Raw genomic sequence first — 288,358 nt, 5'->3', positions numbered from 1 at the left:
GATTAAAAATAATATGTGAAGTCAGGTTTCCATTGCTAGGTTTGCTAATGCAAACTTGAAAGGGGGTGAAAATGATGGCATGCTACCATCTTGGCTTGAGATGTTCCCATTCACTTTGTCCATTTAAATTCACTTTTTATAGTAATTTATTATAGATTACTTTTACTTCAAAAATCTGGAATGTTGCTTTTTGCAAATCATGAGGAACTGGTAACAAAACAAGTAATCATGAGTGTCATTGCTCTTTGGATTTGAGGGTTTTCTTTCAAGACATAACTGTAGTAAAATCTTTGGTTTGAACTTTACTTCATTCAATTTAGTCATTATTTGCCACTATTCATTGTGGATACTCAAAATAATGAGCAAGCAGTACAGTCTAAGCAGCAACTAATTGAAGCAGATACTATAAACAATCTGTGCTGGTATCAGGGTGTTCTAACAGAATATTATACCTGCCACTTTTACTAAATTGTATTGTAGTGACAACTCAATAGCAACACACTAAACCTTCCACATTCTACTCTCTACCCTTGACACACTCTCTGTTTGCTCCCATTCTTAACTGTTTACAGATTTTTTTCCTACAACATTTGAGTCCTCTTCTAACTTTTATCACAAATGTTTTGCCTCATTTCAACTATCGTAGAGCCATATTTGGGTATTTTTTGTCTCCTTATCTTGGTAACATTAAATACCATATATATAATATTATATATGTGTGTGTGCATGTGTGTGTGTATATATGTTTATATGTATGTTTATATGTGTATATACACATATATATTTGTATATATATGTTTATATGTGTATATGCACATATATGTGTATATATATGTTTATATGTGTATATACACATATATATTTGTATATATATGTTTATATGTATATATATATACACATACACACACATACTATAGTTTAGATATTTGTCATCCACCAAATTTCATGTTGAAATTTGATACCCAGAGTTGGAGGTGGGGCCTAATGGGAGGCGTTCAGGTCATGAAGACAGATCCCTCATGAATGTCTTGGTTCTGTCCTCATGGTAATGAGTGAGTTCTAGCTCTTAATTCCAGCAAGAGCTGGTTGTAAAAAAAAAAAGCCTGGCATCTCCCTGCCACCCCTTTGCTACTTCTGCACATGCTGCCTCCCCTTCACCTTCCACTATGTATTGATGCAGCTTGAGGCCCCCATCAGAAGCAGATGTTGTCTTGCTTCTTTGCAAGCCTGCAGAATAATGAGCCAAATAAACCTCTTTTTTTATAAATTGCCCGGCCTTATGTATTTCTTCCTAGTAATACTTAAGTTTTTTTTTTCCAAAAGAAAAACCTAAGAAAAAAGATTTACACAGAGTAAAAAATAAGATGAAAGTTTAAAAAAGATGTAATTTAAAAATGTGTTGGCTATAAGAAGCATAATGTGCACTTACTGAGGCTTAAATAAGAGGGTTTTTTTTCCCCCCAAATAACTAGTTTTCAGAGAGTAAGATGCAGGCACTGGTTTAGTATCTTAACAAGGTCAGGGCTTTGAATAGTTGTCTCTGCAATTTTCCTGACTTTTTCTCATAACCATAATATAGTTTCAATGGCCATATCAACTACATTTCATAAAAATGCACCCAAAGGCACAAAAGAGGCAGTGTCATGGAGTAGAATTTTTCTCCCATGCCCATCTTGTATCTGAAAGGGAAGCACTCCACTCCAGAAAAATTATCCTTATTTTTTATAGGACAGAACTGGATCACATGTCTGTCTGTAAGCATGTGCCCATTTTCCTAGAGATCAAGGAATTTTTATCTGATACTTAGCCAGGTGAGAAGGGGAGGGGGGTTCCCTGGAAAATCCCCAGAGAAACTTCATCCAGCCTGCACAATGGGAATGTGCACTGGGGTGGAGCCACACAGCTTCATGCCATTTGCAGCAGGGAGGAGCCTGGCCCTTCCTCTTCCTGTGTGGAAACTGGAATTCAATTTGCTTGGTGGGAAGCCCTCTAACAGGGGCTCTGGCCTTTCAAGAGTCTCTGTTTCCCCCTTTTGTTCCTTTTCACCCAATAAAACCCTGTCTTACTCATCATTCAAATTGTCTGCGAGCCTGAATTTCAGTGGCCGTGGGAAAAAGAACCCCATCTTTAGCCGAAATAAGGAAAAGTCCTGCAACATTTTTAGTGCCCAACGTGGAGGTTGAGAAATGGTTAATGAAATGGGGACTCAAAACCTCTCGGTGTCACTTTTAAGCCTTTTCATCCTTGACTTCTGAGCTTATGGGAAACTGCACCCCCACGCTCTGTTGCTCCTGGGGATCTGGAACCAACCCATCCTTTCCATGACGTTTTCTGTCCTTCTTCGGGAGGGACAGGCAAGCAGTGGTTCCCCTCCACCCTCCCCTCCTTGCCAGAGCTCGGACACATGGCCCAAGGTGCCATGGGCAGCTGGCTGGCGTTTTCTGCCACACACCAATGGAGTCTCCTCCTCCCAGCATCAGGAAAGTCAGCTCCAACCCACATCAAATAAACTTGTCTCCCCAGTGGAGGAACCACTTGCATAAGAATAAGAGATTCTTCCCCAGACATTTTTAAGCTGTTTCTTTTTCTTTCCTCCTTTCCACCCTGTCAGCAGTTAGTCTTTAAAGGTTTTTTTTTTTCTTTCTAGAAAATGTTTTACTAGGGGCCAGGTCCCCCAGCTATCACTGTGTATATTCTCTGTAAAACTTTAATTGTGAAAAAGTATTTGTGGGGCTAGTCTTGGGCTGCGGCCAATCTGGTGTGCTTTGCATGTCTGTATGGTTTGTGCTGCAAGCCTCCATCTTGTTTTACATCCTGGAGGCATGGCCAATAACCACTTGGCAAGGCTTTGTTTAGCAATCCTACCTTAGGGGATGAGTCCTCTCTGGTTCAATATCCGCATGTTTTCCTAGCCCTGTCTCTTAAAGGGCCCCACCCAGTGACTGGGTATTCTGTCTCTCAGTGTGTATATTGTCTGTAAAAAAGAGCTCTAATTAATTTGGCCTAAAGAAAGACAAGAACTTGGATATAATATTTTGTAAATGGAATATAAAATCGGTGTTACATTTTAGTTCACGTGACTTTATTCTCTAAGAAATGAAACCAGCTCTTAATACTATTGGTAAAATGCAGGTCGGATGCAAGATTTGCCAAGTGTTTTGAGGTTACAAACTGCTTTTTGAGTTTTGAGAACTATTTGACTTGCACGCTTCACAATTGGTAAAGCCTGGGGACATATGGAACTAACCAAACCCTTAAGAAGGCAAACTTTGGCTGCAGTTAGCACACAATTAAAGCAACTTACCAAGTTTTACCTTAAAGTTAAAAATTGCTAGGAGTTAATTGAAACAACTAGAAATAGATTTACATGCAAGGTGTATAAGAACATTTGTTTTCTAGTAAAAGGTTATAAGAAGGCATGGAAATATAAACTTTCGCCTATGGTTAAAGGACTGTTTTGAGTTAAATTAGGAAAAAGCTGAAGTTTCAAAGAAGTGGTGGAAGAATTGTGGAAATTAATCTTGCAGAAGAGGTTCTCTGTGTGAACATATTGACTAAATTCAAATATGGGTATTATATGTTTTTTCTGTAAATTGAGCATTGAAATAAAAGCATAGCAAGGTTTTCCTAAGATGCGAATCTGCTCTTTGGCAAAATTTGTAAAGGGTTATAAAAGCTTTTTTCTTTTTTAAAACTTCTGGGTCATCATTTTGGCAAAATAAATAAGTTATTGTAATCTGGATTCCATTTCATAATATTAAGTGTTTTAAACCTTGAACATTTAACAGCCTTCCCCAAATCAAACTTCAGTTTCAAAATTATCTTCCCTGACACTTGGCTTTTTGAATACTGCAGAGGGCCCCTGAAGTGTACAGAAAAAAGAGGTAAACAGGATTATTTGACGTGTCTAGGTACATGGGATTGCCAAAATGATACTCAATCTTAATCTTTAGGTTGTATCTTGGTGAATAATGCTAATATATGTTCCAAAATTATATGGGATTTGTCAAATTCCAGTGTCTGAGTACATGTTAACAATCATAATTAAGGTTGTTATGTTAAGTTTTTGTGAACCGTGGAGATAACCAAACTTCTTTGAATCATGTTTCTAACTGGAACTACTCTGGACATTTTCATACTCATAGAGAATTGTTGTCTTGTTTAAACGCTTTTCAAAGATGGCTTATAATTAGCTGTAGAACTTTAACAAGTGCTCTCAAATGCAGGCTTCTGATAACTTTAGAGATTGTAACATTGGAATAAAGAAAATGTACAAGATTCTAAAAGAACTAAAATATTCATGAATATCAAGCAAAACAAGAGTTAACTAAATGGACTGAACTCAAGAAGCTGAAGCAAATATTTTTGACTTTTGCTTGCAATATAGCTGATCCTTGCATTTTTTTCAGATTCAAGTAAACTTATTTTGAAATATTAAAGCCTTTAATAATTATGAAAAGTATTCACTATTGTGAGTTTGTTTCTCTCTGCCTGGTTCCTCTAGAATTTGGAAACTATCTGTGAGTATTTTTATGGCAATATAGTTGTTTGCATCAGTGCTATAAGGATCCGTTTTTCTTCTGAAATGGAACTCAATTGGAGAGAGTGGTTATTTTACCAATGCTTTGATGGGAAGGCTATGCTTCCCTTTAAGGAGTCAGTCTCAACTTGCAGAGCCAATAAAAGCCCAGTGGGGAAACTGGCCTGATACCCTTGTCTACACAGTCCCTGTACAGTGTTCCTGACCTATTGTCAGTAAAGAATGTCAATTTCTAACGGGTCCAGGAGCTCCAAGTTTATTATGGGACCTTAAGAGGAAAGGATAACCAACTCACAGGTATTTGAGGATACAAACCCATAGTTGGCCTCGGCTTTAAAAGGTCTTATCTGAGATTCCTTGTGGAAGAAACTTCCATCAAAGCCAATCCAAAAGGCTTATGTGGAAATAATTATTCTTGCTGCCCTTAATGCAAATAATCAGGCCAAGTATAAAACTAAAGTCTATTTTGCAAATCATTCAGTCCTATGTTTTTTTTTTTAGCAAAAATGAGGACTGGAAAGAGAGAAAATATGTTCCAAGACTAATCATACATTTGCCATTAAATTCTAAATTCATTAGCTGTTTTAAAGTTTTTGCCTATATTTTTAGACTAACCCTGCTTCTTCCTGTGAATCAACAAACAATTTCCAGCTGCAGCTCAGAAAGAACAAAACGGATAGGTAATGTAGAAATCTGTATCAATATTCTAGTTCTGAGCAATTATCCTGCAAATCCTGCCAGGTGATGGTAACAAATAGGATCCCCATCACTTGGAGGTTTCCTTTTTGGGAAAGTAAGACCAAGGGAGCTAACCAAAGTCAAGCACCATGCACCCAAATCCTAGCAAGCATAACTATAGCCACCAGCTATCTGAGTGTGTCACAAGACATCCTTTTCTCTCCCTTGTTGGAAGAGGACTCAATTCCACACTTTCACCTTAGCATTCAGCCCATGCAACCCCCTAGACACATTTTTGTCCCAAGCTTAATCCCAAACTTCAGGTCAAAGCCCTAGGAAGGAAAACTGGATTTGAGTGATCTAGAGGCAAATGATAACAGAAGTTAAAAGGCAGAGCACGGGTGAGTGTGGCTGATTCCTGCCGATTATGCCAAGCCCAGGCTTCTCGTTTCATGGATAATGGCCACGTTAGTATCCATGGCATAAATGAGGTCTAGGGAACTGCAAGGCTACTGACATCAGGGGAGATAGGGTGTACATGGGTAAGAGTGGATGATTTCCACCCCTAAGCCCCCCCTGCTTCATGGGTGCAAGTTGCTTTGACATCCATGGTGGCACCTGCCAAGGTCACTGGAACTTGGGGGTGCAAGGATGGAAAAGAGAGAGAGGACACTTTTCCCTGTCTCCCTCACTTACCCCCAGGTATCTACTAGGAAGAGAAGGGAACCAGGGATGCCTGCTCACCTCTTCTAGATGGGTAACTATTCATCTTCAGTCTGTACCCCTTTCCAATGCATCCTGAACCCCTGGGACTCCTTTAAAAGGCACCTTCTTTTTTTCTTTCTCTTCCTTGGTTCTCTCTTCACAGATAGGTAATTGTGTCTTCATGCTATGGGACACTCCCTTCAGATGCATCCTCAGAACTGGAAAGAGTTCATTTTTTAAACCTGAAACTGATTGGCTTAGGATTGGACTCAGGGGAAGGGAACCTAGAAGCCCAACATGCCGGCAGTAGGGTAAAGTGTTTTTAATACCGGTCAGGCTTTTGGCCTCCCTCTCCCTGTGCAAACTGGTAAAAGGCCTTGGAACTTTTAAGCTGTCCTTACCCCTCCCCTTGTTAAATTTTGATACATGTTTTCCTAGTAACTCGATTTGTCTGTTCTTGCCTTCAGGCCATCAAACTCCAAATGGTCATGCAACTGGAGCCTCTGATGATGGCCCCTTCTGCCGGGAACCCTTAAATAGGCCTCTGATGGAGCCCTGACTGCTGTTTCCCCAAAACGGCACCACCTATCAGCAGGAATCAGTTAAGATCAGTCCTCATCCTTATCCTTTATCTAATGGCAGTTAGATGTACCTCTTTAGAGGTGGGAATGAACTCTGGCCTTGTAAGAGTCCCTGTTTCCCCCTTTTCTTCCTTTTCACACAATAAAACCCTGTCTTACTCACCATTCAAAATGTCTGCAAGCCTGAATTTTTGTGGCCCTGGGTCAGAGAACCCCATTTTTAGCTGAACTACAAAAAGTCCTGCAGCAATACCTTTGAGGAAGAAAAATGAGGGAGTGGTTTTTGAGCAGACAACCGTTTCTGCCATAGATAATACAGGGAGAATGCATATATACATACAGACACACACGCACACTTTTATACACTTTCTTTAATATCTCCTTTTTCTTCTTAGAAAATTATCAAAGCCTCTGAGTCAGTATGTATAGTCAAAAATAGGTTATTTAGATAATATTTATTAAATGAAAAGAAAGTTCATGAATTTTTTAATCCACTTCAGGTTTTTTTCCAGAGGCTGCCTTCCACGTTCTTAGCCTTCTTTCACAATTTGGTTTGTCAGTCATCAAAATTTACATGTACATGTTTATTATTTATTTTATATTGTCTGCACGAGTGAAGTACTTTTTAAATTAATGCAAATGTAAATATGGAAACTTTCTTCCAAGATAATGAGTTTCCCTTTGGTTAGGAAATGCTAACATTAAAATGGGGTTTGGCCTTTGTCTCCCTGTGCTGCAAAAGGAGCTTTGCTCCCATCTTTACTGTTACATCTCCTACTCTTCAGAAGGCCCTAGGTTACTCTACCACAGTCTCTGTGGCCCTGTGACCTGCAAGTACTGGGAGAGCTGTAGGAAAAATGCAGGGACATTCCAGAAGCTGGGAAATAAGACTGTCATCATTCAGGGATGTGGTCATAAAATTCTCTCTGGAGGAATAGAAATTTCTGGACCCTGTTTAGTGAAATTTATATAAGGATGTGATGTTACAAAACTACAGAAATCTGGTCTCAAGAACAGCCAAGATGGCTGACTGGATGTAGCCAAGAATAGCCTCTTTCCACTCAGGGACCAAGCCTCCAAGAAGACCAGCACACTAGAGCAAATCTTTGGAAGAAAGGCATTGAGAGTGGACAGAGGGAAGACACAATTGCTGGGATGAAGTGGGAGGAAGCCAGAAACCTTGGGTGGGATTTCCAGGCACCAGGACTAGTTCCTGCCCCCAGGCTGTTCTGCGGGAAGGAGTGAGATGAATAGGCATGAAGTGACCAATTCTCACCAAGGACCACCAGAGTCCTAGCTACAGAAGACCCCATGACCCCCACAGACAATTGAGCTGGCAGAGAGCTGCTTGGAGAGTTGGCAGGGATGAGACTTCAGCCTGTGCAGAGCCCAGACCATTTGGCGTGGAAACAGCTGTAGTGGAGCATAGCTGTTGTTGCCCATGCCCCCAAATTTACCACACTCTTGGCCTTTGTTGACTGGTGGACCTGGACAAAACAGGGTTATCTTGCTGTGGGAGGGGACCAGTCTGAATGCACCACTGTATGCTGTTCTCTCCCAGAGTCCTTGCCTAGCCATGCTGCTTGCAACACAATCTCTGCTGCCCAACTGAGGTGCTTTCCAAGGGTCACTGCCATAGTTCCTTTGCAGGCAGACCCCACATTACCACTGGAGAGCTTCTGCCCCACCAGTGCACACCTGTCCACAGTGTCCCTCCACTGCTTTGCTGGCACACATTCACACAAAACTTCACCTCACTGCATCTGAAAATTGTTTTTGAAATTTTATTTTTTGAGACACATATTCTGTCTTTCATGGTATAACTTTCTTTTTGGACCTGTCTCAGATTTTCTGGTTTCACATACTAAAACATATAAAATTAAAAACACCAACAAGTACCAAATATTTATGAAAATGTTAATAAATGAAACTACCATGCCTTGCTGGTGGACATGAAAAATTTTGGAGTCACTTCTGAAAAGGTTTCACAGGTCCTTATAGAGTTAAACATATACCTACCCTATGACCCAACAATTTACTCATAGTTATTTACTTAGAACAATAAATCATACAAAGGATTACTACTATGCAAAAAATAAATTATTAATATTTACTTTAAAAATTGATGAATGTAAAAAAATGCTAAGTGAAAGAAGTCAGATCAAAATTGTATACACTGTATAAATACACTTTTATCAAGTTTAGGAGTAGACAAAATCTATTCTTGTTATTAGAAATAAGAATAATGTTTGCCTATGGGTACTATACTTGACTAGAATTGGGCTTGGGGAAGCTTCCTGGAGTTATGGAAATGTTCTATATCTTGATTAGGATTATGTCTACATGGGTATATAAATTTTTTTTAATTTAACTTATGCACTTAAACATATGCATTTCACTTTGTTTAAATTTTAACTAAGATAAAAAATATAAAACAGTTATCATGGATTAGAAACATATTCAGTCCCCATCTTGATAAGACTTCTTTCTTGTTGTCTTAAATTTGTATCCCTTATTTTGTAAATTTTTTCTATAATTCTATAAGAAAGGCATTGGACTAGTGTCAGATCATATGTATTTTCATCCTATCATACTAGTTTAATGATCTTCAGATAATTTCAAAGTTTTCAACATCCATGGGATTATCAAAACTGAAGAACATTGTAAGGTACATAAAAAAGGTTAAACAATTAGAATATTCCCATAGAATGCCTGCAGGCCTTATGTATAAAGGGTTCTCTTTGATGAACAATTAAAATTTTTGATCCCTTAATAATGCAAATTAAAGCTTTCAACTTATTTTGCCCTTCATCCAGACTTAGAACATTTGTCCAGAGCATTATGGAAGTTTATCTTTCTCTTGGTTCACACCCAAAGGTAATTGACTAGGACATTTCGACTGAAGCATCCTTTCGACATCCAAACTATCTTAATAATCCATATAACTCTATGTGTACACCATTTCCTCTTGATAAAATCACTCGATTTATAAGAAAAGATTGGGTGATGATATTAGAGTAAGAAAAATATCATTGACATTTTGAGATTTTATTTTTTCCTGAGGTAAAATGATATTGCTCTTTAGAAACTGTGCCTTCTTTAAAGTAGTATAGTTAGCAATAGTCCTGAATAGGTATCAAAAGTAGATAAAATCCTCTTTGGAAATTGCAGCCAGGTAACAAACAAGTTCATTGTGGCTATAGTCACCCAGTTTTGAAGAAGTAGGAAACTTTTTCTACTTCATTGTTCCTTTCACATATTCTTAGGAAAATCTATTTTATTCAATCACAGTAAAGAACACCTCCGGCTGGTGATAAATTTTTTGAGCACCTTCTTAGTATAAGAAGCCCCATGTGACCTGATGCAGTGTATTATTCAGGCAGACTAGAATTTTTCCATATGGAAAATGTCTTTATTATCAGTTGTCTTGTTAAATCAAATACAAAAGCTGTTTTGGAGCCATTCCATTCTGTTGTAACTAGGTCTACCTGTACAGCAATTACATAATCTATAGAAATCTTAAAACTTTGTATATATATTGTTATGATTTTCCATCCCGTTTTTGTTGGATTTATGAAGTTATAAAGAACTTAAAGATTCTTATGCTAGAAAACACCATATGATGTGAAATTTGCAAAAATACTTTATACATCAAAATACTCAGGTGAAAAGTTCCAAGTAGAATGACAAACACAATTTAAGTCACTCTCAAGTTTAGATCATTTGCTGTGTGAGACAATGCAAATATTTACAAATTACTTTCCTTAGGATATTTTGCTATTTTTCACATTTTTTCGTTCCAGAAGTTTAAAAAATTGTAAGATCACCATTTTTTAATTTATATCACATTTCTCTTAATCTCATCTCTAGATTCCTTTTACTGCCATTTAAACTGTCACCTACATCTCAAACGAAGTTTTGTTAGCTCATAAGCTCTTTTATTTTCAAGTCTAATAGTCTCAAGAGTACTCCCAAAGCCATTACCAAAAATATACATATTTAGAAGGGCTGGCTATTAAAGGAGCACTGAAACCTCAATTTTACTTTGATATAAATGGAAGGACATGGTTGCTTTTAAAATATTTTTCTAAGAACATGCTTTATAATAATTTTGCTTTCATCAACTTTCAGTTTTGTCACTTTTTTTTCCTGAAAATCCTTTTCAGTTAAAATACAACCTAGAAGTGAGAAATAGACTCACTTCCAGCTCAAATAGCTTTTTCCTAACCTGTTCCTTAATGCTAAGTTGCATAACTAATTTTCACATATTTACTTAGTACACTTAACACATATTTAGACGCTCAAAGATACACAGTGCAAAAAAAAACTACTACTACTATGTATTATTATGATAGTATCTAACATAGAGAGCTCACCTGTGTCTGAAAACTCAGGTTTTTTAAAAAATTATGAGGTAGATGTCATTATTACCCCCATAACATCACACAGATAGTAGGAAATAGATTCAATCCCAGGCTTATGTGACTCCAGCACATGTGTTCTTAGGCAGACATGAGAAAAATGGCTGTTTTATTCACTATTGTATCTCCCAGTGTCTATGATGAATAGTAGGTTTTCAATAAATACTTGATGAATGAGTGACTGATAACTGCCCTGAAACAATTTACAGCTTATTTGGAAAGAGGTGTCATATATAGTATATATCATACAAAAAGTTATATAAGGAATCACAAGTTAAGTATCACAATTTGTTTGAAAACCATATTTAAAAATATTCCTAAAATTTGAGATTTTGTGAAGAGTTGTTCTGGTATGTTTTGGTAGGGAGGAAGAATAGTTGGGAAAGGAGATTTTCCTTGTGTCTCTAAATGGATGGAAGTCTTCATTAGAAGTTGATTAGCCAAGTTAGGGAGGAAAGCAATGTAAGAATAAAACAGGTCCATATATGTGGTCCATGAGGATGAGTAAACAAAATAAGAAATCAGTATAAATAGTTGTGAATGTGATATCCTTCTATAAAATGAGATAATCAGTCTCCATTTAAAAACTTTCAAAATATCTTGTCTAATTCAATAAGTACAACTATATATTTTTGTTGTACAGAATATTTTTAAATTTTCTTTTACTACACTTATATACTCTTCTCAAATTCATAGAAGTCTTTCTAAAGCTATGCTTTTCTGGATTACATACCAAGCATTGAAAAGTAATGTTTCTAAAATATACTTTCCCTGTCTATATAATGCCTTCCAGACAATTTATATTCAATTTTCACCTAAGATTTGATCCAAGTTATTTGCAGTTACGTTAAATGTGTCATGTTGAAACAAGAAATTTCTCTGAAGAAAGCTTAATTTGACTCAATCTTTGGTGCAGAAGGATTATTTATAGTAATGTTTTGACTTAAATTTGTATGTGAAAAATAAGCTGTAAAGACAGAGGGAAAGCGTAAACAAAAACCTATAGGAACATTTTATAATTTTTTTCTAAAGTCAGGTCAATATCATTATTTTTTAACAGCTTTTTGCATTATGATCAGATTTTAATAATTAAAATTAAAGAAATGAAAAATGCAAAAATCAAATAAAGACCTAGATAACGATGAAGGAACATCAACATAAAATAAATTAACAACACAACATTGTGTTAAAATGGAAAAAAGAACCGATATATCCTTAACAGAACCCCAGAAATGTTAGGACCTGGAGGAAGCATTTATAGTAAAAGTGAAGAGTGGAAAATAGAAAGATTCTTAGAAACTCTATTATGAGAGCACATTTTCCAGCAATACAATGGAGTAGTATAGTAAAAAAGAACAAGACATTGGATTCATTAAGATAGGATGTTCAAAGTATTTATCAACAAGGATTGCAAGGCTAATGAGAATGGATTCGCAACCAATGAAGGGGGAAGCTGGCTACTCTGTTGTAAAGGTTTGTACCAGCTAAATATCAGTTCTAGGTTTAGGAAATATTAAGTCTCACTCAAGGAGCATCAAGAATAGTCCCATGGTAGCAGACCTATGGCCAGCTTAGAAAAAATCTGTCCGTATAAAAGAAGACTGGTGGAAGCCTCTGGAAAAAGATGTTCAGGAAAATTAAACTCAATAGAGAAGATGCTGTGGTAAATAATATGATGGAACATCTGGAATAAAATAAGGATATCTGGAAAATTATGAAATGCAAGAAACAGCCAAAAATAACCTAAAGAAATAAAAAATGTGAATAAATATATCTGATAATAATCTATATCCAGCAAGTAATGCTGGCATAATAATTATATGCATGCTGTTTAATAATTTAAGTAATATTCTGCTATATACATATGCTATATAGATATACACATATGTGTGTACAAACGTATATACAAACAAGGAGATGAGGGACAGTAAGAAAGAGAGAGGAGGTACAAGACAGCTAAATCTTAATTTATTATAATAGAAAGTCAATAATGCTACCTGGAAATAAGTAAAAGAGCATAATCGAATTGTTTGTGACACAGAGAAACAATGCTTTAGGGAATGAATACACTATTTTGCATGATGTGATTGTTAATCATTGCATGCCTTTATCAAAACATTTCATGTACTCCATAAATATATACACCTATTATGTACCCACAAAAATTAAAATAAAAAATTTTAAGAGGACTATCTGAAAATGTTTAAAATTAATGAACCCAAGAAAAGGCTTTTTTATATGCATATTGCTTAGAAATATGGACATCATTATTCGATAAAATAACTACAAAAATTAAAAGTATTTGCCTTTGGAGATCAGGGCTAGGATGGATGGGAGCAAGAAACTACTATATTTCATTAAAAATTATGTTTATAATTTATCTAGACACAGTCAACCTCACATAAAAAAAAAGAAAGAAAACCAAAATGAACCAAACAAAACAAAAAATTAGAAAAAGAATAAAACAGAAACTTTTACAGAAGTGAAAAGCAAGAACTCATTGAAAAGCATTACTCTGTGGAAACTGAAATGGACAGGGCAATTCTCTTTCATTTTACCCTAATCTCACTAACCATATATAGAGAGAGAGAGAAAAAAAGAGAGAGAGAGAGAGGTATTCATAAATCTGAGTGCCTCTTAAAAGAAGAGATTCAGGTGGTAGAAGTGACTGTGCTCTCTGGGCATTAGGTAGGTGCCAAGGAAAACATCCTCAGTATACAAACTGACAGTATTAAAATTAATTTGAGCACTGTGTCCCTGAAAAACAATGACAGTTTAAAAACCTTTCCCCATTTTGTGTTTCCAGAAATGGCTTACTGCAAAGAATCATACTTACTCCTGTAACTTAGATAAGACTCTATATACCCCACTTATTTATTTATGACAAGGATAGACAATGACCTTTCAAATTTTCATTATTTGCCTAATAGTACCTACCATGCACCCCCAAAAATTAAAATTCTAAATAAATAAACAAAAAGAAAATAATAAGTCTCCTAATAGAGATATATAGAAGTTAATCTTCAAAGAAAATTGGATCTTGTTCCTCACTGAGCTAAGCTATATGATATTTATGAAACCACAGGACTCAAAATAATAATAACTAACATTTACTGAGTTCTGAAAATTGGTGAGATGATATTTACTTATTAGTTAATGCTTGCAACAACAATATGAGATAGGTACTATTATTAACGTCTTCTCACAGATAAGCAAACTGAGATACAATGGGTTAAGTAACTTTCTAAGGTCACAAAACAAAGAAGTAATAGAGCTAGAATTTGAATTCATGCAGTTTTAACTCTGTAAGTCTAGTTCTTAACCATTGTAATATACAACCAACATAATAGCCCTCATACTTCATGCAACACTTTTTTCTTTGTATAGATCTACTGTACTTGTACTCAAAAGAAAAAAAGAAAACACGATCTTTGAAATTCGAATTCAATATGTGATGTAATTTAACAGCATTCTCAAAGTAAAAGGCTTGAACATAAAATCAATCCAGGTTTCAACAATAGTTTTATTCATATGAACCCTGTATGGGTTTTTATTGTCTTCTTGCTTTTTTGTATTTTCTAATTTTTCTATAGTGAAAATGAATTGCTTTTATAAGAAGGAAAAATGTTGAAGCTATTGCTTAATTTAAAATAATCTGCCTATGCTGCAATGAGTAAGATTGCTTTCTTTTATATGCCAGTTTTTAAACGGCTATGCCATTTCCTTGTTGCTATGCCCACAGGGCTTCTGTTTCTGGTTTATGGGTTCTTTGATTATAGCAGTTAAATCTCATTTCCAATGCACTTTTCAAAATTTATTATGTTTAGTAATCACAAGGGCTGTTAAAAATTCAGATTCCTGGCTACCCCAGAAAAGTCTCATTCTGTTTTCAAAATCTGCATTTTTTAAACCGGCACTTCCAGTGTTTCTGATGCCCTTGGTCAAGGGATAGAGTGCCCATCAGATTTGCAATATGTAATCCCAACTAAAGTACTTTGGAGAGTGAAAAAAAGTCTGAAAATATTAAAATTATATAATTAAAAAATGTGTATGCATTAACTGACAAATTAGCTTCACTATAGTGGTGTGTCTATAAACTAGTTTTATTTAAAAACTATTTTTTTAAAGAAAAAATATTCAGACACAAACCTGGGGGGAGGAGCCAAGATGGCCGAATAGGAACAGCTCCGGTCTACAGCTCCCAGCGCAAGCGACGCAGAAGACGGGTGATTTCTGCATTTCCATCTGAGGTACCGTGTTCATCTCACTAGGGAGTGCCAGACAGTGGGCGCAGGTCAGTGGGTGAGTGCACCGTGTGCCAGCTGCAGCAGGAGCGAGGCATTGCCTCACTCGGGAAGCACAAGGGGTCAGGGAGTTCCCTTTCCAGGGGTGACAGACGGCACCTGGAAAATCGGGCCACTCCCACCCAAATACTGTGCTTTTCCGACGGGCTTAGGAAACGGTGCCCCAGGAGAGTATAGCCCGCACCTGGCTCAGAGGGTCCTACGCCCACGGAGTCTCGCTGATTGCTAGCACAGCAGTCTGAGATCAAACAGCAAGTCGGCAGCGAGGCTGGGGGAGGGGCGCCCGCCATTGCCCAGGCTCGCTTAGGTAAACAAAGCAGCCTGGAAGCTTGAACTGGGTGGAGCCCACCACAGCTCAAGGAGGCCTGCCTGCCTCTGTAGGTTCCACCTCTGGGGGCAGGGCACAGACAAACAAAAAGACAGCAGTAACCTCTGCAGACTTAAATGTCCCTGTCTGACAGCTTTGAGGAGAGCAGTGGTTCTCCCAGCATGCAGCTGGAGATCTGAGAATGGGCTGACTGCCTCCTCAAGTGGGTCCCTGACCCCTGACCCCCGAGCAGCCTAACTGGGAGGCACCCCCCAGCAGGGGCAGACTGACACCTCACACGGCCGGCCAGGTACTCCAACAGACCTGCAGCTGAGGGTTCTGTCTGTTAGAAGGAAAACTAACAGAAAGGACATACACACCAAAAACCCATCTGTAAATCACCATCATCAAAGACCAAAAGTAGATAAAACCACAAAGATGGGGAAAAAACAGAGCAGAAAAACTGGAAACTCTAAAAAGCAGAGTACCTCTCCTCCTCCAAAGGAACGCAGTTCCTCACCAGCAACGGAACAAAGCTGGACGGAGAATGACTTTGACGAGCTGAGAGAAGAAGGCTTCAGACGATCAAATTACTCCGAGCTACGGGAGGATATTCAAACCAAAGGCAAAGAAGTTGAAAACTTTGAAAAAAATTTAGAAGAATGTATAACTAGAATAACCAATACAGAGAAGTGCTTAAAGGAGCAGATGGAGCTGAAAACCAAGGCTCAAGAACTACGTGAAGAATGCAGAAGCCTCAGGAGCCGATGCAATCAAATGGAAGAAAGGGTATCAGCCCTGGAAGATGAAATGAATGAAATGAAGCGAGAGGGGAAGTTTAGAGAAAAAAGAATACAAAGAAATGAGCAAAGCCTCCAAGAAATGTGGGACTATGTGAAAAGACCAAATCTACATCTGATTGGTGTACCTGAAAGTGACGGGGAGAATGGAAACAAGTTGGAAAACACTCTGCAGGATATTATCTAGGAGAACTTCCCCAATCTAGCAAGGCAGGCCAACATTCAGATTCAGGAAATACAGAGAACGCCACAAAGATTCTCCTCGAGAAGAGCAACTCCAAGACACATAATTGTCAGATTCACCAAAGTTGAAATGAAGGAAAAAATGTTAAGGGCAGCCAGAGAGAAAGGTCAGGTTACCATCAAAGGGAAGCCCATCAGACTAACAGTGGATCTCTCGGCAGAAACCCTACAAGCCAGAAGAGAGTGGGGGCCAATATTCAACATTCTTAAAGAAAAGAATTTTCAACCCAGAATTTCATATCCTGCCAAACTAAGCTTCATAAGTGAAGGAGAAATAAAATACTTTACAGACAAGCAAATTCTGAGAGATTTTGTCACCACCAGGCCTGCCCTAAAAGAGCTCCTGAAGGAAGCGCTAAACATGGAAAGGCACAACCAGTACCAGCCGCTGCAAAATCATACCGAAATGTAAAGACCATCGAGACTAGGAAGAGACTGCATCAACTAATGAGCAAAATAACCAGCTAACATCATAATGACAGGATCAGATTCACACATAACAATATTAACTTTAAATGTAAATGGACTAAATGCTCTAATTAAAAGACACAGACTGGCAAATTGGATAAAGACTCAAGACCCATCAGTGTGCTGTATTCAGGAAACCCATCTCACGTGCAGAGACACACATAGGCTCAGAATAAAAGGATGGAGGAAGATCTACCGAGCAAATGGAAAACAAAAAAAGGCAGGAGTTGCAATCCTAGTCTCTGATAAAACAGACTTTAAACCAACAAAGATCAAAAGAGACAAAGAAGGCCATTACATAATGGTAAAGGGATTAATTCAACAAGAAGAGCTAACTATCCTAAATATATATGCACCCAATACAGGAGCACCCAGATTCATAAAGCAAGTCCTGAGTGACCTACAAAGAGACTTAGACTCCCACACATTAATAATGGGAGACTTTAACACCCCACTGTCAACATTAGACAGATCAATGAGACAGAAAGTCAACAAGGATACCCAGGAATTGAACTCAGCTCTGCACCAAGCGGACCTAATAGACATCTACAGAACTCTCCACCCCAAATCAACAGAATATACATTTTTTTCAGCACCACACCACACCTATTCCAAAATTGACCATATACTTGGAAGTAAAGCTCTCCTCAATAAATTTAAAAGAACAGAAATTATAACAAACTATCTCTCAGATCACAGTGCAATCAAGCTAGAACTCAGGATTAAGAATCTCACTCAAAACCGCTCAACTACGTGGAAACTGAACAACCTGCTCCTGAATGACTACTGGGTACATAACGAAATGAAGGCAGAAATCAAGATGTTCTTTGAAACCAACGAGAACCAAGACACAACATACCAGAATCTCTGGGATGCATTCAAAGCAGTGTGTAGAGGGAAATTTATAGCACTAAATGCCCACAAGAGAAAGCAGGAAAGATCCAAAATTGACACCCTGACATCACAATTAAAAGAACTAGAAAAGCAAGAGCAAACACATTCAAAAGCTAGCAGAAGGCAAGAAATAACTAAAATCAGAGCAGAACTGAAGGAAATAGAGACACAAAAAACCCTTCAAAAAATCAATGAATCCAGGAGCTGGTTTTTTGAAAGGATCAACAAAATTGATAGACCGCTAGCAAGATTAATAAAGAAAAAAAGAGAGAAGAATCAAATAGTTGCAATAAAAAATGATAAAGGGGATATCACCACCGATCCCACAGAAATACAAACTACCATCAGAGAATATTACAAACACCTCTACGCAAATAAACTAGAAAATCTAGAAGAAATGGATAAATTCCTCAACACATACACCCTCCCAAGACTAAACCAGGAAGAAGTTGAATCTCTGAATAGACCAATAACAGGAGCTGAAATTGTGGCAATAATCAATAGCTTACCAACCAAAAAAAGTCCAGGACCAGATGGGTTCACAGCCGAATTCTACCAGAGGTACAAGGAGGAGCTGGTACCATTCCTTCTGAAACTATTCCAATCAATCGAAAAAGAGGGAATCCTCCCTAACTCATTTTATGAGGCCAGCATCATCCTGATACCAAAGCCTGGCAGAGACACAACAAAAAAAGAGAATTTTAGACCAATATCCTTGATGAACATTGATGCAAAAATCCTCAATAAAATACTGGCAAACAGAATCCAGCAGCATATCAAAAAGCTTATCCACCATGATCAAGTGGGCTTCATCCCTGGGATGCAAGGCTGGTTCAGTATATGCAAATCAATAAATGTAATCCAGCATATAAACAGAACTAAAGACAAAAACCACATGATTATCTCAATAGATGCAGAAAAGGCCTTTGACAAAATTCAACAACCCTTCATGCTAAAATCTCTCAATAAATTAGGTATTGATGGGACGTATATCAAAATAATAAGAGCTATTTATGACAAACCCAAAGCCAATATCATACTGAATGGGCAAAAACTGCAAGCATTCCCTTTGAAAACTGGCACAAGACAGGGATGCCCTCTCTCACCACTTCTATTCAACATAGTGTTGGAAGTTCTGGCCAGGGCAATTAGGCAAGAGAAGGAAATCAAGGGTATTCAATTAGGAAAAGAGGAAGTCCAATTGTCCCTGTTTGCAGATGACATGATAGTATATCTAGAAAACCCCATTGTCTCAGCCCAAAATCTCCTTAAGCTGATAAGCAACTTCAGCAAAGTCTGAGGATACAAAATCAATGTACAAAAATCACAAGCATTCTTATACATCAATAACAGACAAACAGAGAGCCAAATCATGAGTGAACTCCCATTCACGATTGCTTCAAAGAGAATAAAATACCTAGGAATCCAACTTATAAGGGATGTGAAGGACCTATTCAAGGAGAACTACAAATCGCTGCTCAAGGAAATAAAAGAGGATACAAACAAATGGAAGAACATTCCATGCTCATGGGTAGGAAGAATCAATATCATGAAAATGGCCATCCTTCCCAAGGTAATTTACATATTCAATGCCATCCCCATCAAGTTACCAATGACTTTCTTCACAGAATTGGAAAAAACTACTTTAAAGTTCATATGGAACCAAAAAAGAGCCCGCATCGCCAAGTCAATCCTAAGCCAAAAGAACAAAGCTGGAGGCATCACACTACCTGACTTCAAACTATACTACAAGGCTACAGTAACCAAAACAGCATGGTACTGGTACCAAAACAGAGATATAGATCAATGGAACAGAACAGAGCCCGCAGAAATAATGCCACATATCTACAACTATCTGATCTTTGACAAACCTGAGAAAAACAAGAAATGGGGAAAGGATTCCCTATTTAATAAATGGTGCTGGGAAAACTGGCTAGCCATATGTAGAAAGCTGAAACTGGATCCCTTCCTTACACCTTATACAAAAATCAATTCAAGATGGATTAAAGACTTAAATGTTAGAGCTAAAACCATAAAAACCCTAGAAGAAAACCTAGGCATTACCATTCAGGACATAGGCATGGGCAAGGACTTCATGTCTAAAACACCAAAAGCAATGGCAACAAAAGCCAAAATTGACAAATGGGATCTAATTAAACTAAAGAGCTTCTGCACAGCAAAGGAAACTACCATCAGAGTGAACAGGCAACCTACAAAATGGGAGAAAATTTTCACAACCTACTCATCTGACAAAGGGCTAATATCCAGAATCTACAATGAACTCCAACAAATTTACAAGAAAAAAACAAACAACCCCATCAAAAAGTGGGCAAAGGACATGAACAGACACTTCTCAAAAGAAGACATTTATGCAGCCAAAAAACACATGAAAAAATGCTCACCATCACTGGCCATCAGAGAAATGCAAATCAAAACCACAATGAGATACCATCTCACACCAGTTAGAATGGCAATCATTAAAAAGTCAGGAAACAACAGGTGCTGGAGAGGATGTGGAGAAATAGGAACACTTTTACACCGTTGGTGGGACTGTAAACTAGTTCAACCCTTGTGGAAGTTCGTGTGGCGATTCCTCAGAGATCTAGAACTAGAAATTCCATTTGACCCAGCCATCCCATTACTGGGTATATACCCAAAGGACTATAAATCGTGCTGCTATAAAGACACATGCACACGTATGTTTATTGTGGCATTATTCACCATAGCAAAGACTTGGAACCAAGCCAAATGTCCAACAATGATAGACTGGATTAAGAAAATGTGGCACATATACACCATGGAATACTATGCAGCCATAAAAAATGATGAGTTCATGTCCTTTGTAGGGACATGGATGAAATTGGAAATCATCATTCTCAGTAAACTATCGCAAGAACAAAAAACCAAACACCGCATATTCTCACTCATAGGTGGGAATTGAACAATGAGAACACATGGACACAGGAAGGGGAACATCACACTTCAGGGACTGTTGTGGGGTGGGGGGAGGGGTGAGGGATAGCATTGGGAGATATACCTAATGCTAGATGACGAGTTGGTGGGTGCAGCGCACCAGCATGGCACATGTATACATATGTAACTTACCTGCACGTTGCGCACATGTACCATAGAGCCTAAAGTATAATAATAATAATAAAAATAATAATAATAAAAAGAAAAAAACAAACAAAAAAACCTAAAGTATAATATTAATAAAATTAAAAATAAATAAAAAATAAAAATAAATAAATAAATAAATAAAATAAAATTCAAAAAAAGAAAAGAAAAAATATTCAGTATTTGTCCTGTGCCTGGTTTATTTCACTTAACATAACGTCCTCTGGGCTTAGCCATAATCTCACTAAAATGTGGAATCTAAAAAAGTTGATTTCATAGAAGTACAGAGTCAAATATTGGTTACCAGAGGCTGGAGAGGGTAGGAAAAAAGAGAAAAATGGAGAGAGTTAGAGTTAGCCATGAAGGATAAGTTTTGGTGTTCTGTTGCACAGTGAAGTGACTATAGTTAATGATAATATATTGTATATTTCAAAATAGCTGGAAAAGATGATTTTAAACATTCTCATCATAAAGAAATGATAAATGTTTGAGGTGACAGACATACTATTTACCCAGATTTGACTATTACACAATGTATGAACACATCCAGACACCAAATTTTACCCTATAAATATGTACAGTTATAATGTTTCAATTAAAAAATACAAGCTAAAATAACATTAAAGACATGTTTTGCTGTGAAATGTTTCATTTAGAACTTAGAAAGGCATAAATGTTTTGATTATAAAGCAAATGATAAGTTACTCCTATTTCTACCATGAAAATAATCACTGTGAAAGGCAGAAAAGGAATAAATCATGCAATTGGAATTAAGAATAAATTATATGCACACCACAAAATAGTAAAATTATTTCAAAAGTAAGACAACATATTTGTATATTAAACTAATGCTAAAATTAAACTATATAATGTCTATAAATATTAAAAATAAGTTGAAACACTTATTCTTGGTACATTTTCATGTACTTTAATCAGTTTCTTAGCTATATCTGTCTGTAATATCATGCAATTGTGTTTTTCAAAATGAAATACATTTTAAATGTGGTCTCATTCTTTTCATTTTTTTCCCAAAACTTTCTTGAAAGTTGCATTTCATGGTTAATAAATTGGAAATGTTTTATATCATCAATTGATTCTTCTCTTCACTCTATAATAGTTATATTGAGACAACACTGTCAGTAACTCCTGAGTACTTGAGAAACCCAGAGAAAATTCTACTAGATGTAATATATTACTAATTATATTGTTTGAATTAAAATGTGCATTTGCTTTAGTTTAAATATACTATTTTGCCTCTATTCAGAGTATTATTTTTGACAAATGTTTTACAAGACAAAATACATGGAAAACTTATTTTCTTTATTAAACTTTTTAATGTTTTACCAAATTTTGATGTTGTAAAACTCTAGACTTCTCTATTTTACTCTATTCTGGTAAAGAATATAAATTTAACCAATTAAAATAGTTGCTCCTTTAAAAAATTACAAATTAATATATTACAAAGTGCCATTATAGAATTACAGAACTTCAAAATTAATTTTTTAACAACATTTAAGCTCAATTGAGCTAATTCAGGCCCATTTCTGTAATAATAAATTTCAACATTTCTGTTTACAAGTGTGTTAGTATATTTTGTATTGCCATGAAAGAATACCTGAGGCTGGGTAATCTGTAAACAAAAGAGGTTTATTTGGCTCAAAGTTCTGCAGAATGTACAAGCATGGCCCAACATCTGCTTGACTTCTCCTAAGGACTCAGGAAGATTTCACTCATGGCAGAAGGCAAAGGGGGAGCAGGCATGTCACATGAAAGAGAGGGAGCGAGAGAGAGAAGGAGGCCCCAGGCTCTTTTAAGCAGCCAACTCTCACGTGAGCTAATAGAGTTAAAACTCACTCATTACCTTGAGGACAGCACCAAGCCATTCATGAGGGATCCACCTGCATGACACAAACACCTCCCATTAGGCCTCACCTCAACATTGGAGGTCACATCTCAACATGAAATTTGGAAGAGGCAAGCATCCAAACTATGTCATAAATTTGCTTTTAATCATTGTGATTCATTAAGTTTGAAAAGACACATTTTTTGATGTTTTGTTTGTTGTGTATTAAATATTTCCAACTAATATCAATAAAAATTTAAGCAAAATTTAAATAACTCATTTACAAAAACTAACTCATTACAATTGTAAGATAGGTGATCTTACAAAATAGTTATTCAAAACAATCATTCTTTGAAAGTAGTTCTTCAAACATTTCTAAACTCTGATGATGTACAGCAAAAAGAGAAAGCAGGTACATGCAGATGTAATTTTGGGTGTCCATCACCTAAAGTATTTATCATTTCTATGTTCTGTGCCTGGACACAGCATCATTTATTGAATTGTGTGTCCTTTTCCTAATGAATATTCTTGATGCTTTTTTCAAAAAAGAGTTGGCTGTAAGTACATGGACTTATTTGATCTCTCTATTCCATACCCTTTGTCTATGTGTGTTTTTATATGTATGTCATACTGTTTTGGTTACTATAGCCGTGTAACATATTTTGAAGTTAAGTAACGTGATGCCTCTAATTTTATTCTTTTTGTGCAGGATTGCTTTGGCTATTTGGACTCTTTTAGTTTCATATAAATTTGAGAATTTTTTTCTATTTCTGTGAAAACTATCATTAGTGTTTTGATAGAGATTGCATTGAATCTTTAAATTGCTTTGGGTGTATGGTCATTCCAACAATATTAACTCCTCTGTTCCATGTATATGAGATGTCTTTCCATTTGTTTGTGTCCTCTTCAGTTTCTTTCATCAGTGTTTTGTAGTTTTCTTTCCAGATGTCTTTTACTTCCTTAGTTTACTTTATTTCTAGGTATTAAGTTTTTTAGCTATTTTAAATGGTTTTGCCTTCTTGATTTCTTTTTTCAGCTACTTTGTTATTTTGAATAGAAAAACTATTGATTTTTATATTTCGATTTTGTATCTTGAAGTTTTCCTGAATTTGTTTATCAGATCTAAAAGTATTTTGTTGATTTTTTAAGTTTTTTTCTGAATATAAATTCATGTCACTTACAAGGAGGAATTGATATAACTTTGTTGTTTTCAATTTGGATGCCTTCTATTTTTTCTCTGGACTGATCACTCTGGTTTCCAGTACAATGTTGAATATGTGTGGTGAAAGTGGGCAGTATTCTCTTTTTCTAGTTCTTAGAGAAAAGAGCTAGAAATTTCTTTTTTTTTTTTCAATTCAGTGTGATGTTAACTGTGGGTTTGTCATGTCTGGCCATTATTATGTTGAGGTATGTTCCTTCAATACCTAGTTTGTTGAGAATTTTTATCATGAGGAGTGTTGAATTTACTCATGCTTTTTCTGCACCTATTGGGATGATCAAATAGTGTTTGTTCTTCATTTGGCTGACATGATGTATTACATTTATTGATTTGTATATGGTGAACCATCCTTGCATCCCTGGGATAAATCCCACTTGATAATGGTTTATTGGCTTATTGATGTGCTATTGGACTCAGTTTGCTGGTATTTTTTGAGAACTTTTGGATCTAAGTTCATCAGGGATATTGCACTTTAATTTTCTTTGTTGTTGTTGTTGTGTCCTTGTGTGTTTTGGGTATCAGAGTAATACTGGCCTCATAGAATGAGTTAGGGAGAACTTCCTCCTCTTGAATTTTTTGGAGTAGTTTGAGGAGAATTAGTGTTCTTATTTGAAAGTTAGGTAAAATTTAGCTGTAAAACTGCAGTCCTGGCCTTTACTTTACTGGGAGGTGTCTTATTACTGTTCAATCTCATATAATTGGTCTTTCCAGATATTTATTTCTTCCTGATTCAATCTCAGTGGGTTGTATGTGTTCAGGAATTTATCTATTTCATCTAGATTTTCCCATTTTTTAGTATATAGTTGTTCATAATAGTCTCTGATGATATTTTTTAAAATGTTTGTACTATCAACTGTAATGTTTTATTTTTCATTTCTGGTTTTATTGGGCCATCTGTCTTACCAGTGATTAATGAATTTTGTTTATTTTTTCAGAAAACCAACTTTCATTTTGTTGATTTTTTTGTTTTCATTTTTTTTTTTTTTGGTCTTTATAGTGTTTAGTTATCCTCTTGTCTTCATTATTCCTTTTCTTTTACTAATTTGGGGCTTTAAATGTTCTTGCTTTTCTCATTCCTTGAGGTGCATTATTAAATTCTTTATTTGGAATTTTTCTACTTTCTTGATGCAGGTGTCTGTTGCTATAAAATTCTCTCTTAGCACTGCTTTTGCTGTATCCCATAGGTTTTGGTATGTTATATTTCTACTTTCATTTGTTTCAAAGATTTATAAACTATTATCTTAATTTTTTTGTACCATTGTCATTTTTGTTATAGATTTCTAATTTTATTTCATTGTGGTCTGAGAACATACTTGGTATGATTTTATTTCTAAAAATAAATTTAGGCTTGTTTTTTATCTTCATAAATGATCTACGCTGGAGAATATTACTTGTGCTGATGCAAAGAATGTGTATTCTATAACTGTCAGATAAAATTTAAAAAAAAATTCCAGCATTTTGGGAGGCCAAGGTGGGTGGATCAACTGAGGTCCAGGGTTGGAGACCAGCCTTGCCAAAATGATGAAACTCTGTCTCTATTAAAAATATTAAAAAATCAACCAGGCATAGTGGTGCACACCTGTAATCCCAGCTACTAGGGAGGCTGAGGCAGGACAATTGCTTGAACCAGGGAAGCAGAGGTTGCAGTGAGCTGACATTGTGCCACTGCACTCCAGTGGGCAACAGACTTTGCCTCCAAATAAATAAATAAATAAATAAATAAAATATACATTTAGTCAATTAATTTGGTCTAAAGTGCAGTTTAAATCCAATATTTCTCATTAGTTTTCTCTCTAGATGATCTGCCTTATGCTGATCATGGGTGTTAATGTCCAAAACTATTATTGTATTAGAGTCTATCTCACTCTTTTGATGTAATAATATTGGCTTTATATATCTGGGTTTCTTGATGCTGGGTGCATATATAATTAGAATTGTTACATCTTCTTGCTGAATTAATCCCTTTATCATTATATAATGACCTTCTTTGCCTTTCTTCTACTATTTGACGTAGAGCTTGTGTTATCTGATATAAGTATAGCTATTCTTCCTCATCTTTGACTTCTGTATACAAGTAATATCTTTTCCCATCCCTTTACCATCAGACTATATTTGTTTTTACAGGTGACAACAGTTTCTGGTAGGCATCATATAGTTGAGTCAATATTTTCTCCACTCAGGCAGTCCATATCTTTTAAGTGAAATATTTAATTGTTTTATATTCAATGTTATTATTGATGTTTGAAGGCTTGATATGGTTTGGCTGTGTCCCCACCCAAATCTCATCTTGAATTGTAGTTCCCATTATCTCCATGTGTTGTGGGAGGGACCAGGTGGGAGGTAATTGAATCACAGCAGTGGTGGGGGTGTTTACCTTCATGCTGTTCTTGTGATAGTGAGTGAATTCTCAGGAGATCTGATGCTTTTATAAGGGGCTTTTTCCCCTTTTCCTTGGCATTTCTCCTTGCTGCCACCATGTGAAGAAGGACGTGTTTGCTTTCCCTTCTGCCATAATTGTAAGTTTCCTCAGGACTCCCCAGCCATTCAAAACTGTGAGTAAATTAAACCTCTTTTCTTTATAAACTACCCAATCTCAGGCAGTTCTTTATAGCATGTGAGAATGAAGTAATACAGTAAATTGGTACCTAGGGACCAATTGGTAGTGAGGGAGTGGATGTGGCTATAAAGATACATGAAAATCTGGGAGCAACTTTGGAACAGGGTAACAGGCAGAGGTTGGAACAGTTTGGAGGGCTCAGAAGAAGACAGGAAAATGTGAGAAAGTTTGGAACCTCCTAGAGAGTTGGAGGGCTCAGAAGAAGACAGGGAGGTGTGGGAAAGTTTGAACATTCATAGAGACTTGTTGAATGGCTTTGGCAAAAATGCTGATAGTAATATGCACAATGAATTCCAGGCTCAGGTGGTTTCGGGTAGAGATGAAAAAGTTGTTGGAAGCTGGAATAAAGTTGCCCCTGCCCTACAGATCTGTGGCAATTTGAACTTAAGAGAGATGATTTAGGGTGTCTGGTGGAATAAATTTCCAATTAATAAAGCATTCAAGATGTTACTTGGGTGCTGGTAAATGCATTCAGTTTTATGTATTCACAAAGATATAGTTTGGGATTGGAACTTATGTTTAAAAGGGAAGCAGAGCATAAAAGTTTGAAAAATTTGCATCCTGATGATGCAATAGAAAAGAAAAACCTATTTTCTGAGGAGAAATTCAGGCTGGCTGCAGAAATTTACATAAGTAAAAGGAGCCAAATGTTAATCACCAAGACAATGGGGAAAACATTTCTAGGACATGTCATAGGTCTTCATAGCATCCCCTTCTATCACAGGCTTGGAGGCCTAGGAAAAAAAAATAATTTTGTGGGCTGGACCCAGGGCCTTACTGCTTTGTGCAGTCTTGGGACTTGGTGCCCTGCATCCCAGCTGTGGCTAAAAGGGGCCAATGTACAGCTCAGACCATTGCTTCAGAGGGTGCAAGTCCCAAGCCTTGGAAGCTTACATGTGGTATTGGGCCTATGGGGGCACAGAAGTCAAGAATTGAGGTTTGGGAACCTCCGTCAAACTTTCAAAACATGTATGGAAACGCCTGAATGTCCAGGCAGAAGTTTGCTGCAGGGTTGGAGCCCTCAGGAAGAATCTCCACTAGGGTGGTGCAGAAGGGAAATGTGGGATCGAAGCCCCCACACAAAGTCTCCACTGGGGCACATCCTGGTAAAGCTGTCAGAAGAGGGCCAATGTCCTCCAGACTCCAGAATGGCAGATCCACCAACAGTTTGCACTGTGTGCCTGGAAAAGCCACAGACACTCAACACAAGCCCATGAAAGCAGCCAGGGTGGGGGCTGTACCCTGCAAAGCCAGAGGGGTGGAGCTGCCCAAGGCTGTGGGAGCTCATGTCTTGCATCAGTGTGACCTCAATGTGAGACATGAAGTCAATGGAGATCATGCTAGAGTTTAAGATTTGACTGTGCTGCTGGAGTTTGGAATTGCCTGGGGCCTGTACCCCCTTCACTTTGGCCAATTCCTCCCATTTGGAATGAGTGTATTTACCCAATGTCTGTAACCCCATTATATCTAGAAAGTAACTAACTTGCTTTCCATTTTACAAGCTCATAGGCAGAAGGAACTTGCCTTGTCTTAGATAAGACTTTGGACTTGAACTTTTGGGTTAATGCTGGAATAAGCTAAGAACTTGGGGGACTGTTGGAAAGGTATGATTGTGTTTTGAAATGTGAGGACATGGGATTTGGGAAAGTCCATGGGCAGAATCATATGCTTTGGCTGTGTCCTTACCCAAATCTCTTCTTGAATTGTAGCTTCCATTATCCCCATGTGTTATGGGAGCAACACAGTGGGAGGTAATTGAATCTTGGGAGCAGTTACCTCCATGCTGTTCTCGTGAAAGTGAGTGAGTTTTCATGACATCTGATGGTTTTATAGGGGGCTTTTCCCCTTTTGCTTGGCAATTCTCTTTCCTGCGACCATGTGAACAAGGATGTGTTTGCTTTCCCTTCCACCATGATTGTAAGTTTCCTGAGGCCTCTCCAGGCCTGTGGAACTGTAAATCAATTACACCTCTTTCCTTTATAAACTACCCAGTCTCAGGCATTTCTTTATAGCAGCAAGAGAACAGACTAATATAAGACTGATTCCTGTCATTTTCTTAACTGATTTCTGTTTGTCTTGTAAATCCTGTATCCCAAGGACAGACTTTCCTACCTACAAATGCTGCCACTGCTGGATGCTGTCACCAGGACTAAATCATGAGCCACTGGCAGTAATTCTGCAACCCCCAACACTGGGGAAGCCACACATTTACAAATACCCCAAGGACCAAGGACAGATGAACTTACCCACAAATACCACCTGCAGCCAAAGCATGCACTCCCCAGCTGCCTGCCTACAGTTGCTCCAACAAAAAGCAAGCCCACGATCCCCAACATCAGGATCACAGATCAGTGACTTCCACTTCTACCTAAGCTTTCCACCAAAGGCCTAGGAATTAGCCTCCCTCTGCCTACAACTTCAGCACCTGTATGCACCACCAAAGAGAAAAGGATAAGACTGCATGGCACAACTCCACTTCACCCAGTAACTTAGCATGCTCTCTGGGGGCCTGAATATTGCCCTTCCCCATCTACTACCACTGGCATCTAGACAATCCTCTTGTAGGCCTGAGGATGGACCCACCCAACCTGCTGTTACCACCACAGCTGGCACTCACTCTAACATATAACCTGAGGGCCTGGGGACTGGCCCAACCAGCTCATTGCATCCACTGCCAACACCAGTGCATACTGCTTGATTAAATACATTAAAGTAAACTGGGATGTTTGATTAACCTCCACATTGTACTTCTGGCTTCCCCCATTATTTTGTCTAGTAGTGTTCACACATGTAGTGAACAGAGTCTCATTTTACTATTTGGGTAAATCTGAAAAACCCTGTCCAAACAGTGTTAATAACATCTCCTTTTAAGGACAGCATGAAGGATTCTTACTGTTAAAACAAAGTGAGTTGAAGCATGAGCATCTGGAGATTGCTCACTACTTCTGTCCTCAAGTGGTATTACTCAGAGTAGGCCTGCCAAATGTAGAAATCAACCAGACTGGCAGTTGTTGGGGTCAGTGAGAAATAAAGGCTAGGTTGTTATGAAAGATGTGCTGGACAACGCTGAGCAGTCATGCCATAGAGCTGTCCTTTGTATTTGGTTGTAGCATGGCACTCTTGTTACAGAAGTTTTATCATTTATTATGCAGTCTGCAACTATTTATTAATTTTATCCTTTGGCAGCTCTTTTTACATTTTGTAATGAAATGAGCACTTTTGTGAACCAATAAACTAAAAAGTATGTGTTTATTGAAAAGTGATGTCAATTTTTCAAGAAGTAGATGATACATGACTCATTCTAAATTAATTTCACTTATATGATTCTAGCTTTTTAAATGCATAAACAAAAAATAAGTAGCATTGGCTGTAAGATGGGGATGTCAGTGGGGCTCTAGGAATGTAAAGATGCAGGGACTATTGGGCCCCAGGGCAGGATGCAGTGTAGTGGGGACTGAGATCTCAAAGTAATACCAAATTGCAGTTGCTTAGGACTAAGATGGTTTGTGGGACCGAACATGAACTTTCTCTCTAGGGCAATGTTATTGCATAATCTCCAGGTAGCTCCCTATATTACCCTAAAGGCCCATTAGCATCAAGGCATTCTCTCATGGCTAGGATTGCAAGAGTTTCAGGGGGAATGTGGACCACTGGGGATCTCTCACTAACCCTTTACTTGCATTATGGGGGCTCACCAGTCCCCTAGCCAATCCCTGCCTAGCGGGCTGCCTTACTTCCCTCTTCTTCCTTGCTTCAGGTGTTTTCTGTCACTTTGCTGTTGAATTCCAATATGCTTTCTTCGATAATCTATTAGAAGTATGATTATCTGTTCATTATTTTGAGGAGATAAGTAACAGATGCTTTTGGTCAACCATCTTGAAGCCACTCTGCAGAAGATTACAAAATATTATTCGACACCATCTTTATCACATGACAGATTATAGTTCAATCAATTACATTTTTTCATGTAAATATTTGTAAATGTTGACAGCTATGTTCTCTACATTGATAGAATATCACAGCATTTTATGAGGCAATTATAATTTATGTGTGTGAAAGGTAGAAGGTTGTACCACCACTGCTAACATCATCTCTCATCCGATGCCCTCTGCCCGGGAGCTCAAGGACCTGCCCATTCACACACCCACAGCCACCACTACCAGAACCAAGGCAAGATGCCTGTAGGCCCAAGAATTGGCCCACATGGATTCAATAGCACTGGTGACAATGTATCTCAGCCTGGGGCTCAGGAACAGATCATGATAAAATATATTCTTACTAAATTATAGATCCTGTAGAATAATTTATTTGGTATTAATGTGTTAAAATGAAATGTCTGAGCAATAACTTAAAACAGACTGAATCTATCAGTGAACGATTTTTTTGGGAAACACTCTTCTAGAGCTCTCCATGTTGCCTCATCCTCAATTAGTGTTAAATATTTCGTTAGGTGAAGTATCAATTCCTGTTACTGCTTCTCCCACTGTAACCCTTTGAAAAGTTCCAGTTTCTGGGAGCCAATTGAGGGTCTCATAAATTATTTCAACTGCAATGGCAAACATAAAAGCAAACACAGTATAGCTATCCGCCCCAAGATATTTTCTGAAATAAGGGACTGCTCACTAAGGGGTGAGTAAGGGACTTATTGTAGCCCCTTAGTCACCCATTAGTGAGCAATCCCTAGCTGCTCAAAAACAGTAGATTTTATTATTAGTCATCAAATTGTTGTTTAGGGTCTTAATTGGACATTTTCTGAGACTGAACTGTAAAATATGGAACCTGATATCCTATATATACAAAATTATATTTTTAATATTTCAATTTGGTCTTCCAGAAAGAGCTTTTAAAATCCCAATGCATATGTTGTTATGATAATCTATTTTTCTTGCCTTCACAGTACTGGTAGAAAATGTTTTACATCCATATGATGAATCTCAATTTATTTTTTAATTTTTGCAAAATCATAAAACTCCATTTATAGATTCCAGAACATAATGCTTTATCTACTTTGACTTTAATCTGTACTTGAGAGCATTCAAAATTTGGTTATTTATAGGAGTACTGCTTAAGTGTATTTTTGACAAGGGATCATTTAGGTTTCCAAACTTCTTTCTAACTTCTCTCAGAATTTGAGAATTATCTAATAGGTCAATATTTATCTTATTTCATAATCAAATATTAGCAATAAGAGTTTATTGGTGGTGGTGATGATTACATGCACTTTGCTCATTTGAAAACATCAATACCAACATCAAAATTAAACAAAACATTAAAATTAAAACAAAGTTAAACTTTGACATTAAACATTTAGAGAAGGAAGTATTTAAAAGACTATCATAACCATCAATTTTTAAGAAGACCACTCTGGCACTGTACCGAGCCAGGGATTATCTATCTCTTGATTTCTTCTTACCCAATACATTTTAAATTCTGGCTTAAGCCACTCAGTCAATTGTTCCGTTACCTGCAGCTGACATTTTACCGATATATACACACATTAATGTTGTAAAATTACTTCTTGGTCTTTCCCCACTACCTACAGAGGGGTCCATACGGCATTGTTCTGGGTTCCCGTCGTAACTTAAAGGGAAACTTTCACAATGTCCGGAGCCCTTGATGTCCTGTAAATGAAGGAGGAGGATGTCCTTAAGTTCCTTGCAGCAGGAACCCACTTAGGTGGCACCAATCTTGACTTCCAGATGGAGCAGTACATCTATAAAAGGAAAAGTGATGGCATCTATATCATAAATCTGAAGAGGACCTGGGAGAAGCTTCTGCTGGCAGCTTGTGCCATTGAAAACCCTGTTGATGTCAGTGTTATATCCTCCAGGAATACTGGCCAGAGGGCCGTGCTGAAGTTTGCTGCTGCCATTGGAGCCACTCCAATTGCTGGCCACTTCACTCCTGGAACCTTCACTAACCAGATCCAGGCAGCCTTCCGGGAGCCACGGCTTCTTGTAGTTACTGACCCCAGGGCTGACCACCAGCCTCTCACGGAGGCATCTTATGTTAACCTACCTACCATTGCGCTGTGTAACACAGATTCTCCTCTGCGCTATGCGGACACTGCCATCCCATGCAACAACAAGGGAGCTCACTCAGTGGGTTTGATGTGGTGGATGCTGGCTTGGGAAGTTCTGCACATGAGTGGCACCATTTCCCGTGAACACCCATGGGAGGTCATGCCTGATCTCTACTTCTACAGAGATCCTGAAGAGATTGAAGAAGAAGAGCAGGCTGCTGCTGAAAAGGCAGTGATCAAGGAGGAATTTCAGGGTGAATGGACTGCTCCAGCTCCTGAGTTCACTGCTACTCAGCCTGAGGTTGCAGACTGGTCTGAAGGTGTACAGGTGCCCTCTGTGCCTATTCAGCAGTTCCCTACTGAAGACTGGAGCACTCAGCCTGCCATGGAAGACTGGTCTGCAGCTCCCACTGCTCAGGCCACTGAATGGGTAGAAGCAACCACTGACTGGTCTTAAGCTATTCTTGCATAGGCTCTTAAGCAGCATGGAAAAATGGTTGATGGAAAATAAACATCAGTTTCTAAAATAAAATAAAATAACTTCTTGGTTTATACATATGAATTGCCATCATTTAGCATTGTTTTCCTTTTCTGTTTACTTCATGAAAAACGTTTCCAGAACTCCAAGTTGCTAGAATAGTCTGACTGGTCAAAATTTTTATGAGGCCAGTATAATAGATCCTAATAGAGTTATGTTGCCTTGACATTTACTTTGAATATAGGGTTGGCTTTTTCATACCACAAGCAAGGCTTAGTCATCCTTGACATAGTTCCCAGTTCTCTGCCTCCCCCAGTTCCTCAAGCAGATCTATCCATATATCTTTCTTATACAATCACCTCCTACTGACCACATCTTTATGGGACAGCTAGATACTACCTGACTGACCCCCACATCCTACATAGGCTTTGCAGATAAGCCATAGCGGTCACTTTTCAGTCACAGTGGGAATCCATGGAACTCATGCCTGCTTATTCATAACCCACCAATTAGAACTCCACATGGAAAACTTGCTTGGGTAACACCTTGGTTCTCAATGAAGTCTTTGGCCCACAGGCTCCTTTTTCTCTCTCTCTTCCTCCCCACCTGTTGGTTGAACCAATGTGTCCCAGACAGCTTCCCTACTTCCTGTTTTCCCTGTGAGGCATGCTGCCTTCTTCTCTCTGGGATTTGTAAGTAATACACTGCTTCTCTTATCTTGTGTGTTTTGTTGAGTTGCCTTCTCTGTGTCACACCTGATTCTCCTCCTGGTCAGGACTCTGCTGTGGAGTGGCTATCTTAGTAGGAATAAACTGGACATAGGTCAGACAAGAATCAAAAAGGCTTCTGACAGCTTAAAAATGTTCTTTCTGTGAGGAAGATACCTGGTTACGATCAGGCACAGGCATTTGGCCATCCACCAGGATAAAGAATTATCATGAAAAACACATAAATATTTACCACCAAATTTATGGGAGCCCTATCTGAGCAAAGCTAGAGTTCAAAGCCACTCTCCAGGGAGAGATTTCAAAAAATATATATTTGAGGAAAAATACAATGGTCAGACTCTTGAGAAAATTTTCTAGATGCTGATGACACAGTGCCTTTCCCAAAATGACTATTTACCTACTTCCCCTGGAAGACAGCAGCAGTACATTGCTGCTCAGCTTACATTGGTCCCACCTCACCAGATCTAAGTGTATCCTTCTTTTCTATGTCATGCTGTGACAGCAGCACAGAAAGAGAAATCAATGACCACCAGAAAGCTGGAGTGAGGCCTTTAAGGTTTAATGATTGTATTGTTAATCAAAGTGTACTTTTACTCTTAAACTACTTGTTTCTTCTTAATCTAAACTTCTTATTTTGTACATCCAAGTGAAAAGAGAAAAATAACTTTAGTTCATTAAAAGGACATCTGTTTCTTGCCTCACTACTTGTTAAAAAGTGGAAAAAGTTAACTTATTTTGTCTATAATTCCAATCTTTCTTTCATTCTATCTTACTAACTACTTATCCTATGCATCTCAGCTCATCATCATTGTCTGGGGAAACTTCTCTTTAATCAAATCAGGTTTCACACTTTATTTATATACTCTCATAACATTAGGTAATCTCCTTAATAGCACTTAGCATAAAGTACTTTGCAATTATATACTTAGTTCTGTGAATTTTGATTAGCATATCTTTTTAACTATGCTTTGAGCGAGGTCCATAATATAATTGGCTTACAAAGATATCCTAGCACAGAGCACCATGTTTAGAACTTAGTAGAAACTACACGATCTGGAGACTGCCAGACTGACCTCACGTTGTACCACACACTCCCTTGCTTGCTATGTTCCAGTCACACTGACTGTTTTTCTGTCTCTTGATTCCACTTATTCACCCTGCTTCAAATTTGTTTTCTCTAGATACTTCACATCATTCAGATATCTGGTTAAATACTAACACCCAGAGAAGTCTTCCCTGACTGCACCCATTACAAAGAATCATCTCTCTATATTGCAAGTCACATTATACTGTTTTAGTTTATTTCAGATGAATACTCTTATTTGCTTATTTTTTTCCCTCTCTTTTCCAGCTAAAATGTGAGCTCTATTGGGGAAAAGGTCTTGTCTTACCTTGCCACTGCTATATCTTCATTTCTCAAACAACTGCCTAGCTAACTATTCAATAAAATTTTTGAATGATGAGTTGTGCTCAATAAATATGTGTATAGCAGTTGAATGAAGCAATCAATTGTTTATATAACAGAAAATCTTTATCTGAGGAAAAGTGGTCCACAGAAAGGTTTGGGTGTAGCTTATCATATTTATAGAGTTGATAATATGTGTGCATTATAGATTAAAACTAGGGACTTAAAGTACTCTTGGGAGATAATTCATTCTAAGGAAAAAGTAGTTGAGGAACCTAAGCTGTTTGTAGAAAAATAGACCGGTTCAAAGTAAAGAGTAACTTTGAGTACAACATGGTATATATCAACTAAATTGTTTCCTGCATCTCAGGAAGAGAACGCTGTGAAAAAACAGCAGGTAACAGGGACTACAGTCAACAATAATTTGTTGTACATTTTAAAATAACTAAAAGAGTATAACTGGATTGTTCATAAGACAAAGGATAAATGCTTGAAGGGATGGGCATCCAATTTTCCTTGAAGTGGTTATTACGCATTTGCATACCTGTTCCAAAATATCTCATGTACTCCACAAATATATACACCTACTATATACCAAAAAAAATTTAAAATAAAAAAAAATTTACAAAAAGAATAAAAAACCTTGAGCAGAGTAGGAATGATGAGAGGTCAGAAGACTCTGGTACTGGAAACAATAGTTTCAGCAGTTACAGCAATGATGATAGGTGATATCTTCAACACAGACACTGGAATTCTAGATATTAGGCATCTGTAGCCTCATCTCAGGTAACAACAATGTGTATTAGAAATAGCATCTCTACATACAGCAAGCTCCAACACCAGTGTTGAGCACTTCTTAGACAATGATTCTATAGTTACTACTATTAGCACTGGCAGCAAAAAAGGAGTCAAAGTGAAATGGAGCATTTAGGATAAAAAACAGCTGGTTTCTGTTCCTACCTGGCAACTACAATAAAAATTTGAGAAGATTTTGAAGAGACTGTTTCCTATAGATAAGCTTTCCTCAATTTTGGAAGTGTGACATTTTAGGATGAATAGTGCTTTTTCGTGGGGGGTTAACCTTTGCAATGAAAATATTTAGCAGCATCTCTGATATCTGCCTACTAGATTCTAGTTGTACTCATCAGCTGTGTCAACCAAAAATGTCTCCACGTATTGCCAAACGTCCGCTGAGTAGGCAAAATTGTCCCCAGTTGAGAAATGCTACTATAGAGTAAGAGAGAAGAGCCAGAGAAATCCTGCTTTGCAATTGTTGCTATCATCTAAATTTTCCCCTAAGATAGAGAAGCTAGAGAAAGCCTGGTTATATGTACAAATGAAAACAAACCTAGTTTTTTTTAACGTGTTAAAACTTTACATCTTTATCCAAACATCTTATGTACCCCATAGATATAGACACCTAGTGTGTACTCACAAAAATTAAAAATTAAAGAAAAGACATTGGCTTATATGCCTTTGGGAGCTTCTAATTCTGAAATTTGTAGGGCAGGCTGACAGACTAGAAACTAATGGTGCAGTTTTGAGGCTGCTTTTTTTTTTTCTCAGGAAAATCTTATTTTCTTTTAAGGCCTTTCAGCTGACTGAATAATGTTCACCCATATAATCAAAGTAATCTCCTTTACTCAACTGATTGTACATGTTAACACATCTACAAAATACCTTCACAGCAGCACCTATATCAGTGTTTAAACAACTGGGTACCATAGCCTAGCCAAGTTGACACACAAAACTATCATAACAACTATATTTTTTGAGTTTCACAAGCTATTTTGTATAAAATACAAATTAGTATGTTGATTGTGAATCTCAGAAACTCCTAAGAATATAAATTTTGTCTGGGTATAGTGGCTCATGCCTGTAATACTAGCACTTTGAGAGGCCAAGGCAGGAGGACCACTTGAGGTCAGGAGTTTGAGACCAGCCTGGGCAATATAGTGAGACCTCATTTATACAAAAATATAAAAAATAGCCAGGCATGGCTGCACACACCTGTAGTATTGGCTACTTGGGAGGCTGAGGCAGGAGGATCGCCAGAGCCCAAGAGTTGAAGGTTGCAGTGAGCTATGATCACACCATTGCACTCTAGCCTGGGTATAAGGGTGAGAATCTGTCCCAAAAAGAAACAAAAATTATGACTAGCACTATTTAACAAAGAGTTTCAGATTTTATCCAGAGCATTACACAAATGAGCTCAAGGAAAAGGTAAGCAGAGTGGCAAAGCATGAGCGTGGGGTAAAACCTGAGTGTGACTTCAAATTCAGGCCTACTGCCTACTGGCTATGTAACCTAGAGCAAATCACTTACCTCTTTGAGTTTTGGTTTCCTTGTCTCTTAAGGAGACATAATAATACCTACAAAGCTAACAAAGCATTATTATGAAATTGAAGTGAGGTGATGTGTTGAAAATGTCTAGAAAATGATTTAGCCTATAACAATAGTTATAATTTACTGGCAGCTTTCCATACGTTCAATGCTATTCTGAGCTCTTTTCACAAATCAACTCATAATTATTTCAATAACCCTAAAAGCCCTTTACTATTATTACTCCCATTATAGAGATAAAGAAAATAAAGCTTGAAACAGTTAGAGAACTAACATTCCCAAGCCAACACTTGTTCCCAGACTGCCAGACATCAGAGTCTAAGCTCTTAACTACAGTAACTTTGGTTTCAACAAATATAAATATATAGACCAAGGGTCATCAAATTACAGCCCACAGACAGCAGGCCAAATGTAGGTCACTCTCTGTTTTTATATAGCCTGTGAGCTATGAATGGTTTTTACATTTTTAAGCGGTTAAAAGACAATCAAAAGAAGAAAACTATTTTGTGATATCTAAGAATTAATTGAAATTGGGCCAGGCACTGTGGCTTATGCCTGTAATCCCAGCACTTCGGGAGGCCAAGGCAGGCAGATCACTTGAGGCCAGGAGTTTCATACCAGCCTGGCCAACATGGCAAAACTCTGTCTCTACTAAAAATACAAAAGTTAGTTGGATATGGTGGCATCGCCAGTAATCCCAGCTACTCGGGAGGCTGAGACATAAGAATTGCTTGAACCTGGGATGTGGAGTTTGCGGTGAGCTGAGATAGCACCACTGTACTCCAGCCTGAGCAACAGAGCGAGACTCTGTGTCAAAAAAAAAAAATTACTTGAAATTTAAATTTTAGTGCCCATAACTAAAATTTTTTGAAACAGCTCTACACGTTTTTTTTTTTTTTACATATTCTGTAGGGTTGTTTGCATGCTATTTGGCTGAGTTACGTAGTTGCAATAGAGATTATGTTTGGTAAAATGCAACATATTTCCTATCTTGCCCTTTATAGGAAATGGTAGCCAATTCTGGTCTAGTAACTTATTCTCTTAATTTTGGACTACTCCATTGTATACTTTGTGTGTGTGTGTGTGTGTGTGTGTGTGTGTGTGTGTGTGTGTCTTGAGAAAATAGAACACATGAAGCTAAGAAAATGCAAACTTACCAAACAGTGAGAAGAGTATGGAGAGAAAAAATTTGCTACTTTGTTTGATGCTGATGAAAAACTACTAATATGATGACAGAAATGGAGAAAAATTGTTTGACAACACCATCTACTGAGAAAATCTGATATTACAGAGAATGTGACAAAACCAGTTTCTCTCAACTTTTTGTATGCATCAGCATCACCTGGATTCTTGGTATGAAATAAATATTTCTGAATTAACATTCCTCACAGAACTTAATAGAAAACAATGCTCATACCCGAGGGAAACATGGCAGGCACATGGCCATTTGTATTTCTTCCTATTTTATGTATTTCCTTCATTCAGGTTAGTATTGTTGTATCTTCAGCAGTGGACTTGGTGGGTAAATATTCCAATGATGTTCTGGTTGGAATCAGGGAGGCCTCAGGCCTTTATCCAAACCTTATTGAGTCCCATTGACAGAGGTCATTATACAGTGGTTGTCCGCAGGGAAAGGGATGTTTACTGCAGCTGTGCTAAGCCAGGAATCAGAGGGCAGGGTCAGGTAATTTAGGTGAGAACAGCAGTATTGGCGATGTGAATGGGAGAATGAAGTCTAATGAATTCCACTAATAGGGTGTCTACTGATGATTTTCCCCGATGTTCTCAGCTCAGGAGTATAGGCTTGTGGTCTGAAGGCATCATAAACGCACCACGAAGTTTCTGATAAGAATTATAAGCTGAAAGAGCTTGCTCTCTAACTTCCGCTGTGCCTTAAGGTGCTATAAGGATCAGTGTGTGTGTGTGTGTGTGTGTGTGTGTGTGTGTGTTCATCTGTGTTCCTTCCATGGCAATCCTGAGAAAAGATCAAGATTGCCAAGTTGTGGAGAGTAGATGCTAGTTAAGGTGAGGAAAGGTAGTATCAGTGAAATTATTTGGCAATAGTAGTTGTGGCACTGCCAACTTTTCTTTCTAATTTAGTAGATGTTAGGGCATATGACCCTTTGAGGTAGATATTATTATTAAAGTCAAACATTACTGATGAAAAAATTGAAGCTTTGAGAAGATAAAAAACTGTTAAGATCACTCAGCTAATAAATGATGATTCCAGCCAAGACACAAATCCAGTTTTTATTTGATTTTATTTTTTTACTTTAACGCCCATGTTTCTTTCATGTTAAGCTATTAGGCTGGAATATATATATATATATATATATATATATGTACATAAAACTATCATAAAAATAATTACCATTTATTGAGCACTTTGTAGGGCTAGGTTATATATGATATATATATCGTATGTATATATCATATGTATATTATATATGTATATATGATATATATATATTTTGTGTGTGTGTGTATTCTTTGCTTAATATGATTACCACCATAGATCTGAAACTGAACTAACTACCATTATTTCCTCCATTCTGTTGATGAAGAAATAAGTTCTAAAAGGTTAAAGTGACTTTCTCAATATCACTCAGCTAGTATGTGCAGAGTCTGGATTTAAACTCAGGTCTCTTTGACTCTATATCTTTCCATTATATTAAGATATATTCAGGAGTTGGTATAGTATCCCAATACCACAATTCCCTTTCTCAAGACTTATATAAAGTATGGAGCTGATTCTCTTATGCAGTCAAATCAGGAACTATAATTAGCAAAAAATGCCAGGAATAATATATGCCTAACATAACCCATAAGGACTACAAATGAACACAGATGATTTCTAGGAAATTTCAATATTCGGAAGCCTATTTACTTCACAGCAAATAAATCATTGACAATCATTGACACATTGCCTGGGTATTCTGTGAAACATCAGGATGGGTTTGCACTTCAAACCTTAAGATGATTTAATCCACAGCCTACAGCTTGATCGTAACCTTATGAGAGACCATGAACTAGAACCACCCAAGGAAGCAACTCTTGTATTTCCTGACCCTCCAAAACTGTTTGTTGTAATAAGCATTAATTTTTAAGTTGCCAAATTTGGGATAATTTCTTACACAGAGAAAGTAACACAAAGGTGTTAATTTTTAAGATGCTAAATTTGGAATAATTTCTTACACAGAAAAATTAACACATAGGAACATTATTTTAATGCAGCTACATCATTTTGTTTCTAAACGTAATATTAAAATGTTGCTGGTTTTCGGTATGATCTAAAGCCAAAAGATTAGGTGATATATTCTGTCTCAACTTTCTGCAGGAGTATTTTTGCAATGTTGCTGTTAATTACCATCCTTCTCCCTACATCCTCCCTGTGGTCTTCTAGCTTCCTTGGAGTGCCAATGCAGGCCACATCTTAAGTAAAAACCTGTTACTCCTCCATCCCCAATACTCACATCCTGAGCATGCAATGAGTTTTATAGACACACAGAATAACCACTTACTTACCCAAGATAACAAAGCTTTTATCTCTGCTGGCCAGGATCTACTCTTACAGGTGTTTTAGTTCATCTTCTCACCTGTCTGGATCCACAGGTAAACCAGTCTCTCTCTAGCCTCCTTTCAACCTGCATCTCACTTGTAGTCTCATCTCTTGTTGGGGATATTGGAAACATTCATTTTAATTGGCAGTCCTCATCTTTCCTCTCTAGAGTCTCTTAGATATCCTCAATCACTTTCCTTTAGTGTCAGGTCAAAGCATCTCTCATTCTCCACTGTAGACATTTTTTTTTCCTGCCATTCTGATTAATAGCTGCATGGGTTTTCATCTTTAATAGTTGTTTGCTAGGGCTTGGATAAACTCATATTGAAATTTGATCACACACTTGGCAGTGTTGGGAGGTGGAGTATAGTGGGAGGTGTTTTTGTCATGGGGGCACATTCTTCACAAATAGGTTATTGCCCTCTTTTGGCGATGAATCAGTTTTTTCTCTCCCTGGAATGGATTAAATACCAAGAAAGTGGGTTTTTAAAAATAATCTGACTTCCATGATTTCTTCTCTTGCTTCCTCTTTCACCATGTGATCTCTTTACACATGCTGGCTACCCTTCCATTTTCTGCTATGAGTGGAAGCAGCCTGAGGCCCTTGCCAGATGCATCTGTGCAATCCTGGATTTTCCATCCACCACAGTCATGAACCAAAAAAAACCTCTTGATTTTTGTAAATTACCCAGTCTCAGATATTCTGTCATAACAACACAAAATGGAAGAAGAAATTATCATAATTCAAATGTATTGCTAAGAAAGTTGGAATGGTATAAAATTTAATCAAAATGATAAGAAAGTATGTTCAAGTCCTTAATATAACTAAATAATGAAATATATATAAACTAAATAATACATTTCTACATACAAAATTGTATATATATAACTATACATGTTTTATATAATCAATAAAATATAATTAAATTATTTTATCTTCTGCTGACAGAATGCATAGCAAAAGCTCAATAACTTATATGAAACCTAGAAAAACGAGAGCTAAATAATAAGAATTAGTGATTGTATAACAGTAGGGTCCATTGAAGAGACATTGTGGCTGGTAGGCAAAAGTAGTTCAGTTATTAAAAGATGAACTACAGCTAGAGTAACATATCCCTCACAAGCAATAGCTGCTTTTTTTTCTTGAGACAGAGTCTTGCTGTCTTGCCCAGGCTGGAGTGCAATGGCACAATCTCAGCTCACTGCAATCTCCACCTCCCGGGTTCAAGCGATTCTCCTGCCTAAGCCTCCCGAGTAGCTGGGATTATAGCAATAACTACTTTTGCTCTGATTACTAACTTAGTTTCCCAAGAACATTGGTATAAAAAGTGATATCTTGGGTAATTTTGGCTACTGCAAATGTGTATTTATTATTTTATTATAATGATATACAGATGCTCCTTGATTTCTGATGGTTCTATCCAGAAGTAACCCATCAAAAATTAAGGAGAGTACTGAATGCGTATCACTTTCCAAAGTTGAAAAATCATAAGTCAAGCCATCACACATCAGGGATTTCCCTGAAAAGCCAGAAGACTTCTTATTTAAGTTTTTTTTTTTTTCAAAATTTGATAGTGAACAACAAAGGAAAGTCAAATCTGGCTGGCAACTTGTTTTGTTCAGCTTAGAAAACATTTTAAATTGAATTTGAAAGCCTTCAAAGAAGCTTGTAATCTCAATCCCAAAGCGCTATAATTCAATTTTGTTTATATACGGTGCCATTCACATATTTATGTTACCTATATGGGCTATGAAAGCATTTGAATTTGCAGGTCCTTAACCTAAATAATACTTTGATTTTAATTGTTTAAAGTTAATTAGTTTGGGCTCTCAAACAAATCATCTCGATCATAGGTCCTCTACATCTCAAGCCTGGTTTGTTGTCCCTCTGCTACTACTGAAAAACCAAAGATGAAACCATAGGTTACAGGTAGTAAATGCAACCCCTTACAGACACTTAACTTGCTCAAGTTCTTTATTTATTTAACAACTGTGAAAAATAACAGAAATCACAAGCCTATGACTGTGGGTCAAGGATGCCTCCTGTGTCATCAAGAAATATCGATTCCAAAATGTAAACCAATTTGATTTTTCTTCTCAGTCTATTCTTTTCACAACTTAAAAAATAACTTCAAGTTCTGTGTATTCATTATTTAAATAAATTACTTTCCACCTGCTCCCCTTAGACTTTAGTTCTGTAAAAGTATGTTTCACAAATAGCAACAAAGAATGTTTACAGCTTAACTTCTCAGAAAGGTAACAATATACTGTCTGTTCTCTCTAAACTCCCACTCCTGTTTCACAGAGAAAAAATGAAGACCCACGCTCTCATGCTTTTACTGACTTTGTTTTTATAGCAGTATTCCTGGTGACTAAAAGAAGGATGGAATATTTTTTCTTATTTTCTCTAAGTCATGTCCATCTTCTACCATTGAATAGTAAGCCATAAAATCACACCATCCTAGAAAAAAATGACTTCCTTTTTAAATTTCAACTTTTATTTTGGATACAGAAGTACATATGTTGGTTTGTTACACGGGAAAACTGTGTGATGCTGAGTTGGGACTCTGTCACCCAGGTAGTAAGCACAGTACCCAATAGGTATCTTTTCAACCTATGCTCCTTCCTTTTTCCTCTAGTAGTCTGCAGTATCTATTGTTCCCATGTTTATGTCCATGTGTGCTCAATGTTTAGCTCCCACTTATAAGTGAGAACGTGTGGCATTTAGTTTTCTGTTTCTGCAGTGATTAGCTTAGGATTATGGCCTCCAACTGCATCCATGTTGCTGCAAAGGACATGAATCTATTCTTTTTTACATCTGCATAGTATTCCATGGTATATATATGCAACATTTTCTTCATCCAATCTTCTATTGCTGGGCGCCTGGATTGATTTCAGGTCTTTGCTATTGTGAATACCATAGTGATGAACAAAACGAGTGTGTATGTCTTTTTGGTAGAATGATTTGTTTTTCTTTAGGCATATGCCCAGTAATGGGGTTGCTAGGTCAAATGGTAGCTCTGTTTTAAGTTCTTTGAGAAATTTTCAGACTGCTTTCCACAGTGGCTGAACTAATTTATATTCCCACCAGCAGTGCATAAGTGTTCCCTTTCCTCTGCAGCCTCACCAGCATCTGTTGTTTTTTTGACTTTTTAGTAATAGCCATTCTGACTGGTGTGACATGGTATCTCATGGTGGTTTTGATTTGCATATGTATGGTGGCCACTTATACGTCTTCTTTTGAGAAGTGTCTGTTCATGGATATGTCCTTTGCTCATTTTTTAAAGGGGTTATTTGTTTTTTGCATGTTGATTTGTTTAAGCTCCCCATAGTTTCTGGATATTAGGCCTTAGTCAGGTGCATAGTTTGTGAATATTTTCTCCCATTCGGTAAGTTGTCTGTTTACTATGTTGATAGTTTATTTTCCTGTGCAGAAGCTTTTTAGTTTATTTAGTTCACACTTGTCTAAGTTGGTTTGTGCTGCAATATTTTTTGGAGATTTTGCCAACAATTATTTGCCAAGGCCGATGTTGAGAAGAGTAATTTCCATGTTGTGTCTTCTAGATTTTTTATAGTTTGAGGTCTCACTTTTAAATGTTTGATCCATTGTGAGTTAATTTTTGTATATGATGAAAGGTAGGTGTCACGTGTGTCCATGTGAAGAGACTACCGGCAGGCTTTGTGTGAGCAACAAGGCTGTTTATTTCACTTGGGTACAAGTGGGCTGAGTCTGAAAAGAGAGTCAGCAAAGGGAGATAGGAGTGGGGCAGTTTTATAGGATTTGGGTAGGTAGTGGAAAATTACAGTTAACGGGGGTTGTTCTCTTGCAGGCAGGGGCGGGAGTCACAAGGCTCAGGGTGGGGAGATCATGAGACTCATTGTCCAGGGGAGGAACGTCACAAGATCGATTGATTAGTTGGGGTGGGGCAGGAACAAATCACAATGGTGGAATGTCATCTTTTGTGGTTCTTCAGTCACTCCAGGCCATCTGGATGTATACATGCAGGTCACAGGGGTTATGATGGCTTAGCTTGGTCTCAGAGGCCTGACAGTAGGGGTCCAGCTTCAGTCTTCTACATATGGCTAGCCAGTTATTCCAGCACCATCACTATAAAAATCCTCAACAGACTAGGCATAGAAGGAACATACCTCAAAATAATAATAGCCATCTGTGACAAAGCCACAGCCAACATCATAATGAATGGGCAAAAGCTGGAACTATTCCCTTTGAGAACTTGAACAAGACAAGGATGCCCACTTTCACCACTCCTATTCAACATAATACTGAAAGTCCTAGCCAGAGCATTTGGGCAAGAGAAAGAAATAAAATCCAGGCAAATAGAAAAAGAAGAAGCCAAACTATCTTTCTTCACTGATAATATGATTTTATACCTAGAAAATCAGAAAGACTCTGCTAAAAGCCTCCTAGAACTGATAAACTACTTTCATAAAATTTTTGGATACAAAATCAATGTACAAAAATCAGTAGCATTTCTATATATGAACAATGTCCAGGCTGACAGAGAAATTAAAAACACAATCCCACTTACAATAGCCACGAAGAATATGAAATACCTAGTAATACAGCTAACCAAGGAGATGAAAGATCTCTACAAAAAGAACTACAAAACACTGCTGAAAGAAATCAGACAATGGCTGGGCGCGGTGTCTCATGACTGTAATCCCAGCACTTTGGGAGGCCGAGGCGGGCGGATCACGAGGTCAGGAGACTGAGACCATCCTGGCTAACACGGTGAAACCTCGTCTCTACTAATAATACAAAAAAATTAGCCAGGCGTGGTGGCGGGCACCTGTAGTCCCAGCTACTCGGGAGGCTGAGGCAGGAGAATGGCGTGAACCTGGGAGGTGGAGCTTGCAGTGAGCTGAGATCGCACCACTGCACTCCAGCCTGGGCGACAGAGCAAGACTCCATCTCAAAAAAAAAAAAAAAAGAAATCAAACATAAAACATATATATGGAAAAACGTTACATGCTCATGGATTGGAAGAATCAATATCTTAAATATGGCCATACTGCCCAAAGCAATGTACAAATTCAATGTTATTCCTTTCCAACTAGCAACATTATTTTTCACAGAGTTAGAAAAAAAACTGTTCTAAAATTCATTTGAGACCAAAAACAGCCTGAATAGCTAAAGCAATCCTAAGCAAAAAGAATAAGGCAGGAGACATCACACTACCTAACTTCAAACTGTAAGACTACAGTAACCAAAACAGCATTGCACTTGTGCAAAACAAACACACAGAATAATGAAACAGAGTAGAAAATCTAGAAATAATGCTGCCATACCTACCACCATCTGATCTTCGACAAGGCTGGCAAAAATAAGCAGTGGGAAAATGACTCCATGTTCAAAAAAAATGGCTTTTTTTTTTTTTTTAACTGTACAGGAGAACCATAACAGTGGATTCTTCTGGGATCATCTTATGATGCAGTAAAGAAGGGGTAAAGGGTAATTTTTTAAAATTACTTCTAAAACCTACCACAGATATCGGCAAACTGTTTTTTCTGTAAGAAACCAAACAGTAAATATTTTATGCTTTATGGACCACAATCTCTGTTGCAACTACTCAATTCTGCCATTGTAATACACAAATAAATGAGCATGACTGTTTCCATGAAACACAATACAAAAAGCAAGTGATGAGAAGCTGATATGACCAAAAGAGTGCTGCTTTTTTTTCTTTTTATTTTTTTCTTTTTTTGGAGATGCAGTCTTGGTCTGTCGCCCAAGTTGAACTGCAGTGGCATAATCTTGGCTCACTGCAACCTTCACCTCCCAGGTTCAAGTGATTCTCCTGCCTCAGCCTCCAAAGTAGCTGGGATTACAGGCGCCTGCCACCATGCCCAGCTAATTATTGTACTTTTTGGCCAGGCTGGTCTCGAACTCCTGACCTCAAGTGACCCAACCCCCTTGGCTTCCCAAAGTGCTGGGATTACAGGCATGAGCCACCATGCCCAGCCACATGAGTGTTGCTTTTTTGTTTTCTTTTTTTTTTTTAGCAATTTTTTTTTAATTATTATACTTTAAGTTCTAGGATACGTGTGCACCACATGCAGGTTTGTTACATATGTATGCATGTGCCATGTTGGTGTGCTGCACCCGTTAACTCGTCATTTACATTAGGTATATCTCCTAATGCTATCCCTCCCCACTCCCCCCACCCCATGACAGGCCCCAGTGTGTGGTGTTCCCCACCCTGTGTCCAAGTGTTCTCATTGTTCAATTCCCACCTATGAGTGAGAACATGCGGTGTTTGGTTTTCTGTCCTTGCGATAGTTTGCTCAGAACGATGGTTTCCAGCTTCATCCATGAGGGCTGCTTTTTTAACACTGAATATCCTTACATTGTCTCATTTAATACATGTGACTTTGAAAGGGGCTCATTTTAGTGAACATTTTTTTACCCAACATTCCAGAGATTCAAACATGCCTAGATAATAAACTTACAGTATTTTTCACACGCTTCCGTGTGAAAAGACCACCAAACAGGCTTTGTGTGAGCAATAAAGCTTTTTAATCACCTGGGTGCAGGCAGGCTGAGTCCGAAAAGAGAGTCAGCGAAGGGAGATAGGGGTGGGGCCGTTTTATAGGATTTGGGTGGGTAGTGCAAAATTACAGTCAAAGGGGGTTGTTGTCTTTCGGGCAGGGGTGGGGGTTACAAGGCGCTCAGTGGCGGAGCGTCTGAGCCAGGAGAAGGAATTTCACAAGGTAATGTCATCAGTTAAGGCAGGAACTGGCCATTTTCACTTCTTTTGTGATTCTTCACTTGCTTCGGGCCATCTGGATGTATACGTGCAGGCTTGGGCTCAGAGGCCTGACAGTATTAAATCTGATATTTAGATTTCTGACTTCTAATTATATACCAAAGTTGTTCTCTTTTTAAATTTGTTTCATTTCATCACTGAAGCATCTCTCAAAATCTCTTGATTAAACAGAAAATCTTTTTGTCCTGCCAGTACTTTTTGACCTCTATTATTACGCAACTGTGTGATATGAAATGTTATGTTTCATTCATCATTAGGGATGATATCCAATAAAATTTAAATTGGCTCACATAGGCCTTCTGTTTCTATTTCATTTAGTTTTTTTAATCATATAAAACTATGCTGAATTCTGTCAAATTCTTTCTCTGAATCTACTGAAATGATTATGTGTTTTATCTGTTTATGTATTAATGTAGTGTATTACATTGATTTATTTTTGTATGTGGGCTTCAATGTTGACCCATAATAATAATTTAAGATATGTTGACTTACAGACCACTGGACAACTGTAGAAAGCCCTAGTGCTTACTCATACCTAGTTCTCATTTGTTTCCCAAACTAATAAGAAGACCATTCATTCTATCTTGCTTCTTACCAGTTATTGATGGTTGTCATGTGACTGGTTCTGCTATATTGTGAATATGTTCCCTAGAATGTTGGAATGTTCCCTAGAGTGTTAGAAGCTGAATTGCTATTGTAACAATATTAAGAAGTGATGCTTTTAAGGGACAATTAGGCCATGAGGGGAATGGATAAATGTCTTTATCTTGGGAGTGAGTTAATTACTGTGGGAGTGAGTTCCTAATAAAAAAAATGAGTTCAGCCAGATTTTTCTCTCTTGTCTCATGAGCTCACATCCACTTTCCACCTTTCCCCTATGTGGTGACCCTTGCCAGATGTTGGTGCCATGGTTTTGAACTTCTCTACCTCCTGTACTGTGATCCAAATAAACTTCTGTTCTTTATAAATTATCTAGTCTCTGGTATTCTATTCTGGCAGCAGAAAATGGACTAAGACAGAAAACTGGTACTCAAAAGTGGGGCTGTTGCTATAACAAATACCTGAAAACGTGGAAGTGACTTTCAAATTGGATAATGGGTAGATTTTGAAAGAATTTGGAGAAGTAGTCAAGAAAAATCTGTATTACTCTAACTCCAAAGGTTCTTGCCTTAGCCGTGCCAAAGATATGTGGTGGCAGCCCGCGGTGACAGACAGACACGGATTGGACTGAGAGAAAAAAGCTGTAGTTTTATTGAGCAGAGTGACAGTACAAAGCTTCCACAGCATGGAAGGAGTCCTGAGCGGGTAGCCAGTGTTAGATTTTTTGATCACCTTTTAAGCTCTTTAAGGCGGGAAATAACGTGCAGTGGGAAGATGTTACCAGAGCGAGAAACAAAGACAATTAACATGTCTCAGATCTTAAGGAAAACCGGAATTGCAACTTAAGTTTTATCTACTTTATTTATTTATTTTTTTAAATTTTATTTTATTTTATTTTATTTATTATTATTATTATTATTATTATTATTATTATTATTATACTTTAGGCTCTATGGTACATGTGCACAACGTGCAGGTAAGTTACATATGTATACATGTGCCATGCTGGTGCGCTGCACCCACCAACTCGTCATCTAGCATTAGGTATATCTCCCAATGCTATCCCTCCCCCCTCCCCCCACCCCACAACAGTCCCCAAAGTATGATGTTCCCCTTCCTGTGTCCATGTGTTCTCATTGTTCAATTCCCACCTATGAGTGAGAATATGCGGTGTTTGGTTTTTGTTCTTGCGATAGTTTACTGAGAATGAATCTTGCAGCGGCAAGGCGAAGGAGACAGGATCTCACAGGATTTTACAAATTGTGTTTACAAGGAATTGGAATTGGGAGCATAGATAAGGTCTGCTGGTCACAGAAAAATGGGCTTTTAACATTTCTTTTAGTTTCAGGGGTTGGGAAAGGGAGAGAGGGAGAGAGGACACAGGGAAGCTTACAGCCGAAGTTTCGCTGTTTATAGCTTTCTTGGGGAAGAAAACACATGCACAAATTCTGATGTTAGGAATATTTTAAGCACATATCTTCAGTATTATTCATGCAGGACCAAAGGAAGTCCTGATGCAGGAAATGAGTGAGTTTCACAGCTTTCTGAGCCCCTACTCAACCCAGGGAGCCCAGCTGGCACCTCCTCTCATTACCATGAATGAAGCATTAAAGGCAATTTTAGTTAGGGTTCAGAAGAAGAGAGGAGGTGTAGGAAAAGTCTGGAACTTCTTAGAGATTACTTACGTGATTTTGACCAGAAATCTGGTAGAAATATAGCCAATGAAGGCCATTCTAAAGAGGTCTCATATGAAAATGAGGAACAAAGTATTGGAAACTAAAGTAAAGGCCATCCTTGTTATACAGTAGCAAAGACTTTGGTTGAATTGTGTTCGTGTCCTTTGTGGAATACAGAATGTAACCGTGATGAACTAGAATATCTGCCAGAAGAAATATATAAGCAGTGAAGCATTAAGGCAGCTATGTGACTACCTTTAACCACATACAGTGAGATGTGAGGCAAAAGGAATAACTTAAAGATGTCATTTATAATTAAGTAGGAAGCAGAACAGAAAGATTTGGAAAATTCACAGTCTGGTCGTGTAAAAAGTGAAAAAGTATATTTGAAAGAGAATATTCAGGGTGTGGACAAGGAACCAAACCCTTTGCTAAAGAGATTAACATGAATAGAAAGAAGCCAGGTGTTATTTAGCAAAACAATGGGAGAAAGATCCTGAAGGCATTTCAAAGATCTTTGATGCTTCTCCTCCCATCACAGGCCCAAAGTTCTAGAAGAAAAGAATGGTTTGGGAGGATGGGCCTGGAGCATCCTCCACAGGTTCACTGCCCAGAGCCACCTTGGGACTCTGCTCCTTACATTCCAGTACAGTGTCCCTTGGCTACCTAAGCTGTGTCTTAAATGGGCTCAGGTGTGGCTAAACCACTTCTCTGGAAGACAAAAGCAGTAATCCTTAGCAGCCTCTCAGTTATTCGACTTACATGAGTGAGAAGTAAATATTTAATATTCTAAGCCAGCTAGGTTTTAACTTATTTATTTTTTCTTTTTTTTATTAACATAGCCTTGGGCCAGGCGCGGTGGCCCACACCTGTAGTCCCAACACTTTGGGAGGCCAAGGCAGGCAGATCTCCTGAGGTCAGGAGTTCAAGAGCAGCCTGGCCAACATGGCAAACTCCCATCTCTACTAAACATACAAAAATTAGCCGGGCGTGGTGGCATGCACTTGTAATCCCAGCTACTCAGGAGGCTGAGGCAGGAGAATGATTTGAACCCCAGAGATGGAGGTTACAGACAGCTGAGATTGCGCCACTGCACTCCAGCCTGGGTGACAGAGCGAGACTCCATCTCAAAACAAAAAACCAGAAAACATAGCCTTGTTTGGCCTATCCTAATGACTGTAAATATTGTTACAATATCATCTTCTAGTGGCTAACAGACCAGATTCTTTGAATTACTTGCACATACTATACTATACTGTTTTCTCCCCCAGAGCATCTCTACAATTTTGGATAGTAATTCTACAGTCTTGCAAAATGCAAGAGCTTTTAGGGCATGGCTATCTCCACCAAGATTTCAAAGGTTGTTGCAGATAGCCTGGGGGGTCAGGGGGCCCAGGCAAAGACTTGCCGTAGGGGTGTAGTTGCTGCAAAGATCCCTTACTCTCTGCAGCATACATGTTACAGTGGCAAAGACCACTGCAGAGAGCCCCTACTATCATGGACCAGGGAAGTCATGGGAATGGGCCATCCCAAAGACCCAGAATTGTAGCGCCACCAGTGTGCAACTCCAGCCCTCCAGCCTGGGAAAGCTGCAGGCATGAGACTCCAAGTTTTGAAAGTTTATGGGTGGACCGAGCTCAGAAAAACAATAGGGGCAGGGCTGCCCAAGGCTTCAAGTGCCCAGCACTCCCAGTGTGACCAGGGTGCTTGGCATGAATTCAAATGGGATTATTCTGAAACTTTAGACTTTTGAGTTGGTGCTTTCAAAAAGTATTTTGGACTTGTTGGGATGGAATGAGTATACTTTTTGTATATGAGAAGGACATGTATTTTGGGAGCCAGGGGTGGAATGCTATAGTTTGAATGTATCCCACAAAGTTCATGTGTTAGAAACTTGATTGCAATTTTTAAAAATTTAACTTTTGTTTTAAGTTTGGGGTACATGTGCAGGTTTGTTATATGGATAAACTTTGTGTCATGGAGATTTGTTGTACAGATTATTTTGTCACCCAGCTACTAAGCCTAGTACCCAATAGTTATTTTTTTCTGCTCCTCTCCTTACTCCCACACTCCACCCTCAAATAGATCCCAATGTCTGTTGTTCCTTTCTTTGTGTTCATGAGTTCTCATAATTTACCTCCTACTTATAAGTGAGAACATGTAGTATTTGGTGTTCTGTTCCTGAATTAGTTTGCTAAGGATAATAGCCTCCAGCTCCATTAATGTCCCTGAAAAGGACATGGTCTTGTTCATTTCATGGCTGCATCGGTATATGTACCACATTTTTTTTATCCAGTTTATCACTGATGGGCACTTAGGTTGATTCCATGTCTTCGCTATTGTGAATAGTTCTGCAATGAACATATGTGTGTATGTGTCTTTACAATAGAACGATTTTTATTCTTTAGAGTATATACCCAGTAATGGGATTGCTGTGTCAAATGGTAGTTCTTAGCCCTTTGAGGAATTGTCACACTGCTTTCCACAATGGCTGAACTAATTTACACTGCCAACAAAAGTTTATATGCATTTCTTTTTGTTTGCAACCTTGCCAGCATCTGTTATTTTTTGACTTTTTAATAATAGCCATTCTGAATGATGTGAGATGGCATCGCATTGTGGTTTTGATTTGCATTTCTCTAATGATCAGTGATGTTGAGCTTTTTTCATATGATTGTTGGCTACATGTATATTTTCTTTTGAAAAATGTATGTTTATGTCCTTTGACCACTTTTTAATGGGGTTGTTCGTTTCTTTCTTGTAAATTTATTTAAGTTCCTGATAGATGCTGGATATGAGACCTCTGTTGTATGAGTAGTTAGTGAATACTTACTCCCATTCTGTAGCTTGTCTTTTTACTCTGTTGATGGTTTCTTTTACTGTGCATAAGCTCTTTAGCTTAATTAGGTCCCATTTGTCATGTTTTGTTGTTGTCGTAACTGCTTTTGGAGTCTTTGTCATAAAATATTTGCCCATTCCTATGTCCAGAATGGTATTGCCTAGTTTATCTTCCAGGGTTTTTATAGTTTTGGATTTTATATTTGTGATGGTTAATATTGAGTGTCAACTTGATTGCAAAGTATTGTTCCTGGGTGTGTCTGTGATAGTGTTGCCAAAGGAGATTAACATTTAAATCAGTGGACTGGGAGAGGCAGACCCACCCTCAATCTGGGTGGGCACCATCTAATCGACTGCCAGAGTGGCTAGAATAAAGTGGGCAGAAGAAAGTGGAATGAAGAGACTTGCTGATTCTTCCAGTCTTCATCTTTCTCCCATGCCAGATACTTCCTGCTCTCAAACAACAGACTCCGAGTACTTCAGCCTTTGGACTCTTGGACTTAACACCAGCAGTTTGCCAGGGGCTCTTGGGCCTTTGGCCACAGACTGAAGGCTACACTGTTGGCTTCCTTACTTTTAAGGTTTTGGGACTTGGACTGGTTTCCTTGCTCCTCAGCTTGCAGGTGACCTGTTGTGGGACTTCACCTTATGATCGTTGTGAGTCAATTCTCCTAATAAACTCCCCTTCATACACACACATCATATTTGTTCTGTCCCTTTAGAGAACCCTGACTAATAAAACATGTAAGTCTTTAAACCATCTTGAGTTAATTTTTGTTTATGGTATAAGAAAGGGGTCTAGTTTCAATCTTCTGCATATGACTAGCCAGTTATCCAAGCACTGTTTATTGAAAAGGCAATTTTTTCCCCATTGCTTGTGTTTGTCAGGTTTGTTGAAGATCAGATAGTTGTAGGTGTGCAGCCTTATTTCTGGGTTCTCTATTCTGTTCCATTGGTCTATGTGTCTGTTTTGTATCACTACCATACTATTTTGGTTACTGTAGCCCAGTAGTATAGTTTGAAGTCTGGTAATGTGATGCCTCCAGCTTTGTTCTTTTTGCTTAGAATTACCTTGGATTTTGTGGGATATGATGAGGTTTCTCTTCAAATAGCCTGATCAATCTTTTAATTCATAGTACCCCACCTATTTTTCCCCCCCTTTTTCTCCTTTTTCCTTTCTGCCTTTATTAGATGCCCAGGCATGCCACAGTACCAGGCGTTATCAGTACCAGCTCACATTCCTTTCCTTATTTGGAAAGAAGACTAACTTTCTAGCTCGCTACAGATACCCCTTCCCCTTTCTCTCTCTTTCTTTTATGTGCCCACCTTATCTAAAAAAATTCAAATGTTTAGCCAACCGGGATTAGTTTAGATTGTAGGACCCGATCCCGGCCAATGAGGAAAGGGTACTGGGACAGGACTTGAGCCAGAATTAAAGGCTCTCGTGCCCCTTGTTCAGGTGTGCTCTCATGGCGACTGGCCAAGGAGGCACCCCTTTGTGCAGAAGTAAAATTTCTTTGCTAAGAATCCTTTGTTTGAGTGTTCAATTTCCTTAGGATTTTGAGCGTTATTCCTAACAATATTTAGGCTCTTATTTTGTTCCATATGAATTTTAAAATAGTTGTTTCTATGATACTGATTTTTCATGTCTATGAGCATAGAATGTTTTTCCATTTGTTTGTTTCACCTTTGATTTCTTTGAGCTGTGTTTTGTAATTCTCCTTATAGAGATCTTTCACCTTCCTAGTTAGCTGTATTCCTACATATTTTATTCTTTTTTTGGCAATTGTGAATGGAAGTTCATTCCTGATTTGGCTCTTGGCTTAGTGTTGTTGGTGTATAGGAATGCTAGCGATTTTTGCACATTGATTTTGTATACTGAGACTTGCTGAAGTTGTTTATCAGCTTAAGAAGCTTTTGAGCTGAGACTATGGGGTTTTCTAGATACAGGATCATGTCATCTGCAAACAGGGATAGTTTGACTTCCTCTCATTCTGTTTGCATGCCCTTTATTTCTTTCTCTTGTCTGATTGCCCTTGACAGGACTTCCAATATACTATGTTGAATAGAAGTGGTGAGAGAGGGCATCCTTACCTTGTGCTGGTTTTCAAGGGGAATGTTTCCAGCTTTTGCCTATTCAGTATGATGTTGGCTGTGGGTTTTTCATAGATGGCTCTTGTTATTTTGAGGTATGTTTTTTAAATACCTAGTTTATTGACAGTTTTTAACATGAAGGGGTGTTGATTTTTATCAAAAGCCTTTTCTGCATCTATTAAGATAATTAAGTGGTTTTTGTCTTTAGTTCTGTTTATGTGATAAATCACATTTATTGATTTGTGTATGTTGAACCAACCTTGCATCCCAAACTAGAAGAGGTACAGAGGTACTGCCACCTGAAGTTGCTCCATCAGAGAGGAATGACAGAGGTGGTTAAACCTCAGAGGGGATGGTTAAGGGTTGTATATAGGGAAACTAGAAACTTGAGAGTGTAATTTTATTTACTCAGAGTAGAAATTTATCTACCTTTTAGAAAATTAAGAAACATAATGTGACATTATGGAATAAGTCTACTACTACTATACACATGCAATTACTTATTTGTGATTTTTCAATTCATGATAAAAAATTTAGTTATTTTTTTCTGTTAAGATTTATAGGTTTTGTCCAACTTATTCTCCAAAAAATAGACTACTAGATATTAAGAACTTACACCAGTATGTATGTGTTAACATTTTACCATACTTTTTTAAGTCTTTCTGTTGTAAAAGAGTCAACCACTACCATGAGGGTAATGTGCATCCTTCAAGTCAACTGTTTTCTACTTTTACATACACATATGGTAAGTTTTAAAAGTTCACAAAAGCTGAATCATGTTGTCTTATCTGTTTTAACAAACAAACAACCTATTCTATCTGGTTATTCAGTGTGCTCTGTTTCTGACATGACATCTACAGAAATGTAAAGGCCTCCTCATCTGCTTGCCAACTTTATGTTTCCTTCCATATCCTCTGTATTAGTCACATAATTTTTACCTCCACAAGACCATCCTGCAGGTCCATTGGTAGTTTCCATGCCTCTCTTAGTAATCCATGAACTCATGAACACTTATGTACCCGATTTATGGTCATGGGAGACACAGGTTACCTTCAGCCCTTTTGCACCTAGAAGTACTACATAGTTATTTCTGATTTACAACTACTTCATGGTATTGAAGCTTGCTATCTTTGCAGGTATCATCTTTGAAAAGAAGGTGGTGTACATATTCCATGTTCTGGGATCCTTAACCCTATCTGGGGCTTCTATTTTCTCCTAGGAGTGAGTTGAAGAAAGTGGGTACATGGCAAACATCTCCACACACCCAACATTCACTCATGTCTTTCTTATCAACTTTCTCCCCAAGACTCTTTCCCTCCAAGCATGGTATCTTTATCCGGTCTTATTGGGGAACCAGGAAAAATCTTCTAACTTAACACACCCTCCTGTTAAATATTTTTTTCTTATACCATAATTAATTATCTTTGAGTTTATGATGTAAGATTTTAGTCTTACAACTCCAGAGTAGGGCTATAATGGGCCAGATTAGAGATGGTTACAGGATGAGAATAAATTCAGAGAAATAAAGAACACCCCAGATAATATGTCAATTCATTACACTATTAAACAAGCAAAAGCAAAAAAGCGTATCTTCCTTCTAACAAAATTGGAGCATGTTTGGCACAGATGTCTGAGTTAACAAGTCAGGCTAATGAGAAAAAAAAATAGTTAGCATTTAAGGATTTGGCCTAAGCCTCCCCAAAAAATTAGAAAAAGAACATCTGGGCCAGACGCAGTGGCTCATGCCTGTAATCCCAGCACTTTGGGAGGCTAAGGTGGGTGGATTACCAGAGCCCAAGAGTTCTAGACCAGCCTGGGACTGGTCTAGATGTGGGACCCCATCTCCACAAAAGATAAAAATAAAACAATTACCTGGGCATGGTGGTGCCACACCTATAGTTCCAGCTGCTTGGGAGGCAGAGGCAGAAGGATTTCTTGAGCCTGGGAGGTCGAGCCTGCAGTGAGCTATGATGCCATGATTGCACCACTGCACTCCAGCCTGGGTGACAGAGTGAGATCCTGTTTCAAAACAAAACAACAACAACAAAAATAAATAAAGAAAGAAAGAAAAGAAAAAATATCCTTGGGGTTGCAGTGTGCGACATGGTACAATTTTTACTTTTTCGTATTTTTATTTAAATATAAATTGATACAGCATAATATTCATCCACTGAAATTTTAGAATCCGTGTTTTGAAAATTATATTCATAGAGTTGTGTAACCATAACCACAATCTTAGTTTAGAACATTTTCATTACCATGAAAAGAAACCCCATAAACCTAAATAGTCACTCATTTCCTATTTCCTGCCAGCCCTCATCTCCAGCCCTAGCAAACCATTAATGTACTTTAAGTCTCTATAGATTTTCCTATTCTGAACATTAATATAAATAGTATCATAAAATATTGGGCCTTAGAAACCAAACCCTTGCCAAGCAAAACTGTGAGGACAGCACCATCACTCGAGAGGATCTAAAAGGTGGGAACCCTTGCTCCAGTGGATCCAGAAGGTTAGACCTCTGCCGCAGTGTGTATTGATGTTGGTACCTCCAACCCTGTTGGGCCTGGAGGGCAGAGCATCTAGCCAAAGAGGTTTATTCCTGAGCCTTAAAATCTTATGGAGTTTCCCTTATAGTTTGAACTTATGACCTGTCACTCCTGTTTTTCTTTCCTACTTCTCCATAGCAGAATGGGACTCTCTCCTATGCCTGTCCCATTGTTATATTTTTATAAGCAAATTAACATGTTTGGTTTCATAGGTTCACAGCTGAAGGCAAATTTGCTGTAGAATAAGTCATACCTTACCGGGCACAGTGGCTCATGCCTGCAATCCTGGCACTTTGAGAGGCCGAGGTGGGTGGATCACGAGGTCAGGAGCTCAAGACCAGCCTGGCCAACATGGTTGGAACCCCATCACTACTAAAAGTACAAAAGTTAGCCTGGCATGGTGGCAGTGAGCTGAGATCATGCCACTGCACTCCAGCCTGGGTGAAAGATTGAGACTCTCTCAAAAACAAAAAAAGAATAAGTCTCACCCATATCTGATTTAGATATTTAGACAAAACATGGGAATTTAGGCTTTTGAGTTGATTCTGGAAAGAGTTAAGAGTTTTGGGACTGTTGGAATGGATTAATGTATTTTGCATATGAGAAGGACATGATTTGAGGGGATTAAGGAGCTGAACGTTATGGACCGAATGTTTGTGTCCCCGCAAATTCCTATGTTGAAACTGTTCCCACCCCCAACATGATGATATTTGAAGGTGAGGCCTTTGGAGGGTAATTAGGATTAAATGAGAGCAGAACCCTCATGAATGAGATTAATAAATTTCTAAGAATCTTGAAAGAATGTCCTTTCTGCTCTTCACTTTGTGAAGATACAAAGAGAAATTGGCAGTCTAAAACACAAAATACATTTCTGTTGCTTATAAACTAACCTATCTATGGTATTTTTGGTATGGAAGCCCAAGCTAAGACAGTGTCTATTCAGGTTGTTTGTTTTATTATTGTTGATTTCTATGTATATTTTGGATAACTGTCCTTTATCAGACACGCCTTTTGCAAATATTTGTTCCCAGTCTGCGGCTTCTCCTTTCATTCTCTTGACAGTGTATTTTACACAGCAAAGTTTTTGAGTTTAATGAAGTTCAGCTTATCAAGTCTTTCTTTCATAGACTATGTCTTTAATGTTGTATCTAAAAAGTTATTACCAAACCCAAGGTGATCTAAAGTTTCTCCTATGTTATCTTTTAGGAGATTTTAGGTTTACACTTTACATTTAGATCTGTGATCAAATTTAAGTTAATTTTTATGAAGAGTGTAATGTCTGTCTAGATTCATTTTTTAAATATGGATGTCTCGTTTTCCAGCACCATTTGTTGAAAAGCCCATCTTTTTTCCATTGTGTTGCCTTTGTTCCTTGGTCAAAGATCAGTTGACTATACTTATGTGAGTCTATTTATAAGATGTCCATTCTGTCCCATTGATCTATTTGTCTGTTATTTTGCCAATTTCACACTCTCTTGATTACTGTAGCTTTATAGTAAGTTGTAGTTGGGTTGTGCCAGTCCTCCAATTTTGTTCTTTAATTTCATGTTGACTATTTTGGGTATTTTGCTTCTCCATATAAACTTTAGTCAGTTTCGCAAGATCAATGTACTTTTAAATGTGAAAAATCTCAAATGTAACCATCTCATTCTATCTTCTACTCCTCTTTTTTTATATATTTCCCATTATTAAACATTTTGTGCTGTACTCTGTGTAGTGTACTCAGGCTTTCCCTCCAGTTTATTATCTTCTTATTTGTGCGTCATCTTCTACTTTACCTCCCCAGTGAATTTTTAAGTATTTAAAGTGTCCATTTCTGGATGTTCCTGGCTTTCTTTCCCTAGGAGAAGTCTCAAGACCCTGTCTTAATGATTCTTGTCTACACATTGGTGTTAAAATCTTTGCCCTCAGTGGTTATAACTAAGTTCATTAACTCCAAGATGATCTCTAGTACCATCTGAGTTTATTATTGTTTTCTAAGTTCCCTCTGATTTCTAGCATCTAAAGATTTGCCTTTATTTCTATGGAGTGTAGCTATGTACCTAAATTTTGTGTTATCTCATCTCTCTGTGTTTTTAATGTGTGTATATATTTGTGGATAGAATCAGAGAGACAGACCTCTGCCTTTACTTATTTGGCCATGTTTCCAGTGCTGTTATTTGAATCCCATTCTCATAAAATACCCAGTCTTTGATGCCATCAAAAATCTATTCATTCATTTTTTCCACAATTATTTACTGAATACCAATTTTGTATTAGAATCTAGACAGACACTGGGGATACTATAATGAATAAAACTAAAATTCATGTGAGAGATTATAGTTTAGAGGAGGAGAATTGTCTGTGTCTACTGGCTCAGACGTTCTCCCAATTGGGCAACTCACTATGCATTGGATTAGCCAGGATGGTTCTATGAATTCATATGAACTTGCTCAGCCTGACTGGCTTTTCAGCCTCATCTCATTATGCAGACTTGACAAAATTGAAACAAGTCTAAGTGGATTTGTGAAGATATGGCTTTCAAAGATCTCCATGTGATATTATCTTTCAGCTTTATTTTAAAATAAGACTAATTGTGATTTGATGGCCAGAATTCATGTGTTCCCATTCTGGTAAGATATAATTAGCTCTGGTCAAGTTAGTCTTTTTTAACCACCCAGCTATAAACTGAATTTAACATATGAAACAGGGCTATTTAAATGAAGGTCTCCATGGCCTTAGATGAAATGTAAATTTGGCAAACTCAGGTGGCTTTTGTATAGGTGAAGCCATTTAATTCTGATTCTCCATCACTTAAAATATAATCCAAATTTTATAGGCTTGGATTTGGTACAAATTTCATAAACTTAGTTTTAATTAGTTTATATCACTAGGGTCCTAAACACAGCAGATCTTTAATAGATGTTTATGTCAAGGGGCTAATATCTGAAAAATACTAATGTGCTTTTATTTTTTAATTTTTACCCATTTATAACCTTCTCCATATTCAGCTGTATGTACCCATTTCAGTCATTGTTTACATGTGCTGTGTGTGTATGTGTGTGTGTTTCTGTGTGTGTGTGTTAAGGGAGGGGATTAGGATTATGACAGAAAAAAATAGAGAGTGTCAATATTAAACATTTAGCACCATGAGCAGGACTTTTTCCTAGTCTGTAGCAGGCCATAATCTTAAAAAGCAAGCATTGTTAAGAGAGAAAAAGCTTTAACACTTTTATTAATATTACTATAATTCATAAATCATAATTATATATATTTATGGTGTACAAAATGATATTTTGGTATATGCATACAGTATGGGATGATTAAATCAAGCTAATTAAACATATTGTCACCTTACCCATAATTCACTGCAGTGAGATATTTGAAATTTTAAAAACGTTTTAAAAACTTTCCTTTGAAATATGGAGATCCATGCTTGCAAATTAGGTAGTGCCTGTGATATCTTCCACAAACAAGAGCGGAGATGCTCCTTCCATCTTTTAAGTTGGGACTTAGTGTCTCCAGCAGTGTGGACAGGATGTAAAGAAAATTCACTACGAAGAGAAATAGCAACTGAAAAATCTCTTCTACCACAGGTAATGTGATTGGGAGAAAGTAAACATAGAATGATGACAGTTAAGGACATATGTGTTTCATGGTCTTTTTTTTTTTTTCTTTACCTAGACTAAGATCTCAAGGTAGGAGTCTTGTTAGAGAACTTAAAATAAAATCCAGAGTCACAGAGGTTTTTTTCTATATTGTATTTGGAACTCCAGAAGGAAACTGTCTTTCAGTGTTCCCTCCATACCAAAAAGGGGCAACAGCCACACCTGAGTCAGATTGATAAATGGCATTGTTGTGTGGAGAAAGGATCTGAATTTAGTGCTCCAGAGTCTCCTTCAGCTTCTGTGTGGTATAGAAGTTTTGTAGAAGTTCTTGCATGCCCTGTGGAAATACAGGAAGGTGACAGTGTTAGAGAATCATCATGATGCATGCTGAGAGTTGCAGAGTAGGGAATCCTGAACATGGTCATAGTGATTACAGAAAAAAATCAAAAAGCAACATTGTCTCAGATCTGAGTATAGTAAATGTGTGAGCCCTTACACTCTTGAAAGAATATATAAATAACATCCTTTCCTATACATATTTGTTTAAACTAGCCCTGATAGGTTATCTCTGCTAAAGCATGTCAGAAAGGGCCCGCTCTTACTCCTCCTTTTGCCAATTAAGTTTGACTGAGACAAGCACAGTTATGTTTGAGTGCCCTGGGCCTCTGCAGGTCTCTATTCTGATGGCTCACATCTGCTCAGATTTTGGCAGCTCATCTAGGGCATTGTCTTAGTTCATTTTCTGAGGCTTAAAACAGAACCTGGGTAATTTATAAAGAAAAAGAATTAATTTCTTACAGTTAGGCAGGCTGAGAAGTCTGAGGTTGAGAGGCCATATCTGGGATGGCCTTCTTGTTGGTAAGAACTGTCAGGTAAGTCCCAAGGTAACACATAGCATCACATGACCAGGGGACATACGGTGCACCCTGAGCATGCTAGCTTAGGTCACTCTTCCTTCCTTTTCATATAAAGTCACCAGCCCTCCACTCTTATAATAATCCATTAATCCATGAATGGATTAATCCATTCAGAAGGGCACAGGCCTCATGGCCCAATCACCTCGTAAGGGCCCTGCCTCTCAATACTGCTACATTAGGAGTTAAGTTTCAACATGAGTTTTCGAGGGAAAAAAATATTCAAACCACAGCAGCCATAGTGGCCTGAACACCATTTTTAAATGCAGCTATGAAGGGTTAGCTCTGGGAAACATACATGTCTCTTCTACGGGTCAATACTTGATCAAGTCCAGCTATGCCATTGAGACGAGAGTATTCAACTTTCTCTTTCCTCTTGTCCATGCATGACTCTAGACACAGTCTGCCATTTGGTAGCACCTCGTTGTTACTAGAGGATTGGCAAGCTAGGCTGCAAAAGGTCCTTTGATCTTTTCCATTGGTTGACACCCACATTTAACTTAACAGGCCAAGCTGTGCATTGGCGATAAAGGTTTAGGTAACTCTACTTCTACACTGATTTTAATAAGGTGTGAATTCAAAAGACCTAACAGGGCTGTATATGTGTTTCACAGCCTCTCTATGTCTCTATCTTCACCTCTAGAACTGCAGAAATCTATAGCTCTCTCTTTAGAATTAGAGAAAATGGCAGGTGTAAGAAGAAATAAAGGAGTGGAATTCTATTTTTGTGTTTAAGTATTTTAGTGATATAGGAAATGTAAAATCAAAAGTCCATTCAGGTTGTACTTGATATATTCTAAAGCCACACTATAGCGAGAGGAAATACAGTTTATTTAAATTCAATTTGTCAAAGTACAAATATCTTTGTACAACTTACGTTGTTCTTTCTTAAAACTTAAAAGCTAGTAGTATATTTTACAAGCATTTCTCCAGATTTTGATTTCACAATCCACAATAAAGAGACTGTTTAAAAGAACTTATTTGTAGAAATTCTAAAATTGTGCATTTACTTGGAAAGTTACTTCCACAAAGGGTTTTTCTATATTTCATCTTAGTTGTATAATTAAATGGAATAAATGCAAGAATTACACATAAAATACTATTCAACTAGCCATTTTTGCTTTTTAAAACTTAAAAAGTCTTTTTTTTTTTTTTTGTACAGCACACATATCCTAACATTTTCTACTGGATAATATAACAGTAACAGAAAAGCATGTGTTGGTACAAAAAAGATAACTATAGAATTGACCAGGCTTATTGAATATTTTCGTGTTCCCATGTGTTAACACTGAGTAACATCCTCAATTTTAATGTACTTTAACAATTGTTTTGTTTTTGAAAACTTGTTTAACTTAACGATATTTGTTTATAGAGTTAACATAAATGTTTGAGGAGAACATTACATTCTATACAAGTGAGGCCCTGACACTCTGAAGCTGAGGTCACAGTTTGTATCAATATGATAAATATTCATTATTTCATTGTATAGGCTGTGTATATGAAATTACAATAATACTTTGCTGGTAACAAATCTAACAAGACAATATGTTAAGAAATATCAAATTTATATGTGTGCTCTGGCAGATGAGCAAACCTGTAAAAATTTTGACATACCGTGATCAACATAACAAGTTTTGTCAAAGAGCCATTATTTTTTTTAGCTTCAACACAGTAAAAGCTTTCCTCTTGGTAAATGTAAGGAATTGTTTAGCTCTTTGGGATATTATTTGAATAGGAGAATAATGGCTTACTAAAAATCAGACTATTTTAAGCTTCAGATGTTACCTTTTATATTTCTATGTTCTAGATAATAAGAGTATTTAAAAAAAAAAACTGAAAATGTTTTTAACTTCTAAGGCTCTTACCTTGAAATGTATTAATGCTTTTATAACCCGCACACTGTTGCCATCATCAATTTTCATTAAATATTTTAGCATTTTGTAGTAATGGGGCTATATCTAGACTATGGGATTTCCTTTTATATTATCAGCTGCAAAAGCACATATACTTAATAATTCATATGTAATTCATGTTTTAAAACGTTTTGGCTTCACAAATGAAAGCAATTGTAACTACAAATTAAAATGATACAACAATTTTCCAGTCTGATTATTAATTGCAGGAAAAAGAACATGTATTTCTTTCTCCCTGTGTCCTACTCAGTTTCTTGAAATTATCCAGTTTCATTCCATTTGATAAAGATAGATAGCTTTAGGGTAGCTTCACCACTACAACACATGCACCAGCTCTTCCAATGTTAACAGGAACTTCCTAAAACACAAAACAAGAAACAAAACACTGTTGGAACTCCGATTTCAGCATAATATAAAATATTATATTCAATATAGTTGAAGAAGTCCTTACTTATTTTGGTCTAACATCAGCTTGTCTAAAGATGAGATAAACTGCAGCCTAGATAACAGTGTAGTGTGTTGGAAAAAACACAGCCTTTAGAATGGTAAAAACCTGAGTTTGAGGATCAAGTGATCTTAAGTAAATTTCATCTCTCTGATAATATTCTCACTTGAAAAATTACACCTAATTATACTAACACGTCAAGGTTTTTGTGATGAGTGAGTGAAATAATGAATGACAATTTGCACTTAGTAGTTATAATCCCACCATCTGTTAGTTCTCTTTCACTCTTTTCAAGATCACACGATGAAACAGTGACACAGCCAAAAATATAATCTAGGACTCTTAGCTACTTGTCTACAATCTTCAGAAAAATAAATCCCATAAGCTGGTCAAACATCTTGATTATTGTATTTGTCCTAACACCTTGCATGATATTTTTTTTCCTTCGATTTCTGGTTGGTCCTAAGCATTGATAAAACAGCAGCTACCTACATTGTAGCATTTGAGGGTTTCTGAGTCTTAATGAATCAGATTATTGGAGAAGAGAGATTAAAATCTCATTATCAGCTGTCATTATATTAACACCAATTTATTTAGAGCAACAGACAGCTGTACCCTGTAGAATACAGAGTAGCATGAAGTCAGTAGAAGGGAAGATGAAGTTAGGTACCAAATACAAGGTTTGCCTGTTTATGGAGATGGTAAAGAGTTAATCATACTTTATGTTTTTTGTTAACTCATCATTTAATTGACAAAGCATTATTAAATATTTTAGACTAAATCTAGGGCTATCACTGGCAAAGCAGTCAAAAGGGTCAAATTTGCCTTTAACATCTCAAAGATGCCATTTCAATGCTATTTTTTGTATTCTCCTTGAAATTAGCTCTAATAGATGTGCAGCACTTTTGAGAGGTTTTAATTCTGGTCTCTTATTGTTTACTAAATTATTGACTGATTGAAGAATTTAGGAGTATTGCAGTCTGCACAGTCTCTATATGGTAAAGATTGAAGGCTTGCCTCCTGGGTGCCAGCCAATAAAAAGGGCAGATATTTGTGGAAGAGGATGTTGCCCTTTGGTTCTCAGGTCACAACATATACATAAAAAGTTGGCCATGGTAAAATGCTTTATTTTATTTATTTATTACTGAAGTATTTTATTGGATTCACTTATTTTCTTTAAAGGGAATGCTCTCATGAAGTCAAGAGAATGGTCTGTCCTCTTTTATATAAGTACTGATGGGTCCTGCTATCGACTATCCTGTCATATTGTATCAACTAGATCAACTTGTAATTCTCTAAGGCATAGATAGAGCACATACTATAAATTTCACTAAAAGATCTTGTTAGGGCCTAGAGAAGAGAATACAATTAATTTCAAAAATATATTTTAATATCTTCTTTTTAAAATGTGAAATATAGTAATTTGAATATTTTAATTTGAATACCTCTTTCCATTCATTTCTCTGTGCATCATATGACTCAACTGTGTTCAAATAAGTATGTCCATCATATCCTCCAACCACATAGAGTTTGTCTCCAAGGGTGCACACAGCAACAGCATCTCGAGGAACACTCAGAGGTGCCACAGTTGACCATGAATCACTTTTTGGATCATACCTTAAGGGATTTAGAAAGATAATTGGGAGGAAAAGTCCAATAGAGTTACAGTTGAAAATAACAGACATTCTCAAAATGTATACCTATCTGAAACACAGGATTAAAAACACTTTATACAAATATCAAATGTAGATTGGATAATATTAAGGATATGTGCATGACAAAATTACCTTCAGCCACTAGGTGTCTCTCAAAGCTTATTGAAAAAGTTTCCCTATCCAAGATACCACGCACTTCATTAATCAGTGCTTAGATAAACTTTGAGGAAATTTCACATATTGTGATCCTGGCATTATATAAAAAAGTCTCCTCTCATTTAGTAGTCTGATTGAAGAGCTTTTTTTTTATTATTTATTTGCCGAAGTTATACATAAGATGTCTGATCCATTTTATATGAGAACTCATATTTTAAAGTAAACCTGAATATAATTGCCTTTCTATTTTTGCTGTATGAAATGTAGTACTTTGGTTTTAATACTATTTGCAGATAGAATGGTCATAGACTTATCCTGTGTTTTTGCCTGCTGAGAGTTCTTATTTATCTTCAGTGGAGTCAAGGTTAATTGTTTTCTATTTTAATCTGAAGTTAACTCCTTATCCCCAAACCTCTTTAGTAAGCAAAATGAAAAATAATTCAGTAAGTAATATTAATTAACATATTTTCTAGAAATTCTTTCCTAATCTTTGAAGCTTATTTTTAAAAATATATAACACTAAAATCTAAGAGGTGAACAATGAAGAAAACTCATAAAATTATACACAAAAATGCTCCCTGACTTTATATTGGCCTATTTGTAAAAGCCTAATGAAATATATTGATTTTACAAAGGAGATTTTCATTTATCACTTTCCACTGATATATTTGTATTACCCCCTCTAACCACTGTTTGTATCTCTTTAATGATATTCTAAATCATCTGATTTCAGCTTCCATCTGAAATCGGTCTCACGTCTACAATTTTAAAAATATTATCTGAAATCAGCAATAACTCAGACAACTTAAATTCTATATCATTGAGTGTCATGTAGCATATCACTTTAAATTCAGATGTTATGGTAAAAGTCAGAGCTAGAAAATCCATAGCTGCATGCTCTGGCTAAGCCAAATCTTCAAAACAATTGCTATTGTTAATTGATGCTTCACTCAGCTGACAGTCAGGGTACACACACAGATGAATCATGAACCAAAACTCATGGAAGGATTTCCTCATAAATTTGCATCCAAAGACCCAAGACTTTTCTGCATGGGCATGGTAACTAATGCTCAAAATCTGGCTAACATTATTATTATCTGGATGCTGCTTGATTAAGAAGAGGAGTTTGGGGAATGTTGAATCTTTTGAAGAAAAACTAATTGGTAATGTGGTTATCATCTGTAAAGATACACAGGAGCAGTTATTAAAGACAAAAGTAGTCACCACATATTCAACTTAAAATAGCATTACTTCTCTTCCTTGTTTCTCTTTTGCTTTTCTGTCTCCCTTACTTTGAATGTAAGTATATATATTCTAGAGGAAATGAAATTGATCCTGAAGTCAAGAGAATGAGTCATGGTCTTATTTTCCCACTTAGAGTAACTAGGAATCATTTGCTTGATTTATTTGCCTCAATTTTCTCATTAACATTATAGTAATAGTGATCCCTGACCCAACCAATGTGATGGTTTTAGAAAACTTTAATTTAAATTATTATCATAAGAAATTGGGTATGCCAAAAGTGTTTTAGCAAAAAAAAAAAAAAGCATTAGAAAAATTGTTCAAGACGTGGAAATGAAGATTATCTGATTCCATAGAGGCTGGATGGACCTTTAAGTGGCTTTTTTTTTTTTTTTTTGAGACGGAGTCTCGCTCTGTCGCCCAGGCTGGAGTGCAGTGGCGCAATCTCGGCTCACTGCAAGCTCTGCCTCCCGGGTTTACGCCATTCTCCTGCCTCAGCCTCCCAAGTAGCTGGGACTACAGGCGCCTACCACCATGCCCAGCTAATTTTTTTTTGTATTTTTAGTAGAGACAGGGTTTTACCGTGTTAGCCAGGATGGTCTCGATCTCCTGACCTCGTGATCCGCCTGCCTCCGCCTCCCAAAGTGCTGGGATTACAGGTGTGAGCCACTGCGCCCAGCCCCTTTAAGTGACTTTCTACTGACAAGCCTATTTTACAACTTTGCGTGTGTGGAAGTTAAGTTGTAAAAAGCTGAGTTTCCTTGTGATTTTTTTCTATAACAATACAAATTCATTTTGCCTGATAGAAATAGAATTGATTTCCACAATGTAGAAACAATGACTCCCAAAGATTATCTTTTATTGTTCTATATGATTTCAACTAGTTTTGCATCTATTGAGAAATTATTTCAGCATTCAAAGTTGTCTAAGTACCTTTTATTCAAATACCCTTTTGAACTTGTTTTAACATCTTATAATTGTTTTCTTCATCTATGAATCATATAAAATGTTTAACACGTTCATTTTATATTTTTTAATTTTTATATTGATATATATTTGTACACATTTATGGGGTACATGTGATATTTTGTTACATACATAAAACGTGTCATTTTATATTTGTATGAAAGCCATGATTTTAACTTTTTGAAAATTATATTTTAGCACTAGTCATTTTCTCAATGCCTTTTCAAGGAAAATGACAATAATAGCATAATAAAAGGTGATAATGTTGGTAATAAAAATAATACTGAATTAAAGCAATAATACTAAAATGAAACAACTATACTCACTTAGTCACTCCTATTGAGTAATTAACATATGACAAGCAATGTGGTAAGTGCATTACCACATTTTATTTTGTACCCTATGCGGTTGATACTATTATTATTCCCACTTTACACATGACGAAACTGACATTTAGAGATGTAAAGTAACTGGGTCAAGGTCACATAATTAATAAACAGTAGATTTAAAGCTTGAACTCAGATCTATCTGACATCTAATCTGATGTGTTTAACTACTATACTATGCATTTGTTTAGTATGTGTAAAGTTCTTGTTTTTCTCTTTTTAAAAAAATTTTAAGAGTACGAGAATTTTAAAAATCAGTAAATTTGGGAGTGTAATTATGTCAGAAAATGAGGTTAAACATCTACTTATAGGATATGCATGTAAATATTTAATTTTGTAGTCTGTGCCACAGATTATGTCAGAAAATATGAATTAAGTTTATATTTTTAGTGGTTTGTGTAAATACATATTTAAATTGATGTAGACATTTTAAACCATAATAAGGCTCGTTCTACTGTGAACACTCTATGGTGCTAAAATATGCAGCCCAATTTATTTTTTTCAAGTTTTAGCACAGAATTCCACAATGTCAAGGGTTCACAGAGTAAAGCTAAGAAAATGCCGGCATTATAATAATGGGAATAAAAATGATTATTTAATTAAAATAGTTGTATATTCCACATTTTTTTGTTATGAGATGTATACTTTTTTGTGATAAAATTAACTTATATAGTTTCATACATTTAGATACAGGAAGCCAAGCTAATACAACACAAATTTTACCACAAAGCCCCAACAAAAAGCTTCCAGACTGCAATAGAAACAAGAAAGCACAGACTATAATAAATGAAAACTATCTTGCTAGGACTTATTACAAGAAAATTGCCATTATAAGACAGAATTATTTGTATCTCTGATTATATATTTACATGATTTACTTCTTGACGGTACAATTTTTGTGAAGTCAGATGTGATTTTCATAGCAGAAAACCTTCACAGCTTCTTATTCACTATGTATCTTTGAACAGTTCTGTGTTATTTTGGATAAAATCCTTTAGGCAACTTTTAATATTTCTGTAAAAAACAACGTGGGTTTTCCATATCAGTCTTTCTCCTTGACCTCTCCCTCCCATGAGTCTCACACTCCAATGCAGTTTTTTGTTTGTTTTTTAAAGACAGAGTCTCATTCTGTTGCCCAGGCTGGAGTGCAGTTGCACGATCTCAGCTCACCATAATCTCCGCCTCCCAGGCTCAAATGATTCTCATGCCTCAGCCTCCCCAGTATCTGGGATTACAGGCATGCACGACAATGCCCAACTAATTTTTGTATTTTTTTAGAGATGGGGTTTTGTCATGTTGGTCAGGCTGGTCTCGATCTCCTGGCCTCAAGTGATCCACCCACCTCGGCCTCCCAGAGTGTTGGCGTTACAGGTGTGAGGCACCGCGCCTGGCTCCAATGTAGTTTGAAGTGTCAGTGAAATCTTAAGATACCATAATTATTTTTATACAAATTCATTAGCACTTTTGATCAAGACATTTTTTCCCAAATATAATAATTCCAGATATTATATGTTTATGTTATATATGATTTAGTTTTGCCAACTATCAAGAGTTTTATAAAGAAGTTATAGGTATATATGGCTTTTAGGTGTAGAACCATAAATACTTCCACAGGCATAAGAATAGAATTCAATGCCTAGGTACCATTACTTAAACTAAAAACTGCACTTACCTTTGTTGAATACAACTATGGATTTTTCAAATATCTGTGTACATTCTCTGGTAGTCAGGCTTGTACCCTAACTTTTATGAGTTATGTGCTGTCTATGACTTTTTGTAGTCTACAGAAGGCATCAATAAATTATCTAGGCAATTTAAAATTTTTGTAGAATCTGTCCTTTTTAAAAAAATGTCTTGCAATGTTGTTTAAACACAGTTTAAGTCTACTGTATTCTTTGGGTTTTTCTAAAAGGAAACATGATTTGGGCCATGAATTTGGGCCATGTATTTGGGGAATCAAATACACACACGTGCGCACACACACACACACACTCACACACACACACACATCCAGAAAGCACACATCCCTAGAAATGCCCAAGAATACATCAAGCCTTTATGCTGAGCTGACCCCAGGCACAGAACATGACCTGCTAATGTGTGATGGTCTAATGCATGAAGCCAGTCCTCAAAGACTGGGAAGGTGTATGTTTTTTCAAAAACCCAGTTTTCAGCAAAAGATCAAAAGGCATACAAAGAAACAGAAAAAAATAAAAACAAAGTCAATTTTAAAATAACAAATTAAGTCTCCAGATAATCTTCCTGTAGAAATATAAAGATCTTACTTACAAGACAATAACATAGCTGTCTTATGCTAAAGCCAAGAGAAAAACAGAAATAATGGAAATAAGTTAAAAAAATTATAATAAAGAAACGTAAAAATTTTTGAGCTGAAAAATAAAATGACAATTTAAAAATTCAGTAGAGAGATTCAATGAGAGACTCAAGAAACAGAAGTAAGAATAAGTGAACTTAAAGATAGGTCATTTAAAATTATTGTGTTTGAAAAGCAAAAAGAATAAAAAAAATGAGGCCGGGCACGGTGGCTTACGCCTGTAATCCCAGCACTTTGGGAGGCCGAGGTGGGTGGATCACAAGATCAGGAGTTCAAGACCAGCCTAGCCAATATGGTGAAACCCCATCTCTACTGAAAATACAAAAATTAGCCTGGTGTGGTGATGCACACCTGTAGTCCCAGCTACTCAGGAGGCTGAGGCAGGAGAATTGCTTGAACCTGGGAGGTGGAGGTTGCAGTAAGCTGAGATTGCGCCACTGCACTCCAGCCTGGGCAACAGAGCAAGACTCCATCTCAAAAAAAAAAAAAAGAAAAGAAAAGAATAAAGAAATATGAATAGAGCCTAAGGGACTTATGGGCTAACATCCAGTGGACAAATATATGCATTTCAAAAATCTCAGAAGAAAAAGAGAGAAAAGAACAGAAAGAATATTTGAAAAAATAATAGCTGAAAAACCATATCAAGACACATTATAAACTGTCAAAAGTCAGAGATAAAGAGACAATATTGTAAGCAAGAAGAGTAAAGCAACTTGTCATGTAAAAGGAATTCTCAATGAGATGACTAATAAATTTCTCAGAAAAACCTTAGAAGACAGTGGCATTTTTTTTTAAGAGGGCAAATTAGGGGCTTTGCTGGCATGCCTCACTGACGAGGAAGTAGCAAAATAGTGCGTAGAGATTCACACTGTAAACTTTTACCCAAGAAGGAACACAGGTGATTAACATAAAAGCAAAAGAGACTCTAGATACTTTGATGAATTTGGTGGCAGCAGCCTGTGCCGTGGGTTCAGTGGAAAATTGAGAGTGAGTCCCCAGTGCATGAGACGGGGAGAAAGTGTCTCCACAATACACATTCCCATTGGGGAGCTAGGCAATCTAGGCCAAGGGGGAGCTCCTTGACCCTACCAATCGCTGCATCTGATGTTGGGAGCGGTGGGGAGACCTTGAGAAGGGGTAGCAGCGGAAGTGTGTTGCACGCATTCCAGACCCTGGCTCCAATAGTAGGTGGCCAATAAATATCCTAACTATAGGAGTCTCTACTGAAATCTGTAAGCCACACGGGCAGCAGTCACTAGCTGGGCAACTCTCCAGACTGAGATTTGTGATCCTAGTCTCAAACAGGAGAGGAGTCCCCATGGCCAGAACTGAGAAGAGAGAGTGGTATGGGATTGAAGTGTGCATGCAGGAGGTGGGTGACCTCCCATTTGCAAGACCAGGCTAGGAAGGGTATCATCTGGGAGCCCCAGTTTTTGTCCCAGCCAGGAAAGTCTTCAGCCTGGGACAGTTTTGCAATCTGAGATGTTCTGCTTGTAACTTAGCTATTTGTTTCAGCTTGCTGCCAGTAGTAGGCTTCAGGAGGGAGCTCTGCAGGGTGGTGACCCAGGAAGCAAGGCAGGTCTCACTGCCACCTGCTAAATTTTGGAGCCCAAGCCACTCCTCGTTTCCTATGCTGGCTCTTTGGAATGACAGAGGTTTCTCCACTCCTTCTAGTATTGCCCTAGTGGCCTGAGAACTACTTTTTTTCACCCATCAGGGCTAGCACTTGCACCTGCTATTGGGGAGTCTGATTATGGGCATGCCTGATGCAGCCCCATCAGAATTTTACCCCATTACACACCTCATAGGCAAAGCATGGGATCAGAACCCCTGGGAGTTCCACAACCCAGCACATTCCCTGGGACATTAGAGTACTTCTCCTTGTTAGTAAAGATCAAGCATAGACCTTACTACCACCACCCCAGCTGCCTGTCACCTGCAAGTGCCTTCAACTGGCCAGGAGGTCAACCTGCACAGCCCATTACAACTGCTGACATAAGTGCACAGTGCTCGGGAAGGAAATGTGCTTTGTGCAACCTCTGCTACCATCACCACCCACACCACCCCAGCTGTTTAGGAGGCCCTGAGCCTCCTCACCTGCCTTGTACATTAATACTACAACTGGCATTTGAGCAAGTCACTACACTAAGGCTATTTATAACCAAGGAAATTATACAGCGCCTACATCATTCCTCCACCATCTCTGTCAGGGTTAGTGCTTGTGTCCACCACTGGGATACCTGAGGGTGGCCCCAGCTGGTCCAGCTCTGCCCAACTTCACCCTCCTCATGGTGCTGAGGATAAAGCCCAGGCCACTGGGCGTTCCACAGGCCAGCCCACTGCCTGAAGCACCAGAGGCCTTCTCCTGATAAGCAAATATAAAGCATAAACCTGTCTGCTACCACCACCACCACCACTGACTCTTACCTCCTTCAAGTGCCACGTACTGGCCTGTAGGTTAAAATGCACAACTCAATACAAAATCCATTGACACCAATGCAGATAAGCTTATGGAGACCTCTGCCACCCCAGCTCCAATGGAGGCAGTGAGCCTGCTCACACACCTAGAACATTGCTATGACAACTGGCACTTGAGAAAATCACCACACTAAGGCTACCTATAATGAAGAAAATTCATACAGAGTCTTTGCCACTGAAAACACTCAGACTCAAAGCCTGATCTTGAATATCTTATTCAAAATAGGTTATATTCACATCCTTAAGGGAAAAAAATGTCCCATCCAAATAAAAGTAAATTTACAAATAAGAAGATGTGATATTTTTCTTTTCAAATGAGAAGGAACCAATGGAAAAATTCTGGAAGTATAAAAGAACAGGGCGTTATAATAACCCTAAAGCATTGCACTAACTCTTTAGCAATAGTTCCTAACCAAAATGAAATACATGAAATTTCAGATAAATAATTCAAAATATTGATTTTAAAGAATCTCAACAGGATTCAAGAGAAAGCTGAAAACCAATACAAAGAAGTCAGAAAACCAATCCAGGATATGAATGATAAATTTGCCAAAGAGATATAGATTTTTTAAGAAAAGAAAAAAACAACTTCTGAAAAGGATAATTCATTGAAGGAATTACAAAATACAGATGAAATCTTCAACGACAGACTAGACCAAGCAGAAGAAAGAATCTCAGAGCTTGAAGACAGTACTTTTTAATTTATCCAGTCAGACAAAAACAAGAAAAAAAGTAGAATTAAAAACTGAGCTAAGCTTTTGATAAGTATGGAACTATGTAAAATGTCCCAACTTACAAATTATAGGTATTCCTGTGGGAGAAGAAAAAACCCCAAAGTCTGGGAAACTATTTGAGAAAATAATTAAGGAAAACTTCCCTAGTCCAGGAAGAGATTTAGGTATCTCGATAAAAGAAACTCAAAAAACTCCAGAGAAACATTGTAAAAAGAATCTCACCAAGACATACAGTCATCAGACTAAGTTCAATATGAAGGAAAAAAATCCTAAAATCAGCAAAAGAAAAGCATATAGTAACCTATAAAGGAAACCCCATCAGACTAACAGTGGACTTCTCAGCAGAAGCCTTACAAGCCAGCAGAGACTGGGATTTTATTTTCAAGGCGCTTAAGGAAAAAAGCTGTAAACCCTGACTTGTGTATACTGCCAGAATAAGCTTCATAAATGAAGAAGAAATGAAGTCTTTTGCAGACAAGCAAACACTGAGAAAATCTGTCACCACTAGACCAAACTTAAAAGAAATGCTCAAGGAAGTTATAAACATGAATACAAAATATGTTCAATACTTGCCATAATAAAAACATCTTAAAGTATAAAACTCAAAAGTCTTATAAGACAATTACACAAATAAGGTTACAAAGTAGCTATATAACAATATTATGACAGGAATAAGACCTCATGTGTCAATATTAACCATGACTGTATATGGATTAAATATGCCAATTAAAATAAATAGGTTGACAAAATGGATTAAAAAAAGGATCCAACCATACACTTCTTACAAGAAACTCACTTTATTGATAAAGACACTTGGAGACTTAAGTTAATGGGGTGGAAAAAATATTCAATTTAAATGGAAAACAAAAGCAAGCCAGAGTAGTTATATTTACATCTGATCAAGCAAACTTTAAATAAACAACAGTTTAAAAAGACAAGTAACGACATAATATAATCATGAAGAAATCAATTCAACGAAAAGATGTAACAATCCTAAATATATATGCACCAAACACTGGGGCACCCAGAGTTTTCTTTTCTTTTTTTTTATTTTATTATTACTATACTTTAAGTTTTAGGGTACATGTGCACAATGTGCAGGTTAGTTACATATGCATACATGTGCCATGCTGGTGTGCTGCACCCATTAACCCGTCATTTAGCATTAGGTATACCTCCTAAAGCTATCCCTCCCCTCTCTCCCCACCCCACAACAGTCCCCAGAGTGTGATGTTCCCCTTCCTGTGTCCGTGTGTTCTCATTGTTCAATTCCCACCTATGAGTGAGAACATGCGGTGTTTGGTTTTTTGTTCTTGTGAGAGTTTACTGAGAATGATGATTTCCAATTGCATCCATGTCCCTACAAAGGACATGAACTCATCATTTTTTATTGCTGCATAGTATTCCATGGTGTATATGTGCCACATTCTCTTAATCCAGTCTATCATTGTTGGACATTTGGGTTGGTTCCAAGTCTTTGCTATTGTGAATAGTGCTGCAATAAACATACGTGTGCATGTGTTTTTATAGCAGCATGATTTATAGTCTTTTGGGTATATACCCAGTAATGGGATGGCTGGGTCAAATGGTATTTCTAGTTCTAGATCCCTGAGGAATCACCACACTGACTTCCACAATGATTGAACTAGTTTACAGTCCCACCAACAGTGTAAAAGTGTTCCTATTTCTCCACATCCTCTCCAGCACCTGCTGTTTCCTGACTTTTTAATGATTGCCATTCTAACTGGTGTGAGATGGTATCTCATTGCGGTTTTGATTTGCATTTCTCTGATGGCCAGTGATGGTGAGCATTTTTTCATGTGTTTTTTGGCTGCATGAATGTCTTCTTTTGAGAAGTGTCTGTTCATGTCCTTCACCCACTTTTTGATGGGGTTGTTTGTTTTTTTCTTGTAAATTTGTTGGAGTTCATTGTAGTTTCTGGATATTAGCCCTTTGTGAGATGAGTAGGTTGCGAAAATTTTCTCCCATTTTGTAGGTTGCCTGTTCACTCTGATGGTAGTTTCTTTTGCTGTGCAGAAGTTCTTGAGTTTCATTAGATCCCATTTGTCAATTTTGGCTTTTGTTGCCATTGCTTTTGTTGTTTTAGATATGAAGTCCTTGCCCATGCCTATGTCCTGAATGGTAATGCCTAGGTTTTCTTCTAGGGTTTTTATGGTTTTAGGTCTAACACTTAAGTCTTTAATCCATCTTGAATTGATTTTTGTGTAAGGTGTAAGTAAGGGATCCAGTTTCAGCTTTCTACATATGGCTAGCCAGTTTTCCCAGCACCATTTATTAAATAGGGAATCCTTTCCCCATTGCTTGTTTTTCTCAGGTTTGTCAAAGATCAGATAGTTGTAGATATGCGGCGTTATTTCTGAGGGCTCTGTTCTGTTCCATTGATCTATATCTCTGTTTTGGTACCAGTACCATGCTGTTTTGGTTACTGTAGCCTTGTAGTGTAGTTTGAAGTCAGGTAGTGTGATGCCTCCAGCTTTGTTCTTTTGGCTTAGGATTGACTTGGCGATGCGGGCTCTTTTTTGGTTCCATATGAACTTTAAAGTAGGTTTTTCCAATTCTGTGAAGAAAGTCATTGGTAGCTTGATGGGGATGGCATTGAATCTGTAAATTACCTTGGGCAATATGGCCATTTTCATGATATTGATTCTTCCTACCCATGAGCATGGAATGTTCTTCCATTTAAAATGAATATTACTTGACTTAAGAAAAGAGCTAGGCAGCAATGCAATAATAGTGGGGGACTTCAACATCCCACTGACAGCACTAGGCAAATTATTGAGGCAGAAAATCAACAAAGAAACACAGGAAAATGGCCTTGGGAAAAAATTCCTGACTAAGACCTCAAAAGCACAGGCAACAAAGGCAAAATTATACAAATGGACTTAAGTAAAAAACTTCTGCATGGCCATGGAAAGAATCAATAGCGTGAACAGAGAATGTTCAGAATGGGACAAAATATTTGCAAAGTATGTATGTGGCAAAGGGCTAATATCTGGTATTTACAAGGAACTCAAACATCTCAGTCATAAACAGAAAAACTCAAATAACCCCATTGAAAGTGGTCAAGTAATACGAAGAGATAATTTTTAAAAACGACATATAAATGGCCAAAAAGCATATGCAAAAATGCTCAACATTACTAATCATGAGAAAAATGTGAATTAAAACCACAATGAGATACCATTTTATACCAGTAAAAATGGCTATTAATAAAAAGTCAAATAATAACAGATGTTGGCAAAGATGCAGAGAAAAGGGAACACTTACACACTGTTGGTGGGAATGCAAATAAGTAGTACAATCTTTATGGCAATCAGTATGCAGCTTTCTCAAAGAGCTAAAAACATAACTACCATTTGGTGCAGCAATCCCACTATTACGTATCTACCTGAAGGAAAATACATCATTATTATTATCATTTTGGTATTATTATCATTATACCAAAAGATACCTGCACTCATAGGTTTAGTGCAGCACTGTTCACAATAGCAAATATATGAAATCAACCTAAATGTCCATCAATGGATGATTGGATTAAAATTATTATACAATCATAAACACACACACACACACACACACACACATATACATATACCATGGAATACTACTCAGCCATAAAAAAGTATCATGTTTTAAACAATCATGTCTTAAACAAAATAACTCAGAAACAGGAAGTCAAATATCACACGTTCTCAGTTATAAGTGGGAGATAAATAATGCATACACATGGATATAGGAAGTGGAGTAGTAGACATTGGAGACAGAATAGTGAGGCAGGTGGAGGGTGGTGAGAAATGAAAATTTACTTAATTGGTTCAATATATACTCTTCAGATGATGGCTACACTAAAAGCCCAGACTTCTCCACTTTGCAACAGGTCCATGTAGCAAATCTGTACTTATACTGCCTAATTTTTTTAATTTAATTTTGTTTTATTTTGTTAATTTCCAGGGCACATGTGCAGGATGTGCAAGTTTGTTACATAGGTAAAGGTGTGCCACGGTGGTTTGCTGTACCTATCAATCCATCACCTAGGTATTACACCCAGCATGCATTAGCTATTCTTCCTTATGATCTCCCTGACCCCCACACTCCCCTGACAAGCCTCAGTGTTTGTTGTTCCCCACCCTGTGTCCATGTGTTCTCATTGTTCAGCTCTCACTTATAAGTGAGAACATGAGGTGTTTAATTTTCTGTTCCTGCATTAGTTTGCTGAAGATAATGGCTTCCAACTTCATACATGACCATGCGAAGGATATGACTTCATTCCTTTTTATGGCTGCATAGTATCCCATGGTGTATACGTACCACATTTTCTTTATCCAGTCTATAATTGAAGGGCATTTGGGTTAATTATATGTCTTTGCTATTATGAATAGTGTTGTAATGAACATATGCATGTAAGTATCTTTATAATAAAATGACTTATATGTCTTTGGGTATATACCCAGTAATGAGATTGCCGAGTCAAATGGTATTTCTGGTTCTAAATGTTTGAGGAATTGCCACACTGTCTTCCACAATGGCTGAACTAATTTACATTCCCACCAATGGTGTAAAAGCATTCCTATTTCTTCAGAACCTCACCAGCATCTATTGTTTCTTGACTTTCTAATAATTGCCATTATGATGGGCATGAGATGGTATCTCATTGTGGTTTTGATTTGCATTTATCTAATGATAAGTGATGTTGAGCTTTTTTTCATGTTTGTTGGTCTCATGTATGTATTATTTTGAGAAGTGTTGACAAAGCTGACAAAAACAAGCAATGGATAAAAGATTCCCTATTAAATAAATGGTGCTGGAAGAACTGGCTACCCATATGCAGAAAATTGAAAATGGACCCTTCCTTATACCTTATACAAAAATTAACTGAAAATGGATGACATGGTTTGGCTATACACCCAAATCTCATCTTGAATTGTAGCTGCCATGATTCCCACGTGTTGTGGGAAAGACCCAGTAGGAGATAACTGAATATGGTGGCAGTTTTTCCCATACTGTTCTCATGGTAGTGAATAAGTCTCACAAGTTCTGATGGTTTTATAAGGGGAAACTCATTTTGCTTGGCTCTCTCATTCTCTCTTGCCACCACCATGTAAGAAGTGCCTTTCAGCTTCTGCCATGGCCTCCCCAGCCATGTAGAACTGTGAGTCCATTAAACCTCTTTTTCTTCACAGTCTTGGGTATGTCTTTATCAGCAGCAGGAAAATGGTCTAATACAGTACATTGGTACCAGTAGAGTGGGGCACTGCTGAAAAGATATCTGAAAATGTGGAAGTGACTTTGGAACTGGGTAACAGGCAGAGGTTGGAACAGTTTGGAAGACTCAGAAGAAGATAGGAAAAAGCGGGAAAGTTTGGAACATCCTAGAGTCTTGAGACTTGCTGAATGGCTTTGCCCAAAATGCTGATAGCAATGTGGACAATAAAGTCCAGGCTGAGGTGGTCTCAGGTGGAAATGAGGAACTTGTTGGGAATTGGAGCAAAGGTGACTCTTGTTATGTTTTAGCAAAGAGACTGGCAGCATTTTGTCCCTGCCCTAGAAATTTGTGGAACTTTAAACCTGAGAGAGATTATTTAGGGTATCTGGTAGAAGAAATTTCTAAGCAACAAAGCATTCAAGAGGTGCTGTTAAAGGCATTCAGTTTTATAAGGGAAGCAGAGCATAAAAGTTCAGAAAATTTTCAGCCTGACAATACGATAGAAAAGAAAATTCCTTTTTCTGAGGAGAAATTCAAGCCTGCTGTAGAAATTTCCTTAAATAATGAGGAGCTGAATGTTAACTGCCAAGACAATAGGGAAAATGTCTCTAGGGCATGTCAGAGATCTTCATGGCAGCCCCTCCCATCATAGGCCTGGAGGCCTAGGGGGAAACATGTTTTCCCCATGCTGTGTGCAGCCTAGGGACTTGGTGCCCTGCATTTATAGCTGCTCCAGCTGTGGCTAAAAGGAGCAAATGTAGAACTCAGGCTGTGGCTTTGGAGGGTGCAAGCCCCAAGCCTTGGCAGCTTCCATGTGGTGTTGAGCCTGCAAATGCACATAAGTCAATAATTGGGGTTTAGGAACCTCTGCCTAGATTTCAGAGAATGTATGGAAATGACTGGATGCCCAGGCAGAAGTTTATTGCAGGCATAGGGCCCTCAAAGAGAACCTCTGCTAGGGCAGTGCAGAAGGGAAATGTGGGGTCAGAGCCCCCACACAGATTCCCTACTGGGGCATCACCTAGTGGAGCTGTGAGAAGAGGGCCACTGTCCTTCAGGTCCTAGAATGGTAAATCCACTGACAGCTTGCACTGTGCACCTGGAAAAGCCTCAGACACTCAATGCCAGTCTGTGAAAGCACCTGGGAGGGAGGCTGTACCCTGCAAAGCCACAGGGCCAGAGCTGCCCAAGACCATGGGAACCCACCTCTTGCATCAGTGTGACATGGATGAGGGACATGGAGTCAAAGGTGATCATTATGGAGCTTTAAGATTTGACTGCCCTGCTGGATTTTGGACTTGCATGGGGCCTGTAGCCCCTTTGCTTTGGTCATTTTTTCCCATTTGTAATGGATGTATTTACTCAATGCCTGTACCACCATTGTATCTAGGAAGTAACTAACTTGCTTTTGATTTTACAGGCTCGCAGGCAGAAGGGACTTGCCTTGTCTTGGATGAGACTTTGAACTGTGGACTTTTGAGTTAATGCTGAAATGAGTTAAGAATTTGGAGGACTGTTGGGAAGGCATGATTAGTTTTGAAATGTGAGGACATGAGATTTGGGAGTGGTCAGGGGTAGAGTGATATGGTTTGGCTGTGTCCCTACTCAAATCTCATCTTGAATTGTAGCTTCCATGATTCCTACATGTTGTGGGAGGAAGCCAGTGGGAGATAATTGAATCATAGGGGCCTTCCCTACCTGCCTCACCTAAGATATTGTTTGCAAAAGCCATTTTGTTAATTTCCAATGCACTGTAATTCATATGAAAAGTGACAGTCTGTAGTTATAACAGGTGAATGTGCAATAATCTGTCTTGGAAAATTACAGACAGCAAGATAAATAGTCTAAGTAACTGAAGACCCAGCTTAGAGTTAACACATCTGTGAACAAATGTGCAGTGCAGTTTCCCTCATACTGTTCTCTTGCTAGTGAATACGTCTCATGAGATCTGATGGTTTTATAAGAGTAAACCTATTTTGCTTGGCTCTCTGTTTCTCTCTTGCTGCTACCGTGTAAGAAGTGCCTTTTGGCTTCCACGATGATTGTGAAGCCTCCCCAGCTACGTGGAACTGTGAGTCTATTAAACATCTTTTTCTTCCCAGTCTCAGGTATGTCTTTATCAGCAGCATGAATATAGACTAATACAATGGATTGGAGACTTAAATGTTTAACCCAAAACTATACAAAACCCTCACCAGACTAAGAATAAAAGAAAACTACCTCACCCTGATGAAGTTAGTATATGGAAAACCAAGAGCTACTATCATACTTAATGTAAAGTATTTCCTGTAAGAACAAGAACAACTTTTACCACTTTATTTGACAATTAGAAATTTTAAACCAGAGCAATTAGGCTAAAAAGAGAAATAAAAGTCATGCAAATTGGAAAGGAAGAAATAGAAAGATATCAATAAAGGGAAAGATAGCTTTTGCTTATGGAGCGGAAGCCTTAATATTGTTAAGATATCAACACACTCAGTTGGGTGTGGTGGCTCACGCCTGTAATCCTAGCACTTTGGGAGGCTGAGGCAGTCAGATTGCTTGAGTCCAGGCATTTGAGATCAGCCGGGCAACATGGCAAAACCGTGTAACTACAAAAATTACAAAAAAATTTGCCGAGTGTGGTGGCACATGCCTGTAGCCTCAGCTACTAAGGAGGCTGAGGTAGGAGGATTACATGAACTTCGGGAGTATGCAGTGAACCATGATGGCACCACTGCATTCCAGCCTTGGTGACAGATGGAGATCATGTCATTAAAAAAAAAAATCAATACACAATGTGATCTACAGATTCAATGCAATTTCTATCAAAACTCCTATGGTATTTTTGGCAGAAATAGGAAAATTCATCCTAACTCTATATAGAAACTCAAGAGACCCAAAGTAGCAAAAACAATCTAGAAAATGAACAAAGTTGGAGGTTTACTGCTTCCCTGATTAAGAAGCTTAGTATACTAGCTACACTAATCAACACAGTGAGGTACTGGCATAAAGATGGACATAAAGACCAATGGAACACAGTACAGAGCCCAGAAATAAACCCTTACATACATGGTCAAAAAAATTTTGACAGTGGTGCTGAGGCCATTGAATGGGGAAAGGAGAGTCTTTTCAACACATGCTAATGGGAAAGCTGGATATCCACATGCAAAAGAATAAAGTTGAATCTTTACTCAATAAAGAACAAATAAACTAATGGGTCAAAGGCCTGAAGGTAAGAGGTACAGTTATAAAATTCTAGGTATAAAATATAAATAAAAAGCTTGATGAACTTGTAATTTGACAATCATTTCTTGGATAAAACACCAAAAGAACAGTCAACAAGAAAAAAATATATAAATTGAACTTCATCAAAATTAAAAGTATTTGTGCATCAGAAGACATTATCAACACCGTGACCAGGAAATCCATGAAACAGGAGAGACTATTTGCAAATCATACATATGATAAGGAACTAATTTCCAGAATATGTAAGGAACTACTGTAATAATAATATTCAGCCTTAAAAAGGAAATGAAATTCTGACACATATTATTACATAAACGTTGAAGAATCACGCTAATTGAGATATGACAATCATAAAATAATAACTATTTATGATTCCACTTTTATGAAGTAACTAGAATAGTCAAATTCATAGAAACAAAAAGTAGAATAGTGGTTACCAGTGGCTGCGGAGAGTTAAAAATGTACAGTTATTGTTTAATAAATACAGTTTCAATCTGAGCGGATGAAAAATGTAGAGATGGTTGGTAGTGATATTTGCAAAACAGTGTGTATATGTCACTAAACTGTGCACTTAAAATAGTTAAAATAAAAAAATCCTTATTATGTATAATTTGCCGCAAAAATTAGCACTATTAAGAGGTGATTGGTTATTGCTTATGCTAACTGTAGAGAGAACTAATGTGGTTTTCTTCAGTGTCACAAATATTTGACTATAGTACATTATAGTATTATAGTGTATTACAATCAAATATGTATTATCTGAGGCAGTGATTGACCATATTTATGGTTTGTATAATCTTAAAAAAATAAGTTGCATCTCTTAATAACTGATTTTAGAAGAGGCATTCCAGTTATACACTGAGTGCTAGAGAGCCAGTCATTGAGAATAAAGTTTTTAAAGTGCTACAGATCAGAATTCCCTATAAGAAACTATTAGCTTTAATTATCAATTATGTGTAAGTGGTACATTTATCAGAAAAAAAAAAATATTCATCCTTTTTCTTTAGACTCTTCTGCCTAAATTCTATCCTTTACGTCATTGTTTGACCAATTTCTTCCAAGTTTCTTTTTTCATGATATTCCAGCTGTCCTCAGTTTAATTTTTCCTTTGCCTAAAAGATAAAATCTCAAAACTTCTACCTTGGCATTAAGGGACATCAGACAATGTGGTCCTTAATTCTGTTCTGAGTTGCACTTCCAAATTATATTTCCGTCCAAAGTGTCTGCTCTAACTGAAAAAGCTGTCTCCTTCTTTACTTCAATGGTTTTGATTGTGATTTTTTTCTCCTAAATTTGTATGCCTGCAAAATACAAATTCTACCCATTCTATAAATTTTCCTTGAGGATGCCATTCCACAATTATGTCTGTTTCCAAAATTTTGCTCACCTTACTGTAAATTTGTCATTTGGTCTTAGGTTAATATTATTTAACTATTTTGTGTATGTATACAGTTTTTCTGTCTTGAAAGGGAATGTAAATGGTATAACTACACAGTCATAACATTTATTTTAACCAAGATACACACCATTCATACGAGTGGATGTCTCCCATTCAATGAAATTACCTCTGGGAAACAAAATACTTATTGCAATAGAGTCACTGCAATAAGTATTTCTGTATATTAATAAAATACAGAATTATATTATTAATTTCTGTATAATAATTCTGTATATTTTGTGATGGTAAGTCATCATCTCTTTACAGATTAATTTCATTTGATTTTTAAAAACAATAAATTTATTTTTATGTTGTTAATGCTATTTTTGAAATTTCTATTGGTGTTTAATGAACAGGTGGTATTTAGTTGCATGAATAATTTCTTTAGTGGTTATTTCTGAGATTTTGGTGCACCCATCACCAAATGTGTAGACTTTATCCCTCACCCTACTCCCACCCTTTCCTCTGAGTCCCCAAAGTTCATTGTATCATTCTTATGCCTTTGCATCCTCATAGTTTAGCTCCCATTTATGAGAGCATATAATGTTTGGTTTTCCATTTCTGAGTTAACTTCACTTAGAATAATGGTCTCCAATTCCATCCATGTTGCTGTGAATGCCATTATTTCATTCCTTTTTATGGCTGAGTAGTATTCCATATATCCCATTTTCTTTATCCACTCATTGATTGATAATTGACAGGCATTTGGCTGGTTCCATATTTTTGCAATTGCAAATTGTTCTACTATAAACATGTGTGTGCAGGTATCTTTTTTGTATAATTACTTCTTTTCCTCCTGATATATACCCAGGAGTAGGATTGCTGTTTCAAATTGTATATCTACTTTTAGTTCTTTAAGGAATCTCCACACTGTTTTCCATAGTGGTTGTACTAGTTTACATTCCCAACAATAGTGTAAAGTGTTCCCATTTTACCACATCCATGCCAACATTTATTATGTTTTGATTTTTTGATTATGGCCATTCTTGCAGGAGTGAGGTAGTATTGCATTGTGGTTTTGATTTGCATTTCCCTGACCATTAGTGATGTTGAACATTTTTAAAATATGTTTGTTGGCCATATGTATATCTTCTTTTGAGAGTTGTCTATTCATGTCCTTAGCCCACTTCTTAATGGAATTGTTCGTTTTGTTCTTGCTAATTTGCTTGAGTTCCTTGTGGATTCTGTCCTTTGTTAGATGTAGATTGTAAAGATTTTCTCCCCCTCTGTAGGATATCTTTTTACTCTGCTGATTATTTCTTCTGCTGTGCAGAAGCTTTTTAGTTAAGTCCCATCTATTTATCTCTGTTTTTGTTGCATTTGCTTTTGGGTTCTTGGTCATGAATTCTTTGCCTAAGCTAAGGTCTAGAAGGGTTTTTGCAATGTACCATCTAGAAATTTTATGGTTTCAGGCTTTAGATTTAAGTATTTGATTTGATCCATCTTGACTTGATTTTTATATAGGGTTAGAGATGAGGGTCCAGTTTCATTCTTCTATATGTGGCTTGCCAATTATCTCAGCACCATTTGTTGAATACAGTGTCCTTTCCCCACTTTATGTTTTTCTTTGCTTTGTCAAAGATCAGTTGACTGTAAGTATTTGCCTTTATTTCTGGGTTCTCTATTCTGTTCCATTCATCTATATGCCTAGTTTTATACCAGTACCATTTTGTTTTGGAGAGTATGGCCTTATAGTATAGTTTGAAGTTGTGTAATGTCATGCCTCTAGATTCGTTCATTTTGCTTAGACTTGCTTTGGCTAGGCAGGCTCTTTTTTGGTTTCATATGAATTTTAGAATTGTTTTTTCTAATTCCGTGAAGAATGGTGGTGGTATTATAAAGGCAAATACATTGAATTTGTAGACTGCTTTTGGCAGTATGGTCATTATCACAATGTTGATTCTACCCATCATGAGCACGGGATGTATTTCCATTTGTTTGTGTCATCTATGTTTTCTTTCAGTAGTGTTTTGTAGTTTTCATTGTAGAGGTCTTTCACCTCCTTGGTTAAGTGTATTCCTAAGTTTTTGTTGTTGTTGCAGCTATTGTAAAAGGGGTTGAGTTCTTGATTTGATTCTCAGCTTGGTCACTGTTTTTGTATAGCAGAGCTACAGATTTGTGTACATTAATTTTTTTCCATAAATTATTGGAGCACAAGTGGTATTTGGTTACATGAGTAAGTTCTTTAGTGGTGATTTGTGAGATTCTGTTGCACCCATCACCCAAGTAGTACACACTGCACCATATTTCTAGTCTTTTATCCCTGGCTACCTCCCACTCTTCCCTTGCCCAGTCCCCAAAGTCCATTGTATCATTCTTATGCCTTTGTGTCCTCACAGTTTAGCTCCCACATATCAGCGATAACATACAATGTTTGGTTTTCCATTCCTGAGTTACTTTACTTAGAATAATAGTCTCCAATCTCATCCAGGTTGCTGCAAATGCTGTTAATTGATTCCTTTTTATGGCTGCATAGTATTCCATCGTGTATATATACCATAGTTTCTTTATCCACTTGTTGATTGATGGGCATCTGGGTTGGTTCCACGGTTTTGCAAGTGTGAATTGTGCTGCTATAAACATACATGTGCAAGTATCTTTTATGAATAATAACTTCATTTCCTCTGGGTAGAAACCCAGTGGTGGGATTGCTGGGTCAAATGGTAGTTCTACTTTTAGTTCTTTAAGGAATCTTCACACTCTTTTTCATAGTGGCTATATTAGTTTACATTCCCACCAGCAGTGTAGAAGTGTTCCCTGTTCACCGCATTCACACTAGCATCTACTGTTTTTTGATTTTTTGATTAGGACCATTCTTGCAGGACTAAGGTGGTATAGCATTGTGGTTTTGATTTGCATTTCCCTGATCATTAGTAATGTTGAGCATTTTCTCACGTTTGTTGGCCATTTGTGTATCTTCTTTTGAGAATTGTTTATTCATTTCCTTAGCCCACTTTTTTATGGGATTGTTTGTTTATTTCTTACTGATTTGTTTGAGTTCATTGTAAATTCTGGATATTAGCCCTTTGTCAGATGTACAGATTGTGAAGATTTTCTCCCACACTGTGGGTTGTCTGTTTACTCTGCTGACTGTTCCTTTTGTCGTGAAGAAGCTCTTTCGTTTAATTAGGTCCCACCTATTTAGCTTTGTTTTTATTGCATGTGCTTTTGGGCTCTTGGTCATGACATCCTTGCCTAAACCAATGTCTAGAAGGGTTTTTCCAATGTTATCTTTTAGAATTTTTATAGTTTCAGATCTTAGGTTTAAGACCTTAATCCATCTCAAGTTGATTTTGTATAAGTTGGGAGATGAGAATCCAGTTTCATTCTCCTATATGTGGCTAGCCTATAATCCCAGCATGATTTGCTGAAAACAGTGTTCTTTTCCCACTTTATGTTTTTGTTTGCTTTGTCAAAGATCAGTTGGCTGTATTTGGGTTTATTTCTGGGTTCTCTATTCTGTTCCACTGGTCTATGTGCCTATTTTTACACCAGTACCATGATGTTTTGGTGACTATGGCTTTATAGACTGGTTTGAAATCAGGCTGTGAGATGCCTCCATATTTGTTCTTGTGCTTAGTCTTGCTTTGGCTATGAGGGCTCTTTTTTGGTTCCATATGAATTTTAGAATTGTTTTTTCTAATTTTGTGAAGAATAATGGTGCTATTTTGATGGGGACTGTGTGGAATTTGTAGACTGCTTTTGGCAGTGTGGACATTTTCACAATATTGATTCTACCCATCCATGAGCATGGGATGTGTTTCCATTTCTTGGTGTCATCTATGGTTTCTTTCAGCAGTGTTTTGTAGTTTTCCTTGTAGAGGTCTTTTGACCCCTTGATTATGTATATTCCTAAGTATTTTATTTTATTTTTTTGCAGCTATTGTAATAGGGGTTGAGTTCTAGATTTGATTCTCTGCTTAGTTGCTGTTGGTGTATAGAAGAACTACTTGTTTGTGTACATTAATCTTATATCCAGAAACTTTGCTGAATTCTTTTATCAGTTCTAGGAACTTTCTTGAGGAGTCTTTAGGGTTTTCAATGTGAACGATCATATCATCAGCAAACAGTGAGAGTTTGACTTCCTTTTTACTGAGTTGGATGCCCTTTATTCCTTTCTCTTGTCTGATTGCTCTGGCTATGACTTCCAGTACCATATTGAAGAGGAGTGGTGAGAGTGGGCATCCTTGTCTTGTTCCAGTTCTCAGAGGGAATGTTTTCAACTTTTCCACATTCAGTATTGTGTTGGCTGTGGGTTTGTCATAGATGGTTTTTATCACATTAAGGTATGTCCCTTGTATGCGGATTCTGCTGAGAATTTTAATCATAAAGGTTGCTGGATTTTGTCAAATGCTTTTTCTGCATCTTTTGATGTGATTATGTGATTTTTTTAAAATTATTTTTATGAGGTGTATCACATTTATTGATTTGTGGATGTTAAACAATCCCTGCATCCCTGGTATAAAACTAACTTGATCATGGTGTATTATGTTTTTGATATGCTGTTGGATTCTGTTAACTAGTATTGTGTTGAGAATTTTTGCATCTATGTTCATCATGGATATTGGGCTTTAGTTTTCTTTTTTGGTTATGTCTTTTCCTGGTTTTGGTATTAATGCTGGCTTCATAGAATGAATTAGGGAGGGTTCCTTCTTTTTCTATCTTGTGGAATAATGTCAAAATAATTGGTATCAATTTTCCTTTGAATGTCTAGTAGAATTCCACTGTGAAACTGTCTGGTCCTGGACTTTTTTTTGTTGGTAATTTTTCTAGTTACCATTTCAATCTCGCTGCTTGTTATTGGTTTGTTCAAAGTATCTAATTCTTTCTGATTTAAGCTAGGGGAGTTGTATTTTTCCAGATATTTAGCCATCTCTTCTAGGCTTTTTAGTTTATGTGAGGGAAGGTGTTCATAGTACCCTTGGAGGATCTTTGGTATGTCAGTTGTAATACCTCTTGCAATTCTTAGTGAGGTTATTTGGATTTTCTCTCTTCTTTTCTTGGTTAATCTTGCTAATGGTCTATCAGTTTTATTTATCTTAGAACCAGCTTTTTGTTTCATTTATCTTTTGTATTTTTTTTGTTTCAATTTCATTTCATTCTGTTCTGATCTTTTTATGATAAAATTTCCAGGTGTTTTTGTGCTTCTTGTATTTGAATGTCTAGGTCTCTAGCAAGGCCAGGGAGGCTTTCCTCAATTATTCACCCAAATATGTTTTCTAAGCTTTTAGAATTCTCTTCCTCAGGAACACCTATTATTGTTAGGTTTGGTCGTTTAACATAACGCCAGACTTCTTGGAGGCTTTGTTCATATTTTCTTATTCTTTTTTCTTTGTCTTTGTAAGATTGGATTAATTAAAAAACCTTGTCTTTGAGCTCTGAATTTCTTTCTTTTACTTGCTCAATTACATTCTGAGACTTTCCAGGGCATTTCACATTTCTAAAAGTGTGTCCAAAGTTTCCTGTATTTTTGATTGTTTTTTTATTTAAGCTGTCTATTTCCTTGAACATTTCTCCCTTCACTTCTTGAATCATTTTTTGGATTTCCTTGCATTGGGCTTCGCCTTTTTCTGGTCCCTCCCTGATTAGCTTAATAACTAACCTCCTGACTTCTTTTTCAGAAAAATCAGGAATTTCCTTGGTTTGGATCCACTGCTGGTGAACTACTGTGATTCTTTTGGGGGGTGTTGAAGAGCCTTGTTTTGTCATATTACTAGGCAGGGTTGGTTTTCTGGTTCCTTCTCATTTGGGTAGGCTCTATCAGAGGGAAGTCTAGGGCTGAAGACTGTTTTTTCAGATTTCTTTTGTCCCACAGGATGTTCCCTTGCTGTAGTACTATCTCCCTTTTCCTATGGATGTGGCTTCCTGTGAGCTTAATTGCAGTGATTGTTGTCTCTATTCTAGGTCTAGCCACCCAGCAAGTCTATCTGAATCCAGGCTGGTACTGGGGGGTGTCTGCACAGAGTCCTGGGATGTGAACCATCTATGGGTCTCTGAACATGGATCCCAGTGCCTGTTCCAGTGGAGGTGGCAGGGGGTGCAATGGAGTCTGTGAGGATTCTTAGCTTTGGTGGTTTAATGCTTCATTTTTGTGCTGGGTGGCCTCCTGCCAGGAGGTGGTACTTTCCAGAAAGCATCAGCTATGGTAGTATGGAGAGGGACTGGCCATGGGTGGGGCCCTAAAACTCCCAAGACTCTATGCTCTTTGTCTTCTGCTACCAGGGTAAATAGGAAAGGGCCATCAGGTGGGGGTGGGGCTAGACATGTCTGAGCTCAGACATTCCTTAGGTGGGTCTTGCTGCAGCTGCTGTGGGGGATTGGGGTGAGATTCCCAGGTCACCAGAGCTGTGTACCTAGGAGGATTATGGCTGCCTCTGCTGAGTCATGCAGGTTGTCAGGGAAGTGGGGAAAAGCCAGCAGTCACAGGTCTCACCCAGCTCCCATGCAAACCAAAGAGCTGGTCTCACTCCCACTATGCTTCTCCCCAACAGCCCCGAGTCTGTTTCCAGGTGGAGGACGAGAAGGGCTTGAAAACTTGCCCCAGGCTACCTGCTTCCATGCTGCAAAAGAAAAGGGCTTGGTTCTTCCCCCACCTGTGGAGTCTGCACAACAGATTTGTGCCCTCCCCCCAGTTCTGGCCAGGAGGCTTCTCACAATGTTCAAATTGTTAAAAAGTGCAGCTAAAGATGTCCTCCTCCCTGTGGAGTTTTACGCCCTGCTCCTCTGGCCAGCCTCCAAATGTATCCCTGTGGTACCAGGCAGGAATGGCCTGCTAGGGGACCCAGCAAGCTCACAGGGACTTTCTGCTGCTTCCTCTACCCCTGTATTTCACTCGGCCCTCTAAATTGCCTCAGCTCCAGGTAAAGTTGGAAACTTCTCCTGCAAACAGACCTTCAGCTTCTCCAGTGGGTATGTTTGGGACAGGAGGGTCTCCCTTTCACACTTCTGCAGTTGAGCCACTCACAGAACTTGGGGTGTCTCCTGGGTCCTGCAGGAGTAGTTAGTTTTGTTCAGATGGTCTGTGGGTCCTCTCAGGATTGCTGGTTTGTTCTTGCAGTCCATCTGGAGCTAAAATTCACAATGCGAGCCTCTGCACGCTGCTTTATCTGGAGCTGCAATCTTCTGCCTCGTCCACCATGATGATTCCAATTCTGATTTGTGTACATTAATTTTGTAACCTGAAACTTTGCTGAATTCATTTACCAGTTCTAGGAGCTTTCTGGATGAGTCTTTAGTGTTTTCTAGGTATACAATCATGTCATCAGCAAACAGTGACAGTTTGACTTCCTTATTACCAATTTGGATGCCCTTTATTTCTTTATCTTGTCTGATTGCTCTGGCTAGGACTTCCAATACTATGTTGAATAGAAGTTGTGAAAGTGGGCATCATTGTCTTCTTCCAGTTCTCAGGGAGAATGCTTTCAACTTTTCCCTGTTCAGTATTATGTTGGCTGTGGGTTTGTCATAGATGGGTTTCATTACCTTAAGGTATGCCCTTTCTATGCTGATTTTGCTGAGGGTTTTAATCATAAAGGGATGCTGGACTTTGGCAAAGGGTTTTACTGCATTTATTGAGATGATTATGTGATTTTTTTAAAAAATATTTTTATGAGGTGTATCACATTTATTGACTTGTGGATGTTAAACAATCCCTGCGTCCCTGGTATAAAACCAACTTGATCATAGTGTATTATCTTTTTGACATGTTGTTGGATTCTGTTAACTAGTATTGTGTTGAGAATTTTTGCATCTATGTTCATCATGGATATTGGGCTGTAGTTTTCTTTTTTGTTATGTCCTTTCCTGGTTTTGGTATTAGGATGATACTGGCTTCACAGAATGATTTACGGAGGATTCCCTTTTTCTCTATCTTTTGGAATAGTTTTAGTAGCATTGGTACCAATTCTTCTTTGAATGTCACATAAAATTCCGCTGTGATTTCATCTGGACCTAGACTTTTTTTGTCTAACTTTTTAGTGACTGTTTCAATCTTGCTTCTTATTATTGGTCTGTTCAGAGTTTCTATTTCTTCCTGGTTTAATCTAGGATGTTGTATATTTCTAGGAATTTATCCATCACCTCTAGGTTTTCTAGTTTGTGTGTGTAAAGGTGTTCCTAGTAGCCTTGAATGATCTTTTGTATTTCTGAGATATTGGTTGTAATATCTCCCATTTCATTTCTAATTGGGCTTATTTGAATCTTCTCCTTTTTTTCTTGGTTAATTTTGCTAATGGTCTATCCATTTGGTTTATTTTTTTCAAAGAACCAGCTGTGTGTTTTCTCTTTTGTATTTCTTTGTTGTTGTTTCGATTTCATTTAGTTCTGGTCTTTCTTTTCTTCTGCTGGGTTTGTTTGTTGTTTTTTCTCTAGTTCCTTGATGTGTAACCTTAGATTGTCTATTTGTGCTCTTTCAAACTTTTTGATGTAGGCATTCAATGCTATGAACTTTCCTCTTAGAACCACTTTTCTGTTTCCTAGAGGTTTGGAGAGGTTATATTATTATTATTGTTCAGTTCAAATAATTTTTTATTTCAATCTTGATTTCATTGTGACCCAATGATCATTCAGAAGCATGTTATTTAATTTCCACGTATTTGCATGGTTTCGAGGGTTTCTTCTAGAGTTGATTTCCAATTTTATTGGACTGTGGTCTGACAGAGTACTTGATAAATTTCAATTTTCTTAAATTTGCTGAGACTTGTTTTGTGGCTTTTACTGAGACTTGTTTTGTCATATGGTCTATCTTGGAGAATGTTCCATGTGCTGATGAATACAGTGCATATTCTGCAGTTGTTGGGTAGAATGTTCTGTAAATATCTAAGTCCATTAGTTCTGGGGTATAGTTTAAGTTCATTGGTTCGTGTTGACTTTCTATCTTGATTACCTGTCTAGTGCTATGAGTGGAGTACTGAAGTCCCCCACTATTATTGTGTTGCTGTCTATTTTATGTCTTAGGTCTAGTAGTAATTGTTTCATGAATTTGGGAGCTCCAGTGCTAGGTGCATATATATTTAGGATTGTGATATTTTCCTGTTGGACTAGTTCTTTTCTCATTACATAAGGTCCCTCTTTGTCTTTTTTAACTGCTGTTGCTTTAAAGTTTGTTTTGTCTGATATAAGAATAGCTACTCCTGCTCATTTTTTTGTGTCCATTTGCATGGACTATCTTTTTTCCACTCCTTTACCTTAAGTTTATTTGAGTCCTTATTTGTCAGGTGAGTCTCTTGAAGACAGCAGATATTAATTAGTGAGTTCTTATCAGTTTTGCCATTCTACATCTTTTAAGTGGAGCATTTAGGCCATTTTACATTCACCATTACTATTGAGATGTGAGGTACTATTCTATACATTGTGCTATTAATTGCCTGAATACCTTGGTATTTTTTCACCGCTATTGTTTTATATGTCCTCTGAGATGTATACTTTAAGGAGACTCTATTTTTCTGTATTGTGAGGATTTGTTTCATGACTTAGAGCTCCTTTTAGCAGTTCTTGTAGTGCTGGCTTCATAGTGGCAAATTCTCTCAGCATTTGTTTGTCTAAAAAAGACTGTATCTTTCCTTCATTTATGAAGCTTAGTTTCACTGGATACAAAATTCTTGACTAATTGTTTTGTTTAAGGAGGCTAAAGATAAGGCCTCAATACCCTCTAGCTTGTAGAGTTTCTACTAAGAAATCTGCTCTTACTCTCACAGGGTTTCCTTTTTAGGTTACCTGGTGCTTTTCCATCACAGTTCTTAAGATTATTTCCTTTGTTTTGACTTTAGATAACCTAATGAATATGTGCCTAGGCGATGATTTTTTTGTGATAAATTTCCCAGATATTCTTTGAGCTTCTTGTATATGGCTGCCTAGATCTCTAGCAAGGCCAGGGAAGTTTTCCTTGATTATCCCCTCAAATATGTTTTCCAAACTTTTAGATTTCTCTTCCTTGGGAACACAAATTATTCTTCTGTTTTGTCATTTAACATAATCCCAACCTTCTTGGAGGCTTTGTTCATTTTTTTCAAATAATTTTTTTCTTTGTCTTTGTCAGATTGGGTTAATTTGATACACTTGTCTTCAAGCTCTGACATTCTTTCTTCTACTTGTTTGATTCTATTGCTGAGACTTTCCAGTGCATTTTGCTATTCTCTAAATGTGTCCTTCATTTCCAGAAGTTGTAATTGCTTTTTATGTTTTCTATTTTATGTATGTGTGTATTTATTTATTTATTTTTTCGATGGAGTCTCGCTCTGTTGCCCAGGCTGGAGTGCAGTGGCATGATCTCAGCTCACTGCAACCTCTGCCTCCCAGGTTCAAGTGATTCTCCTGCCTCAGACTCCTGAGTGGCTGACACTGAAGGCACCTGCCACTGTGCCAGGTTGATTTTTATATTTTTAGTACAGAAAGGGTTTTGCCATGTTGGCCAGGCTGGTCTCAAACTCCTGATCTCAGATGATCCTCCCACTTTGGCCTTCCAAAGTGCTGGGATTATAGGCATGAGCCACCACGTCTAGCCTGTGACTGCTTTTTATTTATGCTATCTATTTCACTGGAGAATTTTCCATTCATATTCTACATGATTTTATTTATTTATTTATTTATTTGATGTGTTTAAGTTGGACTTCACCTTTCTCCCATATCTCCTGGATTGGCTTAATAGTTGACCTTCTGAATTCTTTTTCTGGCAATTCAGATACATCATCTTGGTTTGGATCCATTGCTGGTGAGCTAGTGTGATCTTTTGGGGGTGTTAAAAAACCTCATTTTGTCATACTACCAGAATTGTTTTTCTGGTTCCTTCTCATTTGGGTAGACTATGTCAGAGGGAAGATCTGGAACTCAAGGGCTGCTGTTCAGATTCTTTTGTCCTATGGGGGTGATCCCTTGATGTGGTGCTCTCCCCTTTCCCCTAGGGATGGGGCTTCTTGAGCACCAAACTGCAGTGATTGCTATTTCTGTTCTGGATCTAGCCATCCAGCAGAGCTACTGGGGTGGGGAGTGTCTGCCATGAGTCCTGTGATGTGATCCATCTTCAGGTCTCTCAGCCATGGATACTAGCACCTACTCTCGTGGAGGTGGCAGGGGAGTGAAGTATGCTCTGAGGGTCCTTGGTTGTATTTTTGTTTAGTATGTTGGTTTTGTGTTGGTTGGCCTCCAGCTAGGAGGTGGCATATTCAAGAGCCCATCAGTTCCGTTTGTATAGGAAGGATACAACTTTGCCTTAGGCTTAGGCAGTGGGCAGGGCCATAGAGCTACCAAGAAATTATGACCTTTGTGTTTGGTTACCAGAGAATAAAGAGAAAGACCATCAGGTGGGGGCAGGGTTAGGCATGTCTGAGCTCAGACTCTCCTTGGGTGGGGCTTGCTGCAGCTGCTGTGGGGGATGGGGTGTGGTTTTCAGGCCAATGGAGTTATGTTCCCAGGGGGATTATGGCTATCTCTGCTTTGTCACATAGGCCACCAGGAAAGTGGGGGAAAGCTGGCAGCCACAGGCCTCACCCAGCTCCCATGCAGCCTGCAGCCAGAAAGGCTGGTCTCACTCCCACTGCACCCTCACTCAACAGAATCTAGTTTATTTCAAGGCAGCCAGCCAGTGAGCAGGGCTGAGAACCTACCCCAGGCCATAAGACTCCCAGCTGAGAAAGCAAGCAGGCTCACATTGCTGCGGCTATCCCTGCACAGCAATCCACCTCCCTCAGAGGGTCTGTGGATTCTCTTGGCTTTCCTGTTATGTTCCTGCGGTAGTTCTTAGAGCAAAAGTTCACGATATGGTTCTCCACACACTGCTCTGTCTATACGAGTGGGAGCTGCAAGTTAGTCCTGGCTCCTATCTGCCATTTTTTCCCCAATCTCAGTAAACTTATTTTGATTTGAGTCTCCTGAATTGGTTGAGTGATGTAGCTTGGCATAAAATTTATTTGTTTATCACTTTGTCTTATTATTTTGTAGTGCGACTATTTAACAATAAGATGGCATATTCTTTTTACGTATTTCATGCTGAATCTGAAATGTATACGGAATATTTAAAAAATATATTTTTAGCCTAAGAGAAAGTGTACAATTGTACAGAAGATAAATCCACTAAAAGGATTAGCATTTATTGGAAGACTACTTTCTGGTTGTTTAAAAAATGTAATTAAATACAGTCCATTAAAAATAAAAATAAAAAATTAAAATTAAAATTAGCTAAGATCCCATATTTGAAAGAGCCTGGAACAGGAGGGGACTGGAGTCTTAGAGGATCTCAGCTGGGAAAGGACTTGTTCTCCCTAGACTCCCTTTGTACTATTTAATTTTCTTACAGTGGGCATACAAATAAATTGATTTCCATTTAAAAGAGAAAAAATCTTTCTATTTCTAAAAAATTAAATAACCAAATAATTACATACAGAAAGAAATAGAAAAAACTTACCGTTCCACACAGTCAGAAAGCCTGGAGCAATGGTTGGAAGCAGGGGCATCATGCCCCCCTACAACATATAAGAATCCATTGTATGTGGCAACTCCCACACCTCCACGTCTTTTGGACATTGGCGCACACAAACTCCACTTGTTAGTGTGTGGGTCAAAGTATTCCATTGATTTGAGGCAGGAACTTCCATCACGTCCACCAATAGCATATAATCTAGATAAAAAGACAGAACTGTGTGTATGTATATGTGTGTGTATACATAGACACACAAAATGCATGCATAGAATGAGAGCGAGAGAACTTTGTACAAAGCTTTTCAAGTTTCTGAAGGGTCTGACTATATATTCTACTCCTACACTATTTTGCAGTGAATAGCAGAAGTTTGTGAATAGATCATTACCTGAGGGCACCTGTTAAAATCTATCCCAACCCAAACCTCCCTTTTTCACTATCTTTATCACAGTCATTTTAACATAATTGAATAAAAGATTCCATGGGATATGAGGCACAGAAAAAAAGAGGGAAAGATCAAAGGGATTGGCAGGATAGTTCCAAAGACCAACTCCAACAACTTTACAATTTTAGCAGGGTTCAACTACCTAGGAGCAGAATCCGTTGTTTTTATGTATGACTTTATATTTGCATTAAAAAATTATCACTTAGAAGACATTAGCTTAATAAACAACTAAGGAAAGAGGATAGAACCTAGAAACTAGATTTTTTTCCCTAGGAAGTGATATTGGCTATGGCTATGACATTTCTCCCATACACTTTAAAATGCCATTCTTTTGATAAGTAGTATTTTTAATATAATTTTAAAATTATCATGCATTAATAAAGACAGACATTTATTAATCCATATTCCTATAACTTCCCTTCATGCTGAGTTGTAAACAATAGCAACTCAGCAAAGCACAATTAAATAGGTCAAATTTCATGTTTTCATCCTGTTCTGTATTACGTAGGAGATTACATAACTGAATCACTTGACATTATTCAGGTGAGGCCACAGATAGATTTAGGAGTAGCTTAAGCTCTAAGACACTTTAAAACTGGATGTCCTCTTAACTATGGACATTTCCTATTTATTTCTGTGCAAGGTTCTAAAAACAATGCGTTGACATTTTGACTGAGACCATATCTATGATAATGTATTGGCTTCATGCATAGTCAATATAAACACACAAGGCTCTCTGGCAACTGACCCAACCTATTGTCTGAAACTCGCATGATTCATGACCCTCTTATATGCTGGTCATTGTCTCCAAAGTTCCCTTGTCAGAAAGCACATAATACCTGGTAACAATTCAAGCTCTTAGAAACTTCTAACATCATCATGTTTTAGTATAATATCTCAGAAGTGACAGGCAAGTGACAGGAAGAGGTAAATATTCAGGAAGGGTGAGACAAGGTAGGATTCTATATTTAGGAACCCTGAACACTCAGGAGAGGGATTGTTGAAAGAATAAAAGAATCATCTTGTTATATCCATAGACAGACTAAAGTTTTGATAAAAATAAATCATAATGTAAAAAAGTAGTAACTTCTTGAGGTTAAAATTAGAACTGGCTTGCCTATAAAAGCGTTTCTCAAATTTAGTGTGCACAGAAGTCACCTGAAGATCCTGTTAAAATTAAGATTCTGATTCAGGACATCTGGGTCGGGGCTAGGATTCAGCATTTCTAAATATGAAAGGTGGATGCTGCTGGTCCCAGGACCACACCTTGATTAGCAAGGGCATACAGAATATTTAACCAAGTATTTATTTTAGAAAAGTATTTTCAGTCCTAATAGAGAGTTCCAATGAAGATCTTTTATTATTGATAACAAGTACATCCAGGTTATTTGGAATGCTAATTGATTGATGGATCACATCACTGAAGTTCTGTACTATATGACCTGGAAGCAATGAGCATGTGTGTTTCTACTTACTCACTTGTTGTTTAATGCAACAACACCAACTGTGCTTCTAGGAGTTGACATACTGGCTACGTAATTCCACTGTCGTCCCTCAGGGTCCCATCTTTCTACAGTATTTAGATAGCTCCATCCATCATGACCACCTACAGCATACATTGGTCCTTCAAGAGTGGCTACACCTAAAAAAATTAAAATAATATGTGGGTTCACCTAGGTATGCCACACACTGAATATTGCTTCATTTTGCAAGCAATTAACTGCTTAAATTTTTTTTGTTTTGCTTATTAAACGATTTTGCATACATATGTATAGTTTACTGACTCTGTTGTAAAGCTAAGCATGGTTTTCTAACCCTATGAAACTTTCAGTTTTAGTTACTATATCATAGAAGGGTATTATTGTTGTAACACTGAAGTCAAAAGAGGCAATAGAATGCACCATTTCTAGATATGTAATTTAAAAAGCTGGCTTTTTCTGGCAAAATTTCAATATTGTTTGTTGATGTAACATGTAGATACAATATGATGTTGATTCTTAGATAAACCTTAGAATTACAGGCTGACTGTAGTAGGTCTTTATAACCTCTGGTGTTTAATATAGGGATAAAAAGATTCCTGTGAGCTAACTTACTAGACAGAGCTTTTTAATGTTTAGTTAGAAGTTTGTTCTTTCAAATATTATGAATAGCCCATTTCTGCTTCGCATCTGCTTTGATAATTTACATAATTGTTTTTTTCCCCACATTCACTATCCCAATCAACCTCTCAGTGGTATATCATCATCACCTCTCCTACCTATTTGCTAATATCAATTATATTGAAAAATAAGCTTGCTCTGATTTCTCTGCAGGACGTTTCTAAGCTATGTCTAGGAATAACACTGACATAACTGAACTGAATAATTATATAGTGTATTATTTGGCAGAGTCAATTTATCAGGATAATTGGGGCAAGCAATACCATTCCTGGATCTGCCATTTTTTAGCTCTATAAAAATCAGATAAAAAAAAAAAGGAAATTTTTCTGTTGTTCAGCCAACTCTTATGATATTGCAAAAATATGGAGCCTAGTATAAAGAACGAGGTATCTTGACAAATATTCAGGAGAATCAAAGTTCTCCACTATGGGCACATGATTCATCTAACTAGAAACACAATCCCTCCCAATAGTCAAGTACTTTCCTCTCTAAATTGAGCTTAGAAGAAAACTCCTTGCTGTAGTTGTATATTATTTTATAATAAATCCCTTTGAAATGTTGTTATCCTTTTTAGAATGAAACCCCTTTAAAATACTGGTGGAAGGGAATCAGGAGCAACCTGCAACAATAACAAATGTCTCACAGGCTTTTATCATTTCCTTAAGTTTTTCATCATTTTGGAGACATTTTCACTAAGGATTTGGCTAAATCCCAATAATGTGCTGCTAGATTTAATTTTTAAAAACTCTACTTACTATACATTCTTGAAAAATACATTACGTTAAGCTCTTACCTAAGCCGTGCCGATGTGTTGACATGGGAGGCATCACAGACCAGATTTTGCCAACTGGATTAAAACATTCCACTGTATTCAAAGTTTTTAAACCGTCTCTTCCTCCCACGACATAGAGCTTATTATCAATAACTGCAACTCCAAATTGAAGCCTACGGCCATTCATGGTGCCAATATGTAGCCAACTGTTGGTCCTGAGGTCATATTTTTCAATAGTAGTAGTACCTGACAAAGGGATATTGAACAATGGTAAAATCTACTTTTATTGAAATTTTGAATTGGTATTATTCACATTATAATTATGTACCCATAACTTACAGCACAGTATCAGTGATTACAATTCAAATTAAGTAAGTAGCTCAGGTAATTCTACAACCTGGGAGATAAAGCAAAGGATAATCTTTTACCACTTCTGGACCCAAATAGAAGAGTCGAAATAAAATGTTTTATGTAATATGTTTGGTTTATACCCTTATAACACTGGCTTTGGCTATACTATTCTATTGGTAGTATCAACACAAGTGTCAAATGACATAATTTACAACAAAATACCTTGGATTCTATTATTGAATGTTTGCACATCTGTTACAGATTTAATTACTTATGACCATTCAATATATTAATTTATGCTTTTTAAATTTGTTTTGGGTGTATGTGTTTATTTGTGTGTGTGTGTTTGTGTGTATATGTGTGTATGTTTATTTAAAAGACACGTAACTAAAGGACCAGGAATGAAAATTATTTTAAAACGGGCCTTTAGCTGTGTGTCATGGCAAGCACCTGTAGTCCCAGCTACTTGGGAGGCTGAGGTCGGAAGACCACTTCAGCCCAGGAGGCGGAGGCTGCAGTGGGCCAAGATCACACCAGCCTGGGTGACAGAGTGAGACTCTGTCTATATAAATAAATAAATAAATAAATAAATAAAATTCAAACAATGTTAAATGAGCCTTTGGTGTTGATTCACATAATGTTCCATGATGGTAATGATACAAAAGGTAGAGAGAAATTATTTATGCAGATAGTGAGGTCAAAAGAGTCCTTGGTGGAATTATCTTTCTAATCAAAAGCAGCCCCCCAAATCATTTATTTTTTAACAAAGAGCAGCCTGAAAAATCAAGCTGCAGACATAGATAAGCAAGCTGGAAGCTTGCACAGGGGAATGATGGCAGCTGCACCAATAGGAAAGGGCTACCTTGGGGGCAGGCATTTCCAACATGGAGGCTTCACCTTCCCTTTTTTTGTTACCACGTGTACAGTAAGAAAGAAACGGGTAACATGGCCAGTTTAGGCAGAAAACCCACCTGCATAATAAAAGATTGGTGTGGGCGCTGCCAGAGATTTGTGCCCTATGCAAATGGCACACCTGGTCCTAAACAGTCTTTTGCGCCCTATGTAGAACAGGCACCACCTCCTCACCAACTCATCTATAAACCCCCCTGCATTTCAGCACAGATCTGGAAACCCATTTTTCCAGGACCCTTCTCTGTAGCGGAGAGCTATTCTCTTTCTTTTGCCTGTTAAATTTCTGCTCTTAATCTCACTCTTTGTGTGTCCGTGTCTTTGATTTCTGTGGCCATGAGACAACGAACCTCAGGCGTTACCCCAGACAATGAACCTGCTTCAGTAGCACAAAATATTACAGTTGGGAACATAGAATTACAAGGTATTACTTTCTTTAAGTGTTAATATAATTGTATTTTCTATTCAATTACTAATGTACAAAGTTTACTGCCATAGTATACTGTCACTATTGACAAAGTAAACTATCACTACTGTCATAATGAATTGTCACTTCAGTAGGCAATGCTTCTTACCATTCATTCATAATAGTTGTTGCTATTTTTTAGTAAAAGCTGATTTTGCACAACAGGGAAACTTCTGAATGATAACCAGGGTGGAAAATAATAGAATTATTTTTTACATCTATAGTATATCTAATAGAGTTTGTGGCAGGTTTAAAAAGTTTCATAGTTAATGGGTGCAGCACACCAACATGGCACAGGTATACATATGTAACAAACCTGCACATTGTGTACATGTACCCTAAAACTTAAAATATAATAATAATTAAAAAAAAACCTCATTTGCTAGAAAAGAAAAAAAATTTTCATCCCAATTACACAAAGTCAACCACAGTAATAAGCAAAAATACTTTCCAGTTGCTCCTTTATTGGGAGATTTGTGAAGAAAATGCAGTCCATTAGTTATAATGAAGATGTAGTTAACATTTGAAGCATAATCATTGGCAGTGTCAAAATTTAAGCAGAGTGTATATTAAATATATAACTGCTGCTTGATTAGATTGAATTAGTGGAAACAGTGTTTCCTTCCTCTAAGTTTAAATATTTTCTGGTGAATAGTGCACTGCAAGTATTTGTGTTCCAAGATTTTGGATTTTCTAACACAAACTTGTAAATACACAGGGACACATTTACTCTTTCTCTTTCATTATTGCCTCCTTCACTGATAACATGGATTTGACTGAATACTGATTTATACATTAGCAATTGCTCTACTGACTATATTTCCTGCTAAGAGGTCAAATTATAACGCTTATCAAAATATCTTTTCTACACTAAATATCTTTTGATGGTAATGTTAAAACTGAAACAACTAGAAACACCTACTTTTATTCTATGTTTAACCAGTCAGTTTTCTCTGAATGTTTTCCACTTGTTTCCATTTCCTCATCCCAATCTTCCTATGTCTGTAGTCTTATCTGCTTGTTCTAATTTTAACTTTTAGTTCTCTTTGTGTTAGTGGAATTTACCGATGACCTAATTTAGATTAGGAAATAAAAGCTAGTCTGCACTCATTGTTATGATTATGAAGATATGAATGGTGGGGTAATTAGAAAATTGTACAAATCTACATTAGTCAGCTGTATGTAGAAGATTTGCACTGAGAGATGTAGATGTGTGATTCATGCCAGGTTAAACTTTTCAAGGCATTTGATTCAATATACAAGATAAAATGATCCCATAACTTTTGACTGCAACTTGAGCATTTATGACTAGTAGTTCTACATATTGAATTCTGAAGACTTCTCCAGCCCTTTTGTCCACCCCCACCAATCCTTCAACTAATCAAAATGTATATTCTCTAGCTGCTTTACTAGGGCAGCCCTATATTAGATGGAAAAACAAATTCAATTTTTTTACTATCTTTTCCTTTAAAGTTTTTCCGTATAAATGTCTGCCCCGGAATGTTTGATCTATTGTTTCTCAATTCATTTCTAAGCTCTTACCCAATCTTCATTCATAATCTATTCAAGAGTGAACAAAACCTGTCAAACTTATCAGTGTTGCTGAGAACACTGCAGTTCCTGCAGTAGTGAATATATCCGATGTAATGATTTCCTCCATTTACTTTACAAATGTTCCAAAAGCGACAGTATTAGCCTTTACCTTGTCTCCTGCCATATGCTTTATTCAGAATTTATTTTTTAAACAAATAAAAATTTACAAAATATTATGTATGTACAAGACATCCAAAGTTTGCTAATTGACAATTTAACAATTTTGACTCTATGATTATACTTAGCACTTTCTAATGATTCTTTCAAATACATCTTAGGAGTTATAGTTAGCCCCAGCCATTTGTGTGATATCTATATTTAACAGCAATTCTGAGCTTGTTATATGAGTCAGAGAGGAAATTAGAGACTGAGGAAGCACTGCATTTCCTAAACATCAAAACATAAAAGTTAAATTTTTAAAATTTCTAAAATTTCAATAGTGTTGGGGGTACGGGTGGTTTTAGGTTACATGGATAAGTTCTTTAGTGGTGATTTCTGAGAATTTAGTGCATCCATCACCCAAGCAGTGTACACTGTACTGAATATATAGTCAAAAACATCTTTTAAAAATAACTGAAACAACACCCTGTAAGAAAAGGCATATGTATAGAAATTAATGTTTATGCTTTTGTGAAAATATGTAAAGTAGTACATTTTTCAATGTCAAACTGCTTTATACAGGTAAATGCTGCTCACTTAATGTTTTTGTTATACTTCTTGGGTTTTTTTCTTTCTTTTTCTTTTTTCTTTTTTTTGTTACTACGTGTTTACCCTGGTTTTCCAATAGATTCTAAAACCCCCAAAGAGTTTTGTTGTTGTTCTTTTGTCTGTAGTAGTGGCAGTGTAGAAAAAGGAACATCGTATTTGAATAAGAATTTCATCTCCAGCCTTTCTTAATGTTTGTCCTTTGGTTGGCTATCTAAACTTAAGATGTGCAAAGTAGCGGTAACATTATTGTAACATTATTGTGAGGATTAGAAACGATGTTTGCAAAATGCCAAAGATTAAGTAATCAAAAATGTAAGGTTTTACTATTCTTTTAATGGTCTGCAACGTCCCGTGAGCCTTTTATAGTGTCTCCGTATACCAGGAATTCAAAGTGTCTCATGCCTTTATTTACTTCCATCACAAACTTTGATAATAGAGTCCTGAGATTATAGGCTCATATTTCACTCATTTTTAGAGACTGATAAGGAGTTATAGATACTTATAAACATTTGTTGTAATACATTCCTTTATGGTAACAATAATTTAACCAAGATTAGCCCGAAAAAAATGCCAAAAATAAAAAATAAAAAAACAAACACAAAAACCAAACAAACACAAAGTTTTCCATTTCTCACAATGCAAATTAGGCTTTTTTCAGAGTCAGAAATGAAAGATAACTGTACTTGCATTTTTTATTTAGTACTCTTGTAATTTAAATACCAAACAAGAAACCTTCTAATATGTTATTAATATTCAATTTAGTCAACAAAATTCAATAAAACCTCAAGTTGCCAGACTGGAAATTAATTATAGGATCTCATTGTCCTATAAAACCTAGCTTGTAACATTATTGTTACAAAATACAAAAACGTTGTTATTTGTTATTTCCTGAAGAACATCAGTTCTTGAAGTAACCCTACAAATCTGCAAATAATTGCATTTGCAATCTCTTGTTTTATGGGCTTATGATTAATAAGCATAGTTACTATATAGTCTTCCAATTTTCAATTACGTATATCAAAGAAAATAATGTGATTCCAGTAGGACTTCAAAACAAGTTTTTAAACTTTTTTTCTATCCCCTTTCTTTTGCTCATTTTCCATCACCCCCCCCAGTTTCAAGATGTAGCTCTGAGATAAACTTTACATGAATGAATGAAAGAATTCTTTCATGAATGAATTCTTTACATGAAAGAATGTTTTCTTTCCTCCACTCCCTTTCTTATCCCATTCTATGCTTCCATGCCTTATGCACATTGGTTACCTAGATGCTTGATAAACATACACCATACTCACTCATCTGGTCAAATATTTCCTTAGAAGCTTCAGGGACCGGATGCTGATACAGACCAGACACCTCTGGCCATGATGGCACCAGCCCCTTTACCAGATGGAACGATAAATAATTCAACACAAGTCACTGAAGTTGGTCACAACACCTGACACTTCCTAGCCACCCTGCCTATTCTGCATTCCAAACTCTCTCTTTAAAACCCCCACATTCCCTCTACAAATGGAAGAGTAGACATTTTTGGAAAGAATTCCACCCACTCCTCTCCTTACTAGCATGGAAAAGAAAATCTTGCTCTCTTTTTATCACACCTCACTCTTGTTATTATGGCTTCTTTCTACAAGCGGCCAGCAGCCAGACCTTTTGCCAGTTACAGTCTCTTCCTTTCTGATTAACATGTGAAAGGAAAATAAGTCTTGGGACCCCCAAATCACTAAGCCAAAAGGAAAAGTCAAGCTGGGAACTGTGTCAGGCAAACCTTTCCTCCCTTTTTATTCCTAAATAAGATAAATACTGAGATTCTTTTTTTTAAAAAAAGCTACATACATCCCTCACAATTTGCCCACAAGGAAATTCCTTGTGGGCCTCCAGATGCTTACCCTTAAAAAGTTACGCTGAATTTCACAATGGCAGTGTAAATTGACAGCTTATTTTCATAGGTGCAGGACAAAGGAGTGACAGAACTCAATGTCATCCCTCTGTTCACCTGAGACAAATATGTATCTGATTGCTTCCTCTGCTTTATTGTTTATGAAAAAAATGCATATTCTCTAAGCTAGACTAAGGCATAAGTGACTATTCTTGTACCTCCCTCACATGTAAATTGTGTATTCAGTGAAAAGCTAATCATATGCTCAAAAGAATGCAACCATCTGTCTCTTACCTACTTATGACCTAGAAGGCCCCCACTTTGAGCTGTCTCGCGTTTCCGGACAGAACCAATGTATACCATACACGTTGATGTCTGATACCTCCCTAAAATGTATAAAACCAAGATGTACACTGACCCCCGGGGTTACGAATGGGAGCATTCTTAACCTTGGCAAAATAAACTTTGTAAATTAATTGAGACCTGTCTCACATACTTTTGGGTTCACAAACATTAAATAAGTTTTCCTTGAAAAGATAAAATATGGCAAAGTAAATATTCAAATCTTAAAACAGCTTCTGTAAAGTAAAAGTGCCTATTAAGAGTTCAACACTAATTGAAAGGTTATGTCTCATAAGGTAAGTAGAAAAATGAGGTCACAAAAATCATATAATGCACCCTATTTATGAAAATTCACTTTAGGTGCACTCATTTAACATGGCTTTAATATCACCCTTATAATTTGGAGGCTGTTAAGAATGTATCTTTTTTGAATGAAGACACTCTAAGTTATTTTTACCTTTCATAGCATCCATGCCTCCTACAGCATAAAGTGCCCCCACAGTTGATTTTCTAGGCTTAGTCCGAGGGCTTTGCATCATGGATCTTCTCTCAGGCAAAAGATGATACTTCATAGCTTCCATCAGGAGCTTCTGACACTCAAGATCACCAGTAAACATGGAACTGGTTTCAAGATCTGCCAGTAACTGAAAAGTAGAGATGCATGGCATATGAATGGAGAGTTCACCATTAGAAAGAACATATTTGTATTTATATAGCTTTGGAGGCTGGGCGCAGTGGCGTACACCTGCAATTCCAGCACTTTGGGAGGCCAAGGTGTGTAGAACGCTGGAGCTCAGGAGTTTGAGACCAGCATGGGAAACATGGCGAAACCTTGTCTCTACAAAAAAATACAAAAATTAGCCAGGTGTGGTTGCAAGTGCCCGTAATCCCAGCTACTTGTAGGCTAAGGTGGGTTGATCGTTTGAGCCCAGGAGGTAGAGGCAGAGAAAACTTGAGCAAACCGAAATGTAGAAGTTTGATTATTTAATGATTTTTGTTATTTAGTACGATTTTTATTTTCACTTATCAGGGAAAATAACTACAAATCTGCTGGTAGTAGCTAATGACCTCTGCAGATTTATTTAATTGACGCATTATTCATCTTTTGAATATGTACACATATAAAGGAGCAAACATCAAAAAGCACTCATAGAAAGTATTGCTGAAAGCAGTCGAAGAGAATGGCTCTGTGTGCACAAGTAAGAATCTCCTAGTCTACTGCATGCGGCTAATACAAGTAGCAATATTTTTGGTGGATTTGGGGTAGTCGTGTTGGTAGTGGTGGCCATGCAAACACGCTCAGTTAAAATAATAACAGACATGGTGGACGGTATCTGTATCATCTGATCACTTCTGCAGAGTATTCTGAAAGTAGGTGCTTTTTAACTGAGTTGAGATACATGCCTTAGTAACTAGCCAGCATATTAACAAAAATAGATGATCAATTCTTTTTAACTATCATTACCTGGCACACAGTGACCTTATTTAACACTGATAAAAGTGAGGTAAAGTATTTTTCATGAGATGAGTTGGAGAGAATTCAAGAGTATATTTCAGAATGTTGTCAAGAGTCATCTTAGATTGGTTCCCTTGGAGTTTTGGGTCCACAGTATCATGGGACATTGAGAGGAAGAGTGAGCAGGTTGCTGGAATAGAAGAGGTAATCTTATTACGTTAAACTTATCCGAATTTTCCTGCTCTTCATGTGTTAATTTCAGTTCTGTTCTCACTCCACCTGTGATATCTGATGGATCTTTATTTTGACTTGCCTCATGAGAGCCCAGGCATTTGCTTAATGCATATGCTTTCAGAAATAGGTTTAAAAACTAGGCTATGTATTTTTTCCTAAAAATACTCTTCAGAGATTCATCACCATCCTTTTTATATATTTCATTTCTAAGAAATTTGTAAGGTCACCTTTTAAATTCTTTTGGAAAGCCTATATTTGCATGACATTGCCTATCACTACCAGGATCAGGAAAAGTTGACACAGTCCATATTCTAGGTCTAAGGCATACTCAGAGGTGGGCTACCACGGTACTGTTGGTTGTACATTTGGGCTAGAAATTTCCCTCCATTCCAATAAAATAACAGAAGTTCAAACTAAGAAGTTCACTTTGCTGAAAGTGTCATATAGACTTAAGGCTCTGTAAAGATACCAGCCTCTGATCTTACACCAGTGCATCTTAAGTTTTTTATGCCTAAAATCACAAGGAGAAATTGTTAATACACAGATTCTTCAGCCTGTTTCCCTGAAATTGGTTAACTAGGTCTGCAGTGGGGCATGAGAAATTGTGTTTTTAACAAGTTCACAGGCCCAGGAACATTTTCAAAGGCAGTCTGAGAATCTCATATGTCGTAGAACTTTTCTTGAGAATAATACACATAAGTGTACACGTTCACCCAAACATAAAATTTCCATAGATTCTAAAGATCATCTGTCAATCCAAAGATTTAGAACCCTGGATCTAAAATTATATACATATTTATTATTTCTGTTTTTGGCATTACTATTGCCTTCCTTGCTCTTTGGATAAATTTGCTATAACCAGAAGTATAATCAATGTTCTTTCATTGCATATAGATAGATTCTTAAGAGCATGCATATAGTTCTATGGAATTTAATTAACAGCTGGAAGTTTTAAAAAATGTGGAAAAATCAACTGGGCACAGTGGCTCATGCCTGTAATCCCAGCACTTTGGGAGGCCGAGGCAGGAGGATCACAAGGTCAGGAGATCGAGACCATCCTGGCCAACATGGTGAAACCCCATCTTTACTAAAAATACAAAAATTAGCTGGGTGTGGTGGCACGTGCCTGTAATCCCAGCTACTTGGGAGGCTGAGGCAGGAGAATCGCTTGAACTAGGGAGTCAGAGGTTGCAGTGAGCCGAGATAGCCCCACTGCACTCCAGCCTGGCAACAGAGCGAGACTCCTCCTCAAAAAAAAAAAAAAAAAAGAAAAGAAAAAAGGAAAAATCATCAACAGATTAACAATCTATTTTTCAATATTAACATTTAATTAGTAACTGTGTTATAAAAGTGGATTCATGTTAATATTTACAAAATTATTGATCCACTAAATCTATACAAGTTTTCTGTTTTCAATTTGGATGATGTTTGAGGGCTATAGCCACAAATTCAGTAGATATTACATGCATATGTGCAGTACATCCACATGTATTATAAATTTTATTGATCAATTTGCTACAGAGAAAAAACTGTGGTTATCACCAATGGTGAAATTATGTGGTGAGACTGCATTCCAAAATTCAGTATGAGTTGAGTTAACCCTGAATCTTATTCAAAGGTGTTTGTTCTTAGAATCATCTTTGCTATAATCCTTCAATTCAACATATATGGTGAGGATGCCTTTATAATTATGCTATAGTGCATCAAAAGTATGATAGCATTCTTTTGATCGTAGCAGATAATATTAATAGATATTATTCAGTACCTGACTCCTTCCTAGACTCTCCTCTGGAAGGCTATTGTACTAATTATTAACATTTTGCCTAGAAGGTGTGCAGGAAAAAAAAAAAAAAAGCGTTAGCCGAGTCATTTTCCCAGCTTTTTACAAATATTATGTGGTGAAACTGAAACTAATGAGTATTCTGATGTTTATGGTTTAATGGTAACTTTTTTTGGCCATTTTTTTTGTCTTTTATTAATGCTTCTAATTGATGGCTGAATATGTTCTTCTGTGAAACAAATCTTGTACACTCAAATTACCAGGAATCTTCTGAAAAAATAAAATTAGGCAAATAAGAAACGGATTAGTGCCTAGTGGTAGTTCAGAGCTATATTTTAAATTACCTAGGTAATTTTCCATACCTGTGGTGGAAGTAATGGCAGTCTGATGTAAGAAAGCAGCATCCCCAGTTCTCCTTGCCTATTCTGCACATCATGCCCCACCCACTGCATTAGAGCATGAAAAATGGTCTCTTCATCAGGCACATTAATGTCATCACTGCACAGAAGTTTTGAAATTTCATTAGCTGGAAGCAGGAGGAATTCTTGGTTTTTTATTACCTCAATGAAGTGTTCCTAGAAAAGAAAGGTCATTTACTAAAACTTTGCACTTTAGAAATTTCTTAATGGAATAAGCATATAAAAGCATTTCATGTTCTTAAACTTCAGAAAATGCAAGAGACACAGATGTATCCACTTAAAAAAAATAGGTGCTCCTGCTACCCATGACATGGGTAACAGGGAGTCTTCTGAAGCTGAGAGGCCAAATGCTTCCACTGGGAATTATTTATGGAACACACAAGGTTAGCTTTAACTGCTTCACAGCCCACATAGGCAGAGTGTTGGAGCCAAAAATGGCAGTTTTTGCTCCCAGCTGCTGTATGTGACAACAGCAGCTCATGACTTCAGAGCTGACTGTCTAGTTGGTCTTCAGCCAAAAGCCATAAGAAAAAGGCTGAAACTTTTTAAGGTGGTGGCTATCTTGAAAGACTAGGAGAGTTAACTCTGGCTATGTATGTGAGGCAGAAACAAACTGAATTCCTTGGAGATAAGAAAAAAGAATGATGAAAAACTCTTTCCTTTTATGGAAAAGTATGATCTTCTACTGACCAAGAGAAAAGTACTCTTTTGCAGTTGGTAACAATCTATGGGTTCAGGACAATCTAAAAAGGATTCCTGTAAAGTTTTTTCTTTAGGAAAGAGTGAGGATGTCTTTTAAATTTATATATTATCCTGGGCTAATATTTTCATATTTTTTTTAGTAGAGTGAAGCTCCATCTCAAAAAAAAATAATAAATTTATATATTATATCTCAATTCTTCTTTCATTGTGTTGTATTTTGTCAAATATACAATTTCAAACATCTGTGTTTCATTTTTAAATCAAAATACCATCATATTTTTTCTAGTTTATAAATATTACATGTTCTTTCTTTGACAACAGAATGATCATGTTTAACATTTCTCATAGTGAAGATCTCAAGTTTTAAATGAAATAAAATATATTTCTAAAATGAAGATAAACATACCTACTTGGCAATTTATGTTGCACAATAAACAGATATTCCAGGAACAGTTTAAACTAGTCTCCGAATAATTGGGGTCTCTAAATAAATCAAATCACCACATCAGCTTTACTTTTAGTTTAGTCATTGTGGAAGTGAATCAATCAAATAAGAAAGTTATCCAGACAGCAATAATCAATGTTGATACACCCATCAGAAAGCTCTGATGCCGTAAGTTTCAAGCTGGCCTATTTAGACAAATAACTCTTTGTGATTAAGACAAACAATTGAAAGAGAACTGCTGTTCTTACTGTAGCAGATGTCTCTGGGTGAAGACCCTCCCACTTATACAAATAATGGTGATAGTAGTACAACTATTAATACATTACACTTGTACAGCACTTCACATTTTACTGATTTCTTTCACAAGCATTAAGTCATCACTAGTGTGATCTTGTGAGAAAGTGGAATTAGTCTGATAAGAAAGCAGGTCATATGAGTTGTCTGTTTCCCTATGGAGTAAGTGGCAAAGTCTGGATTCAAGCATAAGCCTCTGAAATCATGCTTACTGCATTTTGTTTGATATTGCAACTGCTTTTCATAAGTGATATGATTTTTGTGAAAGAGTTTAGACAAATATAAAACTATAAAACTTAAGGTTATATAGTACTGATATTGTATATAGATTCTGAAACTGCATTAATATTATGGACACCTCAATATCTCCTCCTTCTTACCCACTCTCCAATTAAAAAACAAAGAGGAAAAACCTAGATTTTCTGATAGAATTTGTTATGACTTCAGAATTGCTTCCTAATGGGACTATTGAAAATTGCTGGGCAATATAGTAGATTAGTCTAAATAAAGAATAAGTGTAATTTTAAAGTATCTATATATTACACTGCAGTATCCAGTATGGTATAGAAATAATTAGTTTCACTTAAAGATTAATTTTAAATTGTTTTATTTTGGAATTATTTTGCTCCTAATTTCAAGGTAAACACTTTATTCTATGCAACTTCCAAGGGAGTCTTCTTTTGTGCCCTGGCTTAACTATTCATTTTATAAAAATCTACACTTATATTGTTGAAAAATTTGCCAAATGACTATCACATATTTGGTAAATGCTTCATTGATGCAGACAACTATCTATATGATTTAAATGGTTAATTTTATGTATGAACTTGACTGGGTAACGAACGGGGTACCCAGACATTTGGCCAAATAGCATTCTGAGTGCGTCTGTGATGGTAGTTCTGGATGAGGCCCATTCACATTAGGGAAGGCAATCTACCTTGTTCAGTCTACCAATGCACATGATTACAATTGAATCCCTAAATTGTTTAATATTATTCTTAGACATTAAAATTATTTGCATTATTAAACTATCAATCCAGTACTGCAAAAACATTATTATAGCAAGACCTTTATATATGTTACTGTATTTACAATAGATACTAACATAACTAAAGAAGAGAGATTAAGAGAGACAACAATATTATATTTTTATGCACATCCTGCTTCAACACTCCGTTTTGGTCACATACTAGGAAAAGGAAGACAAGTTCATTTTGAGCAACAAAAATAATTCAAACTTTTTTCGGAACGTATTTTGCTTGCAAGTGTGTAATACTAAACAGGAAACTGCTAAAACTTAGTTCAAGAATTTAAGTAATTTAATAGGAAGTTTTCATGTTTATTTTTTGTGGTAGAATAAACCTTTGACCTTCATAACTGCTGTTCCTTTAGATTATATGGCATCTGTATTTAGGACACAGGAACATAAATGGTGTATGTAATTAAATGATATATTTTAAAATGTCAATCCATTATAATATGATTCTCCATATAATGGTATTGTTTTAGGAATATGTTTCAAACTTCAAATTTTGAGCAATGGACCTAGGGTGGGAAGTAAGAGGGAGAAAGATTTGATAAGAAGTTTTTAAACAATTGAAATTTTAGAAATTAAAAAATTACCTTCGGTATAAAACTCCAGAAAAATACTTTTTATATGCATCTCTATTCTAAAAAATGCTACTTTTATTTATGATTTCAATGTGTGCCTTTCTATTGTTCACTTGTATGCAATTGCTTTCTGTTTTTTAATATTAAATAACTGAAGCAATTTCATATTTTCGAAATATTTATATTTTGATTGGGTTTCACAAAATGATCCATCTCTTGTGTCCTTCCCTTCTTCATAGGTTAAAAAAGTTTATTTTTACTCTGCATCAGGGAAGTATTGGCATCTATTGTAAGGCTTTATTGAATATCCTCTGTCCATTTAATATGCTCTATCTTATCATATGCAACATTTAAATAATTACCACCTATGAACATTTGCATTATATTTAATTGTTAATAGAATTGAAAGGGATTTTAAGTTAGTTGCATTAATGAATTGAGCTGTAAGTTATTTTTAACCGAAGTAAAATTTGTTACTAAGACATAAAGAAGTTCATTCAATAAAATTATCTGGGCTGGGTGTAGTGGCTCATGCCTGTAATCCCAGCACTTTGGGAGGCCGAGACAGGTGGATCACAAGGTCAGGAGTTCGAGACCAGCCTGGCCAATATGGTGAAACCCCATCTCTACTAAAAATACAAAAAAAAGCAGGGCATGGTGGCGGGTGCCTGTAGTCCCAGCTACTCGGGATGCTGAGGCAGGAGAATCACTTAAATCCAGGAGGTGGAGGTTGCAGTGAGCTGAGATCACGCCACTAATTTTGGTAGTTTTTAAGCTCTGACAATTATTGACCCATTAATATTAGCATTTTTCCTTACTGAATGACCCCTCACTTTCTTTATAAGTCATAATTTGTACAATTTTACAAACTAAAGCCCTAATTGTGCAAAAACATCAGGGAATTAACATTTTCTTAATACTATAGATTCTATTTGAAATACGCAGTTGTACAATTTATTTTTTGGCAGTATTTTTATTTCCTTAAGTTCGGGGATTTAATTAAACATTTGTAATTCAAAAAAGGAAAAGCTTGCTTGAGTGCAGCTCAACCAGACAAATGTTTTTGTTGAATATATCATATGTGAAAGTCATCTACAAGTTATATAAGTTTATGTTGCTTACTAATTTTATTATAACATTAACATATTTTTTCTACAAGTTAAGTTGAAGCAATTGATTTTACCATAGTGTATTTGTGTGCCACGTTCAGAAGTTCTGTACAGCCTTGGGCATCTCCAAATGATCGAATCCCTAAGCAGTTTGAAGGATGGAGCTGCTTTATGAGAAAATTGGAGCAAACATCAATGACCTGAGTCAGCTGCAGAAGACAAGCTGCAGCCAGCAAACTTTCAATGGTATCTTCTTTCAACTGCAGGACTCCTAGATGGTTTGAAAAAGCAAAGAATGATTATAAGTTCCATAAAGTGAAAACTATGTCAACTAGTTGAATTTTTTTTTATTTTCCTCTCTAGTAGAGCTATGCTTTTCAGCAGATTTGGAGCACATTTTGAGGCTAATATACGCAAGAGAGTCTGTCTGTAAACACTAATAAGATGGCTGAAATGAACCAGATTAGGTTATCAAAAATGACTGTAGCAAATAGTGAATAACATTATTGTAAAGAACAGCAACTTGTTACTTCTTTATCATCTTAGGCCTGCATTTAAATCTTATATCAATCATTTCACATTGTATATGTACATGAGAATATTACGTTGTACACCCTAAACACATACAATTTTAATTTTTAAATCATACCTGTATAAAGTTGAAAAAACTGTTTCTTTATGACTCAAAGAACATTATGTCATATTGTATAAGAATCATACAATTGGCCATGCAAATAACTGTCATTGTGAGGAGGTAAACATCTTGGTAAATAAAAAAAGCATTAAGCTTAATTGTCCATTTATTTTGTAAGAAGAATACTGAAATTTTATGCCTTTTCTTTGTATCTACATTAACTGGTAAAGATGTATTTGCCCAAAATATTATCTCTAGAATTGACCCCTGGCACTGTCTCAAGAGGAAGAAAATGTTGCCAAGAGTCCACAAATGAAGAATTACTTATTTGCTTTGTTATAAAAAAAAAAATCAGTCTCTTTTTGAACATATCTGTAATGAATTTTTAAAAACAGAATCAGAAGCAAATTAAGTTAGTCTGTTTATATTTATGTCTGTATTATTTTTAGAAAAAGTGTTATTGATTAGTTATTGCAAAAATTCTGTGATTTTTATGAGACATTCCTACTTTTTATTGTTTTAGCCAAGTTATAAAGAATGTTTCAAATGGCTGATATCAATTACAAACTATTCCCCTAAAGTTTTCCCTTCTAAAATACCTTAATATGGGGTTCACATAGTTGCATAACCATAAGGAAAAGAGTAATACATATTGTGACGTCCTCTATACATAGTTCAATCTGTAAAATATATTGTAAAGGGGTCCATCCCATCAGCAGACTCTCTTGTATTGTTCTTGTTCTGATTTTGAAGGGAGAGCCCTGCCCATATCTCATGAGACCTAGAGAAGTATGAACTATTCTCCAATTCAGATATAAATATGCAGCTGCTATAGACATTTAAATTTGGTCTGGTTATTAGGAAGAATATTCATTCAGAGGAATAGTTATAAATGTCTTCGATACAGTAGGAAAGCATTGTATATTACAGTGTACAGTATTCAGTTACAAGCATGCTTAAGAAAGGCTGTTTGGAGCTGCTTCAAGTTTCACTTCATTAAAGGGTAAAAGGATAGTCAAGCCAGCTGGCTGAATTATCTTATCCTATGAATGCTCACTGGGAACAAAAAGATGTTTTCTAAAGATTAAAATGTATCAGGTAGAAGAAATAAAGTTCTTTCCATTTCACCCCTGATTTTAAAAAGCTTATTGAAATTTTAGAGCATAATGGAAATTTAGGGAATATTTTTGTTTAAAGGCTTGTCAGGAGAAAGGTGAAAATTGAAGGAAGGAATGAAATACTGTGAAATTTCAAAGTAGTTTTGTTAGAACAGTGGTCTTCAAATAGCATGCATACCGCTAGAGTTACATAAGACCTATTTGAGACACAGATCAATTTCATGTAAAGAAATTTCAGTACCTCAAATTCCATACATACCCCTCCTAAAAAATGGTCTGCTCCGAAAACAGTTGTTACCACACAGGTTTTACTTTCCCAGTGTCCTTTCCATATTTTTCTTTTTTCTCACCTCATAAAAGGAAGTCACATTCCTCACCTATCCCAAAATATACTATGCTACATTATAGGGTTGTGGCATAGGAACAAATTTGAAATAAAAGCTTATTCATACATATTTTTGTTAGGATCTAAATCATATCATATTCACACTTTCAAAATGTACAATCTGGTGTTTTTTAGTATATTCAAAAAAGCTTGCAACCTGTATCACTATCTAACTCCAGAACATTTTCACCACTCCCAAAAGGAACTCTATTAACATTCATTCCCAATTCCCTCCATATTCCTACAACCAATAATCTACCTTCTGCCTCTACAAATTTTTCTATTTTGTACATTTACTGTAAATGGTATAATAAAATAAGCGATCTTTTGTGACAGGCTTCTTTTATCTGGCATAATATTTTCACACTTCATCCATGTTGTGATATCTGTTACTACTTCATTCCTTTTTTATTGCCTATTAATATTACATTGTGTTCATATACCGTATTTGATTTACCCATTCCTCAGTTTGTAAACATTTGGGTTGTTTCTACTCTTTAGTTATGAATGATGCTTATATGAACATTTGTGTACACGCTGTCATGTGGACATGTTTTTAACTCTTGGGTATATAACTATGAAGGAATTGCTATATTATAAGGTGACTATTTTGTGTAACTTTTGAGAGACTGTCATATAGATATATTTTTAAATGAATTGTTGTTGGCACCAAATTCTTATAGGATTGAGATTTGTTAGATACATTTAAAATGCAAACTTAATAGTGCTTTATAAAAAGATTAATATTTACAATATTTTGGGGATTATATACTTTACAAATATTTAAAATTACAACATATTTTAGTCATTAATGGAAAAATGTAAGGAGAGCACATCGTTTTTCAAAATTATTTTACAGACAGTGCAAACAAAAATGTTTGAAAATGACTCTGTTGGAGAAAACCAGGAGGTAAGCTTTTAGTCTTAAGAAGAGCCTAAGTATACATAATCAAATAAACATATTTTAATACTAAGAGACCCTGAAGATGAAATAATCATTCTGGAATCAAAGTCAAAATACTTTTTAGTCCCCAAATTCATTGTTACCTTTATTTACAGTTTGAATAGATATGAAAATTATTCTGAATGAACAGAGTGACTAAACCTCTACCGTAGGATTGGAAGATTCCATTCCCAACTCTACTTTTTACAAACAAGAACGTGCCCACACCATTCCAGAACTGTTCTTGTATGTTTGTGTTAAATAGTTGTCTGCTCTCACGGTTAAGGTATTTTCTACTTCTTACATACCTCTTGTTCTTTTATATTATTGAGTTTATATCCTAACTATGCCTTTTATTACTTTAGGAAATTTATTTAACTGATCTATTCTTTAGTTTCCTCACCTTTGTAGTTGTAGTAGCAGTATTACAGTAGTAGTAGTAGCAATAATAACTACTACTACTACTAATAATAATGTGTGTTATGTAATGTAGGGTCATTATGAGTTAATGTGTATTTAGCACTTACCTGTGTAAGCATACTGCACCAAGGAATTTAGTGCATTTGGATCTACTCCTTCCATCCTGATCTCTTCTTGTTTGGCTTCAAGCACATCATTAGTAAACATTGCAGCAAAATAATCAGACACTGCGCTGAGAACCAACCTGGAAATAGGAAATATGTGTAGGAATTTAAATGAGTCAATAATTTCACTGAAAAGCATGAAATGGATTCAGCAAGTTTGTGACACTAGTGAGTCTGTTTTCTCCATAAAATCTTTATAATTCAGTTAAATGTAGTGAAGTTAGAAAGGTCAAATACATAAACTGATCTTTTTTAGAGGGTGTGCTTGTGCTGTACTTTCCATCATCAGTCTTTTCAAAGTTTGGCTCTTCTAAATAATACACAGAGAAACGAATCATATAGGCAAACACTTTTTCAATATAGGAAAATAAATATTTTTACAAATATTCCAATTTATAATCCATGTACTTATTTTCTCTTATTTATAATTGCCCTACTCAAAACCATTCTGTATACATAAAAATACTTACCTATGGGCTGGGATGCGGAGGTGTCCTGCAATTAGTAGCACATCACATAGTTGTTTCTCTTTCAAGTAGTTCTCCATTTTACGAAGAGTTTGCTCTGCATGGTTTATAACATGGAACTGCTCTTCAGATCTGGTGGCATTCATTTCTTCAGAGTGTTGTGTATCTAATCTGAAAAGGAAGTAAGGATGACAATATGGTTCATCATATAATTTTGTAAAAAATTTAATTTTTCTCTAATGAGAATACAAACATGTAGTGGAAATTTAGGCATACCAACTTCTAAAGGAAATATGTTGGATTAAAGTAAAATTAAAATTTGTTTTCCAATCTTAGATATTTTACTATAATTACTACCTAACCTTTCATTAAAGTGAAGTGTGCTGGTTAGTATTTATATCTGAAATGTAACCAGAACTATGTACAATTCACCAATAGGGCTAGTGATAGTTGTTATATTCACAAACATAAAACCTACATTCTTTGATTTATATGGGTATTATAATTATGTCAATAGGCAGGAAACCCTTAGACCTGAGTCAAAATACTTTAACAATTTTTGATTATGTCCTGAAGCTTCTCCCTGGAGTACTCATTACACATCAGAAATATTCCTCAAAGAATTCCAAGCCTAAGAGTTTCATAGCATTCTTTACAATATCAATCCCATTAAGAAACTGTACATATTTCCACCTTTTATTTCTTAATATTTAGTCAAACGTGATAGCTATTGAATTTACAATAATAAAAGCAATCTACCTGTATTTTCAACATTACACAATGGTGGAATTTAAATCTCAACACAAGTACATACAGGCTCACAATCAGTAGGATATGAACAATTGATTGATAAGATGAATGCACTTAAATATTTTGCTTATTACATTTCTTGCATCCAGGCATCATTTTCTTTATTATTATTATTATTATTATTATTATTATTATTATTATTATTATACTTTAGGTTTTATGGTACATGTGCGCAACGTGCAGGTAAGTTACATATGTATACATGTGCCATGCTAGTGCGCTGCACCCACCAACTCGTCATCCAGCATTAGGTATATCTCTCAATGCTATCCCTCCCCCCTCCCCCCACCCCACAACAGTCCCCGAAGTGTGATGTTCCCCTTCCTGTGTCCATGTGTTCTCATTGTTCAATTCCCACCTATAAGTGAGAATATGTGGTGTTTGGTTTTTTGTTCTTGAGATAGTTTACTGAGAATGATGATTTCCAATTTCATCCATGTCCCTACAAAGGACATGAACTCATCATTTTTTATGGCTGCATAGTATTCCATGGTGTATATGTGCCACATTTTCTTAATCCAGTCTATCATTGTTGGACATTTGGGTTGGTTCCAAGTCTTTGCTATTGTGAATAATGCGGCAATAAACATACGTGTGCATGTGTCTTTATAGCAGCATGATTTATAGTCCTTTGGGTATATACCCAGTAATGGGATGGCTGGGTCGAATGGAATTTCTAGTTCTAGATCCCTGAGGAATCGCCACACTGACTTCCACAATAGTTGAACTAGTTTACAATCCCACCAACAGTGTAAAAGTGTTCCTATTTCTCCACATCCTCTCCAGCACCTGTTGTTTCCTGACTTTTTAATGATTGCCATTCTAACTGGTGTGAGATGGTATCTCATTGTGGTTTTGATTTGCATTTCTCTGATGGCCAGTGATGGTGAGTATTTTTTCTTGTGTTTTTTGGCTGCATAAATGTCTTCTTTTGAGAAGTGTCTGTTCATGTCCTTCGCCCACTTTTTGATGGGGTTGTTTGTTTTTTTCTTGTAAATTTGTTTGAGTTCATTGTAGATTCTGGATATTAGCCCTTTGTCAGATGAGTAGGTTGCGAAAATTTTCTCCCATTTTGTTGGTTGCCTGTTCACTCTGATGGTAGTTTCTTTTGCTGTGCAGAAGCTCTTGAGTTTAATTAGATCCCATTTGTCAATTTTGGCTTTTGTTGCCAATATCATACTGAATGGGCAAAAACTGGAAGCATTCCCTTTGAAAACTGGCACAAGACAGGGATGCCCTCTCTCACCACTTCTATTCAACATAGTGTTGGAAGTTCTGGCCAGGGCAATTAGGCAGGAGAAGGAAATCAAGGGTATTCAATTAGGAAAAGAGGAAGTCAAATTGTCCCTGTTTGCAGATGACACGATAGTATATCTAGAAAACCCCATTGTCTCAGCCCAAAATCTCCTTAAGCTGATAAGCAACTTCAGCAAAGTCTCAGGATACAAAATCAATGTGCAAAAATCACAAGCATTCTTATACACCAATAACAGACAGACAGAGAGCCAAATCATGAGTGAACTCCCATTCACAATTGCTTCAAAGAGAATAAAATACCTAGGAATCCAACTTACAAGGGATGTGAAAGACCTCTTCAAGGAGAACTACAAACCACTGCTCAAGGAAATAAAAGGATACAAACAAATGGAAGAACATTCCATGCTCATGGGTAGGAAGAATCAATATCATGAAAATGGCCATCCTTCCCAAGGTAATTTACAGATTCAATGCCATCCCCATCAAGTTACCAATGACTTTCTTCACAGAATTGGAAAAAACTACTTTAAAGTTCATATGGAACCAAAAAAGAGCCCACATCGCCAAGTCAATCCTAAGCCAAAAGAACAAAGCTGGAGGCATCACACTACCTGACTTCAAACTATACTACAAGGCTACAGTAACCAAAACAGCATGGTACTGGTACCAAAACAGAGATATAGATCAATGGAACAGAACAGAGCCGTCAGAAATAATGCCACATATCTACAACTATCTGATCTTTGACAAACCTGACAAAAACAAGAAATGGGGAAAGGATTCCCTATTTAATAAATGGTGCTGGGAAAACTGGCTAGCCATATGTAGAAAGCTGAAACTGGATCCCTTCCTTACACCTTATACAAAAATCAATTCAAGATGGATTAAAGACTTAAATGTTAGACCTGAAACCATAAAAACCCTAGAAGAAAACCTAGGCATTACCATTCAGGACATAGGCATGGGCAAGGACTTCATGTCTAAAACACCAGGCATCATTTTCTAACCACCAGTTAGGATTAGTTTTAGATCTCCTCACTCCTGATTCAGTCTGTGTTTCTTTTAAGACAGTTGGTCCAAGGTGATATGACTTTCTCTGTCCAATTCAAATATATTATCACTCTTTAAATCTTCAGTCATAATATTGTACTGATAAGAAAGGATCATGGTATGAATAGCTCAAAAATTGCCTGATACCTCCCTTCAGATGCACTCTTGTTGACTTGTTCTGGAAAAGAACAATTTCTTGGCACCATAGACTGAAAAGCATTCAGTTTGCACTTAACTCACATTATCCTAATCTTTTCTCTTTTCTAGTAATGATTCAGTTCACATTAATTGAGTCAAACATTCAATGTCGAATTAGCTTAGCTCCCAAAGTCCTGGGATTACAGGCGTGAGCCACCATGCCCTGCCATGCTTACTGGATAATTTTATCTGAAGAAATGATGTATCCCTATTTGTGAAATAAGTATTTTAATATATCACATGTGATTTTAGTGTAAAATATGCTGTTGTAAATCACTAAAATTATTATTTGAATGACAATATTATGCAGTCTTGTGTCACTCAACAACAGAGATACATCTGAGAAATGCGTCATTAAGGGATTTGTTATTGTGCATCATTATAGACTGTACCAACCCAAAGCTACATGACCTAGCCTACCACTTAACTAGGCTATGTGGTTTATGGTATAGCCTATTGCTTCCAGTTTACAAACCTGTACAGCATGTTACTGTACTGAATACAATGTAGGCAACTATAGCACAATAGTAAGTATTTGTTCATCTCAAATATACAAACATGGAAAGAGTACAGTAAAAATATGATATAAAAGATGAAAAATGGAATACCTGCATAGAACACTTACCATGAGATAACCTTTTAAAGACCAAAACTTGCTCTGGGGGTAAGTAAGTGAATGGTGAGTCAATGTGAAAGCCTAGCGCATTTCTGTACATTACTGTGGAATGTATAAACACTGTACATCTAGGCTGCACTAAATTAATAAACAATACTTTTTCTTTAATAATTAATTAATCTTAGCTTTCTGTAAATTTTTTTACTTTACAAACTTTAATTTTTAAACATTTGACTTTTTAAATAACACTTAACCACACTGTACAGATGTAAAAAACATTTTCTTGTATCCTTATTCTAAAAGCTTTTTTCTATTTTTAATTTTTTTAGCTGTTAAACTCTATGCTAATTGTTACACAAACATATGCATTAGCCTAGGCCTATACAAGGTCAAGATCATCAATATCACTGTCTTCTGCCTCCACTTCTTGTCCCAGTGGCAGGTTTCTAGGGGCAATAAGACACGTGGAACTTTCATCTCTGCCTTCTTCTGGAATGCATCCTGAAGGACATGTCTGAGGTTGTTTTACAGTTAACTTTTTTTTTTAAGTAGAAGGAATACACTCTAAAATAGTGGTAAAAATAGTATAATATAGTATAGTATAGTATAGTATAGTATAGTATAGTATAGTATAGTATAGTATAATATAGTATAGTATAGTATAGTATAGTATAGTATAGTATAGTATAGTATAGTATAATATAGTATAGTATGTACTTAAACCAGTAACATAGTCATTTATTATCAAGTACTATGTACCATACATAATTGTACGTGGTATACTTTTTATATGACTGATAGTGCAGTAGATTTGTTTACACCATCACTACAAACATGTGAGTAGTGCGTTGTGAACAATGGTTGCATTGTCACTTGATAATAGGAATTTTTCAGCTCCCTTATAATCTTATGGGGCCATCATCATACAAGTGGTTTTTCATTGATCAAAATGTCATGATGCAGTGCATAACTGTACTTGAACCAATTCCATCATATCCCAGAGTATCTGATCTGACCACTATGTTCTACCACCTCCAATCTTAAACACTAGTGTAGAAACCAGACACTAAGATGTTAACACTTGAAAAATATATGAATGTTTTTACTTACCAAATACCCTTTTTAATATTTTTGTGGTTATTTCTATAGCCCTTGTAAAATATGCCATACATTAAGGAAATTATCTTAAATCATTTGTGATATTTTCAGATTCATTAATAGTTTTAATAAAAGCAATTTTTTAATTTAAATAGAATTTATATTCTCAGAAGCTTTTTTTCTTTTTTTAAAAGAGACAGAATCTTGCTGTGTTGCCCAGACTGGAGGGCAATGGCCTGATCTTGGCTCACTGCAACCTCTGCCTCCTGGGTTCAAGTGATTCTCATGCCTCAACCTCCCAAGCAGCTGGGACTGCGGGCGTGCACCACCACACCTGGCTAATCTTTGTATTTTTAGTAGAGACAGGGTTTCACCATATTGGCCAGGCTCGTCTCGAACTCCTGATATCAAGACATCCACTAGCCTCAGCCTCCCAAAGTGCTGAAATTACAGGTGTGAGCCACTGCGCTCAGCCACAGAGGCTTGTTTTAATCACCTAATACTTTTTCATTTATGCTGCTCAAAATTAAAAAGAAAGTGAAGAAATTTCACAAATGCAGTTAAATACGTCTTTCAGTTATGTGTTTTATTGGAATGGAATGTTTAAGAAACTCAGCAATCATTTGGATATTTTTCTACTATCATATACACTAATATGTAAATTTAAATAATTATATTTTGATAATTCTAAATGCAAAAATGTTCAGAAAATAACATACAGAATTATTGTCTGTGTCAAATTAAGAAGAGAGAAGAAAACTATACATAAAATTTGGAGTCAGTAGAAAAAGTAAGCCATCAGATGTTCTTCCTGATACCCAAATACTATCCAATATAGTTAATATTTAGACTCATTGTTTCTGCTGAATGTGTGTGTGTCCTAACTTTCAATAGAACTTTGCATTTAAACATCTCAGAGGAGATTTATTCATTCCACAGCTACTTATTGATTTCTTAGTGCCTGAACAGACCTATTTTAGGAAGTAAAGATATAGCAGTAAACACAACAAACTCTGATTCTCATGCACTTTGTCTCATGGGAGGGCTTAGAATGTAAACAAATAAGTATATCAGGTAGTGATAAGGTCTATGAAGAGAAACAAGGTGAGGGAAGAGAGTAGAGGCTTTGGGATGGGGAGGCTGGTGGCATTTTATGTAGAGTGGTAATGGAAGGCATCTATGATAAGATTAATCTGCTGAGAAAACTGAGAAAGCAAGCCATGTAAATATCCTTGATATAGTTTTGACGTTTGTCTCCTCCAAATACCATGTTGAAATGTGATCCTCAGTGGTGGAGGTGGGATCTAGTGGTAGGTGTTTTTGTCATGGAGGTGGATCCCTCATGAATGACATGATGTTGTCCTCGGAGTAATGTGTGAGTTCTCACTCTTTCAGTTTATGTGGGAGCTGGTTGTTTAAAAAGACTAGCACCCTTCAAGGACTTCATGTCTAAAACACCAAAAGCAATGGCAACAAAAGCCAAAATTGACAAATGGGATCTAATTAAACTAAAGAGCTTCTGCACAGCAAAAGAAACTACCATCAGAGTGAACAGGCAACCTACAAAATGGGAGAAAATTTTTGCAATCTACTCATCTGACAAAGGGCTAATATTCAGAATCTACAATGAACTCAAACAAGTTTACAAGAAAAAAAAAAAACAACCCCATCAACAAGTGGGCAAAGGATATGAACAGACACTTCTCAAAAGAAGACATTTATGCAGCCAAAAGACACATGAAAAAATGCTCATCATCACTGGCCATCAGAGAAATGCAAATCAAAACCACAATGAGATACCATCTCACACCAGTTAGAATGGCAATCATTAAAAAGTCAGGGAACAACAGGTGCTGGAGAGGATGTGGAGAAATAGGAACACTTTTACACTGTTGGTGGGACTGTAAACTAGTTCAACTATTGTGGAAGTCAGTGTGGCGATTCCTCAGGGATCTAGAACTAGAAATACCATTTGATCCAGCCATCCCATTACTGGGTATATACCCAAGGGATTTTAAATCATGCTGCTATAAAGACACATGCATACGTATGTTTATTGCAGCACTATTCACAATAGCAAAGACTTGGAACCAAGCCAAATGTCCAACAATGATAGACTGGATTAAGAAAATGTGGCACATATACACCATGGAATACTATGCAGCCATAAAAAAGGATGAGTTCATGTCCTTTGTAGGGACGTGGATGAAGCTGGAAACCATCATTCTCAGCAAACTATTGCAAGGACAGAAAACCAAATACCACATGTTCTCACTCATAGGTGGGAATTGAACAATGAGAACACATGGACTCATGAAGGGGAACATCACACACTGGGGCCTGTTGTGGGGTGGGGGGAGTGGGGAGGGATAGCATTGGGAGATAATATCTAATGTAAATGACGAGTTAATGGGTACAGCACACCAACATGGCACATGTATACATATGTAACAAACCTGCACATAGTGCACATGTACCCTAAAACTTAAAGTATAATAATAAAAAAGTCGTGTGTACACTAAAAAAAAAAAAAAAAAAAAAAAAAAAAAAAAAAAAAAAAATGGCTAGCACCCTTCCTTCTCGCTTGATCCCTTTCTTGCCATGTGACATGCATGTTCCCCTTTCAGCTTCTGCCATGAGTAAAAGCTGCCAAGGCCTCACCAGAAGGCTTGCAGATGCTGGTGTCCTGCTTGTACAGCCTGCAGAATCATGAACCAAATAAATCTCTTTTCTTTACCCCGGATCAGGTATTCCTTTATAGAAATGCAAAACGGACTAATAAAATCCTAGTAAAGGTAATTCCTGGGAAAAAGAAAAGCCCTTCAGAAGGGAAACTGTGCAGTGCATGGTTCAAGGAACTGCAACAGTCCAGTGTGGCTAAAGCAGAACTAGTGAAAGGAAGAGAATGGTGAGGTCAGAGAGCTGGTGAGACACCAGGTCATGCAGCAACATTGGGAAGTCACATTTTGAACAGAAGTAGCATGATGTGATTTAAGTCTTTAAAATCTCCTGGCGTTTATGAGGCAAGGGTGGAAATGGGAAGAAGAATTACAAGTGTATTGTAGTAATCAAGATTATAGAAGTGGTGGTATTGATAGAAGTAGTTAGGAGTTGTTAAATTCTGAATAAATTTTAAAAGTAGAACCAAATAGATTTTATGATGGATTAGGTAAAGTATGGTAAAGAAATAAACCAAAGATGATTTCTCGGTTTGACATCAGCAACTGCCTAAATGGTAAAGATGGTTACTGAGATAGGGAAGGATAGGTTTAGTAATCATAAGTGTGTTAGGATATATCAAATTGGTGATACCTATTATAATTCCATGGAGGTATATTGAGGAGAATGTTAGATTTGTGACTCTGGCCTTAAGGGGAACAACTGACATATAAGTGGGGCCATTGCCAACAATGACATTTAAGGCCATGGGACTAAATGATATCACCCCAAAGAATGCATGTTATTAGGAAAGGGGTTTGAGGTCATCTCTGGTGACTTCTACATTTAAAGATTATAAAAATAAGAATGAGGAGCAAGTTTTGGAAGTTGAGGATAAGAGATGAAGGTGAAGAAGAGCTGTTTATGAGAGTCGAAGGGTAAACTGACTAGGAAACTACATTAGGACTATGTAGCATTACAGGTCCAGTTGATTTTTGTGGTAATGTTTAAAATAAGACTATCAATGTAGTTCTTATTAGATACAGGCACAAAATACATGGCAAGCTAAACTTAACCAAGGTTTTTGTTTTTCTAGAAAAGCACAAAGGAAGAAGAGAATTTAAGGGCATATGCAGGTATGTGATTCTGATTATGCTACATGGAGTGTAAGCTGGGTAAGTAGCGAAGTGAGGACATTAGGTATGTGTGAAGGTTAGTGGGTTGGCAGACCCAATAAGGCTAAAATAATTTTGAAGGAATGAACTGAAAAGGTAGGAGGAAGTGACTAGAGACTTGATTGCTTGAAATCAATGCTACGGAACATATGCCATTGTTGATAATGACAAGATGATGGAGTGTGGCCACAAGATTTGAGAGCTGCACTAGGGTGAAACATGTTATTACTGGAGGTGACGCAACTGAGAGGCCACGCTACTCTAAGTTTCATCTACACAGATACTGAGATTGCCAAGAGTAAAAAAGATGGCATAGATCAGGAAATATATATGATAGGCCAGAAACTAAACTTCTCAAGAAATGAAGAGGAATAATCCATAAATTGTATACACAGGTTACTCATCTCTAGGATCTATAATATCCACAGAGGATTTAAGAAATGTTTTATGTAAGTCCTCAGATATGTCTTCAAAATAGTGTCATTATTTGCCAACTAAGCCAATAGTGTTATTTCTTACTTTCAGAAGCATTTGTTTTCTAAACTTTTTATTTTTTGCTTTATATGTATTAACTTGTATTTACTTCTTTATATCTCTGTGCAAATGTAAACTCTGTCCAAATGTAAACTCTTGAAAATAAAGAAAATAGTTTCTACATTTTTAGTATTAATAATGCTGATAAACAATTAACTTTCAAAAGACATTTGCTACATTAATCAAGACCTGGGTGTTTTATTGATGAAAGACTTTTTTTACTGATTTAATTTTCTCACTCATTGTTTGTCTGTCTAGAGTTTCTATTTATTCATAATTTAATCTCGATAGGGTGCATGTGTCTAGGAATTTATCCATTTTTTATGTTCTCAAATTTGTTGGCCTATACTTGTTTATAATACACTTTTATGAATTTTTTTGTATTTCTGTGATACTAGTTGTAATGTCTCCCTTTTCATCTCTGATTTTATTACCATATTTTCTCTTTTCTTTAGCTAATGATTTTTGTTTAGTTTTTCAAATAACCAATTCTTAATTTCATTGATATTTTGAATGATTTTAGTCTGTATTTTGTTTATTTCTAGTATTAGCTTCATTGTTTTTTTCTTCTACCAATTTTAGGCTGAGCTTGTTCACTGCTGAATTCTACCAAACATTTAAGTAACAACTAATACCAATCATCCTCAGACTAATCCAGAATATAGAAAAAGAGAAAAAAAAACTTTCAAATTCATTTCATATACCAGCATTACCCTGATTTCAAAAACAAACAAGAATACAACAACAAAAACTATAGGTTTCTTGAACATAGATGGAAAAATTCTCAACAATATACAAGCAATCCAAATTCAACAGCACGTTAAAAACATCATCTATTGTGATCAAGTGGGATTAATCCCAGGGATTCAAGGAGAGTTCGCCATATGCAAATTAATATATTTGATACACTACATTAACAAAACAAACAAGACCATATGATCATCTTAATAGACACAGAAAAAGCATTTGATAAGATTTAACAAGTCTTCATGATAAAAAAAAACTCTCCAGAAATTAGAAATAGACTGTATGTACCTCCATATATTACAAACCCAAAACTAACACACAAACTAGTGAATTGGGAAAAACTAAAAGCTTTTTATCTAAGATTAGGAATAGGACATAGATGACCACTTTTACCACTTCCACATAGTACTGGAAGACCTAGCCAGACCAATTAGGCAAAAGAGAAAAATGAAAGGCATCAAACTGGAAAAGAGAAAGCCAAATTGTATCTATTTGCAGATGGCATTATCTTATATGTAGAAAACTCTAAAGACTACACAAAACTCTGTTAAAAGTAATAAATAAATAAAGTCATGGTATAAAAATTCAACATAACAAAAATCAGTAGTGTATCTACATGCTAACAGCAAGCTATCTCAAAAATAAATCAAGAAAACAATTCAATTTAAATATATATAAAAATAAAATACCTAGAAATAACCTTAACAAATAAAAACTATAAAAGAGTAATAAAGAAAACAGAGACATGAAAAAATGGAAAGATATCCCATGTTAACAGATTGAAAGAATTAATTTTCTCAAATGGCCATACTACCCAATGCAATCTACAGATTTAATGCAATACCAATGAAAATACAAATGACATTCCTCACAGGAATACAAAAACAAATCCTAAAATTCATATGGAACCACAAAATATCTTGAATAGCCAAAGGAATCCTGAGCGAAAAAAATGAAGTTGGAGCCATCATGCTACCTAACTTCAAAGTATATTACAAGACTATAGTAACCAACAAAGCATGATATTGGTATTAAAACAGGCACAAGGAATAATGGAACAGAACACAGAGCCCAGAAATAAATTCACACATCTATAGTCAAGTGATTTTCAATAAAAGTTTCAACAACACACACTGGGAAAAATTTCTTCAATAAATGGTGTTGGGAAAATTGGATATCCAGCTGCAGGAGAATGAGACTAGAATCCTGCCTCTCACCATATATAAAAATGAACTCAAAATAGATTAAAAACATGAATATAACACTCAAAAGTATTAAAATACTAGAAAAGAACATAGCGGAAATGCTCTGTGACATTGGGAGGGGCAAGGAGTGTTTAAATAAGACCTCAAAAGCACAGGCAACAAAAACAAAAAGAAACAAAATGAACTACATCAAACTGAAAAGCTTTTTTATAGCAAAGGAAACAATTAACAAAATCAAAAGATAATGTTCAAATTGTGAGAAAATATTTCCAAGCTATACAACTGACAAGGGATTAATATCTAGAATATATAAAGAATTTAAACAACTCACCATAAACCAAATAACCTGATTAAAAATGGTCAAAATACTTCAATAGTCATGTCACAAAAATGGACATATAAATGGCCAACTGGTATATAAAAATGCTTAATATCACGAATTACCAAGGAAACACTAATCAAAACCACGTTGAGATACTACCTCACGCCAGCTGGAATAACTGTTAACAAAAAAAAAAAGAAAAAAAGAAAAGTCTTGGTGAGTTTGTTGAGAAAAGTGGACACACTGTTGGCATGATTATAAATTAGTACAGCTACTATGGAAAACAGTATGTAGATTCCTCAAAAAAAATACAAATAGTACTACCATATGAATACCTATGTGACTGATAGATACCATAGGATCTTTCAATCCCACTACTGGGTATACATGCAAAGAAAATAACATCAGTATGTCAAAAAGATATCTGCACTTCCTTCATTATTGCTGCACTAGTTAGAGCAGACAAGATATGGAATAAATTCAAGTGTCCAACAATGAATGAATAAATAAAAAAATGTAGTATATATACACAATTAAATACTATTTAGCCATAAAAAGGATTAAAATCCTGCCACTTATGAAACAAGGATCGAGCTAGAGGACATTATGTTAAATAAAATGTTAGACACTGAAAGACAAATACCACATGATCTCACTAATATGTGGAATTAAGAAACGAAAGAGTTGATATCATAGACGTGGTGAGTGGAACAGTGGTTACTAGAGACTGGGAAGCAGTGGGGAAAGGGAGGGTGGAGAGAGGGTGGTTAAAAGGTACAATGTGACAATTAGATTGGAGGAATGAATTCTGATATTTTATTACACAATAGAGTGACTGTGGTTAACTGTAAAGTACTGTATATTAGCAGATAGCTGGAAGAGAAGCTTTTGAATGCTCAGCACAAAGAAATAAATACATACTGTGATGCATATAAATATCATGATTTGATCATTATATAACATATATATGTATTTAAACACCAAATTGTACTTCATAACTATATACAATTATAATGTGTAAATTTTAAAAAATAAAAATAAATAAATATTTGTTGTTTGATGATGAAAAACTATTATATAGATTAGGACAAATTCTGCTTAATTATTAAATCCCCCTATTCTCCTAATAGTATTACATGGCACCACTAAAAATACTAACGACAGCAGCAGAATTTTATTTAGTATTTATCAACATTCCTGTAGGTAAAAACATGCTAATTAAAATTGTGGTGTAATTCTATACAATCTTCAATTTTACAGTGGGTTTCAGACCCTTAATTTATCTTTTCTGTATTCTTTAAGAATTTTGATGTTATGCTTGCCTCCCAAGTTCTTAAACACTTATTTTCTTGAAATAACTGATATGTCATATCTTTAACAAAAATTCAGTTAAAACGCATGCAAATGCTAAGATTTATGTATTATTCTTCACTGTTACACAGAGGTAGTCTCAATTAAATTATTACTGGTGCTACTGTTTGTCTTCTGGAGTTCGCCTTCTACCCCATAATTCCCTGCTCTGTTGCTCCTCTAGCCTCTTGAACCTCATCTTACAGACATTGTCTTGACTACTAACTCCCAATTTTAAAATATGCCCATTACTTATGATTTAAAAGACAGTTTTAATAATAAAATGTGAGATTTTCCAGCACCTGTTGTTTCCTGACTTTTTAATGATCGCCATTCTAACTGGTGTGAGATGGTATCTCATTGTGGTTTTGATTTGCATTTCTCTGATGGCCAGTGATGGTGAGCATTTTTTCATGTGTCTTTTGAGGATGTGGAGAAATAGGAACACTTTTACACTGTTGGTGGGACTGTAAACTAGTTCAACCCTTGTGGAAGTCAGTGTGGCGATTCCTCAGGGATCTAGAACTAGAAATTCCATTCGACCCAGCCATCCCATTACTGGGTATATACCCAAAGGACTATAAATCATGCTGCTATAAAGACACATGCACACGTATGTTTATTGCCGCATTATTCACAATAGCAAAGACTTGGAACCAACCCAAATGTCCAACAATGATAGACTGGATTAAGAAAATGTGGCACATATACACCATGGAATACTATGCAGCCATAAGAAATGATGAGTTCATGTCCTTTGTAGGGACATGGATGAAATTGGAAATCATCATTCTCAGTAAACTATCGCAAGAACAAAAAACCAAACACCGCATATTCTCACTCATAGGTGGGAATTGAACAATGAGAACACATGGACACAGGAAGGGGAACATCACACTTCAGGGACTGTTGTGGGTTGGGGGGAGGGGGGAGGGATAACATTGGGAGATATACCTAATGCTAGATGACGAGTTGGTGGGTGCAGTGCACCAGCATGGCACATGTATACATATGTAACTTACCTGCACATTGGGCACATGTACCATAAAACCTAAAGTATAATAATAATAATAATAATAATAATTACAATAAAAGAAAAAAAAAGAAAAAAATAAAAAATAAAAAATAAAAAATAAAAAATAAAAAAATCTACAATTTACAAAAAAAAAAAAAAAATGTGAGATTTTCTTCACATATGTGTAAGAATTTTAAGTTTCAGGGCACCTTACATATTCTTATGATTCTAAAAGGATATCTGCCCAGAAATCTAGAAGCAAGCAAATACTATGCCAAATTAGGTAACAATAGACAGGATTCAAGTTATTAGACCTCTAGAACCCGCTTTCGTTTTTATATACACACGTATGTATACAGACAAACATACAAAGATACACTATATATACAGACACAAGTTGTTTAACAACAGGGATACCTTGTGAAAAATGCATCAATAGGCAATTTTCTTGTGCAAACATCATAGACTGTATTCACACAAGCCAACATGATATAACCTACTACACACCTAGGCTATACAGTACAGCCTATTGCTCCTCAGCTACAAACCTGTACAACATGTTACTGTACTTTTAATACTGTAGACAATTGTAACACAACAGGATTTGTCTCGCTAAACATATCTAAACATAAAAAAGTACAGGAAAATACAGTATAAAATATAAAAAATGGTATACCAATATCGGACATTTACTATGAATGGAGTTTGCAGGATTAAAAGTTGCTCTGGGTGGGTGAGTGAGTAAGTGTTGTGTAAATGTGGCAGCCTACAACATTACTGTACACTACTGTGGAATTTATAAGCAGTGAAATTTATTTTAAAATTTATCTTTAATAATAAATTAGACAGCTTACTGTAACTTAGCTTATTTAGTTACAGTAAGCTAATTTATTATTGAAGAAAGACAATTTTTATCTTTATTTTTAACTTTTTCTGTAATTTTTTAATTTTTTGACTCAAAACACAAACATTGCACAGCTGCACAAAATATTTTGTCTTTATGTCCATATTTTATAAACATTTTTCTATTTTTAATAATTTTTAATTTTATTTATTAATTTTGCATTTTAGACTTTTTTTTTGTTAAAAACAAAGACACGAAAACATATATTAGCCTAGATCTAAACTGAGTCAAGATTATTAAGATGTCACTAAACAATAGGAATTGTTCAGGTTTCATGGGCCTACCATGGTATACTCAGTCTGTAGTTGACTAAAATGTTGTTATGCAGCACACGGCCCTATAAGGATAACATAAAGCAAAAGCCTACAATTCTCCCATAAAATCCAAAGCATATGGACAGCTATGAAAGCATATATGTTTTTAATATTTAGGATATTTTTAGAGTAGGTAGCCAGGCAGTCATGAGAAGGCCAGGAGAGGATCCCTCCCCTGAGGAATGTCTGACGACCATTAGGTGATGGTCAGTTGGTCGTTACACTCTCTCTAAAATAACAAATGATCACAGCTTGTGCCAGGGTAAGGCAGTCTTCCATTAGATAGGAAACAACTGAAGCTTGTTATCAGCAGATTGTTGATAAGATCTCAGGGCTCGGGTGAGCAGGCTCAAGCATGCACACTAAGAGGCAAAATGGTAGTTTAACCAGCATACGACCTTCCTCCAGGAACAGTCCACTGGTAAGGGAAAAGCATTTCAGGTGAGCATGCGCACAACTTCAGTAAACACCCTGCACATGTGGCCCCTCATGCTGGCAGGCCACCATGCATGTGGGCAACCTGCTTTAAGGAAAGAATCTGGGGAGAAGAAATGCAAACTCCGGAACTATGCCAATGTATAAAACCCCAAGTCAAGAGTTGGACAGGACACTTGGATCTCTCAAGTAACTCACTCATCTGGCCCTCTTCCAAGGGTACTTTACTTTCTTTTGTTCGGTTCTAAAACTTTTACATAAACTCACTCCTACCCTAAAACTTGCCTTAGTCTCTCTCTCTGCCTTATATCTACGTTTGCCTCTTGGCCAAATTATTTCCTCCAAGGAGTCAAGAACCAAGTTGCTGTAGACCTGTATGGATTCGCTGCTGGTAAAATACTTCGGTGCTGTGACTTGGATACATTCCCTAGTATTATGGGAGCCACAAGATGAGATTAGGGTGAGGACACACAGCCAACCACTTCAAAAAGCAAGGAATAGACGTTTCTTACCACTATAACTTGTTTCTCCTATCTAACTGAAACTTTGGACGCTTTTCTATGGATATTTTTAATGAAAAAATAAAAACTGTGTTCTTCACTATCAAATTTTGGTGAAGATACATGAGAATAAACAGTATTTCTCACTGAAATAATATTTCCAGATTAGTGGTGAAGTCTGTTGATTTAATTTATATTTTTTAGACTTGTGTTAGGCTATTCTTGCATTTCTATAAAGAAATACCCGAGGCTGAGTAATTTATAAAGAAAAAAATGTTTAATTGGCTTATGTTTCTATAGGCTGTCATAGCTCTGGCATCAGCTTCCGTGGAGGTCTCCGAAAACTTAAAATCATGGTGAAAGGTAAAGCGGAAGCAGGCACTTGACATGGCAAAAGCAGGAGCAAGAGAGAGAAAGAGTTGTGGGGGAGGTGCTACACACTTTTTTTTTTTTTGAGACGGAGTCTCGTTCTGTCGCCCAGGCTGGAGTGCAGTGGCGCCATCTCAGCTCACTGCAAGCTCCGCCTCCCAGGTTCACGCCATTCTCCTGCCTCAGCCTCCTGAGTAGCTGGGACTACAGGTGCCCGCCACCACGCCCGGCTAATTTTTTTGTATTTTTAGTAGAGACGAGGTTTCACCATGTTAGCCAGGATGGTCTCAATCTGACCTCGTGATCCGCCCACCTCGGCCTCCCAAAGTGACGGGAATTACAGGCGTGAGCCACCGCCCCGGCCGGTGCTACACACTTTTAAATGACCAGATCTGTGAACTCAGAGCAAGAGCTCTCCTATCACCAAAGGGATGGCTCAAGCCATTCATGAAGATCTGCCCCCACGATCCAAACACTTCCCATTAGGCCCCATCTCCAGCACTGAGGATTACATCTCAACATGACATCTGAGTAAGTACAAATATCCAAACTATATCACTTCTGTACCAAGTAATTGAAACATATTTGAAAAATAGAAAATACAAGAAGAAACAAAAGCAGAATAATGGTATTCCTTCTAATCTAATGTAATTGAATGGCTTTATTGCAATTTCCGTTTATGGTTTATTTGAACACTTAGGCCACATACAGTTTTCTTGGTTTGTTTTTCACCGAATGCTGCTATCACCAAATCCAAAGTAGAGCCATGGATGGAAAAGTGAGAGAGGTAGTAGTGGTGAACTAAAGTAAACACACCCTCTCAGTGATCTACAAATGCTCATTCAAAGCAGCACAGGTGGTACAATCCTCCAAGCCTGTGTTTGGTACTCTCTAATAATCATATCGCTGTTTTTTTCTTTTTTTTTTTTTTTTGCTACCTATTTTTTTCAGATTCCTAAACCATTTATAGGATAAAGTAAATTTGTATGTGTACTTCAGATGTTTAAAATATTTAGGGTCTATGAATGTAGAAAAGGAACACGAGTGGTATTTTTCAGAAACATTGTTGTATGAATAGACCTAAAAATAATTCATAAACAGTACATATGTTTTTGAAGAAGCATAATAATAGGTTATTTCGGTTCTCAAAGCTGGATTAAATTTGAATCTAAAAAGCAAAATATACTTTCTAGGCTGAGTTTAATGCATCTAAGAAATGTTTTATTTCTTTCATAGTATTTGTAGATTTGATATGTAGAATAATTAAGGAATGCAACATATCAGCTTGCAGTCTGGCAGTGGGGACTTAAGGAGAACAGATGAAGTGGAAGTCTCAGAAAGCAAAGAGCCAACTCTCTAGGCAGGTAAATGAGAAGAAGTAGACACATATTTATGGAAAGACAGGTCATGTAGTCAAAAGTCTGAGCATGTACTCAAGAGGAACCAATGAAAAAGAAGAATGTTGCTATATTATTATATATTATATATAACATAAAAGATATTAATTTTGATAACTTACAGAACAAATTATGTTATGTAAACACATAATGACTAAATATATTTGAATATTTTTTTCTATGGTTATTATTTCTGGATCTCACATAAGGTTATAAAATGTTGCACTACACATGTGTATATTGGAAGTTTTAATTTTCCATTGCATAAAATATTTCAGGACTCACTACTATTCGACAGGGAGGTATACAAAAATGTAGCATTTTGCCTAGTCTTCTGATGGAAAAAATACTAAAATAAAACAACCAGAATCTGTTATGTTAGGGTCATAGATTTTTTTAACATCCTTATAACAGGGAAAATTTAAATTTTGTCCCCACTTATTTGACTTGGTCAAAAGCTAAGCCAAGAGTTTAAACAGTTCTCAAAAAATCTATTATTTTCTTGCCAATATGCATAGAGATTTTATTGAGTTCTATCTCTTTTCTAGATTGGTAAATTTTCCCCTTTCTAATTATTTTGTAAAAATTAAATATGATGGCATTTCAGGAAGCAGATAATAAAACTGTATTCTCTTGCTGCTAAATTGTTGGATTGCTTTAGTTAATTCATGTATTCATGGCGGCTTTAAAAAGACCTATGACCATTTGTTTGTACCAAAATTAAATGCCAAAGTATCAGTATATTCTATATTTATATCTCTGTTCACATTAACCATAATAATAATCCTGTCAAACCTCATTAATTTGGAATTCTCTAATACAGAAATTGTAATACTTCAAACAGGTGATAGATTGATGCTGTTTAAAAGAGTGTATCAAGCAAATTAATAAAGAACAAAGAGAAATACCACATACAGAGGAGACATAATTTTAAAATATATTAGAAACATTAATTTTACATACCAAAATATAACCGTAGTATAAGCAGAGAATAATAGGTTGAAATTTTTTATACTCATTACAAATAATCTCCGAATGCATATTCAATTAATATTCCTACTAGGCTAGGGTATGAATTTAACACAATATTTTTTTACTTTTCAAAACAGAATAGAAATAGTAATAATTCTATTCCTATATTATTCTATCACCTAAGACCAATTAGTGAAACAAGAACAAATTTGAATGAAAAAAAAAAAACACTGCTTTTTTTCTGCACTGGAAAAGCATTATAAAGTTAGTGCTCTCATCATTGAGATGATCTCTCTGCACCAAATATCCAATTACTAGAACATAGCACTTTCTAAATACTATTAGAAGGTAATATTACAATACTGATTTATTCAATTTAGCAAATATTTATTGAAGACTGACTATGTACAAGGCACTGTCCTGATATATGATGCATAACAACACAGGTGCACAGACTACCACTTTCTATAGCCATTCTTAAAGTTGGATTCCCAAGAAACAATGTTTACCACCTAGTATTGCCCTTAGTTTCTACACACAGAAAAACAAATATGAATCAAAAAGGAATGCTTTTGCTTTGAAGTAACCACTATCTAATAGCCTTTCCATATGTACATAACTAGATATGCCTAAAACTTATCATAATTTATTTATCTCATTGAATTGCAATTAGAATAACTTTCTGAATATTGGAAACAAACTCAAGAGGAATAAAGTTTAAGGCCTGTATGTCATGGAACCTTTAAAGTGGTTTTGTGGCAGAAAACCACTTTAAAGTGGTATTAACACCTGTGCCACCTAGAAATATAAGCAGAGACTTAGACAAACCATGTTTTTATTATTATTTTTATCAAAGAAGGGTTAGAAGCAGGTATGATAATTTCAATTTTTATGTTAATACAATCTTTCTGTTCTGGAATAAATTCTAGCTACAGTGTCAGTATCAATAATAATCATACTTAACGGTGAGTGATCACTTACTATGTGACAGGTACAAAGCAGTCCATATAAAGTAACTCATTGAATCCTCTCAATAGCTCTATTATACTAATTTCACTGATGAGTAAATAGGCTGTGCAGAATGGTTACGTAAACTGTGGATACACATGTCCAATTATTATGTGTCAATTTAAAAATAATAATAAAAATCAAAGCTGCTAAACAAACAGGATTTCAATCTAGGTAGTCTTTCTCTAGAAAGCCAGAGTCTTAACTACTAAACAAAACCAATTATCTTTCTAGATCATCTTGTCTTAATTGTCTTTTTTCTTGATTATTTAAAGATTAAATGCAAACTGATAATGATAAATCATATATTAAATCTTGTCAGGATCTGGATGTTTATAACACCTGGCATATGCCAGATCCTTTCTGGTATCCCAGAATTTGGATGGTTGCCCAAGAGACTGCTTGTGTTCAAATTTTCTTACACATATACTGGAAGTGATAGTTGCAAAAACCTATGGAAAGAAGCAAAACGTCGAGACCCCTGGCTTCTGCCCTGCCTCCCTGTAATCATGTTTTAGCTCAGTTAGAAAGGAACTGGTAATGTATCCATACTGTATTTGGAGGTCAGCTACCCCCTGCAACTCTTGTACAATTTAATTCCTAAACTTTCTTTGGATACACTTAGGTATTTTATTTACTGAAGATTATCTAGCCTTTTGCTAACTGAGTGATTTCCAAAAAAATGTAGAAATTCATTCATCCATATAATAAATATTTACTGAATGCCTGCTCAAAATTAAAGGAATACACACAGTCTTTCACAATGGTTTTATGTCGTAAAATACGATGTCCCATGTAGTTAAAATGAGAGAACAAAATGAAATTCATAAATTTGCGAATAACCAGCATACTTAGTTTTACAGCATTATATACAAACACAGAAAGGAAACATTGCATGTTCTATTAGTCCACTCTCACTTTACTATAAATAATTATCTGACACTATGTCATTTATAAAGAAAAGAGGTTTAATTGTCTCATGGTTCTACAGGCTATACAGGAATCATAATGCTGGCATCTGGTCTGCTTCTGGGGAGACTTCAGGAAACTTATTTATGGTAGAAGGTGAAGTGGGAGCAGACATGTCACACGGCCAGAGCAGGAGCAAGAGTAAGAGGGGGAGATGCCACACACTTTTAAATAACCAGATCTCATGAGAACTCACTCACTGTCATGAAAAAGGTACCCAGAAGATGGTACTGAACCGTTCATGAGAAATCTGCCTCCATGATCCAATCACCTCCCAACAGGCCCCACCTCCAACATTGGAGGATTAAATTTGAACATGAAATTTGGGTGGGGACAACATCCAAACTGTCATATGTGTTAAAGTTTATGTTTATATTTAGTATTATTAGCTTGCATTGTTATATTATAATTAGCCATTATTCACCAGCAATCTAATTGGGTACTAATTTGAACTTTTTTTCTAATTTCTAATATAGTAGACATAGAAACAAGTATGAATTGACACTATATTATTCAAACGGCATTCATTTTTCATTGGGAAATTATTACTCAAATGGCCAAGTAATGTAAAAACTGAAAAATATGTCTGAAATGATCTGGTGAAAAATGAACATTTCTATCCTAAAAAAATAAATTGGGGAATGTATGACTACATAATTAGTGACATTATGCTCATTCGCTTCATGTAAGATAATGAATGAGGCAGCTTAAGAATTTAGAAAACAATATAATTTATAATTTACTCTTCAACTAATGGCATTTTTCAATAAAGAACACAGGATGAACTAAGTTGAGGTGGGCTGGTTTGAGTTCCACTCTACAGATCATGAAGAATGTATACACATACTGTGCATGGTAGATTGTCAGAATGTATAAGCAGAAATACTCAAGTGAATCTCTTCAAATCAACACTTACAAAGAAGGTTTGGAACTTTCTTACCGTGTAAACGGAAGTGAGTTTAGCACTAAGTATCACCTAATGAGGAGCACAAAGAGAAGGGTAGAGGAGGAAAAACGAGTGATAGCATTTTACTGCCCCTTGGAACAAAGCTTGACCTAATATTATGACATTGTTGAAGCCAGTTCCCTTCTCTTCCTTTTGAAGAGAAACATTTAGTCCCAGATATTCCTAGAAAACTATTGGCAATTTCTTTAGCATAGAACAAACAAGATCAACTTTGGTGAGACAAAAGAGATTTTAGTGGTGATTTTGAAATACAATATGAAAAAAAATCCACAAAATAATAGAAAAATCTTATGATTTTAATGTAGTTAGAGATCCAAGATACAGTATTCTTCAGGAGTCATCTCTGAATTCTAGTGGATCTGTATTACAACAGCAATATGTAGTTTGTGGGACAAGATGGGGGACGGAAATTGGAGATGACACAGACCAATGTGTGAAAACCCATAGTGAAAGTGGCAAGACAAAAGGAACGCCCTGTTCTAGTTGGTTTTGTTAGAAGGGATTTAGGAAAGACATAGGAAAACATGAGTGAGCAGAAATAAAGTGTGAAACTACACACTGCATTTTAACACATGAGGGCAGATGAAGTGAATCAATGCAAAAAGTTTGTGATTCAGCATTGTAGTTGTTTAACTGGATCATTCACAGGTACCTTGAAACCGTATAGGAATTAGAACTCAAATTCATCTTCACTCTGAGGCCACTGATCTCATGAGATCTCATGAGAACTCACTCACTGTCATGAAAAAGGTACCCAGAAGATGGTACTAAACCGTTCATGAGAAATCTGCCTCCATGATCCAATCATGGATATATCCAATCAATATACAGTAGAAAGATTGAAATTAAATTCCCTACTAATATATAAATAAAGCCTATAAAACAGGATGCATACATTTATGTTATAAAAACAGCATGCATACATTTATATTATACTGGATGTAATGTAAAGAATTGAAGCCGGCAAAGTTTATTTAACTGCTTGAACAGAGCCATTCTGTCTGTGAGAACCCCGAATGAACCAGACCACATGAAACTATCAAATACAATTATTTTCAGTCCCATATAAAGACTAATTAAATATGGCCTTCAATACTCTACTATTCTTTTGTTGTCAGAGAATTAAAAAGCAATTCACTTAATAGGCATTTTAGTTCCATAATCATTGAACAGGTGAGGTATATCAAAGCCAAGTGTTGCCTGTATAAGATGAATTAATGCATGATTCATATGCCTTGTGATATCATTTTATGAAACAAAAATAATTTAGATTATTTCCAAATAATCCCACCCTTTCTAGCAAGGTGATGGCTGTGAAGATCGTAGCCCACATTTTTGTTAGGTATTGCTGGTGATACAGGGAGCAATGTGAACATTAATTTTGGAGAACTACAGTTGTGGACATGGACCTCTCTGGTGGCTCCTTGAAAGATCATCGATAGAAACTGTCTCTAAGGAAGCCTACACATTGGACTCACCAGACAATGACATTAAATTATGTGTCAAAATACTCAAATATCTAAAGAAACTCATGAACAAAGCCTGAAAGAAACTAGATGAATGATGCCTCACCAAGTAGAAAATACAGCAAAAGAGATAAAACTTATAAAAAAGGCCCAAATAAATTCTGATAAAATTCTACAACTGAAAAGAACAATAACTACAATTTTAAAAATATACTAGACTAGTTCAATAGTAAATATAAACAAGTAGAATAATCAACCAACTTGAATGTAATTCAAATGATATCTAGTTTGAGAGCAGAAAGTAAAAAATAATGAAAAAAATAAACAGAGTCTAAGAAACCTGTTTGACAACATCAAGCATGTCAACATACACATAGTAGAAGTCCTAGAAGGAAGAAAAATAGGGCAAAGGACAGAAAGAATATTAGAAGATATATTCACTAGACACTTTCAGAGATCTGAGTCTATATATACAAGAAATATAATGAACTCCAAGCAGGACAATCTCAAAGATATCCACGATGAAACATTTTATAATCAAAATGTCAAAAAGTAAAGAGAAAGGGAGGATCTTGACAGCATCAAGAGAGGCAATATTTATCACATACAAGTATTCCTCAATAAGATTAACAGCAGGTTTTACATCAGAAAAAATGGAGAACAAATGACAGTGGAATGACATGTTTAAAATGCTGAAAGAATATAAAACATCAAACAAGAAGTCTGTATCTAGCCATACCATTCTTTAAGAATAGGCAAGTGGGATCCCATCAAGTTAAAAGGCTCTTGCACAGCAAATGAAACAATCAAAAAAGTGAAGATACAACCCACAGAATGGGATAAAATATTTGCAAACTATTCATATGGTAAGGAATTAATAACCAGAATATGTAAGATGCTCAAACAATTCAACAGGAAATAAATCTAACAATCTGATTTTAAAATAGGCAAAAGAACTGAATAGACATTTCTCAAAAGAAAACATACAAAGGGCAGAGGGGTATGTGAAAAAGTGCTCAAAATCATTGATCATTTGAGAAATGTAAATCAAAACTACAATGAGACATGTAACCTCAGTTAAAATGGCTTTTATCCAAAAGACAGGCAATAACAGTGCTGGTGAGGATGTGGAGAAGAGGGGGCCCTTGTACACTGTTGGTGGGAATGTAAATTAGTAAGTCACTATGAAGAACAGTATGGCTGTCTCTAGAAAAACTGAAAATAGAACTATCATATGATCCAGCAATCCCACTTCTAGGTATACACTCAAAAGACAGGAAATCAGTATATCAAAGAGATATCTGTATTTCCACGTTTATGGCATCACTGTTCACAATAGCCAAGATTTGAAATCCATGTAAGTGTCCATCAACAGATGACTGGATAAAGAAAATGCAGTACTTATACATAATGGAATACTATTCAGCCATAAAAATAAATGAGATCCTGTCATTTGTAAACACATGGACGGAAGTGGAGGTAGCTATGTTAAGTGAATTAAGCCAGGCATAGTAAAACAAACAGCACGTGTTCACACTCATTTGTAGAAGCTATAACTTAAAACAGTTGATCTCATGAAGGTAGAGAGTAGAATGATGGCTACTACAGGCTGGCAAGGATAGTGGGGGTGGGGGAGAAGTTTGGATGGTTAATGGGCACAAAAATATAGTTTTATAGAGTTAATATCCAGTAATTAGTAGCACAACAGGGTGACTACAGTAAATAACAACTCATTGTACATTTTAAAATAACTTAAAGAGTATATTTGGAATGTTGTTAACACACATAATTGATAAATGTTTGAGATTAATACCCCATTTATTCCAGTGTAATTATTAGACTTTGTATGCCTTTATCAAAATATCTCATATATCCTGTAAATATTCCACCTAATATGTTTGCATACAAATTTAAAAATTTTAAATTAATAAGTCCTTAAAAACACAGACAACACAAGCAAAAATAGACAAATAGGATTATATCAGACTAAAAAGCTTCTACACAGAAAAGGCAACCATAGAGTAAAGACACAATCTGCAAAGCGGGAGAAAATTTTTACAAACTATTTGTCTGACAAGGGATTGATATCCAGAATATACAAGGAGCCAAACAACTCAACAGAAAACAACAAATAATCTGACTAAAAAAATGGATGTAAGAAATTACATAATGAGTACAATGTCCACTATTCACCTGATTGTTACACTAAAAGCCCAGACATCATCACTACACAATATATCCTTGTTAAAAAAAACCGTACTTGTACTCCTTAAATTTATATGAGTAAAAAGTTACAATTATTCATTTAAAAATTGGCTAATAATCTGAATAGACATTTCTCAAAATAAGACATACAAATGACAAATCACGTATATGAAAAAATGTTTAACATCACTAATGTTGGGAAACTAATCAGGGAAATGCAAATCAAAACCACTATAAGATATTAGATAGAATGGTTTTTATAAAAAAGGCTGAGAATAACAAATGTTGGTGAGGATTGGGAGAAAAGGGAACTCTAATACACTGGTGGGAATGTAAATTAGTACGGCCATTATGGAAAACAGTATAGGGATTCCTTAAAAAACTAAAACTAGAATTACCGTATGATTCAGTAATCTCTCTACTGAGTACATATCCAAAAAAAGAAGTTACTATGTTGAAGAGGTATCTGTAGCCTCGTGTTTATTGCAGCAGCATTTACTATAGTCAACATATGGAACCAACCAAAGTCTTCATCAATAGATGAATGAAGAAAATGTGGTGTATATACACAATGGAATGTTATTCATCCTTTAACAAATGAAATCATGTTTCCTGGACAAGCCTGGAAGACATTAAGTGAAATAAGCCAGGCAGTTTTTTCAGCATCATTTTTTGCAGGAACTATCTTTTTCTCATTACATATTCTTGGCACCCTCATCAAAATCAGTTGACCTTTTATGTAAGGGCTTATTTTTGAACATTCTATTCTGTTCCTCTGGTTTATATATATGCTTTTATGCCAGTAACATAGTGTTTTAATTACTATCCCTTTGTAATATATTTTGAAATCCAGAAGTATGACTCTTCCAGATTTGTTGTTCATTCTAAAGATTGCTTTAAATGTCTGATATCTTTTGTAGTCCCTCATAAATGTAAGGTTTTTTTCTGAGATTGTAACAAATGTCATTGTAATTTTGATAGGGATAGTATTGAATCTGTAAATCACTTACAGTACAAACATTAAAAAATATTAAGTCTTCCAATCTATAAGTACAGGATGTCTTTCATTTCTTCAGGGGGTTCTTTGATTTTTTTCATCAGGATTATATCGTTTTTTGTGGGGGTTTGGCTGATTTTATTTTTTTATGTTTGTGGGTATATAGTAGGTGTATATATTTATGGGGTACATGAGATATTTTGCTACAGGCATGCAATATAAAGTAAGCACATAATGGAGAATAGGGTGTCCATTCCCTCAAACATTTATCCTTTGAGTTACAAACAATCCAATTACACTCTTTATGTTATTTTAAAATATACAGTTAAGTTATTATTGTGTATAGTCACCCTGTTGTGCCATCAAATAGTAGGTTTTGTTTTTTTTTTTTTTTTAGAAGGAGTTTTGCTCTTGTTGCCCAGGCTGGAGTGCAATGGCACGACCTTGGCTCACCGCAACCTCCCCCTCCTGGGTTCAAGTGATTCTTCTGCCTCAGCCTCCCAAGTAGCTGGGATTACAGGCATGTGCCACCATGCCCGGCTAATTTTTTTTTTTTTTTTTGTATTTTTAGTAGAGACGGGGTTTCTCCATGTTCATCAGGCTGTTCTCGAACTCCCGACCTCAGGTGATCCACCTGCCTCAGCCTCCCAAAATGCTGGGATTACAGGCGTGAGCCACCATGCCCAGCAAATAGCAGGCCTTATTCATTCTGTATAACTATTTTTTGTACTCATTAACCATCCTCCCTTCCCACCCACCTTCCCACCACTCTTGGCAGCCTCTAATGACCATCTTTCTACTCTCTATGTCCTGAGTTCAATTGTTTTGATTTTTAGAACCCACAAATAAGTGAGAACATGCAATGTTTGTGTTTCTGTGCCTGGCTTATTTCACTTAACATAATGATCTCCAGTTCCATCCATGTGGTTGCAAATGACAATATCTCATTTTTCTAATGGCTGAATAGTACTTCATTGTGTATAAGTACCAAATTTTCTTCAGCCACTTATTTGTTGATGGAAAGTTAGGTTGTTTCCAAATCTTAGCTATTTGTAAACACTGTTGTGACAAACATAGGAGTGCAGATATCTCTTCAATATACTGATTTCCTTTCTTTTCTGTATATACCATCAGTGGAATTGCTGGGTCATATGGTAGCTCAATTTTTAGTTTATTGAGGAACATCCAAATTGTTCTTCATAGTGGTTGTAATAATGTACATTCCTACCAACAGCATACAAGTATTCCCTTTTCTCCACATCCCCACCAGCATTTGTTATTGACTGTCTTTTGAATATGTCGTTTTAACTAAGATGAGATAATATCTCATTGTAGTTTTGATTTGCATTTCTCTGATGATCAATGATGTTGAGCACCTTTTCATATAACTGTTTTTTGTCTTTTTTAACAATGTTTTTTTCAAATCTTTTGCTCATTTTTTGATCAAATTATAAATTCTGCTTATTAATCTCTTGTCAAATGAGTAGTTTTCAAATATTCTCTCCCATTCTGTGGGTTGTGTCCTTTGCTATGCAGGAGCTTTTTAACTTGAAATAATCTTATTTTTCTTCTTCTTCTTTTTCCTCTTCTTTTTTTTTTTTTTTTTTGGTTGCCTGTGCTTGTGGAGATATTGCTCAAGAAATTTTTGCCCAGACCAATGTCCAGGAGATTTTACCCAATGTTTTCTTGTAGTAGTTTCATAGTTTAAGGTCTTAGATTTAAGTGTTTAATCCATGTTGCTTTGATTTTTTTTAATATGGTGAGAGATGAGGGTCTAGTTTTAGTCTCCTGAACATAGATATCCAGGTTTCCCAGCACCACTTACTTAGGAGACTGTCTTTTCCCCAGTGTGTGTTTGTGGCATCTTTGTCTAAAATGAGTTCACTGTAGGTGTGTGGACTTGTTACCTCATTCTCTATTCCATTTCATTGGTCCATGTGTCTGTTTTTATGCCAGTAACATGCTGCTTTCGTTACTATAGCTTTGCAGTATAATTTGAAGTCAGGTAATGTGATTCCTCCAGTTTTGTTCTTTTTGCTTAGTATAGCTTTGGCTATTCAGGGTCTGTAGTGGTTCCATATTAATTTTCAACTTGTTTTTCTATTTCTGTGAAGAATGTAATTGGTATTTTGATAGAGACTGCATTGAATCTATAGATTGCTTTGGGTAGTATGGACATTTTAACATTATTGATTCTTTCAATCTATGAACATGGAATTTGTGGGGGTGTGTGTCCTCTTTAATTTCTTTCATCACTGTTTTATAATTTTCCTTATATATCTTTCACCTCCTTGGTTAAGTGTTTCCTAGGTATTTTATTTTATGTGTGGCTATTGTAAATGGGATAACTTTTTAATTTCTTTTTCAGATTCTTCACACTGTTGACATATGGAACGCTACTGATTTTCGTATGTTGATTTTTTATCCTGCAAGTTTACTGAATTCGTTGATCAGTTCTAGTAGATTTCTTGTGGATCCTTTAGGTTTTTCCAAGTATATGATAATATCATGCACAAAAAAGGATAATTTGATGTCTTCCTTTCCATTTTGGGTGACCTTTACATCTTTTACTTGTCTGACTGGTCTAGCTAGGACTTTAAGTGTTATGTTTAATAAAAGTGATGACAGCGGGTAAACTTTTCGTGTTCCAGATACTAGAGAAAAAGATTGCAGTTTTTCAGCACTCAGTATGATAATAGTTCTGAGTCCATTGTATATGGCTATTAATATGTTGAGATACGTTCCCTCTATCCCCAGTTGTTTTAGGGTTTTTATCATGAAAGGATGTTTAATTTTACCAGATGCTTTTGCTTTTTCAGCATCAATTGAAATGATCATATGGATTTTATTCTTCATTCTGTTGATATGATGTATCACATTGATTAATTTGCATATGTTGAACTATCCTGACATTCCAGAAATAAATCCCTCTTGATCATGATGAATATTCTTTCTAATGTATTGTTGAATTCTGTTTGCTAGTATTTTGTTGACAATTTTTGCATCAATATTTTCCATATATATTGGCCCCTACTTTCCTTTTTATTGATCTGTTTTTGTCGGCTTTTGGTATCAGGATAATACTGGCCTAACAGAATGAGTTTCAAAGTGTTACCTCCTCCTCTATTATTCAGAATAGAATAGCTTGAGTGAGATTGTTATTAATTCTTCTTTAAATATTTGGTCAAACTCAGCAGTGAAGCCATAAGTCCTGGGCTTTTTTTTTTTTTTTTTGCTTTATTTTATGGAGAGATTTTTATTATGGCTTTCATCTCATTACTTGTTATTCATCTGTTCAGGTTTTAGATTTATTTTTGGTTCAGTCTTGGTAGGTTGTATGTATCTAGGAATTTGTCAAACTCTTCCAGATTTTCTCATTTATTGGCCTGTAGTTGCTCACAGCAGCCACTATTGATCCTTTAAATTCTGCAGTATCAGTTTTAATGTCTCCTTTTCATTTCTGATTTTATTAATTTGGATATTCTCTCTATTTTTCTTAGTCTGGCTAAAAGTTTGTCAATTTTGTTTAACTTTTTAAAAAACAAATTCTTGTTTCATTGATCTTTTGTATCGTGGTTTTTATTTCAATGTCATTTATTTTAGCTCTGATTTTTATTATTTATTTTCTTCTACTAATTTTGGATTTCATTTCCTCTTGCTCTTCTAGTTCTTTAAGACACATTGTTAGATTGCTTATTTGAAATTTTTCCTCTTTTTGATGTAAGCACTTATAGCTGTAAACTTCTCTCTTAGTGCTGGTTTTCCTGTATTCCATGGGTTCTGATATGTTGTGTTTCCATTATCACTTGTTTCAAGAAATTTGTTAATTTCCATCTTAATTTATTCATCGACCAACTTATCATTCAGGGACTTATTGTTTAATTCCCATGTATTTCTATAGTTGCCAAAATTTATCTTGTTATTAATTTCTAGTTTTATTTTATTGTGGTCAGAGGTGATCCTTGATATTATTTCAGGTTTTTTGGAATGTTTTAAAACCTGTTTTGTGACCTAACATATGACTATCTTTGGGAATTATCCATGTGCTAAGGAAAAGAGTGTCTATTCTGAAGCTCTTGGATGAAATGACCTATAAATATGTATTAGGTCCATTTGTTCTTCAGTGCAGATTAAGTCTCATGTTTCTTTGTTGATTTTCTGTCTACACGATCTATCCAATGCTGAAAATGGGGTGTTGAAGTCTCCTGCTATTATTGTACTGGGTCCTATCTCTCTCTTAAGCTCTAACAATATTTGGTTTATGTATCTGTGTGCTCCAGTGTTGGGTGCATATATATGAAAAGTTTTTAGATCCTCTTGTTGAATAGATACCTTTATCATGATATAGTGACCATCTTTTTCACTTTTTATAGTTTCTGTCTTAAATTATATTTTGTCTGATATTAGTATAGCTACTTCTGCTCTTTTTTGGTTTCCAATGGCATGGAATATATTTTTCCATCTCTTTATTTTTCATCTATGTGTGTCTTTATAGGTAAAACTTGTTACTCATAGGCAAAAGATCAATGAGTCTTGTCTTTTTTATTCATTCAGCCAGTCTATGTCTTTTGATTGGATCATTTAGTCCATTTACGTTCAATGTTATTATCGATGAGTAAGGGCTTACTCCTGCTAATTTGTTTGTTATTTGTTTTCTGTTTGTTTTGTGGTCATCTCTTCCTTATTTCCTTTCTTCCTGTCTTTCTCTAATCAAGTTAATTTTTCTGGTGATATAGTTTTGTTTCTTGTTTTTATTTTTTGTGTATCCATTGTATGTTTTTTGGTTTGAGGTTACTGGGAGGTGTGCAAATACTATCATCTTCTAATCCATTATTTTAATCTAATAACAATGCTATTTGCATAAACAAACAAACAAAAAGAAAACTATTAAAAAAACTATGTTTTAGCTATTACCCCTGCTTTAACATTTTGTTGTTTCTATTTATATCGTATTGTACTATGTCTTGAAAAGTTGTACTTATTATTTTTCATTTTGTCTTTCTAATTAAGAGTAGTTTATACACCATAGTTACAGTGTTATAATATTCTGTGTTTTTCTTTTTACTTAATGTCATTAGTGAGTTTTATACCTTCAGGCAATTATTTATTGATCATTAATGTCTTTATATATTTTTTGAAGTGCTCCCTTTAGCATTTCTTGTAGGACAGGCCTGGTGTTGATGAAATCCCTCAGCTTTCATTTGTTTGTGAGGGGCTTTATTTCTTTTTCATGTTTGAATAATATTTTCACCAGATATATTATTCTAGAGTAAAAGGTTTTTTTTGTTGTTGTTGTTCAGCACTTTAGATACGTCATGCCACTCTCTTCTGGCCTGTAAGGCTTCCACTGAAAAGTGTGCTGCCAGATGTATTACAGCTCCATTTAATGTTACTTGTTTCTTTTCTCTTGCTGCTTTTGGTATCTTTCCTTTATCTTGACCTTTCGAAGTTTCATTATTAAATGGCTTGAGGTCGTCATCTTAGGGGTAAATCTACTTGATGTTCTATAATTTTTTTTTTTTTTTGATACTGATAACTTTTCCTAGGTTTGGGAAGTTCTCTCTTATTATCCCTTTAAATAAACTTGCTACTTCTATCTTTTCCCTACCTTCTCTTTAAGGCCAATAACTTTTAGATTTGCCATTTTGAGGGTATTTTCTGGTTTCTGAAGGTGTGCTTCATTGTTTTCTATTCTTTTTTTTTTTTTGTCTTTTCTGACTGTGTACTTTCAAGTAGCTGTCTTCAAACTCACTATTACTATCTTCTGCTTGATCCCTCTGCTATTAAAAGACTCTGGTGCATTCTCCAGTGGTAAAATTGCACTTTTATGCTCCAGGATTTCTTCCTGATTTTTTCAATTAGCTAATCTCTTTGTTAAATGTATCTGATAGAATTCTGTATTCCTTCTCTGCATTATCTTCAATTTCTTTGTGTTTCCTCAACACAGCTCTTTTGAATTATCTGTCTGAATGGTTACATATCTGTTTACCCAGAATTGGTCCCTGGTGCCTTATTTCATTCATTTATTGAGGTCATGTTTCCATGGATGATGTTGATGCTGGTAGATGTTCTTTGGTGTCTGGGCATTGAAGAGTTGGCTATTTATTGTAGTATTTATTGTCTGGGCTTAGTTGTAGATGTGCTTCATGGGAAGGGTTTCCAGATATTCTAAAGGACTTGGGTATTGCGATTTAATCAGTGTCTACTTTAGGGGGCACCTCAAGCCCAGTAAAACTGTTGTCCTTTCAGATTCATAGAGGTACTGCCTTGGTGGTCTTCGACAAGATCTGGGAGGATTCTCTGGTTTACCAGGCAGAGACTTTTGTTCCTTTTCCTTTTGTTCTCCCAAAAATGTAGAGTCTCTCTCTTTTCTGAGCCACCTAAAGCTGGAGGTGAAATGACACAAGCACCATTGTTACCACCACCACTATGTGCTGGGTCACATTTGAAGCCAGCCCAGCACTGATCCTAGCCCAAGGCAAGCTGTAAAAATTCACTGGTTTAAGAGCCCACTTTGTGCTCTGCCCCCTTGTGGTCATGCTGGTACCTAAGTTGCTATGCAAAGTTCCCTTTACTTTTTCCTCTGCTTTTTTCAAGCAGAAGGAGGTTTGTCCTATGGCCATTACAGCTGGTAATGTGCTGAGTCTTACCTGAAGCCAGAAAGTCTAAGGGGCTAACCCAAGGCCCTCAATGTACTACCTGGTTATTGCTTCTGGTTATTTAGGGACCAAAGGCTCTTCAGTTAGCAGATGTGAATACTGCCAGGGCTAGGTCCTTTTCATCAAGGCAGTGGGTTTCCTTCTGGCTCAGAGTGTGTCTAGAAATGTCTGGGAGCTAGGGCCTAGAATGTGGGCCTCACAACTCTGACTGATGCCCTATTTTGGTATGGCTGACATGGCATCCAAGATGCAAGACCAAGTCCTCCCCACTCTTCCTTTACTCTTCCTTCTCCTTTCCTAAATCAGAAGGAAGGAGTCTTATTTAGAGCTGCAAGCTGTGCTATGTGGCCTGGGGCCAGGGGAGGGTGATGCTAGCACTCCCATGGCTGCCCCAGTTGGTGTCTCACTATGTCAAATTGAGAGGTGAAGCCAGCTGGACTTCCTGTGTCGAGTGGGGACTTGGAGAACTTTTCTGTCTTACAAGAGGATTGTAAAACGCATTAATCAGTGCTCTGTAGCTAGCAAAGGGACTGTAAAATGCACCAATCAGCGCTCTGTAAAATCGCACCAATTAGCACCCTGTAGCTAGCAAGAGGATTGTAAAATGCACCAATCAGTGCTCTGTAAAAACGCACCAATCATCACTGTAGCTAGCAAGGGGATTATAAAATGCACTAATCAGCACTCTGTAAAACGCACCAATCAGCAAGATCCTAAAAGTAGCCAGTTGCAGGGAGGATTGAAAAAAACGACACTCTGATAGGACAGAAACGGAACATGGGAGGGGACAAATAAGGGAATAAAAGCTGGCCACCCCAGCCAGCAGTGGCAACCCACTCAGGTCCTCTTCCACACTTTGGAAGCTTTGTTCTTTTGCTCTTCACAATAAATCTTGCTGCTGCTCACTATTTGGGTCCGTGCCATCTTTAAGAGCTGTAACACTCACCATGAAGGTCTGCGGCTCCATTCTTGAAGTCAGTGAGACCACAAACCCACTGGAAGGAACCAACTCTGGACACAAAATGACCCCCCCATCAGCCCCAGTCCACTTTATCTCGGCCTAGTTCGCACTAGATGTCGCCTAAGAGTTGTAGTCATCATGCTCTAGACTGCCTTTCAAGTTTACTTGGGGACACAGAGTGCTGTAGTTCTTTTGTGGTGAGGTTTCATGAACTCAAATTTGGACTGCTTAGATTGGTATTTCTCTCTGGCTAGGGCTGGTTTAAATGTTCCCTTTCTGAATGGCCATCAGCTGAGTTTGTTCTGGTTTTTCTTTCTGCTCTTACAGGACAGCACCGAGTTCTGTTCCCCACAATTGCTGTGTTATCCCTACAAAAACACCCAGACAGGCTCGCAGCAACAAGCTGCTGCTGCTGGATGTTGGGGAAGTGGTGGCATCCGCAATTCCGGACTGTTTTTTCTATCTCTTTGGTGCTTTTTACAGTGATATAAAGTTAAAACCAGGTACCATGAGTGCTCACCTAATTTTCGTTTCTTACGAAGGTGTTTTTTCTATGTAGATACTTATTAACTTGTTGTCCTTGCAGGGGGGGTGATCTATTTTGCCTGCCTGTCTTATTTCAGAAAGATAGGCTTCAAGCTTTGAGATTCTTTCCTCTACTTGGTCTATTCTGTTATTAATACTTGTGATTGCACTGTGAAATTCTTATAGGGTGCTTTTACCTCCATCAGGTTGGTTATGTTCCTCTCTATATTGGCTATTTTGGCTGTCAGCTCATTCACTGTTCTATCATACCTCTTAGCTTCTTTGCATTGAGTTACAACATGCTTCTTTAGCTCAGTGAAGTTCATTTTTACCCACATTCTGAAGCCTACTTCTGTCATTTCAGCCATCTCAGCCTCATCCCAGTTCTGAGCCTTTCCTGCAGAGGTGTTGCAGTTATTTGGAGGAAAAGAGGCACTCCGGCTTTTTGAGTTTTCAGCATTTTTGTGCTGATTCTTTCTCATCTTTGTGGGCTTATCGACATTCTGTTTTTGAGATTGCTTACCTTTGGATGGAGTTTTTGTGGGTTTTTTTTGTTGTTTGTTCCTTTGTTTTTCTTTTAACCATCTGGCCACTCTTCCACAGGGTTGCTGCAGTTCGCTGTGGGCCTGCTCCATATTTTAGTCGCCTATGTTTGTCTAGTACCTGGAGGTATCACTAGTGAATGCTGTGAAACAGCAAATGTGGCCTTTTGCCACTGTCTCTGGAAGCTCTGTCCCAGGGGGGTACTGACCTGTTACCAGACTGAATGCACCTGTAGGAGGTGGGTGGAGACCCTGGTTGGGAAGTCTCACACAGTCAGGAGGAATGGGATCAAAAAACCCCTTAAAGATGCATTCGGATTGCTTTTGCAGAGAGCAGCTGTGCTGTGTTGGGGATCCCTTTAGCCTCCAATTGGTTTGGCCTCTCCAAGGCCAATAGGCTAGACTGGCTGAGATGCCCAAATAGCCAACATGGTGGTCTTCCCCACCCCCCGGCACTCCACCTCAGGGAGAAATTAGCACTCCGTCTCAGCCTTAAAACATAGGCAGGGGTGGCCAGAAGCCCTGGGTGAGAAAACTCTTATCACAAGAAGTGAACTGCAGTCCCACTTAAAAAAGCAGTCTGGCCATGCCTTGACAAAATAGCCATGTCATGCTGATGAACTAACTGTGACCCTGTCAGCTTGGGCTCTTTAAAGCCCACAGGCTGGAATGGCTGAGTTGTCCAAACAATCAACCTGGTAGCCCTCCCCTACCTTTGGGTATTCTGTCCCAGGGAGAGATCAGAGCTCTGTCTGTAGAATACATGTGAGTGGGGGTGGCTGGAGGCCCTGGCTGGGAGGTCCCGCCCAGTGATGTATATTTCTTTTATGTTCATTTGGTCTATATAGTGTTGTCCAAGTCTGTTTCCTTTTTAACTTTCTGTCTGAATATTCAATCAATTATTTCAAGTTTGGTATTAAAATCTCCTACAATTGTATTGCTATCTATTTCCCTTCAGATCTTTTAATGTTTACTTTATGTATGCAGATGCTCTGATACTGTGTAGAAATAAATTTATAATTCTTATATCTTCTTGATAAATTGATATTTTATTATTATATAATTACCTTCTTTGTATGTATCTTGTGACACTTTTTGACTTAACATCTCTTTCATCTGATGGAAGTATAGCTATCCCTATTTTTTTTTTGTTGTTCTTATCTGTATAGCATATCATTTTCTATCACTTCACTTTCAGCCCATGTGTATCCCTGAATCCAAAGTGTATCTCTTCTAGGCAGCATAAAGTTGGATCTTGGGTTTTTATCCATTCAGCGACTCTGTATTTTCATGGGGGAGGTTAATCCATTTATGTTTAAATCATTTTTGGTAGGTAAAGACTTACTATTGCAATTTTGTTGGGTTTTTCCTTTCTGTCTTGCAATTATTCTGTTTCTCTTTCCTCCCTTACTGCTTTCTTTCCCTTTTTACTAATTTTTTGCAGTGATATGCATTAATTCCTTCCTCCTTTCTTTTGTGTATATTCTATATGTATTTTGTTTGAGATCACATGAAGCAACATAAAATATCTTGTAGTTATCACCATCTAATATAAGCTAATAGCAAGTTAACTTCAATCACTTACAAAACTCTACATATTTACTTCTCTTTCTACACACTTTATGTTTTCGATGTCACAATTTGTATCTTTTATATTGTGTACCCACTAACACAGTTCTGTATTTATTGTTATTCTTAAGCCTTTTGTCTTTTAATTAATGTTATACTAAAATGAAAAGTGATTTACCCATTATCTTTGCATTATTATGGTATTCTGTATTCACATATTTACCTTTACCAATGAGTTTCATACTTTCCTATGCTATCATATAATGTTCAGCATCCTCCATTGCAACCTGAATAACTCTTTTAGCATTTCTGTAAGGCAGATCCAGTGGCGATGAACTCCTTCAGTTGTTGTTTGTTCAGATATGTCTTTATCTCTCCTTCATTTATGACAGTTTTGCCAGGTATAGTGTTCTTGATGGGCAGTTATTTTCTTTTGACACATTGAATATATCATCCTACTACCTTATGTCCTGAAAGGTTTATGCTGAGAAATCTGCTGATTGGCTATTGATGGTTTCTTTGTATATGACAAGTGGTTTGTCTCTTACAGATTTCAAAATTCTCTCTCCTAGACTTTTTATAATTTGATTATAATGTGTCTTGGTGGATAATGTTTTGAATACTTTGGGCTTTGCTAGTCTAGGTGTCCATTTCTCTCTTCAGATTTGGCAAATTTTTGGCCACTATTTCTTTAAATAAACTTTCCACTCTTTCTCATTCTCTTTTCCTTGTGGAATTTCCATAATGTATATATTTGTTTGATGGTGTTATATAATTTCTGTAGGCTTTCTCACTCTTTATTATTGTTCTTTGAATATTCTGAAAGCTTCTCAAACCTTTTCTATGGGTATGTTTTCTCTGTGCTGCTGTGTATAGATTTCTAATTAGAAGAGATTTACAGACTGATTTTTTTTTTCAGTAATTTGTAATCTCTTGCTCCCTCTGGTGTCTTCCTTTTGTACCATAGGCTGGAGACATGCTCCACTCCTCTCCCTTCTTGCCTTTGCAGAAACTACAATTACTGCACCGTCTTTCAGTCTCACAGAGCCATACTGAGTACAGCAAGCCACTTGTCCCTTTTCCTTATTTCTTAGCTGCCCCTACTAAACTCTGAAAGTTCTATTACTGCTCTAGTTGAGGAAAGAATATAGCACATTGAGATTTGCACTGGAAGTCCAGGATGTTAGAGGCACACTTCACTCCTCTCCCTCCTGAGAAAGAAGCCTCAGGTTCTGTGACTTCTCTCAATCTGACAAAGCTGTGTTACATTGTAAGCCAACTACCCCCGTTTTTTTTGTTATAATTGCCACTGGGCATCCAAACTGTGCCAGCTCCTTTAGCACTCTGTGCAGAGAAAGACAGAAACTGTCTTGAGTGGCACACCAAAAGGCTAGGAAATTGGAGACATACTTAATGCTCTAATTTTCCCTAAGGAGGAAGTTGCTTACAGAGGGAGTCTCTCTCAGTGCTGAGCTGCTCTGGCTTAAGAAGGGGCTAATGCAGATAAATTAATATTGCTTTTCTTATTCATTTCAATGCAGTTGTTCTCAGTTCTGTGCTCATCTGGAATACTGCAACTTCTTAACTAAATTATGGTCTTCTCATAAAGAAGTTTTGGTCCACATATCATTGTTAAATCAGTGTTTCTGTGGGGAATGAGGGCTGTGGCTACGTATTCTACCGTCTTGCTGACATTATTCCTTCTTAGTTAAGTTTTACCAAAATCTAGATAAGGCAATGATCCATCAAAGTGGATTCTTAAATTTCTCATATTGCCTCTACTGATTAGTCTGTTAGAATATAGAACCTTGTAAAAATTACCATTCCATAAATTCACTTTAGTAAATGAGGAAAATATATTTTATTTTAATTTAATTTAATTTGAATTAGGGATATATTTGGAAATACAATCCAAATTCAATTAAAAAAGAGAAAAGAAACTTTATAAAGCAGAATAAATTCCAGAAATTATCAGCATATTTTAATCAGAAAACTATATAAAGAAACATGTAATATTTTGCTGGTATTTAAATGCAGGTATTGTACATAGATATCTCATCAAAGTCCCATTTATTTGCAACGAATTAAGAACCAAATGACAGAGATATAAATTTTTTGTAAGAATATATTTGTAGGATGTTTTCCAGTATAATTTTTTATAATCATATTAGCAAAGTAATATCAATTAATTTATTGATTAAGACCCTTGAAAATCTTGTGTAATACCAACGTTATTTTAGTGTTTACTTATTTAAAAGAAAGCATTACATTCTTTAAAGACACAAGGAAGAAGAAAATATAAAGATGTGTATGCTAGAATGAGGAAGGCAGTTGTAAAACGAAGCATAGCATGATTCTATTAAGTGACAATCACTGGAGTTATTGATTATATATTTATTTTTAAGAGCTTTAATCCTTTTCCCATTTAGAAAAAAAATGTGCAGCTTACTGTCAGCTCTCATTTAATTTTACATAAATGTGCTCTGAGGCTGAAGCAAATCTGATTTTCAATATGAAAATAAAATATAAAAACCGTTCTTGTAGTTATTTCTAAAGAGATCTAACATCAGAATTGTCTGAATCATCAGAACCATCTATTTCAGACAAATTGCCCTCATCAAATGAATCTTCAGTCAACAACTGTTTGAGAATGATGTTAACATCATGCATAGGAATGTTACATTTCCTAGGATTTGACATTTTTGGCAATCAAGAATTACCATATAATGGAAATGGAAATACCACTACTAAAAACAGAATGTTATAAATAGAACGATGTCTTTTGTTTTCAAAGCTGATATACTAGAGCTATGTGAAAATAAGAATAAAAGCAAGATATTTTATGTCAAAATTATCTCAGCGTAAATGCTGCAGCCACAAGTGCCACCAGTGTGTATTCTCCGGGAAAACAGGAAAAGGAAAAGGGTTAAATATATTTCATGTTTTAGCATAACCTGTAAGTTTTAGCATTTTAGCGTACACTTATCTGTATGTTGTAATCTAATGCAGTGTAGCTTACTTAGTGGCAAAATTCGCTACTGTTTAACTTTATAACAGTATTTCAATGTAAAGTGACTTAATTAAGCACATGACATTTTAAAATATTTTCATTGTTCATGAAGTTTTAATCAATACCATACTTAAAGGCCAGCTATTGTTCTTTCTCATGGACTAGATTTATTATTTTGTAATTTTAATAAAAATGCTTTATTTAAAATATGATGTTTCATTTCAAACCAGCAGTTTAAACTAATAATTTTCTACATATTTGGTATTTTTAAAAATAAAAGTATATCCATATCTATGTGTATGTAGAGAGAGTCCTCATAAAAAATATTGTCTTGAAAGATTCTGAATAATACTGCATACAATTGATCAATTCGACATATTAACTAGTAAATAGTTATATAAAACCGTCACAAGTGTAAGGATTTCGTAACAGGATAGCCACATTACAAAAACTATAGTTTTATGTTACTTTAGAAACACATCAAATAAAATAATTTTATAATGGTAAATACTCCATATAAATCATCAATTGTAGTTCATTTTATTTTTAAATAAACTTCATTTATCATTGAAGATTTTTGTTTTTATAAAAACCGCTTTTAGTTGAAACAATAATTGTACATATTTACCGGGTCTAGAGTGACATTTCAAGACATATACAAGGTGTAACTAGGATATGCATTACTTCAAACATTTATAATTTATTTGTTTGGGGAATATTTAAAAATCCTTTTGAGTATATTGTGTTTTTAAAGCTGTCTTCCTTGGCATATAAAGTTTTTTTCTTATGTTTTATTGATTAAAATACAGGTACATATAATGTATTTCATTTCAGCTTTCACATATTACCTCAAATATCCAAAACTACATAAAATAGAAAATACAATTTCTCTTTTTGGCTATCAAGGGTAAAGAGTAAGGATGATCACCAACCTCATCAGAAATTATAGCTCCCAGTTATCATTGTTTCTATTAAAACAAGAGCTTCTGATTACTTTCCAATATCATAGTATTGTAGAAATCTCACTGGAGGGGCAGACTCCAATTTTTATAATTCCAACATAGATCTCCTTATAGGTTAAAGTTAATGAAGTTTTTATGTTATCACATTATTTCCCAAATTTTCAAACCAACACTATAAAGTTTCACAAATATTTAACTTATGGACCTTATCTGAGATGTTATCTTTTCAGTATTGCCAGGATCAAGTATTTTCAGTAGTTTATATTAACTCAGCTATTTGCTTTTTAGCCCTTCATTTTCAGTTAAATAGAAGTGAAATCCAAGATTGGCTGGCTCTAAATATATAGTTCTCCCCAGTACACACTTCTTTTTACAAATTTTATTCTCAATGCCCAGATTAGATTCTGTCTTTCCCCTAATACTGTTACCACTTCAGCCCACAATGTTTTCCCTCTGCTAAATTGTAAAACATCTATGTGTCTTGCATTTTTCAAGTTTCCTTATATCACCTGTTTTTCCTGACTTCTGATCATCTTGGAAAATCTACTCTAGATATATCTTCAATTTCAATTTCCCTCATTTAGAGGATAACTTTAACTAGACCTAAAACTGAAAATGTAATATGACTAGCAGAAAGTCTAATACATCATTATCACCTATACCAGCAGTCCCCAACCTTTTTGGCACCAGGGACTGGTTTCGTGGAAGACAATTTTTCCATGGATAGGGGATGTTGGAGGGGATGGTTTCAGGATGAACTGTTCCACATCAGATCATCAGGCATTAATTGGATTCTCATAAAGAGTGCACAACCTAGGTCCCTTGCATTCACAGTTGACAATAAGGTTCCTGCTGCTGTGAGAATCTAATGCTGCTGCTGATCCGACAGGAGGCAGAGTTTAGGAAGTAATGCTCACTTGTCTGCCACTTGTCACCTCCTGCTGTGCAGCCTGGTTCTTATCAGACCATTACTGGTCCATGGCCTGGGGGTTGGGGACCCGTGACCAATACCCTGTCCTCACCCCTGTATCAGGAAACTTCTAGTAAAGAAGCTGAAGATTGTATTCATCGATTTTGTTAGCCATATTACACGCTATTCGTTCATACTGTAATTGTGATCAACTGATCTGGTAAGATTTTTAAAATTTGAACTGTTGATGACAATTTCTTCTATTTCAAATATTTTAAACCTAAACATCAGACTTTTCATTGAATCCTGTTACGTGACTTTTTTATCATAACATTCTAGGTTAGAAATAATATTAATAATAACTGCCACTCAATGTATGAGAATGTTTTACACTTTACGGAACAGTGGCACACATGTTATTTCATTATATCACCAACACTGCAAAGGAAGTTATGATCATTACCTCCTTTTAAGTTAATGTTAATAAATGGAAGATTTTATATTCTCAGTTCTTCTCACTTCAAATCCAGTATATTACTTCCATACCATGAAGCCTCTCCAGATAATTCCAGTCATTACATACACAAACATATGCCCACACTGATTATCCTCCTAATTTTGTGGTTGCACAAAGTTGAATTTATTTACTTATGAATTTCTGTCTTATTTCAAAAAAGTGAGGTGATTTTAAGTGTGCAAATTTAATTGCACACTTTAAATAGGTGAATTCTAAGGCATGCTAATTATAACTCAATACAGGTGTTTAGAAAAAGCGCATTGCCAGCATTCTTCTTGACAAACTGAGTTGCTCAAACTAATATGTATTTAGAAAACAACTATTAGTTTGGATGTTATTATTGTTTTATTTCCCCTGAAAAAATAATTAAAAACAACACTTGATTTTTTTAAAGCATAATTTGAACTCTTGTTAGCCTTGGATTCTGTAGATTAGAATTACTCATGAACAATGACACATTTTCGGTTTAAATGGGCATTAGTACTTCTTTAGCACTTATTCTATAAAATAATGCTTCTGGAATCACAATAGTTAAGGTTATTGGATATGATGAAATTTCCATTTCAAGGATTATAGCTCAACACTTGTTTTAATATATTTTACATTTTTAAATTATATTCATTGAACTGCATAGGCACACCTACTATTACAAATAGGAAGTTAAATGTTTCCCTCTGAGCTGATAATTTTTTTTAGTTTTGAGTAGACTTGGCTTGAAGAATAAGGTTAATTATTTAGCTATCTGTTGTCACAAAGAATAGCTTACATATTTAAATGATATTGTTACATTTAGCATCCATTCTTCAGGATTTAAGTGGACAATATTAAGTGATTCCATCTAAATACTGAAATCATTCAATACCTTGTGGTTATTAGCTTATTATGTTATATCTATGAAGATAAAGACATGCTGAAATTATTTTAAGACTTTCCTTTATAATTTTTACTCCAAAAATATTTGTATGGCTTAGCGCATACAGCCAAGTATGTATTCAAATCATCAGGTATAGTGAAACATTTTATTGAGCACAAATTTTTATAATATCTCTGGGTGTTTCTGCAGCACGTTTCTATAGAGAATTATGATTGTTTTCATATCAAGCAAAATAAAATCAGTCTCTAAATCTTTACCACAGAAATTAAACACAACATTGGGTCTTTATTATTTAATCAACAACATATAATACTAATACTTCATATACTTATGCGCCTCCGTCAACTAAATTCCCATCCATCTATTCATTCTCTATCCCACATTACCTTGTTCTATTTTCTTCATAAACTAGTCACTATTGAAGTTATCTTGTTCACTTATTTGTTTATTTGTGTATCTATTTTCTCTCACTTCAGCATATAACCTCCACATGAGCTGAGATTCTACCTGTCTTTTTCACCTCTTAATCTCATTGTCTATATAGTATTTCAAAATCAATTGGAGACCATTTGAAAAAAAGAAAGAAAAATTTATGGGCTATGCACTAGGTATAGGGAATTAGAATCTCTGGGAGTATGGCCCAGGGATCCGTGCTTTTTGAAAATTTCACCAAGTGACACTAATGTAACAACTCCTCTGAATAGTTCTGATTGTCGTTTAAAGGCCACTGGTCTAGGGCACATGCCAATTGTAAATTCTGATTCTATTAGCTCATCAGAAAGCAATAATCCTGCATTTCATAATGTGGTAACTCAAATGCCTTTACTGAATTTATGATTCAAATATGGCCTTTAATTTTGATAGAAGAGGATTAAGAAAAACATTTGTATGAGAAATATTTGTCGCTTTTATAAGATTAACCAAATAAATTGTCCTTTGAATAACATAATGGTCAGTAGTTTAATGAGTCAGCAAACCAATTCTTCTTTATCTTAATGATAAGAAAAATTTGTCTCTCCCAATGAACTTGTATGCTTTCATTTCTTAAACAATTATACAACCCAACATATTTTCCTTCTACTTTAGCATAAGACAATATCAAAATAAGTTTTACTATTCAACTATAGAAACTAATTGACGCTAAGTGCGAGGTAATTCACTCTTATTTTCCATTATTTATTTGCTTGTTTCCAGAGCTGTCTTTTATAAACGTAAATCTGATTGCAATGGTTCTTCAGCATATATTTTAATATTTTCAGCTACCACAAATCCTATCTGAAAAAAGTGGACTATAAAATGACAAATACAGAGCTTTTTATATAAAAACATTGAACATATGTCTTCTCATATCTATTTGGATGTGTACAAGTGCATATTAGCTCATTAATAGAGAGAAAGAGAGAGAGAGCTCTTTTCAGAGAGCTTTGTACATTGAGTGCTTATTTTGTTAAATAAGTGACTACATGTATAGATTAGTGATCAAATTGCAATTTATACCTAAGGAAGGCAAGAAAGAGTAGACAATTTGTGAATTTTATCTCTTTATGTGCTTTACTTTCCAATGGCACTTTAAGTAATATTTTATACTTTATTTAGAACTGTGTGAATGTGAAAGCTTTTGCAGAAACTAGTTCTTTGGTATGGTGCAAGAAGATGTAATTCTTTTGGTAAACACTTTCTTTACCAAGAACCACAAATATTCACATTAACACTGTTATTCTTGGAAATAGAAATGCAAACAGAATTTCAAATGATTGCTTGGCTAACTGTAATTTTTTATTTTTGTTAGTAGCAAGAGTTTGTTCCTTTCCCTGTGTGTTCACCTGCCCCCTCAAGCCAAACAGCAGATTTTGTATTCTATTTTTCAGGATGTTATTGTGGGTTATTTATTTTTGAATTCCAGTAAACATACATTGTTAAGTGTGGAAAGAATAGCTTCACTAAAATAATCAACACTTTTCATACAGACATAAACATGACAAATAAATCAACAAATCCATTAGGGATAAATACACTCATGAGAAAAATGTCTCTATATCAATTGACTTTTCTGAGAAAATAAATGGCAAATACTTCTGTTTCATAGGGGATGGATAAACTGTAGTAAAATCATAAATATAAAGGATAAGGATGGATAAATTTTATGTGTTATAAAAATGTAGGGAAAACTGTTTTTGAAGCATTTAAGCTTTTTTAAAATTAGAAACATTTTTACTGCTGTCGTGATCCTATTTCATGCAGTGATTTCTTGTCTAAATCAAATCAGTGAGCCACAAAATTTTTCACAATACTGAGGCCAAATGTTTCTTTATACAGTTAAATTATTTTCCCAGTAGCAGACTTTGTGAAACCATGAAATAGCTTTGGTTTTCTATCTACTTGTCAAATAAAGTTGAGGGTTTTCTAAAATGATCTTCATATTCTTTAAGTTTTGACAAAGTGGCAGGAAGATGTTAATCTTGGTGTTTAAATCACCAAAAGAGTGGGTTTCGAGAATATTTTTTGTTGTAGTAAGGTAAAAAGTATAATGCAAAAAGGGATCATTTAATCTAGAAATTTAACAAGATTGGTGGAAACTATATTCAATGTTCTAAAACTATAAAATGCATAAAAATGGATTAAAATTGTATTTATAAGCTACAGTTTAACCCTTGAAGCTCACAGAAGTATAATATATGGCAAACAGCAGAATATATTTCAGAGATAAATGAGTTGTCAGATTATAAAACATGTACCCTGAGAGTTGATACAGGTTTAAAATAAATAAGAGTTTGCTTAAATTACTACACAACCATCTCTAAGAATTATGTTACTGAAATCTGATCATAGTACTGCCTTTTTGAAAGCTGTTAATGAATCCCAATTTCCTACTAACTTAAGCACAAAATTGAAATGACAGCATTCATCATCAACATGCCACAATATATATCTTTCCTGACATACTGCCAAATTCCATTTAATCCTACCTCCCAAATATTTTCAAATCCTTGAACTTCTATACTTATTTCATCATCTATTTCATACACTTTGCCTTCACATTGCCAATAAATTGATGTTTAGAAGTATAAGTCTAGTCACTCCATTGCCCTTTGCTAAAATGCTTCCCCTTTCCTTTGGGAAAATATTGAAAATAAATACTATCTTCTACAAACCCCTGATTAATCTCACCTAATTTGCTTGAATTCATGTGATAACTCTCCTTCTTTTACTCTCTCTAGCTATACTTGGGTTAATTCTAAATCGATTTTTACTATGGGACGTTCCAATGTATTCCTTCTGTCTTGGCATAATTACTGAGAGCAGCTCCTTTTCAGTCTAAAAATTGTTCATGTTTGGAAGATAAATGATACGGTCATTCTCAGTATACTTCTCTCAATTCCATGAATCTGCCATGCTCTGTCAGGTTCTTATAGCTCCCTCTGTCTAGAATGTTTGTTTCTATAATCCTCGTTGAGCTACCCTACTTAGAGCAGGCAATCTATGTATAATTATCAACTAACTGGCCACTACAGATACCTGACATATGCCTATATAAAGATTAAAACATTGTCCAAAGATTATGTAAACTACCACCTCTCTTTTGAAGCCTCTTTCTCAAATCTTCTAAAGTAGATAAAATAGCTCCTTCCTCTCAAATACATACATTTTGTACCTCTTATGATATTCTGTTTTTGTACTAATCTTCCCTTAAGATTATAAATTCCTTTAAGAAAGGGACCATGACTCACTTAATCTGTTCTCTGAAATGTATCTAGTACATTACTTATCTAACACCGTACTTTGAACATAACAGACTTGTTCAATTAAAAAAATTGTTATTGTGATGAAATTCACACAACCTGAAATTCAGCACTTTAACCATTATAAAATGTAAAATACAATGGCTTTTAGGAAAGTTACAATGTTGTGCAACCATCATCAACATTTATTTCCGAAACATTTTCACCACCTCAAAAGGAAACTCCATAACCAATAAACAGTTACTCCTTCTTCTCTCTCCCTATCCTTAGGCAACCGTTGATCTGCTTTCTGTCTCTTTATGTTCATCTATTCCAGGTATTTTATATAAATAGAATTACACAACATGTGACCTTTTGTATCTGCTTTCATTCAATTAGCATAATGTTTTCAGGGCTTATCCATGTTTTAACATGTACGTATTTCATTCCTTTATACGGCTGAACAGTATTTCATAGTATTTACCACATTTTGTTTATTCTTTCATTGGTTGAAAGAATTTCATTGATTTTGGTCAGCTCCACTTTTTGACTATTGTGAATAGTGCTGCTGTGAATATTCCTGAACACATTACTGTGTGAAAAACTATTTCAGTTATTTTGAGTATATACCTAGGAGTGAAATTGTTGGGTAATATGGTAATTGTATATTTGACTTTTTGAGGAGCTTCTAAACAGTTTTCTACAGTGGATTCACCATTTAAAATTCCCATCAGCAATACATGAGGGTTCCCATTTCTCTACGTTGATGCCAATACTTGTTATTTTCCTCTTTGGTTTAATTGTAGGCAGGCTAGTGGGTATAAATTGTTATTTCATTATGGTTTTGACTTGCATTTCCCTACTGACTGATGATGTTCAGCATCTTTTAAATGTGCTTGTTGCTCATCTGTATATCTTCGTTGAAGAAATGAATCCTTTGCCTATTTATGAACTGTATTATTCATCTCTTAGTTGTTTAGTTGTACATGTTCTTTATATATTCCAGACACAAGCCCTCTATCAGGTACATGATTTGCACATGTTTTTCCCCCTTTTGTAGGTTATCTTTTTCATTCCCTTGATTGTATCCTATGAAGCATAAAAAAATTATTTTGATGAGTTCCAATTAATTGATGTTTTCTTTGTTTCTTGTACTTTTGACGTCATATTTCAAAAAATGTGAAATCTAAAGTAATGAAAATGTTTGAGTTTTATAGTTTTAGCTCTTATATTCAGGTCTTTCATCCATTTTGAGTTATTTTTTATATGCTTTGAGCTAAGGATCCAACTTCATTCTTGTGCATGTGGAAATCCAGTTTTCCCAACAGCATTTACTGAAGAGACTATTCTTACCCCATTGTATAGTCTTAGCACACTTGTCAAAAATCAACTGACCATAGATGTATGGGTTTAGTTCTGAAGCTTCTTTTTTATTTTGTTGGTCTATATGTCTATCCTTATGAAAGTACTACACATATTTGATTACTGTAAGCTTTTTGTCCTTATGAAAGTACTATACATATTTGATTACTGTAGCTTTATTTTTGATTACTGTAGCTTTATACTAAGATTTGAAATCAGAACCTATTAGTCCTTGAACTTTGTTCTTCATTTTCAAGATTGTTTTGACTATGCAGGGTCCCTTGCTATTATATCTAAAGTTTACAATTAGTGTTTCTATTTCTGCAAAAAAAAAAAAAAGAAAAAGAAAGACAAAGAAAATAAAAGAAAAAGAAAAAAGCTGTAGGGATTTTGATAGCGATTGCATTGAATATGGAGATTGCTTTGGGGAGTATTACCATTTAAAAAATATTAAGTCTTCCAATCCAGGAACACAGGATATCTTTCCATTTATTTACCTCTGCTTGAATTTCTTTTAGAAATGCATTTTTTATTATAATAACAATAAAGCCCCATTTTCTTCCCTTCTTAGCTCCAGATAATCACTATTATACTTTCTCCCTGTATTAATTTGACTCCTCTAAGTACATCATGTAAATGGAATCATACAATATTTGTTCTTTTTTGTATGATTTATTTAACTTAGCATAATTTCTTCAACATTCATCCATGTTGCAACATGTATTAGAATTTCAGTTTTTGAAAAATAATCAGAGTGATTTTTAAAAAATAATTTCAACTTTTATTTTAGATTCAGAGAGTAAATGTGCAGGTCTGTCTCATGGGAACACTATGTGATGCTGAGATTTGGGGTATGGATGATCCCATCACCCAGAAAGTGAGCACAACACCCACTAGGCAGTCTCTCAGCCTTTACTCCCCTCCCTCTCTTCCCCCTCCAGAAGTCCCCAGTGTCCATTTCTCCCATATTTATGTTCATATGTACTCAATGTTTAGCTCCCACTTATAAGTGAGAACATGCGGTATTTAATTTTCTATTTCTGCATTAATTCATTTAAGAATAACAACCTCCAGCTGCATCTATGTTGCTGCAAAGGACATGATTTCCATTCTTTTTAAGGTAGAATAGTGTTTCACTCTATGTATATATAAATTTTTGTTTATTCATTAATCAGTTGATGGATATTTGAGTTATTGCTACCTTTTGACTATTGTGAATAATGCTGTTGCACAAATATCTACTTGTCCCTGCTTTCACTTCTTTGGGCATATACCCAGAATTATAATTGCTAGATCATGCCATAATTCTATGTTAATTTTTCTGAGAAACTGCCCCATTGTTTTCCACAAAATGCATTGCTTTACATACTTTATATACTCACCAGAAACGTACAAGAGTTCCAGTTTCCCCACATTCCAATTAATACTTGTCACTTTCTTTTTTTTTTTATTTGTTTATGTTTTGTTTTGTTATGGTATCCATCATAATGATCATCATAATGAGCATGAGGTAATATCTCATTGAAGTTTCTGTCACCTATAATGTTATGATATATGATGTTAGCTGCCAATTTTTCATAAATATCCTTTGCCAGGCTTAGGAAGATCCCCTCTAATCCTTAGTTCATTGTTTTAATCATGAAAGGGTGCTAAATTTTGCAAAATGCCTTTTTTTTAACTTCTATTTTAAGTTCAGGGGTATAAGTGCAGGTTTGTTACACAGGTAAACATGTGTCATGGGGGTTTATTGTGCAGACTATTTCATCACCCAGGTATTAAGCCTAGTACTTATTAGTTATTTTCTTGATCCTCTCCCTTCTCCTACCCTCCACCCTCCAAAACACCTCATCATGTGTTGTTCTCCTCTATGTGTCCATGTGTTCTCATGCCAAATACTTTTTCTGCATAGAGATTGTAACGATTTTTTTTCATTATATTAATATGACTTACTACATTGATTAATTTTTGAACGTTGACCCAACTTTACCAGAATAAATCCCACTTGGTGGCTATGTAAAATCCTTTTACTATGATGCTAGATTTGGTTTGCTAGTACAGACGTTCTCAAAATAGTTTGATTTATGATTTTTCAACTTTATGATGGTACAACAGTGATACATATTCAGCAGAAACTGTACTTCAAGTATCCATAAAACAATTTTATTTTTCACTTTTAGTACAGTATTCAATAAATTACGAGATATTCTTCACTTTACTATGAAATAGGCTTAATGTTAGATGATTTTGCCCAATTTTAGGCTAATGTAAATGTTCTGAGCACATTTAAGGTGGATTAGGCTAAGCTATGATTTTCAGTAGGTGTATTATTTGCATTTTCAACTTACGGTATTTTCAACTTATGATGGACTTTTCATGACATAACTCCATTTTTTTTAGGAACAATTGTATTTTTTTTCAATGATTTTTTTGTATCTATTTTCATGAGGGATGATTTTTATGTTTTATTGTGAAATCTTTGTCTGTTAACATAATAATGCTGGCTTTATAGAACCAGCTGTGAATTCTTCCCTGCTCTTCCATTTTTTGGAAGAGTTTCAGAAGGATTGAGGCTTATTATTTTTAAATGTTTGGTAGAATTTACCAGTGAAGCAAAATGGTCCTGGATTTTATTGTTGGGGGGGTTTATTTTATTTTACTTTAAGTTCTGGGATACATGTGCAGAACGTGCAGGTTTGTTACATAGGTATATGTGCGCCATGGTGGATTGCTACACCTATTGACCTGTCCTCTAAGTTCTCTCCTCTCGCCCCCCCCATCCCTCCACAGGCCCTGGTGTGTGTTGTTCCCCTCAGTTGGGAGTTTTTTGATTAATAACTCATCTTTAATTGTTATAAGCCTTTTCAGATTTTCTATTTTTTCTACATGCAGTGTCTTATTTTGTGTGCTTTTACAAATTTGTCCATCTCATCTAGGATACCTAAAATGTTGGCAAACAATTGTTTATAATCAACTCTTATAATTACTTTTGTATCTGTAAGATCAGTAGTATTGTGCCCTAATTCATTTTCTTTTTTTTTTTTTTTTTGGCACAATCACGGCTCACTGCAACCTCCGCCTCCAGGGTTCAAGCAATTTTCTTGCCTCAGCCTCCAGAGTAGCTGGGTTTACAGGCACGTGCCACCAAGCCCAGATACCTTTTGTATTTTTAAGAGACAGTGTTTCACCATGTTGGCCAGGCTGGTCTCAAATTCTTGGCCTCAAGCGATCCACCTGCCTCAGCCTCCCAAAGTGCTGGGATTTCAGGCATGAGCCACCACACCCGACCTCCTAATTCATTTCTGATTTTGGTAAGGCCTCTCATATTAACTTGGTCAGGCTAGCTAAAGGTTTGTCAATTTTACTAGGTCTTTTAAAGAAGTAAATTTTAGTTCAATTGATTCTATTATTTTTCTGTTCTCTATTTTAATCTCCACTGTCTTTTTCTGCACGATTTGTGCTCTTTTTGCTCTTATTTTTCCATTACCTTAAGATATAAAAATAGGTTATAATATAAAATTTTATTCTTTTTCATGTAGGTGTTTATGGGTATAAAATCCTATCTAATCACTGCTTTCACTGCACCCCATAAGTTTATTATGTGTGGTTTTTACATTCAGCTGGAAATATTTTCTAATTTTCCTCGTGGTTTCTTTGTTCACCCATTCCTTGTTTAAACGTGTATTCTTTAATTTCTAAATATTTGTGAATTTTTCACTTTTCTTTATTTTCTTGATGTCTACTTTCATTCTGATGTGGTCAGAGAAGAAATTTTTTGTATTTACATACTTTAAAAATTAATTTAGATCTTCTTTATTGGCCTAATACATCGCTTTCCCTGGAGAATATTCCATGTGCACTTCAGAAGAATGTGTAATCTCCTGTAGTTGGATGGAGACTTCTATGTATGTCCGTTTGGTCTTGTCAGATTATAGTGCTGTTCAAGTTCTTTATTTCTTTACATTTCTTCTGTATAATTGTTCTATTATTGAAAGCTGATATTGAAGTCTCCAACTATTATTCTTGAACTGTGTATCCCTCCCTGCAATTCTATCGGTTTTTTTCTTCGTATGAATTGTTGCTGTGTTGTTAGCTATGCATGCTTTTTGATGGCTTAGTCCTTTATCAATATTTACTATCTTTCTTTGCCTCTTAAATCCATTTTTACTTTTAAGGTCTATTTTGTCTGATACTAACATAACTACACCAGCTCTCTTTCTGCTACTATTTTCATTAAATATATTTTTACATTATTTCACTTTCAACCTGTTTGTGTCTTGATCTAAAAGTGAATCTTTAGGTTTATTTTTTTTTTCCTGAAGTTACCATTATGTGCAAATAACATCTTATATCCTATTACTTTAAACTGATGGTAATTTAACTCTAATTGAAAAGTAAAGAAACTAAAAAATAAGCAAGGAAAAAACTAATAAAAGCTCCACACTTTTTAACTTGTTTCATTTCTATTTACATATTATCATACTACCTATATCTTAAAATGTTGTTGCAGTTATTATTGATAGGTTTGCCTTTTCATCTTCATACTCAAGATGAGTAGTTTACACACCACAATTACAGTGTTATACTATTCTGTATTTGGCGGTGTACTTACTATTACCAGTGACTTTTGTACCCCGGGATGAATATGTGTTGCTCATGAATGTCCTTTTCTTTTGTACTGCAGAACTTTTAGCAGGAGGAGTTCTGTCCTTTTAGCAGGAGGAGTTCATCAACATCAGATCTTTCAGGGCAGGTCTGATGTTGATGAACTCCTTCAGCTTTTGTTTGTCTAAGAAAGTCTGTCTAAGCTTTTGTTGGTCTAGGAAAGTCAGCTGCCAGACATATTAAGAATCCTTCATGTGTTATTCGTATCTTTTTCCTTGCTGCTTTGAGCATCCTTTCATTATCCATGACCTTTGGGAGTTTGATTCTTAAATGTCTTCAGTTAGATCTGTCTGGTGTTCTATAACCTCCTTGTACTTGAATACTAGTATCTTTCTCTGGTTTGGAAAGTTATCTACTATTATCTCTTTGAATAAACTTTCTACCCTTATCTCTCTGCCTCCTTTTTAAGGCCGATAACTTACATTTGCCCTTGTAGGTGTGCTTCATTCCTTTTTTTTTTTTTTTTTTTGTCTCCTTTGGACTGTGTATTTTCAAATAGCCTGTCTTCAAGCTCACTCATTCTTTCTTCTGCTTGATCAATTCTACTGTTGAGAGACTCTGATGGATTCTTCAGTTTATCAATTGAATTTTTCAGCTCTGGAATTTCTGCTTGACTTTTTATTTATTTCACTTTCTTTTTTAAATTTATCTGGTAGCATTCTGTATTTCTTCTCTGTGTTATCTTGAATTTCATTGACCATTTCAAACAGTTATTTTGAACTATCTCTCCGAAAGATCACACATCTCTTTCACCCCTGGCTTGATCACTGTTGTCTTATTTAGATTTTGTTTTTATTTTTGATGAGGTCATGTGTTCCTGGATGGTCTTGATCCTTCTTTTAAATGTTTTTCAATGTCTGGGCATTGAAAAGTTAAGTATTTATTCTAATCTTCACAGTTTGGGCTTGTGTGCTCTTGTCCTTCTTGAGAAGAATTTTTTCAGTTATTCAAAGGGAATTGAGCATTGTAATCTAAGACTTTGATCACTGCAGCCATATCTGTATTAGGAATATCCCATGCTCAGTAACTGTGACTCGCAGACTCACAGAGGTACCAACTTGGTGGTCTTGGTTAAAATCAGGGATAATTGCCTGGATTACCAGGCAAAGTCACTTGTTCTCTTTCCTTACTTTTTCCCAGGCAAATTGAGCCTCTTTCTCTGTGTTGAGCTGCCTGGAATTGAGGAGGGTGTGATACAGGCACTCCCATGGCATTCACCACTGGGACTAAGTTGGTTCACAACTAAAGCCAGCACACTATTTGGTTTCACCCAAGGATCATGATAACTAGTGCCTGTCTACTGCTAATGTTTATTCAAGGCCCAAGGGCTCTCTAGCCAGCAGGTGGTGACTATTGCCAGGCATATGTCTTTCCCTTCAAGGCAGTAGAGTCCCTTCTATCCCAGGGTGTGTCTAGAGATGGCACGTGGGAGCTGGGGCATGGAATCAGGAACTTTAGGAATATACTGTGTACTTTGTTTTACTGTGGCTTAACTGGTACCCAATTTGAAAGACAATTTTTCTTTTACTCTTCCCTATCCTTTCTTCAAGTAGGAGTCTCACCCCATGATCACTACTGTCCCAGTGCCACGGATACTACTACCTGGCAGCCACTGGTGTTTATTCAAGGCCCAAGAGCTTTTTAGTCAGCAGGTAGTGACTCCTGCCAGACCTGGATCTCTCCCTTGAGGGCAACAAGTTCCCTTCTGGCCCACATTTGGTCTATAAATGCCATCAAGGAGCTAAGGCCTGGAATTGGGGATCTTAAGAGTTTGCTTGTTGATTTTACTGACTGAGCTGGTACCCAAGTGAAAAGCCAAAGTCTTTTTTACTCTTCCCTCTCTTTTTCTCAAGAAGAAATCTCTCCCAATGGCTACTACAGCTGGGAATGTGCTGGGTCACACTGTGACTGAGCTGGTACTCAAGGTGAAAGCAAAAGTCCCTTTTTTCTTCCCTCTCCTTTCCTCAAGCAGAAGTCTCTTCCAATGACCACCACAGCTGAGAATGTGCTGGGTCACAAATGAAGCCAATATGGCACTGGGTCTCATCCAAGTCCTATGGTGATTACTACCCAGCTATCATTGATGTTTATTCATGGCTGAAGGGTTCTTTAGTCAGCAAGTGATAAATCCTGCCAGGACTGGGTCCTTCCCATTGGAGTAGCAGGTTTCCGTGATGCCCAGGATGGATCTAGAAATGCTGTCTGGGAGGTGGGGCCTGGAATGGGGTCTTTAGGGCTCTGCTTGGTGATTTATTTTACTGTAGCTCAGCTGGTCTCCAGATTGCAAGATAAAGTTCTCTACTTTTCTCTTTCCCTACCTCAAGCATAAGGAGTCTCTCCCACAGCTGCAAGCAGCACTGCCTGAAGTTGCAGGAGGGGTGACAGTGACACAAGCACTCCTTTGGCTGCTCCAGATCTCACTGGGTTGCATCCACCCCAAGTCCACGACTTTGAGCCCAGAACAGCACCAGGACTTACCCAGGAACTACAGTCTTTGTGACCTAGACTGCTTTTCAAATTTATTTAGGATCCCACAACACTTTAGCCTGCAATGCTGGGGCTAGCCATAACTCAAGTTCCAGTCTAATCACTTGTTTAAGTGCCCCCTCTATGGACCCAGTGTAAATTCTGCCTTGTGTTGATTTTTGCTGTGACAGGTCGGCACTGCGTTCCAATGTGAAGTCCTACAATCACTTTGCTTTCCCCTCCCTCAAGCACATAGATTATCCCTGCCCCAATGTGGCACCGCAGGGCAATGGCGGCGGGTAGTATAAGCAATTTAAGAGGGTCTCTCCTACCCTCTTCAGTGTCTCCTTTCTTGATACGAAGTTCAAACCAGGTGCTGTGGTAACTCACCTGGTTTTGGTTCGTATTAAGGTGCTTTCTTGTGTGAAGAGTTGTTTAACTTGGTGTTCCTGCAGGGGAGGTGAGACCATCATTGGAGGTTCTCTTCGGCCATCTAGCTCCAAGGTCTTATTCATTTTTGCCAAGACCAATGTCCTGAATCAGTTTCCCTACTTTTTTTTCTAGCAGTTTCATAATTTCAGGTTTTACGTTTTGGTCTTTAATCCATTTTGATTTTATTTTTATATATGGTGATAGACAGTGGGCTAGTTTCATTCTTCTGCATGTGGATATCTAGTGAAATAAGGATTTTAAAGGAATATCAGCACTTACATGTTTATTATAGCATTATTTACAAATATGGAAACAATCTAAATAATCATGTACAATTGAATAAAGAAACTGTAGTTTACACATATAAAAATATTGTGAAGAATTAAAAACGAAATATATCCTGTTGTATGTGACAAAAGCATGAATAAACCTAGAGTGCATTATGTTAAGTGAAATTAGCCAGTCACAGCAAGATATGCTACATGATTCCACTTATATGAGGTATCTAAAATAGTCAAACTCATAGAAACAGGGAGTAGATTGCTGGTTGCCAGGAAGTGGGAGTGGGGACAATGGATTGCTATTAATTGGGTATAAAATCTCAGTTACATAAGAATAATAAGTTACAGAGATCTGCTATACAACATCGTGCCTAAAGTTGACAAAAGGCTATACTGTGCACTTAAAAATTTCTTAAAAGGGTAGATCTCATATTAAGTGTTCTTGCCATTATACAAAACAATCAACTGACAACATATGAAAAATTGTATCAGCAGCCTGCAAATGAAAACATTCTTATTGAAAGCAGTAGCAGAGAGGCTACAGCTATTTGTGTCTTAACAAAGAACAATTATTGCCTTGCAAAAGAGGAAGTAATCTCCAAAAATAAATGTGGAAAATAGCTACACGGATGAGGGTAGAATATTTGAAGCATGAGGTATTTTTCTAGTACTCCTTTAATTACACTCTGCCTACTTAAAAGATACAACAAGGAGTCTTAAGTAAAGCTAGAAGCATTATTGTCACAGGGTTTAAAACCAAATGCTGGTTGGCAAAACTCCCTTTAGATATTTGGACCTTATCTTAACATAAATACTTCTCCTATATATACAGAGGAACAACTAGCTAGGTACGAAATTACTAGTTACTTAATTATTGCCCAAAGGAAAATATGTCTCACACATATAAACAATATTCATCAGTAGTCTACATATTGAGACTAAGGGTACAGTTTTTGTAAGAAATTGTTTTTTATAATTTACAGAATACATTATGGCTTATTGGATATAGTATTATTATACTACTGTATACAAAATCTACCATCATCTATGGCTTATTGGCTATATTACTGTTGTAGCACTTATTATGTTCCATCTTAGATTATAGTTATTCGTATACAAATTTTATGTTATATACTAGAGTGTAAGCAACTTAAAAGCAGTTGTTTTTTACATCTTTTTCTGTGTCAAGGTGTCTTGCATATATCATGCATTCTAAATGTTTATTGAATTCATCAATAGAGTAGTTGTTTCGGGGAATTTTAAGTGTGTTTGGTTCTCTAAATATGAGAAGAATTTGCAGCAATTCACTTTCTTGGTTTTTATTTACTGTGTTGTATAAGTGCAAAAATCCTGCAGTCAGAATTATTTTACCTTCTTTAACAATAGTGGAAGCATCTTGATATATAAAATTGAATCCAGAGTGTCAAATCAAAACACTGCTGTAAAGTGAGCAAGATTGAGCCAATGGGAAGATACAAAGCTCGAAGAATCACAACTAAGGCTGTCAACGTAACCAGATTTTCATGGTTTTCTGTCGTAGAAAACATTGCCTTCAATTCTCACAAAATGCTTCCAGAACAGGCATTGACAAACTGTGGCTAGTGGACCAAATCCAGTCACTCATCCATTGTGTAGGGTTTGTGAGCTAATAATGGACTTCGCATTTTTATATGGTTAAAATAAAAAGAGGTAAATAAACAATTATACAACTCAAAATTCAATGTCCATAAATGTGGTTTTATTGTGACCCTGTCACACTTATTCATGTATGTGTTATCTATGGCTGCTTTCAAGCAAAAATCAAAGTTGAGTGCTTGTAACAGAGACCTTATCGCTTGTAAATCTTGAAATATATACCCTTTGTCCCTTTAGAGATGTTTACCTACTACTGTCCCACAACATGCACTGCAATCATGCTTCACAATGTGCTTCTATAATATCCAGCAAAGACTTTAAAGTTTTTATTGCCCTATTTTAAAACATTTTCTTAGTTTGTTTTTACCACAATCCAAATAAGACAATGATGTATCAAATGGATTCTCAAATTTCTCTATCCACTCCTTGGATTACTAGAAAATGTCAGTTTCTAAACATTACTATTCCAGAAATCCACTTTAGGAAATGAAGGAAGGATGTTTCTAATTGACTGGATTATGGAGATATGTGGAAATCTCTGCAAATGAGAAATTAAATGAAAGGATAAAAAAACAATTTATAGCTCTTATGAAATAGTTAACTGAGTCAATAAACAATGACTAAGTAATTAGAAGGCAGTTTGTTTGTTTGTTTTGTTTGTTTGTTTTTTGAGATGGAGTCTCACTCTGTCGCCCAGGCTGGAGTGCAGTGGCCGATCTCGGCTCACTGCAACTTAAGAGGTAGTTTTAATCACCTCTAAGCAACTATGCTTAAATATACACGTAATAATACATTACCATATAAGATGATTGAGGTGTGATAAAAATTATTCAAAAATATGAAATAATAATATTTATTGAACACATATATGTGAGCCACTTTTCCAAAAATGTTGCATTTATTCCCTCAGTTATTCCTCCACACAGTCCTATAACATAGGTACATGTACCGTCCTCATTTTACAAATGAGAGAAACTGAGGCTTAAAGAGGTTAAATAGATCACTCCAGTCACAACAGCAAATAAATGGCAGAACTGGCATTTGAACTCAGATATTCTGATTCTAGAATGCAACTTATTGTGCCTTTTTAGATAGGGTGTGATCGCAAAATGCCCTAGAACAAAAACACATTTTACTTGGGGTAGACATGGGGCCATAAACAGCTTTTATGTAGGAAACTGAGAAACAGTAAGGCCCAAAGTGGCCCATCATCTTTAAGCGATTTCTTAGACAAGATGGGGAATTTCCAAGGCATCTGTGGATTTCCTAGGCTTTCAGAGGCCCTGTAGTTTCAAGATTCAATTTGAGTCCTTGAGACAATTCTTAATGACCAATAGAAGCCAGGAGAATGGAAGGGCATGATCCCTTATGGCACAAAGTGTCTATTGGGATAAAGAAAAAGGACTGTGATCCCTTCCTAATTCAAATTTATATCCATGTACCCAACAAATATTTTCAAAATAACTTTTAAAACCGTATCTATCACATTTTAAAATAACTTTTAAGACCGTATCTATCACATTTTAAAAGACTGAATATTCCCGTTAATTTATTTTTAAAACTGGTGCTTTTGGAAGTGTGAATATAAATAAAACAGAAATAGAAGATTGAAGCAAAAAAAAAAAAATAAACATTTTAGGTTGGTAAGCATGACTTAAAGATTAATTACATTGTTAATATCAATTAATTGATTTGCTCTTTTAGCATATAAGACATCGCATCGGAGTACTGTTTCATTCCCATTCACTTCATAAAAGAAATGATGTCTGGTATTTTGAGCAGATTGATTACAAACTGGCATAGGAAATAATGATTCTTCTAAAGAGAACAAACCATAAACTACAAAGTCACACATTGCTGCTATCCATAAAAGTTGCCAATTATTCTCTATATCTGGAGCCAGCAGAATAAGGAAAATCAAAAGACAAGAAGAAAACTGTCTTGTATTTACCATAGCAGCAAAAGAATTTCTATTCGCTGGGTACACAATCTCAGTTATAAAAGAATAATAAGCTCAGGACTGACTTTTCAGTGATATCTAAATCAATCATAGATCTTGATTGAAAAAACTAATCTTGACAAATTTGAATTGCTGCTTTTCAGTCACAGTTTATTCTAAAATCAACCAAGTATATTTTTATGATGGCGTATAATTTTACATGTTTTGCAGACCAAGTTTATTTTCTCACGGTTATTTCTACTTTGTCAGTATCTAGGCTGTCCTTATGGATTCTCTGCTCATCTGTTCAAAGTGTTATATTTGCTGGATTGCCTGGAAGGTATTCAGTGAAACTAACTGTCAGTCACAATAAAGTCCATCAGGCTTTCTCCTTCCTTTTTGAACACCTGGCTTCTGTTACTGTCCCTCCATTATCAAAAAAATCCTGCATGATCAAATACAGTTGCATATATAAAGAAGACTCACTAGGAAAAGAGAAAACTTCCTCTGCCATGTGATATAGTAGGTAGCACTTTCTCAGAATCTCAGAATGGTTCTCAAAGAAGTCCAATGTGAAGCTATTTAGGTTTTAAAAACACAAGTTGTCATTTGACAACTTTGTATTATTTCAATGAAGTTACAATTATTTTTAAATGAGTCCAATATAAAAGCTATATAAAACATTATATCTTCAGGAAAATTAGCCACAAATGTGGCATGTGTGTGTGTATGTGTCTGTGTATCCATTTAAGAACAAGGAAGATAGATTTTTAGAACAGAAACTCTTTTTAACCACTGTAGAGGCCACTGTTAATGAGAAAGTGATATTAGAATTAAGATATTCTCATATTGAGGTTTACCTATATATGAAGACATCCAGTACCTAGAATGCAAAAATTAGTATTTGTCTGAAGTTTGTATTTGAGAATAATCATATTGTGTTCAAATTGCGAAGTTCACAGCTACTTTGATCAGGCAATGGTATAAATAGTAATTAATGTATTTATAAATAAAATGAAATATTTAATATAAAACTTTTAGTAAATGTTTCATTAACTAATTATTGATTGATAACATTTGAATTACATTGAGTCAAAGTATGATAATTGTATTCTTATTTCTTTATTTGCACTTGGTAAAACTTAAGAATGTAAATGTATTGCTTTCTATTTTTTGTTTCAAGTCTGTCCTCCACAAACACCTGTCAAATATACTACAAACCGCCAGAGCTAGCCACATTATCAAAGCCCAAACTGAATATTATCATGTTTTAATATTACTTTATTTATTTTTAATTATTGTGGATACACAGTAGGTGCACATATTTAGTGTGTACATGAGAAGTTTTGTTACAGGCACGCAATGCGAAATAAGCACATCATAGAGAATGGGGTGTCCATCCCCTCAAGCATTTATCCTTTGAGTTGCAAATATTCCAAATACATTCTTTAAGTTATTTTAAAATATACAATTAAGTTATTATTAACTATAGTCACTCTACCATGCTATCAGATAGTAATTCTTATTTACTCTTTCTATTTTTTTGTACCCACTAACCATCTGTACCTCCCCTGGATCCCTCACTATCCTTCCCAGCCTCTGGTAACTATCCTTCTACTCTCTATGTCCATGAGTTCCATTGATTTAATTTTTACCTCCTACTAATAAGTGAGAACATGCCATGTTATATATATATAATATATATAAAATATAATATATAATTAATATATAATATATTATATATATATAATATATATATAAGTTTCTTTATCCACCCGTTGATTGATGGGCTTTTGGGTTCATTCCATAATTTTGCAATTGCAAACAGTGCTGCTATAAACACGCATGTGCAAGTATCTTTTTCAAATAATAACGTCTTTTCCTCTGGGTAGATACCAAGTAGTGGGATTGCTAGATCAAATTGTAGTTCTTCTTTTAGTTCTTTAAGGAATCTCCACACTGTTTTCCATAGTGGCTGTACTAGTTTACATTCCCACCAGCAGTGTAGAAATGTCCCCTGATCACCACATCAATGTCAACATCTGCTGTTTTTATTTTTATTTTTATTTTTATTTTTTGATTATGGCCTTTCTTGCAGGAGTAAGGGGGTATTGCATTGTGGTTTTGATTTGCATTTCCCTGATCATTAGTGGTGTTGATCATTTTTTATATGTTTATTGGCTATTTGTGTATCTTCTTTTGAGAATTCTCTATTCATGTCCTTAGCCCACTTTTTGATGGGATTGTTTTTTTCTTACTGATTTGTTTGAGCTTGTTGTAGATTCTGGATATTAGTCCTTTGCCAGATGTTCAGATTGTGAAGATTTTCTCCCACTCTGTGGATTGTCTGTTTACTCTGGTGACTGTTTTTTGCCATGCAAAAGCTCTTTAGATTAAATAAGTCCCAAGCTATTTGTTTTTATTGCATTTGCTTTTGAGTTCTTGATCATGAAATCCATGCCTAAGCCAATGTCTAGAAGGGTTCTTCCTATGTTAACTTCTAGAATTTTTAGTTTCAAGTCTTAGATTTAAGTCCTTAATCCCTCTTGAGTTGATTTTTATAGAATATGAGAGATGAGGATTCAGTTTCATTCTCCTACATGTGGCTAGCCAATTATCCCAGCAACATTTGTTGAAAAAGGTGTCCTTTCCCCACTTTATGTTTTTGTTTGCTTTGTGGAAGATCAGTCAGCGGTAAATATTTTGATTTATTTCTGGGTTCTGTCTTCTGTTCCATTGGTCTATGTGTCTATTTTTATACCAGTACCATGCTGTTTTGGTGACTATGGCCTTATAGTATAGTTTGAAATCAGGTAGTGTGATGACACAAGATTTCTATTTCCATCTATCTATCTATCTATCTATCTATCTATCTATCTATCTATCTATCTATCTATGCTTAGCCTTGCTTTGGCTATGCAGGCTCTTCTTTGGTTCCCTATGAACTTTCGAATTGTTTTCTCTAATTCTGTAAAGAATGATAGTAGTATTTTCATGGGGATTGTGTTGAATTTGTAGATTGCTTTTGGCAGTATGATCATTTTTGCAATATTTATTCTACCCATCTGTGAGCATGGGATGTGTTTTTATTTGTTTGTGTCATCTATGATTTCTTTCAGCAGTGTTTTGTAGTTTTCCTCATAGAGGTCTTTTGGTTAGGTATATTACTAAGTTTAATTTTTTTTTTGAAGCTATTGTAAAAGGGGTTGAGTTATTGATTTGATTCTCTGCTTGGTCACTGTTGGTGTATAGAAGAGGTACTGATTTGTGTACATTAATCTTGTATCTGGAAACTTTGTTGAATTATTTTATGATTTCTAGGAGCTTTTTGGAGGAGTCTTTAGGGTTTTAGAGTTGAGGTAAATGATTATATCGTCAGTAAAGAGTGACAGTTTGACTTCCTCTTCACCAATTTGGATGTGTTTTATTTCTTTCTCTTGTCTGATTGCTCTGGCTGGGACTTCCAGTACTATGTTGAAGAGGAGTGATGAGAGTAGGCATCCTTGTCTTTTCCCGGTTCTCAGAAGGATGCTTTCAACCTTTCCCCATTCAGTATTATTTTGGCTGTGGGTTTATCATAGACAGGTTTTATTACATTGAGGTATGTCCCTTGTATGCCAATTTTACTGGAGTTTGAATCATAAAGGGATGCTATATTTTGTTGAATGCTTTCTCTGTATCTATTGAGATGATCATGTGATTTTTGTTTTTAATTCTTTTTATGTGGTTTATCACATTTATTGAGTTGCAGATGTTAAACCATCCATCCCTGCATCCCTGGTATGAAACCCATTTAATCATGGTGGATTTTTTTTTTTGATATTTTGTTGCATTCAGTTAGCTACTATTTTGTTAAGGATTTTAGCATCTATGTACATCAGGGATATTGGCCTGTAGTTTTCTTTTTTGGTTAAGTCCTTTCCTGCTTTTGGTATTAGAGTGATGCTGGCTTCATCAAATGAATTAGGGAGAGTTCCCTCTTTCTCTATCTTGTGAAATAGTGTCAAAAGGACTGGTACCGATTCTTCTTTGAATGTCTGGTAAAATTCTGCTGTGAATCCATCTGGTCATGTACTTTTTTTGTTGGTAATTTTTAAATTATCATTTCAATCTCGCTGCTTGTTATTGGTCTGTTCAGAGTATCTAATTCTTCCTGATTTAAGCTAAGAGGGCTGTATTTTTCCAGGAATTTATCCATCTCTTTGCTTCAATCATATTACTTGTTATTGGGCGGCTCAGGTTTTGAATTTCTTCCTGGTTAAATCTTGGTAGGTTGTATGTGTCTAGGAATTTGACCATTTCTTCTTTATTTTCCAATTTATTGGCATTTAGTGTCCCATAGCAGCCACTAATGATCCTTTGAATTTCTGCAGTATAAGTTGTAATATCTAGTTTTATTTTTGATTTTATTTATTTGAATCTTCTCTATTTTTCTTAGTCTGGCTAAAAATTTGTCAATTGTGTTTAACTTTCCAAAAAACCATCTTGTTGTTTCATTGATCTTTTGTGTTGTTTTCTTCATTTCAATGTTATTCCTAAGGTCATCTTTATTATTTTTTTCAATAATTTTGGATTTGGTTTTTCTTTCCTAGTTCTTGAAGATGCATCTTTAGATTTTTATGTGAAGTCTTTCCTCCTTTTTATTTAGGCAGTTAAAGCTATAAACTTTCCTCTGACTACTGCTTTTTCTGTATCCCAGAAGTTTTAGTATGTTGTGTTTCCACTATTGTTTTTGTCAATTTCTTTTTTAGTTTCCTTATAAATTTCCTCATTAACTCAGTGGTCATTCAGAAGCACATTGTTTAATTTCCACGTGCTTGTATAATTATCAAAATTCTTCTTGTTATTAAATTCTAGTTTTAATGCATTATTTTCAGAGAAGATCCTTCATATTGTTTAAAATTTTTAATGTGTGAAGACTTATTTTGTGACCTAACATATAGTCTATCCTTGAGAATAATCCATGTGATAAAAAAGAATGTGTGTTCTGCAGCTCTTGGATGAAATTGTTTCTAAATATGCATTAGATCCATTCAGTTTATAGTGCAGATTAAATCTAACGTTTCTTTGTTGACATTCTGTCTGGAAAATCTGTCCAATGCTGAACATTGGGTGTTGAAGTTTTTAGCTATTATTATGTTGAGGCTTATCTCTCTCTTAAGCTCTAATAATATTTCCTTTATAAATCTGGGTGCCACCATCTTGGATGCATATATATTTAACGTTGCTATTATGTATCCTTTTTTAAATCGATCATTTTATCATTATGTAGTGGCTTTCCTTTTTTCTTCTTATGGTTTCTGTCTTTAATTCTATTTTGTCTGATAGAAGTATAGCAACTCCTGCTCTTTTTTGGTTTCCATTGGCATGGGATATTCTTTTCTATCCCTTTATTTTCAGTCCATGTGTGTCTTTATAAGTGAAATGTGTTTCTTGTAGGCAAAAGATCAATGGGCAATTTTTTTCATCCATTCACTTAATCTATGTCTTTTGATTGGACAGTTTAGTCCATTTACATTCAATGTTATTATTGATAAGTAAAGACTTACTCCTGCCATTTTCTTATTAGTTTCCTGGTTGTTTTGTGATCTTCTCTCTTTTTTTTTCATTCTTTCTTGTCTTCCTCTAGTGAAGATTATTTCTCTGGTGATATAATTTAGATTCTTGGTTTTTTTATGAATCCATGTATGTTTTTTGGTTTGAGGTTACCATGAGACTTGTGAATATTATCTTTATCAGATTATGTTAACCTGATAACAGCTTGACACCATTTTCATAAATAAATCAAATTGAAAATGAATTTAAACTCACCTTAACTTCATCCCCCAACTTTTTAACTTCTTATTGTTTCTATTTATGTCTTATTGTATTGATTATGTCTTGAAAAGTTGTAGCTATTATTTTTGATTAGTTAATCATTTGGTCTTTCTACTTAGAATAAAAGTTGTTTACACAACACAGTTACAGTGTTATAATATTCTGTGTTTTTTTATGTACTTACTATTACCAGTAAGGTTTGCACCTTTAGGTGATTATTTATTGCTCATTAATCTCGCTTTTTGTTTGTTTGTTTGTTTTCCTGAAGTACTTCCTTTAGCATTTCTTGTAGACATGTCTGGTGTTGAGGGAAATCTTTAGCTTTTGTTTGTGTGAAAATGTCTTTATTTCTTCTTTATGTTTGAAGGACATATTCACCAGATATACTATTCTAGGGTAAAAGTTCTTTCAGTCAGCACTTTAAATATGCCATGCCACTCTCTCCTGGCCTGTAAAATTTCCACTGAGGAGTCTGCTGCCAGACATATCAGAGCTCCATTGTATGTTATTTGTTTCTTTGGCTGTTTTTAGGATACTTTCTTCATACTTGACCTTTGGGAGTCTGGTTTTTAAATGCCTTGAGGTAGTCTTATTTGTGTTATATATGCTTGGTGTTCTGTAACCTTCTTATACTTGGATATTGGAAAGTTTTCTCCAGGTTTGAGAATTTCTCTGTAATTATCTTTTTGATTAAAATTTCTACCCCATCTCTACCTTTTCTTTAAGGTGAACAACTTTAAGATCTGCCCTTTTAAATTTATTTTCTAAATCTTTTGTACATGCTTAATTTTTGTTTGTTTGTTTGTTTATTTGTTTGTTTTTAGATGGAGTCTCGCTCTGTCACCCAGGCTGGAGTGCAGTGGCTCAATCTTGGCTCACTGCAAGCTCCGCCTCCCGGGTTCACGCCATTCTTCTGCCTCAGCCTCCTGAGTAGCTGGGACTACAGGTGCCTGCCACCATGCCCGGCTAATTTTTTGTACTTTTAGTAGAGACAGGGTTTCACATGTTAGCCAGGATGGTCTCAATCTCCTGACCTCATGATCCGCCTGCCTCGGCCTCCCAAAGTGCTGGGATTACATGTGTGAGCCACCGTGCCTGGACAATTGTTTGTTTGTTTGTTTGAATTTTGTCTCTGTTTTAGTCTGTTTTCCCATGTCTGTAAAGAAGTGCTCAAGACTGAGTAATTTATGAATAAAAGAGGTTTAATTCAATCACAGTTCTGCATGGCTGAGGAGGCCTCAGAAAACCTACATTCATGGTGAAAGGGGAAGCAGGCACCTCTTAAACTGCAGCAGGCCAGAGAACACATGTAAGAAGCAAAGGGGGAAGAGTCACTTATAAAACAATCAGATCTTGTGGGAACTCACTCACTGTCACAAGAACAGCATGGAAAAAACCACCCCATTATCAAATCGCCTCCCACCAGGTCCCTCCCTCAACACCTGGGAATTACAAATCAAGATGAGATTTGGATGGGGACACAAAGCCAAACCATATTATTCTGCCCAGGCTCCACCCAAATCTCATGTCTGAAACCAATTGTGCCTTCCCAACAGTACCCCAATTCTTAACTCTTTCCATCGTTAACAGAAAAGTCTAAGTCTAAAGTCTCACCTGAGTCAAGGTAAGTCCCTTCCATCTAGGAGCCTGTAAAATCAAAAGCAATTTATGTACTTCCAAGATACAACAGAGGTATAGGCATTGAATAAATGCTCCCCTTGCAAATGGAAGAAATTGGACAGAACAAAGGGGCTATAGGCCCCATGCAAGTCTGAAATCCAGCAAGACAGTCATTAAACCTTAAAGCTCAAAAATAATCTCCTTTGACTCCCTGTCTCACATCCAGGGCACATTGATGCAAAGGGTGGGCTCCCACATCCTTGAGCAGCTCCACCCCTGTGGCTTTGCAGGGTACAGCCCTTAGTCCTGGCTCCTTTCACAGCTGGTGTTGAGTGTCTGTGGCTTTTCCAGGTACATGGTGCAACCTGTTGGTGGATCTACCATTCTGTTATCTGGAGGACTGTGTCCCTCTTCTCACAGATCCACTAGCCAGTGCCCCAGTGGGGACTCTGTGTGAGGGCTCCAACCCCACATTTTCCCTTTGCACTGCCCTAACAGAGGTTCTCCATGAGGGCTTTCTCCCTGCAGCAGACCTCTGCCTGGACATCCAGGTGTTTCCATACATCCTCTGAAATCTAGGTGGAGGTTACTAAACCTCGATTCTTGACTTCTGTCCACTTACAGGCCCAACACCATGGAAAAGCCACCAAGGCTTGGGGCTTACACCCTCTAAAACAATGGCCTGAGCTGCACATTGGCCCCTTTTACCATGGATTAAATGCAGGGCACCAAGCTGTCAGGCTACCCAAAGCAGCAAGACACTGTGCCCAGCCCATGAAACAATTTTTTCCTCATATATCTCTGGTTCTGTCATGGGAAGGGCTGCTGTAAAGTTGTCTGACATCCCCATTGTTTTGGTGATTAACGTTTGGCTCCTCATTACTTATGTAAATTTTTGCAGCCAGCTTGGATTTCTCCCAAACAAGTAGGTTTTTTTTTGTTTTGTTTTTTTTTTGTTTTTGTTTTTGTTTTTTTTTCCTATTGCATAGTCAGGCTGCAAATTTTCCAAAGTTTTATGTTCTGCTTCCCCTTTAAACATAAGTTCCAATTTCAGATCATCTCTCTGAAGGTCAAAGTTCCACAGATCTCTAGGGCGTGGGCTTTTGCCCACTGGCAAATGCTGCCCACTGGCAGCATTTTTGCTGCCAGTCTCTTTGCTCAAGCATAGCAAGAGTCACCTTTACACCGGTTCCCAATAACTCTTCATCCACATCTGAGATCACCTCAGCCTGGACTTCATTGCTCACATTACTATCAGCATTTTGGTCAAAACCACTCAACAAGTTTCTGGGAAGTTCCAAACTTTCCCATATCTTCCTGTCTTCTTCTGAGCCCTCCAAACTGTCCCAACCTCTGCCTGTTATCCAGTTCCAAAGTCACATCCACATTTTTGAGTATCTTTATGGCAGTACCTCACTCTGCAGCACAAATTTACTTTATTAGTCCATTTTCACACTGCTATAAGGAACTACTCAAGATTGTGTAATTTATGAAGAAAAGTGGTTTAATTGACTCACAGTTCTGAATGGCTGGGAAGACCTCAAGAAACTTACAATCATGTCAGAGGGGGAGGCAGGCACGTCTTACATGGCAGCAGGTGAGACGGCATGTGTAGGAAGCAAAGGGGGGACAGCCCCTTATAAAACCATCAGATCTCATGAAATGCATTCACTATCATAGGAACAGCATGGGAAAATCGCCCCCAATATCCAATCACCTCCCACCAGGCCCCTCCCTCAACACTTGAGAATTCCAATTTGAGATGAGATTTTGGTGGGGACACAAAGCCAAACAATATCAGTCTCCTCTGACTGTGTATTTTCAAATAGTCTGTCTTCAAGCTAACTATTCATTTTTCTGCTTCTTTCTGCTACTAAATAACCCAGACATTCGTCAGTATGCCAATTGCATTTTCAGCTGCATAATTTATGCTTGATTCTTTTTAATTCTTTTAATATCTGCTAAATTTATGTGATAGAATTCTGAATTCATTCTCTTTGTTATCTTGAATTTCTTTGAGTTTCATCAACACAGCTATTTTGAATTCTCTGTCTGAAATATCACATGTCTTTCTCCAGGATTTAGTCACTAGTGCCATATTTAATTCATTTGGTGTTGTCATGTTTTCCTGAATGGCATTGATCCTAGTATGTGTTTTTTGGTGTCTGAGCATTGAAGGGTTAGGTATTTATTGTTGTTTTCACTGACTGGACTTATTTGTAGCCATCCTTCTTGGAAATGCTTTCCAGATATTTAAAAGCACTTGAGTGTTATGATCTAAGCTATATCTGCTTTGGTGTGGGGCCCCTTAAACCCTGTAATGCTGTGGTTCTTGAAGACTCATAGAGGTACTGCCTTGATGGTCTTGCACTAGATCCAGGAGAACTCTATTACCAGGCAGAGACTCTTGTTGTATTTTCTTACTTTCTCCCAAATATACAGTCTCTTTCTCTTTTCTGAGCTACTGAATGCTTGGTGTGGACTGACACAAATACCCTTGTGGCCACCATCACTATAAATGTACTGGGTCAGACCTGAAGCCAGCACAGCACTGGGTCTCACACAAGGCCTGCTGTAACTACTCCCTGGCTACTGCCTGTGTTCTTTCAAGGACTTGACTTGAAAGACTGCCAAGCCTGTGTCTTTCCCTTCAAGGCAGTGAGGTCCCCCAGGCCCTAGGTGGGTCCAGGAGTGCTGTCTGGTTGGCAGGGACTATAGTCAAAACTCTTTAGAAACCTACCTGGTATTTTACTGTATTGTGGCTGAACTGGCACTCAAAACACAAGACGCAGCTCTTCCCACTCTTCCCTCCCCTTTCCAAAGGTAGAGGAACCTCACCCTGTAGTCACCACTACCCCTGGCCACAAGGTATGCTGCCAGACTAGCACCAATGTTCTCTTAAGGCTCAAGGTCTCTTATGTCAGCTTGTGGTGAGTGTTCCCTGGCCTGTGACTCAACCTTCAGGGCAGTGGGTTCCCCTCTGGCCTAGGGCAGGTCCAGAAATGTGATCTAAGAGTCAAGTCCTGAAATCAGGGGCCCCAAGGATCCACATGGTGTTTCACCCTCCCTCCCCTGCTGATGTTGATACCTGAAGTCAAGAAGTCTCAGAGGCATACCTAGACTATAGAGGTAGTACCCGAGTATCACTGCTGGCTTATTCAGGGCTGAAGGGCTCTTCACTTAGCAGATGATGATGTCTCAGTAGGGCATATACCTCCCAGTCCACTCTCTCTGATCCTAGTTCTGCCCTAGAATTCATCTATGAGTTGCAGTCCTTATGGCCTAGGCTGCCTTTCAAGTTTAGAGACTGAGAGCACTTTGGCCCTTTGTGGCAGTGTTTGTGGACCCTAGTTCAGACCGCTGGGATTGATGATTCCTCTCTGGCTAGGGCTGGTTTAAATGTTCCCTCTGTGGGTGGGCATCAGCTGAGTTTGGTCTGGGTTTCCTTTGTACTCTAACAAAACAACAGTGAGTTCAATGCCTTACAATTGCTGTGTTCTCCCTCCCCCAGCACCCAGAGAAGCTCTCTGCACCATGCCACCACTGCTGGGTGTTGGGGAGGGGTGGCATCTGAGATTCGCAGCTATTTGTTTTCCATGCCTTCAGTGCCTCTTTCATGTACATGAAGTTAAAAGCAGGTATTGTGAGTGCTTACCTGATTTTTGGTTCTTATGAAGGTGGTTTTTGGGTGTATATAGTTGTTAACTTGGTGTCCTTTTTTGGGAGGACAATTGGTGGAACTTTCCATTCCACCATCTTGCTCTGCCTCTCCTTCTATTTTTACAAAACTGAATATTAAATATAGTAATGTTCTGCTGTATTAGTCCATTCTCACACTGCTATGAAGATTTTATCTGAAACTAGGTAATTCATAAACAGAAGAGGTTTAATTGACTCACAGATCCAAATGGCTGGGGAGGCCTCAGGAATCTTACAATCATAGTGGAAGGCAAAGGGGTAGCAGGCACCTTCTTCACAAGGCAGCAGGAGAGACAGAATGTAGGGGAAACTGCCACTTTCAAATCATCTCCCGATAACTGCCTCACTATCATAAGAACAGTGTGGGGGAAACAGCCCCCATGATCAAGTCACCTCCCACTAGGTCTCCCTCCATAGATACAAAGGGATTACATTTCCAGATGAGATTTGGATGGGGACATTGAACCAAACAATATCATTCTGCCTCTGGCTCCTTCTAAATCTCATGTCCTTTTCACATTTCAAAACCAGTCATGCCTTCCCAACAGTCCCCCAAAGTCTTAACTCATTCCAGCATTAACCCAAAAGTCCAAGCTCAATGTTTCATATGAGACAAGGCAAGTCCCTTCCACCTAAGAGCTTGTAAAATCAAAAGCAAGTTACTTACTTCCAAGATACAACGGGGCTGCAGTAATTAAGTAAATGTTCCCATCCCAAATAGGAGAAATTGGCCAAAACAAAGGGGCCACATGCCCCATGCGTGTCCAAAACACAGCTGGGCTGTCATTAGATTTTAAAGCTCCAAAGTAATATTTTTTGGCTTTATGTCTCACGTCAAGGGCATGCTGATGCAAGGGCTGGGCTCCCAAGGCTGCACAGTGCAGCAGGGTCCTGGGCCTGGTCCACCGAACAATTTGTCCTTCCTAGGCCTCCAGGCCTGTGATGAGAGGGGCTGCCACAAATATCTCTGCCATGCCCAGGAGTCATTTTCCTCATTGTCTTAGCTATTAATATTGAGCTCCTTGATTCTTTTGCAAATTTCTGCAGCAGGCTTAAATTTCTCCCCAGAAAATGGGGTTCTTTTCTATCACATGGCCAGGCTGCAAATTTTCCAACTTTTATGCTCTGCTTCCCTTTTAAACATAAGTTCCAATTTCAAATCATCTCTTTGTGAACACATACAACTGTAAGCTTTCAGGAAAAGCCAGATCACCTCTTGAATGCTTTGCTACTTAGAAAATTCTTCTGCCAGATACCCTAAATCATCTCTCTCAAGTTCAAAGTTCCACAGATTTCTAGGGCAAGAGCAAAATGCTGCTAGTTTCTTTGCTAAAGCACAGCAAGCTTGAATTTTGCTCTAGTTCCCAATGAGTTCCGCATCTCTATCTGGGACCACCTCAGCCTGGACTTTGTTGCTCACATTACTATCAGCATTTTGGTCAAAATGATTCAACAAGTCTCTAGGAAGTTCCAAACCTTCCCTCATCTTCCTATCTTTTTCTGAGCCCTCCAAACTGTTCCAAGCTCTGCCTGTTACCAAGTTCCAAAGTCGCTCCCACATTTTCAGGTTATCTTTATAGCAATACCCCACTACCAGTACAAATTATCTGTATTAGTTCATTCTAACACTGCTATAAAGATACTATGAAAGACTGGGTAATTCACAAACAAAAGAGATTTAATTGACTCACAGTTCTGCATAGCTGGGCAGGCCTCAGGAAACTTACAATCATAGTGGAAGGTGAAAGGGAAGCAAACACCTTCTTCACAAGGTGGCAGGAGAGACAGAGAGAACGCAGAGGAAACTGCCACTTTTTTTTTTTTTTTGAGATGGAGTCTCTCTCTGTCACCCAGGCTGGAGTGCAGTGGCATGGGGATGATCTCGGCTTACCACAACCTCTGCCTCCTAGGTTCAAGTGATCCTCCTGCCTCAGCCTCCTGAGTAGCTGAGACTACAGGTGTGCACCACCACACCCAGCTAATTTTTTGTATTCTTAGTAGAGATGGGTTTCATCATGTTGGCCAGGGTGGTCTTGATCTCTTGACCTCATGATCCACCCGCCTCGGCCTCCCAAAGTGCTGGGATTAGAGGCGTGAACCACCGTGCCCGGCCAAAACTGCCACTTTTAAACCATCAGATCTCATGAGAACACCCTCACTATCACAAGACAGCATGGGGGAAACTGCTGCCATGATCCAATCACCTCCCACCAAGTCCCTCCCTCAACACATGGGGATTACAATTCCAGGTGAGATTTGGGTGGGGTCTCAGAGCAAAATCATAACAGCTACATAATAATGTTTCAGTCAACAATGGACTGCACATATGACAGTGGTTCCCTAAGATTATAATGAAGCTGAAAAATTCTTATCATCTGGTGATATCATAGCTGTCTTAATGTCATAGTGAAACACATTACTCAAATGTTTGTGATGGAGTTGATGTAAACAAACACTACACTGCCAGTTGTATAATTATATAGCACATACAATTAATTATATATAATATTTGATAATGATAATAAACAATGATGTTACTGGCTTATATATATATATACTATATTGTACTTTTTATCATTATGGTAGAGTTTATTCCTTTATTCCTTCTACTTATTAAAAATAGTTAACTCTAAAGCAGATTCAGGCAGGGCCTTCAGGAGGTATTCCGGAAGAGGGCATTGTTATCATAAGAGATACAGCTCCATGTGTATGATTGCCCCAAAGGCCTTCCAGTGATACAAGATGTGGAGGTGGAAGACAGTGATATTGATTATATTGATTCTGTGTAGGTCTAGGATTATGCGTGTGTTTGAGTTTCCATTTTTAACAACAATATTGAAAAGAGAAAACAAAAATGTAAAAAACAGAAAAATACTTATAGAATAAAGATATAACAATATTTCTTACAGCTGTAGAATGTATTTGTGTTTCAAGCATCACAAGTTAAAAATATAAAGTTAAAAATATATAAAGTAAAATAATATAAAAGTTAAAAATATTAAGTAAAAAAGTTACAGTAAGCTATAATTATTAAAAACATATTTTAATTAACTTAGTGTAGCCTAGGTGTACAGTGTTTATAATGTCTACAGCAGTGTACAGTAATGTTGTAGGCCTTCACAGTCACTCACCACTCAATCACTAACTCACCTAGAACAACTTCAGGTCCTGCAAGCTTCATTTATGGTAAGTGCCCTATGCAGATGTACCCTTCTTTTATCTTTGATATCATATTTTTACTGTCCTTTTTATTTTTAGACATGCAAATATGTACCATTGTGCTACAACTGCCTACAATATTCAGTACCGTAATACCCTATACAGGTTTGTAGCTATATAATATACCGTATAGCCTACATGTGTAGGCTAGCCCATCTTGGTTTGTAAATACACTGTGATGTTCAGACAAAGACAAAATTGCCTAACAATACATTTCTAAAACTGTATTCCCATTGTTAAGTGATGCATGACTATAATAAGAAAATGGCTCTTCATAGATGGAGATAAGGGTGAAAGGACTGACTAATCAATTTATCAGGGAAGAAGTTTACTAAATAGAGTAATGCTGGATGTTAGGATGTGCATTATTTTATTCGTGCATTATTATTTGCCATTAAGTACAGGATTGTTACTTTCCAGCACACCAGATATTCTCATCAGATGTTGGTAATGGCTAACACTGTCATAATGTGAGTTTTTGATGCAAAAAAATTACATATATATATATAATAATCCTAGAGAAATAGCAAGTTATAAAAAAGTAATAAAAACAAGTTGTTCAGTATTTCTGAAGCCCAGAATAAATAATTGGGTCCAAAAATCGGATGCATTGAGTAAAAAATAACAAAAAACTTACCAAGAATATTTTTAAGTAGAAAAAATAAAGTTACCTTCCAGATAAGAAGAAGACATTAAAGGAACTCTAGACCCTGGGGAGAAAAACATGGTATATTTTTTATTTTAAAATAGTGATTACAAAAAGGTTGAATAGAGGGAAAAAAACAGTTTTATGTCTTCTTTACCCATCTCATAAAGTGCAGCAGATACTGCAAAATGATGAAAATCTTCAGGAGTGAAAGATTTTAGAAATACTAGTATGGCAACAGTCTAAAACAAAAATGACACAAATATCTTAACCATTTTATATACTGTATATTATACTGTATATATAATATACAGAATCTAATTTGTACATTTCTGATTTCTTTGGGATTTGCTAATTTCATGAACATTACAAATTATTTTATCTTCTATGCAGTACTTCCTTTCAAATGTTAATGTGTATTTTAGCCATAAATATTCATAAAATTTAAAAACGATGAAAAATTTTATATTTTTTAAACTTAATATTTGCCAAATCTATGTTCCTGAATTAAATGTGAGAAAATGAAATGGTTTCGACAACAATGTCCAGCAAGAGAAGCAATTCAAATATAAGATTAAGTTCAGCTTTGAGGTCTGTGATACAGTTTCTCTAAATTTCCAAGTTTTCTAACAATAAATTCCTGAAGTTTAAGAGAAGGAAGGTGAAGGATTGAAAATGGAGGATGTGGAGATAAGTGAAGCTCATAGTAAAAATTGCATGAATAATACATAGTGGCAGAATTTGAGACTTTTCTTTAGATCTTGCCACAGGGTTCCAGGAAGCTACCACAAAATAAAGCTCTTAATAAAAATGTGAGCTCCAATTGGGATTTCCCATGGTGATTGGTAGGAATGGAATTTACTAAACTTCCAAAGAAAGTTTTCTCATTTAATTAGATATTCTGAATATAGTAATACATCTCTAAAAATTAATTATCACTTCTTCCAAGGATATTTCTGATACCCTAAATTATGTTTTACCTCTGTTAATAAAATGAACACTAAAAAACAAAAATCAGTGGAATAATTATAATAGCTTTCAAACACAAATACCAGTAATCCTTAGTTCATACTCAGATATTTAGGCACAATCTTTATAACATAGTCAGTTTCAATGTAACCCTGATGTTATGACATAGTCATCCCTAACATATATGGGCTCAGAATAACATCCCCCTTTGATTCATGTGGACTTCTGTTGCACCCTGGAGACACTTTCTTGAAGGAAACCTACAGTTGAGATGCCTCTGCATGTATCAATTCTTACTTCTGTTCATCCCATCTCAGGAAAAGAATTAAAATAATGAAGAGAGAAATAAGGAGTTAAGAAAGGGAGAAAGAGAAAAGCTCAGACTTTGGAAAATAACAGGAGCTTTGATGTTGTCTATGCCGAGCATAAAATGAAGATCTGAAGTGAGACTCTCAACCTTTTTATTCATGCGTTAGTATTTGGCATTAAGTACAGGATTGTTGCTCTTTCCAGCACACCAGATTCATGTACCGTTAAATGCGTGCCCTAAAAAGCATTTCTTAATGAAATACCAACTAAGTGATTTGAGGTTGCCTTCTTCTCAATTCTTAAAATGCTTGATATTAATTACAAGTACCATATCAATATAAAAATTTCCAATATCCCTCTTTTTTGGGATATTGTGATCTTAGTTTTTATCAAATGAGAAGAATGATATTACAGCTACTGACATAGATAACTAAATAAATATGGGGATATTTTTAAAAACTTAAGTAAATTTAAAGGAAATCTCTTCATATTTACGTTAGCTAAGTTTCATTTAAGCATTTCATTAGTAAAACAAAATATATTTAGTTAGTTGTACCTTGATAACAGGGCATGGTTTTTGAAAGTGTAATCTTTTCTAAGAAGTGTGTATGTATATGTGTGTGTATCTACATCTATATATCTACCTATCTACATATATATTTATATAAACATGTTAAATAGTATTGAAACTTTGAGGTGACTGTCATCGAATCATTGTTGTAATTTCCATTTAAAGTTGAAAACATAAAATCAAAACATTAATATAAAAATAAAATAATTTGAAGAAAACCTTTAGAATTCAAATTCATATTATAAATAAACATTGTGTTTTATTTTATCTTTTTGATTTAGTCAAACAGCTGATGTGTTTTCAAAAAACACATTGCTCCAAGTCAATGATCTCTTGGTTTCCACATATTAACTAAGGCAAAAAGGCAGGGGAAACATCAAGCTATCTTTAGTGTACTCTTTTTCTTATAAATGCACTTCATTATTTTCCAGTATTGTAGATGCAACCTTGGCTATAGCAGCTCTCTTAGTGAGCACTGTTCTTTGTTCTTAGATACACATTAAAAATATAAACAATTACAGACAAATATAAACAATCATTCAACAAATCAGTAGCAATTCTTTTTATATTTATTTGTTAATCATAAACTAATGTTTGTGATACAATATGAAAAGTAAATATAGATATTTAAGCTGTTTTTCAAAAACTTATAAATTAAATTTTAAAATTATGTTACAATGAAGCTATTTAAGAATGATTTAATCAACCACCTATACAGTTCTTTCTTAAATTAATCTTAGGAGCACTATTATATTTTTTCTTCAAAATGAAAATATAATGACATACTATATATTAATTTTGCACAGAATATCCCCCCACTTTCACCTTCTTCACAATTTTTTTCAGATTTGTATTTTCACTAAGTGACTAATATTCACATAACCCTGTAAACTTTTATGCTATGCTAGAATGGCAAAAGAAAATTATTTTATGCCAGGGAAAATATCTATTATTTGAGCCTCAGTGGCAGCAGTATCAGCTATTTCATACATTTTTATGTTTTGGCAAGTATTCGCTTCTCTTTTAATGACCTAAAATTTAGTGGAACAAGTCAATTGTATTCATTTATTTTTGCAAGCTACTTTTAATACAAAAGTAAAAAATACATGATAACCACACCCTTACTAGTATATAGCTGTCAAGGGAAGACTAACTAAATTATCTAGAGGGATGACAAAGGGAATTTCAAGAATCTTATGTAATTTCTGACAATTTGGCTTAAAGAAGAGAAAAACTGCAAGGTAACTTTAAAAGTCATCATAGAAATTTTTACATATTTATATTTATCATCAGCTTTATACTGCTAAAGGGAGAGTGAGAATAGGGCCGAATTTGTTTTAGGGTAATTGTTGTTTAGTTTTCAGAGAACTTGTCAGTAGTATTCAAATTAACTCCTTATTTCTTGAACAAAGTTGCAAAATTGATCTACTTCAAAATAGTAACAGTTTAAATGGGAATTCATTTGGTTCTCGATTACCCAAATTTATTAATTCATTCTTGCATTGCTATAAAGAAGTATCTGAGACAGAGTAATTTATAAAGAGAAGAGGTTTAATTGCCTCATGGTTCTGCAGGATGTACTAGAAGCATAAGCCCGGCATCTGCTTGGCTTCTGGGAGGCCTCAAAAAACTTAACAATCATGGCAGGTGAAGGAGTAGGCACCGCACATGGTTGGAGAAGGAGCAAAAGAGACGGGGAGGTGCTATGCACTCTTATCAATCAGAGCTTGCAAGGACTCACTCACTATCATGACAACAGCACCAAAAGGATGGTGCTAAACTATTCATAAGAAATTACCCCCATGAGCCAATCACCTCCCACCAGGCCCCACTCTCAGCATTGGAGATTACAATTTGACATGAGATTTGGGCAGAAACACAGATCCAAACCATATCACAAAACAACTAATGAACAGAAGCTGAAAGACCAGATGAATCCCTAGCCAGAGACCCTGTTGCCTTGCTGTTGAACTGAGAGTATAGAGAAGCCCCCAGGTGCTAATAGATAATTTACAGAGTATAATAGTTGCTCCTGAGTTGGCTGAATGTTTTAGATATTTTCTGCAAAGAGTGGAGCAAGATGATTTAACTATTTTTAGGATACTAAGGTTTGTAAAATGTCCTAATTTGATACGGTAGTTATAGGATTTAAAGTGTCACAATTATTTCACATATTTAACTCCAAATAATTTTGTGATCAGCCTAATCTAAGCACTTTCTAGTATCTTCAGCTATCATGATGATTGAACATTCATAATTTTATCAGAAGGAAGAAGTAAAATATGCTGCTGTGAGAAGCCAGGCATTAGGAAATTTGGCTTATAGTCCCAGCTTTGCCACTCATTAGGTGTGGTCATTCTTTATAAGTCCCTTTACTTCTAAAATGCTAATGTATCTGTAAATATGCAATTATTATAAGGTCAATTCAATGGAAGTAGAAAGGATGAAAAAAATTCAGAGCAAATATTTTCTTCATCCTCAGATATGTACTAGTTGTGAAATTATAGCATATGTACTTGTTCTAATCATTTACGGAGTTCAAGTGTATCTACAATACTTAATATAGAAATAAAAGAAAATCTTGATCAGGTGCAAGAAGTATACAAAGTGCTATCAAACTTTCTTCTCCACTTTACTAAGATCAGACAAGTGCTTTGGAAAGGTGATTATTTAACATATTAAATCTCTTAATCAGATTCATAATTTGTAAAGAAGGGCTTAATTTTTCATCTCATTTTCCACCTTCTATTCTTGCATTAAGCTTTCTATGTTTGCATCTTAAGAGGTCTTGAATCATTAACCCTACTTCCATCTTAGTTATCCTGAATAGCTTCTATACTGTTAAACACCAAGTGATCCATGCCAAGTTGCTGTTTTGTAATTGCTCTTAAAGCTTTTATGAGTGGTTGTATTTTTTATTCCAACTTTATTATGAACTCCTTCAGGGAAGGACCTCCATTTCTATTTCTTTGCCATCCTTCCACATAACATGTAGGAGGGGCGCAAGGTTAAATTAATGCTGTTGACTCTATTGTTTTTAAGCATCCGCCTGGTCAACATGTGGGAACTTGTAAGTCACAGATTCAAGTCTTAGATTTATTTCTTTCAAGTTTACCATTATCAATATATCAAGTGTTAGATTTCTGTAAGAATCCTGATAAACTGGGCTGTCAGGAGTTAATAAAGTGTTTTTTTTTAAAGTTTGGTTCCTGAGTCAATATTACCTGAGAAGTTTGTTAAAAATTCAAATTCCTATGTTCTACCCCCAAACCAATAAGTCCAATTCTGTGATACTGGATACTGAACAACTACATTTTTAATGAGCTCCCTACGTAACTATTGGGCATAGTGAAGTCCAAGATCTTATTTAGCAATGTCAGGAAAGAGAATTGTCCCAGGAGTAGCTACATTTACTAGGGTCTCTGAAAATGAACTGCCCCCATCATTCTACTCTGTTACAACCTTTATAACTTTATACATTTAACAGACTTGCTTTCTTTTATTCCTGCTGAGTTTCTAACCTTGGGGTTTTCCATTCTTCTTTTTTGTGTCCCCTTTATCACAGACTCCTATTTCCGGTTTTGTGGTCTTGACTAGATAAACTGATCATCACTCCTAATTGAAACTCTCTTTACTTAATAACCTGGTTTCAATGTTCTTTATTCTTGGACTGTACCCTGATTTTTGTTTAATTCATTCATTGTGGCTCTACAGAAAGCTCTTGAATTCCTTTCCCTCATAGAAGGTTTTTACTGACAAATTTTGGGGGTGAAAATAAGCAAGCTCATTACGAACAATGAGAAAATTGAGTAGGTTTTAAGATCTAAGCTATGTGTTTGTTTTAAGGAGATAAATTTTTATCACACTATGCTGGCTACTATAATTCTTTGCTTACAGTACTTGTTGAAATTTCTAATGTAGTATCCTAGTTGCCTAATTAACATGGAACATTAAGTGCTTCTGGATTAAGGCATTTAAATTATATTGACCTAAATGTTTTATAACTGGACATTACATCCTCAAAGAAAATGAATCTCTTTATTGTCTTATCAAGGTACATTTTATTTTTTACATTTGGCATGGTCTTTATTCAAAAAAAGGATATTAAAAAGTATGATTTTATGTCTCCAAATCTTCTCTGAGATTATCTGCTATGTCCAGCCATTTTTTGAAAAACACAATATTGCAGTATCATGACTGTTCTGGAAACAAACATTTTCTTTCTGAAGCATATGCAGTCTACACTGTAGGGCTCACATATAGAGAATTTAATAATAAAAGATCAAGATTAAAGACTCTATACTCTTCTAGGGAACTACAGAAAAGTTTTCCTGATTGTTCTCATGACTAGGTTTTTTTGCCAAAAGGAATACTTTTCTCTTCCAGTTAAGGTATAATATTAATCATTATATTAATTGTACTCAATTTGGGTATATTAAAACTTTTCTGTATTACTTAGCCACTAATCCTAAATCTTGTTTTTCACCATTTTGACTTTAAACCTTTACACTAGAATATTGAATGATGCACATAGTACCATTATAGCCCTGGAGTATTTTGAGTTGGATTATGAATTAACATTTACTGGTGAGTTTCATAATTTCCTGTTTTTGTTATAGTAATTATCATCTTTTCATTTCTAGTTGCAGTACTCTCTTAAGTATTTCTTGTAAGGCCAGTCTAATGGTCATAAATTCCCTTGGCTTTTGTTTAGGAAGGTCTTTACTGTTTCTTCATTTGTAAAGGTTAGCTTTGCTGAACATGGGATTAGTGAAAGACAGTGGTTTTTTTTTCCTTTTATCACTTTGGATATATAATTGCATTTTCTCCTGACGTGAAAAGTTTCTACTGAGAAATCTGCTGAAAGTCCAATGAGTATTCCCTTAAATGTGATTTGGTGCTTACCTTTTGTAGCTTTTAGAATTCTCTCTCTGTCTTTGATTTTGGACAGATTGTTTACAGTCTGCCTCAGAGGAGCTATATTTGGGTTGAACATAATTGGAAACATTTGAGCTTCCTGAATCTGGATGATCGTGATAAGATGCCATACTTGGAAAGTGTTTAGCTACTTCGTTAAACAGGTTTTCTGTGACTTTCTCCATCACTTCTCCCTGGAACACTCTTTTTTTTTTTTTTTTTTTTTTTTTTTTTTTTTGTCTTGCTCTGTTACCTGGCTGGAGTGCAGTGGCACAATCTTGGCTCACTGTGACCTCTGCCTCCTGGGTTCAAGCGATTCCCCTGCCTCAGCCTCTCGAGTTGCTAGAACTACAGGCATGCACCTCCACACCGAGCTAATTTTGTACTTTTTTTTTTTTCACAATACAAACATACAATTTTATTTTATTTTATTTTATTTTTCTTGAATTTCTTTTATTATTATTATTATACTTTAAGTTTTAGGGTACTTTTAGTAGAGACGGGGTTTCACCATGTTGGCCAGGATGGTCTCAATCTCTTGACCTCATAATCCACCTGCCTCGGCCTCCCAAAGTGTTGGGATTACAGGCGTTAGCCATGGCGCACAGCCTCGAGCACTGTTAAACTGTGAGTTTCTTTATTTAATGGTGTCTCATAAGTCCTGTGGGCTTTATTCATTCTCCTTTATTATTACTTTTTCTCTGACTGAGTTATTTCAAAAAGCTTGCCTTTGAGTTCAGAAATACTTTCTCCTGCGTAATCTAGTCTATTATTAAGCTTACAATTGTATTTTAATTTCATTATGAAATTCTTCAGCTCCAAAATTTCTTCTTAATTCTTTTTCATTATATCTATCTCTTTGTTGAATTTTTCACTTAGATCACAAATTGTTTCCCTAATTTTTCTGAATCGTTTGTTTGAATTTTTTTGTATCATGTTGAGTTTCCTTATAATCATTATTTTAAATTCCTTTTCAGGCATTTTGTAAATATTCTTTCTACGTTCCCTATTCTTTCTAGGCTTTAGATGCCTAGGTCTTAGTTTTACCATCAGGCGTAGGCTCCTGGCAGCCAAGGTTGTGATGCTACAGAATTTCATTCTCCAGTGATCTGTTACTGGAAACTTATCATGTTTCTTTGTATGTATTATGTTTCCTTGCTTTTTCATGTTTCTTGTGTGCTCAGGTTGTTATCTGTGCATCTAGTAGAACAATTGTTTTTTTTTTCCAATTTTGTGAGTAGCTTTCCCAGAGAGAGTCTTTCTTACCTACAGATGAATCCTAGAGTGTCACTTTTATATGGTATATATGTCAGTGGCGTAGGCTGTGGAGCTCTGGGATGGCAGTGTCACCGTTTTGCTGGGAAGGAAACACCAGGCTGGTTGTCATGTTGAATGTGGGGGAGTGGAAAGCTCTCCAGGGGGTTGGAACAGCCACTAAACTGGCTATGAGGCTGGGCATGGGCACACACATATATGTGCGGGTGTGGGAAGCTGGCAAGTTGTTCAGAAGATTCTCTGCTGTGCAGGTCCAACTCTTTCCTAGGGAGGAGAGTGTCACGTGGCTTTGGTTGCCTAGGTCTTCGTTTTAACATCAGGCCCAGGCTCTTGGCAGCCAGGGTTGTGGTGCTGCAGGCACCCATGTGAATGTGATAAAATGATGATGAGGTCTCAGGGACAAAGAGTATAAGTGGTTATTGGCCTCCAATGCAGGACACACTGTAATGGTGAGTCCAGTTTCAAGATGGTGCTCTGATGCAACAGCTTAGGATACAGGGTTGCAGAGCTATATTTTTAAGAACGTTCTCAAAAGCTTGGAATCTTTTATAGTAGATTAGGTAATACATGTCAAGATGACAATTAGTGTAAATATAAAAGTGAGGTGTTTCTAACTGCCTGGGAAAACTTCCTTGCAAAAATCTCATTAACTAAAAATTGCAGATTATTTTCATCTGTTGTTCAGGAAAGTCAATGACAAATTTTTCCATTGTTTTCATTATTTCATTCCATAGTTTGATAGTTTTCACTGATTCTTCATTGTCTACAACAGTACCTCTTAAATTTTCTTGTAAAATGGAACTTTTTGAGAACCTGAGGAAAGAGAATGGAACCTCTCCCTCAAAATATTCACACACACAATATATTTTAGAGATTTCTTGAGGATTAATAAGCTCTGACTTCTAAGAAAATGTCCAGAGTCCCTATCTTGTCTTTTAAGAGCCTCCATAATATAGCTCTGACCTTCTTTTTCAGTCTCCTCATTTTGTACTCTTCTCCAATATATGTCTTTCATTTCGACAAAACTGAAGTCTTCCATTGGAGTATACATTAAACTTCTCTGCTTCATTACCTTTTTCCCTAGAAAGGCAATAGAAAGGTTTTTCGTTCTTCCTATAATTAATTATTTCCCATAGCTGTATTAAAATATGTCCATTCCTCAAGCTTAATCTCAAATTATGTCACCTCCATGATACATTCCAAGATTGTTCTGGCCAGAAAGATTTTCTTTTCTTTGAATGCCTATGGAGCTCAATGACTAAGCAATTTAAAGTATTCTTATATTGCACTTCTTTTTTAAGGTCATGAAACCTTTCAAGTGAATACACTTTATCTCTCCAACTATGCCATAAGCCTCTGGTGAAAATTAGCACATATTATTTACCTTTTTATTCATTTGTATGAGTAGGAAACCATCATGCACATAAATGAGGGCTCAGTAAATAATTCTTGAATGGAGGAAACATTAATAGAAAACCAACATCTTAAACAACTGAATTTTGGCATGTTGCAACATACTTCAGACTAAATTAAGTAGCTGTGTTGCTTACAATTTTATGTGACAGTCTGTTACTCATGCATTGTTTTCAGTTTTGTTACAGGTGCTGTAATCAACATTAACCAGAAAAGGACACCTAAGTCTCACTGTGCTGATAGCAGTCTAGTTTTACAGGAAAAGGGTAGGCAAGAAATGTAATAGATAGCTTCCCTTTAGTAAGCTACCCAGGGCTTGATGAAGAACCAATTGCTTCTGTTATATAAGCGCCGAGAAAATTGCAAGGTATTTAGTATGGCTACTGATGAAGAAAGAGCAATAGACAACGTGGGGAGGAGGGCAAGACACACATTCTGTACAGTTAATATTTGAAAGTATGCAAGGGATGAGTCATAGTGACTAATAGTGATAAGCTAAGGAATGTTAACCGGAAGTTACAAAGAACTATGAATTCACTGCTGATAGTTTCAATAAATATCATCATTGATAATTGGTCTCTTTCAGTGCAAATGATAGTGTAAGTATAATATATATGTATTGATTTAGAAAATACGTACGTTATAGTGTTTCCAGAGTAAACCTTTATGTAATGGTTAATGTTCAAAATTTCAATGATGCTCATTTAATCCTAAAACATCAGATGACTGAAAACTATTTGATTTAAGTTTTCTCACTTCTAGTCACCTTTTCTTAGATAGTTATTTTTAGTCTACTTGTAAAATCTTATTTCTCAAACAAACACCATAGCTGAAAATTTTCCATTCTTCTTGGTGAAATGATTATCTAAATGGAATAGAAACACCATAAGTAAGATATGCTCAATGACTATATTTTTCTTTTAGCATAGGAAGATAATAAAAATTTTTATATAATAAAGACTGTCTTATATCTGTCATTGTTTTTCTTTTGGAGATAAATCACAGCAACGTAAATATTATTTTAAAGTAGCAGGCCATATTTTTATTTGAAAATACAAATAAATATATACCACTTCATTAGTGTTCGTGGAATCCTCAGTGATTAAAAAATAAGTTTTTCTATTATACCCAACTGTGATTTTATTAGTTGCTACATCCTTAAAATTGATATACACTGAATGATAGCCACAATTAATATCATGTTAATCAGATTTGATACTGCATGTAGTTACTAGATGTTATCAGAACTTTAGCTAACTTCCTTAGGATTGCCTTTAGGATATTATCTTGTTTCTAATGTATAGGATTTATGCATTAGAGATGGTAACAGCCCATTGATTTTGACTCAGTATTACGTTAACTAGTTGCCAACAAACACAAGCAAAACAAACGACAACCAATACCCAGTTTTCCCAATTAGATGGTCCTTTATTGCTGACTTAGGAAATTGATTCACTCAGATAACCCTTGCTAAAATGTTGCATTTTTTTAAAGAAAACCTGTGATAGTTTAATCAGAATAGAGTCCCCACATACCCCGCACTCAATTTATTTTACTATTAACATTTTGTTAGTAACGTAAATATGTTACAATTAAGTAACCAATATTCATACATTATTATTAACTAACGTCCATTTTTGTTCAATTTCCTCAGTTTCCACCAAAGGTCCGTTTTCTGTAACACATCACATTTATATTTCATGTCTCCTTTGGCTCTTCTTGGTTGTGACAGTTTCTCAGATTTTCTTTTTTGATAATACTGACAGTTTCAGGAGTATAGACCAGGTATTTCGCAGAATGTCCCCCTATGTAAATTTCTCTGATGTTTTTCTTATGATTAGATTGGAATGATGGGGGTGGGGGAGGAAGATAACAAAGGTAAAATATTATTGTCATTACATCACACTAAGTGTATATACTGTCAACATGATTGAACAATATTTTAATGTTTAAAATGTTTAATTGACAGTTAATAATTATGCTTATTTATGGGGTACAATGCAATGTTTTGATCTATGTATACGTTAAAAAGATTCGATAAACTAATTATCATATCTGTCACCTCACCAATTTATTTTTATTTTTTGGTGAGAATGTAAAAAATTTTAGCAATTTTGAGCACTTTTGATGTTAAACTTGAGTATCTGGCTAAGCTCATATTTGTCAGACTTCTCCACTAATGGTATAAATTTACACTTTCCTGCCATTCTTTCATACCGTACTCAACCCTTTGGAAAGAAGTCACTATGTGCGGCTTACACTTAAGGCCCAGTATTCTGCTCAACCTCTTTGAGGGCAGAGTGCTGGCATAAATTATTTGAAATTCTTCTGCACAAAAAAAGTCTTTTTTCTTTCATTTATTTATTTATTTTTATTTATTTATTTTTTTGAGACGGAGTCTCACTCTGTCGCCCAGGCTGGAGTGTAGTGGCGCAATCTCGGCTCACTGCAACCTCTGCCTCCCTCGTTCAAGCAACTCTCCTGCCTCAGCCTCCCGAGTAGCTGGGATTACAGGTGCCTGCCACCACGGCCGGCTAATTTTTGTATTTTTAGTACAGACGGGGTTTCACTATGTTAGCTAGGCTGGTCTCGAACTCCTGACCTCAAGTGATGCGCCTGCCTCGGCCTCCCAAAGTGCTGGGATTACAGGCATGTGCCACCGTGGCCGGCCTTCTCATTTACTCCATCGTTTATTTATATCGGTATGGATTCGTGGGTGTTTATTTTATATTATGATTTGCAATCCAATAGTATTTCATTTTGCTATTTAAATTGTTCCAGTTTTGGCTATTGGGAGCTTTTTTAGTTGATCCCTGTGTCCCTTTGACACACCTACATCATTTTTTTGAATACTTATTTTCTGGCACCATAAGATGTTCCAGGTTCACCTTTCAGAATATTTATTTTGACTTAAGTTTTTTAACTGAGGATCCAGTGTTCCCCAGTGCTCCTCCTTGATATCAGTTTTTCTTTCTCCTTTAAATAAAATAATTTCACACTGGTACAAATGCATACATACACATATATGTGTACATATATGTATAAAACACTGCAATTATTTTCACTAATAAAGTCATATGACTTATAATGTCTTAAGGCATCAACAAGATTAGCATTAGGGGCAAGAGTCAGAAAGAAGACATACAAGTTTCCAAAAAAGTCTTTAAAGTACAAAGTGACTGAACGTTTGTGCAATTTTCAACACGTCAATATAATTAATATGCTGCTCTTGACATCACTAATTAATATGCTGCTCTTGACATCACATGTTACATAATACAATGCATTTTGAAGCCTTTATTTCTATTTCCAAATGCAAAAATTAAATGATGTCTTTCACATATCAGAAATAACTATGTTTAATCATAAAAGAATATGTCTCCAAAGTATCACCAAGATCCTTAAATGAGAGTCCCCAAATTTTGAAATATTAAATATATTTTAATGAATGTTAACTTAATGATATATGTGATACCATACTGTCAGGAATGAGACAATGAGACATGAGGACCATGGTACCTCACTCTCAGGATTGAGGCAATGAGTAGCAAGGATTTGAGATCAACCAGCAAAGGTTTCATCTCTAAAAATGTTAGGAATCATTGGAATAAATTTAAATTTTTTGTCGTAATGTTCTAAATGTAGTAAAGCAATTGAATAACTTATGTAATTTTGTGCGGTGTGTTTTAAACCGTAGGCAAAAAGATTTAACCTTAACCTTTCTGTAAATAACAATATAATTTTAGTTCATTTCTCATTCCTTCATTTGACATAAAAGTCTCTGTTGAATAATGCAGTGCAAAGTTAAGTGAAGCAGGCCTAGTTCTGAACTTCAGAAAATCACACTATTTTCACCTCGTAAGAAGACAGGCAACAACAACATTAACAGATATCATACCTGGAGAAATACCAATTGTAGATGTGAACACCAGCTTCACATTCAAAGATTTTCCTTGGGGGCAGGGGAAAATATATGTAAAGTGCTCCACGCTTGGCACACAGTAAGCGTCAACAAAAGGTACTTCTTATTTTTAATGTTGTATTAGTATTGTTTTGTTATTGTTACCTTTCCAAAGTCATTTCCTACCACTCTCTCTGTTGAGCGTGCTTCTCCAGATACACTATCAACCACAATCCCATCTCAGGTCCCATGAAATTGATTTCTTCCTGGAAAGCACTCCCTGCAGATACCCACATATCTCATTTTCTGCTTTATGGGAAATAATTTTACAATAAGTTTCACTGTTTTAGACTTAGAATTTCTCTTATGCGTGAGTATTTCCCTAGCAGATTTCATAAAACAGATGGGTTTGTGTTGAGGATGAAGACCTAAATACATTTGACCCTATCTGAATCGCTTTGTTAAAAAAGGTAAATACACTATCATGTGTCTATTTTCATAAAAGGCAGAGGTCTCTGTATGAGGCACGTGCCACGCTGGCTGAATAGCCATATCCCCAGAGGGCAAAAGAGCAACATGGTTACAGGATGGCTGGAAAGTCACCTCCGTGGCCATGGACCACGCATGTGATCCTAAAATCACTATAATGAATAACAGGGCAGGACATAATTTTTAGTTCACCGGTTAAGTTAAGGAATATTTTGAACATTAATCAATGGACTCTGTGGGGACATGTGGCATTGATTTGTACTTCATCCAAAAAGCCTTCTCTATCTGAAGGAGTGCCCTCTACTTCACTCTATTCTTTCGAATTAATTTTTCTCATATTATTTATAATCACCTAAATATTATAATTTGGTTTGTTTTTATTGCCTCTCTCTTCCCATTAGAATGTATATTCAATGATTCAATGAAAACAGATTTCTCTGTTTTGATCCTGTTTTATCCCTAACGTCTAGAAGAGTGCCTGGAACACAATGAATGCTCAATCTTTGCGGAATAAATTATTAATAAATTCTAAGTCTTATTCATCCAATCCTACTTTCTTTTGGATAGCAACATATACAATAACATCTGCTCATTTTTTCTAGGCAAACCTCACTTGAAACTTGGAAAGGGCTCTAGTAAAGAAAGAATGGAGTCTTTTCTAGCAGTGCACAGATGACAAAAATATTTAAAGTCACGTATCAGTACAGTTGGTAGGTTGTGCAAAAGCCTGAAACCCCAACAGGTAAAATGAGGGCATGGTCCCCATTCCTGACAATTCCTTAGAATTAAACAGCTCTGTAAATGTCCAATTTTGTACTGGGGCATGTTCTTGGCCCATAAATGGTTCATTTGCACTTTGTTCAATGTCTTCGAACGCAAAGAGGAAATCACGACATCTCTTTCAGTAAATGCAGTAAGCATGATTTTTCATGTTAACAACACTGTGACATCCATCTGTATACTTATGCAATAATATGTTTATGAGCAATTGCAAATACCTATATATATGATTTCATAATTAAATACTCTGTCACATAGGAAGCATCATCATAATACAGTGTTAAAATATGTGTTCTTTTTGTTGGAATGCTATGGTTGAAATAAGGAAAGGGAAGCAAAGATGCAGAGTTAGTTGATAACTAGGACAAAAGTAAAATGATAATTGAGCACAGGTCTCTGATGACCAGCATACTGGTATATGAATACTCACAGTGTGGGATCACAATACGGAGCTGTTCCTAAATGCTCTATGTACTTATAATTCAATTTCGTATGAATACATTTGGATTTTTAACTTTCCAAACCAACATGTTAACATAACTTTAACAATGTTGGCTTTAATATCCCTTCCAGGACTAACTGTGATTTATTCTGCTATATTGCATGTTTGCAATTTAGTCCATTCTCTATTTATTCCCCATAATATTTGTAGAAATCTGGATGGCTTAAAGAGCCTTACTTTGCTCTGAGCGTCATAGCTCATCTTGTGCTAGTATGATAATTCTCCACACTCACTACTGTTTTCTTTTTTAAAAAACCACTGAAGTTATATTGAGGGGATGGCAGCCTGCTGCCAACTTGTTAGGATCTTTTCTTCCTGCTCCCCAATATTGCTTAAGAAGAGAGGCACTGGAGAAGCAAGGCATCAGAAAGCTCCTTCTCAAATGATGCTGGACCAAGACAGGAAGATTTAGAATGGTTAAGGAGAAGGTAATAAACCATCGTATTTCAATTAATAAGATCTTCAATTTAGCCCCTCTTGCCTAAGATATCCTTGGCACACCTATAAAACCATTTCCTGTATGTATATTAAGAAAATGTTAGCTTTCCAATGAAACCATAGAATAATTAACAAGGCATTTCTTTAGAAAATAAAAAATGTCAGGAATAAAATCAAAGGATAAATGCGCTTTTTAAAACTGTCACTTGATGACGCTTTAAATTTGACATTTTACCTAACATTTTTTCTAACATCTATTTTATTGTAAATATTCCCATACTAGAAAATTAATTCACGTATTCTCAAATAATTTTGTTCCAAGGTTACAGTTGGTAATTTAAATTTCTCTACAGCAGAGTTAAATTCATTTATTAATCTCCAAATTCAGCAGTTTTTTTAAAATTGCTCTTGGTGAGGAGAACAAATTTGAAAGCCTGCTGAACTTAAAATTATGGACTCTATATTACTTTGAGAGTCTTATTTGTTGTACCAAATGCAACCTGCAATCCCTACAGTTATATAGCTTTTCCACGAGCAAGCACAAAATATTTAGGAAAATTTCACACATACGTGCTTTATTTCCTGAGAAGTTTATATGGCAGACAATCTAACATTATTATTTAATGTCATTTCACAAAGTCTTCTGCATGTTTATATTCAACAAGACTGAGTTCCTATAAAGGCATCATTTTGCTGTCATGTTATTAGGCTGCTTCTTCTTCTGATATTCTGTTTTGAATTTATGAAAGCAAGACACTGTGAGGTTGTTTTATTGGGAAAACTTATATTAAGAAGCAAATCTGCCAGTTCTTCTTCTCTATTTTTATGTAGAGACATAGTATGCCAGATAACCAGGTTTCCAAATAAATTAGCATGTTGAACTACTATATGATCTAAAATGCACAAAAACACTTATTTTTCTATGGTAGTACTGAATATTAATTACATTGCCAATATTATCAACTGTGTCTAAAACACATTGGAACTATAAAAATGTCTGATAGTGAAAAAGCAAAAAACAAAGAGATAAGGATACACTAGGTTAAGTTATAGTTGACAGTATTAGAGAACAGAACGTAATTTTCTTGCACTCAAACAATACCGGTGGGCATAAAAGTAAAGACAAAATCAAATGTTTTATGAACTATACCCAAACTACACTATATCGTCACTGTTTATTCAATTTTCATTTTATGTAAAAGCTGAAATGCTCCATTTCCCGCTTTAAGATCACATTGCTGTAAGTAGCATCTTATTACCTGCTTTATGCAGAATATTTTCATGCTTGCAAAAACTAGCTATGAAAGTAATACAACTTGAAATGAGTCTCCGAATGCCAAATATTCCATATTGTCACATAAAGATAACACAGTTTTAAGAGTCAATATCACAACTATGTACTAAGGAAACAGATAAGGATGTGCTGATCAGTCACAGCTTTTATTTTGTTAAAGTTGGCCTAACTCACAATGTCAGAAAGAGTTCTCCGTGATTCATAACACTTGCACAAAGAATTGCATTTAAACATCTGAGCCACGGAGTGTATTTATAGAACACTAGTAATTACAATAAACATCTCTTAGAATTGAACAGAATTCTTAATGAAAATAGGAGAAGTAAACTCATAACCCACCCCCCAAATTTCCAGTAATTATAAAGACGTATTCATTATTGCTGTTTTCTTTTATAAACTTAGAGGAAACGGTTTCTGAGAGGCCCTGATTGGCTGAATACAAACTCAGAGATTATTATGACACTTTCTACTTAAACACTAAACATGAATTGTAGAGGATAAGTTAACTGAAGTTACGGCTTTCAGTTATGCGACCAAAACTCTTACCTTGCTGTAGAATCTTCTATATTGTCATCAGCCATCATCTCCAAATCTTGTGCGCGTTTCTCACAAGCTTCTTTGAATAAATTCTTCTCTGGAACTGCCTTAGGAGTATCTTCATTTGCTTGAAAATGTACTATCAGATTATGTTGCTGCAAATTCTGAACGCCTCTCTGATGGGCAGGGGCCGGTCCTGGCACTGGTGCCAGTATATTGTGGTGGACAGGACTGTTGCTTTTCTTCAGTCCGTTTCTGTCCCGAGAGTGGCTCTTCAACCTGCCCTGAACCGGGGTCCCTCTATGCTCATATCCTTCCTGCTGAAGACAGCTTCCAGTGTTGGTGGAACCTTGAAAAGGATGACTAAACCACCTCCAGCGTAGCCTTAGGATCTGTTTCACATCAAACTCTTTCTTGCCAGACACTGACATCGTAGCAGGAGGAAAGACAAAAGCCTTCTCTCACAGAAAGGAAACGGAGCCTTTGTTATCTCTTGTTTTTCTGCCTCTTCTGTAGAACTAACAAAAGCACAAGTGCCGAGAGCAGTCTTTCTTGCTTTCTCTCCCCTCCCCCACTGCCTATGATACACTGTGAATACTTGTAGCCTTCTAGCAGAAGCAGAAGGCTGCAGCTAACAGTGTAGGTGGGAACCCATGCTGACAGGATGATGAGGTCAGACCTTAAACAAGTAAATCAGCTTACCACAGGAAAGCAGCCACCACAACACTCTCCAGCTGTTAGATTTGCAGGCTTGCTGCCCTACTGCTTGGACTTGTAAATATCTAGCCCTGCTTCTTCAGTATCAAAGTACAGTAGCTGCAGCTGAAACCCAGGCAAGTGAGCCAAAGCGAAGTGTTTAAACTTATTTTCTTCTAGATTCCTTCTACTCACGCCTCCCCTGCTAGATTCATTTCTCAGTAGCCCACTTCTAAAAATGTGCCACTTTGTTCCATGATAATATGCGACAGAGGAATTCATTATAATCTATTTTGAGATTCCTTTTATGGAAACTTTGAAAATGGTTCATTAAGGGAAAGCATCAGTACCCTCATGCGGGTTCGTAATTAGTTTTTACAAAATTAATCTGAAAATGTGAAAGTCTCTATATGAATATTTACCTGAAAACTTGACAAATTTTAGAAACATATAAGAAAGTGTTGGTTGCCCATGTATAAATGGTATTTTTAGTCTACATATGGAGGAAGAAAGCAGTGCTTTTCCAAGCTAGTTAGGTTAAAAGAGATGTCTTCTCTCAGTTACCACAGCTTGAAAATGAATAGTTCATTCTGGCTCCGTGCCTGGATACACACCTTCTTATCATGCCCTTTACTTTCACAGGCAGTGTTAAAGGTTTATTTTCTTTGTTCAAAAACCCTTATGAAAGGATGAACACAGTATGTTTTGAATTAACTCCAAATCATCACACTGCTCAGGAATAACTGTGCCCAAAGTAGTTTGAGATCTGAATCATAATTGCTACTTTGTACAGATGGACATGTTTACAAAAGACAGTCATGTATCAAGAATGCATTTACCATCGACATTTTGAAATTCAGTTTGTACTTTATCCAGTTCTCATGTCGTGCATACAGGTGATAAAGGGGAAATTGTGCTAGCGTATGCCTAGAAAGAATACTGAAGTTGGAAGATTTTGCTTTTAGTTTGACTTTATGGTTAATGAGCTGTGTGACCTTGGACAAGTCACTTTACTTTTTTGCATCTCAATTTCTTCATATATATATTATACAGAGTCTAGACAGATTTCTATGTTTTCAAAAGCACTCAGATGTAATGGATTTAAAAACAACTGAAGAGAGAATAAAATGAATCTCTCTAAGTTTTGATAGGCATTTTATCTGTGGTTTTCTTTAAATTCAATTATATCTCTCCCTTTCCCCTCTTGTTTTTGTAGGTGTGATAGTTAATTTATGCATCAACCTGACTGAGCTATGGGATGTTTCCATGAGGGTATTTTTTTTTTTGGATGAGTTTAACATTTAAATTGATAGACTGAGTAAAGCACATTCTCCTCTCTAATTGGGTGAGGCTCATCCAATCAGTTGAAGGCCTAAATACAACAGAAGGCTGACCTTTCCCTCAATAAGAGAGAATTACTCTTGCCTCACTGCCTTCTATCTGGAAGATGGGATTTCTTCCTGCCTTTAGACTTTAACTGAAACATGGCTTCTTCCTGGATTTCAAGTCTGCCAGCATTTGGGCTGGAAATATACCATTGGCTCTCCTCAGTCTCCAGCTTGCCAACTGCAGATCTTGGGACTTGTCAGGCTCCATAATCATGTCATCCAATTCCTTATAATAAATCTGTGTGTGTGTGTGTGTGTGTGTGTGTGTGTGTACATGTAGAGGAAACAAACTGTAAATATCAGGCAGAATAAATAAAATGTTGTAACAGAAATGTAAATAACATGTGGTAGGAGCAAGAAGAAGTACTAAATTATCCATCTAAGTAACTCTAAATAATACCTTTTCATATATCAGGAGTCTATAACCTTATTTTTCTAACATGTTCTTTGAGCTTGTTATGATTTAGATATAATTGGGGATTTGCCTGTGTACCTTTTACCATAAGATGAAGATTAACTAATATCTGTCAGAATCTAAACTTTGATAGCACAATTTTCTGTAAGAATTTACCAAGAATGTGCTTTTTAAGTGTATGCTGAATATGGTCATTTTCCTGGATCTTAAACAAGGAATTATAGAATGACTAAGAAAGTTTTAGGTCTCCTAGAAAAAAATAAAAAGAATAGTATTTTTATGAAACATGAAGATTCCTTTTGCACTTCTGATTACAAAAGAAAGATTTAAGCATATTCAAACAGAAATGAGGAAAATGTCTGTAAGGATAGAAACTATGTCTTATTAGTAATTTCCTTCCCTTTGCCTTATTATCTACTTTGCACCTGGTAATATTTAATCTATGTAGATTTAATGCATAACAAATTCTAAGTGAAATTCTTGTATTAGTCAGGGTTCCCTAGAGGAACAGAACTAATAGGATATATATATAATCAATTGTATATAATAATACACAAATGATATAATATATTATATATAATTAATATATAATATTTGTATATTATTGTATATATTAGTTTTATATGTACAATTAACTTCCATATATATAGGAAGTTAATTAAGTATTGAACTAATAGGATATATATATTATATATAATCAATTGTATATAATAATATACAATATAATATACAATATATAATAATATACATAATTAATATATATTAATTGTATATTATGGTATATATTAGTTATGTATATAATTAACTTCCACATATGTGTGTGTGTGTGTGTGTGTGTGTGGAAGTTAATTAAGTATTAACTTACATGATCACAAGTTCCCACAATAGGCTGTCTGCAAGCTTGAGGAGCAAAGACAGCCAGTCCGAGTCTCAAAACTGAAGAACTTGGAGTCCGATGTTTGAGGGCAGGAAGCATCCAGCATGGGAAAAAGATGTAGGCTGTAAGACTAGGCCAGTCTCACCTTTTCACATTTTTCTGCCTGCTTTATATTCGCTGGCAGCTGATTAGATTGTGCCCACCAGACTAAGGGTGGGTCTGCCTTCCCCAGCCCACTGACTCAAATGTTAATCTCTTTTGGCAACATCCTCACAGACACACCCAGGATCAATATTTTGCATCTTTTGATCCAATCAAGTTGACACTCAGTATTAACCATCACAATGATTATCATATAAATTATTATCATATAAATTTACTTTATCAATGAATGCCAGAATTGTAAAATAAAAGAAAAATGCAAAATAGCTATGGGACTAAAATGCCATCTAAATAATTACTGATTATACAGGTTGGAGAATAAGCCTACAAACCAGCTGAATATTTAGGGCAATGTAAAAGCCATGAGCTCTCTCGATATTGTATTTTAGCAAAACCCTGTGTAGCAAATTAAGTTAGTCAGCTACTAAGACACTATGGTAGTTAACGTTATTGAAAATTACTTGGGAATACTTTGTTTTATTTCTTTCCCATAATTATCTGATTATACAACTCAAAGAAAAATTACATAGCCATAGACATCTGTGTATTAAAAGCTACACATCAACAACCTTTCATGTGCTTAACTGGAACTATTTCACTTGGCATGAGACGCATTATCCAGCACTAAAATGGTCAAAATAAAAGTAATATCTAATTTTGAAAGGTTGTATGCTAAGCACACAACTTTAAAACAAGTCTGTCCTAAATCACTGCATCAAAAAATCACTACAAAATTTTGAAATAGGTAAAAAACATTAATGTTGACTCATGGCTCAAGTCACCCCAGCAAAAAGAGATCAAAGAATGGAATGACATTGCTATAATAAAACTCCTTCCATTTACATCCACTTATTTAGGTAAACAAACAGTTTCAACACTCATGTCTGTAAAAACAAACAAAAGTAAATTAACTGATGCTGACTCCTGTCTTATTCTTCCTCAATAAAAATTATATTTAGAGTCAAAAAATTTAAAAGCTAAAATTTATGTATTATTTTTGTTGCAAAAATATGATAAGGTAATCAACAAAATACTTTCAAGTAAAAATATGTTACGAAATAATTATCTTAGGAAACTTAAGTGAAAATGTGGATTCAAGGAGAAAAGGAACTATTTGAAATTTCTGCTCCTAAAGAAAAAATTTCATGTATTACTGAATTATAAAGGTATCAAATCACTACAATATGTAGATTCCATTGAATATGTTTGAAAAAGTAATTTAAAAATTTATTTTGAAATACTAACGTTTAAAGTATGGTAGAAAGTGCATCTTTTGACACTTTAAAATTATGATGTAATATTTCAAATGTGAACTTCGTATTATATCAGACTCTACATAATTTTTCAAATTTTTTTTGTAGAGGATGTGTGGAGCAAAATGTTTGAAGACAATTCCTGAAGGCTAACGCAAGTTTGAAAGATTATCATTTAATTTTAATCCCTTTTTTACTCCATTCCATAGTTAATTAAGAGCATTCTGCAGTAGCATTTTACAAACCTTCCTCATTTATTCTCCCCTTCTTTCCTATGGAACATGACTGCTATCCCCTTTTCTATATTGAAACCATTCACTCTCATGCAACTGTTCTCAAAGTTCAGTGAGCTATCACTTTATATTTTTTACTTATTAAATGGGCAGATTCTGATTAGCAGTTTTAAGGTAGGGTCCAGAAACCCATTTGTTCAATAATCACTTAGGGCACTCTTTGAAAGTGGCCCACAGACATTTTAAGAATTAGTGTTTTGAACCAGCCTTGCATCCCAGGGATGAAGCCCACTTGATCATGGTGGATAAGCTTTTTGATGTGCTGCTGGATTCGGTTTGCCATTATTTTATGGAGGATTTTTGCATCAATGTTCATCAAGGATATTGGTCTAAAATTCTCTTTTTTGGTTGTGTCTCTGCCCGGCTTTGGTATCAGGATGATGCTGACCTCATAAAATGAGTTAGGGAGGATTCCCTCTTTTTCGATTGATTGGAATAGTTTCAGAAGGAATGGTACCAGTTCCTCTTTGTACCTCTGGTAGAATTCGGCTGTGAATCCATCTGGTCCTGGACTTTTTTTGGTTGGTAAGCTATTGATTATTGCCACAATTTCAGCTCCCGTTATTGGTCTATTCAGAGATTCAACTTCTTCCTGGTTTAGTCTTGGGAGGGTGTACGTGTCGAGGAATTTATCCATTTCTTCTAGATTTTCTAGTTTATTTGCGTAGAGGTGTTTGTAGTATTCTCTGATGGTAGTTTGTATTTCTGTGGGATCGGTGGTGATATCCCCTTTATCATTTTTTATTGCATCTATTTGATTCTTCTCTCTTTTTTTCTTTATTAATTTTGCTAGCAGTCTATCAATTTTGTTGATCCTTTCAAAAAACCAGCTCCTGGATTCATTAATTTTTTGAAGGGTTTTTTGTGTCTCTATTTCCTTCAGTTCTGCTCTGATTTTAGTTATTTCTTGCCTTCTGCTAGCTTTTGAATGTGTTTCCTCTTGCTTTTCTAGTTCTTTCAATTGTGATGTTAGGGTGTCAATTTTGGATCTTTCCTGCTTTCTCTTGTGGGCACTTAGTGCTATAAATTTCCCTCTACACACTGCTTTGAATGCATCCCAGAGATTCTGGTATGCTGTGTCTTGGTTCTCGTTGGTTTCAAAGAACATCTTTATTTCTGCCTTCATTTCGTTATGTACCCAGTAGTCATTCAGGAGCAGGTTGTTCAGTTTCCATGTAGTTGAGCAGTTTTGAGTGAGATTCTTAATCCTGAGTTCTAGCTTGATTGCACTATGATCTGAGAGATAGTTTGTTATAATTTCTGTTCTTTTACATTTGCTGAGGAGAGCTTTACTTCCAAGTATGTGGTCAGTTTTGGAATAGGTGTGGTCTGGTGCTGAAAAAAATGTATATTCTGTTGATTTGGGGTGGAGAGTTCTGTAGATGTCTATTAGGTCTGCTTGGTGCAGAGCTGAGTTCAATTCCTGGGTATCCTTGTTGACTGTCTGTCTCTTTGATCTGTCTAATGTTGACAGTGGGGTGTTAAAGTCTCCCATTATTAATGTGTGGGAGTCTAAGTCTCTTTGTAGGTCACTCAGGACTTGCTTTATGAATCTGGGTGCTCCTGTATTGGGTGCATATATATTTAGGATAGTTAGCTCTTCTTGTTGAATTGATCCCTTTACCATTATGTAATGGCCTTCTTTGTCTCTTTTGATCTTTGTTGGTTTAAAGTCTGTTTTATCAGAGACTAGGATTGCAACTCCTGCCTTTTTTTGTTTTCCATTTGCTTGGTAGATCTTCCTCCATCCTTTTATTTTGAGCCTATGTGTGTCTCTGCACGTGAGACGGGTTTCCTGAATACAGCACACTGATGGGTCTTGACTCTTTATCCAATTTGCCAGTCTGTGTCTTTTAATTGGAGCATTTAGTCCATTTACATTTAAAGTTAATATTGTTATGTGTGAATTTGATCCTGTCATTATGATGTTAGCTGGTTATTTTGCTCATTAGTTGATGCAGTCTCTTCCTAGTCTCGATGGTCTTTACATTTCGGTATGATTTTGCAGCGGCTGGTACCAGTTGTGCCTTTCTATGTTTAGCGCTTCCTTCAGGAGCTCTTTTAAGGCAGGCCTGGTGGTGACAAAATCTCTCAGCATTTGCTTGTCTGTAAAGTATTTTATTTCTCCTTCACTTATGAAGCTTAGTTTGGCTGGATATGAAATTGTGGGTTGAAAATTCTTTTCTTTAAGAATGTTGAATATTGGCCCCCACTCTCTTCTGGCTTGTAGAGTTTCTGCTGAGAGATCCGCTGTTAGTCTGATGGGCTTCCCTTTGAGGGTAAATAGGAACACTTTTACACTGTTGGTGGGACTGTAAACTAGTTCAACCCTTGTGGAAGTCAGTGTGGCGATTACTCAGGGATCTAGAACTAGAAATTCCATTTGACCCAGCCATCCCATTACTAGGTTTATACCCAAAGGACTATAAATCATGCTGCTATAAAGACACATGCACACGTATGTTTATTGTGGCATTATTCACAATAGCAAAGACTTGGAACCAACCCAAATGTCCAACAATGATAGACTGGATTAAGAAAATGTGGCACATATACACCATGGAATACTATGCAGCCATAAAAAATGATGAGTTCATGTCCTTTGTAGGGACATGGATGAAATTGGAAATCATCATTCTCAGTAAACTATCGCAAGAACAAAAAACCAAACACCGCATATTCTCACTCATAGGTGGGAATTGAACAATGAGAACACATGGACACAGGAAGGGGATCATCACACTCTGGGGACTGTTGTGGGGTGGGGGGAGGGGGGAGGGATAGCATTGGGAGATATACCTAATGCTAGATGACGAGTTAGTGGGTGCAGTGCACCAGCATGGCTCATGTATACATATGTAACTAACCTGCACATTGCGCACATGTACCCTAAAACCTAAAGTGTAATAATAATAAATAAGTAAAATAAAAAAAAGAAAAAAAAAAGAATTAGTGTTTTAAAGTAGCCAACATGTGGTCTTAGTTGAATAGAATTCTTTCTTCTAATTTTTCATTTCCTTGATTTTTTTTTTTACTCATTTATTCATTAATCCATCCAACAAAGGCTTATTGAGTGCCTACTATGTGCTGGGCTCTGACGATGCAAATATGATTACACTGTTCTTACCCACAAGAGCTTACCTTTCATACTCTTGACCACCCCATCTTTTCTGGAACAGTCTTCTCTTGGTTCTTAATAATATGCTCTCTTTTTCTCCTGTCTGTGCCTTAATAACCATCATTCTCTCCTCTTCACCTACAAATATGTATACGTCCAGACTTCAGGTTTCAGCCTTTTCTCACTGCTTTTACTTCTTTATATTAACTATCGTATAAAGTTTATTTACTCCCAAATTTCAGTGGTAATCTCTGTGTAGGTAATTTTAAAATCTTTCTTTTAAGCCGTACTCTCATTAATATTTTGGTTCCAAATCTCTAGCATCCTACAAGATCTTACTTTATAAAGAAACCTTTATCTCTGTCTTTATGCTGTAGTAGCAATTTACAAGAAAAAAAAATATCAGTTATTCCACAAACTGATTACCTTCAGTTAAACTTTCTCTGTGTTTCAATTAAACAGAACTGGTTTTTGTGTTCTAAGGATCAAGATTTTACCCTAAAAAGAGTTTTTAAAAATTATCTTGGCCCTCAGCAGTGTAAAGTTGATTGTAAATGTAGACATGGTCACTGGTCTTGAATTACATGAAGTTAAAAATATCTTTTAATGTTAGCCACCATAACTAAATACATTTTCTACTAGAAAACCTAATAAATCAGCACATTAAAAAGCTAATCAACCACAATCAAGTAGGCTTCATTGTTGAGATGCAAGTTTGGTTCAACATATGCACCTGACCCCCCATCCCATCGTGGCCAAGCATGCAATTTGTAAGGTTACTCTGGGGTCCCCTTGGCCAGGAAGTGGTCCATTCAGGCAGTTGTGTGGATTTGAAATGATGAGCTGCATGAAATACTTATAGCTTACAGGTGAGATTCTAAGTAAAATTCTATTTGAAAAGAATGCCCTATGTTTATCATGGGATCTGGCTTCATGAACATTTCTGGAATAAATAACAATGTAAATTGGAAGCCACGTGGTTTTCTAGAGGGAAATCTTTGCACTGATCTTATTCTCAGTTTTCTTACTGACTTCTTGTGTGAGAAAAATTATAAAAAATCATCTTGTGCCTCAGGTTTTCCTTTTATAGAAAAGTACAGAACAATATGCCTTTTCTCTAGATTTCGAGATGTTGTGAAGAAAGGCAATTTAACATATAAGGTATGTATAGCCATCTAGAAGTAAGTAGTATAAAAATACAATTTATTATTTTAAAACTATTATTTAAGAGGATGTTATTGTTGAAAATAGTACTTTGGATATGTGCTTATATCTCATGGATTGTTACAAAAAACCAAGAAAATTCATAATCTTCAATACTAAGTAAATTGTTAACTAATGGTATTTTAACTAGTGGGATCATTGGAAGGGTGGTTATGAGTTATAACAGCTAAAGAGTTACAGTTCTCTCATTTAAAAAGGTGAATAACATGTTCTTCCTAGAGTTAATAGTTCATATAAATGACATATTTATCTCTTCTAAGTAAGCTCATAAGCATGAATGCAAGTTCAGAGAGATCAAAACAAAGTAACAAGGCAATGTAGAAAAGTACACTATTTGTACTGTCCAAGGAGAAAAAAATGCTAGTCTCTTACAGTCCAAAATATGAGAAAAGTACCTTTTGTTCCTGCTTTTTCAAACTGCAATCAGTGCTTAGATAATTTTACATTAGAAAACAAAGTTTTACAAAAAATTGTATGAAACGTTGTTTTAATATGTTAACTTTATTCTCACAAAACTGCTATCTCTCACTCTGTATATGCACACACACACTCATACACAGCTTTTGGTATAGAAAATTTGCACTATTTGCAAATTCTTTGCAAAAAATATATTACATTTAGCTAACAAACCATGTGTAAATGGGTAATGAATGTTAACAGAAAATCCACAGAAGAGAAAAACTGATTGTCCAATAAACATGTGAAAACATGCCAGAATCACACATAATGAAATAATGAAAATGAAATTAACAAATATAATTTTATATTAATCAAGCTGGCACAAATTAAAGTACCTTAAGATATTGATATTGGCTAGGATGTAAAGTTATGGAGTAGAAATTTACTCTCACTGAAAGTGGGAGTTTACGTCAATAAATAATTTTGGCAACATCTAATAAAGTTGCAGATGCACATACCCAATGGTTGAGATTTCCACTCCTAAATATAAGACCATGAAAAACTCACATAGACACATGAGAAGGCATGTACTAAATATTAGTTGTAGAACTGTTTGTAGTAAAATGAAACCAGAACAAAAAACAGATTTTTATCAATACGAGAATAGAAAAACAGGTTTTGATATAATTCTACAATAAAATACTACTCAAAAATAAAAATAAATGAACTAGAAATAAATCAACATGAATCTAAATATAAAAATCATAACACTAAGTAGACTAATTTGTTTAGTCACAAAAGAGTGTGTACATAAAGAATACTATGGAAGGTATTATCCTTTATGATAGCCTTGTGTATGTGGTACACATACACTGAGAAAGTTAAGACTGAGAAAGAGAAGAAGGCTGCACAGTGAAATATGAGGGTAAAATGTTAAGATTTACTGCATAGCAACATTAAGCAACACAAATTGATATATATGAGTATATATGTGTATACATGTATATATTTAGTAAATATTTGTGTCTGTATATAATTAATATATATATTTAAGACATTCATATTTATAATATACATATTTGAAGTATATATATATAGGAGTTTTATATATATATATATATATACATACACACACAAGTATTTGATTCACAAATTTAATGAAATTCTCATCAACTCCTGCAAAAATTTTTGTATACATAGACAAGCTTCTTCTGTAATTTATAAGGAAAGGCATAGGCCCTAAAATACCTAAAACAATCTTGAAAAATAAGAATACGGTTGCAGAAATCTACCTGATACCTAACAGTAAGGCCTTTTATATAACTGGATTAATCAAGACTGTGTAATGTTAGCATAGAGAGAGACAAATAGATCAATGAAACAAAATAGAGAACCTGAAAGTAGGCCCGCATGTACATGCTTGAATGATATTTGACAAAGTTGCAAAAGCAGTTTAATAGAAAAGAGATAGTCCTTTCAACAAATAGTACCAGAGCAAATGTACATCTATAGTCAGAAAAATGAACGTTGACTTAAGTCTCACACTTTATACACACAGTAACTCAGAATGGATAACAGACTTAAATATAAAATGCAGAAAAACGAGTATTAGAAATAACAGAAAATCTTAGAAATAACAGAATGTCTACAATAACAGAAAGTCTACAAACAAATAGAATAGAATAACAGGTTTTGTTAATAACAGTCTACAAACAAAGTGTTTGTAGACTTGACATCAAAAGCACGATCCATCAAATGAAAATTTGATGAATTGGACTTGGTCAAAATTTAAAACTCTGCTTGGGTAAAAGAATCTATAAAAGGGATGAAAGGAAAAGCCAAAGTCAGAATATTTGCAAACCACATATCCAAGGAAAGACTAAGATCTAGACTATTTAGAGAACTCAACAATATTAAACTAAACAATCCAATTAAAAATGCACAAAGGACACCAAGAGACATTTCACCAAAATTAATTTTAAAATGTCAAATAAGCATGTGAAAAGATGTTCAGCATCAGTAGCCACTGAGCAAATACAAATTTCAATCACAATGAGATGACTACACACTTATCAAAATGGCTTCAATAAGAAATAGTAACAACACCAAGTGTTGAAAAGAATGTCGTAAAAGCAGATCACCCATATCTGGTGACAATGTAAAATGGTATTAGCCATTCTGGAAACCAGTTTGATAGTTTTTTTGTTTGTTTTCTGTTTTTTGCCCTAGGAAGGAGTCTTCCTCTGTCACCCAGGCTGGAGTGGAGTGGTATAATCTCAGCTCACTGCAACCTCTGCCTCCTGGGTTTAAGTGATTCTCCTGCCTCGGCCCCCCGAGTAGCTGGGATTAGAGGCATGTGCCACCACACCCAGCTAATTTTTGTATTTTTAGTAGAGACAGGGTTTCACCATGTTGGCCAGGCTGGTCTTGAACTGACTCGTCTTGAACTCCTGACCTAGTGATCTGCCTGCCTTGGCCTCCCAAAGTGGTAGGATTACAGGCATGAGCCACTGCACCTGGCCGACAGTTTCTTATAAAACTAAATATGTGACCACCATATTACCTGGCACTGAACTTTGCATTTTTTCCACATAAATTAAAACTTATTTTAATACAAAAACCTATACATAAATATCCCTAGCAGCTTTATTTTTAATTGCCAAAAAGTAGAAACAACACAGATATACTTCAACAGGAGAGTGGTTAAACAAACTGTCATATATCCATACCATGTATTATCACTCAGCAATAAAAATAATGAACTATTGATACACAGAACAACTTGGGTGAACCTCAAAGAAATTGTGCTGAGAGAAAAAGAACACTTCCAATAGGTTACATATTACATGATTCTTTCTACATAGCATTACTGAAAAGACAAAATTCATGTATTTTGCCCATTTTTAATGGGGTTGTCTTCTGCTTTTTGATATAAGTTCCCTGTAGATTCTAGATAATAGGTCTTTGTGAGATGCATTTTAATGAATATGTTCTCCCAAAAGTTGAAATTTTAAAAAAATACAAAATTATACAAATGGTCGAGCGTGGTGGCTTATGCCTGTAATCCTCAGCAATTTGGGAGGCCAAGGAGGGTGGATCTCTTGAGGTCAGGAGTTCAAGACCAGACTGGACAACATGGTGAAAACCTGTCTCTACTAAAAACACAAAAATTAGCTTGGTGTGGTGGTGCACAACTGTAATCTCAGCTACTCAGGAGGCTGAGACAGGAGAATTGCCTGAACCCAGGAGGCAGAGGTTGCAGTGAGATGAGATCATGCCACTGCACTTCAGTCTGGGTGACAGAGAGCAGGACTCCATCTCTCTCTCTCTCTTTCTCTGTGTGTGTGTGCGCGTGTGTGTGTGTATATATATGCATATATACACGCACACATATATATACACATATATACACACACGCGTGCACACACACACACACACACACACACACAGAGTGCAGATTAGTGGTTTCTAGAAGTTAGGAATAAGAGTGGGGTGTATTTGGATGTAATAGGGGTTCCATGGGGTTAGAAACTGTTTTGTGTTTTGTCTGCATCCATGCCATCATCTTAGTTGCAATATGTATTATAGTTTTGCAAGGTATCAGAAAACTGGATAAATGATACGAAAGATCTCTCTGTATTATTTATTACAACTGCATGCAAATAAACAAAATAAAATGTTTAATTCACAAAATTCACGGTATATCACCATTGTGTAGAACAACCATTAAGTTTTGTTTGAACAGGTAAATCACTTAGGAAATACAACTCAACATTGCAGTAATCATTTTTTTTTTGCAAAGTATCTAGAAACTGAATTATATATATACCGCTGAATTGTTCTACTAGCTGGCTTAAATGCGATAAAGGAGAATCTTGAGAGAATATTGCTAAGTTTTATTGAAAAATCATCATTTTGGATCAGTTATATATTTTACTTTTTGTTGTTAGACTGTCAGCTCTCATGTTGGAAGCATGACCTGTACTCAAGGGCTAGGCAGACAGAAATATTACTGGAGAAAGCAGGCAGTACCCAGATTTATTTCACATTTAATAATAATAGGTTCATTTTTTGAAATCTGACTCTATGAACAGCACTTTCTAAAACACTATACAAGAATTACATCATTTAGTCTATGGGGTGATCCTACTTCTAATAATAGTGGACTAGCTCCTATTGAACCAATACTTCTGTAGATAATAACTGTAAACCCTGGACAAAATATTATAAAAAGTACTTGAAGTCACTGAAGAGTGACAAAAAGCAGAAAAATACTGGAGAAGACTTTATACATGGAAGGTGGGAATGGCAACCTCATTGAGTGATTCTTTTTGATGGCTTTGAGCTTGAGGACAGGACATATTACACATACATGAGCCAACTACTACTTGGATATAAGCCTGTAGTTTTATTGTCTTGAAGAATTGGAGAATAGGGTTCAGGTTAACCATATAAGATGGACAAGAAATTAGAAAATTCCAGCAATAGAGGCACAAAGATGGTTTCATTAATTTTTAACATGAATTCAACTCTACCCAAAGTTTTGGCTTAACTATGTATGTATGGTGTTGGTTTTAGCAGCTTAGCTATGACTAAACGAATTGAACAAAGACTTAAGCTGCATACCACTGAAAGTGAGACAGTTTAAAGCTTGATTTCAAACAATATAACTGACTACTAAAACACACGGGGAAAATCAATACTCTTTGAAAGATGATAACGCAATCCAAAATCTATGCAGATGTATAATCAAAATGTCCAAGATAAATTTCAATTTCTAGACAGGTAAAAATGTGACTTAAGAGAAAAGGCAACCCATGAGTATTAACCCCGACATATACCAGATATTCGAATTAGCAGATAAGAATTTTAAAGCCGGTATTGTAACTATGTTCAAAGATGTAAAGAAATATGGGAGATATCAGCAGAGAAATAAGTCATTAAAAAGAACCTAACGGAAAGCCTAGAGCTGAAAAAAATACAATATCTGAAATAAAAAATAATTCCCTGGGTGGGCTTAGCAATAGAAAGGGATCACAGAAGAAAGAGTTAGAAAATTTGAAGGTAGAAACTGATAAATTATCCAATCTGAATAACAGAGAGAAAAAATAATTTTAAAAAAAACAACATTGATCTGTGTGACAATTTGAAAATGTCTAATATAGGTGTAATTTTAAATCTCAGAATGATAAATGTTAATTAGTGGGTCAACAAAAATATTTGAAGAAAAAATAGCCAAAGAATTCTTTAATTTGATGAAAGACTTAAAATTACAAATTCAAGAATCTTAGCAAAACCTAAGCAGAATACATACAATGGCAATCACAATTTGGCATATCGTAATTAAATTGCTGAAAACAGATGTGTGTGTGTGTATGTGTGTGAGTATGCACGCGTGTGTGTGTGTGTGAGAGGGAGAGACAGAAATTTTGACCAGTGAGTTTATACTAGGAAATAAATGGAAAACTGAAGACAGTAGAAAAACATGTTTAGAATGTTGAATGAGAAAAAAAAATTCAACACAGAAGCCTATATCCAGAGAAAATATCCTATCAGAATGAAGAGTAAATACATACATTTCCAGACAAACAAAAACAAAGATAATTCATCACCAATAGAACTGTACTATTAGTATAAATGCCAAAGGATATTTTCAGGCTAAAGGAAAATGGTACCATAGGGAATGAAATCTTCAAGAAGGAATGAAGTGTACTTGAAATGGTACATGTGTATGTCAATGTAAATTTAAATATAAATTTAATATTTTAAAAATACATATGGCTGGTTAAAGCAAAACTACATATGATATTCTGTTGTGGGATTTATAATGTATGTGGTGGTAATACATGTGACAAATATAAATGATGAGATTGGTAAATTGATGTAGATAGTTGCAAGATTCTTACAATTTACTAGAAGTGACAATATTAACACTCACTAGGTGGTAAAAATGTAAGAGTGTGTTGTCTAATACCAAGAGATACCACTAACAAAATGACGAAAAGAATATATAATTAATTAAAAAGCTAATAGATGTATTTAATTTCAAAAAAGTTCAGTCGATCTCAAAGAAAGGAAGAATGATGCAACAGAAGAAAAAAATAGAAAAAACAAATAAACAAATGATAAAAAATAATAGGTCTAAATTCAACCATATAAACATGTTTAAAATAAACATACTATATCATCTAACTAAAATAAATCTTTGAGGTTAGCATTTCTTTTGTTTTCTTTTTACAGATGAAAAAAAGTAATCCATAGAGAGGATAATCACACAACGTTATACAAGTGATTCATACAAGTGGTAAGTAGAAGAGCCAGAATTTAAACCCAGCCAGAGTCCATGTTTTTAAATCTCAAAATTATATCACTTAATATTTACTTGGGTCTGACTCACCATAAATTAATTTATACACACACACAGATATATATATATATATATAAAACTTGTGAGACAATAGTTCGAAACACAAACCCCATTAAGTCATTGTCATGATAATAGTGAAACAGAACACACACAAAACAATGAGAGAAAGACAAAAGACAGAATGCAAATATGTATTGAGTAGTACAGTGCAGTCTAGAAGTGGAAAAGGAGATGTACTTCCCTTAAAAAAGACGTCAGTGGGGATTGAAGTGTTCTGGTACACCTACGTGGAAAAGGCAAAACTGGGCATTGGAGGACAGAGGAATTCTAAACAGATGAAGAAGTTACCTTCAAGCTAAGAGAATAGCATGTGCAAGCGCATTTAAATGAAGGCACTATCTTGTGGAGGACAGTGATAATATTAGTCTATTTGGCCTTATATCACATGCATGGGCAAGTCAATAAGATAGCTAAGTATTTGTAAGTGCTGGGATAACTATACACAAATAATTGATCTATCAATGTTCCAGTAGAAGAACCTATCTTATAGTGTGGCCAGGGGCTTTCTTTTGTCCTGTCTTGTTTTATAGTTTTTGTGAATGACTGGATTGGGAGCCATGATGACCACACACATATGCATTGAAGCTGAGAGGATGGTCAAACACATTGTTTAACCTGTTTAATATGAAAAATTCTCTTATTTCACTGGAAAAAAATGGTCAAATCTATCAAGAAGACATTTAATATATACTTCTAATTGAACAAGTACAAAATATAGTGAGATGTTTTATAAAAGTTAGTATTAAAATTACTTCTGGATTGTACTATACATTCATTCCTTCAGTTTCAGTTTCCTCATCTACAAACAGGGCTGACTGGATTAAATTATTTCAGTACTTCCTTGCAATTCTAAATTTCTATGGTTCTTTGCATCACAGTTGAATGCAACTGCCAAATTAGCCTATGTGATCTTGGGTGAATTAATAGGAATTTGAAGAAGAGAGAATCTAGTCTGTGCTAGTCTGTGCACCACACTTGGTTACATTTCTAAGAACATGACAGACTGGAGTTTGTCCAGAGGCAAAGGATTCCTTGGTAAAGAAATAGAAACAATGATAACTGAAATATCAGAGGTTATTCATCATCATCCTTCAAAGGTTTTTCATTGCACCTAGGATAATTTTTTTTGAGAATTACTATGGTCTACAGAGTTCTATGTAATGTGGCTCATACATTTCAGAACCAAACATAGAAATGTATCCATAGTGCAACTCAAACAGCAAGGAACCATTCAAAATAATCTTTTTATCTTTCATAGGAATATCATTAAAGACAGAAATTTTGATATTGATTTTAATAATCTTCAGAGAAGGCAAGTAATATGCACCCTCAGATCCCCTACTTGAAAGACAGCCCACCTACTCTTTAGCATCACCTTGGTTGACTCAACGTTTAACTCATTGAATTTCAGCCAATCTGCTTTCAATCCACTAAATAAACAAAATTCTTTTTTGCCTTATAGTTTTCAAATATTTGATTTCTTCTTCTTGGAAAATTCTATTGCCAGTTTTTCACTTGGCTAAATATTACATATTCTTCAGGTTTCAGCTTAAAATCACTTCCTCAAAGAAGCCTTCTAAAATATGCCATAGAAAAGAGCCCACCTGTTTTCTAATGAATCACCTAATTCTCTATTCTTACGCTTTAATGTTTTTTCATAGCACTCATCATGAGGTATAATTGCATAATTGTTTGAATGCTCTTTGAGATGAGAATTTTTTTTTTGACAGAGTATAATCTGAAATCCTTTATTTTTGGTTTACTGGAACAACTTAAATGGTTTTCAGTCCTGAGGCAGAACTCATACAGAGTAAAAAAAAAAAAAAAAATAGGAAATTAGAAAGCTAATTGTTTTGTACAGTGAATTGAGGAGGGTTCTAAATTCCTAGGGAGAGCCCAAGAGAATGGAAATTAGGTGCCGGAAAAATGGAGAGAAGAGATGATATGAAAAACGAGCTCAGGTAGATAAAAACATAGGGCGCAACTCAATACTGGAAGAAATGGGCAATGAAAAATCTTCAGTGGTGGCAAAGGCCAAGGGATTTTAAGAATAAAGATGTCTAACGTTCTAAGTTGTTTGCTGGGCTGTAAATGAATTCCCTGAGAAACACTAGGTATATCAGTTTATTAGGGCTGCCATAACAAAATACCACAGACTGGGTGGCTTAAACAATATAATTTATTTTCTCACAGTTCTAGATGCTGGAAGTCCAAGATAAAGTTGTCAGCTGGGTTGTTTTCTCCCCAGCTCTCTCCTGGGCTTGCAGATACCTGCCCTTTTGCTGTGTTCTCTCCTAACATTTTTCGGTGCACTGGTCTCCCTGGTATCTTTCTTTGTGTGCAAATAAAGACCATTCAGATTGTATTAGGGCCGTCCTAATGGCTTCCTTTAACTTAATCACCTTTTTAAAGGCCTATCTTTAAATACAGTCACATTCTGAGGTACCGAGAATCAGTGCTTTAACATATTAAGTTGTTGTGGAGGGGCACAATTAAGCCCTTAACACTGGCACAGAAGATAAATGATTTGGTGTCTCATACCAAACAGAATTAGGACAAGAGTAACTGAATTTAAATAGCTGGAAAAAAGATAATCCCATAAAACAGACTTTGGTGTTATTCACTTAAGTGGCACCTTTGTTTCACTAGGTATTCTCACTTGTAAACATTTACAAAAGCTTAGTCACATAGTATAACTTTCTTTAATCTCAATCTTATTCTCATTTAACCAGTTTTGGCCTATTTCTGATCATGAATTTTATAAACTTGATTCCTATAAAATTACTTCAATTAAAAGAGCAAACATAAGAAAGAGGTCAACATATGAAAAAAAAATAACTCGAGATGGATTAAAAGCTTAAATGTAAGTCCTGAAACTATAAAAATTCTGAAAGAAAACCTAGGAAATATGATTCTGGGCATCAGCTTTGGTAAATAATTTATGATTAAATCTCCAAAAGCATTTGCAACTAGAACAAAAATTGACAAATTAAACATAATTAAATTGAAAAGCTTTTGCATAGCAAATGAAACTATCAACAAAGAAAACAGACAACCTACAGACTGGAAGAAAATATTTGCAAATCATGCAGCCAACAGATTAGTAATATTTAGAATCTCTAAGGAACTTAAACAATTCAACAAGCAAGAAAAAACCTCATTAAAATAGGTGAAGAACATGAACAGACACTTCTCAAAAGAAAACATACATGCTGCAAACAAATACATTTAAAAAATGCTCAACATTACTAATCATTAGAGAAATGCAAATCAAAACCGAAATGAGATACTGTTTCACACCAGTCAGAATGGCTATTTTAAAAAGTAAAAAAATAACAGATGCTGGTGAGATTGCAGAGAAAAAGGAATGCTTATACACTGTTGGTGGGAGTGCAAATTCATTCAACCATTGTGGAAAGCAGTGTGGTAGTTCCTCAAAGAGCTAAAACAGAACTGTCATTTGATCCAGCAATCTCATTACTGGGAATATGCCTGCATTAGTCTGTTCTTTCACTGCTATAGAGAACTACCTGAGACTGGGTAATTTATGAAGAAAAGAGATTTAATTGACTCACACATCTGCAGGTTGTACAGGAAGCATGGCTAGAGGCCTCAGGAAACTTACATTCATGGAAGAAGGGCAAAGGGGAAACAAGCAACTTCTTCACATAGTGACGAGAGAGAGAAAGCGAAGGGTGAAGCTTTACATACATTCAAACAACCAGATCTCATGAGAACCCTATCATGAGAACATCAAGAGGGAAGTCTGCCCCCGTGATCCAATCACCTTTCACCAGGCCCATTCCCCAACACATAGGGATTATAATTTGACATGAAATTTGGCTGGGGACACAGAGCCAAACCATATCAATATCCAAAGGAAAAGAAATTGTTCCACCAAAAAGGTCAATGCACTTGTATGTTCATCACAGCTTTATTCATAATAGCAAAGACATGAAATCAGCCTGGATTCCCATCAACGGTGAACTGGATAAAGACATGTGGTATATAAACATAATGGAATACTACACAGCCATAAAAAGGAGTAAAATTATGCCCTTGTAGCAACATGATTGCATGACTGCAGCTGGAGGCCATTATCCTAAGTGTATTAATGCAGGACTAGAAAACCAAATACCACATATTCTCACTTATAAGTGGCAGTGAAATATTGGGTACACACACGGACACAAAGATGGGGACAGTAGATGCCAGAAACTACTAGAGAAGGGAGTGCTTGCAGGGAGAGTTGAAACACTACCTATTGGGTACTATACTCACTACCTGTGGGGCAAAATCATTCATACACCAAATCTCAGTTACATGCAATTTACCCATGTAAAAAACCTGCACTTGTATCCCCTGAAACTAAAATAAAGTTGAAAAAAAAGAGGTCAAGTAATACAGTTGCATTTATAACTCAAAAATTACTTATCATAAGTATTAAAAATGTAAACATATAAAAAGCTTTATAGTCAAGTTGAGGAGAAACAAGAAAAAAAAAGAAAGTGAAAACAAAATTGTGGCACATTACCAGAGGAGTATTGAATCTTATTTTTAGGATCACATTTTAAAAATCACTAAAATTCTTCATGAATCACCAAGGAGCTTATAAAAATTAGACTTATGTAGTGAATAAAGTTGATTCTTTTAGAAAATGAGATCACTTTCTTCTTTGATAGTGACTATACAAAAATCACATAGTTTATAGAGATTTCTAAAGCTTTGAAATGTATTTTTTTCTTAAGCTTTACTCTCTAAAGCCATATTTCTCTTTCCAGTAATTTAAAATTTGTCATAATTCAAATAATCTTTACTGAGTTTATGTATATAAATGTCAAACAATACCAGAAAAATTGTATTATTCATATCTATTCTTGGCACGATTCACTAGTTGATTATGGTGCTTTTTATTAATCTTTATAAAGTGTAATATGGTTCTCACAACTTTTCAAAACACTCTGTTGCTCATATACATCTAAGAAATTATAAGATTCATGCCATAGTCTTCTTAGGCTGCTATGACAAAATATCACAGACTTACTGGATTAAACAACAGACATTTATTTCTCACAGTTCTGGAATTTGAGAAATCCATACTCGAGGTGCCACCACAGCTGGGTTCTTGGCGATCTGTCTTTTACTGGATGGCAGAGGGCTGCCTTCTTGCTATGTCTTCACATGGCAGAGGCAGAGAGACAGACAGACAGCTTTGGTTTCTTTATCTCCTTACAAGGACACTAATCACATATTATGGGCTCTATCCTCAGGACCTCATCTAATAACCACGCAGAGAACCCACTTCATAATACTATTACATTTGGAGTTGGGGATTCAACATGATAATTTTGAAGGAAGACAAACATTCATCCTCTAATAATTTGTGTAATTGTAGTTCTTTTGGTCACAAAAAAGTTTCATTGCTTACTAGTGTACACCCATACCTCAGAAATATTACACCGCTGGTTCTTAATCACTGTAATGAAGTAAATATCCCAACAAAGCAATCCACACAATTTTTTATGGTTTCCCATTGCATATAAAAATTATGTTTACACTATACTGTAGTATATTTTGTATACAGTTATGTTTAAACTGTACACTATAGTGTGCAGTAGCATTATATCTAAAACAATGTAAATACCTCAACTAAAAGTATTTTATTGTTAAAAATGCTGATGAACATTGCAGCCTTCAGTGAATTGTAATCATTTTGCTTGTGGAGTCTTGCCTCAATGTTGATAGTGGCTGAATGATCAGAGCAGTGGTTCTAAAGGTTGGGGTGGCTGTGACAATTTTCTTAAAATAAGAGAATAAGGAAATTTGCCACATCGATTGACTCGTCTTTTCATGAAAGATTTCTCAGTAGCATGTGATATTTGATAGTATTTTACCCACAATAAGGTTTATTTCAAAATTGGAATAAATCCTCTCAAACCGTTGCTGCTTTATCAACTAAGTTTACGTGATATTCTCAATCCTTTGTTGCATTTCAACGATGTTCACAGCATCTTCAACAGCTGTAGATTCCATCCCAAAAAACCAAATTGTATGCTCATCACTAAGAAGCAACTCCTTCTACATTCGATTTCATCGTGAGATTGCCGCAAGTCAGTCACATTTTCAGGCTCCTTTTCTAATTCTAGTTTTCTTGTTATTTGCACCACATCTGCAGTGACTTCCTCCACTGAGATCTTGAAGTCATCCATGAGGGTTGAAATCAACTTCCACCAAACTCATGTTAATGTTGATATTTTGACCTCCTGTCATGAATCATGAATGTTCTTAATGGTATCTAGAATGGTGAATGCTTTCCAGAAGGCTATTTACTTTGCCCAGATCCATCAGAGGAATCACTATCGGTGGCAGCTATAGCCTTACAAAATGTATTTTTCAACTTTTAAGTTCATGGGTACATGTGCATGTTTGAATAACTAATGGGTACTAGGTTTAATACCTATGTGATAAAATAATCTGTACAACAAACCTCCATGACACAAGTTTACAAAATGTATTTCTCAAATAATAAGACTCAAAAGTTCAAATTCTTCCTTTAACCAAGGGCTGTAGAATGGATGTTGTGTTAGCAGGCATGAAAATAATATTAATCTCCTTGTACTTCCCATCAGAGCTCTTGGTTGACCACGTCCATTATTAATGAGCAGCAATATTTTGAAAGGAATATTGTTTCCAAAGAGTAGGGTTCAAAAATGGGCTTAAAAATTCAGTAAACCGTGATATAATAGAAGTGATGTTATTCAGGCTTCATTGTTCCATACATAGAGTACAAGCAGAGTAAATTAGCATATTTCTTAAGAGCCTTAAGATTTTCAGAAACATAAATGAGCATTGGCTTCAACTTCAAATCACCAAATGCTTTCGCGCCTAACAAGAGAGTCAGTATGTCTTTTGAAGCTTTCAGTCCAGGCACTGACTTCTTCTCTCCAGCTATGAAAGTCCTAGTTGGCATCTTCTTCCAAAATAAGAGTGTTGCATCAACATGGAAAATCAGTTGTTTAATGTAGCTAACTTTATCAATTATCTTAGGAAGGTATTCTGGATAACTTGCTGTAGTTTCTACATCAGCACATGCTGTTTCATCTTGCACTTTTATGTTGTGCAGACAACTTATTTTCTTAAACCTTATGCACCAAACTCTGCTAGATTTAAACTTATCTTCTGCAGCTTTTTAACCTCTCCCAGCCTTCACAGAATTGAAGAGAATTAGAAACTGGTTCTGGATTACGCTGTGGCTTAGAGAATCTTGTGGCTGGTATGAACATCTGTCCAGACCACTAAAACTTTCTCCAGATCAACAATAAGGCTGTTTCACTTTGTTATCATTCATGTGTTCGTCAGATTAGCACTTTAAATTTCATTTAAGACCTTTTCATTTGCGTTCACAATTTGGCTATTTGGCACAATAGGCCTAACTTTTAGCTTATCTTGGTTTTGACATTTCTTCTTCATAAGTTTAATTACTTTTGGCTTCCGATTTAAAGTGAGAGACGTGTGACTCTTCCTGTGAGACCACTGTAGGTTTCTTAATTTCCCAATTATGTCTCAGGGAATAGAGAAAGGAAAAGACAGTGAAATATCTGTTCTGTGGAACAGTCAGAACACCCAATACATTTATTAATTAACTTGTCCATCTTATATAGGTGAGGTTGTGCTCCCCACAAACAATTACAACAGTAATATCAAAGATCACTGATTACAGATCACCATAACAGCTATAATAATAATGAAAAAGTTTGAAATATTGTGAAAATGATCAAAATGTGAGATAGAGACATGAAGTGAGAAACACTGTTGGAAAAATGGTACTGTTATATTTCTTGATGCAAGGTTGCCACAAACCCTTTAACTATAAAAAAAAATGCACTATCTATGTAACACAATAAAGTGAAGCACAATAAAATTAGGTGTGCCCGTAAAATAATATAGTTCTGTATATAAGTGAGAGGACTTTTACCTATTACTTTATGCCCTTTTGTGTTGATTGAAATTTTGAAATGTGCATGTATAACTTTAATAATAAAATATTATATATGTCATGACATATGCAGACAAGATGTCAATCTTTTCAATAGTTTTGATCTGTGGCCATTTATCTGGTAAAATACTTAGTGTTTTCTAAGTGGGATTGGTGTTGAAATGATAATAACACATTAGTAATGGATGCTGAGTAAGCACAAGTATCATAGCAGTAACAGCATATTTGACAACTCTTATTGTACTTCTGTGGTAAAACCATACTTAATTCCCAATAACAGTGAAGTAATTTGACAATATAAATTCATTAAAAGTATCATTTCTAAAGGAATGTGGCTATATCCAAAAGGGTTATATAGATTTCATCAAATTTCTATTTTTTTAATTGACCAAGTATGTGGCCAAGAAATTTAAAAAATGCATTCTTGGCTGGGTGCAGTAGCTCATTCCTGTGATCCCAGCACTTTTGGAGGCCTAGGAGTGTGGGTTGCTTGAGGCCAGGTGTTCAAGACCAGCCTGACCAACATGGCAAAACCCCATCTCTATTTTAAAAAAATACATTCTTAAAACTTAATTGCTGAATGAACGTTAGAGAAGTTATGATCCTAGAAACAACCCCAAAGCCCCTGTTCACTTAATGAGTAAATAATTGATCATTGGCTTGTGTTCACTTTGGTTTCAGAAGTTAACTTCTCCCAAAGGTATAATATGAAATGTGCAAAGAAAAGTAATTGAGTTTCCCACTAAATTAAAAACTGCATGGTCATGCATATTAAGTGATCCAGGAAAAGTATACTATCAATAGGAATACATTCTTTAAAGGCAAAAATAAGTTCTATCCATCTGCTGCCTAATGATTACCAATTTTTCAGTTCTCTACTTCAGTGTCACTTCTTTAGGGACACTGTTCATAGCACCATACACCAGACGGGGTAAAGTATTACACTCCTTTTACACGTGGTAATTTTTCTTCATAGCACTCAGCAGAAAGTATTACTATGTCATGTTATAATTATCTGTTATCCTCCACTTTAAGCAAACAGGGACCTTGTTTATTTGTTCATCATTGTACCATGAAAATTCATCAAAATGTCACATGGTTAGTAAACAACCCATAATTATGTTGAATGAGTAACTTGGGATGATAACACCAGCTCTAATACACTGCCATCAGCCATATTGACCTAGTTTCTCACTTCTTAAAGGTCATACCAGCTTGAGGCCAGGTATACTTCCAAGTACCCTACAATGCAGAAGGCAGTCCCTGCAACAGCCCTAGCACCAAATAGCAATAATGCTGAGGTTGAGAATTCCTGGATCACATAAAGAGCTGTATTATTATTTTAATTAAATTTAGGTTCAAGTAAAGAATATTAATATATAATAAGTATAACTGGAAATTATTACACTCACTTATTTCTTGCAAAATATTTTATTTCTATATAATGTGGCATATAAATGTATTTTACCAATTGGTTTTGAAATACATACAACAAATACTGTATACATCTTTTATTTCATAGATACCAACCATGAAATATACTTTAAAATTTATAAGCAGGATTCACAGGTCACAAACACAACAGTTAGCACCTTAAATCTTGAAAAAAAATTATGTGGTAGAGAGCTATTAGTTATGCTGGATGGAAAAATATGAAGGATCATTTACGTAAAGAAATATCACTATGTAAGATTGCCTTTTGTTGACATCATTCAAGGCAACAAAGTCACAATTTTTAAACAGCTACTTTCAATGGGTAATAGTTTTTTTAAATTTTTGCTTCAATAATCTATTCTCAGCATAAATTAAAGAAACAATATGATTATTTCACCTTGTTTCTTGCAAATATTGGGTATGTGAGGTTATTAACTTAAATAAGTATTCTGTAAAAGTTACACTGGTGTAGGACAAGTCTTTACACATGTGGCTAAAATATTTCATTGGTGTAATCATTGAAGCTTGGCTCACTAACAACAAGGTTGCAGAATGTGTTTTTTTTGTTGTTGTTTGTAGTACAGAGTCCTATATAAAGATGTGTGTTGGAAATTAGCCCTATCATTATAAGCCTTATTCAATTCACGTATCCTTGGATAGGCAAAGTCTGGATTTTGTGTAATGTCTCTTTATTTATTTATTTATTTAGGAGACCGTGCCTCACTCTCTCGCCCAGGCTGCAGTGCAGTGGCACAATCATGGCTCACTGCAACCTCCACCTCCTGTATTCAAGAGATTCCCCTGCCTCAGCCTCCAGAGCAGTTGGGACTAGAGGCGTGCCCCACCACGCCCAGCTAATTTTTGTATTTTTAGTAGAGACAGGGTTTCGCCATGTTGGCCAGGCTATTCTCGAACTCCTGACCTCAGGTGATCTGCCCAACTCGGCCTCCCAAAGTGCTGGGATGACAGGTGTGAGCCACCATGCCCTGCCAGATTTTGTGTAATGTCTCTTTATTACAGAATACTGGGTAAGAGATTTGACAATACATTTAAAAATATCCAACTAGGAAAATTTCACTCGATTTTATAGACTGAGAACATTAGCTGGTCATGCAAATTCAACCCCAGCTTTTCTTAAAAGGGCTATGGCTTTATTTATTACAATTTATGCTTCCCTGCTACTCATTATCTTCTTACTGATGTAAAATTCCCAATATGTCTTAGCTTTCCGTATCTTCTAATGGTGTATAGGAACAAGCATCATGGGCAGAATATTAAGTACATTCATATATTTTTCCTCATAAAACATAGGCTAAATTTACAAGATCATATCTATACTTAGATTTATATTTCTAAGGAGAGATAATAGAACATGGCCTGGAGTAGTGCATTTTCTGAGGTACCATTAGCTTTGGTTCTAATATTTCAGACTCGTGGACATGAACAGATGTATACATATTTTTATTACTAATGAGAAAAGATTTGAGGCTTTTTATCATTCCAAAACAATCTCTCTTCATACTGAGAGACTGTGCTGACATAAGTGGAATTATGATTAATTAGAGAATATTGACTTGAGCTAACTTTTTTTTTCCTATTTGGCATAAATGGGGTGGAGGAAAGAGATAGGCACATGTTACTCAGGACACTTTGACTAGCAGTATTTATTTTAGCGTTGGGTTTCTTTGTAAAATATTCCACAATGTTACGTTTCAATGCTACTCTCATCCTCCCTCCATCATCATCACCATATTTTTTAGAAAGTATCTTCCATGATTATCTATACTCCAACTTATCTGGAGCTATATACTTTCAATGTTTTCAAAAAATTGTTTCTGAGAAGTGCACTTGATTATCTGAAACATCTTCATTATTGACATTTTTTTAAATGGCTCTAAAAAGCCAGTATCAAATCATCAAATATTTAAGAGCTGGAGCCTTTCTAAAAAAGTTATCGTATTAGCGTAATATATATTGTTGTGAAAACAAAAGCAATACTAACATTTGCATGAAAACAAGGAAAACAATGAGTATATATAGACAAATATAACAATACCTTTTGGATATCTGCACATACAATAACTATTTTATTTTAGTTATCTCACAATATGTTCCCAGAAGTAATACTATATTTAGGGTTCTGTACAGATCATTCCCTATTTATTTATATTTCTCTATTTGGCCTGGAAATAGTTGAAAGATGGAACATATTTTGTTTACTATCTTATACTAGAGAGTGTGCCATTTAAAAATGAGATATTATTCTCACCATTGTTTTCATTATATCATGCTTTATTCTTTAGTTGCATTTTATTTCCCATTACAAAGTTTGAATCAATTTTCCCATAATAGAGCAATATTTAGTTTGACATTTCCCTTTATCATAGTAAAAATAAGATGTACTTATATTGTGTGTGTGTGTATACTTATTTTTGAGGCATCACCAAACCCTGAACAAACACCATTCAAGTATAATGGTGTATAGTTGAAAGAGAAAGTGTTTTATGAAAGAAAAAAAAAACTTTTATTTTGTCCAGGAAATGATAACGTAACCTGATCTAATTTGTACCTTTTATAGAAAGGCAAAAAACTTGAAAAGCAATATTATATAAAATATTATATATTTCCAAACCACTATTCAGTACCTATCATTTGCAAAGGTATTAGGTTAGTGCAAAAGTAATTGCAGTTTTTGCCATTACTTTCAATTGCAAAAACTATTTCAAACTGTATTTCCTCTCCCCACCCCACCCCCAGACACACACAATTTTATTTGAATCAATCCAGATTTCTTCTGATTTTTCTCAAGGAATATCTTGAAGTTCTCAAAATAAAGTGAATTTACATTTCTTTTCACCTAAAAATAACACATATATCGTATACCAAGTCTTAGGAGGAGGCAGAGAACACTGGGGAATTAAAGATATGACAACCCTCAAAATGTTAGAATCACTGACTTAATAGTAAATAATAGGTTGCTCAGAAATAAGTATAGAATTATCTGAAACAATTCTGCAACCATTGCTAGTATATAGGTAAATACATAACTCAGAGACTTGGCGGTGGGTTCCTGAGCCTGTTGCTTCTCTAGGTCATTGGTACGAATCACGTTCAAGTTAACTATGATGTAAATTTCTACGATCAGACAGCTCTTGATTACCCAATGTAAATTGAGCTGGTAATTTTTCTTCACTATATGAGTCACTAACATATGAAACAAAAGAAAGCCTAATGGAAAGTTTTATTTGGCAACGTGTATAAAGCAAACCAAGAAGTCAAAAGACCTTAAAACAAAAGTTCAATCTGACAATCCAGCAGTCTGGCAGATGCTACAGAGGGAGTAAAAGTAAGGTGTTAAAAAAGCTTACAGAATTAAGATGATAAAGAATGCAGAGAATAGAACACTATCCCTGGAAAAATTGGCTATGGTAGGAAGAAACAGCTTTCTATATCACGAAAACAGAAAATATATAGAAAATAAGAGAGAGTTAGCAAAAACAGACTTTTTATATGTGCTCGTATTCTAGAGCAACACTGTTGGATCTTTAACATTGTATGCTATCTACTAGGCGTATGCAGAGTGAGCTCCACATATATTGACTATCTCCAGAGGAGATGATTCTATATATCTCTGAATATACTAAAAACCTTTAAATCATACACTTTAAATAGGTGCATTTTATAGTACATAACCTTTTAGAAAAGAAACATAGGCCAGGTGTTGTGCCTCACACCTGTAATCCCAGCACTTTGGGAGGCCGAGGCAAGCAGATCACAAGGTCAGGAGTTCCAGACCAACCTGGCCAACACGGTGAAACCCTGTCTCTACTAAAAATACAAAAATTAGCTGGGCATGGTGGTGGGTGCCTGTAATCCCAGCTACTCAGGAGGCTGAGGCAGGAGAACCCCTTGAACCTGGGAGGCAGAGGTGAGCAGAGATGGCACCACTGCACTCCAGCCTGGGTGACAGAGCGAGACTCCACTCTGTCAGGGGGTGCAGGGGTGGGGGGGAGAAAAGAAACACAAATGATACAATAACAACAAAAATGAAAGGAATCATTTCAAATAAGGCAAATCCCATGAAAATGTGGCACCTGTTTACAACATTGCCCTCAATATTCTGAAAAACTGCATATAGGAAATGGATCATTTGACTAAATGTGTAGTATCAGTTTGCAAGCTTCAGAGAACAAAAGAAATGTAATCACAGACAATTTGAAAGTTATTTCAGTCATAGACATCTTAAATGAAGAGTATGCCAGACACTTCAAAAAAAAAAAAAAAAGATCCATGCCCAAGGTTACTCTTTCATTCCAAATTTGAACCATTTCTCTTTCTGCAAATATCTATTATCTAGTGTTAGCAGAAAGGTAATGAACAATATCTTTTATCTTGAGTTTGGAAGCCCCAGAGAGCATAGTGTATTGATAGAGAGTAAAAATGAAATGTTACTGAGAAAGTTGGATGAGGTTTTCAAAAATTGTTATTTAAAGCTTTGATTGGAATATTTCAGACTGGTGGCTATGTATACAATGTTACTTTTACCTTTTTAAGGATCCAGAAATTGTACCCCATGTGCTCCAAGTTCCCCTAGGTGAGGCCATGGATGGAGGATCATTCTCTGCTTTTTCTTTTTCTTTTTTTTTTCTTTTTTTGAGACTGAGTCTTGCTCTGTCACCCAGGCTGGAATGAAGTGGAGCGATCTCCACTCACTGCGACTCCACCTCTCAGGTTCAAGTGATTCTCCTGCCTCAGCCTCCTGAGTAGCTGGGATTACAGGCCCCCGCCCAGCTAATTTTCGTATTTTTAATAAAGATGAGGTTTCACCATGTTGGCCAGGCTGGTCTTGAACTCCTGACCTTAGGTGATCCACCCACCTCGGCCTCCCAAAGTGCTGGGATTACAAGCTTGAGCCACCGAGCCCGGCCTGGATCATTCTTTAAGAAGAGAACTGGAACTTTCTCACTACATTACATATACCAAGTAATTTACATATATTATTTAATATTCAGCATAATCTTTCAAATTAGGTATTGTTACCTTTACTCTCATAGTAGAGAAACCCAATTATCAATAGTTAATTAAATTACCTAGGGCTTACATATCGAAATGGTGGAATTGAGATGCAAAGCACCAGGTCTGTGTGGTTGCAAAGTTTGTGCTCTTTCTTACATTACTCTATTTTCTTCAAAATCAAATTCGGTAAGACTGAATAAGAAATATGAAACGTCAGGAGTCTTCACACGGGAAAATGGATTGATTAATTAATACAAAGAACCATATATTTAAACTTCTAAAATGATAAATTGTAATAAGAAATACACACACACACACACACACACACACACACACACGCACATATACATTACCTTCTGGTTACCAGATACCAAATTTTAAACCCCTCACTAATCTAAGTAATTAGTAATCTTTGTATATCTATTTTTATTTTCAAACATCGACTAGAAAGTATAGTTTCAGTTAAACTTGATTACGATTAATTTAATTGTGGCACAATTCATTGCAGTTCATGGTAATAAATTTGCTAAACCTAAAAGATTCAAAAAAGCCTTTTCCCCCCTCAAAACCAACTTTTTCATAAGCACAATATTAAAATGCTTTTTCAAGAACTATCCCAAAATCAGAATTCAGCCATGGGAATGACCTAAATATCAAACATTTCCAGCCTTTGTGGGCTCTTTTACTGCTTGAGAAATTGTCACTTTAAAATTATGATCTAAACTGGGTTCTCGATTGCATCTGCTTTCACCACAAGTCACCTATTTGCTCTCCACCTCAGCACTTTGAGCTATCCTTTCCTATCTTGATGAATTTCAACTACAGTCTCTGAAGCTTGAGTCAACTTGTCTTCATATGTGTCATTGTCTGTCTGTTCCAAATTCTCCCTCAAACAGGCTGCTTTTTCCAAAATCATTACAACTTAAGGAAAACTGCATGTTTCCACCTTCCCGTCCAGCATGTCTTGCCTTCTTCTTCCTCCCAGAGACTATAGTAACACACAATTTTCACCTCTACATTTAACACTGTAAATGAAAATTGATTCTGAGTGGCATAAAGGCTATGTAAAGATGGAATGCTTGGATGTGTAGGACAATAAAGTTCATTTATTTACAGCAAGATTCTTGGATTCCAGTGACCTTTCCAAACATGCTAATTTACTAAGTCAAGTAATGTTGTATATTACAAAAGATAACTTCATTAAATTAATAGAAATGGTAAACACGAATAGAAAATAAACCTAAACATTCAATAGAGAAACAGATTTGTTTTTGTTTTGACAAAACAGATATATTTTATCCCAGAAAATGTTGTTTTAACTTTCTGCGTTTCATACAAGTAAGGTCAGATAATTAACATTATCTAGGCACTTTAACTTCTGGTGTCTCTGTAACAATATTACAGCATCCCAATGCCTTTGTGGTGAAAACCTGTTCAGCAACATGTAAAATATAAAATGTAGTATATACATCATTGTGTCTTTAGTGTTTGTGTAGGTATATACACATATATTATGTGTGTGTACATATATATGTGTGTTTGTATATGTGTGTGTATATACACAGTTGATACCCATCATTAGGGAGTTTCATATTTACCTACTGGCTATAATGTATTTGTAACACCAAAACTAATATTCACAGTGCTTTTAAGGTCATTTGCAAACATACACAGAGCAGGAAAAAAAATTGAGTCTCCTGATGTCAGCTGACATCTCCAGCTGAGGTCAAACAAGGCTATGATCTGCACTGTTGTTTTGGTTTTCATATTGTAATTGATTGCCTTTTTGCAGTTTGTTTATTGTCAAATCTATTGCACTTTTGTGCTTTTTATTAGTATTTTACTGTTTAAAATGGCCTCCAAGCATAGTGCAGAAGTACTGTCTAGTTTTGCTAAGCACAAGAAGACTGTGATGTGCCTTGCAGAAAAATGCATGTGTTAGATAAGCTTACTTCGGGCATGAGTTATTGTGCTGTTGGCCATGGATTTAATGTTAATAAATCAACAATAGATATTAAATAAGTTATCCTTAAACAGAAACATACCTATATAAGGATTGTGTATTGAATAGTTGATGAAAATATTATGATCAGAGGCTTGCTGGAACCTACCCCTAGCAGGTTCACCTAGGAGCTGTGCTTTAGCATTTGCAAATTCAGTACTCATAGTGACTTTTAGAACACAACTACTGCAAATAATGAAAATTGACTGTGTACTTGTGTGTGTGTATTATGCAAAAAACAGCAGATTGAAAATGATACTAATAATGCAAAGGCAAACAAATAATAGAAGAATGGAGCAGAAAATGTTCTTGCTAATTCACATTAGACAGTTAAGGAAAAAATGGTTATCCAATCAGATATAACAGGAATTCAGCCCAAAATTTTAAATTATAAAGATAATTTGAAGTACGAATTTATATCAATGATCACTAACAATAAACTTTACCTTAAGTACATATTACACCTCGACATATTTACTAATAAATGTATGGAATCATCAAAACTACGAACACATTCAAAATAATTATTATCTCATTTTATGTAATTCTTCTTAAATGTTTAAATAGGTATTTTTCACAGTTGTACTAAAAAATATATACACGTATTGTGGCTGTATGTTTAAAATATTTTACTGATTGGAATTGATGTAAAATGTTTCAAGACTATTCTTTGATCACATAGTTCCTAATATATAGGAGTCATATTTCTGCTTGTATAGTCTGAGTACATTACAAATGAATTCTATTCAATAGTTTGATAAGATAGTAAACTTTTTTATATTTTAATTTTTCCTATATACTAGTTCTGAAATACACAGAATTGGCACCACTGAAGTTTGCTCTTTTCACTTCTACCATTATTACAAGTTGTAATTCACCCCCCAGAAAGTAAATAATTTCTCAAATATAGTTTGAAAATAGTTTTAAAAAAATTATTTTGTAGCACTAAGTAGAGCTCAATTGTTGACTATAAAGTGATGTGCATTTTCTCAGTGGAAATTAGATCCAGAATCATTAGGGTCTTAACTAAAAGAATACCCTACCATAATTCTAGTCGTGCATGTCCACCCAAAGAGCTTGCTTATAAAATTCACTGCCGGTAAGTAGCAGAAGTCTCATATTTTTCACTACAGAATTTTAAGGTCTTAACTGACAACAAATAAATATAAATTATATCATAAATAATGGTAAGTCTTGTTTATGCTCTTGATATGTGAATCTTTCTTTCCTATTTGGTGGCAGAATATTTGTCTTAGCCCCCAGAGAAGGGAAGGAGACTTATTTTTTTTCTGTTAGTAGCAAATATGGATAGGATCTTTGGTCATTACAGTCTTTTCAGGTAGATGAAGTTCTAACCAAATTTAGTTTGAGTGAGAATTTTGACATAGGTAATTCTTATTTTTGATGCCTTCTCGAACTTTGCCTTTTGAAGATCAATTTATATGGGGTCCCTTCCTCTCATGTTGTTCTATGTTACGCATATACTCTCAAATTAAATCTTCCCATTCTTCCTATACACTATACTCGGACTCTACGTTTCCTTCACTGCTTCCTGTATTAACCTGTCCTCAGCTCGCTTTATTACTCTCAATGGTATTTGCATCTGGACAGAGGATGAATATTGAAAGAAAAATAATGATAGAATGAGAGCCATCAGTAACAGATGTTTGAGAGGATGTGTGTGCTTGTCAGTGTGTGCATATGCACATGCAGACAGCCTTCCAAGTTACTAAAATTTCCAAACAGATACATATATTTTAACAAAGAAAGCTGTGCTTGAATCTAAACTACAAAATTTAGGAGAAACTTAACTTTAAATAATACACCAGCATTCTTTAAAGAACTTACAGGCTGACAAAGTTAATCTAGAATTCAATAATAATAACAGGCAATAATTTAACTTAAGCCCTCATGTTAGAGTTTAGCTTCATTTATTTGTTTTTATAGCCCAGTGGAAATATGGCATGAATGTAGCCTTCATATATCTGATGATCCTTACTAAATATAACTATGATCAACTAATCTAAATTAAATTTAAGTTTTCATAGCACAAACACACGTAAACAAATTTAATCTAACTTGAATAACTCTATTTTCTTTAGCATGTTATCATTCCCCCCAAAGTTTGAAAAACTGTAGCATCCTGTTCTCTTTTCTCTATTTATCCTGAATCCCCAGACTAGACTACTATATGAGTCTCCCAACTAATCCCTGGTTTTCAAAGTTTACTACTTTATTGCATCTTTCATCCTGCCATCAGATCTATCTTTCTAAAACACATGTAAATCATGCCACTGTCTTTCTTCAAAATTTGTCATGATTTTCCATTGCCTTTGTCATACAATCTATATTTCTTAGCATGAGATTCATTATCTCAACCTCATCTTAGCAAAATTGTTCTTTTAAAAAATGACTGTGGACAGATCACATATACAAATTACTATAGCATGAGATTATAAAATTATATATGTGACACAAGTAAAATTTAATGAATTTCACCAAAAATGTGTTTAGAATCTGGTCCTTGTCTCCCTTGTGGATCCTATAATATAGTGTAAGTTAAATATAGAGATGCAGTCCAAGTAGAATACAAGACAGAATGTGATATGTATGATTTGTAAAGTCTTACAAAGGAATGACTATAAATAAAAAATAGAAATAGAGTAATATTTTTGGAAAATTGAGCATTTGAACTGAGCCTTGAGATACAAGAAGGGTTTTACTTGATAAAGATAGCAGAAAAAACTTCTCCATTGTAAGGTGACATGGGCCTGAACTAAGGTAGTGGTGGCATAAATAGAAAGGTAAGCAAAAATATCTGACACGTTAGCATCATTAGGACTTTTAATTTAAATGAGATATGAGGACGAAGATTTCCAACCTTACAGAATTCTGTCTTGTTTAACTTGCTGCTTTCGCCAACCAGATTGGGTCATGGGGAAGAGAGTTTGATGAAGAAATAAGTTACGTTTGGGGTGTCTATAAGATATACAAATGCTAGCCAGTAGGCAGATAGAGTTACAAGGTCTGTAGTAGAGATAGAGGTCTTGAAAAAAGAGGTGCTGCAGTGTGGTCTTGATGCTGCATGAGGGCTTTAAAAGCCTGAGGCTGGGGTGGCAGTGAGGGAATCAAACGAGGAAGGCTGTTGTTGAAAGAGCAGTGGAAATAGCTCAAAAAACTATATCATCTAAGTCCTCAAATCATCTCACTTCTATCATGTGTGTTTGGGGCTGGGGTGAAATGAGACAATCTGGGAAAATGCTTAATCCCACATGCATTCATGTCTGACTGTATTCCAAAAGAAAATCAAAGTTATTTCCTAGATTCTCTAAGCTTCCCCTCCAACCTCTCAATCTCCATTAATACAGTAATTTATTGCTATTATAATTATTTGACATCATGTAACAGATATTACTATAATTTTTGGGTATTATAGTGATTCAGCATATTTATAGCTATCATTTCTCTCAGAGAACAACCTGTTCATTTGCATACACAATAAAATGTGACTATTATCAACCCAAAACATTGTAAATCAAAAGATAAATTCTGATATGAGTATAAACTGTGGGCAATTTGCTTTGCTTCTGAGAGTCATCGCTGTGGATGGGCGTATCATTTCACATATCTTTTGTAACACACTATAGGAAGAAGCCTAATGCCTTGGGTCCTGATCTTCAGGAGCTAAACTTAATTTAAGCTGAAAATGTGGGCCATAAACTTTTTTGTAATAGATAAGAAAACTGAACCTAATTGGAATTGTTCTTCTCTACTTCCTAAAGTTTATGGCATTAGGTACATATTTGACATGATAGTGAAAAATCAGGGACGAAGTAGTACTTGTAAAATTGATGGGGAAAGTCCTTGGGTAAGTTCTGTATGGATAGAGGTGAAGACTTCTTTGGTCATTTCACTTTCTGATATATAAGGCCATCTATACTCTAGCTTGAGTTAGCCACCCATATTGCTTACAATTTTGCAAAGGAGACCATCTATTTCAGCCAAATTGTTGAACAAAAGATTGCTTATTATTCCCTCTTTTCCTTTGTTCACATCATTCTCTATGATTTGAATAACCACCACTTTTCCTCTGATTATTCAAATCCTACTTATCTTTCAAGGCTTATCTCATATCTTACATGCTCCATATTTAATGAGTATTCCTTCTTATATCAGAAATTCTTAATACCTACACGGTTTATGCATGGGTTTCAGAAGGTTCTTGGATCCTCTAAAATGTTTACATTCTTATTATAGGATAATTCATAGATTTTATCCAATTTTCAAAGATGCAAATTAGTTAAGGTTCTACTTAGAACATTTGTTATCTCTTTCATTGCTAGTTTCCTGTTCAAATATATATTTCTCATAATTTCACATAAGTCAAAAGTGACATTGATATGCTTTATATCCTACATGACACAGGGTAAAGTTCCTTAAACGTGGTGGCAACTACTTAGTATATAATAGTTGATTTATCTTTTAGCTACTTTGTATTAAATGGTGACCCTGCCCTATGTGTGTGGCATCTTAAATACCCATATATACACAGCAGCTCATTGACAGTAGTGAGTCAACCTACAAACCATGTAATTTTGGCCTTGGAAACATTCTCAGTCAACTCACTAACTTCAGTTCCATAATGCAATCATCATTTCAGCTAATAATATAATTCTCTTGAGAGTTCTATTTTTATGACTAAACCTATTATTAACAGACAATTGATTTTATGAATATTTTCTGCAACCGACATCATTCAAAATATTTCCAGTTAACACTTAAGAAACTCTACATACATATTCCACATATCCCAGTAGAAATACATGGTCCCAGCCTTCAAATCAGACACCACAATCACAAAATAATTTAGGAGACACTATCTGTAGAAAAGATTATAATTATTTTAAATTAATATAGAAATTTAGAATAAAGTTGCTTTGAAGATTCAGGTTAAGAAATTAATCAAAATGAAATGGAGCCATGAGGTAAGGCTTTGTATGGGTAAATTACATGAATGTTTCATCCAGTTTTGAGAAATATTAAAAACAGAGGTGTTAGGCAGAATGTATTATATATGCAAATTCACAAAACCAAATAAATTGTGTTAATAGAGAAATGAGTAATATAAGCTAGGTTGTGGAATGAGTTAGGGAAAAGAAGAAATAAGATTAGTAGAGGAGTGATGTCAGCAAGATAGTGGAAAAGGAAGTCCTCAGTCCTTGTCCCTTCACAGAAACATCAATTTAGCAACTATTCACAGGTGAAAATGCCTTTGTGTAAATTCTAAAGCACAGAGGTGAGGCTGCAGCGTCCTAATAAAGCACAACAAAATGAGAAAACTTCATTAAAAGGGTCAAAATAAATGGTTTCACTTTGTTCACATTGCTTCTCCCTTAAGCTGGTATAGCACCATGCGGGGAAGGACCCCTGTGACCCATGAGTTCTCCAGTGTGGGAAAGAGAGAGAAAGGTAGATGTTTCACTTCAACAATTTGGGGTGCTTAAGTATAAGAGATCGAGTTTTGTTTTGCTTCAGGCAGAACACAGGGGAAATTGGCACTGCTAGACCACTGGGGACAGCTAAGAACAAAGAAAAGAGGTGGAGCTCTCAGTGACCAGCACGCAGATTCCAGTGGTAGCTCTGCACCCCCTGCCAGCTGTGTTGCCCAAACAGAGCCCTCACCATTAACCTGTCCCAACTTTGGAGTCCCTACAGCTGGCAGTGCCTGACTGTGGAGCCCAACCAGCAGCTCTAGCCAACCAGAAAGCCTACCCAGAGGCCTTCCCAACCCAGGAGTTTAGCCAGCATCCCATCCCAACCACAGAGCCCAGAAAACAGCCTCATCCTACCAGAGAGCTTAGCCAGCAGCCCTGCCTTACCATGAAGCTCAGTTGAATAAATGCTGAACAACACAAAAGCATATGAAACTACAAATCTCACTGATGAAAAGAAATGTCTAAACAAACTGTAATGGCGGCAGAGAAATCACTTTTAACCCTGGTATAAAAGTATTTCTTAAAGTACTTAGAAAATTCCAACCACAAAAACTTAATGAGCACACAATATAAAAACAAAGTGGCTGCGCACGGTGGCTCACGCCTGTAATCCCAGCACTTTGGGAGGCCAAGGCGGGTGGATCATGAGGTCAGGAGATAGAGACCATCCTGGCTAACACAGTGAAACCCCATCTCTACTAAAAATACAAAAATATTAGCTGGGCTTGGTGGCGGGCACCTGTAGTCCCAGCTACTCTGGAGGCTGAGGCAGGAGAATGGCGTGAACCTGGGAGGCAGAGCTTGCAGTGAGCCGAGATTGCGCCACTACACTCCAGCCTGGGCGACAGAGCGAGACTCCGTCTCAAAAACAAACAAACAAACAAAACCCAAATAACCTCTGATAGCAATAGTGTGTGGGGGAGGAAGTAAAACCGTAGAGGTTTTTTTTTTTTTAAGACAGAGTTTTGCTTTTGTTGCCCAGGCTGGAGTGTGATGGCGCAACCTCGGCTGGCTGCAACCTCCGCCTCCCGGGTTCAAGCAATTCTCCTACCTCAGCCTTCCGAGTAGCTGGGATTACAGGCATGCGCCACCACACCTGGCTAATTTTTTGTATTTTTAGTAGAGATGGGGTTTCTCCATGTTGGTCAGGCTGGTCTTCAACTCCTGACCTCAGGTGATCCGCCTGCCTTGGCCTCCCAAAGTGCTGGGATTACAGGCGTGAGCCACCTTGTCCAGCCCAGCTGTAGAATTTTTTAACTTGATTGAAATGAAATTGTTATCGGCTTATAATGAATGGTTATAAAAATAATAATTTCAATGCAAGTCTCATGGTAAGCACAATTAAAACTTATAGTAGATAAATAAAAGATAAATAGAAAAATATTAACCATATCACCATAAAAAATCATAGACTCGCCCCTGCTTCGGCTGGCGCACGGTGCACTCACCCACTGACCTGCACCCACTCTCTGGCACTCCCTAGTGAGATGAACACGGTACCTCAGATGGAAATGCAGAAATCACCCGTCTTCTGCATCGCTCAGGCTGGGAGCTGTAGACCGGAGCTGTTCCTATTCGGCCATCTTGGCTCCTCCCCCCACCAGGGCAATTAGGCAGAAGGAAATCAAGGGTATTCAATTAGGAAAAGAGGAAGTCAAATTGTCCCTGTTTGCAGATGACATGATAGTATATCTAGAAAACCCCATTGTCTCAGCCCAAAATCTCCTTAAGCTGATAAGCAACTTCAGCAAAGTCTCAGGATACAAAATCAATGTACAAAAATCACAAGCATTCTTATACACCAAAAACAGACAAACAGAGAGCCAAGTCATGAGTGAACTCCCATTCACAACTGCTTCAAAGAGAATAAAATACCTAGGAATCCAACTTACAAGGGATGTGAAGGACCTCTTCAAGGAGAACTACAAACCACTGCTCAAGGAAATAAAAGAGGATACAAACAAATGGAAGAACATTCCATGCTCATGGGTAGGAAGAATCAATATCATGAAAATGGCCATCCTTCCCAAGGTAATTTACAGATTCAATGCCATCCCCATCAAGCTACCAATGACTTTCTTCACAGAATTGGAAAAAACTACTTTAAAGTTCATATGGAACCAAAAAAGAGCACGCATCGCCAAGTCAATCCTAAGCCAAAAGAACAAAGCTGGAGGCATCACACTACCTGATTTCAAACTATACTACAAGGCTACAGTAACCAAAACAGCATGGTACTGGTACCAAAACAGAGATATAGATCAATGGAACAGAACAGAGACTTCAGAAATAATGCCACATATCTACAACTATCTGATCTTTGACAAACCTGAGAAAAACAAGAAATGGAGAAAGGATTCCCTATTTAATAAATGGTGCTGGGAAAACTGGCTAGCCATATGTAGAAAGCTGAAACTGGATCCCTTCCTTACACCTTATACAAAAATCAATTCAAGACGGATTAAAGACTTAAATGTTAGACCTAAAACCATAAAAACTCTAGAAGAAAACCTAGGCATTACCATTCAGGACATAGGCATGGGCAAGGACTTCATGTCTAAAACACCAAAAGCAATGGCAACAAAAGCCAAAATTGACAAATGGGATCTAATTAAACTAAAGAGCTTCTGCACAGCAAAGGAAACTACCATCAGAGTGAACAGGCAACCTACAAAATGGGAGAAAATTTTCACAACCTACTCATCTGACAAAGGACTAATATCCAGAATCTACAATGAACTCAAACAAATTTACAAGAAAAAAACAAACAACCCCATCAAAAAGTGGGCGAAGGACATGAACAGACACTTCTCAAAAGAAGACATTTATGCAGCCAAAAAACACATGAAAAAATGCTCACCATCACTGGCCATCAGAGAAATGCAAATCAAAACCACAATGAGATACCATCTCACACCAGTTAGAATGGCAATCATTAAAAAGTCAGGAAACAACAGGTGCTGGAGAGGATGTGGAGAAATAGGAACACTTTTACACTGTTGGTGGGACTGTAAACTAGTTCAACCCTTGTGGAAGTCAGTGTGGCAATTCCTCAGGGATCTAGAACTAGAAATTCCATTTGACCCAGCCATCCCATTACTGGGTATATACCCAAAGGACTATAAATCATGCTGCTATAAAGACACATGCACACGTATGTTTATTGCGGCATTATTCACAATAGCAAAGACTTGGAACCAAGCCAAATGTCCAACAATGATAGACTGGATTAAGAAAATGTGGCACATATACACCATGGAATACTATGCAGCCATAAAAAATGATGAGTTCATGTCCTTTGTAGGGACATGGATGCAATTGGAAATCATCATTCTCAGTAAACTATCCCAAGAACAAAAAACCAAACACCGCATATTCTCACTCACAGGTGGGAATTGAACAATGAGAACACATGGACACAGGAAGGGTAACATCACACTTCGGGGACTGTTGTGGGGTGGGGGGAGGGGGGAGGGATAGCATTGGGAGATATACCTAATGCTAGATGACGAGTTAGTGGGTGCAGCGCACCAGCATGGCACATGTATACATATGTAACTTACCTGCACATTGCACACATGTACCATAAAACCTAAAGTATAATAATAATAATAATAATAATAATAAAAATCATAGACTTCAGAGAAAGATAGCAAGAGAATAGGGAGGAATGAGAAAATTACAAACTAGCCAGAAAATGATTAAGAACATGGCAATAATAAGTCCTTATCTATGGATAATTTTATTAAATGTGAATGTATTAAACCAGTCAAAACATATCGAGTGGCTGGATGGATGAAAACAATACCAAATTATATGCTGTACACAAGATACTCACCTTAGACTCAAGGACACACATAGGTTGAAAGTGAAAGAATGGAAAGGCATTTCATGAAGATAGTAACCAAATAAGAGCAGAGGTGATATATTTGTATCAAGTAAAACAATTTATATAAAAAACTGTTACAATAGGCAAAGTCATCACATAATGATAAAAGGTCAATACAATAGGAAGATACAAAATCATAAATATATATGAACCCCAGATCAAAGCACCTACATCATAAAGCAAACATTGACAGATCTCAAGGGAATAAAAGGGTATAATACAATAACAGTAGCAGGCTTCAATGTTCAACTTTTAATAATGGATAACCATTCACAAAGAAAATTAATAAGGAAACAGAAGACTTAAACACTATAGACCAAGTGGATCTAAAAGACGTTTCTAAAACATTCCGTCCAACAGGAGTAGAATTTTCATTCTTTTCAAATGCACGTATTCTCTGCAATAGGTAACATGCTGGGTTACAAAAGAAATCTTAACAAATTTAAGAAAACTGAAATCATTCCATGTATCTTTTCTAACCACAATGGAAGAAGAGTAGAAATTGACAACAAAAGGAAATCAAGAAAAGACTCAAATACATGGAAATTAAGCAACATACTCTTGAACAACTATCAGGTCAAAGAGGAAAGCAAAAGGAAAATCAGAAAATTTCTCAATACAAATAAAATTTAAAATGTGCCATACCAGCATGTGTGGGGTACAACAAAAGCATTACTAAGAGTGAAGTTATATTAATAAATGACTACATTAAAAAATAAAAGTGTTCTTAAATAAGCAACCTAATAGTACACTTCAAAGAGCTAGAAAAGAACCACGAATTAAGCCCAATGATGGCAGATTGAAGGAAATAATAAAGATTAGAGAGGAAACAAATGAAATAGAGGATAAGAAAACAATATAAACATTGATGCAACAAAGAGTTTTTGTTTGACAAACTCTGGCGTTTGACAACGAAGAGTTGGCATATGAATGAAATTGACAAATATTTAGTTAGACTAGCTAAAATAAAAAGAGAAGAGGAGGTGGAGCAAGATGGTGGAATAGAAGGCTCTAAAGATGGTTTCCTCTTCAAGGGCATCAGTTTAAAAACTATCTACACAGAAAAACACCCTCATAAGAACCAAAAATCAGGTAAGCACTCATAGTACTGGGTGTTAACCTCATATCACTGAAAGATGCACTAAAGAGGTACAAAAAACAGTCTTGAATTGCAATTGCCACTGCTTCCCCACCTTCTGCAGAGGTGACATGGTGCAGAGAGTGTCTCCGGGTGCTGGGGGAAAGAGAGCACAGCAATTTTTGAGGTAATGAACTCAGTGCTGTCCTGTTAGAGCAGAAAGAAAAACCAGGACAAACTCAGCTGATACCTGCCCACAGAGAGAGCATTTAAACCAGCCTTAGCCAGAGGGGAACCCTAATCCAAGTGATCAGAACTTGAGTTCCTGCAAACCTTGCCACCAAAGGCTAAAGTGCTCTCAGTCTCTAAGTAAACTTGAAAGGCATTGTAGGCCATAAGGATTTCAAACCTTAGGTGACTCCCAATAGTGAACTGGGCCCAGAGAGAGTGGCCTGGAGGGAGCATGAGACCTACCGAGACACCAGCTGGGACAACTAAGGGAGTACTGGCATTACCCCTCTCCTAAACCCAGACTGCACAGCTCATGGTTCCAAAAGAGGCCCCTTGCTTCAGCCTAAGCATAGAAGAGGGAAGAGGAGAGAAGACCATATCTTCCATCCTGGATACCAGCTCAGCCACAGCAGGATAAGGTACTAGTCAGAATCATAAGATCCCTGTTCCAGGCTCTACCTTCCTGGTGACATTTCTAGACACACACTGGGCCATAAGGGGACCTGCTGTTTTGAAGGAAAATTGCCCAGTCCTGGCATCATTCATCACTTGCTAACCTCAGAGCCCTTGGGCCCTAAATAACAAACAGCGACACCCAGGTACTACATCGATGGGCTTGCATGTGTCTTTGAGATGTACTGGCTGCAGGTGAGACTCAGCACATTAGCAGCTGTGGTGGTTATGGGGTAAAACTCCTGCTTGAGAAAAGCAGAGGGAAAAGTGAAGTGGAATTTATCTTGCATCTTAGGTACCAACACAGCCACAGTGGGGAAGAGCACCAAGTGGGTACTTGCAGTACCTGATTCCAGGACTTGACTCTTTGACATTATTTCTGCACCTACCCTGGGCTTGAGGGGTTACCATTGCCCTAAAGAGTGAGTCCCAGGCAAGGCAGCATTCACCACAAGCTGAAATAAGAGGCCATGAGCCTTAAGGGAACATCAATGGTAGTCTAGCAGTAGTATTCATGGACTCAGATGGCAGTGGCTATGTGGTGAGGCTCCTCTGCTTTTGAAAAGGGGAGGGAAGAGAAGGAAGAACCACATCCTGTGGTTTCTTTGCCACCTCAGCTGCAGTACAATAGAACACCAGGTAGCTTTCTAAGTTGTTTGACTCTAGTGGCTTCCTACTGGATGGTACCTCTGGACTGAATGGGGTCTGAGAGAACCTGTTGCCATGAAGTAAAAGAAACAGACCTGGCTGGTTTTGCCACTTGCTGCTTGTAGATCCTCAGGGCCTTGGAAACATAAGCAGTAGCCAGGGAGTGGTTACAGCAGACCTTGGGCAAGACTCAGCACTGTGCTTTCTTCAGGTCTGACCCAGCACAGTCATAGTGATGGTGGCCACAGAAGTGCTTGTGTCACTACCCCCAGCTTTCAGGGGTCCAGAACAGAGAGAGACTCTGTGGGATAAAATAAGGCAAAGAACATGAGTCTCTGCCTGGTAGTCCATATAATTCTCTCTGATCTTATTCGAGACGGCAAAGGTGGTACCTCTACAAATCTGCAAGAACTGCAACATTACTCACCCTAAAGCAGTTACAGCTTGGATCACAACACCTAAGTATTTTCAAATATCTGGAAAGCCTTTACAATAAGGACAGTTATAAACAAGGCTTAGACAGTGAAGACTACAATAAATATCTAAATTTTTAATGCCCAGACACTGAAGCACCAACACCATCCAGGAAAACATGACCTCACAAAATAAAATAAATAAGGCACCAGGGACTAATCCTGGAGAAACAGAGATATGTGACCTTTCAGACAGAGAATTCAAAATAGCTGTGTTGAGGAAACCCAAAGAAATTGAAGATAACATAGTAAAAGAATTCAGAATTCTATCAGATAAGTTTAAAAAAGAGATTGAAATAATTAAAATAATCAAGCAGAAATTCTAGATCTGAACAATTTAATTGGCAGACTGAAGAATGCATCAGAGGCTTTTTTTATTTGTTAAAAAAAATAAAATAATTTTTGGGGTATGTAGTACATGTATATTTATAAGGTACATGAGATGTTTTGATACACGCATGCAATGTGAAATAAGCACATCATAGATAATGGTATATCCATCCCCACAAGCGTTTGTCCTTTGAATTATAAACAATCCAATTTCATTTTTTGTTGTGGAAAGTTAGGGACCCCGAACGGAGGGACAGGCTGGAGCTGCGGCAGAAGAACATAAATTGTGAAGATTTCATGGACATTTATCATTTCCCCAATAATACTCTTATAATTTCATATTTCTGTCTTTAGTTTAATCACTTAATCCCGTTATCTTCGTAAGCAGAGAATGTACGTAGAAAAGAACCTACATTGAAATATTGGGAGAGGGAATCCTCCCTAACTCATTTTATGAGGCCAGCATCATCCTGATACCAAAGCCTGGCAGAGACACAACAAAAAAAGAGAATTTTAGACCAATATCCTTGATGAACATTGATGCAAAAATCCTCAATAAAATACTGGCAAACAGAATCCAGCAGCACATCAAAAAGCTTATCCACCATGATCAAGTGGGCTTCATCCCTGGGATGCAAGGCTGGTTCAATATACGCAAATCAATAAATGTAATCCAGCATATAAACAGAACCAAAGACAAAAACCACATGATTATCTCAATAGATGCAGAAAAGGCCTTTGACAAAATTCAACAACCCTTCATGCTAAAAACTCTCAATAAATTAGGAATTGATGGGACGTATCTCAAAATAATAAGAGCTATTTATGACAAACCCACAGCCAATATCATACTGAATGGGCAAAAACTGAAAGCATTCCCTTTGAAAACTGGCACAAGACAGGGATGCCCTCTCTCGCCACTTCTATTCAACATAGTGTTGGAAGTTCTGGCCAGGGCAATTAGGCAGGAGAAGGAAATCAAGGGTATTCAATTAGGAAAAGAGGAAGTCAAATTGTCCCTGTTTGCAGATGACATGATTGTGTATCTAGAAAACCCCATTGTCTCAGCCCAAAATCTCCTTAAGCTGATAAGCAACTTCAGCAAAGTCTCAGGATACAAAATCAATGTGCAAAAATCACAAGCATTCTTATACATCAATAACAGACAAACAGAGAGCCAAATCATGAGTGAACTCCCATTCACAATTGCTTCAAAGAGAATAAAATACCTAGGAATCCAACTTACAAGGGATGTGAAAGACCTCTTCAAGGAGAACTACAAACCACTGCTCAAGGAAATAAAAGAGGATACAAACAAATGGAAGAACATTCCATGCTCATGGGTAGGAAGAATCAATATCATGAAAATGGCCATCCTTCCCAAGGTAATTTACAGATTCAATGCCATCCCCATCAAGCTACCAATGACTTTCTTCACAGAATTGGAAAAAACTACTTTAAAGTTCATATGGAACCAAAAAAGAGCCCGCATCGCCAAGTCAATCCTAAGCCAAAAGAACAAAGCTGGAGGCATCACGCTACCTGACTTCAAACTATACTACAAGGCTACAGTAACCAAAACAGCATGGTACTGGTACCAAAACAGAGATATAGATCAATGGAACAGAACAGAGCCGTCAGAAATAATGCCACATATCTACAACCATCTGATCTTTGACAAACCTGAGAAAAACAAGAAATGGGGAAAGGATTCCCTATTTAATAAATGGTGCTGGGAAAACTGGCTAGCCATATGTAGAAAGCTGAAACTGGATCCCTTCCTTACACCTTATACAAAAATCAATTCAAGATGGATTAAAGACTTAAATGTTAGACCTAAAACCATAAAAACCCTAGAAGAAAACCTAGGCAATACCATTCAGGACATAGGTATGGCCAAGGACTTCATGTCTAAAACACCAAAAGCAATGGCAACAAAAGCCAAAATTGACAAATGGGATCTAATTAAACTAAAGAGCTTCTGCACAGCAAAGGAAACTACCATCAGAGTGAACAGGCAACCTACAAAATGGGAGAAAATTTTCGCAACCTACTCATCTGACAAAGGGCTAATATCCAGAATCTACAATGAACTCCAACAAATTTACAAGAAAAAAACAAACAACCCCATCAAAAAGTGGGCGAAGGACATGAACAGACACTTCTCAAAAGAAGACATTTATGCAGCCAAAAGACACATGAAAAAATGCTCACCATCACTGGCCATCAGAGAAATGCAAATCAAAACCACAATGAGATACCATCTCACACCAGTTAGAATGGCGATCATTAAAAAGTCAGGAAACAACAGGTGCTGGAGAGGATGTGGAGAAATAGGAACACTTTTACACTGTTGGTGGGACTGTAAACTAGTTCAACCCTTGTGGAAGTCAGTGTGGCGATTCCTCAGGGATCTAGAACTAGAAATTCCATTCGACCCAGCCATCCCATTACTGGGTATATACCCAAAGGACTATAAATCATGCTGCTATAAAGACACATGCACACGTATGTTTATTGCCGCATTATTCACAATAGCAAAGACTTGGAACCAACCCAAATGTCCAACAATGATAGACTGGATTAAGAAAATGTGGCACATCTACACCATGGAATACTATGCAGCCATAAGAAATGATGAGTTCATGTCCTTTGTAGGGACATGGATGAAATTGGAAATCATCATTCTCAGTAAACTATCGCAAGAACAAAAAACCAAACACCGCATATTCTCACTCATAGGTGGGAATTGAACAATGAGAACACATGGACACAGGAAGGGGAACATCACACTTCAGGGACTGTTGTGGGTTGGGGGGAGAGGGGAGGGATAACATTGGGAGATATACCTAATGCTAGATGACGAGTTGGTGGGTGCAGTGCACCAGCATGGCACATGTATACATATGTAACTTACTGCACATTGGGCACATGTACCATAAAACCTAAAGTATAATAATAATAATAATAATAATAATTACAATAAAAGAAAAAAAAAAGAAATATTGGGGACTGGTTCCCCTGAGAAATTTTAAAGTTATTTTAAAATATACAATTAAAATATTATTGATTATAGTCACCATTTTGTGATATCAAACAGTACATCTTATTCATTCTTTGTACTCTTTTTGTGCCCATAAACCAATCCCACCTCACCCCTAACTCCCTACTACCCTTCCCAGCCTCTGGTAGCCATCTATCTACTCACTATGTACATGAGTTAAATTGATTTGATTTTGATTGATTTGTCTTTCTGTGCCTGGCTTATTTCACTCAACATATTAATCTCCAATTCCATCCATGCTGTTGCAAATAACCAGACCTCATTTTTTTAATATGGCTGAATAGTACTCCATTATGTATATGTTCCACATCTTCTTTACCCATTCATCTGTTGATGGACACTTAGATTGCTTCCAAATTTTATCTCTTCCAAACACAACAAACATAGGAGTGAGGATATCTCTTTGATATACTGATTTCCTTTCTTTGGGGTACATATCCAGCAGTGGGATTGCTAGATCATATGCTAGCTCATTTTTAAGTTTCTTGAGGAACCCCCAAACTATTCTTCATAGTGGCTGTATTAATTTACATTTCCACCAACAGTGTACAAGGGTTCCATTCAACTACTCAGTCTATATACAAAGGATTTGAAATCAGTATGTTGAAGAAATATCTGCACTCTCATTTTGGCAGCATTATTCACAATAGTAGCCAAGATATAGAATGAATGTAAATGTTCAGCAGTGGATGAAGAAATAACAAAAATCGGCATATACACACAGTAGAATATTATCCAGCCTTAAAAAAGAAGAAAATCCTGCCTGACAATGGATGAATGGATAAAAGAATATGTTATATACATACACAATGGGATACTATTCAACCGCACAAAAGGAAGAAATTCAATCACTTGTAACAACGTGGATGGAATTGGAGAAGATTATACTAAGTAAAATAATCCAAACACAGGACAACAAATACCACATATTCTCACTTACATGTGGAATTTAAAACAATTGAATTTATAGAAGTAGAGAGTAGAATGGGGGTGAGGAGGCAATGAGGAGATAATAAAGTATACAAAGCCTCCCCATTATATAAGAGGAATGAACTTGATTTCTTTGAGACCTACTGTACAAGAGGTTGAATATAGCTAATAATTGAGTACTGCACATTTCAATATTGATGAGAGTAACTCTCAAATATTCTCATCCCCTATATGTAATTTGCTTCTTTACTTCTGCTGCTTTCAGGACCCTCTCATTGTCCTTGGTTTTTGCAATCTTGATAACATGTCTTGGTGTTCTGTTGCTTAAATGTTTCTGGAGACTTTTGACCTCCTTGATGTATTTGGATATTTATATTATTCTCTAGATTTGGAAAGTTTCTGCCATTATTTCTTATAATATGCTTTTTACCCATTTATCTCTCTCTTCTCTTTCTTAAAATTCCATAAAATAATTATTTTCTCTTTTGATGATGTCCCATAAATTCCACAGGATTTCTTCTGTTTTATCTCTTCTGACTATATATTGTCAAATAACCTGTCTTTCAGTTCACTGATTCTTATTTCTGGTTGATCAATTCTGCTATTGATGGTGACTACTGAATTTTTTATTTTATTTATTATATTCTTAAGCTACAGAATTTCCTTTGATTCGTAAATAATTTAAATCTACAAAATTTTTGTTACCCTGATTTTCTTGAATTGTTTCTCTGTGTTTTCTGAAATTTCACCATTTTTTTCTTAAAACAAAATTATTTTAAATTATTTTTCATGCAGTTCATATGTCTTCATCTCTTTGCAGGTCAGCTACTGAGATATTATTTTGTCTTTATTGTTTTATGTCTCCTTGGTTTCTATTTATTTATTTATTGAAATTGTGTTTTATTTCAATAGTTTTTAGAGAACAAGTGGTTTCTGGTTACATGGTTGAGTTCTTTAGTGGTGATTTCTGTGATTTTGGTGCACTCATCACCTGAGTAGTATACACCATACCCAATGTGTAGTCTTTTATCCCTCACCCTAACCCCTCCCTTCACCCTGAGTCCTCAGAGTCCATTATATCATGTATATGCCTTTGCATCTTTATAGCTTAATTCCCACTTATAAGGAAGAACATACGATATTTGGTTTTCCTTTCCTGAGTTACTTCACTTAGAATAATGGTCTCCAACTCCATCGAGGTTGCAGGAAATGCCATTATTTTATTCCTTTTTATGATTGAGTAGTATTCCATGTTGTATATATACCACATTTTCTTCATCTACTCGTTGGTTGATGGGCATTTAGGTTGGTTACACATTTTTGCAATTGTGAATTGTGCCACTGTAAACACGTGTGTGCAAGTGTCTTTTTCATATAGTTACTTATTTTCCTTTGGGTAGATACCCAGTAGTGTGGTTGCTGGATTGAATGGTATTTCTACTTTTAGTCCTTTAAGGAATCTGCGTACTGTTTTCCATAGTGGTTGTACTAGTTTACATTCCCTCTAGCAGTGTAAAAGTGTTCCCCTTTCACTGCATCCATGTCAACATCTATTATTTTTTGTTTATTTAATTATGACCATTCTTGCAGGAGTAAGGCAATATCTCATTGTGGTTTTAATTAGCAGTTTTCTGATAATTACTGATGTTGAGCATTTTTTATGTCTGTTAGCCATTTGTATATCCTCTTTTGAGAATTGTGTATTCATGTGTCCTTTGACTGCTTTTAATGAGATGATTTGTTTTAGTACTGATTCGTTTGAGTTCTTTATAGGTTCTAGATATTAGTCCTTTGTTGGATGCATAGTTTGTGAATATTTTCTCCCACTCTGTGGGTTTTCTGTTTACTCTGCCAATTATTTCTTTTGCTGTACAGATGCTTTTTAGTTTAATTAGGTCCTATTCGTTTATTTTTGTTTTTGTTGCATTTGCTTTCAGGTTCTTGGTCATGAATTCTTTTCCTAAGCCAATGTCTAGAAGAGATTTTCTGATGTTATCTTCTATAATTTTTACGGTTTCTGGTATTAGATTTAAGTCTTTAATCCTTCTTGAGTTGATTTTTCTATACAGTGAGAGATGAGGATCCAGTTTCATTCTTGTATTTGTGGCTTGCCAATAACCCCAGCACCATTTGTTGAATAGGTGTCCTTTCTCTATTTTATGTGTTTGCTTGCTTTGTTAAAGATCAGTTGGCTGTCAGTATTTGGCATTATTTCTGGGTTTTCTATTATGTTCCACACCGTACTATGTGAATATTTTTATACCAGTGCCATGCTGTTTTGTAAATATAGCCTTGTAGTATGGTTTTAAGTCGGGAAATGTTATGCCTCCAAATTTGTTCTTTTAGCTTAGTATTACTTTGTCTATGTGGGCTCTTTTTATGTTCCATATAAATTTTAGAATTTTTTTTCCGTTTCTGTGAAGTATAATGATGGTATTTTTATGGGAATTATATTGAATCTGTAGTTTGCTTTTGGCAATATGGTCATTTTCACAATACTGATTCTACCCATCCATGAGCATGGGATGTGTTTCCATTTGTTTGTGTCATCTATGATCTTTTTCAGGAGTGTTTTGTAATTCTCCTCATAGAAATTTTTTACATCCTTGCTTAACTATATTCCTAAGCATTTTATTTATTTTTTCAGGTGTTGTAAAAGGAATTGAGTTTTTGATTTGATTTTCAGCTTGGTTGTTGTTTGTGTATGGCAGTGCTACTGATTTGTATACATTGATATTGTATCCTGAAGCTTTACTAAATTTATTTATCAGATCTAGGAGATTTTTGGATGACTCTTCAGGGTTTTCTAGGTATAAAATCAGATTATCAGGGAACATTTATAGTTTGACTTCCTCTTTATCAATTTGGATACCCTTTATTTCTTTCTCTTGGCTGATTGCTCTGGCTAGTGCTTCCAGTACTATGTTGAATAGAAGTGGTAAAAGTGGATATACTTTTCTTGTTGCAGTTCTCTGGGGGAATGCTTTCAAATTTTTCCCACACATTATGATGTTGGCTGTGGGTTTATCACAGAAGATTTTTGTTATTTTGGGGTATGTTCCTTCTATGCCTGTTTTGCTGGGGGCTTTAATCATAAAGGGATGCTGGATTTTTTTCAAATGCTTTTTTAATATCTATTGAGATTATCACTTTTTAAAAAAATTCTGTTTATATGATGTATCATATTTATTGATTTGTGTATGCTAAACCATCCATGCATCTCTGGTATCAAACCCACTTGATCATGATATATTATCTTTTTGATATGCTGTTGCATTTAGTTAGCTAGTATTTTGTTGAGAATTTTTGCATCAGAGATTGTTCATCAGAGGTATTGATCTGTAGTTTTTGTTGTTGTTATATTCTTTCCTGGTTTTGATATTGGGATGATACTGGCTTCATCGAATGATTTATGGAGAATTACCTCCTTATGTATATTTTGAGACAGTTTTAGTAGCACTGGTACCAATTCTTCTTTAAATATCTGATATAATTCAGCTATGAATTCATCTGGTCTTGTACTTTTTTTAGTTAGTGTTTCAGTCTTGCTATTTGTTATTGGTCTGTTCAGAGTTTCTATTTCTTCTTGATTTAATCTACAAGGTTTGTATCTTTCCAGGAATTTATCTGGGTCCTCTAGATTTTCTGGTTTCTGTGTGTATAACTGTTCATAGTAACCTTGAATGATCTTCTGTATTTCTGTGGTGTTGGTTGTAATAACTCCTATTTTGTTTCTAATTAAGCTTTTTTTGGATCTTCTGTCTTCCTTTCTTGGTTAATCTCACTAATGATCTATAAATTTTGTTTAACTTTTCAAATAACCAGCTTTTTGTTTCATTTCTCAGTTGTATTGTTTTGTTTCAATTTTATTTAGTTCTCTGATCTTTGTTATTTTTTTCTGCTTGGTTTGAGGTTTGTTTGTTATTTTTCTCCAGTTCCTTGAGATGTGACATTAGATTGTCTATTTTTGCTCTTTCAGACTTTTTGATGTAGGCATTTAATGCTATGAACTTTTATCTTAGCACTGCTTTTGCTGTATCCCAGAAGTTTGGATAAGTTGTGTCACTATTATCACTCAGTTCAAAGATTTTTTTTTATTTCCATCTTGATTTAATTGTTAACCCAAATATCATTCAAGAGCAGTGTGTTCAGTGTGTATATGTTTGTATAGTTTTGACTGTTCCATTTGGAATAAATTTCCAGTTTTATTCCACTGTGGTTGGAGAGAATAATTGATATTATTTAAATTTTCTTAAAGTTTCTGAGACTCATTTTGTGGCCTACTATGAAACAGAAATTCAAAGAAATTAAAGACTGTGTAAGCAAAAACTTAGTTGTATGTTAAAAAAACCCAGTTGCCCTTAAGGAGAGAAAGGGCTAGAGTCCTTTAAAATTAGCTGCCTGTTTTTCTCTCTGTGGCTAGTGAGCCTTATCTCTCTCATTCCCAGGCATTGTGAAGACTCTGTTTCTCTAGCTGTGCAGCTGCAAGGTCACTACACAGATAATCTCAAGTTGTAAAACATGTTGTTCCTTAAAAAGTAAGAAATAATGTAATGCATGTCTTAATTGAATAACTGTCTTTGTTTCTCACTTCTGTAATACACTTCCTCCTGCACAGATCTCCCCATACCCCACGAAATGCTTAAAAGGTAGCTTGACTCTTTGGGGCTCAGTCCTTTGGATGTTAATCTGACTGGGTTGGTGCACCTAAACAATTAAATAATTCCTCTTCAACCCCTCGGTCTCTCTGATTCCTTAATTATTCTGCAGCAATTATATGGTCTGTTTTGGAGAACAGTTCGTGTGCTGATGAAAAGAATGTAAGTTCTGCAGTTGTTGCATAGAATGTTCTGTAAATACATTTTAAGTCCATTTGTTCTAGGGTATAGTTTAGGTCCATTGTTTCTTGTTGACTTTCTGTCTTGATGATCTGTCTAGTACTATCTGTGGAGTATTGAAGTCCCCCACTATTACTGTGTTGCCCTCTATCTATTTTCTTATGTCTAGTAGTAATTGTTTTATAAATTTGGGAGCTCAGAGTGTTAGGTGCATATATATTTAGCATTGTAATATTTTCTTGTTGGACTAATTCTTTTATCATTATATAATGTCCTTCTTTGTCTTCTTTTACTGTTGTTGCTTTAAGTGTGATTTTTCTGTGTGTGTCTATGTGATATAACAATAGCTACTCCTGCTTGCTTTTGGTTTTCATTTGCATGGAATATCATTTTCCACCCCTTTACATTAAGTTTATGTGAGTCTTTATGTGTTAGTTAAGTCTCTTGAAGACAGCAGATACTTTGTTGGTAGAGTTTTATCCATTTTTCCATTCTGTATATTTTAACTGGAGCATTTAGGCCATTTACATTCAACATTTGTATTAAGATGTGTGGTACTGTTCTATTCATTGTGTTAATTATTGCCTAAATATCTTTTTTTTTTTTTGTAAATTGTGTTATTGTTTTATAGGCCCTGTGAAATTTGTGCTTTAAGGACGTTCTGTTTTGCATATTTTGAGGTTTTCTTTCAAGGTTTAGAACTCCTTTTTCTTGCAGTGCTGGTTTGGTAGTGATAAATTCTCTCAGCATTTGTTTGTCTGAAAAGGAATTATCTATCCATTTATGCAGCTTAGTATTCCTGGGTTAAAAAATTTTGGCTGACAATTATTTTGTTTAAGGAGGCTAAAGATAGGACCCCAATCCCTTCTGGTTTATAAGGCTTCTGCTGAGAAATCAGCTGTTTATCTGTTATATTTTCTTTTATAGGTTACCTAACTCTTTTGTCTCACAACTCTTACAATTATTTTATTTATCTTTACTTTAGATAACCTGATGATTATGTGCTTTGGTGATCTTTTTGTGGTAAACTTCCCAGGAGTTCTTTGAGCTTCTTGTATTTGAATGTCTATATCTCCAGCAAGGCCAGGAAAGTTTTCCTGAATTATTCCCTCAAATAAGTTTTTCACATTTTTAGATTTTTCTTTTTCCTCAGGAATATCAATTATTATTAGGTCTGGTTGTTTAACGTAATCCCACATTTCTTGGAGGCTTGTTAATTTTTTAAATTCTTTTTTCTTTGTCTTCCTCTGATTGGGTTAATTCAAAATCCTTATCATTGAGCTCTGAATTTCTTTCTTCTACTTGTTCTAGTCTATTGTTGAAACTTTCCACTGCATTTTGTATTTCCTTAAGTAGGTCTTTTATTTCCAGAAGTTGTAATTGTTTTTTCTTTATGATATCCATTTATCTGTAAAATTTTTCATCCATATCTGTATTTTTAAAAATGTCTTTTGAGTTGTTTTTCACCTTTCTCTAGTATCTCCATGATTAGCTTAGTAATCGACCTTCTGAATTCTTTATTTGGCAATCCAGAGATTTCTTTTTGGTTTTCGTTTATTGCTGGGGATCTAGTGTGATTTTTGTAGTTGTTATAGAACCCTGTTTTATCATGTTGCCAGAATGACTTTTATGGTTCCTTCTCATTTGGGCAGACTATTACTTAAAATTGTTTTTGAATTTATTTTTTATTAGACAGTGTTTTTTACATTTAATTTTTTCTTCTCTCTTAAGGATCAGACTTTAATGTTTATTTTAGCTTAATTTTAATTCTTGGTGCTTGTAGGGGTGAAGACTCTGAATGAGACCCTTAGTTATAGAAAGTCTTTGTGCACTGGCCTTCTCTGATGATGGTTGTAGTAGTAATATTCTTGGGGTGTGGGTGATTTCACTGTTTCTTATGGAGTTGGAATGGCAGGGATCTCTTGAAGCTTATCTTGTTTCCTTATGGTGTACACTTTATGTGTTTATTTTTTCCTGGTGTTTTATTTACTGAGTTGATAATTCAGGCTTCAGATGAATAGGGGAGGTATCCCTGGGTAGGCACAGGTTGTGGGTAAGGCAGGTGGGTAGATGCAACACCCAATGTTGGGCTGAGATCCCAGTCTTGATAAAGGTGGCTGGGGGAGCTCTCAATTAGATGAGCTAAGTTTTTATCAGGGTGAAGAACGAGAGCTACCTCAGCCCCCCTGCCAGGGCAGCAGTAAAGCTATTCACCTAACAGCTCTACTTCTGTCCTAGAGTTTCAGCTATTGAGATCACACAGGCATCTCATTTCATCTATAGGAATGCTGATGTTCCACATAGAGAGGAATTGTGACTACCTCTCTTGCAGGCCTGAATCTAAGGTGTGCTCCTCTTGTGGGGCTGCACTCATCTTGAATTTTTTTCAGAAAGGTTGTCTACAGGTGCCTCCATGCTGCATTTCTGAGGGGAAAGCCCAAGCTGTGTCTGTGGTGGAGTGGAGGAGGGACCAACGATCCTTTCTCCAAGGCTCTTCATGATCAAAGTGGCTGCCTCCCTGTTGGTGTACAGGTGCAGACTTTTCCTACTACACCCAGCACTGTAATTGTGTCTCTGCTATGAGAAACTACTCACCAGTGAAAAAATCTGAAACTCAAAGCCTGCTATTTTTCTTTTCTAGCAGGCTAGATTCTTTTTTCCCATGTGTGATCCCTTGCTGTAGTGCTCTTCCCCTTCCCCTAGGGATGGTGCTTCCTGAGAGCCAGACTGCAGTGGTTGTTATTGCTCTTCTGGTTCTAGCCACCCAGCAGGGCTACCAGGCTCTGGGTTGGTGTCAGAGAATGTCTGCAAAGAGTCCAGTGATGTGATCAGTCTTCAGGTCTCCCAGTCATTGATAACAGCATCTGCTCTGGTGGTGGTGACGGAAGTGATGGAGACTGTGAGAATCCTTGGTTTTAGATAGGTTTAGTGTGCTGGCTTTCTCAAATGCTGGTTATGCTAGCAGTTAAGTTGTTACATGGGCAGACTCGGAACCTCTGGTTAGCCAGGATGTTGCAGGCAGTGATATTAGCTATTGTTTTCTCCTTCCTGGGAGCAGTGTTATTCTGTCAGGGGTTGCTGTAATGACCTGAGTTGGTTGGCCTCCCAACAGGAGGTGGCACTTTTAAAAGAGCACCAGCAGCAGTAGTAGAAGGGGGATATAATCTTGCCCTACATTGGCAAGGAAGAGTATAATCGGGTTTCTCGAATGATGGGTACAGCCATAAAGCTCCCAAGAATGTATGTTTTTTGTGTTCAGCTACCAGGGCAGGCAGAGAAATACTATCAGGTGGGGGCAGGTTTAGGAAGGTCTGGGCTCAGACTCTCCTTGGACAGGGCTTGCTATAGCCACTGTTCAGGATGGAAGGTGGTCCTTAGGCCATTGGGATTATTTTCCATATGGGATTACGGCTGCCTCTGCTGTGCAGTATAGTTCACCAGAGAAGCAGGGGATAGCTGGTAGCTAAAGGCCTCGCCCAAGTCCCATGCGGTTGGTGAGGCTGGTCTTGTTCCTGCAGTGCCCCACTAACAGCACCAATTTTAGGTACAGGCAGCTTGTGAACAGAACTCATACCTGTGCCAGGCCTTTAGCTTTCCCACTGACAGAGCAAGCATATCTTTCAGGCCACACCCTCTCCCATCTGCCCACAATGGTAGTGTCTTCTGCACTTATATCTGCAGCAGTTCCTGTTCACCCCCCAGATTCTGCCAAGGAACTTTGTGTCCAGTTGAAATTATCACAAAATTCATTTGGAAACTTCTTTCATTCTGTGACCGCCTCCCTAATTCCACTGGTTGCCTTCCCCGAGGGTCTTGGGATAATTTAATTATGAATGGTTTCCTTGGGCTCCAGCTCGAGACTGGGAGTGACTACAAGGCTCTTCCTGCTGCTGCTTTTACTTTTTTTTTTTTTTTTTTGAGATGGAGTTTCACTCTGTCACCCAGGCTGGAGTGCAATGGCGCTATCTCCACTCACTGCAAGCTCTGTCTCCTGGGTTCAAGCAATTCTCCTGCCTCAGTCTCCCAAGTAGCTGGGATTACATGCCTGCACCACCACACCATGCTAATTTTGTATTTTTAGTAGAGATGGGGTTTCACCATATTGGTCAGGCTGGTCTCGAACTCCTGACCTCAGATCATCTGCCCACCTCAGCCACTCAAAGTGCCGGGATTATAGGTGTGAGCCACCAGGCCCTGCCTGCTTTTACTTTTGTATTTTGCACAGCTCCCTAAATCCAGTCTACTTCTAGATAAGGTTAGATTTTTTGCCCATGATCTGGATTTTCAGATTTCCTAATGGGCATGTGTGTATGGAGGCAGGATTTCCTCCTCTTACACTTTGGGTACTCAGAGCTTTTTGCCTGTCTCATGGAGTTTGCAGCAGTATGTCACTACTTTCATAGGATCTGTAAACTTTTTTAGTTTTCCTGGTGTGTTCCTGTAATGGTTCTTGGAAAATAAGTTCACAGTGTAAGTCAGAAACATTTATCACATCATAGTTTTTGCAGAACAGGATGCAGACAGGGCTCACATTTTTTCTTTATCTCAATGTTTCTTAGGAGGCTGGGGCTGTGGTCTCAACTGAAGCTTGACTGGTGCGGCATCTGCTTCTGCACTTACATATGAATTATTGGCAGGATTCAGTTTGGACTGATTGTCTCAGGCTGGAGCTCCTGTTGATTCTTTGTCATCAGGGCCTTTCCATTTAGCAGCTCCTAATAATTCAACTTGCTTCCCTAGTACACAGATTTTTTTCATTGAAGCATTTAACAAACCAATGCAATGGGCTCTGAATACCCAGCTGTGACTGTTGAGAACTGGCTAACACTGGTGAGTGTAGGCTTCAGCAGGAAGAACCATTAGCCACAGGGTGCTGTGCTTAGTATCTTTCCATTTGTCTACCTGGCTGTCAGCTTGTCAAGAGTCTCCTTGGTTTTTAAATATTCTTTTTCCCTTATGTTCAATGTCGTCACATTTTCTGGAGTATTCTCCTCTTGCAGACACTATGGTTCAGCTTTGTTGTGAAAAGCAAAAACCTCTATGTAGTGGTGCAAGGGTGCAAACTGGATGGGGTGCAGTGATTCTAATAACAGTGAGAGTGTAGCTCTGTCAACTTTGCACAGCTATGTCAGCTGATACTGGTATTGATGAAGACTGCAGGTATCCTCAGCTGCCAATACTGCCCATGGTGGCAGCAAGGGTTGTTGTGGTCTTTGGTGGCAAGACCTTTTATGTTCTTCCTGATGTCTCTTTCTCTCTCCTGGGAAGTTTCGGCTGAGGGGATTCCTTTTAATAATGGATCTGGCTTATGAGCCCTCTCATCATGATGGTTTCATTGGGTCTGTTGAGTGGTACTATGGAACAGCTGTGAAGCTGAGGTCTGAAGCGTGAACCTGTTTGAAGGGACTACGGTTCTGTGATTTGAGGTGGTAATGGCACTGTTGCCCATGTTGGTGGCATCCCAGTGCCATAGTGCTAAAAATCTGTGAGTCATTGATGCTTATAAAGTAGCCAGGAAAACAGAATGAGAATACAGGTGAACACAGAGTTTAGAACAGCTCTAGTGTCAGAACAGAGCCTAACTCTCTGTGGTCACTGAGCTGGTGTCCAGGTTGCAAGCCACTCTATCACTGTGTTGGTAACAGCTTGCAAAGAATTAAGACAGCAAGCCAAAAATGGGAGCACAGAAAATTGGCTCTGGGGGCTGGAAGTGGCCTGGTCTTCTATAGTGGCTGAGCCAGTACTAGACCTCAGGAATACACAGCAAGGTCTGACTTTGGGATATGGAGTGTAAACTAGGTGACTATGCTGATGGCTCTAGTGTCTGAAACATGAGAGAGTCCAGTGCAGCTAGAGAGCCTGGATATGGACTGCAGGTACTTGTGGGTCAGCCACAACTCTAGGACTGGAGCACATGCAGGGTTGAGAAAGGTGGAAACTATTTTCCCAAAGCAACTGAACAATGGATGCTTTTTGAGCTGGGGAGAAGTGTATAACCATATCTCCTCTGGTGTTCCCTGTTGGGAATGGCTGTTGGTTACTTCAGTGGTAAGAGATGCTAGTATCCTCTGTGGAGAAGGCTGCTGGGGACCATGGTGCTTCCCACAGTGTGGCTGACACCAATATCCTCCATCTTTCCTCTCTGTTCCTAGCCATCTCTTCACATCTCAGGTATGTTGATCTAACTGGAGATCCTTTCTAATTGGATATTCTTCATTTTATTTGCTTCGGTGTGTTGCTGTAGATTCTTTAATGGGCCCTCCGGCCCTCTCTGGGCTAATTTGAATTTGAATGGTTATCTATCTTAGTTGTTTTTACTGGGGGATGAAGGCATGTATCTCCTTCTCTGCCATCTTGGTAATGTCACGCTATTAAAATAACATTAACTAATTTGTGTTTGTTAATACAGCTTCCTTAACTAACTTAAATATATTAGTTTCCAAACACTTCCCAAAATTGTGTTTATCCTTCTTTGCTCTTTAGAGTAAGCTACTCAAAGGCCCATCCTTCTCTCAAAGATGTTTGTTTCTTAATATACAGAGTGTTGATGAAAGTGTCAAATAATACTGAACCAAGTTAAATATTGAGCAATATCATTTATACAACCAAGTACATACACAGATTATATGTTCTCTTCTATTGACCCAATATTCTAATGATTAAGCACCGATTATAGAGGGGTAAAGGAGGCATTATAAAAATGTCAAATAAAGATAAAAAATTAAATGGTAAATCAATTAGATGAAGGAAAATAATGAGAGCTGTAACACTGGGGCACAGACTGGGTGAAAATCACTTTCTTCCCCCATTCCCCTTTATTTAACTTATCATAAATTTGGGTTGCAGGAGTTTTAGTATTAGGTTGATGCAAAAATAATTGCCATTTGTGCAATTACTTTTAATGGCAACAGAAAGAGAATCAAACTGAAAAGGCTGAAGTTATTGAGGATTGTGTGTCTGAACCACTGACTTTAAGGGCACCTTTGATTATGAAGAACTAGATGGGTCAGCGAGAATTAAGTCCCAGGGAGAGAAATAAGTTAGTGAGAGACTTATAATTTGTTCTAGGCTTGGCATAAGGAAGTAAAAAGGGTCTTCAAGTTCCTTTTAAGGACACAATGTATATAAGACTTACTTGTTCGCTAATTAATTTAACACATGCCAATAGTTACTGTTTACTGTATAAACAGCATTTTGCTTGAGTATTTATGAGACAGATATGACTCAAATGACACACAACTTAAAGATTTATACACAAAGGAAGCAAGATTGCAACTGATTCCAAACCAAGAGAGTTTTTTAATGGTAAATTACATAAAAGTCCAACAGCACTTTTGACCTCATTTACATTTGATGATGGTAAAAAGCAAGAGTAACATTTTTACACTTAAAAAGCCACACAATGATATATATTAGTATAGTATAGCATCTTTTCATTCACCTTGTACATTCTGTTCTATAATGAAAACACAAGTTATATCTATTTTTATAAGAATGGGCTATTTTCCAGAATGATCTGCTAACGTCCAAAGTGAACTAAAAGCTTAAAAAAATCGTTTAATTTTAGTTACAGTGACTATCCTTTTATTTTCCTGAGTGGAAAACCAGGTGTCATGAAATAAAAGATATTTCTGTGATTCTGAGGAGGCAAACATGGACCTACAGCACTTTTTTTAAACTTATATTTTAAGTTCAGGGATACATGAGCAGGTTTGTTATATAGGCAAACCCATGTCATGGAGGTTTGTTATACAGATTATTTCATCATCCAGATATTAAGCCTAGTACCTATTACTTATTTTTTTTCCTGATTCCCTCTTTCCACCCTGCACCCTCCACTATGCCCGAGTATCTGTTGTTCCCCTCTATGTGTTCATGTGTTCTCATCATTTAGCTCTCACTTACAAGTAAGAACATGTGGTATTTGGTTTTCTGTTCCTGTGTTAGTTTGCTAAAAATAATGGCCACCAGATCCATGAATGTTCCTGCTAACAACATGATCTTATTCTTATTAATGGCTGCATAATATTCCATGGTGTATATGTACAACATTTTCTTTATCCAGTCTGCCATCAATGGACATTTAGGTTGATTCTATGTCTTTGCTATTGTGAATAGTGCAGAAAAGAACATATACATGCGTGTTTATGATAGAATGATTTATATTCCTTTGGGTATATACCCAGTAATGGGTTTGCTAGGTCAAATTATAGTTTTCTTTTTACCTCTTTAAGGAATTGCCACACTGCTTTTCACAATGGTCAAACTAATTTACACTCTGACCAACAGTGTGTAAGCATTTCTTTTTCTCCACAACCTTACCACCATCCGTTAATTTTTGACTTTTTAATAATAGCCATTCTGAACTGGTGTAAGATGGCTTCTCATTATGGTTTTGATTTGCATTTCTATATTAAATGCAAAAGAAAGCTTTCTTTTGAAAAGTGTCTGTTCATGTCCTTTGCCCACTTTTTAATGAAGTATTTTTTCTTGAAAATTTGTTTTAATTCCCTATATATACTAAATATTAGGCCTTTGTCAGATGCACAGTTTGTGAAAATTTTCTTCCATTCTGGAGGTTGCCTGTTTACTCTGATTATTTATTTTGCTGTGCAGAGCTCTTTTGTTTAATTATATCCTATTTGTCAGTTTTTGCTTCTGTTACAATTGCTATTGGTCTCTTACGCACAAATATTTTGCCCTTTCCTATGTACAGAATGGTATTGCCTAGGTTGTCTTCCACGGTTTTTATAGTATTGGGTTTTGCATATAAGTCTTGAATCCATCTTTAGTTGATCTTTGTATATAGTATAAGAGAGGGGTCCAGTTTCAGTCTTCCACATATGGCTAGGCAGTTATACCAGCACCATTTATTGAATAGGAACTCCTTTCCTCATTGCCTAATTTTGTCAGCTTTGTCAAAGATCAGATGGTTGTGGCTGTGTGGTCTTATTTCTGGGCTCTCTATTCTGTTCTATTAGTCTATGTGTTTGTTTTTGTAGCAGTACCATGCTACTTTGTTTACAGTAGTCCTGTAGTAAAGTTTGAAGTTGGGTAGTGTGATTCCTCCAGCTTTGTTCTTTTTGCCTAGGATTGCCTTGGCTATTCAGGCTCTTTTTGGTTCCATATGAATTTTAAAATAGATTTGTCTGGTTCTGTGAGGAATGTCATTGGTAATTTGATAGAAATAGCATTGATTCTATAGATGGCTTGGGGCAGCATGGCCATTTTAATAATGTTGATTCTTTTCTATCAATGAACATGGAATGTTTTTTCCATTTGTATGTGTCGTCTCTGATTTCTTTGAGCAGTGTTTTGTAGTTCTTATTGTAGAGATCTTGCACCTCTTTGGTTATTTGTATACCTAGTTATTTTATTCTTTTTTGAGGATATTGTGTATGGGATTGCATTCCTGATATGGCTCTCAACTTGAATTTGTGGTGTATAGAAATGCTAGTAGTTTTTGTATGTTGATTTTGTATCCTGAGAATTTGCTGAAGTTGTTTTTCAGCTGAAGGAGCTTTTGGGGTAAGACTATGGGGTTTTCTAGATATAGAATTATGTTGTCTTTTTATTTATTTATCTTGCTTGATTTCTCTGGCCAGGACTTCCAATTGTATGTTGAATAGGAGTAGTGTGAGAGGACATCCTTGTCTTGTACTGGTTTTTAAGTTTGATGTTGGCTGTGTGTTTGTCATAGATGGCTCTTATTATTTTGAGGTGTGTTCCTTCATTACATAGTTTATTGAGAGTTTTTAACATGAATCAGTGTTAAATTTTATCAAAAGCCTTTTCTGCCTCTATTGAGATAATCATGTGGATATTGTCTTCAGTCCTGTTTCTGTAATGAATCACATTTAATGATTTGCATTTGTTAAATGAACTTTGCATCCTAAAGACAAAGCCTACTTGATTGTGGTAGATTAGCTTTTTGGTGTGCTATTGGATTTGGTTTGCTAGTATTTTGTTGATAATTTTTGCATTGATGTACATCAAGGATATTGGCCTGAAGTTTTCTTTTTTGCTGTATCTCTGCCAGGTTATGTATCAGAATAATGTTGGCCTCATAGAATGAGTTAGAGATGAGTATCTCCTCCTCAATTTTTTTGGAATAGTTTCAGTAGAAATGGTAATAGCTCTTCTTTGTACATCTGGAAAATTTAGGCTATGAATCTGTCTTGTCCTTGGCTTTTTTTGGTTGGTTGCCAATTTATTACTGATTCAATTTCAGAGCTTGCTATTGGTCTGTCCAGGGATTCAACTTCTTTCTGGTTCAGTCTTGGGAGGGTGTATGTGTCCAGGAATTTGTTCATTTCTTCCAGATTTTCCAGTTTGTGTGCATATAGGTGCTCATAATAGTCTCTGATGGTTGTTTGAATTTCTGTGGGGTCACTGGTAATATCCCCTTTGTTGTTTCTAATTGTGATTATTTGCATCTTCCCTCTTTTCCTCTTATTACTCTAGCTAGCAGTCTATCTGTATTATTAAGTTTTTCAAAAAGAAAACTCCTGGATCTATTGATTGAATGGCTTTTCATGTCTCAGTCTCTTTAAGTTCAGATCTGACTTCAGTGATTTCTTGTCTTCTGCTAGCTTTGGGGTTGGTTTGCTCTTGGTTCTCTAGTTCTTATAGTTGTGATGTTAGGTTGTTTCTATTTTATTTTATTTTGAGACAGAGTATCACTCTGTTATTCAGACTGGAGTATAGTGGTACAGTCTCGGCTCACTGCAACCTGTGTCTCCTGGGTTAAAGCTATTCTCCTGTCTCAGCTTCCTGAGTGACTAGGATTACAGGTGCACACCACCATGCCTGGCTATATTTTTGTATTTTTAGTAGAGACGGGATTTCACCATGTTGGTCAGGCTGGTCTTGAACTCATGACCTAAAGTGATCCACCCACCTCGGCCTCCAAAAGTGCTGTTACTACAGGCATGAGCCATGACGCCTGGCCATTAGGTTGTTAAATTGAGATCTTTTTAAGTTTCTCACTAGTTTCAAAGAAATACTTATGAAATTTAGTGTAGCTGGATATGAACTTCTTTTCTTTAACAATGTTGAATGTTGGTGCCCTATCTTTTCTGGCTTGTAGGGTTTCTATTCAGAGGTCCTTTGTTAGTCTGATGTGGTTCACTTTGTAAGTGACCTGACCTTTCTTTCTAGCTGCCTTCAATATTTTTTTTTCATTTTGATCTTGGAGAATCTAATAATTATGTGTCTTTGAGATGATCTTCTTGTGAAGTATCTTACTGCGGTTCTCTGTGTTTCCTGAATTTGAATGTTGGTCTCTCTAGCTAGGTTGGGGACGTTCTCATGGATGATATCCTAATATATGTTTTTGGAGTGGCTTTCATTCTCCCCATGTTTTTCAGGGACACTGATGAGAGTCATAGATCTCTTTACACAATCCTGTATTTTTCAGAGGTTTTGTTCTTTCATTTTCATTCTTTTTTTCTCTGTTCTTCTCTGACTGTCTCATTTCAGAATACCAGTTTTTAAGCTCTGAGATTCTTTCCTCAGCTTCATTTATTCTGTTATTAATACTTGTAATTGCATTATGAAATTCTTATAGTGTGTTTTTTAGCTCTAACAAGTTGGTTACATTCTTTTCTGTGCTGGTTATTTTGTTTGTCAGCTCCTATACTTTTTTATTGTGATTCTTATCTTCCTTGAATTGGGTTTCAATGTACTCCTACATTTCAATGATCTTTGTTCCTATCCATATTCTAAATTTTATATCTGTTATTTCAGCCATCCTAGCCCGGTTCAGAATCCTTGCTGGAGAGGTAGTACGGTCATTTGGAGGAATAAAGCCACTCTGGATTTTTGCATGTCAACGTTCTTATGCTAGTTCTTTCTCATTTTTGAAGGAGGCTTACCCTCCTTCAATCTTTGTAGTTGCTTGCCTTGGGATTTTTTTTTAAACTTATTTGAGGCCCTTGATTGTTTGATTGTGGTATAAGATGATTTAGTTTACTGGCTTCGTTTCTAGCATATTTTAATCATCCAAGGTTCAGCTCCCAACTTCTGGACTGTGTGTTTTAACTCTGGGGGATTGGTTTTAGATCTCAACTTTGTTCTTTGGCTCTTTGAGGTTAAGAACTCATTGCACTGGGGTGGAGGGTGAGGTGCTCCCAGACCACTGATCTACACTCCAAAGGGTGGTGCCAGCCAAGGCATTTGTAGGGAAGTGGAAGTGGGATCCACCCTTGTTCACATGTGTCAGCAGTAGCAGAAGCAGCAGTACAATGGGGTGCATGCTCATTGGCTGTGGCAGGGTGTAGTGGGTGCTGGGGTGTCTGCCTCCCTGCAAGCAATTACAGCAGTGGTGAAGGCAACAGGGCTAGGTGGGTCTGTGGGTCCCCTGCTGGTAACTATGCATGCACTCACACTGGTGGTGATGTTAGCACAGGGTCAGGGTACTGGTGGGTGCAGGTCTGAGTATGCCCTTTGTACACATTCACACAGGCAGGGGTGGCTGCAAAAGGTTGAGGGGGGGCACTCATCTGCTGTTTTCCATGCCTAGTTTCACTCTGGTGGCAGTGTTGGCATGAGGGTAGGGTGCTGGTGGGAGTGAGCATGGCGGGCTCTGTGCCCATCAAGGCTCTGACTACAATGGTATTATAGTAAGGGAGTGGGATGGAGTGCTCGCCCATTAGCAGTAGTGATGGGGCAAGGTGCATGCTCACACACACACTGGTGGGTCAGGGAAGGCAAAATCTGACCACACACACACGTGCTGGCAAAGCAATGTGGGGGATGTCTGTGAACCTGCAGGAAGCTGCTGTCAAGGGAGTGAGTAGGTGGGCTGATGTATTGCCATGCAGATTGCCCCACTGGAGCTCTCCACCAGTCTGGCAAGGTCCAACAGTTTGCAGAAGCTATGATGTAGGCCCCCAGGACACCTCAGTCTGCACTGCTAGCAGGCACAGTCAGGCCGAGGCCCTGGCAGAGGGCAGCAGACCAAGAGATACTCAGGTCAGACTGGCCCCATCTGATGGCAAGACTGTCCTTCAGAGTTTAGTTCCAGATAGTTCCCCTGTGGCTAACGTCTTCTCTGGGAGCAAGTGGCATTTAGCAGGGATGAGTGATCCTGGCTGTGCTCCACTACAGATACTTTCACACCAAACTCTCTGGGTTTCACATTGGCAGCCTTGCTGTCCTTACCAATTCTCTAAGCAGCTCTCCCTGCGAACTCAAGTGTCCACAGTGGTTGAGGGGTCTCCTATGCCAGGATTTCATAGGCACATGATGAAAGTGTGTTGTTTCTTGACAGTTCAACTCACCTGTTCCCCTAGAGTCACTAGGAGCCAGGAACAAGTCATGGTGCATGGTAGTCGTATGCAGGGTTCCCAGCTTCCTCCTGCTTTAGCCCAGCTTCTGTGTCTTCCCTCTGTCCACTGTCAGTGCCTTCCCTCTGAAGATCCATTAGAAGTTCACCAGTTGTTCTTGTCCCTTGTTTCACCTGGCTGTCAGCCATCTGACAGTACATTTCCATGGCTTATTGACATTACAATCAACAGAAAGTTTGATTATTTAGAAAGTAGAGTTTAGGGAAGTTTGAGGTATTTTGTCAACTGTAAGGGTTTACCTGCATAATTTATCTCAAATGTATTCTCTATATTATAAACAACAGCTCATAGCTTCAGAGAATTGTAGAGTGATTTACCTATGTTTTCATTTACATTAGCTACTGATTGGATGCTAAGGCTGGATGATGGCATCTGTTTAATAATACATCAGTTTAAAAATATATGGGAATCACAGAACTTTATACTGGAGTAATATTGGAAAAAATAGATTATGTGACTTGTCCAAGATCACACAGCTAGTTAATGTTTGATATAGAATTAATAAATTCTGACTGGGCTCACATCTGTAATCCCAGTATTTTGGGAGGCCTAGGCAGGTGGATCACCTGAGGTCAGGAGTTGGAGACTAGCCTGGCCAACATGGTGAAACCCTGTCTCTACTAAAAATACAAAAAAATTAGCCGGGCTTGGTGGCAGGTGCCTCTAAACCCAGCTACTCGGGAAGCTGAGGCAGGGGAATAGCTTGAACCTGGGAGGTGGAGGTTGCAGTGAGCCGAGATCACGCCATTGCACTCCAGCCTGGGCAACAAGAGCGAAAACACATCTCAAAAAAAAATTAATAATTTTTAATTACTTCATATGCTATGCAACTATATTTACAATGTGTACATTTCCCAAACCTTTGAAATTATACTTCGCTTGTTCATTAGTTTGGCCCACACATACAACAGAAAATCAAACTACACTTCAATCTCTGCTAGAACTGAAAGTCAGAATTTCTATATTTGGCTCCAATGTCTGTTGAGAGTTTACAAATTGCTCATTTACTTTGTGCCCTTGACAATTTTCTTTCTTTTTTGGGGGGAGATGGAGTGTCACTCTGTCACCCAGGCTGGAGTGCAGTGGCGTGATCTTGGGTCACTGCAACCTCTGCCTTCTGGGTTCAAGCAATTCTCCTGCCACAGCCTCCCAAGTAGCTGGGACTACAGGCACACGCCACCATACCTGGCTAATTTTTTGTATTTTACTATAGATGGGATTTCACCGTGTTGCCCAGGCTGGTCTCAAACTCCTGAGCTCAGGCAATCCACCCACCTTGACCTCTTAAAATGCTGGGATTACAGGAGTGAGCCACCGCGCCCTGCCGACAGTTTCCTGCGTATGTTGATATCTCAGATGTCTCCCTGTCTTGTGTTCTGTGTACTTTCCTTTTGATTTACTTTATTTTTTTTCTCCTTCAGATGTGAGGACTAAACCACATAAACAAAATATGTGTAATTTGTAGAATAAAGAATAAGAATTATGCTGCTTCTAATTAAGATATATTATTGTGAAGATTCTTCTTCTTTTAAAAATTAGTTCTAACATAATCTTAGAGCATTAAATGAATAAGGTTATTTCTAATTCCTAGAAATACATTACAAATAAAATAAGCTAAGGAGTCTCAAGAATAAGCTTAATATTCGGAAACGTTAAGATTATTTCTAGAACAATAGCTAAGGAAAATGTCCTGATATTCAAATGACATAAAATGTGCTTGATGAAATGGAAGCACTTTCCTTTCCCTTCTCTCACCCTTGCTCTCTCTCCATGCTGTGTTTATACTAAGTTCAAGAATAGAACTATCAGCTGTAGCTTGTAACCTACATATAGCTGTCAATGCCAGCACTTTCTCTGAACCTGTCTTTACACAAAAAAATAGAAGTGTACAATGTAGTTGAAAATTTTAAACATGATTTTATTATTATAATGTCGTAAAATAATTAGTTTCAATTTACCTTTAAGCATATGCTATTTAGACCATTGCCTTAATTAATCCATGAAGGAGAGCTTTTTTATTTGTGCTATTTAAGGCTTATTTTCTAACTGCAGATTTTGGCCTACTTTTTTACATGTATTTTAATTTTCTAAAACCAAAACTTGTACATTGTTTTTCAAAACTAATACAGAAAATTGCTCTGTATTTTGATTGTGATATAAGATGGTTTAGTTGACTGGCTTTGTTTCTAGGATATTTTAATCATCCAAGTTTCAGCTCCCAACTTCTGTACTGTGTGTTTTAACTCTGGGGGACTGGTATCAGATCTCAATTTTGTTCTTTGGCTCTATTTACTATCTTGTCAGAATATACCCTCTGAGTCAAAGCTATGAAACTACCATAAGTTTTTATTTTATTAATATATTGAAAATTAAAGTATAAAATGTATGTTAAGAAAATAAGAACTCTATAGTCATAATTGGAGTTTTTTTAGAAAATGATAGAATAAACAGACAAAAATAATCAAGGCAAAAGAAGTGAATAACATAGGTATTCAGATTAATTTGATAAAGGTCAATTCCTCTGAACACATTACAAAGTGCACATTATGCTCTAACATGCAAAGAACATTAATAAAATGTAACCATGTTCAAAGACACATAGGAAACTAGAAATAAAATAAAAAGAAGAGGGTAAATAAACTGTCCAGTGTAAAATTGAAAACAAATAATAAAAAAACCCACACACTGGCATATAATGCCTGAATTAAAAAAGAAATAACAATTTTAAATGCAGATGGTTTAGAAACAAATTGTAGTGAAGACATTATATATCACAATGTATGGAATGTGGCCAAAATGACATTCAGATAAATTTTTAGTCTTGAACCAATACATTAGAGAACAAGAAGAAATAAAAATGAATGAACTAAGCATTCAAGTCAACAATTCTTAAAAAGAATTACAAAATAAACTCTGACAAAGCTAAAGAAACACATTAATAAAGAATAAAGTGGCCAGACATGGTTGCTCACACCTGTAATCCCAGCACTTTGGGATGACGAGGCAGGTAGGATCACTTGAGGCCAGGAGTTTGAGACCACCCTGGCCAACATGACAAAACCCTATCTCTACTAAAAATACAAAAATTATCCAGACGTGGTGGTGTAAGCCTGTAATCCCAGCTACTCAGGAGGCTGAGGCAGGAGAATCACTTAAACCTGGGAGTTGAAGGTTGTGCTTCACTCCACCCTGGACCACAGAGTGAGACTCCATTAAAAAAAATAATAATAATAATAAGAAGAAAGCATGAACGAAAAAAGTCAAAGTGTACAAAGTGGTTAAATATTTTTAGCATGATTTTATTATTTTAATGTTATAAAATAATTAGTTTCAATTTGCTTTTAAGCCTATGCAATTTGTAGACCACTGCCTTGATTGATCCATAATCATACCAAGGCTTGAATAGTTCTTTACTGAGCATTGCTCCATCCCTGGAGAACTTCCATGGGAAAGAAAAACAAAAAGTAAAGTTATCAATAAAATCAAAAGCCATTTCTTTCATAAAACATTAAACTATTGTCATATTTGATCAAAACAAAGAAGAGAAAAAAACACAAATAAGTAACTTTATGATTGAGGAAGTGATCAAATTAAAAATAATGTAAAACTATTAAAGAATAATATATACATCTTTAAACCAACATATTTAAAACTAAATAGATTTGTGGATATAGCAATGGAGACGTAGTTATATAGGTAACAGTATAAAAAGTTCTGGAAGTCTTGTATACTAAAATGTTAACAGTGATTATTTGAAGGAAGGGCAATGTGTGTTGGAGGGGAAATGAAAACTAATCTCAGTTCTTCTATGGTACTGAGAAAAAAATGCATATGAACATATTGTCATATATTGCTTATGCACATTTTTTATTAAAATAAAGATAAATGATATTATGTTACTTTGTAGACAATATTTGTCAGATGTTGTTGGTACTTAAGAAAACAAAATTGCTTCCAGTTTCAATCCAGCATATAAGGTGTCTAGAAATCATCACTTCCATTCTCTAATTAAGTAAAACGTTGAACAAACTAAAAATCAACAATTTTTTTCTAGATTCATCAGAGAATTGAGGCCACAGGGCAAACTACTCAGCTCCCAAAACTGGAAGCACAGACAAGCAGGTAAAAAGAATCACAACGTACTGGAGCTGAGACTGAAGAGAGGAAACATTATCTTCTCCTAAAGTTACTTATTTGTGTTTTTTCTCTTCTTTATTTGGATCAGACATGACAATAGTTAATAGTTTAATGTTTTATAAGAGAAATAGCTTTTGATTTTATTAATAACATTTACTTTTTCTTTTTCTTCCCCATGGAAATTCTCCAGGGGTGTAACAACACTCACGATGTATAAAAACCAGTACAAAGATAGGAAAACTTAAACTTTACTTGAATAATTGCTGAATGCTTAGTGTGTACAAGTCTGAGAGTTAAAATTTCCAGGAAGGGTCCAACACTTGTGTGAGTTTTACCTCCTGTAGCCCTACCAGGTTCTCACAGTGAAAATTAGAGAAAAACCTGCTCCTGCTTCACACCAGAAAAGAAGGAAGTATATTCATTATGAAATAATGCTCAGAGCATTATGTTCTTACCAAGGTATTCCTCAAAGGAAACTATTTTACAGGAGGCCAATCTGCTGGAGTTTTACCAGAGCCTAAGTAATCCAGGGAAAGGAAAATACCCATTTTCTGATCATTACAGGCTTCAATATGGAGAAAGGAAGCTATCCAAATCTAGCCCCCTCTAGAAGCCTTCTTGTCTAATCTAATGGGGATAGAGAGAATGACTTAGCACACATTCATTAAAAGGTTTAGACCTAATCATAGAACAATAAAATGTTCCCCCTCCCCTGACACCTTACTACCACATCAATATAACTCCTGAATAATACCAGCAGCACACAACTGAAAGAACTGCACAATTCACACATTAAGAACCGCATTATTCACACATTATTGAAGCGACATAGCTAACATCAGAACCAGATTCAAATATGGCAGATATGTTGGAATTATTAGACCAGAAACGTAAAACAAGTGTGATTAATATGCTAAGAGCTTTAATGGAAAAGCAGGAAAAAAAATCAAGAATAGATGGTTAATGCAAGAATTACTTAAAAAACTTTTTAAAAAATCAAAAGGTAATGTTAAAATAAAAAACAATGATAGAGAAATAAATAAATAATGCTTTCTAATTTATTTATTTATTTATATTTTAAGACTGGATCTCTCTATGTTGTCCATGTTAGAGTGCAGTGGTGTGATCATGTCTCACTGTAGCTTCAAACTCCTGGGCTCAAGCAATCAACGTGCCTTAGCCTCCTGAGTAAGTAGGACTACAGGCACATGCAATCACGACTGGCTAATTTAAAAAAGATTTTTTTGTAGAGATGGAGTCTCACTATGTTGCCCAGGCTGCTCTTGGAATCCTGGGCTTAAGCGATCTCCTGCCTTGGCCTCCCAAAGTTTTGAGATTACAGGCATGAGCCATCATACCTGGCAAGAATGCTTTTGATAAACTCATCAATAGACTAGACAGGGCCAAGCATAAAATTGATGAGTTTGAAAAAATGTAAGTAAAAACATACAAAACTGAAATGCAAAGAGGAAAAATAGTAATAAAAAAACTCACAGCATACTACCCAGGAACTGAGACAATTATAAAGGCTATAACATAAGTGTAATGAGAAAACCAGAAAGAGAGAAGTGGGTGAGGGAAGAAGAAAGATGAAGAGAGAGATGAAAAAATAAAGAAGAAATAGTTAGAGCAATAATGACTGATAATTCTGCATAACTAATGATAGATTTACAAAAAAAACCACAGAAACAGGAAACTCAGAGAACACCAAGCAGGATAAATACCAAAAACATCAACTTCTAGGTATACAATATTCAACTTCTAGGTATACAAAATCAAAGACAAAGAGAATGGCTTGAAAAAAAAGTCATAAGGCCTGGGCACACCTTATTTAGAGAATTACCACAGACTTATTTTTACAAAACATGAGAACAAGAAAAGTGTAGCGAGAAATATTTAAAGTGTTGAAAAAATCCTCAGCAACTTAGAATTCTGAATACAGTGAAATTTATTTTTCAAAATTGAAGGAAAAGTATAATTTATCAGACAAAAATAAATGACGGACTTTGTCACAGTAGACTTGTCTTGCAAGTAATGTGAAAATGAGTTATTGAGGAAGAAAATAACAAAGCTTAAAAACCCAGATATATATAAAAAGAACAGCATTAGAAAAGAAATAAATGAAGGTAAAAGTAAATATTTCACTTCCTTATTCTTAATTGATTTAACAGATAAAAATGTGGTCAAAATAGTGATAGCAACAAGGTATTCAGGGAGTATAACTTATAGATAAGTAAACAAATAACAAAATGATATAAATGACTGGTGAGAGAAATTAGAAATACTCTGCTATTATGCTTACATTGCCCATGAAGTGGTATAGTGTTATTTGCAAGAGGACTTTGATTAGATGCGAACTTTGATTAGATGTGAATGTATATTGCAAACTCAGAACAACTAAAATTAGTTTTTTAAAAATATAATTCATATGCTAAGAGGGGAGGGAGACAGACTTAAAAATTCTCAATTAAAACCAGGGAAGGAAAATAGCTGTGTTAAGGAAACAAAAAGAAATTCAAGATAATACAGAGAAAGAATTCAGAATACTCTCAAATAAATTTAACAAAAAGATTGAAATATTAAAAAAATCATACAGACATTTTGGAGCTGAAAAGTGAAATTGGCATACTGAAGAATGCATCAGAGTTTTTAAATAGAAGAATTGGTCAAGCAGAAGAAAGCATTAGTTACCTTGAAGATAGGCTATTTAAAAATACACAATCAGAAAACACAACAACAACAAAATAACAAAGCATTCCTACACGATCTAGAAAATAGCCTCAAAAAAGCAAATTTAAGAGTTATTGCCCTTAAAGACGAGGTAGAGAAAGAGATAGGTATATAAACTTTATTCAAAGGGATAATAACACAGAACTTATGAAACCTAGGGAAAGGTATCAATATTTAAGTACAAGAAGGTTATAGAACACCAAGCAGATTTAACCCAAAAAAGGCTACCTCAAGGCATTTAATAAGCAAACTACCAAAGGTCAAGGATAAAAAAGGAATCCTAAAAGCAGCTAGAGAAAAAAAAAAAAAAAAACACACACATACACATACAATAAAGCTTTAATACATCTGGCAGCAGACTTTTTAGTGGAAACCTTACAGGACAGGAGAGTGGAATGACATATTTAAAGTGCTAAGGGAAAAATATTTTACCCTAGAATTGTATATCTGGTGAAAATACACTTAAAACATGAAGGAGAAATAAAGACTTTCTCAAACAAAAACTGAAGGATTTCATCAAAACCAGACCTATCGTACAAGAAATGCTAAAGGAAGTGCTTCAATCAGAAAGGAAAGGACATTGGTGAATAATAAGTAATCACCTGAAGGTACAAAACTCAATAGCAATAGAAAGTACACAGAAAAACACAAAATATTCTAACACTAGAACTGTGGTGTGTAAGCTACTTTTGTCCTAAATACAAAGACTAAACAGTGAACAAATCAAAACTAATGACTACAAAATCTTTTCAAGACATAGTCAATACAATAAGATATAAGTAGAAACAACAAAAAGATACAAAGAGGGAAAGCAAACTTAAGAAATACAGTTTTTAGTATTTTTCTTTCTGCTTGTTTGGTTATGCAAAGAGTGTTGTTATAAGATTAAAATACAGGGTTATAAAATAATATTTGCAAGCGGTATGGCAAACTCAAACCAAAAAAACATGCAATGAGGACACAAAAAATAAAAAGCAAGAAACTAAAGCATATCACCAGATCACCAGAGAAAAATCAACTCCACTAAAAGGAAGACAGAAACGAATGAAAGAAGAAAGAAATGACAACAAAACAACCAGAAAACACATAACAAAATGGCAGGAGTAAGTCCTGACTTACCAATAACAACATTTAATGTAAATGGACTAAATTGTCCAATCAAAAGGCATAGACTGGTTAAATGTATGAAGAAACAAGACCCAATAATTTGTTTCCCACAAGAAACACACTTCACCTATAAAGACACACATATACCTAAAATAGAGGCATGGAAAAAGATATTCCACGCCAATGGAAACCAAAGAAGAGCATGAGTTACTATACTTATAGCAGACAAAATGTAATTCAAGACAAAAACTATAAGAAGAGACAAAGGAGGTCACTTCAGTAAGAAGATATAACAAATTTAAATATATATGCATTCAACACTGGAATACCCAGATATATAAAACAAATACTGTTAGAGCTAAAGAGAGAGATAGGTCCCAATACAATAACAGCTGGAGACTTCAACACTTTACCCTTAGCATTGGAAAGATCTTCCAGACAGAAAATCAACAAAGAGAAATCTACATTTTAGGCCAAATTGATCTAATAGATATTTATAGAGCATTTCATCTGACATCTTCAAAATAAGCATTATTCTCCTCAGCACAAGGATCATTATCAAGGATAGACTATATTTTTTAAAACAAGTCTTAAAATATTTTTTAAAAATGAAATATTATCAAGCATCTGCACTGGCCACAATGGAATATAACTAAACATTAATAACATGAGGAATTTTGGAAAGTATACAAATACACAAAAATTGAACAATATGCTCCTGAGTGATCAGTGGATCCATGAAGAAATTACGAAAAAAAATTAAAATTTTCTTTAAGCAAAAGATAATGACAAAACACCTACCAAAACCTGTGCAATACAGCCAAAGAACTACTAAGAAGGAAGTTTATAGCTATAAGTGCCTACATCAAAAAAGAGGAAATACTTCAAATAAACAATCTAATGATGTATCTTAAAGAGCTAGAAAAGCAAGGGCAAACCATACTAAAAATTATTAGAATGAAAAAAATAAACATCAGAGCAGAAGTAAATGAAATTACAGTGAAGAAAACAATACAAAAGGTCAATGAAATAAAAAAGTTTTTTATTTTGAAAATTTAAATAGTAATTGACAAACCTTTAGTCAGACTAACTCGGAAAAAAAGATCCAAATAAATAAAATCAGAGATGAAAACAGACATTACAACTGATACTGCAGAAATGTAAAGGATCATTAATGGCTACTACAAGCAACGCATGCCAATAAATTGAAAACTTTAGAATAATTGGACAAATTCCTAGATGCATAGACCTATGAAGACTGAATCAGAAAGAAACCCAAAAATCTGAATACACCAACAACAAGTAATGGCTTTGAATCCATAATAAAATGTCTCCCAGAAAAAAAAAAAGCCCAGGACCTGATGGCTTCATTGCTGAATTGCACTAAATATTTAAAGAATAACTAATACCAATTATGTCCAAACACTTCCGAAAAATAGAGTAGGAGGAAATACTTCTAAACTCATTCTATGAAACCATTATTGCCCTGATACCAAAATCAGACAAAGACACATCAAAAACAAAACAAAACCTTTAAGTCAAAATCTCTGATGAATACTGATGCAAAAATCCTAAACAAAATACTAGCAAACAGGATTCAATAATACATTAGAAAGATCACGCATCACAATCAAGTGGGATTTATCTATGGAATAAAAGGATCATTCAAGATATGCAAATAATCAATGTGATACATCATATCAACAGAGTGAAAAATAAAACCATTTCTATTGATCATTTCTATTGATGCTGAAAAAGCATTTGAGAAAATTCAACATCCTTTCATGATGAAAACTCTCAAAAATTGGGTATAAATGTAACATATCTCGACATAATAAAAGCCATTGTATTAGTCCATTCTCACATTGCTATAAAGAAATACTCGAGACTTGGTAATTTATTTAAGAAAATAAAAGAGGTTTCATTGACTCACAGTTCTGTATGGCCAGAGAGGCCTCTGGAAACTTACAATAATTGCAGAAGGTGAAGCAGAAGCAGGCAGCTTCTTTACAAGGTGGCAGAAGAGAGAGTAAATGTGAGCAGGGGAAATGCCAGAGGCTTATAAAACCATCAGATCTCATAAGAACTCGCTCACTACCATGAGAAGAACATGTGGGAAATGGCCCCTGTGATCCAGTCACTTCCCACTGGGTTCCTCCCAATGACACGTGGGGAATATGGAAATTATGGGGATTAAAATTCAAGATGAGATTTGGG

The 288,358-nt window shown here is 36.0% G+C and overlaps 2 protein-coding genes across 3 annotated transcripts; one reads left to right on the top strand and one right to left on the bottom strand.

The window, feature by feature from the left end:
- Nucleotides 1–32,285: 32,285 nt before the first annotated feature.
- LOC129024595 (small ribosomal subunit protein uS2-like) lies at nt 32,286–33,236 on the top strand. The gene has a single exon (XM_054471744.2). The coding sequence runs from the start codon at nt 32,365–32,367 to the stop codon at nt 33,214–33,216; it is 852 nt and encodes a 283-aa protein (XP_054327719.1). The 5' UTR covers nt 32,286–32,364; the 3' UTR covers nt 33,217–33,236.
- Nucleotides 33,237–61,011: 27,775 nt separating this feature from the next.
- On the bottom strand, nt 61,012–211,298 carry KLHL4 (kelch like family member 4). Of its 2 annotated transcripts, none has more exons than XM_054472714.2 (11): nt 210,699–211,297; nt 118,734–118,901; nt 118,207–118,343; nt 114,674–114,870; nt 110,382–110,594; nt 107,007–107,193; nt 100,323–100,547; nt 98,850–99,012; nt 96,914–97,126; nt 66,120–66,291; nt 61,012–64,587 (listed from the first exon to the last, which is right to left on the bottom strand). In XM_054472714.2, the coding sequence occupies exons 1-11, from the start codon at nt 211,118–211,120 to the stop codon at nt 64,528–64,530; spliced, it is 2,157 nt and encodes a 718-aa protein (XP_054328689.1). In that variant the 5' UTR covers nt 211,121–211,297; the 3' UTR covers nt 61,012–64,527. The 2 variants fall into 2 exon arrangements, with proteins under 2 accessions (XP_054328689.1, XP_054328690.1); XM_054472715.2 differs by having other exon boundaries at nt 61,674–61,739; nt 210,699–211,298.
- Between the last annotated feature and the right edge of the window lie 77,060 nt (nt 211,299–288,358).

The sequence above is a fragment of the Pongo pygmaeus genome, chromosome X (genome assembly GCF_028885625.2).
Source record: "Pongo pygmaeus isolate AG05252 chromosome X, NHGRI_mPonPyg2-v2.0_pri, whole genome shotgun sequence".
Classification (NCBI taxonomy): domain Eukaryota; kingdom Metazoa; phylum Chordata; class Mammalia; order Primates; family Hominidae; genus Pongo; species Pongo pygmaeus.
The sequence above is the reverse complement of the archived record's forward strand: the minus strand, read 5'-3'. Positions and strand labels throughout refer to the sequence as shown.

What these genes read in the sequence shown, in the direction of transcription:
- LOC129024595 (XM_054471744.2), top strand. Translation starts at nt 32,365, where the DNA reads ATGAAGGAGGAGGATGTCCTTAAGTTCCTTGCAGCAGGAACCCACTTA.
- KLHL4 (XM_054472715.2), bottom strand. Translation starts at nt 211,120, where the DNA reads ATGTCAGTGTCTGGCAAGAAAGAGTTTGATGTGAAACAGATCCTAAGG. An exon ending in GGTGCAGTATGCTTACACAG is followed by an intron (nt 114,871 to 118,206) that starts GTAAGTGCTAAA and finishes CAAACCATCTAG; the next exon opens with GAGTCCTGCAGTTGAAAGAA. An exon ending in GTTGTTGCATTAAACAACAA is followed by an intron (nt 97,127 to 98,849) that starts GTGAGTAAGTAG and finishes CTTTTTATCTAG; the next exon opens with ATTATATGCTATTGGTGGAC.